Genomic DNA, 288,358 nt, shown 5'->3' on the forward strand with positions numbered 1-288,358 from the left:
TCAAGAGGTAGTCACCTGAAATGGTCTTCCAACAGTCTTGAAGGAGTTCCCAGAGATGCTTAGCACTTGTTGGCCCTTTTGCCTTCACTCTGCTGTCCAGCTCACCCCAAACCATCTCGATTGGGTTCAGGTCCGGTGACTGTGGAGGCCAGGTCATCTGGCGCAGCACCCCATCACTCTCCTTCATGGTCAAATAGCCCTTACTTTCAAAGTTTTCCCAATTTTTCGGCTGACTGACTGACCTTCATTTCTTAAAGTAATGATGGCCACTCGTTTTTCTTTACTTAGCTGCTTTTTTCTTGCCATAATTCAAATTCTAACAGTCTATTCAGTAGGACTATCAGCTGTGTATCCACCTGACTTCTCCTCAACGCCACTGATGGTCTCAACCCCATTTATAAGGCAAGAAATCCCACTTATTAAACCTGACAGGGCACACCTGTGAAGTGAAAACCATTTCAGGGGACTACCTCTTGAAGCTCATCAAGAGAATGCCAAGAGTGTGCAAAGCAGTAATCAAAGCAAAAGGTGGCTACTTTGAAGAACCTAGAATATGACATATTTTCAGTTGTTTCACACTTGTTTGTTATGTATATAATTCCACATGTGTTAATTCATAGTTTTGATGCCTTCAGTGTGAATCTACAATTTTCATTGTCATGAAAATAAAGAAAACTCTTTGAATGAGGTGTGTCCAAACTTTTGGTCTGTACTGTATATGTAAATGAGGCAAGTAAGAAGCCAAAGGAGCAGTTACTAACGTTTCCGGGGCCCAGCCACACCCACTGTGAAGGAGCCCAGCACAGCCCTGCATACTGCGAATCTCCTCCTTGCTCCCTGACGTCACAAAGCTAGAGCGCCGTAATCTGGCGATGCGCGAGCTAGCACATGCACAGTGTCGGCATAGTGTTCCTTCCCTGTGCTGGCATCAGCCTCAAGCAACAAACTGTGCATGCGCTAGCTCGCACATGGCGAGATTATGGCGCTCTAACTTTGTGACGTCGGGGAGCAAGGAGGAGATTCGGAGGATGCGGGGTGGTGCTGGGCTCCTTCACAGTGGGCGGTGCTGGGCTCCTTCAGAGTCAGAGAACGCTGAACTCATTTCTCAAGCATGGAGGAGACAGGACTCATCTAAGGTTCATTTACAGATCTATAAAATCATTTTTTAGACACAATAAAAGCACACAGAGCTATGGGGACTGGGTATTGCGGATGTGCTAGCGGCCATCTAGCAGCCCATGTCCTCAGCTCTATACCCAAAATCCAGGTGACAGGTTCCCTTTAACAATTTATTTTTGAAAGAAGTACTTTCTACTGAAAACAGGCACTTGCTTTTAAGTAACGTTTAATAACTGTTTCAGTAGGGTCTGCGATTTTGAAGTAAAACCTGTATTTCAGTCGTGCCATATATGAACATAGGGGGTCATTTATTAAATAGAAATATGCATATATTAGGCATATTTTTTGTGCAGATTGTGCCGCAATCTTCGACTTTTCCCCGCTCACGCCAGGTCTAAAAAAAATGGGCGTTGCATAGGCGCAATGACCCCTGCACAGGTCACAGAGCATGCCTAGAAAACTCTCCATTAGAAGTCAATAAATCGTCTCCTGTTTGTTGTGTCTATGCCCCATGGTGGCTGCTGTAAAGTATATTTGTTAACAGAAACTCAGGCAAGATGGTTGATTTCATAATCTTGTACAGAAAATAAAATGAAAAAATGTACAATTAGAAAATAAAAAACGTTTTTTTTTACTACCTGGTTTATTGGTAAAAAATATATACCGTAGGTGATGCATTCCCTTTTAAAGAGTATGTTCACTTTTGCAACCATCTTAGTTTAGGACATTTGGAGCAATTTATTAGAAATTCTTTATGGCTCCGAACAATATATTATAGATTATAAAACTCAGTGATAAATTAAGATTTACATATACTGTACATTTAAAAAAACCTTGGTAATAAAATGAGTTATGTTCTGTACTATTTGAGAAGTTAAAGTGGTTGTCCCATTAAGAAAACTTATCCCCAATCCACAGTGTCTGATTGGTGGAGGTCTGACCACTTGAGCCCCTGCTGATTACAATAACTGGGGCCCATGCCGCCCTGTCACGTATCCGCACTGCCACTCCATTCTGCTCTATTGAATTGCTAGCCAAGCACTTGCACTCGACTGTATCTGGCAATCCACAGACTGGAATAGAGCAATCAATCTAGAAAGACACCATTTGAAATGAATGCTGAATTTGTGACCTACTTGTGCCCTATAAATGTGAAAGGAAAGAAATGTGAAAAGAAAACTTTTGACTGTTACTTATGAAGAGAAACATTGTTCAGTTTAGAAAATGAATCTTAGCAAACCTATGGAAGATAAACTACTACAATTCTGTTGTGAGCAAGAAGCTGACAAATGTTATTGGAATTACACTTGACAGATTGTTAAATGACAGATAACACATTATGATCTCTGGGGTCTGACCTGTTGGAACTAAGGTCCCTTCAAGCATTTCTTCTCCACAGCAGCGCTCTTGTTCTAGTGACTGAGGCTGTGTCGCCTGCACAGTGGGTGGCCAGGAGCCTCACTGTCCTGTGCCCTCCTCATTCTGAATATCATAGTGATAAGCTAGGAATTCTTGTGGTGGGTAAACGTTAATTGAAGATCATAAAAATGACAAACTGTGTGTGCAGTTTAGTAAATCTTCAGTCTCCAAATTTTGTAAACAGAGTGCTTTTACAAATTGGCAATACCCCACTGAGTTTACAGCTTTTTTTTTCTAGCCCTCTTCCCCTGACAGCCAGACCCTGATATCTTTATCACAGAATACCCGAGGGTGACTACCAGGGATCTTATTGATTGGTCACCTGGCCACACTATGCCACCTTTATATTTCCTATGCCACCTTTATCACTGGGGCATGACGGGGGTGGCGTGGGTGGGGACATGGTGTGGATGGGTCTATTGACCCGGCACATTCGCTATAATTTATGCCAGTTTCCTGGCGTTATCCTCTGGGGGATCAGGTGTTATCAAAGACCGGGCTAAAATGCCGAACTTTGATAAATGACCCCCAATGTGTCCTATGAGCCATCCCTTTCTCCACACCTCCACAGACAGGGCTGCTGATGCCTACAACCTTGTAAGTATGTAAACCTCCACAGACAGGGCTGCTGATGCCTACAACCTTGTAAGTATGTAAACCTCCACAAACAGGGCTGCTGATGCCTACAACCTTGTAAGTATGTAAACCTCCACAGACAGGGCTGCTGATGCCTACAACCTTGTAAGTATGTAAACCTCCACAGACAGGGCTGCTGATGCCTACAACCTTGTAAGTATGTAAACCTCCACAGACAGGGCTGCTGATGCCTACAACCTTGTAAGTATGTAAACCTCCACAGACAGGGCTGCTGATGCCTACAACCTTATAAGTATGTAAACCTCCACAGACAGGGCTGCTGATGCCTACAACCTTGTAAGTATGTAAACTTCCCCCACCTAGAGGAATTGTCATTGTTTCAGCCATGTACATCAGTTAAAACACGATTTTTTACGGTTAAAAAAGTAAAACTATAATGTACCAGGTGTATATTGTTACTGCCTATGCAATGCTGATACATTTCGTGCAGCAGTCTGGCAATATATGTACAGGAATGTTTTTTTTTTTTTATTATTATTAATGGCACAAAGCATCCGTAATTGTTTTCATATAGTGATAACTAGTTCTAGATAACATCGGACAATTCAAAGCTTTTGTATGGTACTGCAAGAAACAAAACAGGTACAAAGCAATTATAACATTCAGCGTTCCGGTAACTAGACAACTTGGTGTGAATACAGAAGAACTGATGAGTTTATATTCCGATTTGTGTGCCCACACACATTAATTAAATGGCAGCTGAACATGACAATTTCCGCAGGTTTCGCCAACCTTGAATGTGTATGTCACCAGATACCAGGGGGAAGAAGGATCCGGCTGTTGGATTTCATCATGTCCTGCAGAAGGTGCCTGGCAGCAGCATATACCTATATACCAGCATATAAATTGTTTGTCCTGATCCATTCCCGACTCGATTACTGCACCTCATTACTAATTGATCTCGCCCTCACTAAACTCTCCTCTCCCAAGCTCAACTACTACTCCGATGCCTCGCCCACTGGTTGCCCATGCAGCATAGGATTCATATTACATCAGCGGCTGCTCAGCTCTCTTGCCGATTTGGACCCACCCCCTTTTGCCTTCTTCTCCATGGGCCCAGATGCCGGGCTTGCCCTGTCCCCCCACTCCTCTATTTTGTTATGATGACTGGATATTGTCCTCTTGTTTTAATTGTTGACTTGTTCTTCACTATGTAATTTATCATTTTGTTGTACATGAACTCTCTGATTGTAAAGTGCTTTGGAATATTTTGGAGCCATAAATAAAGATTTTTATTATTATTGAAAACAAGTGCATGCTCAGCCGAGCAGAGCTTGCTTGTCTAGTACGGGGAAGTTGGGAGGGACAGCTGTTGGCTTTTGTCTGACAGCTATCTACAGTGTATGGGCTGCTTTAACTGTCCCTATCTCCCTCCCGTTTCCTATAAGCTTTGTTCAGCAATTGTATTTCCTCCTGGTAGCTGTCTCTTTCCACGTTCTGCTGTTTACTGTTCTGACGGTGAGCTTCAAAAGTATCTGGTATAGAAATGTTTATGTCACTGTCTGGATTATTGGTTGGAATGAACAGAGAATAAGAAGCCGTTTCTCCCAGGTCACAAGAGACAAATCGGTTCTCCTTACGAGAATAGCGCAGTGAAGGAGAACGGGCTTGAGTAGAAGATTGACTTATATTGCTGATAATAGATACAGTGTCCATTGCTTCTTCATTGTCACAAATTTCTAGAACCTCAAGATGTATTTTGACATTGGTATCTTGAAACTGGGTTGGGGTGTCTTCCTTACTCGGCTCATGACCAACACTTTTTGACCGGTACACTTCAATCTTCTTGGATGTTGGTGTAATCTTCTGACCTTCACTGCTTACTTCATAAGTAGACAAGGAAAGAGTTTTTCCAGTTGGTGCTTGAAGGGATACTGTCCCTTGGAAAGCGCACAGTGGTATGGCCAGTGCTCCTCCAAAACGCTGGAAAAGAAAATTGTTTTAATTATTATTTATTACATTAATTACTATTTTGGGATACATTGATACTAACATGGTAATAGTCTGGAAGATGAAACCAGTTGTGTCTAGCCCATACATGAGGAGCATATAATGTTCTAGACAAAAGTAGTAATATAACTATTTCCTTCTATCTTTTCCCATTTTTAGGTTCCATTTCATACAGAGAAGTAGTGTGTATATGTGTGAGGAAGGGGGGGGGGGGGGGGGGAGGGGCGGTTGCCCCTGCACCCTGCCGCGCTGCCCAGAGGGGTAATTTTAGTGAGGGGAGTGGAGAGCTGCTGCCAGTGTCCAGGCTCCTGCCATGGGAATTTTACATGAAATGTCAGTGAGGCTGGCATAGGGCCACATGGTGCCTCAGCAGGGATTGGGACTGGTTTAATAATCAAGGTTTTTTACCGTGAGGTGGAGTCTGCACAGAGAGTAGTATTAGTATAATTCCTATAGGCCACTTAGATACCCCATAGTAATAATCCTCCATTATTAAACCAGTCCGAATACCTGTTGAGGCACCATTTGGCCGCCTGCCAACCCCACTGACATTTCATGTAACATTACCATGGCAGCAGCATGAACACTGCTAAGCTATGCCCCGACCAGCACCACTGGGAATTTTACTTATATTACTCTCAGTGGGGCTGGTCAGGAGCATGGAGGTTAAAGGTGGAATTGGGAATGGAACCAGATGTAGTATGTCAGTGGAGCACGAGAGGTGTATGCAGAGGCGCCATTCGTTGATCCCGCTACAGATGCAACTGGGGCATGGTTCTAGAAAAAGGGCATAACCGCAGCTTAGGGGGCACAATATTTGGTTTGCTATGGGCACTGGCAATGCACACTACGCCACTGATTCCATAATCCACTTACTGTATTTGTTTGGGTTGTCGTAGTGTAAAAAAGTTGTAGTCAAGAAACCTGTGCATTACAGTATGGGCCAAAACATCACTCACTATACGTCAACATATGGTTACGGCTGCATTCATGTATGAGACTAAAGTAATTGTCTAGATTCAGCTTTATAAGACTCTTGATCAATTCCCCGATCGATATACAAACAATTATTATTATTTTTTCTAGCAGATGTAGTTTAAAATTTGTGCAAAAATCAGAAGCGCTATATTATTTTATATTGCTGTTTACTGTCAAAGCCTGTAGGGGGTGCTGTATGCATTGCTTTTCTTGCACAGTAAAATGTATGATAGAGCAGTAACATTAATTAGCTGCTGTATGAAGTTAATACTGTATATCCATGTGTTACTTAAACCTACAGTACTATATTTCATTGAAAAAAATGCAGCGAGAAACCTGTTATTACATGTGAACAGACCCTAACAATGGGATTAATCTAAATATCAAGTTATAGTATTGTATTGTGAGGCTATTGATTCAATAAAAGATTTTTGTGACTCGGTTTTACAAGACCACTCGGGGAAGGGGGATAACAGTGCATTTTGGAGAAGTCATACATAAATATATCATATATAAATATATCATCTGTTAGGGACAGTTCACATGTTTCTGCCTCATAAATCAACTCCAAAAAACGTCTCAACAGCCTTGCATTCATTTCAATGGGAAGCACTTTGGAAACTCACTTTTTTCCTGTGAAAAAAGAAGCAGCATGCCCTATCTTGGGGTGGAATCTGCACCGAATCTACCATTAAAATAAATGGAAAGCATAAAAAAAAGCTTTGTGTAAGTTACGTGTATACTGTGCGCCAAAAACTTCAAGCTGAAAATGCAGTTTTGTATTTAAGTGAACATCCATTGGTTAAAAAAGTGCAAAAAAAATGCATCAAAAATATGTCAAAAACAAATGGAAAAAAAACACTGAAAAAACATATTTCATACTGAATTTTGTAGGTGGATTTTAAGGGGAGTCTGTTAGCATCAGCACTGCTAGTAAACTATGCCCATGTTAACACAGGTATGCATACAATGCAGATTTTATTTCAAGAATCCAGTTTTCCGATTTTAAGATTTTTTTACTTTTTTTTATTAATGTAAATGAGTGGTATCTTGCACCGAGGCTGTCCTCGATGCATGAAAGATCCCGTCCTTCTGTCTCTTTGTCTATCCATTTGCAGTTTGATGGACAGGGCCAGGCATTAGGTTTGTCATCCTGCCTGGCCCAGTCGTCTCACGTAAGTGTAGTGTGATGAGGCATTGGCACATGCACAGTAGAACGGTTCTCAGTCTGGACAAGACTCTCGGCTCTACTGTGCATGTGTTCCTCTCCACTTCCTATTCTTGGGTGCTACGCCACAAATGGCTTGAACTTTGCTATGGACAGTGATTGGATATGCAAGTAAACCAAAATGTTTTTAGGGTGTCAAGTCTGAGAACCTGATGTAGAAGGGAGTGGGTACCGGAGCAGCCCTCAATAAATCCATTTTTATTTAAAGTTATACCACCATAATAACCCTTTAAGGGCAGAAGCTCAATTTCGGCAATTCGGAAGATTTTTACCTCTTCCAAACTTTACCCATACATCTCCCTCTTCAGTTCCTCTCCTCAACGATTTACTCCTTCACCTGGGCTGGAAAGTCACCTAAATTTTTCTCTCTTTTCTTGACCCAAAGATAAAAGAGACATGGACCTCCCAGGCATCATCTTGTACTACATTGCCTCTCACCTCACCTGCATTGTGGAATGGGTCTTAATGAACCATTACTTCTGTGACATTTCTCCATCGGGCCTTCCTTGGTGTGACTCTTCTGCCCAGACACTCAAACACCAAGCAATAAGTGCCAGCATATTGCTAGCCCAGCACTTCTTCCCCTAGCACGTAATTTCCCCTCTCCTTTCCACCCATACCATATTGTGATGAACACTGCCTTCCCCCTGGGAGTCACAGATGCGATCTTTAGAAAGTGGTTGGCCCACAACAAATCCTGAGCTCTCACTTCCTACAGGACGATAGTTGGCTATCATTAGAATCTTTATCTATCTTTTCAGATCCCTGCAATCTTAGGTTTTGATGAGCTTGCCAACCTTGTCAAAATCCTGCTGTCTCTTCCCTCTCACTCTGCTTCCACTCAGACCCGCACTGTCTCTGAATTACTCTGCTCTGGTGACAGCCATGTGAGACATAGTCTCTCTCAGTTCTATTCTCTTCTGATTTGTCCTCCTGACTGAGATCTTCACACATACCTCCCTAGCGAGAAACAGACTTGGGGTTTACATTTACTCCAGAGCAGAGCCCTCCTTTTTTGATTAAATAATTAAATTGCTTTAAATAAGTCTGGAGATTTTACAGCAACTTGTTTGCCTGTTTCTTTTACCTCCTGTAACTCTTGGTTGATGACTTGTGTATACTGTATATCGATGCAATGGTATCTTTGTAGGCCTCTGAGTATTGCTAGGCTATATGCCAAAATTGTGTTATACCTTTGGCAATGCAACATATTCATTTGCAAGCAATGGGGGATTAGCATCACTTGTGGGATTAGCAAATTGGTTCTCTAGCTACAGGCACTCTAATATCAAGCTCAAATCATTTCCCCTTACCGGCTCTCCCCCTATTGGATGGAGCGTGGTTTATAGTTAATAAACCTTAAATAAATGTCAACTTTTTATTACCAGCTTATTTTTACCCTCAAAACTATATGGGAATTTCTTACTATACTTTTAACCCTTTTTCTGCAAAGGTTTTTGAACATTTTGCACCTCCGGTAGCCTGGACATTTTTTACATTTTCAACATGTATGTAACCTAATTATAAAATAAAAAAATAAAAAAAACTTACTAACCCCCAATACTTTTACATTTTCCAAAAGCAGACACCTGGCGCATTGTCAAAATGTCGCTTAACATTTTATAAACATAAGAGGCTTAATGCAATTTTTGATGTGAGGTCCGACTAATAATTTAAAGCGTGGCAGAACTTTGCTCTCATCATGTGCATTGATGCTTCATTTAATGCACCTCATAATCTTAATGACCTTGGCAGCAGCTGCCTGACACTGATTGCTACAATTAAGTATACTGTCAGCTAAAATGTATAACTTTGGGTTTCTGGGAAAGATGAGCTTTCCTTGCAAAATGAAAAGAACACTAAGCCTATCTGAGGCCAGCAGATGTAAGATACTGCATTTATTTTTCCCAGAAAGGTAGAGCAGTGTTAGCTGGCCTACAATACTCCTCATGTATACTTGTTGTTCTCCCTAATTTGGGACAAATTTTTAATTGGTAGAATTGATTCACTGATCTCTAATGTTTAAAATAAGACTGTGAATGTGGTGCTAGGACCATTAGGAACCAGGTTAGACTTGGTATCTAGGGCTGTATTATGGGATTGTGCCACAATCCCAAACTGTTTAAAGCTTAGGCTGTCAGCTTTAAAACAAGACTGACTCATATCTCTATCTGTTACACACCTGAGATAAAGGCATTAGTAGCAGAGACATATCTAATGCATTTTTGGCTACTGAAGTGCCACCCTGTGAGGATGTATAAGATAAATCCTTGGCAAGGAAAGGTTTATATATATATTGGAGCTCCCTGGCATATACACATTTAAAATCTAAAATTCTGTCTATAGCCATCTCTAGAAAAGCATACTGCATACTCTTTTATTATTAAGTGTAATATATATGTTACAGGCATTGTGTGAAATCAGGTATTGCACAGAATGCATAAAATTTGAAGATAATGTATAAAATTATCTGTATACATGTTGTATCTCTGATAAATAAATGGAAAAGATTATGGAATGTTAGTTTCCAAAAAAATGTTCCATCATAAAATGCTCTAATCTCTGTTTTCCATTCTGTTTTAATTAGTTTGGGTTTCACGCGTTTCAATTAGTTAATAAAGTGCCTCCCCGCCCCCGTGTCTATTTTCATACTTTGCTAAATAATTCAATATTAGTTTGCAGATAATTCATATAAGTTTCTCATCGCTGTTGTCTATTCTATTTTTTAATTAGTTTAGGTTTCACAGTTTTCAGTTCATTAACAAGTGCCTCGTTAGTTGTCCTGGGTATATAACCGGAGTACTCAAGTGCTTTTTGTAAAGGTCCACATACATGGGTCTGCTTTAATGTCAAGGTCCTAGAGGAAAATTTTTTAAGTAGGGACACCACCAAGGGCCCCTAAGGTGCTTCAGCATTTTTTTTTTTTTAACACAAACCACTCTTCTAATCCTGCCCAATCTCCTTTGTGCTCCCCACAAAATAATTATGTCCCTTTGTGCCTCCCAATATAGTAAGGGTGCTTTCTTATTGTCATCAGTTTGGTCCTTCACAGTAAGATGTTGCATACGTTCCCCATTCACAGCAGAATTAACTTTTGGTGCCTCTACACACAATATAATGCTCCTTTTAGTGTGCCTTGCACAGTGTGATGCCGCCGTAGTGCCTCTTGTCACAGTATAATGTCAGCTAAAGTGCCCTACATATAGTATGAGGCCCCCATTAACTGCCCCCACACAGTATGATGTCCCCTTAAGTGTCCACCTTACAGAATGATGCCCTTTAAGTGCTCCTTCACTGAGTAATTCCCTTTAAAGGGTTTCTTCAGGAATCAAGGAAATGAAAATACTTAAATATTACTTCATTATAAATATATTACTAAATACATTTCATTAGTTATAATGGCTCGTTTTCTCAGGGGGGCAGTTATTAGCAAAAAGAAAATGGCCGCCATCCTACTAGTCCACACAAAACCTGTCCTAATTACACAGGTGGACAAGTTAAAGAGCTGTGCCATCTTAATCTCTTACTTGTCAGAGATTATGATCCTGAATACAGTTTAACCCCACACAGACTGATGCCTCCTTTAGTGCCCCCCACCACAGAATGAATCCTCTTTTGCCTCCAATTTGAATACACACCTACACCCCATTATCGTTGACAAAAAGGTCTGCTCTGATTTGTGCTATGACTTTGGCCCAGCGCAGAGATGTGACAACGTCACTGCAGCACGCCTGCCTGAACCACTGATGGCAGGGAATGGAATGATGAAGCAAGGAGCCATGTCCTGAGTATGCAGATACAGTAGAAATCAGGACATGCAGAGGTCCAGACAGCTGGAAATTTGGATTAGAATTTGGACCTTAGTGTGCCACTTGAGCATTTCTGGTTTATAAGGTCAGAGTTAAAGATGAGAGAATTTTTCAAAAATTCGATTCGGCTGGTTCGCCGAATAAAAAAATAATGATTCAGTTCGATCCAAATTTATTCATGGCAAATTACGTTAAAAAACTGCTATTTCCTGGCTGCAGAGTGCCTTTATAGTGGTATAGAACACTGTGCCTTGCAGTAACACGCATAGGGAGTCTTCTGTGGTAGTGAAATAAAACTGTGAGTCAGTATGACATGCAGATGACTGGCGTCATTCTTAGAATCACTGCACACTTCACTTATTTGGGCAGTCACGGGGCCAAAACTGACCAAATAACTCAAGTATGAACTCAGCCTTACAGGTCGATATTAGCGCCAAGAAGAAGCGCACTCCTTTTACACCGTCATCAGCTGATTCCACATAGAAGTCTACAGAACCTGTTCTATTAAACGCGTATACAAGTAGAGCACCCCTGACAGAGTGGAGAGGGTGTCAGCAGTAAGTTTGTGTTGACGTCACTGATTATTTTGCCCTTCCTCTGAGCCGTCTGAACAATAACCCGCAAAAAACGGATCCTGTCTGCGGAGCATCCGCCTTCACTCAGTCAGCATTTGGTCAGTAATCCATCAGTATTGCTAATGCCAAAAAAAAACAGGAGTTGATCCAAAACAGAGATGACCGAGTCAACCATTCAAGAACTGCTGGGTTGCTGGTGTGGCAATGTGAATAGTGATGGGTGCAGTAAAGTCCCGGGGAAGCATGAAAAAGGGGTGTTGTTTGCACCAGGAGCGTATCACCAAGGGGTCAGGCCTTGGTGGAGTAAAGACCCTCGATATAGGTGGCCACCAAGTTAGTTGGTGGACACCAAGATAGTTAGCTTAGCTGGCTCCAGCTAGTCTGGGGCGGGCTTTTACTGGGAACAGGCAATGTGTTGGGTGGGTGCCTGTTCCCCATGCTCCAGTCCGGGATTTTGGAATATGCCCATGTCCAGGGATGCTATTTAATCCTGTTGCTGGACTTGGGTGTGGCTCCCAATCTGGAGAAGGAGATTCCTTGTGCAACAGGGTCCTGCTGGAGGCTCTTTATTAGTGGTCTCAGTTGTGCTAGCCGGAACGTTGGGGGACGCCGTGACGCCTGGGTGCAAGGGTCACAAGGCCGGAGTCGGGAGGACTACTGGGCCACACTCCCCCATAAAGGTACTGGACTTGAGACCTTGTGTGAACGGTGCTCTGTACAGCCAGGAGGCTAATGGACATTGGGCTGGGAAAGCCGCATGTTATGACCGTGTGTGAACGGTGCTTTAGGTGAGTCAGGGTATGTTATGTTTAGTTAGAGCCCAGCCGGGCAGGTGTTTATTTTGTATGATTTATGTTTGTTTTGCTGAGGTGCCAAATAAAGCGATGTTTGGACCTTAAACTTGGTGTCTGGCGAAGATACTTGTGTGAATGACCCCCGGAGAAGAGCTAACCCCCCACACTGGTCAAGACACGACCGCTTGATGACACTGGGAGCTCAGGTCTCTCGAAGTGACCCTTGCTGCCACGGCCCCTAACTCTGCTGCGACCTGTGCCTTGCCCAGAAACATTTAGGACTCTGCCACTCCCCTGTGCAGGGCCTGGCACTTCTCTGTCTGACATACTGTCAGATCAAATATATAAATAAATAAAAAGTAAATTAAAACACCCCAAAAAAGTCTGTAATTTTCTCACTTTGCTCCCGCTATAGTCGACAAGCGGTAATGTAGCTACATAGTAGCAAATCTCTCATGCTTTGATTCTGAAGTTTAAATGAACGAGGTGCAATTATCAGATAAAAGACTCAGGGCACTTTATTAGTTTATCAGTTTATGGGCACGTTTTATAACTAACTGGAAGGAAGCAGTCAAGGACATCCTTTGAAATATATAAAATTTGTCAATTTATGAAATCATATGAAATAGATACAATTGACTAGAGACATAAATCATGGATTACTAAAGATGAATTGCAATCACCACTTATCAAGTCACTTTTTATAATTTATTTCTGTATCACTAACACTATTTCTTCATTTTTTATCATTATATTTTTTCTGGAATATTTTGAGACTTTTTATTTTGGGTTTTTGACAAATAACAATGGACTAATTATGTGATTTATGAACTTTTACTTTAAATAAAATCATGGGACAATAGAAACAAACATCAATTAGGGAACTGAATCGTCGTTTATAATTTATATTTTATTCTTTACTTTTATTTTATAAGTTTTATATGAAATGATGCATGTATTGGCAGTGATGCTTTTTTGATGAATTATTGAGAGTGATTTATTGATGGTATTCATATTTTCAGTTTTTAGTTTATAGTTCCCTTTGGATCCAAGTTTATATTTATATTTAATTAAAATACATAGTTTTTATGGTGGCTCCGAATGTTAAGAGTGCATGTTAATCAACCATAAATTTTATCACTTCACCACACAACGGCTAATAAGCCCTTTTTTTCCCACACAAATACACACAAAAAAGGGCTTTAGAACATATAACTGCAGCATTGAACGGCAAATATATTTTTCTTTTGCCACTAATACACGACAAAAAGGGCTGTAATTTTCGCACTTCACCACACAACGTCTAATAAGCCCTTTTTTCCCACTAATACAAGCCAAAAAAATGCTTTAGAACATATAACTGCACCGCACAAGGGCAAATAAGACATAGAAATATTTCCTTGTAATAGACCCTGTTAATGGCTGTTTCAAACAGCACTTGCACCCCAATAACAAGAACGGTTTGCTGGAATTACAGAGCTGTATAATGGCAATTTGGATCCCCAGTCAGTGCTGCAAGGTGTAATAAGAATGTTCCTATTACCCAGGCTGTAACCTCCCCTACTGAACCCTGTTCTACATAAATGCTGCGGAATGATTCTTCCCTATCCTTTCCCTACACCTTGAATAATCTTTCCCTGCACTTGTAATTAGTTTTAGCACAATGACATTTTTTTCTAGCACTGTCCCTGGCACCTGTTGACGTCGCTCCCTGCACTAAGTACACTGGAAAATGGCAGAATCCAAGATGGCTGAGGGTATTTCTAGGGCTGTGACATCACAAGGCTGGCTGGCTGCTGATTGGCTGCATGCATGGGATTATGGGTGATCCCACCTTCCCAGAGTTCCTTTCTCCATGTCCTCACACGTGCAGCAGCCATTTTAGGAAAAAATGTGATTCGTTAACAGGAAGCATGAGGAAATACTGATTCGGTGTGAATCTAATTTTTCCTGAAATTCAGATTGAATTCGTGAGCTTGGATTCGCTTATCTCTAGTCAGAATGAAAAAACATGTAGGTTTTCAAAAAATGCTAGGCATTCTATCCCACGAATTTCACTAATTGTCTGTAACATATACATCGTATATGGTAAGATCCTAAGCTTCCGTTGCAGAATGCTATGTTTTAACCCTTTAACTAGAGACCGAGAGATTAATTGCCAAAGAGAGTAAAACTAACCCTAAAATGTTCTTCAATTATATAAATGTTAAAAAGTATAAATCTGAAGGTGTCGGCCCTTTAAAGAGTAATGAGGGGGGAGTCGCAGAGAGCGACGAGGAGAAAGCAAAGCTGTTAAATATTTTTTTCTCCAATGTATTCTGTGAGGAAAATAAACTGTCAGATGAAATGCTGAATGTTGAAATAAATTCGCCATTTAAATTGTCCTGTCTGACCCAGGAAGAAGTACAACAGCGACTTAAAAAGATCAAAATAGACAAATCGCCAGGACCGGATGGCATACACCCCCGTATCCTAAGGGAATTAAGTAATGTCATAGCCAGACCCTTATTTCTGATATTTGCGGACTCTTTACTGACAGGGAATGTCCCACAGGATTGGCGCATGGCAAATGTGGTGCCAATATTCAAAAAGGGTCCAAAAACAGAGCCTGGAAACTATAGGCCGGTAAGTTTAACATCTGTTGTGGGTAAACTGTTTGAAGGTTTTCTGAGAGATGCTATCTTAGAGCATCTTAACGGAAATAAGCAAATAACGCCATATCAGCATGGCTTCGTGAGGGATCGGTCATGTCAAACTAATTTAATCAGTTTCTATGAGGAGGTAAGTTCTAGACTTGACAGCGGCGAATCAATGGATGTCGTGTATCTGGACTTCTCCAAAGCATTTGACACTGTACCGCATAACAGGTTAGTATATAAAATGAGAATGCTCGGACTCGGAGAAAACGTCTGTAAGTGGGTAAGTAACTGGCTCAATGATAGAAAACAGAGGGTGGTTATTAACGGTACATACTCAGATTGGGTCACTGTCACTAGTGGAGTACCTCAGGGGTCAGTATTGGGCCCTATTCTCTTTAATATATTTATTAATGATCTTGTAGAAGGCTTGCATAGTAAAATATCAATTTTCGCAGATGACACTAAACTGTGTAAAGTAATTAACACTGAAGAGGACAGTATACTACTACAGAGGGATCTGGATAGATTGGAGGCTTGGGCAGATAAGTGGCAGATGAGGTTTAACACTGACAAATGTAAAGTTATGCACATGGGAAGGAATAATGCAAGTGTAGTGTACGGGGACTGTAATGCCCGTCACTACAAAAGGGTCACTTGGTGTGCTGTCGTCCCCCCTTATTTATGGGGAAGTTGGTATATGTCATCTTTATAAAATGTCATGTAATGTAATGCTATGTATTTCCCTGTTACTGTGAAACTTGCATGTACAGGCCTGCTAGGGGTGTCATTTCAGCTCTTAGTCACTAGAGGGAGCTAGGGAGCCCTAGTTTATATAAGGCCCAGTCAGGGAAAGGAAAGTCAGTCTAAAGTTGGAGTCTTAAGTGGGAGTCTAAAGCTGCAGCCTGTAGTCTGAAGCTGGAGCTTAGACTATGTCAGAGTCAAGTCCAGGCCTGAAGCCTGCAGTCCAGGAGAGGGTTTTGCAGTCCCTGTAACCGGGTTCCAGATTCAAGGAGAAGGTTCCCCTCCTGAGTTCCCATATGCAGAAACAGGAATACCTCAGTTAAAGAGCCTGAGGCAGCTGAGAGAGAGACAGAGGCAAAGTCCAGGAAAGCAAGAGGTACTCAAGACACCAGAGGAGGTACTTGATAAAGATAAAACCAAGGATATACGCCAGAGCTAGGGTATTGGGCCTTGGAGAAGATTTTCTATGTTCCAGGATCAGTCAGGAATAGAGTGCAAACCGCCTGTACTGCAAGTCCTGTGTTTAACACTCTGAAGTCACCTTGCTATGTCTATATTGCCTGCATCAAATGTACTGCAACAAACTGTCTGCAAAGGAACTGCGTTTCCAGCTATGCCCATGTTTGATGACTACTAAAGTTTGAGTTCTGCTTTAACATCACGTGGTTCCTCAGTTATTCCTGCTATCAGCAAACGGCGTGCCACCGTTTAATTGGCACTGGCGTCACAAACATTTCTTACCATCACCTGCCCTTGCAGAGAGTCAGCCGTCTCAGGTTAGTGTCTATTGCACTACAACACCCAGGAACATTTCTAAACACAACTTGAGTACGCTGCACCTCTCTTTTGGCGTCACGAACAGGATACGCACGCTTTCTAGTGCAAGAAGCGTGAACTTTGTGCCTTATACAGTTGCCCTGTGACCAAAGTGACAAATTGCCTGTTTATTTAAAGTGGACTTTGTGGACTGAAAATCATACCAAAAGTATTCCTAAAACCTCTAAAAAGCGCTGTGCAGTGTTTCGCTACCAAGAGGAAGAAAATCGCCACATTGGAGTGTGGTTTTATGGACTTTTCATCATCCTGCTTGCTGTCAGTGAATAGACAGCGTTTCTACCCAAAGATGGCCGCTGAGGCTACTGAAATAGCTGCTGCGTCATCTTCATCCCGAAAAGGCGGGAAAAATTGGCGCCTTTCTGAGGAAATAGCGGGAAGGAGTTCAAGGTCAGGCGCCACTGCTTATCTGGACATTTGCATGTCGGCTAGCATGGACTCCGCCTTCCATATACTGGAATACCTGGGGGGCGGCCTCCCAGTGCAATGGGAGGAGCTGGCAGATCTAATTGACGCGACCCTATCGCTCTCCAGAGAAGGATCGAGCATGTTGGAGAATGAACAGAGCTTTGCTGCAACGTCCGCGCCTGAGATCCCAAAAATGAATGATATTGGTGTAGAGCCAGAGGAGGCTCCACCGGCCTACTCTCCGGGACCGGAGAAACCCGCCTGCCCGCCACGGGAGAAAGAACCAGAGCCCTGCTATGGCTCCTGGAGAGACTTCTTTCAGCCCTCTTTCAAGTGGTCTTCACTAATGGCAGAGATCCAGGAGGCCGCTATAAAGCGGAATACAAAGACTAAGATCTATTATGAGGAGTTGACCAAGACTATCCATGAACGACACACCAACACCCAACCCCGCCTGGAAAGGAGAAAGGGAGTGGTGGTGTCCTTTGACAAAACCCGTGGCTACGGGTTCATACAAGATTACCTGACTGGCAGAGACTTATATGTTAACAGAAGATCTGTCAAGAGAGACTACCTCCCTTCCTATCAGCACAGCCTCCGCGAGGGAGAGGAAGTGGAGTTCACCCCTGCCGAGAGCCTGAGAGGCCCTTATGCAACTGCTGTGACCCGTCCCAAGCGAGAACCTGAGGACTGGGAGGCAGAAGAAGAAGACTACTCTGGCTGCGAGCGGGAACCGGAACGCTCTCCAGAGCCGGCCCATCACGCCTTCCAGGAGCGGAGCTCCTTCATTGGGCCTAATGTCTTCTGGCAGCCAACCGTGTTGGAAAAATGGGTGAGCCCTTATCCTTCCCCCGAGCTGCCTCGTCGGGAGAAGACCATACAAGATATGGAAAACTTAAAAGGACTTCGCAATACCTTTGAGAACATCCGGAGGGGTCGGAGACCCGATGCATCACCAGAACCTGCAGAGGCCGAGTCCGCGCCATCGTTGACTGTACCTGCGCTGGCGGCGCCAGCAGATGACAGCGACTCTGACACGGAGAGCATCGGTGAACAGATTGTCCGGCTGGAGGAGAAGTTGCGGGAGCTGCGCAAGATCGCGACCGCCAGGATCCAGACGCCGCCAAAGAAGGACGAGGTAAGGGTGCCTGTCACCACCCGTAAACCACCGTCTGCTAATGTTGCTCCGTCAAGGCCCCAAGGAAGACCTGTTATTCCTGTGAGTTGCTGCACCGAGCCCACCGGACCGCTTGCGGCGGCGGTACCAAATGCCTTACATCCCACAATTATCATGCCGGGACCAGTACGGTCCACCCAAGGGTTTACCCCTAGGCCCATGGGGCCAATACCTATTAGGGGCCCCTTTACCTTGCAGCTACCCCCTAACACCGTTATGTGGGCCCATCCTCCTGTAGAGGACTACTACAGGCCGTACTTGCCAGCAGAGCCGGGTAATGATGACATACCCCTGTGAATCAGCCTGCTAGGCCTTTGATTTATTTCACCAAAGAATGATGTTATTAACCCTTCCAGGACAGGAGTCCTATGTTTCCTGGTCGTTTGTTGCTGCTGCCAGTTTATCCACGGCTCAGTGGTAGGTGTTGACCACTGAAGTAATAAGGTCAACAAAGCCAAGTTTGTTTCCAGGACCTCCTGCCTGCTTTTGCTATCCCACGCAAAGTTGTGCCTGTTCCTGAGTTGCACCTTTTACCCTTAACCCCCTTTTCAGGTTGATCAGGGGTATTACAGCACTTGTTTTATATTCTACAATTTTATTGTGCAACTTGATACTAAGGAACCGTGACCGGAGACAGACTCAAAAGAACCTGAGCCTCTGAGATTTTTGCTCTTTTAAAAGGAAATGTGCAGAGAGATGGACTCCACTGCATGAGAGCCTCTGTGATTTAATAGGAAAATAACCTGGGTACGGACTCATGTTTGTTCTTTGAGCCTCCAAGAACTTTTATACTGTTTTATCTATTTTGCTGTTCTATTATGGACTTATTCATTGTCATGGACTATCCTGGTTATAATGTTACGCTGTGCCAGGTCAGCGCCCCAGTTCCATTCACTATCCTGAGGAGAAGAGAACGACGCCCCTTGTCACCACCCTTCATCTTTGCCAATTGGACCTGATATGAATGTAAATGCAGATGAATTACATATATGTATGCCTGCATGTCTCTTTTTCTGTTTCAGGTAGAGATTCCAGTTGGGCGAGCCCTGATGGAGTACGAGGTCGTACTCAGCTTAAAGCAGTGGGGTATGTAGTGTACGGGGACTGTAATGCCCGTCACTACAAAAGGGTCACTTGGTGTGCTGTCGTCCCCCCTTATTTATGGGGAAGTTGGTATATGTCATCTTTATAAAATGTCATGTAATGTAATGCTATGTATTTCCCTGTTACTGTGAAACTTGCATGTACAGGCCTGCTAGGGGTGTCATTTCAGCTCTTAGTCACTAGAGGGAGCTAGGGAGCCCTAGTTTATATAAGGCCCAGTCAGGGAAAGGAAAGTCAGTCTAAAGTTGGAGTCTTAAGTGGGAGTCTAAAGCTGCAGCCTGTAGTCTGAAGCTGGAGCTTAGACTATGTCAGAGTCAAGTCCAGGCCTGAAGCCTGCAGTCCAGGAGAGGGTTTTGCAGTCCCTGTAACCGGGTTCCAGATTCAAGGAGAAGGTTCCCCTCCTGAGTTCCCATATGCAGAAACAGGAATACCTCAGTTAAAGAGCCTGAGGCAGCTGAGAGAGAGACAGAGGCAAAGTCCAGGAAAGCAAGAGGTACTCAAGACACCAGAGGAGGTACTTGATAAAGATAAAACCAAGGATATACGCCAGAGCTAGGGTATTGGGCCTTGGAGAAGATTTTCTATGTTCCAGGATCAGTCAGGAATAGAGTGCAAACCGCCTGTACTGCAAGTCCTGTGTTTAACACTCTGAAGTCACCTTGCTATGTCTATATTGCCTGCATCAAATGTACTGCAACAAACTGTCTGCAAAGGAACTGCGTTTCCAGCTATGCCCATGTTTGATGACTACTAAAGTTTGAGTTCTGCTTTAACATCACGTGGTTCCTCAGTTATTCCTGCTATCAGCAAACGGCGTGCCACCGTTTAATTGGCACTGGCGTCACGAACATTTCTTACCATCACCTGCCCTTGCAGAGAGTCAGCCGTCTCAGGTTAGTGTCTATTGCACTACAACACCCAGGAACATTTCTAAACACAACTTGAGTACGCTGCACAAGTCACCCATACATACTAAATGGTAAAACACTCGGTAACACTGACATGGAAAAGGATCTAGGAATTTTAATAAACAGCAAACTAAGCTGCAAAAAACAGTGTCAGGCAGCTGCTGCCAAGGCCAATAAGATAATGGGTTGCATCAAAAGGGGCATAGATGCCCGTGATGAGAACATATTCCTACTACTTTACAAATCACTGGTCAGACCACACATGGAGTACTGTGTACAGTTCTGGGCTCCTGTGAACAAGGCAGACATAGCAGAGCTGGAGAGGGTCCAGAGGAGGGCAACTAAAGTAATAACTGGAATGGGGCAACTACAGTACCCTGAAAGATTATCAAAATTAGGGTTATTCACGTTAGAAAAAAGACGACTGAGGGGAGATCTAATTACTATGTATAAATATATCAGGGGGCAGTACAGAGATCTATCCCATCATCTATTTATCCCCAGGACTGTGACTGTGACGAGGGGACATCCTCTGCGTTTGGAGGAAAGAAGGTTTGTACACAAACATAGAAAAGGATTCTTTACGGTAAGAGCAGTGAGACTATGGAACTCTCTGCCCGAGGAGGTGGTGATGGTGAGTACAATAAAGGAATTTAAGAGGGGCCTGGATGTATTTCTGGAGCGTAATAATATTACAGGCTATAGCTACTAGAGAGGGGTCGTTGATCCAGGGAGTTATTCTGATTGCCTGATTGGAGTCGGGAAGGAATTTTTTATTCCCCTAAAGTGAGGAAAATTGGCTTCTACCTCACAGGTTTTTTTTGCCTTCCTCTGGATCAACTTGCAGGATGACAGGCCGAACTGGATGGACAAATGTCTTTTTTCGGCCTTATGTACTATGTTACTAACTCCTTCAGGACGCATCCAGTTTTCACCTTAAAGGGGTTCTCCAGAAAATATTTAAAATGGCTTTTAGCAACCTGTCCTAGAACATGAGTAGGACTGTTTGCCTCTGGGTCTCTTCAAATGCAACATGTTGTAGAGCAGTCTAGCAGGGCCTCACTACACACTATACTGCTTTTCAATAGATCATAATGATGTGATCCTGCCTATGATATGCCATCAGGGCTGATCAGCCTGACACCTGGCAGGAAAACTCACCACCATTAACAAGTACCACTGAAGTTCTTCCCCCTCACCCCCTTCAGGCAGCTCTGCAAGTGGAGGCAACCAGGCCTGCTCACATTCTAGGACAGGTTGCTGGTGGCCATTTTAAATCATTCACGGAGAACCCCTTTAACCACCTCAGCCCCCAGTGCTTAAACACCCTGAAAGACCAGGCCACTTTTTACACTTCTGACCTACACTACTTTCACCGTTTATTGCTCGGTCATGCAACTTACCACCCAAATGAATTTTACCTCCTTTTCTTCTCACTAATAGAGCTTTCATTTGGTGGTATTTCTTTGCTGCTGACATTTTTACTTTTTTTGTTATTAATCGAAATTTAACGATTTTTTTGCAAAAAAATGACATTTTTCACTTTCAGTTGTAAAATTTTGCAAAAAAAAACGAGATCTATATAGAAATTTTGCTCTAAATTTATAGTTCTACATGTCTTTGATAAAAAAAAAATGTTTGGGTAAAAAAAAAAAGTTATAGCGTTTACAAACTATGGTACAAAAATGTGAATTTCCGCTTTTTGAAGCAGCTCTGACTTTCTGAGCACCTGTCATGTTTCCTGAGGTTCTACAATGCCCAGACAGTACAAACACCCCACAAATGACCCCATTTCGGAAAGTACACACCCTAAGGTATTCGCTGATGGGCATAGTGAGTTCATAGAACTTTTTATTTTTTGTCACAAGTTAGCGGAAAATGATGATTTTTTTTTTTATTATTTTTTTTTCTTACAAAGTCTCATATTCCACTAACTTGTGACAAAAAATAAAAAGTTCTATGAACTCACTATGCCCATCAGCGAATACCTTGGGATCTCTTCTTTCCAAAATGGGGTCACTTGTGGGGTAGTTATACTGCCCTGGCATTCTAGGGGCCCAAATGTGTGGTAAGGAGTTTGAAATCAAATTCAGTAAAAAATGACCTGTGAAATCCGAAAGGTGCTCTTTGGAATATGGGCCCCTTTGCCCACCTAGGCTGCAAAAAAGTGTCACACATCTGGTATCCCCGTACTCAGGAGAAGTTGAGGAATGTGTTTTGGGGTGTCTTTTTACATATACCCATGCTGGGTGAGATAAATATCTTGGTCAAATGACAACTTTGTATAAAAAAATGGGAAAAGTTGTCTTTTGCCAAGATATTTCTCTCACCCAGCATGGGTATAATATAAAATGACACCCCAAAACACATTCCCCACCTTCTCCTGAGTACGGAGATACCAGATGTGTGACACTTTTTTGCAGCCTAGGTGGGCAAAGGGGCCCATATTCCAAAGAGCACCTTTCGGATTTCACAGGTCATTTTTTACTGAATTTGATTTCAAACTCCTTACCACACATTTGGGCCCCTAGAATGCCAGGGCAGTATAACTACCCCACAAGTGACCCCATTTTGGAAAGAAGAGACCCCAAGGTATTCGCTGATGGGCATAGTGAATTCATGGAAATATTTTTTTTTGTCACAAGTTAGTGGAATAGGAGACTTTGTATGAAAAAAAAAAAAAAAAAAAAAAAAAAATCATCATTTTCCACTAACTTGTGACAAAAAATAAAAAATTCTAGGAACTTGCCATGCCCCTCACGGAATACCTTGGGGTGTCTTCTTTCCAAAATGGGGTCACTTGTGGGGTAGTTATACTGCCCTGGCATTTTCCAGGGGCCCTAATATCTGGTAAGTAGGTAAATGACCTGTGAAATCTGAAAGGTGCTCTTTGGAATGTGGGCCCCTTTGCCCACCTAGGCTGCAAAAAAGTGTCACACATCTGGTATCTCCGTACTCAGGAGAAGGTGGGGAATGTGTTTTGGGGTGTCATTTTACATATACCCATGCTGGGTGAGAGAAATATCTTGGCAAAAGACAACTTTTCCCATTTTTTTTATACAAAGTTGGCATTTGACCAAGATATTTATCTCACCCAGCATGGGTATATGTGAAATGACACCCCAAAACATATTCCCCAACTTCTGCTGAATACGGAGATACCACATGTGTGACACTTTTTTGCAGCCTAGGTGGGCAAAGGGGCCCAAATTCCTTTTAGGAGGGCATTTTTAGACATTTGGATACCAGACTTCTTCTCACGCTTTGGGGCCCCTAAAATGCCAGGGCAGTATAAATACCCCACATGTGACCCCATTTTGGAAAGAAGACACCCCAAGGTATTCAATGAGGGGCATGGCGAGTTCATTGAAAAAAAAAATTTTGGCACAAGTTAGCGGAAATTGATTTTTTGGATTTTGTTCTCACAAAGTCTCCCTTTCCGCTAACTTGGGACAAAAATTTCAATCTTTCATGGACTCAATATGCCCCTCAGCGAATACCTTGGGGTGTCTTCTTTCCAAAATGGTGTTATTTGTGGGGTGTTTGTACTGCCCTGGCATTTGAGGGTCTCCGCAATCATTACATGTATGCCCAGCATTAGGAGTTTCTGCTATTCTCCTTATATTGAGCATACAGGTAATGAGATTTTTTTTTTCCGTTCAGCCTCTGGGCTGAAAGAAAAAAATGAACGGCACAGATTTCTTCATTCGCATCGATCAATGTGGATGAAAAAATCTCTGCCAAAAAAAGAAAAAGGAGGGGAAAGGCGTCTGCCAGGACATAGGAGCTCCGCCCAACATCCATACCCACTTCAGCTCGTATGCCCTGGCAAACCAGATTTCTCCATTCACATCAATCGATGTGGATGAATAAATCATTGCCGGGATTTTTTTTTTTATATATACAAAGTGTTTGCCAAAGTATATGAACACCGCCACCTCCTCAGCTCATATGCCTCGGCAAACATATCTTTTACTGCAGAGGAGAAATCTCGTCTTGCAGCGCCGCATACACCGACTTGCGTGTAATCTGACAGCAGCAATAACTTTATTAACTTTAGAACAGAACATATTAACTTTTTTAAACTTTTTTAACTTTTTTACTTACCGGTAATTTTTTTTTTGTTTAGTTTTTTTTACCTTTATAGAACAAACCTCTCCTTCCCCATGGGACAATGTGCAAAGCGCAAATCGCCCAAAGATGTGGCGAAGTACGTTATGCACTTTATCCCAGGTGAAAGGAGAGGTTTGCAGCAGCTGAGAGTAAAAGGGCCCTAATAGCCCTGTGTGCCTGTCCTGTGAGATGCAATCCCTATGCTAGGTGTACCTGTGTGTGGTACTTCCGGAAACACTCTCCATAGCATAGGGCAGGGTGGTCCGGACAGTCAGGACAGAAATAGCGGGTGTCACGCCTTATTCCACTCCTGCTACAGACACGACATCTTTTTCGGGGTGACGGTTGAGTTGAGGTACCAGGAACGACACTGGGGAAATGTCGCTCGTGTAGACGGCTAACTACACTGGGGGATGGGGCCACGGAACCTCCTGGGTAAAGGAGGTTCTCGATGATCTCTTCCTGGAATTTGAGGAAAGATCGTGTTCTCCCAGCCTTACTGTAGAGAACAAAACTATTGTACAGCGCCAATTGAATTAAATATACAGACACCTTCTTATACCAGCGTCTGGTTCTGCGGGAAACTAAATACGGAGACAACATCTGGTCATTGAAGTCCACCCCTCCCATGAGCGCATTATAGTCGTGGACACAGAGGGGCTTTTCAATGACACGGGTTGCTCGCTCAATTTGGATTGTCGTGTCTGCGTGAATGGAGGAGAGCATGTAAACGTCACGCTTGTCTCTCCATTTCACCGCGAGCAGTTCTTCGTTACACAAGGCAGCCCTCTCCCCCCTTGCAAGACGGGTGGTTACAAGCCGTTGGGGGAAGCCCACGCGACTAGTTCGCGCGGTGCCACAGGCGCAAATCCGTTCTAGAAACAAATGCCTAAAGAGGGCCACACTTGTGTAAAAATTGTCCACATAAAGATGGTACCCCTTGCCGAATAAGGGTGACACCAAGTCCCAGACTGTCTTCCCACTGCTCCCCAGGTAGTCAGGGCAACCGACCGGCTCCAGGGTCTGATCTTTTCCCTCATAGACACGAAATTTGTGGGTATAGCCTGTGGCCCTTTCACAGAGCTTATACAATTTGACCCCATACCGGGCACGCTTGCTTGGGATGTACTGTTTGAAGCCAAGGCGCCCGGTAAAATGTATTAGGGACTCGTCTACGCAGATGTTTTGCTCGGGGGTATACAAATCTGCAAATTTCTGGTTGAAATGGTCTATGAGGGGCCGAATTTTGTGGAGCCGGTCAAAAGCTGGGTGGCCTCTGGGACGGGAGGTGGTGTTGTCGCTAAAATGCAGGAAACGGAGGATGGCCTCAAATCGTGCCCTGGACATAGCAGCAGAGAACATGGGCATGTGATGAATCGGGTGCGTTGACCAATATGACCGCAATTCATGCTTTTTTGTCAGGCCCATGTTGAGGAGAAGGCCCAAAAAAATTTTAATTTCGGAAACTTGGACTGGTTTCCACCGGAAAGGCTGGGCATAAAAGCTTCCCGGGTTGGCGGATATAAATTGTGTGGCATACTGGTTGGTCTCTGCCACGACTAAGTCCAAGAGCTCCGCAGTCAAGAACAGCTCAAAAAATCCCAGGGCCGAACCGATTTGAGCCGTCTCAACCCGAACTCCAGACTGGGCGGTGAAAGGGGGAACTACAGGTGCGGCTGAAGTTGGTGACTGCCAATCAGGGTTTGCCAGCACCTCAGGGATTCTAGAGGCTCTACGGGCCTGTCTGCGCGGTGGCTGCGACGGGGTAACTAGTGCACGTGCCACCGTACCAGCTTCAACTGCCCTTCTGGTGCTCGCCACGTCACCATGTTGTACGGCAGTGCTGGTACTAGGTCCAGGGAGGGCTGCGCTGCTGGTGTATGCCTCACCACGTGATCCGGCAGCGACAGCCCCACTCTGCTGCTCTTGAAGCGGATCCTGCATAACCTGTGGTCTAGCGACACGGGGCCGGGTACGCCTGGTGCTGCCAGGGACCTCCACCTCCTCGTCCGAACTTTGGGTCAGAGAGCCACTGCTTTCCACAGGTTCATATTCTGACCCGCTAGATTCATCAGATGAGGGTTCCCACTCCTCATCCGACTGGGTCAGAATCCTGTAGGCCTCTTCAGAAGAATACCCCCTGTTTGACATTTTGGACTACTAAATTTAGGGGTATTCCCTGAGACTACCCAAGAAAAAAAGCAAGCCTGTCTTACAAAGGGGAGGCTAGCGAAGTACCGGAGGCCGCTGCGGTTGATAAAAAATATCAAAACTGATTTTTTTATCGCCGCAGTGCGTGTAAAATGAATGTGCAGTGATCAAAAAATATATATTTTTTGTCACTGCGGTGGGGCGGGCGTGGGTGAACGCACGTGTGGGCGACCGATCAGGCCTGATCGGGCAAACACTGCGTTTTGGGTGGAGGGCGAACTAAAGTGACACTAATACTATTATAGATCTGACCGTGATCAGTTTTGATCACTTACAGATACTATAAAAGTACAAATGCTGATTAGCGATACGCTATTCAGCGAATAAAAGTGACTGCGGTGCGGTGGGGTGGGCGCTAACTGATGCTAACTACCTAACCAAGGGGCCTGAACTATCCCTAAAACCTAACAGCCAATACTAGTGAAAAAAAAAAAGTGACAGTTTACACTGATCACTTTTTTTCCTTTCACTGGTGATTGACAGGGGCGATCAAAGGGGTGATCAAAGGGTTAATTGGGGTGCAGGGGGGTGATCAGGGGCTACAGTGAAGTGTTTGGTGTACTCACAGTGATGTCTGCTTCTCTGCTGGATCCAACCGACGAAAAGGACCAGCAGAGGAGCAGAGAAGCCATATAACAGATCATATTTACTAATATGATCTGTTATATGGCTTGTGATTGGATTTTTTAAAAATCGCCAGCCTGCCAGCCAATGATCGTTGCTGGCAGGCTGGTGACGAACTTGTTCTTTAACTTTTGGATGCGCATGCGCGGGCCGGCTTGGAGCGAAATCTCGCGTCTCGCGAGATGACGCGTATATGCGTGACTGTGCGCAGCGCTGCCACCTCCGGAACGCGAATCTGCGTACAGCGGTCCGGAGGTGGTTAAGGACTGAGCCTAATTTTGCAAATATGACATGGGCCACTTTATGTGGTTATAACTTTCAAATGCTTTTACTTATCCGAGTGCTTCTCAGAATATTTTTATCGTGACATCATACTTCATGTTAGTGGTTTTACCTATATTTATTAAAAAACCTAAAGCTACATTAAATTTTATTAAATCGAATTTCTCTGCATTTAACACACATAGGAGCACATTTATTAAGACTGGCATTTTAGATGCCGATCTTAACAAACCCCTAAGCTGGCGGTGGTTCCGCCAAAGTTATGAAGAGGCATCGGCCTTTTTATGACTTCAGCGGATCCTCCGCCAGTTCTTAATGTAAGACAGCTTCCTCAAAGAGGCGTAGAAAGTGTTAAATGTGACGGGCCTACTGGCACGTCCCCTCCCTGCCCACACCCCCACAATTTTAGAGCTATTGTGAGTGGGGAGACGTTGCACATTGTGGCGCAACTAACTGTTGTGCCACAACCTGCACCTGAAATATGCCTAATATAGGAGTATTTCAGCTTCATTAATGACCCCCTTTAGAGATACATCATTAAATATTTATTTTCATTTACCATATGTCAAGTTTATGTTGGCATTATTTTGTAAATGTCATTTAAAAAAAACTAAATTAGAAGACTTACAATTTTAGTAGCAATTTTTCAAATTTTCAAGAAAATTTCCGAAACTTTTTTTTTTTTTTAGGATCAATTCAGTTCTGAATTGACTTTGAGGGCTTACATAATAGAAATCCATATAACTGAACCAATTTTAAACTACCGCTTCAAATTATTCAAGCAGGTAATAAGAAATGTTGTTAACCCTTTATGTGTTCCACAGCAATGTAAGCAAAATGGAGGTGAAATTAATAATTTTTTATTTTTTTGCAGAATTTCCATTTTAATCCATTTTTCCTGTAACAGAGCAAGGGTTAACAGCCAAATAAACCTCAATATTTATTACTATGATTCTGCAGTTTACAGAAACATCCTAAATGTGGTAACAAACTGCTGTATGGAGGGCTCAGAGCACTTTGACCCAACAGGTGTTTCACAGAATTTAGAAACATCTGACTATGAAAATGAAAAATTGAATTTTTTCCAATAAACTGTTGATTTAGCCTCAGATTTTTTAACTTCTAGGATGGGGGCATTCTGGGGGTTCAGTGTAGGTGTTCTTCCCTTCATAAAATTGGAACCTGTGGGTGTACCCAGATGTTTTGTCACACAGCTTATACATTTTAATGCCAAGCCTTGCCCTCTTGCTGTGCAGGTATTGATGTCATTTACTCTCCTTTTAAAATGTAAAAGGAACTCATTATACATGGATGATTTTTTTCCGGGGTGTAGACCTCAGAAAAGATGGTGCTTAAGTGGTCGAGGTCTGGCCTAATTTTAAACGGACAGTGAAATCTTTGGTCATTTTGGGGCAGGCATCATGCTTTATCATAATGCAAAAGTTCCGAAATTTCTTTAAATCGTGTCCGAGTCATAGCCATATGGTAAATCGGAGTGTGGTACAAAATATCTCCACTCCAATACTGTCTAACATGTGCCTTTTTTTACAGGGCCCATATGCAGCACAAGCCCCCAAAATCTCTTCATCTCCGCTGCATCTTCCAGAGTCCACATCAGAGGTCGATGATAATATGGGATTTTGGGCAATAAATTGGTCGTCATATTAATGTATCTGTCTAATCTATCTTTGTATCATATAATTTAATATCTCTATGTATCAGTCTATGCAAGTATCTATCCTTAACCACTTTAAACCAACAACGACCCTGTGCTGAGCATTGAGCACAGATACAATCTACCCCAACTGCTAATTCTTATTTATTTTTTTTGCACAAAAAAATAAAAAGACTGTGCAAACCAATCAGCATGAATGAGAAAAAAAATAAAATCCTGCACCAAAAATTGATCATAGTAGCTGATCAGTGATGTACTGTCAAGGACGTTCCCGTGGCAGGTACCAGGAGATCGGAGAGACTGGCAACTCGTGGGTTAAACAAGTTCACTGTGGATCTTATTTAAGTTCCCCATCATGCAAAAGCATGAACAGACTGGGAACTTAAAGTGGCCATGGATTTTTTTTTTTAAGTGGCCCCATTTTGTAGGCAGGTCCAAATTAACAGAAGGCGAGGAAACACAAGTAGGAGAGGGGGGGGGGGGGGGGGGGGGGGGGGGGGGGTCAACAATACCATAGTGCAAAATACCATCCCAGCAGAACCAAATAACACAGTGTAGCACAATATACTGCCCCAAAAGCTATCTCTCTGTGGTGGCCATTAATAGCTACCATCTTCTGTCCTCCTCCTCCAGTTGTCTATGGAGCAGGGGAGTTGAATTCATTAGGACATGTGCGGTCACTGGCTGGGTACACGACTACCTGATTCTCACAGCGTTAATTACTGTTAAAAGCTCATTATGTAAACGGTTAGCAGCAGAAAGAAGGACGGGTGGCCCCCTAGGGCATCGGTCCACCTGGAAATTTCCCTGTAAGGTCTATGGCCAATACGCCCCTGTACAAAAGGACAGACTGGCCACCTGTAGAGACTATATATTGCAGAGATACTAATATAGTGGGAGTAAGAGAGACAAGTTGCACCCATGGGTTGATTTGGGATAATTGTGCATATTATGAGAAAGAGACTCAGCCTTCTTTCTCTTATACACAGCTTTGGAAAACTGCATATGTCATATGTAAAGACTGTGCCTAATACTGTATATTCAGTTCCCGTGTGCGCCAACTGTCCAAGTGCCTCATTAAATTACTGTGAACTGGTTATACGAAAACCTGGCCTCATCATTCTCTGCATCCACTCCTGCATGTCCGCAGTGTCTCTGGCTCCTGCCTTGAACCTAAGAACGTATCTACATGAAAGGCACCCTAATCAATTACAGGCAAGAGCCCCAAAGTCAGGGAGTGTCCCAAAGAGAAGAAGATGTGCGCCTTCCCATAACTGTATGGCTCAGGGAGCAGAGGAGCCAGAGCTGCCACTGTGAATACTACCATTCCCAAACTTTCCACTGCCCCTGTGGCTCTCTGCACATTGATTCTCTATATTGCCCAGCAGTAATCATAAAGGTAACTCAGTCCTCATTCACACAGTGTTTGGTTAGGAATTTCCATCAGTGATTGTGAGCCATGACCAGGTGTGGGTCAAAACCACAGAAGATATTCAAATCTTTGCATTATATCTTATCTCTGTCTAGGCTTCTCTCCTGATTTTGGCTCACAATCACTGATGGAAATCACTGACCAAAACACTGACTGTGTGAATAAGACCTCAGGCTATACATTGTAAATCCAAGTTAAATAGGGTGGCTGAAAATGTATTTAGTATAAATCTAGAAAGCTAGAAGCTTGGCATGCAATCTGGTTCACTTTAAAGGGCTTCTGTCAGCCCACTAAACCGTTTTTTTTTTTTTTTTGTTTATTAATAATCCCTACACTGTGAGCTCTGCATACATAAGTTAAATAATCATTTTTGTTCAGTAGAATTTGATAAAAAGCGATTTTTAAAATATGCAAATTACCTTGCTACCAGCAAGTAGGGCGGCTACTTGCTGGTAGCAGCCGCATCCTCCGATCCTAATGACGCCCCCTCCGCATTGTGATTGACAGGGCCAGGGAACGGAATCGTTCTCTGCTGGCCCTGCCTGTTAGCATTCAAAATCTGGCGCCTGCGTATCTACGTATCTTCAATCTGCGCAGGCGCACTGAGAGGCGGCCGCTCTCTCCTCAATGCGCCTGCGCCGGGTGTAGATGTGACGTCATAGGCGCAGGCACATTGAGGATGGAGCGGCCGAGCGAGTGGCCGTCTCTCAGTGCGCCTGCGCAGATTGAAGATAGGTACGGCCGCGGCGCAGGCGCCAGATTTTGAATGCTAACAGCCAGGGCCAGCAGAGAACGATTCCGTTCCCTGGCCCTGTCAATCACAATGCGGAGGGGGCATCATTAGGGTCGGAGGATGCGGCTGCTACCAGCAAGTAGCCGCCCTACTTGCTAGTAGCAAGGTAATTTGCATATTTTAGAAATCGCTTTTTATCAAATTCTACTGAACAAAAATGATTATTTAACTTATGTATGCAGAGCTCGCAGTGTGGGGATTATTAGTAAACAAACAAAAAACGGTTTAGGGCTCTTTCACACTTGCGTTCTTTTCTTCCGGCATAGAGTTCCGTCGTCGGGGCTCTATGCCGGAAGAATCCTGATCAGTTTTATCCTAATGCACTCTGAATGGAGAGAAATCCATTCAGGATGCATCAGGATGTCTTCAGTTCCGGACCGGAACGTTTTTTGGCCGGAGAAAATACCGCAGCATGCTGCGCTTTTTGCTCTGGCCAAAAATCCTGAACACTTGCCGCAAGGCCGGATCCGGAATTAATGCCCATTGAAAGGCATTAATCCGGATCCGGCCTTAAGCTAAACGTCGTTTCAGCGCATTGCCGGATCCGACGTTTAGCTTTTTCTGAATGGTTACCATGGCTGCCAAGACGCTAAAGTCCTGGCAGCCATGGTAAAGTGTAGTGGGGAGCGGGGGAGCAGTATACTTACCGTCCGTGCGGCTCCCCGGGCGCTCCAGAGTGACGTCAGGGCGCCCCACGCTCATGGATGACGTGTCGCATGGTTCACGTCATCCATGCGCATGGGGCGCTCTGACGTCATTCTGGAGCGGCCCGGGAGCCGCACGGACTGTAAGTATACCACTCCCCCGCTCCCCACTACTACTATGGCAGCCAGGACTTTAATAGCGTCCTGGCTGCCATAGTAACACTGAACGTCTTCAAATGCTTTCAGTTCACTTGCGTTTTTCCGGATCCGGCGTGTAATTCCAGCAAATGGAGTACACGCCGGATCCGGACAACGCAAGTGTGAAAGGGCCCTTAGTGGGCTGACAGAAGCCCTTTAACCTGTTTTTGACCAAGTGCCTTGTTTTGTTTATGACCAGGTGCCGTACAGTTCTGTCAGTGACTGGTGCCAGGACGGAGGACTGTGTTCACCTATAACTGGGGTTCCTATTGATACTCCAGTGGAAAACTGTAAAAACAAAAGAGGTCTTTTTATGACCTCATGGGGAAACACTGAGGGACATTTATCAAGCTACTGTTAAAATGTCCCAAAGTTATGGCACATGCGATATTTGCACCATTATTTGCAACTTTTTGAGCTTCTTGCCACTTTACTAAAGTGCAAAGAAAGGGACAAGGCTTATTAGAGCGACAGAGCCTATCTTGGCCTGCCAGATTTACTATAACTTACTCCAGAAACTGGCGTTAAGCTATAGCTCAAGTCTAGATTTGAGTTTCTGGTGCACGGAGTGCCAAAGATGCACTTCATTTATTAAGAGGCATCTTAATAAATTAGGTGCATCTTACTCCAGGACACAGGAGGTCAAGACTCAGACTCGCAACGGCAGTCTTGATATATGTCCCGCATTATGTTGAAAAAAATACAAAATTAAGTAAAATAAAATACATAAAATGGGGCAAAACCATCACTGGCAAATTGCCGAAATCTGAACTTAATCTGAGACTTTGTATTATCAGAAAGAAAATTAACAACGATGTTCAATACACCAACCTTAATAAATCTTCTTCCTTGTGTGCAAAATTACTAAAAGGGGTCATTTAAGGTCAAAACATTGGTGATTAAGTTGTTAAGAAATAAAAGGGCAGTGCAGTAATGCAATTGTACAGTTTGTAAATTACATTTAATTGAATTGGAAAGTGAAAAAGGGGAATTTAATCATCGCACTGAAATCTGGTCTAGAGATACTTGTATATCTTTCTCATTTGGTCACTTGGGTAACCTGTATCTTCTGATGTAATCATATTGACGGAGCCAGACATGATGAATCATATTTTCAATATGCAATGTACAATGGTATTGACTCTTTTTAAGCAGTACATGATAGGAAGTAAAGGTGCTAAGTCAAGAAATTGGAGGTTTTATACACAAAATTCTGAGAAGAAATAGGGGGTCATTCATTAAGTTGTTTTAGATGCCTGTATTAATAGCCCATTTAGCTGGCAGTGGATCCGGCAAAGTTATGTATAGGCTCTGCCCTCTACATAACTTTGGCATATCTGCAATGAGCAGGACCGTGGTACGGTTACACTGACGCCAAATTATGCTGTGGGTCAGGATACGGGTATAATAGTCTATAGTTTGGTTTGTGACGCCAATTGCAGCGTGCGCAGGGTTCTGTCACAGGGCCCTCCAAGGTGTTATAACTCACGCCCCTGGTTAGGAATGCCAGAGTGGTGTAATGTATCTGTATGGTAGTAGTAATTGTGTCAACGGTGTCTCCTACCTGGGTACGGCTGGACTCCTGGATCCTGGCTCACTTGCAATAAATTGAGTGTAGTGATAGGAGTAATAGAGGAATTTGCAACAGAAATTGAGATCCAGACCTTTGGTAAAGTTCAAACTTGTCTTTACTGATTGTAACTTTCATCCAAGCAAGATACAGCTTTAGGGTCCATTCACACGTCTGTCACGTGTTTTGCATTTTGCGGACCGCACATCGCCGGCACTAATAGAATATGCAATTGCGGACAAGAATAGGACATGTTCTATTTTTTTCGGGAATGGAAATGCGGACCCGGAAGTGCGGGTCCGCATTTTCGGAGCTGGGCCACACATCGTGCGGCCCCATAGTAATACATGGGTCCGCAATTCCATTCCGCAGTCTTTGGTCCCAGCAGGTATTGGCAATGGTTGGCAGGAATTTATCTTCTGCTCTATCAACCTGGAGCTTGCAGGAAAGGATGTCTGCTTTGTAGCTCTATACTGTGGCAGGAATTTGTCTTCTGCACTCTCTATCTTCTGTTGTATGGGGACTGACTAGCTGAGGAGGAATATGGCTTCTCCTGGGTCTCTGGAACTTGACTCACAGTTATCTTTTTAGGGATGCTTTCTTCCTGGATCTGGAGTTTGTCTGCTTGCTTCATCCAGCTGAGGCTGCAGGGCTCAGGCTGGGGATTTGATCAATGTCTCAGCCGAGACAGGATCCTGGCTTCCCTCTCTATCTCAGGGAGCTCCTAACACACACAGCCTTCCCCAACAGGGGTGGCTGGCACACTGCCTCTAACTTCCTTCTCCACCCAAACTGCAGTATGTGGGCACAGCCCACTCTGCTCACAGAGGGGGAGCTAAGCTGGAATAAACTATTCCAGCTTAGATGTACTAAACTGAACCTAGCTCCTTACCAACACATTGCTGCCACCTGCTGGTGAACATGGAAATTGCAACAATAAACATTTAACATGGTTTATAATGCGCAGTTGTGAAGACATCATGTAAAATCACATCAGATGACAAGGTTAAGGCTCTCAACAGATTGTAGCGGGGTATAAGAGTTTTTTAACACAACTCTGGAGCTTCCTTGCTGGGTTACATTTAGACCATTTTCTACACCTAAAACAGAAAATGATGAGTGAGATGGGCCTGACGACCCGTCCCCTTCCCCTCCCACCCCCCCTTTTATTAGACCTGTGAGAGGGGAAAAGTTACAGATTGCGGCACAACTAACTGTTGCACTGCAATCCACACCAGAAATACAGAAATACACCTAAAATAGCCGTATTTCTGGACAACAAATTCCCCCCCATATTGTATAAAGGGGATGGACCATTTGGGACATTGATGGCATATTGCTAGGATATGCCATCCTCATCTGACATGTGTGGGTCCCACCTCTGGGACCCGCTCTTATCTAGAGAACAGATCCCCTGAAGTGAAGGAGAACACAGTGGGGGAGATTTATCAAACTGGTGTGAAGTAGAACTGGCTCAGTTGCCCATAGAAACCATTCAGATTCCACCTTTCATTTTCCAAAAAATGAAAGGTGGAATCTGATTGGTTGATATGGGCAACTAAGCCAATACTATTTTACACCAGTTTGCTAAGTCTCCCCCAGCGTGCTCTCAATTCATCTCTATGGGAGTTCCAAAAATTGCCTTGTGATGAATGCAAGTGAGACCACCTATCGATTCACCTATTTTAGAAACTCCACATGGAGGGTGGCAGCACATGTGCAGCTGCTGTCTGTTCACTTTGGGCATTCCGTTCTGGAGATAGGTGCTGGTACAATGTCTGGGACCCTCTCCTATCTGACATAGATGGGATATTTTACCAATATGCCATCAATGTCCCAAATGGAAATACCCCTTCAATGGCAGAATCTTACCAATCCCAGTCAAAAGGATTAATAGTAGTGTTGAGCGAACCGAACTTTACGATTTTTGGTACCCGGACCCGAACCCGAACTTTGCCGGAATTTAATAAAGCTTGTTGAAAGGCTGCAGGGCAGCCAATCAACAAGCTTTTAAGCTGTGTGCCCTTAGAAGCCATCACAGCCATGCCTACTAATGGCATGGCTGTGATTGGCCACTGCATCTTGTGACCCAGCCTCTATATAAGCTGGATCACGTGTAGCACCGCCCATCAGCTCTCAGTAGTGAAGGGATAGAAAGCAGGCAGCTTAAGTGAGGGACAGTGCTAGTGCGATTTTTTTTTTTGTGGGTGCAATACACCATCTTTGCACCCTTGACTCAGAAATCTAATTATAAATCTGGCTGTTAATTCTGTGGGTGACCTGCAGCGATTTAAAAAAAAATAAAAATTGTGGGTGCAATGCAACATTGTACTTTGTACCCCTGACACACAAATATAATAGTTAATCCTTCTGTTAGTTAGGTGCACGTCATATACCCATTTATTGCATGAAGTACACGTGCACTGCATACATGACAGGGAAAATTATATAGTTAATCCGTCTGTTAGTTAGGTGCACGTCATATACTCATTTATTGGGTGAAGTACACCAGCACTGCATACGTGACAGGGAAAATTATATAGTTAATCTGTCTGTTAGTTCAGTGGGTGACCTCAAAGAATGAGGAGAGCATCAAATAAGGGACGTGGCCCTGGTCGTGGAGCTGCTGGGGTTGGTGGAGCTCCAGTTGCAGGGAGAGGACGTGGTCGATCTGTGCCAGCTACACGCCCAAATGAAACACCTTCCTCAGGTGCACGTAGGTGACAGAATGTTCAGCGTTATTTTGTAGGCCCGAATACCGGTGTACGAATTGTGAGGCCAGAACAAGTAAAGGCGGTAGTAGATTAGATGGCTGACAGTGCCTCCAGTTCCTTCACATTGTCTTCCACCCGATCCCCTGCTGAAAGTGTAGAATTGGCACCTGCAGCCCATGGCCATCTGTCTTTCACCTCACACCCTTGCAAATCAGCCAAGCAGTCTGAGCCCCAAGTCATGCAGCAGTCTCTAATGCTTTTTGATGACTCTGCTGGCAGGGTTTGCGAGGGCTGTCCACATAGCCCTGCTCCAGAAGTGGAAGAGATTGAGTGCACTGATGCCCAACCACTTATGTTTCAGGATGTGGACATGGGAGGACCACCGCAGCACATCTCAGATGATGACGAAACACAGGTGCCAACTGCTGCAGCTTTCTGGAGTGTGCAGATCGGCAAGGAGGGCAGGGGTGAAGAGTGAGTGGAAGATGATGTGGAGGATGATGAGGTCCTAGATCCCACATGGAATCAAGGTCATGCGAGTGACGTGTGCATTTCGGAGGAATAGGTGGTGGTCACACAGCACCAGCCGCACAACAAAAGAGGGAGCAGTGTGAAAAAGCAGAGTGGCCGTCCCCTAGCCAGTACGCCTGCTACTGCCCCCCGCACCCAGGGACTGAGCACACCAAAGCCAGCTCCAAGGAGTTCCCTGGCGTGGCAGTTCTTCAGACAATGTACTGATGACAAAACGCAAGTGGTTTGCAAGCTGTGCAATCAGAGCCTGAAGTGAGGCATAAATGTTCTAAACCTGAGCACTACCTGCATGACCAGGCCTCTAAATGCAAAGCACGAGCTCCAGTGGAGTAAACACCTCAAAAACCACGAAAGATACTCCTGGTCCCTCTTATACTGCAGTCTCGGCCTCTTCCTCCCCCTCTGGAGTGACAGGAGCACCTGCCACCCCGCAAACAGAGGATGTGGCAGCAACGCCACCTCGTCCGTCACCATCACCAAGCATCTCCACAATGTCCCATGGAAGCTTTCAGCTGTCCATCTCCCAAACACTGGAGAGAAAGAGGAAGTACCCCCCTACCCACCCGCGATCCCTGGCCCTGAATGCTTGCATTTCAAAATTCCTGGCCTTTGAAATGCTGTCATTCTGTCTGGTGGAGACGGAGACTTTAAAAAAACTTATGGCGGTGGCTGTTCCACAGTACGTGGTTCCCAGCCACCACTACTTTTCCAGGTGAGCCATCCCCGCCCTGCACAACCAAGTGGCGGACAAAATTAGGTGTGCACTGCGCAACGCCATCTGTGGCAAGGTCCACATAACCACCGACACGTGGACCAGTAAGCACGGGCAGGGATGTTATATCTCCCTAACTGCACACTGGGTAAACGCAGTGGCGGCTGGGCCTGAGGCGGATAGCAGTTTGGCGCATGTCCTTCCACCACCGAGGATTGCAGGATGTTTCTCTTTGCCTCCTGTTGACTCCTCCTCCTACTCCGCTTCCTCCTTTACCGCCTCCTCATCTGGTTAGCGTAACACCTTCACCACCAATTTCAGCACAGCCAGGGGGAAACGACAGCGGGCTGTTTTGCAACTCATCTGTTTGTGGGGAAAAACCCACACCGCGCAGGAGCCGTGGACGGGCAGGAAACAACAGACCGATGAGTGGTTGGTGGCACTGAGCCTCAAACCCGGCCTGGTGGTGTGCGATAATGGGCGAAATCTCGTAGCAGCTCTGGGCCTAGCCGGTTTGACGCACATCCCTTGCCTGGCGCATGTGCTGAATTTGGTGGTGCAGAGGTTCCTGAAAAATGACCCCGATATGTCAGAGCTGCTGCAGAAAGTGCGGTCTGTCTGTGCGCGCTTTCGGCGTTCTCACCCTGCTGCTGGCCTGTCTGTAACTTCGGCCTTCCCGCTCACCACCTCATATGCGGCGTGCCCACAAGGTGGAACTCCACCTTGCACATGCTGGAGAGACTGTGCGAGCAGCAGCAGGCGATAGTGTTTCACTGCTGTTTCAGCTGCAGCACGCACAGGTGAGTCGCTCTGCAGAACAGCACCACTTCACCACCAACGAGTGGGCCTCCTTGCGGGACGTGTGTGCCGTGTTGCGCTGTTTCGAGTACTCCACCAACATGGCCAGTGCCGATGACGCCATCCTCAGCGTTACTATCCCACTTCTATGTCTCCTTGAAAAAACAATTCGGGCGATGATAGAAAAGGATGTGGTACAGGAGGAAGAGGAGGAGGAAGAGGGATCATTTCCACGGTTATCAGGCCAGTCATTCACAAGTGGCTTGGAGGGAGGTTCCTGCACCAACAGAGGCCAGGTACTCAATTGTCCAGCCACGGCACAGTTCTGGAGGATGTGAAGGAGCAGGATGATGATGAGGAGGAACCGTGCTCACAGCAGGGTGGCACCCAAAGCAGCTCATGGGCATCACTGGAGCGTGGCTGGGGGGATACAGAGGACACAGATGATACACCTACCACAGAGGACAGCTTGTCGTTGCCTCTGGGCAGCCTGGCACACATGAGCGACTACATGCTGCAGTGCCTGCGCAACGACCGCCGAGTTGCCCACATTCTAACCAGTGCTCATTACTGGGTGGCCACCCTGCTGGATCCCTGCTACAAGGACAACGTGCCATCCTTACTTCCGTCACTGGAGTGTGATCGGAAGATTACAAGCGCACGCTGGTAGACACGCTGTTGATGGCATTCCCACCTGACACCGGGGGCTCAGTGGAACCACAATGCGAAGGCAGAGGAGGAGGAAGAAGTCGCCAATGCTGGGGCACTGCCAGCACCTCAGAAGGGATGGTTAGCATGGCCGAAATGTGGAAAAGGTTTGTCAGCATGCCACAACAACCAGCGCCACCAGCTGATATGGAACGTCTTAGCAGGAGGCAGCATTTCAGCAACATGGTGGAACAGTACGTGTGCACACACCTACACGTACTGACTGATGGGTCTGCCCCATTCAACTTCTGGGTCTCCAAATTGGGCACATGGCCTGAACTTTGCAGTTACGCCTTGGAGGTGCTGGCCTGCCCTGCGGCCAGTGTATTGTCTGAATGTGTGCTCGAACCCGAACCTGAACTTTGCTGCGAAGTTGGGCCGAGCTCAGCAAACCTGAACTTCCAGATGTTTGCTCAACCCTAATTAATAGAATAAACAGCATAAAATATATTACACCAAAAGAAGGCAAATCTGAATAGAAAACAATAAAATCAGTCTTTATTAATGCATGACAGTATCAAATACTTTAATACTGTGATTTCTTGTTTTATCATGCATTAATAAAGACTGATTTTATTGTTTTCTATTCGGATTTGCCTTCTTTTGGTGTGATAATTGAGGGGCACGGTTTCGGATTGAACTATTTTGCCCCAAATACTTTTTTGGTGTTTAGCATAAAATTATTGTATCATTTGACCTTTAACAATTTGTAAAAAAAATACACAGCACTCACACTCACACTGAGTCTTTTTATTTTATTTTAGGAATGTTATTATTATAACCCCTCCATACTCACATTTGAATGAAGACAGGTGCTGTGTACAGGCTTGTACAGCGGATGTTGCAATTTATAAGTCAATGGGGTAAGAAAGGCATGGTCTCCTCATGAATATGCCAAACTCATAAGCATGAGTTTGTTGAATTATTTCCAAACAGTTGGCATCATTGCCCATAAAAAACTATCAAAACTGTACTCCATTAATGAGATAGACTTTCTAATAGTTTGCTGGGCATCGGATGCAATTTTATAATATAGCAAACTGGTTGTGCCATTATTAATAAATCTCCCCTACGATAAGTTTTTCATAAGCAGACTATACTAGGGTAGGGTTAGGCTGGGTAACTTTTTGTGAGTAGTGTATCTGTATTGGGCGTTATATGTGTTTGTAAAAAACTAAGTAATAAATACATAAATAACAAAATAAATTTCACCCATGGTACAGATATACCATTACTATTTTTCTATTCAATTCCCAATACAGACTGTCCACTTCAGACATCCATTTCTTAGTTTGTATATGCCCTGTAGTACTTACTGTATCTTATTGTCAGAATCCAGTGTTTTCAGTTGCGTTTTTCTGCTACAAAAGCAAAGATTATACTGCATTTATGTTTTGTACCCTTCCCTTTAGGCTTCATTCGCATCACCATTCAGACTTTCCGTTCTTCTGCTCCGTTTAGGAGCAGGAGAATGGCAAAAAACGGGGAAGGCACATAACTGAGCCAAACCGAGCCCTTAGGACCCTATAGACTATAATGGGGTCCGTTATGTTTCTGCTCAGAAGATGATTTTGAAGCGGAGAAAAAAGTCCTGCATGCACAACTTTTGTCTTGGCTCCAAAGTCATCTGAGCGGAAACATAACGGACTCCATTATAGTCTATGGGGTCCTTAGGCTTTGTGAACAAAGCCTTACTCCATCTTCTGCTGTCTGAAGAGTAGCAAGAAGGCAGAAGAAATGGAATAACACGACTGCACGATGAAACCATACAAGTTTCTTTGCAGTCCGTAATAATGGAAATGCATAGGCATGCATAGGAGCTGTAGATACAAAAGGGTAGAATCTTTTTTGAAATCGACTAGTTGCAAAGTTGTTTCTATTTATTTAGAAGAAATTAATGAAGAAAAAATTGTTACAAAGATAAATATTAGATAAGATAAACCATTAGGCACAGATTGTATAATCTGTATGTGGGCTAGGCGGCTGCTAGGTCAATGAACAGTATTATGTCATTGCAGTGTTTCTCACTTCTCAATCAATATGGCAGTCTGTCTGGAATAGCTTTCAGCTATTATGTCCTTTAGAAAGTAGGTCACATTTATCAACACATTAACTTTTAAAAAGCTGAAATATTGCTAAAAGTAACAAAACTGTGAAGAATGTCTTTACTTTTTGTTTTTTTTTACATTTGGAATACTGTTGCATACTCGGTGGTCGTCTAGTGCATTTGCTTTACCAGTTAAAGAGGACCTTTCACCGATCCTGACATTGTGAACTAAGTATCATGACATATACAGCGGCGCCCAGGGATCTCACTGCACTTACTATTATCCCTGGGCACTGCTCCGTTCTCCCGTTATGTCCTCCGGTATGTTTGGGGACTTGGTTATAGTAGGCGGAGTCTGCCCTTGTTCTGCTGGGCGTCTCCTTCTCCTAGGCTGTAGCGCTGGCCAATCGCATCGCAGAGCTCACAGCCTGGGAGATAAAACCTCTGCGCTGCGATTGGCCAGCGCTACAGCCTAGGAGAACGAGACGCCCAGCAGAACAAGGGCAGACTCCGCCTACTATAACCAAGTCCCCTAAGTCTCCGCCTACTATAACCAAGTCCCCGAACATACCGGAGAACATAATGGGAGAACGGAGCGGCGCCCAGGGATAATAGTAAGTGCAGTGAGATCCCTGGGCGCCGCTGTATATGTCATGATACTTAGTTCACAATGTCAGGATCTGTGAAAGGTCCTCTTTATGCTCTTAAAGTCTACTTGTCTTTTCAGTTTATTTTTAATGTAGTGTAGGTGCAGGGATGTTAAACATTTTTTTATATACTTTATTAGGGAAAGATGTTTCTTTGTGCTAGAAAATATTGTGTATAGTGTTCTTAGTAACAGTCATTAAGGAGAGTCTGTCTTCAGTCTTCAGTTCTGCTGAGCGCTGAAGATGCCTGTGTGTAATATACAGAGGCTTCCAGCCTGCCTCTTGTCACAACCCCACTCCTTGACTACCGTATGTAGAGGTGCCCTATCACTGCCCATTATTTTTCTGTCTATGTAGTTGTATGAGGGCTTGTTTTTTGCAGGGCAAGTTGTAGTTTTTAATGGTGCCATTTTGGGGTACACATAACTTTCTGGTTAACTTTTATTAAGTCTTTCTGGGAGGAAGAAGGGAAAAGTACAGAAATAGTGCCTCTGAATTTTGTCAGACTCCACATAGCATTTAAATACCTCCAAACTCTAACAAGACGTGGGGCGGACCATTGATTGAGATTTGTTCCATATTAGAAGTAAGATTTGTTCCAACCTTAGAAGTAAGGTTTATGCTGCTCCTCACATTTGATGCATCCGCGGCATCTCTCCTCGCCCCACTCCCAGTGCACAAGAGGCATGCCTGTGTCCTCCACATGAATTTCTGAGTGAGGATTTCCCTTTCGTCCTTGGCTTCAAACACTGACTCAAGACCGGCTCAAGTTGGTTTGAAGCGCCGAAGCAGGAACTCTTTCTTTCTCCTTAAGACCTCTTAGGGACCGTGATAAAAAGGTGTATGGGTGGTCACTAAGGGGTTAATTGATGTGGAAAACTCTTCAATGTTATCATTTGCTATGGGCTACAAGTAATGTTTCCTCTAAAGGCATGTTCACATGGCTAAAAAGTGTAAAAGAAAAAAAACATACAATATTCACTTGACCCAGACTACATCCTGCAGTCTGCAATGCAGGCTATAGGCTTCACAGTGACCTGTGGCCTATGAGAGTGAACAGCGATTATGGGAACAATGCCTGCTGCAGTATTCAACTGTATTGCCATACTGAGGACAGCAATACAGTTGCATGTGTGGCAGCCACTACATTCAGGGCCCAAGCTCCATATATTTTGGCCTAGTGATGCCCTTGCTATCAGTTTTATCTGAGACATCCTGTGCTCTCCTACATTTTTCTATGTTTATCCACTGAAGTACCATCTAAATAAATACACTTAGTTGCATGTTAAATATTGGGTCTAGTTCACACGCCATGTTTCTGAAGACTTTCTATCTTTTTGACTTGCCTCTAGCCAGACATGAATTTTGCAAAGCACTGGGCGTGTTATTTTTTTAACAGTGCCAATGCTTTCAGCAATCCTTGAAACATCCATGACCCCTATTTTCCATTCCCTTTTATTATTAATAACCTGCTTCCACATTTTCATTAATAATTTTTAGGTTTTCCTAGTTTTCACAGACAACAGATTTCTCCTGTCTATTGCATTGAAGCTTTTAAGCAAGCTTTTACAGTGAACATCTTTTTTGTAGCTTTAAAATATGACCACTTTTAATAATACTAGAAAAACATTAAAAATCTCTTTTAGCAAAGACTTTACACAAATGGTCTAAAGAAATTATTAAAGGGAATCTGTCACCAGTGTTTTGCTGGTGACAGAGAGCCTGATTGAAACCCTAGCTCGCTTAACTTTTTTTGACCTCATTATTTTTTCTTAAAATCCCGATTGATAGCTGGCATCAGCTCAATAAGTTGGCTCTAGAGTCCTGAGTCCTGATATTCATGAGGAAAAAATAAATAAATTATGTTAAAATGTAGAAAATGACAAGAAAGCCAGAGAGAGACTCATTGCCAAGAAGAGTAAAACTAAATCTAAAATGTTCTTCAATTATATAAATGATAAAAAAAGTTTTAAACTGAGAGTGTTGTTCCATTAAAAAGTGAAGAGGGAGCAGTTCTAGAGGGCGATGAGGAGAAAGTGAATTTATTCAGCATTTTACTCTCCTCTGTATTCACAGAGGAAAATTAAATGCCAGGTGACAAAGTAAACTTCCCATTATTTGTGGCCTATCTGACCCAGGAAGAAGTGCAGCGCTATCTTAAAAAGATTAAAATAGACAAATCACCTGGGCTAGACTACATACACCCCTGTATCCTAAGGTTATTAAAGGGAGTGTGTCATCAGCTGTAATATAGCAAGCTCATAGACAGTCTTTGCTCACCTGAAGTAAACCATGTATTTGCTTTAAAGTTGCATTTCTTCATTGTGCCGAAATATGAGTTTTTAAAAATATGCAAAATCGCTGTTCCATGCACCAAGGGTGTTCCCACTATCCTTGGTGCCCACTATCCTTGGTGCATGAAAGATCCCTTCCTTCAGCCACTCAGCCAGTCCCTCTGAAAGTTAACTGACAGGGCCAGGTATTACCTATGTCATCTTGCCTGGCCCTGTCTTGCACAAGCCCCGAGCGATTATATATCAGTGCATGCTCTCTAGAGCCTGGAGTCTCTGTCGAGATGAAAATGAGTGCGCATGATCTGATGTATAATCCCGCGGCTCTTGTGCAAGAAGACAGGGCTAGGCAAGATGATGTAGCTAATATCTGGCTCTGTCAATCAACAGTGATGGCCAGTTCGCAGTGTTCGCCTGCGAACACATGCGGGCTGCCATCTTGACTCAAGTCCGGCGATTCACAGGTAAGCCCTTACCTGTGCCTGTGCCGCGAGCCGGTCTGAAATCAAATGCGGTCACCGGGAGCAGGCAATTCCGAGAACAGCCACCGGGGGCCTTCATCGGAACTGCCTGCTCCCGGTGACTGCATTTGATTTCAGACCGGCTCGCGGCACAGGTAAGGGCTTACCTGTGCATCGCCGGACTTGTGAGTCAAGATGGCAGCCCGCATGTGTTCGTGGGCGAACACTGCAAACTCGCCATCACTGTCAATCAACCTTTAGAGAGCATGACTGGGCAGTTTTAGTGCACTGAGGGAAGCAGAAACACCCTTGGTGAAGGGAACAGCTTACTTGCATGTTTTAAAAAAATCTTTTTTTGGCACAACAGAAAATTTTTATTTGAACCCATTTTTCGGTTTGTTAAAGATGGCACCCACTCCAAAGTAAAGTTTTACACAACAGATGCCCGGGGCTAATGGCTATGATTGGCAATAACACTGATCGTTGACATCCAACCTCTCAGATGCTGTGGTCATTTGTATCCACGGCATCTGAGGCAGTTTTCCTGTACTAAATATAAATAAACAATAAAAAATAAAGATAACTGGCACTGCCATGTCCCAAAATGCCTGCATTATTAAAATATAATCATATTTATACCATATGGTGAACACCGTAAAGGAAAAAAAAATCTAAATGGCTGATTTACTGTTTTTTTGTCACTTAAAAAACTTAATAAAAAGTTATCAAAATCTGAGATCTGATATGGTGGTCTGATCTGAGGATCTGATATGAGGGTCTGATCTAAGGTTTGATATGGGGGTCTGATCTGAGGATTTGATATGGGGGTCTGATTGGAAGTCAGATACAGAGGTTTGATACGGGGGTCTGATCTGATGTCTGATATGGGGCTATGATCTGAGGTCTGGTATGGCAGTCTGATCTGAGGTCTGATGAAAAATATTTTTTTTCTTATTTTTCTCCTCAAAAACCTGGGGGCATCTTATCACCAGGAATGTCTTACAAGACATAACATATGGTAAATCGCTGAGAATCTGATATGGGGATCTGATCTGAGGATCTGATATGAAGGTCTGATCTGAGGTCTGATACGGATGTCTGATCTGAGGTCTGATATGGGGGTTTGATCTGAGGTCTGATCTGGGGGTCTGATCTGAGGTCTGACCCAGAAAATGAGGGGAGCTGGTCAGTTTTACTTCATAGGGAACACTGCAAATGTAGTGGTAGACTCCAGCTCACCCGCTCCCAGGACAACGGTCATGCATGGATCAGGCGATTCCCAACCTCTTGAAACAGTCAAAAAGTTGATCCTACACTGATATAAAATCCAAGTGAATCCTTATTGAATACCTATGTGTGTATTTCTGTAAGTGTTTAATAAAGATTCACTTGGATTTCATATCAGTACTCGATCAACTTTTTGACTGGAACACTACAAAAACAAAACCCATAAAACTGTGGTGGAATTGCACTTTTTTCCCAAATACACCTAAACCGGAATTTTTTCATGTCATATGCCATATAAAATGGTACCATTAGATAGCACAACTTGTCCTGCAAAAAAAAAATACATAAAATAAAAATGAAAAAAAAAAAAGTCTTAATACAGCTATGTGAACAGAAAAATAAAAAAGTTATGGCTTTGGGAAGGCAGGGAGTGAAAAGCAAAAATGGACAATCGCTGCATCAGGAAGGGGTTAAAGTAAAGACATTGTTTACTTCAGATGAGCAAGCCTATTTGTCTATGTGCTTAGTTTATTACTGCCGATGACAGACTCCCTTTAAGTAATGTGATAGACCTTTATTTCTAATATTTAAAGGGTTTCTCCAGGATTTAACAATTCATGACCTATCCCTAGAATAGTTCATCAACATGAGATTAGCTAGAGTTTGAAACCCACTGTTTCAAAACCAACCAGCTGTTTAGAAGTATCTCAGGTGCCAGAACTACACAACTCTTTTGTAGTGGACAGAGCTGATTACTGCAGCACTGCTCCCACTGAAGTAGATGGATTTGGACACTTCTGGAGCTGGAGCTACTCCTGAATAGCTGATTAAAGGGGTGTGTGCTGTTAAAACCCCACCAATCTGATTTTGTTAACCTATCCTATGGATAAGACATTAGTTCTTAAATCTTTGAGAACCCCTTTAAGGACTTTATAATGGCAAGATCTGTCCCACAGGACTGAAGCATAGCAAATATGGTACATATTATTACAAAGTGGATGTGGATACTCTGCATTACTTGATCAGATTTGGATGGCTACTTCTTCTACAGTAGAGTTTTTTAAGTGGACCCCCTGATATTTACCTTTTAATTCCTGCACAGGGGTCTGAACTTTGCTGCAGGAGAACCACCAGACCGCTACCTCTTGGAGTAGTCTCTGTTCAAGGGACTGCTAAACTATGGGGGGCAAGAGACACCAATTCAGAGCATAGAGGGGTCAGGCAAAAATCATAGTCAGGGACAGGCTGGGGTCAGGGTAGGCAGAGTTTGTGATCCGATAAACAGTCCGACATCAGGGCAGGCAGCTCAGGGTCAATATGGAGATCAAGCCATTACACCATGCATGGAGATCTGCTCCATATACAGTATAGTCTCCAGTCGCGGATGCCCAAAACAGCTGATTAGTGGGGTTGCTAGGTGTCGGAGCCCCATCGATCCATATTGATGACCTAGCCTCAGGATACAAATAGTAGTGTAGAGGCAGCACTATACGGTATCCGGATAATGCGTCTATATCAATGCAGCAGCCTAGCCGTAGGCCCTTGATCCATCAGGCCATGAAATACACATGTAGAAAAGAAGATGGCTTCGGCAGCATTCCGCAATATCAAAACGATCCTTTATTCGTACCTCCAGACACAATTGGCAAAATTGTGTCTGGAGGTACGAATAAAGGATCGTTTTGATATTGCGGAATGCTGCCGAAGCCATCTTCTTTTCTACTAGCCTCAGGATAGGTCAACAATATCTTTAGCCTGGACAGCCCCTTTAACACAAAACAATACAATATACTGTTATCAATGGTCCTGTATAAGTTGGTGGCTTGGCCATAGAAGTGGCATAATGGCATATGAAAAGTAAAAAATGAATGCAATATTGCACAATATCTCATAATATCACTTGTGACTTTAATACAGCCCCATGAGGAAAAATGCACATGATTTGTGAATCCTGCAAAAAATATGAGGCAGAATTTTTTGGATTGTGATATGGTGTGGGTAAATTGAATGTGTACATGATTTCATGCAATCACTTAGGGATAATGTGATAACTTTGGGACATCACTGTGGACACTTGGTCTAAAATTCCAGTTTCCACTACCACAAGGAGCATCTGGCCACTACACTGTAAAGTCACCACAAATATACTCTGATTTATTATACACTGTGTCAACGCAAGTACAACATATATTTTTCAGGAAACTGTATGTTTCCCAAATGAATAGGCAGGACCTATGATGACAACAAGACTAACACAAACATACTGTAAGTAATATTACAAAGTCATAAGCCCCTGTGAATGGATTGAAAACAGCTTTATCCCTGCCCATATATGCATTTTGCAGGGTACAGGTGTACATTGCATATCAACATTATGTGTTTTGTATTTATATAATTAATATATATGTAAGAACAAATTAAATCGCAAAGATCAAGCCTGTATAGATCCCTGTAGTAAAAGCCTCCAGGGCAGATTTTAAAACAATGCATATGCTAAGGCCACTTGAAGCCAGATGGCTATTATTTACTTTGAAATAATCCACTATGCACTGAAGAGTTCAATGTAACACGATAAAAAATTATCATAGCAACGGAGGTTCATAAGAGAAATATGTCAGACATGATTCACTGAAAGCACCACACATTCACTATAAAAACTAAAAAGATATACAACATATATTTTAGGAGATTGTAATGTAGAATGTGAGTGTGTCAGCACATTTTGTAAAAGTAGTTATAGGTTAAAAAAAAAAAAAATTCAGACATATGGGAACTTACCAAAATGCAAAAAAAATTTTTTAGTACAGATAAATAACAGCTAACATTTTGGGTAAAAAGTTGAAAAGTAAATATTTTTCATTTTACCATTTTAAACTTGGAAAAACATTTTTTAATATCTGTAAATCCTGCCACCATTCTTGATATGTATGTTTTAATAACTAATTGCATTCTCCATGTAATAATGATTCTGGAGTGTCTATTATTATGACTCTATGTTGTGCCATTCCTTTATTATTACTGCTAAAGTTATGAGTTATGAATGAATTGCTAGCAGTCTGCAGTAAAGGTCCATCTGAGTGTTATCAGTTGGGGATGTACCTTTAAAATCAAAGAAATAGACACTAGAGGCAAGCAATTAGCTCCAAAGGCAGCTGCAATTTTTTTTTCTGGTCCTTTAGGGCAAACTATGGCTTCGGGGACTGGGCCCACCAGAGGATCAGCAGCAGGGGGCTCGTTGGCAAATAAAATATAGTGTGATATAGGTATGTGACTGGCTTGGTCCTGTCTGGGTCCAGCGCTGCACTAGTAACAGTGTCTGGACTCAGGAGGACAGTCCCCTGGGGTTGACACTGGTGCAATGACATAGTATGAAGCACCCCCTTCCCCATAACAGTTTAGTACCAGTCACTGGAAGAGGAGACAGGAGAGCAGCGGCAGAACATAAGTTGTCCTGAGCAAGCACAGTGTAGTTAGAACAGCTGCAGAATCTGTCAGGACGCCTGGTCTTAGCTGAGCCAGTGCTTCACTGTTAATTGTAGTCAGTGGCGTACATAGAGACATAAGGGCCCCATAGCAAGGATCAAACCAGGACCCCACACAGGACAGAAGGGAGTCTGCCTAGACCTTTTTCAATGACCCTTGAGCCATTTTTCCACTGCCTCATTTGCTAAAAGTTGTTCCTTTAGAGTGTAGAGTCCTGACCAAGTTTTCACCTCCAGTAGAAGAGGAGATAATCCCAACTCAGACTGGGCCCCTTCTTGCCCTGGGCCCCATAGAAGTCGTATGGTCTGCTGCTATGGTAGTTACGCCCCTGTCTGTGGTGTTACATAGGACTGCAGGTAACATCTACTACATTATCTGTACTCATAGTGTAGCTGGCCAGCTAAGACCTGTCCTAAGTTGCTAATATAGCTTATATGTGTATATAGCCAGACCTGCCAATAACCTAAATACAGTTTTTGTGTTAAAGACAAAAGCAGAGTTATTTACTGTGACATCATGTTTTGGATGTCATATAACTGTTATATTTTGTGTTCACAGAAGCAGGAAAAGATAATATGCCTTTAAGATTCATTTTGTAGTGTAAGGTAAGCTCAGTGACACAACAGAAACAACAGAAAGCATAGAGTTAAACTGTTGTTGCTGGGCAGGAGTCTAGACCAATCACAGCCAGCTTCTCATACAGCATGAGTTTTCACCAATCACAGACAGCCTCACAGACAGCCTGTCTAGGAATTCCCCCCGCTCCTGCTGCTAGAATCATTATTCACCAGAGACAGGAGCTGAAGAGACATTCACTCCACTGAAAGCTGAGTTTTATGGGAACAAGAGGCCAAAACAAGTTATATAATGTTCATATTGTTAGTATTGTGTTTAGAACTGTATATTGAACTAGATATATATATGTTTACTTACAGTTCCACCAACTGCAAACCACAAAGTTCACCAATTGCAAATACAAATTGCAAGCATTCAGATTCCATATTGCAATCCAAATTGCATACAACCATACCAGATCATACTCAACCAATCTGAAAATAGTCACTGCTAACTGCATACTGCAAGTGAACTATTAGTTAGACCTCAGATATACCTCTCAGAGAGATCATAAAGTGCTTAAATAACTTAAAGTGAGAGTACAGATACTCAAGAGAGAAATATAGCCACCATTTTATGTTGAATGACAAGATTGAACAGTTGAACCACCATCTTATGCATACCGCCATTTTGTGTTTTGTACATGGACTATCTGCTGCGGAGGTAGCAGTGTTATATATGAAGAAAAGTTGAAGTTAATAAAGAAGTTATTTGAAGCATTTGGTGTGCTCTTTAAACCTACTGTTTCCATAGAACGGCGCTAGAGGAATTACAGAGTAATAGACAGTCTAGTTAGACTAAAAGTCAGAGATAACAAAATTCTTCTAATGCCACAGCGCAAAAGGCACTTCATAGTGCTGCGCCTGCCACACATAAAGTTATCACTGTGTTATCTTTGGTATTACATAGGACTGCAGGTAACATCTACTACATTATCTGTACTCAGAGTTATCACTGTGTTATCTGTGGTGTTACATAGGACTACAGGTAACATCTACTACATTATCTGTACTCAGAGTTATCACTGTGTTATCTGTGGGGTTACATAGGAATACAGGTAACATCTACTACATTATCTGTACTCAGAGAGTTATCAGTGTTATGTGGGGTGTTACATCGGGCTGCAGGTAACATCTACTACATGACCTGTATTTAGAGAGCTATCACTGTGTTATCTGTGGTGTTACATAGGACTGCAGAAGACATCTACAACATGATCTATAAAATGTATAGATACATTATCTGTACTCATAGAGTTATCACTGTGTTATCTGTGGTGTTACATAGGACTGCAGGTAGCATCTCCCCCTTTCAGCATTTCCTCTACATTGCCGTTTCCCTCAATTTATCATCTTGCTCCCTCTGTAGCATATCAATTCCTGTTGGAATTTAGGCCATAAATGTCTGATTAATGGGGGTCCAGTGCCCCCACTGATCATCACACTGAAGGGGCCATGGCGTTCCTGAGTTCTGCATCCTCTTCATCCATGTATATATGGCTGTATCTGTGCCTTTTCACTTACACAGGATGCAGTGTTCGGCACAGCTGTCATATGGAGGAGAAAGAAAACAGGGTGTAGGACCTGCAGGAACGTGAAGCTCCTCTCACTGTGATCATTGGTAGGGGACCTAGAATTAAGACCCCCATGATCACTATTGATGGCCTACAAGAGATCAGCCACCTCCAGCGCTCCAGCTATTCTGAAACTAAAACTCCCAGAATCCTTTGTTAACTTTTATGGGAGCTGCAGTGCTGAAGGTTTCTGATCCCTACCTTAAAATATTAATGTTAGGTTAGGGCTACACAGCGGGTGTGAACAAAGATCACAATGTAGCAATGCAGCCATAGAAATGATTGGGGTCGTAGCATGACTCCCAGATTGCCGTGACCGTGACTGTAGGACCACAAAAAATCCAACCATGCTGGTTATTTTCATTTTTGTTATATGACCAAGTGGGTGGGGGGTTGTATGGCGAGCGTAGGTGATCTTGACTAGCCACAGGAGCAGGGCCGGCAAACTGGGCAATTGCCCAGGGCCTGATCCTCTACAGGGCCCCATGCTTCAGTCCCAGCAGATGGTTGAACAGTCAGGACTCCAGTGTTATTGAAGAGTGAGAAATTTCCCAGCTTAGGAGTCCCTGCTCTGACTCCATATATGGCTGTGTCCATGAACATGAAAGGGGTATCCCCAAGCATGGTCACACCCTATGTATATAAGTCTAATTTATACTCTATTTTAGAAATGTTTCTGTGAACTCACAACCATCTACATTAAAGGCAAGAACCTTAACCACTGAGCTATAGAGCTCAATGCTAAGTCATTGCTGAAAAACCTCATAGAAGTTTCTCTTGTATTATGTATTCATTTTATGTATTTTTTTAGTAATTGTAAAAAAAAAATTATGGCACAAAATAAATATTTAATTACTAAAAAAAATATAAAATGATACCTCTGATTTATATAAATGCATAATTCAGGGGAAACTACTACTCAGGTTTTTAGCCATAATATATTTTCAATAGTTTAACATGGAGCTCTATAGCTCAGTGGTTAAAGGGTAACTGTCATATTTGTTTTATTTGCTAGTTTATTAGAGCTAGTCTGTCAATGATTGTCAAAAGATGTATAATTACCTTATAATAACAGCTTGCATTAATGTCCTCTGTCCCTTTCCACTGATCCCTTAAAGGGCTTCTGTCACTCCACTAAACTAATTATTTTTTCTGTCTCCTTAAAATCCTTATGCTGCGATTTCTCAATATATAGGGCTATTACTCAGTTTGGTTCAGTAGTTATATAAAAAAACTTACTTTTATAATATGCAAATTACCTCTCTAGCAGCAGGTAGGGCGTACATGTGACGTCATCGGCGCAGGCGCACTGAGGATGGAGCGGCCGAGCGAGCGTCCTCCACTGAGTGCGCCTGCGCCAACTGAAGACCGGCGCGAGATTTAAAACGCAGACAGGGCCAGCAGAGAACGAGCGCGTCCGCTGGCCCTGTCAATCAACATGAGGAGGGGGCGTCATTATAAATGGAGGATGCGGCTGCTAGCAGCAGGTAGCCGCCCTACCTTCTGCTAGAGAGGTAATTTGCATATTATAAAAGTCAGTTTTTTTATATAACTACTGAACCAAACTGAGTAATAGCCCTATATATTGAGAAATCGCAGCATAAGGATTTTAAGGAGACAAAAAAAATATATATGAGTTTAGTGGAGTGACAGAAGCCCTTTAAAAGACAGTTGCTGTGGCTTGTCTGTCTCTGGCTAAGAAGACAGGAAGACGGATTAACCCACACCAACCTTTTTAACTTGTGTAACCAGTATTTTTGTTGGGAAAGGAGGCAACCCTAACAGCACCCCTGCTCAGGACGTCTATAGGCCCGCTCACTGCAGCAAGCCCAGCCTCAGTAAGCCTCATCAGGACTCACTTGGTAAAACATTTTTTTTTTTTTTTTCATTGTGATATTCTGACCCTCATAACTTTTTTATAGTTATGTCTACGGAGATGTGTGAGGGCTCATTATTTGTAGGACAATCTGTCATTTTTGACAATACCATTTTGGGGGGTGTATGACATGATCACTTTTTATTCAATTTTCTTGGGAGATAAAGTGATGAAAAAATTATGAATTGCCCTTTTTTATTTTTTTCTGTTACACCATTCACCATATGGGCTAACTTTTTTAAATATTTTAATAGTATGGGGAATAGGGGGTGATTTAAATATTTTTTTTATATATTTTAAAAACTTTTTTTTTTCCTTTTTTTTTTGTTAAGTCCCCCAAGTGGACCACAACTTACAATCATCAGATGTAAATTGCTCCATTATTCTGTATAGAAATCACTATATCACAGTTCAGTGCGGCCACCTAGTGGCCTGAACTGGGATATACTAACAATGAGCCTGGAAGCCTAGTACAGGCTGCGGCTAATTTTTAGAATAGGGTGCCTTCCCCCATCTCCGCTGGGGGAAAGCACGCCTGAAGAGGAAGCCTACGCGTCCAGTTTTTAACATTCTCAGATGCCATGATTGAGGGGAACTCATTGCTGTGAGGGGGCATGTTGGGTATTCTGGGGCCATGAAGGTGCAGATCTGTGTGAAGAGCTTAATGGGGTGTAAATCTGTGAGGGCAGGCTGGAATCGACATAATGTAACTGTGTTAGTAAATTATTACAAGATTTGGGGCCCCACTTTTGATTTTGCCCAAGGCCACATTTTGTCTAAAACCGGCCCTGCACAGGAGTGGAGGCTGCAGGGAAGTTGTTGGAGGGGCCATTAAATTTTTTTATGTGGGGCCCTGTCACCCCTGGAACAGGCAACGCAGCCCTAAACAGGTGAATTGAACGTTTTCGTTCTGCTCCTTCTGAAGTTGAAATGTTCAATGACAATCTGAACAACAGCTGAACCGGATCTTGCCTAGAAAATCAGACTGCAGGTGTTGGCAGCCATTTCTACACTCGATGCATTCAGATTTTGCAAATGTACGATAAATGTTTGTTATTTTTGTGTATATCCCTCTTCTATACTGTAGTGTTACATGGTATGTAGGGCAATTGTACCGTTACCTAGATACACAATATCCAGTCTCCATTCCAGATAGTATTTAATTAACCAGTGTGCAGTAAAAGACTCTTCCCTTATAAATAAATCAGTTATGACTGTGAATTTTTTTCTGGATTTAGATCCCAGATGTATTTAATAGTTATTTAATGCATGCTTTAATGTCAGACAAATATATATGAGCCTCTTATTTCTGATAACCATTAACCTCTTGGCACACATTGGCATGAACTGTTCAGACAACTAAAGTTTCATAAAGGAGCAATCAGGTTTTGAAAAAAAAATTAAATACAATAAAAAAGATCTGCAAATGCTTTAAAAACCCCCTCAAAAATAAACTATTCAATATGCCGTTAACCCCTTCCTGAAATGGCTATTTTCCGTTTTTCCGTTTTCATTTTTTTTACTCCCCGTCTTCCCTGAATCATAATGTTTTTATTCTACTGTTCACATAGCTGTATGAGGGCTTGTTTTTTTGTGGTACAAGTTGTTCTTTGTAATATACCAATGCTGTGGAATTTGAAAGAAAATGCAATTCTGACACAATTTTATGGGTTTAGTTTTTACAGCATTCACTATGCAGTAAAACTGACCCATGCCCTTCATTCGCTGGGTCAGTGCAATTAAAACGATACCACATTTCTATAGTTTCTATAGTTTTTCCTATGTTTTAAAAAACTTGGGAAAAATATTTTTTTTTATTTTCATTGCCATATTCTGACCCCCCTAACTTTTTATAGTTATGTCTACAGGGCTGCATCAGGGCTCATTTGTGTATGATTTGATAAGTTTTAAAAAGTAGTGAATCGGCTGTATATTTTTTTCCATTACGCCATTCGCCATATGGGATACATTTCTTTTTTATATATTAATACTACAAACATTTTTGGATGTGGCAAAGCCTATTATATTTATTTTTTTATTTTTATTTTTTAACTGTGGGGAAAGGGGGGAAGTGATTTGAATTTTTATATTTTTTATTTTTCTTTATTTTGAATTATTTTTTAGTAACCCAAGTGTACCCCAACATACAATCATTAGATTGCTTTTTGTATGAAGTAATAGAATTTTATTACGTTATAGAATTGAATTACAGTATACAAAGATCGGTATCCTCTAATGCAGTGCTCCCACTTGCAGACCTGCATTGGGATATACCAGTGATAGACCTAAATGCCTTGTACAAGCTCTGGCCTATTATTATGAAAAACCTTCCTCAATCTCATCAAGTGGAAGCTGTTCCTACCTGGTAGACCCATACTTCAGAGTTTTTTGCCTTTCAAATGCTGTGGTCACATGTCCACAATTGGCATTATCGTAAATCGGAGACATTAGCCCCACACAGCAGACACCCAGTAGCTATATTGCTCGTTCCATTCATCTTTAGAGATGAGCGAATAGAAGCTGACAAAGTGGAATTCGATCCGAATTTCAGGAAAAATTCGATTCTCAACGAATGCGAATTACCTCACGCTTCTTGGTAACGAATTGCAATTTTCCTAAAATGGCGGCTACACGTATTAGGGCTGAGGACATGGGGCAAGGAACTCTGGGAAGGCGGGATCGCCCAGATTGACATGCCTGCATGCAGCCAATAAGCAGCCAGCCCTGTGATGTCACAGCCCTATAAATTCGGCAGCCAATTTAGATTCTGCCATTTTCTAGTGTTCAGAGTGCAGGGACAGACGTGTGAAGGCTTTAGGGACAGCAACTGGAAAAACCTCTATGTTTAAAAAAAATGAAAAAAGGATTTATAAGTGCAGGGGAAAGATAGGGAGGAATCATTTCACAGCATCTTAGTGCAGGGAGAGACGTCAGAAGGCGCTAGGGACATTGATAGGAAAGTGATTTACAAGTGCAGGGAACGATTATTTGGGGATCCAAATAGTCATTAGACAGCTCTGTCATTCCAGCTTTTTGTTATTGGGCTGCAAGTGTTATGTTGGAAAGCCTTTAGTGGCTTATATCTTAGTATCTTATTCAGTACAACAAGAAAAATATATACGCATTTCACTTCTGCAGTTATTTCTGTTGAAAGCGTATAGGGGCATATTTCAGTACAACAGAAAAATATATATGCACTGCACTGTTGCAGTTATTTCTGATGAAAGCGTATGGGGCGTATTTCAGTCCAGCAAGAAAAATATATACGCACTGCACTGTTGCAGTTATTTCTGGTGAGCGTGGGTGTTTAGTGCAACTGGGGCCATAGTTACCCCAAGGAGAACTTGCCTGTCTGCCCAAAATGTGGAGAGACTGGCCTTTGTCAAGATGAATCAGGCGTGGATCAGCCAGGATTTCCAACCACCAATTCCTGATGCATCAGACTAGATCATCCATGGTGACACGAAAGGGGGGGGGGGGGTAGTTTCCAACACCTCCCGGAAGAAGGTAGAGAGACCCTGGGGGGTGGGCAGGGTGTTTTGATCCCACCATCAGTTCCATGACATCCGAGGTGTCGGCTGGGAGGGAAGACTTCCACAGAGGGGGTGATTTTTGGAAATGTCTACCCAGGAAAGGAGCACCGTAGGCGGGTAAGAATTTCTGACTTTCGCCCCCTGCCATTCCCGGAGGGAAGGTGGTACAGACAAGCTTGAGGTCTCCTCTTGGAGCCCAAGTCCCCCTCTACCAGCCCTGCAAGTCTCGGCCTCCTAGCTCCGAGGGAAGCCGCTGGGGGCAACTTCCATGAAGGAGGGGGACTTTGTGAAAAATGTCCCCAGGCTTATGGAAGTGTAATCGGGTAACATAATCCGACTTTGTCCCTCTGCCATTCGCGGATGGAAGGTGGTACAAAGAAGCTTGAGGTCTCCTCTTGGAGCCCTAGTCCCCCTCTACCAGCCCTGCAAGTCTCGGCTTCCTAGCTCCGAGGGAAGCCGCTGGGGGCAACTTCCACAAAGGAGGGGGACTTTGTGAAAAATGTGTCCAGGCTTATGGAAGTGTAATCGGGTAACAAGGTCCGACTTTGACCCTCTGCCATTTCCGGAGGGAAGGTGGTACAGACAAGCTTGAGGTCTCCTCTTGGAGCCCTAGTCCCCCTCTACCATCACTGCAAGTCTGGGATCCCTAGCTTGAGAGGGGGCCGCCGGGCTGAACTTCCATAGGGGTGTCCGTTTTGAGAAAGAGAACCAGCTATGAGAGCGAACCTGGCCGTCTCTCCCCAGCAGCAGCTCCAAGGGCTGAGCAGGATGGCACGACACACCTCGGTCTCAGAGGCATGTGACACGAAAGGGGGAGGGGGGGTACTTTCAGACACCTCCCGGAAGAAGGTAGAGAGACCCTGGGGGGTGGGCAGGGTGTTTTGATCCCACCATCAGTTCCATGACATCCGAGGTGTCGGCTGGAGGGATGACTTCCACAGAAGGGGGTGATTTTTGGAAATGTCTACCCAGGAAAGGAGCACCGTAGGCAGGTAAGAATTTCTGACTTTCACCCCCTGCCATTCCCGAAGGCAAGGTGGTACAGACAAGCTTGAGGTCTCCTCTTGGAGCCCAAGTCCCCCTCTACCAGCCCTGCAAGTCTCGGCCTCCTAGCTCTGAGGGAAGCCGCTGGGGGCGACTTTCATGAAGGAGGGGGACTTTGTGAAAAATGTCCCCAGGCTTATGGAAGTGTAATCGGGTAACATAATCTGACTTTGTCCCTCTGCCATTCGCGGAGAGAAGGTGGTACAAACAAGCTTGAGGTCTCCTCTTGGAGCCCAAGTCCCCCTCTACCTTCCTTGCAAGTCTCGGCTTCCTAGCTCCGAGGGAAGCCACTGGGGGCAACTTCCATAAAGGAGGGGGGCTTTGTGAAAAATGTGTCCAGGCTTATGGAAGTGTAATCGGGTAACAAGGTCCGACTTTGACCCTCTGCCATTTCCGGAGGGAAGGTGGTACAGACAAGCTTGAGGTCTCCTCTTGGAGCCCTAGTCCCCCTCTACCATCACTGCAAGTCTGGGATCCCTAGCTTGAGAGGGGGCCGCCGGGCTGAACTTCCATAGGGGTGTCCGTTTTGAGAAAGAGAACCAGCTATGAGAGCGAACCTGGCCGTCTCTCCCCAGCAGCAGTTCCAAGGGCTGGGCAGGGTGGCACGACACACCTCGGTCTCAGAGGCATGTGACACGAAAGGGGGAGGGGGGGTACTTTCAGACACCTCCCGGAAGAAGTTAGAGAGACCCTGGGGGGTGGGCAGGGTGTTTTGATCCCACCATCAGTTCCATGACATCCGAGGTGTCGGCTGGAGGGATGACTTCCACAGAAGGGGGTGATTTTTGGAAATGTCTACCCAGAAAAGGAGCACCGTAGGCGGGTAAGAATTTCTGACTTTCACCCCCTGCCATTCCCGAAGGCAAGGTGGTACAGACAAGCTTGAGGTCTCCTCTTGGAGCCCAAGTCCCCCTCTACCAGCCCTGCAAGTCTCGGCCTCCTAGCTCTGAGGGAAGCCGCTGGGGGCGACTTTCATGAAGGAGGGGGACTTTGTGAAAAATGTCCCCAGGCTTATGGAAGTGTAATCGGGTAACATAATCTGACTTTGTCCCTCTGCCATTCGCGGAGAGAAGGTGGTACAAACAAGCTTGAGGTCTCCTCTTGGAGCCCAAGTCCCCCTCTACCTTCCTTGCAAGTCTCGGCTTCCTAGCTCCGAGGGAAGCCACTGGGGGCAACTTCCATGAAGGAGGGGGGCTTTGTGAAAAATGTTTCCAGGCTTATGGAAGTGTAATCGGGTAACAAGGTCCGACTTTGACCCTCTGCCATTTCCAGAGGGAAGGTGGTACAGACAAGCTTGAGGTCTCCTCTTGGAGCCCTAGTCCCCCTCTACCATCCCGCCAAGTTTGGGATCCCTAGCTTGAAAGGGGGCCGCCGGGCTGAACTTCCATAAGGGTGTCCGTTTTGAGAAAGAGAACCAGCTATGAGAGCGAACCTGGCCGTCTCTCCCCAGCAGCAGTTCCAGGGGCTGGGCAGGACGGCTCAACACACCTCGGTCTCAGAGGCATGTGACACGAAAGGGGGGGGGGGTACTTTCAGACACCTCCCGGAAGAAGGTAGAGGGACCCTGGGGCAGGGTGTTTTGATCCCACCATCAGTTCCATGACATCCGAGGTGTCGGCTGGAGGGATGACTTCCACAGAAGGGGGGGGGATTTTTGGAAAGGACCAGCTATGAGATCGAACCTGACTGTCTCACACCAGCAGCAGTTCCAGAGCCTGGGCATGACGAGTCGCCGCACCTCGGTCTCAGCGGCATGTGACACGAAAGGGGGGCCCCCTTTCAGACACCTCCGGAAGAAGGTAGAGAGGCCCTGGGGAGCGAACTGGGTGGGCGCATCCCACCAGCAGTTCGAGGGGCCTGGGCAGGAGTGCCTCGCTCCTCCCGCCGGCAAGAGAAGGTAGACTTTGATAAAAAGAGACTGGTTTCTTCTGACTACCTGCCTCAGCTACTACTCTGATGCTGCAACCCGCCTGATGCCACACATCTGATGCCAAGTGCTCCTTCTTGCACCCACCTTTGTCAGTGGGTACTGGTATTGCCACCCACCACCCCACTCGGTTACCAGGTCACTTTGTGGTCTCCTGATGCAGCGGCTGCTGCCTTCTCCAAACTATGTCACCTTGCCACTCTGTGGCCTCCTCATGTTGCTGAGAAAAAAATGAAAAATAGGATAGCACCACTTACTGACTATTGATAGTCCATTCTTAGCGGCGGTGCTCGCGGTATCAGGCCCCGGCCTTAGGGGCCCCACAATTGCAAAAGTAGGTATAGGAAAAACCGCGGCACTCCAATCTGCAATCCATTTATTAACTCCGAACCAAAGCAATGTTTCGACTTTACAAGTATTTTTCAAGCTTGAAGTCAAAATGTTGCTTTGGTTCGGAGTTAATAAATACATGACTGGATTGCAGATTGGAGTGCCGCGGTTTTTCCTATACCTACTTCTCCTCATGCTGCTGCCATATCCACAGTATGTCACCTTGCCACTGTGGTATCCTGCTGTATGCCATATCCACACTCTGGTGGGAGATTGGGAGTGTCCACACACCCAGTTTCCCCCCCTTTCTGTCACGTATCTTCATTTACCTGCAGACTCTCCTGCAGGGCTGACCCTGCGCAGCAGCCTTTCCTCTGCCCCCGCATCTCTATCCTCCCCTCCATCCCCTGGCGCCTCCAGTTACTTTGGGTCCTCTGGACACCCAACTCCATTTGATCCCTGTAACCCCTTCAAAAATCTCTCTCTGCATATCCACACTATGTCACCTTGCCACTCTGTGGTCTCCTCATGCTTCCATCTCCACATTATGTCACCTTGCCACTCTGTGGTCTACTCATGCTGCTGCCATCTCCACACTATGTCACGTTGCCGCTCTGTGGTATCCTGCTGCTGCTGCCATCTCCACATTATGTCACCTTCTTACTCTGTGGTCTCCTCATGCTGCTGCCATCTCCACACTATGTCACCTTTCCACTCTGTGGTATCCTGATGCTGCTGCCATCTCCACATTATGTCACCTTGCCACTCTGTGGCCTCTTCAATCTGCTGCCATATCCACACTATGACACCTTGTCACTCTGTGGTCTCCTCATGCTGCCATCCCCACACTATGTCACCTTGCTACTCTGTGGTCTCCTCATGCTGCTGCCATCTCCACACTATGTCACCTTGCCACTATGTGGTATCCTGCTGCTGCTGCCATATCCACACTATGTCACCTTGTCACTCTGTGGCCTCCTGATGCTGCCGCCATCTCCAACCTACTGTATGTCACCTTGCCACTCTGTGGCCTCCTCATGCTGCTGACATATCCAAACTATGTCACCTTGCCACTCTTTGGTCTCCTGCTGCTGCTGCCATATCCACACTATGTCACCTTGTCACTCTGTGGCCTCCTGATGCTGCCGCCACCTCCAACCTATGTCACCTTACCACTCTGTGGCCTCCTCATGCTGCTGCCATATCCACACTATGTCACCTTGCCACTCTGTGGTCTCCTCATGCTGCTGCCATCTCCACACTATTTCACCTTGCCACTCTGTGGTATCCTGCCTTTGCCATATCCACACTATGTCACCTTGCCACTCTGCTGTTCCCACCCTCATGCTGTTCCCACCCTCCCCACTTCATGACTGGTCCACTATTTTGCCTTTCGGCCTGGCTGACATCATAATTTATTTGACCTTTCTTCTGATCTGTCAGAAGGAAGGAAAAAGGAGACACACAACAGATTCAGTCTGTGTAGCAGCTGTAAGGCCTATATGGTCCCATCAGAATTGGCTTATGATTTGGTAGCCAAAAGCAGGAGTTGGTAGAAAACACAGAAGACATGCAATTATTCCATTCACGTGTCATCTCGGTTTTACATCCACTCCTGTTTATTTTTGGCATTAGCAATACTGATGGATTATTGAGCAAATGCTGACCGAGTGAAGGCGTATGCTTCATAGACAGGATCCGTTTTTTGTGGGTTATTGTTCTGACGGATCAAAGGAAGGGCAAATTAATCCGTGACTCTGTCCGAGGGGCTCTACTTTTATAAGCGTTTAATAGAACAGGTTCTGTAAACATTTATGTGGAATCAGCTGACTACGATGTATAAGGAGTGTGCTTCTTCTTGATGCTAACATCGACCTGTAAGGCTGAGTTCATACTTGAGTTATTTGGTCAGTTTTGGCCCCGTGACTGCCCTAATAAGTGAAGTGTGCAGTGATTCTAAGAGCGACGCATGTCATAAGGACTCACGGTATTATTTAACTACCAAATCAGACTCCCTATGCGTGTTACTACAAGGCAGAGTGTTCTACACCACTATAAATGCTCTCAGCAGCCAGGAAATAGATGTTTTTTAACGCAATTCGCCGCAAATAAATTCGGATTGAAGACAATTTTTCCATAAAATTCAGCGAATCGTCCGAATCGAATTTTTGAAAAATTTGCTCATCTCTAGTAATCTTTAAAGACCCGGCATCTGCCGTAACGGAGGATGTTGGGAAGAGGTTAATCTAGTACAGGCGCTCCAGCTGTCTTTCTGGTATTTTTTTTGCAAGTGCCCAACATGTATAATAGTTGAGGCCACTAATTGGCTGTAGTGGTTACATGCCAGTTCCTTGTAAAAAAAAAAAAAGCCTGGAGGACTGAGGAAGCATGTACACAGGACAGAAGTGATTTATTATAATTTTTTTTGTACATGCACCTTTGAAAGCCATAATTTTTTGGCCTTTTTTCATTGATAAATGCGGTTTTATTTTTCCGTCATTTTTACTGTACTACTTTTTTTATTTTATTTTTTATATCTGGGAACATTGGAAAATGTTTAAAAAAAGGGTGAAAATATAGTCACGTTTTTTTTCCTAGCACACAGTCCAACTAAATTACTGTTTTTTACTTATATCCCCTTTCCATAACAATTTTTTATTTTTTCTTTTATATAATTTTTTTTAAATTTATTTTTCATTTACACTTTGTGGTTAGTATTTTTTATTTATTGCTGATTTCTTTTTCAGCAAGCTCTCTGTGGGCTGTATTCTCCCTGTATATAGACCGAATATGTCAGGCTTGGTTACAGGGGGAATACAGCCCACGGAGAGCTTGTACAAGGATGTACATCATCACTGCAGAGATGGTCTGAGTGTCACTACCACAGCTTTGAGACGTTCTCACAGCTCTGTTTCTCCACCCCTGTGATGATGTCACTACTAGAGCATGGAGGAGTTCTCTCTGCTCTGTTTCTCCGCCCCTGTGTTGAGGTCTTTACTTGCTGTTTTCTTCCTCCCAGCTGTCCCTCCTGTGTTTGATTTCTCTGCCTTTAAATCACCCCTCCTCCTTTGTAGGGTGCGGATTATACTCTTCATTTGAGCTGTATCTCTCGCTTGAGTATCTTCACTTGTGTGATATCTTTCTATGGACCTGAGTTCTGCTGAAGCAAGTACTTCGGATATTGTCTGCTGACTTTGGATCTGTTTTCACTGCTGCTGCAGCTCCTTCAGTTAAGTGTGCAGACATTGTGTGTTTCTGTTTGTTTGCTGACTGGATCCGAGGCGACCCCGGTTCCGTCCATATTCTGAGCAGGGCACCGGTGGCCGTGCCCCTTCCACTATTGTAGGGGTTACAGTGGTCATCAGCCTTAGGTACGCGGGCATGTCTCGATCCACCATCTGGATCTGGACATGTGCTTAGCAGCATAGGGAGAGCTTTTAGGGTCTGACAGGGGTCACCTTTTATCCTCCCTAGTTTGGGTCCGGTCAGTAGCTAATTCACTGTGTATGCTCTTGTTGCTCACATACAGCCGTGACACTGAGTGTGCAAAGACCCAGCACTCATGCAGATAACTAGACCCTGGTGATCACATGATTGTTGGGATCAGAGCAGGAAGCGGAATTGCTGCTCCTGATCTGTATACACAGCGCTTATTTAGTGCTGCTTTTACAGTGATGAAGAAGGCAAGTCACTGCTGCCACTTATAGCCGGCTCCCTGCTCCGATTAGCATGCAGCTGCTAACTCTGCAAGAACATTCAGGAATGTCTTTGCAGAGTTCAGTACAGATTGCCTGGATGATTAAAGTCTATGGGCAGTCCACAAGTGGTTAAGGCCGAACCAGCACCTGATGATTATTCAGGCACTAACACTGTGCCCAAGTGATCAATGACAGGAGTGAGGCTGTGATATATCGCCTTAGACTATGCTAACTCAGCTCTCGGAACACATCCATAGGACGCCATTTACTTGACAAATGTCAAAATAATGTACTTCTGGTATCTGCAGGTATACTGCATGGAAAATGTAGTCTTCTGCATTTTACTATATTGCGGCATCCTACAAAAAAAGTATGAATACAAACTGATTGCATGGTAATGTTTCACTGTATACTGCAAATATCAAGCTCCGTTGCTGATAACATTATTGGTGATCTGATCCTAGAGAATGCAAAATAATAGAAAGAGGTTATTACTATTAGTTTAATTGTAGGAAGAGAATATTCATTTAAAATATGATTTTAGGGTATGCCCACAGTATGTAAATATGTTGCCATGGATTCTGATGCGATTCTGGGTAAATCCATGTGTCCTTGGCAGAATCGGAGTTACCTACAGATTTTGTACCAGATGTTGCCACAGATTTTAGTATACGGTATGTATTGGAAATGGTAAAATCCATGGTAAAAAATTTGTAACATAAATCTACACCGCATATCAGTTTCCTTGCAGATTCCTCACAGGCTCTTTATGCAACGCATGGATAAAAGGTAGTAAAATCATATCCTTGTTGCTGGTACTGTAAAGCACTGAGGATTGAAATCCTGCAGTGCATGCTTTTAAATTATGTCCTAGCGCCGGAGTGCTGCCCCTAAGTGTGTGGGGTAGTTCTTCATTTTTGTGCCTTTTCGCATCTCATTGCCGCTCCTATTCACGGTCACATTAGCCGCTCCTGATGAGGCATCTTCATGATGCAGAAACGCGTTGAGCTGAGGGGTTAAGTCTTTATATGTGCAGCATGTGCAGGGCGAGCTAGGCATCAATGCTATCTTTATAGACATGCTGTGTGTGTGTGGGGGTGGGGGGTACTGTAGGGATTTGCAACCAGCATCACTATTTGCAGTTTATTGTGGTTGCGTTCCCCTGCACTGCCTGTAAGTTGGAGGCTAGCTGTGCACTATTTAGTGGCAGTGTCTCCCACACATATTGGTTTGATAGTTCAACAGGCTTTGGGTGTTTGATCAGCTGCTTTGACAGTTGCACGCCCAAACCCTGAGGTTGATGTACGGCCCATTACTATTGCCTATTCCAACTGTGTGATACTGTTTGAGGGGGTTCATTTACCACGTGATTCCCTGACTGGTTTATTGTGATCCCAGTTGGTATTCTTTCAATAGGCGTGTGGATTTTATTCACCTACTTTCTATTTACATCAATAAAGTTTTTTTTTTGTTTTTTGTTTTTTATTTTACCACCCCAAAACTTATTTCAATTATTTACCTAAGGGGATGTACCTCTAAAAACACTAGGGAGACTGTCACATCTAAATGGCTTTCCCCACACTAAGGTACCCATACATAAATGAAGAAAGTGATGCAAAGGAGCTCTTAACAAGCTCTGCTTCTGATGCCACCAGATGTAAGGCAGCTATTTTATAAGTCAATGTTCGACCCTTTAAATAGGCCTTGAGACATGACTGATATTAAATAAGCCAGTACCTCATCTGCAGCCAGCTGTTTCAGGGTAATTGCCCCTTATCAGTGCAGAGCAGAGAATACTCGCTTAACTGGGTGAGAGGCCGGGGGGTACTATCTCTCCTTGGGGATAAAGCTCCTTAGTTGGCGTGAGGGTACTTATTAACCATATATACCTCTCTATAGCATACCTACTCTCTGCACTGATGAGGGGCTATCACCCCGAAACAGCTATCTGCAGATAAGTTGCTGGCTTATTTATTATCCAAGTAATGTCTTAAGGCCGATTTAAAGGGTTGACTAACATTGACTTATAGGATAGTTGCCTTATATCTGGTGGCATTAGAAGCAAAGCTTGTTAAGAGCTCATTTGCATCCCTTTCTTCCCAGAATTCCAATAAGTCTCCTAACTCTTTTCCTAAGGAGAGATAGTACCCCCTAAATACATAAAGGAAGTTACAGCATTTGATAAATAGTTGGATGACGATTGTAGACCAATGCCTTTTTCCTTTCCCCATTGATAACATGTGAAGTCCGGGTTACATGGGTCATGATGTGATGATGCCGGATGTCTCTGTGTCACTCCTGATTGGCTGGTACTCCAGCACATGGAGGGCCGGCTAGGTAACCTTCCAACGAGATGCCAACAGCACTGCTCGCTGGTGAGCGTACCTGCCAGCAACAGTAGAGATAGAACACAGGGTAGGCAGGGTAGGGACATAATCATGTGTGCAAGTAAAGTGCAGTATAACTCCATGACCCATCACCTACATTATTATTTAGTTGGATCTAAACAACACATTTATGAGATATATTGGTAAAATTCTGGTTTTCAGTGTCACTCTGACCTTCTACTGCAGCTGTGTGAAAATGTACCACAGACAACTAATGCTCCGCTCACATTATTAGGGCAGTGTCCTGCGTTCACATTGTACAGGTTGCCTGACATACTGTGGCCTGATAACCCCTGTATATTATTCAGCAAATAATGTACTCTAGTAGAGACAAAAAGCTCACGTAATCTCTGCTGCCGTTTTAAAAGCTGAGGCTAACATAGCCAACATATCTTTGGAACCTGTGCTACAGATACTGTGTACTTAAAGGAGTGGTTCACACCTGGGGATCTTTTCTGCAGACTTTTCCGCAAGCGCGGCCTGACCAGTGGTGGAAATAATATTTACATGATCCCGCCGCTGTGTTCTGGCTTTAATGCTCAGGCAGAATAAGTCTTGGGTCATCCCATGGTCAACATCTGGTTTGACGTGGGTCACATGGTCGCCTCAGCCCATGACTGGCTGCAGTGGTTATGTGTCTGGGTCTATGGACACCTTTGGGGGTATTGGGGGTCTTTTTTTTTCATTATTGCATTTTATTTATTTTGGGCTCAAAATCTTTTCTTTAATTAATCTTTATTAAAAATGTTCAACAGTTTTTTTTTTTTATAGCCTTCATTTTCACTGCATCTGCATACTGTTTCTTTTGCTTGTCAGTGATTCTGCCAGAGAGCTGCTCTAATGGCTCAAGCAGTAGCCCTTATCTCTAGCTCCCTGACAGCTCCTAAACACTGAATTAAGGCATATTCTTATGAATTAAAATTCACCTTAAATGTTGAATGTTGAAATCTGTTGAAAATCTTTAATAAAGACCAACTGAAAATGATGTTTAACCCAAAATAAGTATAATGTAGTAATAATAATAATAATAATAAAAAATAAATAAAATACCCCAAAGGTGTCTATAGCCTTTAACCCACCGGCCCATAGGTAAGGTATGTAGGACTAAATGTATGATTACCTTTGCTTTTAATCACAAACGCATCACATAGATACAGTTCAATTCATATCCAGTTAAGTACATTTCTTTTTATATAGCCACTTTTAATCCCCGTCATATACGACCTTTTTACCAATGGAATCTGGGGCTGGAATGAGAGAGGCGTTCTGGATCCAATGTAATTATCTGGATATGAATTGCACTGTATCTATATGACACGTTTGGAGTGCCACAGATTCTTTAAACGTGACGTTTGACTTCCAACGGCTGATTGGATTGCAGCTCACACTCATCTACTACTAGGAGATATAACCTTGTCCTGGTCATCTGATGATCACAGGTGTAGTTACAAGACACAGCTCAGATACCTGCGCCGCAACTGTAAGGCCTTGTGTGCACAATATGTATTACGTGCTGCTTTCCACCTGGAATATCAGTACCAGCTAAGTAGATAAGACTTTCAAAATGTCATCAACAAGGTGCAGACATTTTCCGCATGGACATTGACCTGCAGTGGAGATTTCGAAATCTGCAGCATGCCAATTATTTGTATAGATTTTCATTTGGGGCAATTCCGCACCAAAATCTGCAAGGAACACTTTTGGATTTGGTGCACAAACGCAGAGAAATCCGCACAAAAAAAATCTGCCTGGAAAATCTGCATAAACTGGAAAGTGCATTACCCATGACCAGGAGGTGTTTTTATTGCAGTACACAATGTTCTTACTGATAAAAGCTAGCAGAGATCTCGAACACCCTTTTAATGTAAGTTTTGTACAGATGAAGCTGTTTTTCCATTTATGTCAGAAGCTTTAAGACACTTTGCTTTATAGTAAGTCCATTCTTTTACTGCTATTGGATTTTAAAATCATAAGAAAAATATGTTAAAAGGGATATTTGTTATAGTGTATATTGGCTCCCTGGCACTTAATGAAAAGATGCCCTTGTAAGCGAAAGAATTGACCGATTCCGGTACAAATATACAAAACCATTTATAGCTCAGAAGGCACTTGGTATAAATAAAGAATTACTATATGTACCTGCCTGGCATCAGTTCACACTATGAATTGGATGTGTCATTGTGGTCTAGAACTGTACTTTCCCTTTGTGTCATGTATTATATATCATCTGACAGCTGAAGATTGTCAGTCAGCCCACCCACCTCCTAGCTATATGTTCTCAATGCCAGAAATGCATGTTGACCCATCTGGTACATTGATGGCATATTGCTAGGATATACCATCAATGTCAGATAGGTGCAAGTCCCAACTTTGGAACCTGGTCCTACTGCTATACTTCCAGAACGTGGCCCTTGAAGTTAGCAGGTACACCTCCGTTCACCACTATTGATGTTCTGAAGTCCTGGGAGTCCCATAGCGGTGAATAGAGAGATAACCGTGCGTGCTTGAGGAGTTTGCTCTCTTTCATTTTGGGGGCCTGCTTTGGGAAATAGGATTGTGTCCTAGAGGTGGGATCCATACCTATCTGACATTGATAGCATATCATACCGATATGCCATCAATGTCCCAGATAAGCCAAAGTGTAGCTTTAAGCCTCCTGGTCATAGGTGAGAGGACAGGAGATTAGTCTTCCACAAGCCCTGTAGTGAGTGGCAATTTTTAAATAAGGATGTGGCTTGAGAAGGCAGAATCTTATTGGTTGCTATGAGCAACCAAGCCAGTTTTCCTTTAATACTAGTTTTAATAAATCCCCCCCATTGTTCTCTAGACCCTGGACCTGACTCTGGAACTGCTGTGTTTCATTGTGCTCCAAAGATGTCTGCCACTGGTTTCAGACTGGATCCCAGCCTGAGAAGCAGGTGAACAACAGCCTTGAAGAGAAAGTGGTGAGTGGTTTCCGACCACTGCCAGCATGTCCTGAATTGGATGATCAGGAAAGATGCCCTGGAGAAGTGGTGTGATTTGCCTGGAGAGGGAAAATCTGAACCAACACAGTGTGTGGAAAAGTAGGCCCCTTGCAGACGAGCGTGTCCGGATTAGGTCCGGATGCGTCCCGATGCATTGCGGCAAACCCGCGCGAGTAGGAACGCAATTGCAGTCAGTTTTGACTGCGATTGCTTTCCGATGTTCAGTTTTTATCGCGCGGGTGCAATGCGTTTTACACGCGCGTGATAAAAAACCGACTGTGGTACCCAGACCCGAACTTCTTCACAGAAGTTCAGGTTTGAGTTAGTTGTAGTGTAGATTGTATTATTTCCCCTTATAACATGGTTATAAGGGAAAATAATAGCATTCTGAATACAGAATGCATAGTACAATAAGGCTGGAGGGGTTAAAAAAAGAAATAAAATAATTTAACTCACCTTAATCCACTTGTTCGCGCAGCCGGCATCTCTTCTGTCTTCATCTGTGAGCAATAGGACCTTTGATGACGTCACTGCGTTCATCACATGGTCCATCACATGATCCATCACCATGGTGATGGATCATGTGATGAGCGTAGTGACATCATCAAAGGTCCTATTGCTCACAGATGAAGACAGAAGAGATGCCGGCTGCGCGAACAAGTGGATTAAAGTGAGTTAAATTATTTTTTATTTTTTTTAAACCCCTTCAGCGCTATTTTACTATGCATTCTGTATTCAGAATGCTATTGTTTTCCCTTATAACCATGTTATAAGGGGAAGTAATAATGATCGGGTCTCCATCCCGATCGTCACCTAGCAACCGTGCGTGAAAATCGCACCGCATCCGCACTTGCTTGCAGCCCCATAGAAATGAATGGGTCAGGATTCAGTGCGGGTGCAATGTGTTCAACTCACGCATTGCACCCGCCCGGAATACTCGCCCGTGTGAAAGGGGCCTAAGGGTCCATTCACACGTCCGCACATCGCCGACACTGTCATAAAAAATGCCTTTTCTTGTCCGCGGATGCGGATGCGGACAGCACATTCCGGCCCCATTAAAAAAGAATGGGTCCGCACCTGTTCCGCAAAATTGTGGAACGGATGCGGACCCATTTTTCGGACGTGTGAATGGACCATTACTGTACCAAGACTGTGAAAGAGACAGTGTACCAAGCCAGACACCTGTGAGTAAACCAAGAGGTATCTTCTGTTAGAAGCTGTGACTGTGCTGACAAACAGCAGTAGTACTTTATGCAGATTTTCATGTGGTTTTCACTGCATTTTAGCACCAAATGCATATGTTACTTGCGGATTTGCTCACAGATTTGCACCAGATTAGAGATGAGCGAACCTTTTGAGAGTCGGTTCAGTTCCAGTTTGTCGTATTTTTGAAAATGTTAGTTTTGACTTCAATCTATTCTACTTGAATCAAAGTGGCTCAAATTGCCCTGGAAATTGGTACAAATATAACACTCTCTAGTCTCCTGGGATAATTTATAGGAATTTTTTTTTTCTCATTTTGCTAATTTTTTTAAATGAATTTTTGCTTTTTTTCTCCTCCCTCTCTAAGATTTTGAATGCAGCATTAGTAAATCATGTCAGAGTGATGCTGATGTACATAGCTATGGGTAAACACATGCTTGACAGCGTTAACAAACAGTGTGGTTAAAAACATACCATGCAATCACATGTGTTTTGCTTTTTCATAGTCCAAAGCTTTCAAAAATTGTCCCTTATCAAGGGCAGATGGTGTTTAAACACATGGGAATATAGCAATAAAACAGTGGCTTGTTGGGGGACCAGGTGTCCAAAAATTATGTCTTGATGGGACCCAAATGCCTGCCATATGACACACACAAGTGTTAATTGTCCAAAGAAAAAGTGGCTCGTTTTGAACAAGCTTAGAAAACTTCTCCCTTTTAATTGGAAGCAGCAGCAGTACAGTGTGGATAGGGAAAGAGGCACATGGTCACAATAATAACGACAGCTAAAGCAGAATAGCCTGGAACATACAAGGCAGTATATTGGCTGTCTATGGGTAGTAGTATTAGTAGTAGTGGCGGATACGTGGCAGCGGATTTGTGGCGGATTAGCAGCGAGGAGAAGCAACTGCAGCAGTGGTGGCAGCAGCAGCCGCAATATGGTACATTTTGGCAGGCAGACATCAGTAATGGGATGATGGTGGAGCAACAACCATACAAACCATGATTGTAGGCAGTAAGGCCGGAAGAAAGCAACAGTGACAAGATGGGGCACTTGTCAGCAAGGCCAGATCTATTCATCGCCTTCAGCCGGAGGAGTGTGAAAATCCTCCCGAATCCAGGCTTGGTTCATTTTGACAAAAGTGATGTTTTAGACACTGGCGGAGGACAATTTAGTCTGTTTGAGTGTCACCCTCTCCCTCCCCTGTTGTTCTGAAAACCCTATCTAAGATGACACTGGAGGCTGGGCAAGAAAAAAGACAGAGAGTATACTGGGTCAGTTTAGGCACTGTTCTTGTCTGCCTGCCCAGAAGTCCATGATGTCAGGAAATAGGGTACGTGCTGGAAACAGGCAGAGTGTAGATAGGCCTGAACCTAGGCATTGAGGCGGGAGGTCTCCACGAGCTGATTTGCCTCAGCCTTGCGTGGCATGTCAAAAAACGCCCATCATGTTGAGGAGACTGAACTGGCTGCTACGGCTGTGGCTTCTACTGTTTGCCTCTGCGGGAAGTGGGTTACTCTGTAGGGGGTGGAGAGGGGCCTTCTTTTTAGACACACTGTTGGCAGGTGTCTGCTCACTGAAAGCTACTGTAAGCTGTGTACACAGTGTTTCCTGGTAATAACATAAGTTGACATTCCCTCGCTTTGCTTTCATAGCGAGGGTCTAAGAGCATGGCTATCCAGTAATCATCAGACTGCTTGATGTGAATCATACTGTAGTGTCCCACTAGGTAAATGTGGGCACTACACAAGGGTCAATTGGGTCACGTTTGTTCTCCACCTCCTGTGGAACATGGTCATTGTATTGTATATGTCATTTTAATGTAAATTGTCATGTTATTTATGTAATCTCCTGTGTACCAGGCCTATTAAGGGTGTAGGTGTAGTTGAGAAGTCAAGTGTCACCTTAGCCAAACAGTAGCTGAGGTGCAGCTTCTGACATGCAGCTAGATAGCCCAGGCTTCTAGTTTGCCACCAGGAGAAGAGCCTGCCCCCTGAGAAACCCAGTTCCCACAAGAGTACAGAGCAGAGCCATTATTCCAGCCAAGCAGAGAGCTGAAGGGCAGAAGGATTTATTCAAAGCAAGGAGTCATATACGAGAGGAAGTTTTCCCTAACCAAGGATAAAGCCAGCAATAGGGCATACGGGCCTTGGGATAAAGACAGACAGGATTCTGAGGAAAAGTGCAGCCTGATCTGTAAGTGTTTAACCCTCTGAGTATCTTGCAAGAACATTGTGCCTGCCATTGGATGTAAAGCCTGCCTGTTACCTTCTTGTGGAACTGAACAAAAACTGTAAATAGTTAACTGTTTCAGTAAACAAAAGTTTTGGTTCACTGCACTTATTACTGCAAGAAAATCGGTGTGCCACTGTTACCATCACTGGTGTCACGAACTTTAAGGGATCTTGCCACAGGCACACTAAACCTACAACACCCAGGGCACCTCACCTACCACCTGGCCTGGTCCCTATACACAGAGAGTGCCCCAGAGGATCCATGTGCCAGCCTCTCCATCACTGCTGTACGCCTGCCCAGGGTCATCTATAAACTGTGAGTAACCAAGAGCAACCCTCGTTTTGCCTATTAACCGTGACCTCACATTCGCAACACCCTGCAGGGCTGCGTACTGCAATACGCCTGTCAGTGTGTAAGCAAGCAAGCATACAGGTCATCATTCTGGCTAGTGTGCGCGAGAAGCCAGTTCTTTCTGACTCCGCCCACTCCACCTCTTACTCTTTCTCCTCCAGAGGCAGCTCCTCATCCTCCTCCTCCTCCATGGGAGTTTCTCCTTGTGGGTCCCCAACAGCTATAGGGCAGAGAGTAAGATGTGTTAGCTGTTCTTCTTTCGCTGTCTAACCCCTACTGCATGAGTGTCAGTGTCTATTCTGAGATAAATATGAGGGAGATCAGCGTGTTCATACTGCAGTTGTCCCTACTGAGATATTTCGTGGCTTCTTCAAAGGGCTTCAGCACCCGACAGGCGTATCGGATGAGCTGCCACTCCCTGATCTCAAAACAACACATGGTCGCTGCTGAGGTGTTCTGGTGCATGACAAAATCATTCACAGCTTTCCGCTACTCGTACAGACGATCTAGTATGTGCAATGTTGAATTTCAGTGAGTTGAAATGTCGCGGATTAAGCGGTTTAACGGCAGACAGTCTCCTAGACATGCCAGCACCTTGCGCAAGCCAGTGTATTTAAAAAAAAAAAGCATGACTAGGTTAATCACGTGTGCCATGCAGGGAGCATGTGTTATTCCCCCCAGGTTCAGCGCGACCACTAGGTTGCAACCATTGTCACTTACCACCTTGCCCAGTTGGAGTTGGGGAGGTTACAGTTAGCGAGATGTTTCCTGCTTGATGTACCGTAGCAACAGCTCGCCTGTGTGGCTACTCTCGTCCAAGCCAATCAGCTCCAACACTGCATGTCAACGCTTGACACATGTGATAGAAAGAAGTGGGAGTGGGACGACATGTGCCTGCTGCTATTGGGGAGGGTGTCCATGGTGGAAACGGCAGATAAATGTCACAAATGTGCCTTTACTCCAAGACTTTTATGATGGCCTTTCCTCTATCATATGATATGATTGTTGAATTGCTCTAAATCCCTGAAGAAATACAATTAAAAAGAGACATGTATGGAGGCATATTCCATTGACAGCAGAAATCAAGCTGGCAGGAACAAGTAGTGAGAGGCAGAAAACAGAAGTTTTAGTATGGCTAGAAATTGTATTTTACTTTCTGAGGCATATGGTGTTTACAGAAACTGAAATGTCACTGTATTTAAACACATGACAATCATTTAGTTTGAATATGGCTACTTACCTCACCACACTTCTATCCACAAAATAAATATCTGTGTATGCATAAAAATAGTACATGAGGTGGAGCACAGTTGACAGCAACAAACTAATGCATGTGCTATGTGGAATAAACAGATGCACTCGTTGAATCTGGGCATCAAAATACAAGCTGGAATGACTATATGACAATAATGATTTACATCTAGAAAGGAAATGAATAGATTCACAGTTATTACTATTTCAGATCTGCAAACTGATCTTCAGTCTGTGTGTGGATGGTAAAAGACTGCACACAGATATCATACAGCATTGAACGGCTGTCATGAGATTTCTGTATCAGCTATGTGTCTACAGTTGGCAATACAATGCTATCTCTGATAGAGATCTTTGTGGATTTATCATTCTTCTGATTTAAATTTTTCAGCTGATCATTATTTTCTTCCCTCAGATTTTTTGGCACCGGAGCTGTGTAGCAGTGGTCTTCTGCACCTGTCACGAGGGTGTCAAGAACCACGCCTGACTCCGTTATACCCGGGGTCAGGAAGTCGCAGCGGTTGGCTGCGCGCTCTATGTAAGATAGGGCTGTTTCCTTATGGTAGCTTTCTGGGTTTGCTTTGCAAACCCTTTTGGCTCACTCAGGGATCCGTAGCTCCTTCTCCTCAGCTGTTCCTTGTTCAGCACTCCCAAACCTCCTTATATTCCCCTCTCACACTTCTCTGGTTGCCAGATATAGAGCTTCCTGCCTGGACATCTATTCTGACCCTCTGGAGCTGTGTTGCTGCGTTCTCTGGTTGTTGGTCCAGAACGCTAGCCTCCGGATCCCCGTTGGACCTTTGTGGTCTGCTGTGGTCGCCCACCTGGGTGTATTTGTTTGTCTGTATTGTCTGTCCTCTCCCTGGTGTTTCCCTCTTAGTGTCAGTGGTGCGGACTAGCGATCCCACCAGGCCGTTCACTATCTAGGGCTCATTTTAGGGAAAGCCAGGGTTTAGGCACGTGATCGCCGCACGGGTGAGGAACCCGTCTAGGGACGTCAGGGCAGTCAGGTGCCAGCCGCAAGGTGAGTCAGGGGTCACCACCTTACCCTCTCCCTTGGGCAGGGCTTTCCCTTTTCCCTCCCTGTGTGTGACGCCGGTCATTACAGCACCCCTGTCGGCAGTACATTTTAGAATGTCTTAGACTTTGTTCAAATAGTAGGAGTGGATCCTAAAGAAAATAAACCTATGAAGGCATTCATATTCTTTCCACTTCTGGTTCTGGTGAAAGTTAAAGCCATCTGTTGGCCCGTGAAACAATCCAGGGGGATAGAAATATGATTCTGAATTTATATATGGATACATTTTATCTACAATTCTTCTCTTTTTGAACGTATCCTCGTGTTAGCTGGCAGTTAGTTGAAAGTTACTTATCATTTTTTTTTTTAAAACAGCTGCTTTGCTAAAATTTTTCATCTCAAAAACAGCTTTAGGCCTCATGCACACGACCGTGACGTTTTTTGCGGTCTGCAAACCGCGGATCCGCAAAAAATGGAAGCCGCCCATGTGCCTTCCGCAATTTGCGGAACGGGCGGCCCAATGTAGAAATGCCTATTCTTGTCTGCAAAACGTACAAGAATAGAACATGCTATATTTTTTTTGCGGGGCCACGGAACGGTGCAACGTATGCAGACAGCACACGGAGTGCTGTCCGCATCTTTTGCTGCCCCATTGAAGTGAATGGGTCCGCATCCGAGCCGCAAAAAATGCGGCTCGGATGCGGACCACAACAACGATCAGGTGCATGAGGCCTTATTAGACCTTTAAATTAACCAGAATCTCTACTAGATGGACTAGTTCCATATGTTCAATAGATTTCTTTCCTTAGAATTTGGGTCTTGACAATTGTCGGCATGAAACTACAGTATAATTTACAGAATTTTTTTTTAACTCTCCTTCATTAAGGCATACACAGAAGAAAAACAGAATGTCTTGGCTTATGCTTTTCAGAATAGCTTTCCATATATATTGGTCTGGTGCTAATTAGAAAACGCTATGTAGATTGAAACATACTGTTCATCTCATGTGTAAATTTACACAAAAGCATAAATATTTTGTAAAAACTAAATAGTTTGGTCGATAAATGTAAAGCAAGGTTTTCAATTGGTTCTTTCCCTTTATTCTTTGTAATGAAAATAGTTAGAAATGTACTATACTTGATTGCATTTCTGCAGTATTAGGTAATTGTACATGCATGCTAACCTTTAGGAGGGGCTAGGAGAATAGAAAACACTAAGAGGGTCATTTACTAACTGATGTACACCAGTTTTGTGGCGTATACCTGTCGTAGATTGTGGCGCAAAGGTTATTTGCGCCGCAATCTGTGACTTTTTCCTGCTCATGCCAGGTCTAAAAAATGGGGGCGTGATATGGGTAGGGAAGGAGGCGGGCCGCCAGGCCTATCTCATTTATCATTTTCTATACCTGTTTTAGGTTGTAGAAAATGTCCTAAATATACACCAGCAAGGGAGCTGGCGTAAATTTAGACAGGCGGTGGATACACCAAAGTTATGTAGAGGCTGGTGCCTTTAGTTTTGGAACACTATTGAAGACATGATCATCAGAGTAAAACCATAACCTCTTTTTATATCGTATGGGCATCAGTCAAGTGCCATGTTGGGCACTGGTTGATGGAGCTGGCCCATTTGTTGACGACTTCTGGTGACTATTACTTTACTTAATCTTTGTATATATATATATATATATATACACAGTACAGACCAAAAGTTTGGACACACCTTCTCATTCAAAGAGTTTTCTTTATTTTCATGACTATGAAGGCATCAAAACTATGAATTAACACATGTGGAATGATATACATAACAAACAAATGTGAAACAACTGAAAATATGTCATATTCTAGGTTCTTCAAAGTAGCCACCTTTTGCTTTGATTACTGCTTTGCACACTCTTGGCATTCTCTTGATGAGCTTCAAGAGGTAGTCCCCTGAAATAGTCTTCCAACAGTCTTGAAGAAGTTCCCAGAGATGCTTAGCACTTGTTGGCCCTTTTGCCTTCACTCTGCGGTCCAGCTCACCCCAAACCATCTCGATTGGGTTCAGGTCCGGTGACTGTGGAGGCCAGGTCATCTGGCGCAGCACCCCATCACTCTCCTTCATGGTCAAATAGCCCTTACTTTCAAAGTTTTTCCAATTTTTCGGCTGACTGACTGACCTTCATTTCTTAAAGTAATGATGGCCACTCGTTTTTCTTTACTTAGCTGTTTTTTTCTTGCCATAATTCAAATTCTAACAGTCTATTCAGTAGGACTATCAGCTGTGTATCCACCTGACTTCTCCTCAACGCCACTGATGGTCCCAACCCCATTTATAAGGCAAGAAATCCCACTTATTAAACCTGACAGGGCACACCTGTGAAGTGAAAACCATTTCAGGGGACTACCTCTTGAAGCTCATCAAGAGAATGCCAAGAGTGTGCAAAGCAGTAATCAATGCAAAAGGTGGCTACTTTGAAGAACCTAGAATATGACATATTTTCAGTTGTTTCACACTTGTTTGTTATGTATATAATTCCACATGTGTTAATTCATAGTTTTGATGCCTTCCGTGTGAATCTACAATTTTCATAGTCATGAAATTAAAGAAAACTCTTTGAATGAGAAGGTGTGTCCAAACTTTTGGTCTGTACTGTATATATATATATATATATATATATATACACACAGTATAACTTTTATCGTAAGTAGTTTAGTAAACCCTTTAAAGGGCTTCTGTCACCCCACTAAACTTTTTTTTATTTTTTTAGCTTACTTATAATCCCCACACTGCGATTTATGCCTACATAATCAAATTAATCATTTTGGTCCTGTAGATTTTGTTTAAAACATGCTTTTAAAATATGCAAATTACCTTGCTACCAGCAAGTAGGGCGGCTACTTGCTGGTAGCAGCCGCATCCTCCGATCCTAAAGACGCCCCCTCCGCATTGTGATTGACAGGGCCAGGGAACGTAATCGTTCTCTGCTGGCCCTGCCTGTTAGCATTCAAAATCTGAGAGGCGGCCGCTCCATCCTCAATGCGCCTGCGCCGGGTGTAGATGTGACATCATCGGCGCAGGCGCATTGAGGATGGAGCGGCTGAGCGAGCGGCCGCCTCTCAGTGTGCCTGCGCCGATTGAAGACAGGTACAGCCGCGGCGCAGGCGCCAGATTTTGAATGCTAACAGGCAGGGCCAGCAGAGAACGATTACGTTCCCAGGCCCTGTCAATCACAATGCGGAGGGGGCGTCTTTAGGATCGGAGGATGCGGCTGCTACCAGCAAGTAGCCGCCCTACTTGCTGGTAGCAAGGTAATTTGCATATTTTAAAAGCATGTTTTAAACAAAATCTACAGGACCAAAATGATTAATTTGATTATGTAGGCATAAATCGCAGTGTGGGGATTATAAGTAAGCAAAAAAAAAAAAAAAAGGTTTAGTGGGGTGACAGAAGCCCTTTAAGTTGCTTTAAGTCTATTTTTCCTGAACTTCAATTATATTAAGCTGTTCAATACTATGTATGTTCATGATGAATTTCCCCCCAGAGAGTCCCACTTCAGATTGAAGATTGTGGTTACCCTTTATATTTAAACTAATTTTTAGATTTCTCTTTTCTTATATAAGCTTACGTTTTTGACAATTTCTTTTATAATAAAGAAAGTGAATGAGAATGGGTGATTAGATGAATATGTAATAAAGGTGTTTACTTAAAAAGTAGTTAAAGGGAACCTGCCACCTCAAAATCGCATATAAAACCGCCAGCATTACCTTATAGTAGCCCCCAGTCTGTTAGAAATGATGTGTTTGATCCAGTAAACTGATGCTCCAACGATGTTTTAATCACCATCAGCGGATTCAGCGCTATCTCGCCGGATAGTCTAAAGTCAAGGGGGCAGCGGCCTTCTTGCTTCAAGTCAAGATAAGCACGCCCCCTTACCGTCCCCTCTTCTGTGTGATTGAAATCCTGCAGTGCGGCCTGGGATCGCGTTAGTCTCGCACATACGCGGTATGTTGATGAAACACGGCTAACTCCGGGAGACGGGATCGCGCAGTAACAAGGAGTGCACTGCGCATGCGTGAGACTAACGCGATCCCAGGCCGCACTGCAGGATGCCAATCACACATAAGAGGCGATGGTTAGGGGGCATGCTTATCTTGACTTAAAGCAAGGAGGCCTGTGCTGATGGCGATTAAAAGATTGTTGTTGTCATGTATGGAGCATCAGATTACCGGATCAAACACATCATTAATAACAGATTGGGGGCTACTATAAGGTAATGCTAGCGGTATTATATGCGATTTTGAGGTGACAGGTTCCCTTTAAGAATGAAGTTTTGCAATGTCTCAACCATAACAAAGCCAAACTCCTGGTTGCATTTCTTAACTATTCCTCATGTATTATCCCACACCTGGATTTTTATCTGTGATAATTCTCTTCCACCGGTGTCTCTTAGCTGATGTTCTTATACAGCCTGACAAGGTTAAAATTTCTTATTCATTCCCTGACCTCTTGTATGCAACATATTTCTTAAAATTATCAAAATGAGAAAAAAGGAAAAGCTGGTGACCACAGCTTTCATGAATATGCTGCCTATTAAAATCTCATCTCAAATCCTGATTTATATAATGAAACCACAACCAAGTTTTTTTTTGTTTTGTTTTTTTGCATGAGGCTCAATATGTTTGAATTTGTCCTGCTGCTCTTAAAGGGTCACTAAGCTTTCAAAAAATATTTGATATGCTATAGTGACATATCAGAGGTTTTGATCAGTGGTGGTCTGAGAGCTGAGACTCCCACTGATTGCTAGAACTGAGAAGTTCTCACAAAGTGCAGTCTCTTGTTGCTGCAGGAAATGGGCTCAATGGAAAGTCTATGGGCCCGACTCAATTCCATCTTTTGCAGCAAGAAGAGAGAATGCACTATGTTAGCGCTTATCTCTCCTCATTTTGATGATTGGTGGGGGTCTCAGCACTCAGACACCCACCAATCAAAACCTTTGATATGTCGCCATGACATATGTAAAGCTTTTTGAAAGCTCGGTGACGCTTTAATTTTACACTGCATTGTTTTAATACATTACTTCCACACTGTACAGTATATAAATAAAACAACATTCTAGAAAATTGCAACCTTTTTAAAACATTGAAACTACATAATTGAGTAGGAAAAGGAGAGCAAACTATTGGTGTGAACAAATTACTGTATTTTAAAATGCAATTTACTATAGTTTAAAGGATAACTGTCATATTTTTTTTTTTCTAGTTTATTAGAGGTAGGCATGTATACCTGAGTTAGTCTGTCAATGATTGCCAAAAGATCTGTAATTACCTTATAATAATAGCCTTCATTAATGTCTCCTGTCCCTTTCCACTGCTCCCTTAAAAGACTGTTGCTATGGCTCATCTGTCTCCGGCTAGGAAGACAGAGGGGTGGTCCTTCACACTGCATGCCTGCATTAGACTTCAGAGTGAAATCATTGGGTAAAGAAAAAAACACCAGGCTGATCCCCAAGAAAATCTATCTTTTTTTTAATTCTAAAATAATTTTTTATTCATGGATGAAACCTTCAGGGCTCGATTACATTATGTGCAAAAGGGGCAATTTTGGGGTCTCTATTCTCACCAGATCCAATCTATTATAAATGTTTTCTGTCAGTTATTTTTATGTCAAGTTGACAGCTTGGACCTAACTATGTCATGCCCCCCTCTGACGATGTGCGGAGGTCGGCCAGGATAGCACCACGACTCTCATTAAGTGCACTGGGTGGGGTCATTAGTTTAAATAGTACACCAGCCCAGTGCCCTGGGCGGATTATACTAATCATTGTGGTCTTGGAAGCTAGGAAGGAAGATTGGCTGTCTGCTCCAGCTCAGGAAGATAAGTGTTATTTCAAGTTGGTTGTTTTGTGTCATCTTCCCATCCAGGTTCTGTGCGAGCAGGCTGCTCCTATTTCCCCACTTCACCATCTCAGGGAATTCAGGGTTTTGTCAGCCCAGGCACGGGGACACCTCATACCTACCTTAAAGGTCTGTAGGTGGGCTGAGCAGTGCAGGGAAAGAGGTCAGGGATTAGCTAGGAGGTCACCCTTCCCCTGTCTCTCGCCCAGAGCCTGGTTGGCTGGTTGGTGCGTTATCTGTTATACTGAGTGCACGCCCGCCGTGACAAACTATTTATAATTTCCCACTTTCCCTATGAATATTTTGCCAAGAGATCTCCCATACAATTAATATTATCCTGAAAACATTATTACCTTATAAGGCACATTCAGATTCAATATATTCTTTATAAATAGTGTTAAATTAGTTTATCAAAAGGAGCACAGATTTCAAAAGGAATATAGTCTAGCACATCCATATTGAAGGTGTGGTGAGCAGTTACAAGATAAGGTTCTTAAATAAATGACTATTAAAGAGTTTCTGTCTCCAGGATCAGCCCTATTAAAGCAGACATATTGCCTGGTAGGGCTCATCATGCTGATTAGAACAATACACTTCTTTTGTCTGTATGCTAAGCAGCTGCATATATATCAGAATTTTTCTTCATATGAAAAGGAGCAGGTTTGAGCGCCAGAATTCTTGGAGCACTGCTTTGTAACACCCCTTGTGCTCTGCACACTCCCCCTCAACTTGATTGGTTTTGCATGTAGTGATCACAGGTTTGAATCTTGGAAGAGACTTCAAGGTTTTTTTCTTCAGATATCTTTTTTCTTCCACATTTAACACATAATAAGTCAATATCCTTATCATTTTGAGACTAATGTTTCAGGCTTAAAAAGCTCATTAATATTGATGATTTCTTTATAATCATAAATTATGCCTATGAATAAATCAGTAACAGGTTTTAGGTTTCTAAGTAAAAAAAAAAAAACTATTCTCAATAGAGTAAGGTCTTATATTTTATGTATTATACAGTAGTATAGCCTTTTATTATAAACAGATATATAAAATAACAGAAAAAAACTTTATGTAAGTCTCTCCTGGGACTTGAACTTAGGATTTCTACATATATGGCAGACCACTTATCACTAACCTATAGGATTACCACATAGAGAATAGTGTTTTTTCCATGCTTATAAGCTAATACATATTACTAATGTCTTTATAATCATATATTGCGCCTGTGAATAAAGCAGTAATATGTATAATAGCTTTCTGAGCCTATCTCAATGTGGTAAAGCTATAGTACATAGTGTATATGATATGTAGATGCTACGACACAGCGCTCGCCATGCTGATATTTATCCCTGCCAAACCAGGTGGAGGGAGGGGGGGTTGCGGAGCACAGGGGGCATTACAAAAGCAGTGCTCCAAGGAATCAGCCCTCCATGGTGGTCAAACTTGCTCATTTGCATATGAATAAAACACAGATAACTCTGCAACTGTTTAGCATAGAGACAAAAGAAGGGTATTGTTTTAATCAGCATGATGAGCCCTACCAGGCATTATGTCTGGTTTAATAGGGTTGATCCTGGTAAACAAGCCTCTTTAATATATTTCCTATTGTCATTACGCAGTAAGTGCAGTGTTACCTGTCGTGGTGTCCGCTCAGACTTGCTTCTGCACCATTCCCAGTCTGTGAGTTCTGGCTTCCGACTTTCCTCATGTGACAGTCTCCTGTCCTGACCTTCATAGAATGCAGACTTTTCAAAATTTCTCATGTCCTCTCTTTTAAAGACTCCAATTTTTTCCGAAAGGAGGCGACCGATGGCCTTGTCTTTCGTTGGATCTGGTTTTAACTCTGTGTTAAGACTTCTGAGTTTGCTGACATCCTTTAGCCTTGAGCTGTCCTGCAGACTGATACTGCTGAAATCCAGTACAGCCGAATTGAGAATCCTCTCACAACGTGGGTCATTTGTGTTTTCACATTCATAATTAATTAAATTATGGTAGGAAATAGAGTTCTCTGCAGCGTTATGATTTTCTTGGGATATCTTGTAAATGCCATAGCCTTTATTGAAGGAAAGGTTGAAATCAAATCCTCTTTTCTTAGCTAGAAAGTTAGAAAATATATAAATTACTAGGTTAATTAATACAAGCAAGTGCAATATTTAGGGTACAGCCACACAGGACAGATATGCTGCACCTTTTCAGCTAATGAATTGAACCAAAAGAATCTGCAATGTCAGAATTTATGTTGTGGGTTTTCATTTTCAGATTTCACACCTTTCTCACCCTCATAGATTCTTACATGTTCGTACAGTAAAAGTGCCTATATACCATAGTTCTACTCATACACGTGTGCCGGCTTAGTTATATTTTAGTTCTACTGAATAGTGATGAGTGGCAGGGGCTATATTCGAATTCACAATATTTCACGAATATTTTGTAGAATATTCGTCATATAGTCGCGAATTCGAGATTATTTTATTGAATGCGATAAATCGGCAATGTAAAAATCACGTAAATGCGAATTCGTAACATGAAATACAGGCATGGGTCACTTTGGCTACATTTTTCAGGCTGGTATAAGTTTCCTGAGACTGGAGAAAATGGTTGGCACGGCAGAACATTAGAATAGCTTTATATGCTGATAGAGTAAAGTGCTCCAATATATTCCATATTGTGCTAATCGGCAGTGATTAGAATATTTTTTTGCACTTATGTGCAACTTCACATTTTAGCAGGTCTGACTACAGATTACTGATTGGTGCACTAAGTATTGTTGTGAACTTGTGACATTGCTTCCTTCTCATTGGCCCACAAGCAAGAAGCAAAGAGGAATCATGTGTTCAGATGGAAAAAAATTCTGAATATTCGATATAATGAATATATAGAACTATATTCTAAATATTCACAAATTCTCAAAGTGGCGATATTCGCGGTAAAAATTCGCTATTCAAATATTCGTGTTCAAAACTACTGCTGAAGTGTAAGAGGCAGCAGGAAATGTCATAAAACTACAAAAAAATACAGTGAGACAGATTTACTAACCCTACAGATGATGTAAATGTAGACAGGCTGTCCTGACATGTACCAGATTTATTACAGTGCCTCGTGCCAGAAGATGAATTTGGTGCATAGATACTTTCTGGCTAAGCTCTATACTAACTATTGGTTGGCTTACTTTGAGACAGAATTCCACACCAGAATTTGTGTAAAATTTTTTGCTAAATGTTCAAGCCACACCCGTTTTTCCATGAAACTACACTCCATTTTGTACTAGGATCAGAAACTTTTTGTTAACCTATATTTGCCAAATTCTACCACTTTTTGTCACAATTTATGCCAAAATCTAGGTTCATGAACCTTAGTTATTGTGTGCAAATATTCGTTAAGTCTTTTGCCATCCCAGTACTAATGTTCTGGGGTTCCTCTGCCAGTTTCTGTTTACTTACCAGGAGCAATGATGTGCCATACATAACTGATCCAGACAACTACTAGCCTCAGCAGCTATGAGCTGTAGTAAATAGCATTACTGCTGAAGCCACTGCTTGGCTGCAGTGGTCATGTGTCTGAATGGTATGTCATCACTCCTGAAAAATACTGGCTAAATGTTGTTTTTACTGTGTCTCACTATGAATGGGTTACCCAGTTTGACCCTCATAACCACCATGACATAGCCGTATATCATGAAGGAATGTATGGAGCGAGCTCACACGCTGAGCTCACTCTATACATGGTGGCTATCGACTGTATAATACAGCAGGCATCCACCAGTAGTGGCCAGGTTCACAGATATCTCCGATCATGGTCATTTAACCCCCTAAATGCCACAGTAAATTTTTTCGACATTCTAATTACCTCCCTTTCCCAATTTTAAAACAATTGAATAAAAAGGTGATCAAAAATCGTATGTACCATATAAAAGCGATCCAGCACTCCACGGGATGAATCCAAACTTGAATTTATTTAAATATATTAAAAACAGCAACTGAAAAGTCCAATGTCCACAAAAAAGGAACACACACCTGATGTGGTTCAGACCCACTCGGGTCCTAATTCATAGATAAAGTGAAACTCGTTTGCTCAAGGATATGTAATTTTTGAAGGAAGAACACACCCTCTAGGTAACTGTGATGAACTAAGATATATGTACGTGTCTTTTTGTATTTCCTATATTCATGCCTAAAAGGGTTGTCCGGGTTCATAGCTGAACCCGGACATATACCCTTCTTCACCCGGCAGCTCCTCTGAGATAAGCATCGGAGCATTTCATGCTCCAATGCTCTCCTTTGCCCTGCTCTGAATTTCGCAGGGCAAGGGCTTTTTCTGCAGATCCGGTGATGTATCAGGTCTGTGCTAGGCAGAGGCTTCCGCCTAGCAGTGTTCCCGGTGACGTCACCGGCACTAATGCATGGACTTTAGTGCTGCCCTAGCCTGTTTTACAGGTTTAAGGTTTCAAAGGGTTAATGGCTGAGTTGTAGTGTGTTGGCTGTGAGGTGTGGTTTGCAACTTCACATTCCTTCTGAGACTAGGCAAGGCAGTGGAGGATTATGGGATGGCTGACTGCCATATTGGCTTTGTTTGAAAAGAATGAAGATAAGCCTCAAACCCATGTAGCTCCGGTCACCAAACGGATTGGCTGGAGGACAGGACACATCAGATAACATTCTATGTAAACCATATGATTAGGCAAAGGGAACATAGGGGGTCTTTGCTCTGGCCAAAGTTTAAAAAAACTCCCCTAATCATGTGGGTACAGATATTGATTGTGGAACCATGAGATAACATGAGGACATAGCTCCGTGGGTGAAAGGACTATAAGAAAATGCCAAGCTCCGCTGCCAGGAATTCATGAAGCAGATCTTTAGGGACATGATTTTAGTTTTCCATGTAATCCCTTTTTCTTTGTTGTGATATGTGATGTGAAATGTGATATGAATGTATAAGAGTGAGTGGGATAATGGTGATTGACACTCAAATAGACATGAAACCCTAGCTAGTATAGCCATGTGTAACATCCTGAAGTATGTCACTAAACTTCTGTATCCCTGCTACAATAATGTCAGGGTCATATGTATTGTCATCTTGTGTAGTCTAACATTGCATTTTCCATTATATGTATTTTCTATGCCTGTTTCATATTATTGCTGTAATTTTCCATGTACACCAGCAGGTGGCAGCAGTATGTAACAGGATCTTAGCCAGTTTAGTATTGCTAGACTGGAATAGTCCATTCCAATCTAGCTCCCCCCTCTTTGAGGAGGTGTGGAATGTTCCCACATCCTGCCTCATAGCGAGGGAAGAAACCAGTTAGATCCAGTGTGTACCAGCCCCCTCCTAGGGGAAGGCTGTGCTAGTAGGAGCTCCCAGAAACAGGGATCCCAACCTAGGATCCAAGCCTCGGCTGAGGCCCAGGATCACTCTTCCCAGTCTGAGTCATCTTCCTCAGCTGGTTGACAAGCAAGCAGCCATCTCCAGAACTAAAGATCTCAAGGAAGAAACCATCATACCCTGCGAGCAGTCCTGTGAGTACTTATCCAAAGACCAGGAGAAGCCAAATTCCTCCTTCAGCTAGTCAGGCCCATATCAAGCAGACCACAGACAGAGCAGAAGACAGATACCTGCCAGTTCTACTAGGCATATGATAAGAAGCAGAATACATATAGATTCCTGCCACATATTGCCAACACCTGCTGGGACCCAAGACTATTGCTGTCTCTTGTATGGATCAAAGCTGCTAATCACTAAGTAAAGACGAGTTGGATCATGCTTCCTGTTTGGATCTCAATCATTCCTCAATTACTCCTACTGACCACACTCAATTTTATTGCAAGTGAGCCAGGATACAGGAGTCCAGCCGTACCAAGGTAGGAGACACCGTTGACACTACCATATTTGCTATACAGAGACATTATCCCCCTCTGGCATTCCTCACCTGGTGCGTGAGCTATAACATCTTAAAGGGCCCTGCTACAGTACCTGCGCAAGCTGCAATTGGCGTCACAAACTAAAAACTATTAATATTGCGCCAGTGTGCATCTGTCCCAATCCGGCTTACTGCACATGTATTAATGGAAAAGTACAGAGGGTACTAGAGTTCAGAAAAACTAAGTAGATCTGGACGGAACAAGACTTATGATACATTGTTACAAGATGTTCTGAGCAAGAAAGAAAGTAATGGCATATAGCCATATGAAGTATCTATGCACTATTAGACAAGTATTTATTTTCTGCGCGTGATCAAGCAAATATGATCACGCGCTGACACGCCTAGATCACGGGCTCATCTAACTATACATGGTATAAAATTAGGGGGGTTTCCGAGGGGAATTTGGGATTCGCTGAAGATGCGGCAGATGTGCCTTGCGCTGTTCCCAGATTCTTCCCCTTGCTGATTGTTGGAATCTCCCAATCTGTGGGCAGCGGGTGATGCTACAATATCTTGTGATGTATTGATGCTTGAAGACGCGGCAGATGTGTCTTGCTGATTGTTGGAATCTCCCAATCTGTGGGCAATGGGTGATGCTACAATATCTGGTTATGTATTGATGCTTTACTTACTCATGATAGTCAAGATAACTGTAGTTTTATATTACGATAACTCTTATTGTCAACCGTAATTTTATTAAGTGTTCTTGCATGGCAAGACCACTTACTGTTATCTCACATATATATTCTTATTATTATAGCCAAATTTACCACCCTAACTTCTCCCACAGTTTTTACACTACATAGACATTAATATACCAAAATTTGCGAATTGTTCCTGATTTGTGTGCTATTACTTTGTGGAACGTTTTGCCGAATGGTTTGCGAAATATCAGCGTTTTTGTGGAGAAATTGGTCCTGTAGGAATGAATGGCGGAATGTTCAAAACTAGAGTGGGAGCTGACAAAAGCTAGAGTGTGAGCTGAAAAATCAGGACATGATTTCTAAACTGCCACCACTCCCTCATTTCCAAGCACACCTACACAAAGCCATAGTCCTTATAGTTTTCACAATATGACCATTTGTTTGCAACTCACGCTGCCTATTGACATTCATTGAAACTCCACTCTAGCCACCTCAAATTAGAAGGGCAATTTCTAAACTGCGACTGTGCCTTCATTTTTAATATTTCAGAGACATACTATGCATCAAATATAGGTCTGGGTCTTGTGATTCTCACAATATAAAGCTCTTCGCTGTAGGACTTATAATTCTTAAACTACAACCGTTTGAACATGGCAACCGCCAGTGAAGTGACCTCTCTTTACTGCTGGGACTGGGGTGTGCTGGGTCTCTTGTCTCTATAGGAACAGAGGTGGGCGGGGATGTCATGTGACTACTCCTCTGAAGATGCTTGCTGCAATGCATGCTGGGATATTTACTTTCACTTTAGCTGCTCCGCCCACACAGCCTGTCTGAGGAAGCTCCTCAGGGGAACATGTCATGGTGAACAGATTAGAAAAATTACATATAGCCAGCACATTTAGCATGATATAAATACTTCATAGTTTGGGATATTGTCTGGGGCACTTTGGATTTTTGATACTTAGGGTAGCCAACCCCTTTAAAAGCCAACCCCTTTAAAAGTTTTGAAATTGTATAGTTCGGGTTCGTACCGAACTTTAGGTTTTTTAGACCCCGGACCCGAACATTTCCGTAAAATTTTGGGTTCGGGTTCGGTGTTCGGCGCTTTCTTGGCGCTTTTTAAAAGGCTGCACAGCAGCCAATCAACAAGCGTCATACTACTTACCCCAAGAGGCCATCACAGCCATACTTACTAATGGCATGGCTGTGATTGGCCAGTGCAGCATGTGACCCAGGCTCTATATAAGCTTGAGTCATGTAGCGCTGCACGTCACTCTGCTGTTACAAGTGTAGGGAGAGGATGCTGCTGGACTTGTGATTTCAGGGAGAGAATAGGAGAGAATCTAACTCAGCGATCTACCTAGAAATAGTTGTGTGGGTGCAGGACACAATCGTTTTACCCTGCCCTGAGGCCATTGACCAAAAAAAAAAAAACTTATATAATTCTGTTAGTTAGGTGGGTGGCGGCAGCCATTTTATGCAAGCTCAGTGCACCAGCACTGCATCTGAGCTTTTGGGACATTGCAAATCACCATTTTTTTTGGGCAAACTACAACATCTGGATTAGTCAGTGTGCAATTTAAGCTAGAAATACACCCATCATTTTCTGTGGTTTGAAAAACACACTTTTTTTTTCAAAAAACAGTATTTTTCAGATCTGCAAGTGTTAAATTCAAGTTTAATATATACAGCTTTCATATTTCTGTTACCAAAAAAAGACTTTTTTTGCAATCTACAACATCTGGATTAGTCAGTGTGCAATTTAAGCAAGGAATACACCCATCATTTTCTGTGGTTTGAAAAACACCCTTTTTTTCTCTCCAAAAAATAGTATTTTCCAGATCTGCAAGTGCTAAATTCAAGTTTAATATATACAGCTTTCATATTTCCGTTACCAAAAAAACACAATTTTGGCAATCTACAACATCTTGATTAGTCAGTGTGCAATTTAAGCTAGAAATACAGCCATCATTTTTTGGGGTTTGAAAAACACACTTTTTTGACAAAAAACATTATTTTCAGGCCTTGCAGCATCAGCGCGTGTGAAATTGCAGGCTTATATACTGCTGTCAAATTCAGTTGTTAAACAAACACTCGTTTGGGCACAAAAAATTTAGTTGGCAGCCCATTGATGCAGATGTCATTGTGAGATACACCCTTAATACATTTGGGTTACATTCAGAGATTTTAAATACCGCCATTTGGTGTACCAATATTGAATTCAGGCCTACACTGGTTCAGGCTGTGTGAGATACCCCCTCTACATACAAGCGTTTGAATCAAGCATTTGAAATACAGCCATTTGAAATACAGCCATTTTGGGCAAAGAAATATTTACTTCAGGCAATTGCTCCTGATGAAGGGACGTGCCTGTCCCGAAACGCGTTGAGTCGGATTTTTATATGTAATGCAATAAAGACCTTTGAAGAGAAGCACCCGTGTGATTGGCTGCCTTCATCCATTAAAACTCTAGAAGCGATCCAGGCTGGGGGGGTGTTTGGTTTACAGGTGTTTTATGCTTATCCTGGTAAACCGCCCCTCTCGTGAAGTGAGTAAATGAACCTACGATACCACATTATTTCATTGTATGTACTGGTATCTTTTTAAACAGATTTTACCTATTAATTTGCCCCACTTTACCACACTATATCGTGTACGACACTGCAGAATACAGTCTCTGAGGCACTCGAGACGTTATGTAGTGATCCTATCTGTGTGTATAATCTTTTAATCTTTTATGTAGATCTCATATATATATATATATATATATATATATATGTTTTTTATCCTATATATTATAATTATTTGTATCTCTATACACTGCGTGCAGAATTATTAGGCAAATGAGTATTTTGACCACATCATCCTCTTTATGCATGTTGTCTTACTCCAAGCTGTATAGGCTCGAAAGCCTACTACCAATTAAGCATATTAGGTGATGTGCATCTCTGTAATGAGAAGGGGTGTGGTCTAATGACATCAACACCCTATATTAGGTGTGCATAATTATTAGGCAACTTCCTTTCCTTTGGCAAAATGGGTCAAAAGAAGGACTTGACAGGCTCAGAAAAGTCAAAAATAGTGAGATATCTTGCAGAGGGATGCAGCACTCTTAAAATTGCAAAGCTTCTGAAGCGTGATCATCGCACAATCAAGCGTTTCATTCAAAATAGTCAACAGGGTCGCAAGAAGCGTGTGGAAAAACCAAGGCGCAAAATAACTGCCCATGAACTGAGAAAAGTCAAGCGTGCAGCTGCCAAGATGCCACTTGCCACCAGTTTGGCCATATTTCAGAGCTGCAACATCACTGGAGTGCCCAAAAGCACAAGGTGTGCAATACTCAGAGACATGGCCAAGGTAAGAAAGGCTGAAAGACGACCACCACTGAACAAGACACACAAGCTGAAACATCAAGACTGGGCCAAGAAATATCTCAAGATTGATTTTTCTAAGGTTTTATGGACTGATGAAATGAGAGTGAGTCTTGATGGGCCAGATGGATGGGCCCGTGGCTGGATTGGTAAAGGGCAGAGAGCTCCAGTCCGACTCAGACGCCAGCAAGGTGGAGGTGGAGTACTGGTTTGGGCTGGTATCATCAAAGATGAGCTTGTGGGGCCTTTTCGGGTTGAGGATGGAGTCAAGCTCAACTCCCAGTCCTACTGCCAGTTTCTGGAAGACACCTTCTTCAAGCAGTGGTACAGGAAGAAGTCTGCATCCTTCAAGAAAAACATGATTTTCATGCAGGACAATGCTCCATCACACGCGTCCAAGTACTCCACAGCGTGGCTGGCAAGAAAGGGTATAAAAGAAGAAAATCTAATGACATGGCCTCCTTGTTCACCTGATCTGAACCCCATTGAGAACCTGTGGTCCATCATCAAATGTGAGATTTACAAGGAGGGAAAACAGTACACCTCTCTGAACAGTGTCTGGGAGGCTGTGGTTGCTGCTGCACGCAATGTTGATGGTGAACAGATCAAAACACTGACAGAATCCATGGATGGCAGGCTTTTGAGTGTCCTTGCAAAGAAAGGTGGCTATATTGGTCACTGATTTGTTTTGTTTTGTTTTTGAATATCAGAAATTTATATTTGTGAATGTTGAGATGTTATATTGGTTTCACTGGTAAAAATAAATAATTGAAATGGGTATATATTAGTTTTTTGTTAAGTTGCCTAATAATTATGCACAGTAATAGTCACCTGCACACACAGATATCCCCCTAAAATAGCTAAAACTAAAAACAAACTAAAAACTACTTCCAAAAATATTCAGCTTTGATATTAATGAGTTTTTTGGGTTCATTGAGAACATGGTTGTTGTTCAATAATAAAATTAATCCTCAAAAATACAACTTGCCTAATAATTCTGCACACCCTGTATACATCCATCTTTTTTTACATGTTATGTTGATATAAGACCTACTATATACCTGAGTAGCCCGACACTGACCTACCACTATCGACCTACCACTATTGGGCGCTTAAAAGGGTTTATCCAAGAACAGGCGAGACTGGGATGGTACCACTACCCACCAGTCCCCCTAGTTTGGCACACTTCCATATCCTTTACAGCCAGACACTCTTGTCGACCTGACCAAACCCTGAGCAGCCTCTAGTAGCTAGCACCTAACTTCCTTTCCACCCCACTCCTACAAACCCGAGGCGCCTCAAGTTTTTCAGATCTAGTGGAATCCCTTCCAATAGATCCGTCTGACCCTCAAACTTTCTCTCTCTCTTATAGGCGCATAAAAGAACATTGAAAGTTGATAGAGCAGATATCAAATTGGATCGTGAACATCACGGGGACGTGCGACATGGTGGGCAGTAAGTGTGCACACGCCTACACGAACTGACTGACAGGGGTCAGCCCCTGCAACTTCTGGGTCTCCAAATTGGGCACATGGCCTGAGCTTGCCCTTTACCCCTTGGAGGTGCTGGCCTGCCCTGCAGTCAGTGTATTGTCTGAATGTGTGTTTAGCATGACTGGAGGGGGTCATCACAGGTTATATTTCCCGATGTTTTGGGGTCTACCCAAATTTAAACAAAAAAAAATAAAAAACAAAAACAAAAACCAGTGTTGGCTACCTCCTCCTACTCCACCACCGCTTCCACCTACAATGCCACATCCACCACCTCCTCAACCTCCTACTCCAACCTCCTCAACCTCCTACTCCATATGGACCTGGTCCTCCTAGATCAAGATTATTATTTTTTATTTTTACGTATTTTATGTTATTTTACCCCTTAAGGACTCAGCCCTATTTCACCTTAAGGACTTGGCCATTTTTTGCAAATCTTACCAGTGTCACTTTAAGTGCTGATAACTTTAAAACGCTTTGACTTATCCAGGCCATTCTGAGACAGTTTTTTCGTCACATATTGTACTTCATGACACTGGTAAAATGAAGTAAAAAAAAAATCATTTTTATTTATAAAAAAATACCAAATTTACCAAAAATTTGTTAAAAATTGCAAATTTCCAAGTTTCAATTTCTCTACTTCTATAATACATAGTAATTAGAGTTGAGCGAACCCGAACTGTAAAGTTTGGGTTCGTACCGAACTTTAGGTTTTTTGGCACCCGGACCCGAACATTTACGTAAAAGTTCAGGTTCGGTGTTTGGTGATTTTTATGGCGCTTTTTGAAAGGCTACTAAGCAGCCAATCAACAAGCGTCATACTACTTGCCCCAATAGGCCATCACAGCCATGCCTACTATTGGCATGGCTGTGATTGGTCAACTGCAGCATGTGACCCAGCCTCTATTTAAGCTGGAGTCACTTAGCGCCGCCCGTCACACTGCCCGGATTAGTGTAGGGAGAGGCTGCAGCTTCTGTGAGGGAGAGATCAGGGAGCGATCTTATCAAGAACTGGTTCATGTACTCAGCGATCTACAGAAAAAGTGTTTTGTGGGTACAGTGCACAATTTTTTTAAGCCTGCCCTGAGCCAACTACTGCTGAAAACAAACTTTTTTTTCTTCATTTCATCGATATCAATACCTGATCGGCAGCCATTTTATGCAACGATAGTGCACCAGCATAGGCTATCTGCAAGTCCAGAAATACAGCTTTGGCATACTGGGGTGAAAAAACCCTCTAATATACTGCACATCTGGGATTAGACAAGCATAAGTGACTGTCACATTTAGGACAGAAATACAGCTTTTTTCTTACTGGGGTTAAAAAAAAAACACTCTGATATACTGCACATCTGTGATTACACGTGCATAAGTGACTGTCACATTTTGGCACAGAAATACAGCTTTTTGGTTAGGGTGAAAAAACCCTCTAATATACTGCACATCTGGGATTACACGTGCATAATTGACTGTCACATTTAGGCCATAAATACGGCTTTGTCATACTGGGGTGAAAAAAGCCTCTCATATACTGCACATCTGGGATTATACGTGCATAAGTGACTGTCACATTTAGGACAGAAATACGGCTTTTTGGTTAGGGTGAAAAAACCCTCTAATATACTGCACATCTGGGATTAGACAAGCATAAGTGACTGTCACATTTAGGACAGAAATACAGCTTTTTGGTTAGGGTGAAAAAACCCTCTAATATACTGCACATCTGGGATTAGACAAGCATAAGTGACTGTCACATTTAGGACAGAAATACAGCTTTTTGGTTAGGGTGAAAAAAGCCTCTAATATACTGCACATCTGGGATTACACGTGCATAAGTGACTGTCACATTTAGGCCATAAATACGGTTTTGGCATACTGGGGTGAAAAAAGCCTCTTATATACTGCACATCTGGGATAACACGTGCATAAGTGACTGTCACATTTAGGCCATAAATACGGCTTTGGCATACTGGGGTGAAAAAAGCCTCTCATATACTGCACATCTGGGATTACACGTGCATAAGTGACTGTCATATTTCGGACAGATATACAGCTTTTTGGTTAGGGTGAACAAACACTCTAATATACTGCACATCTGGGATTAGACAAGCATAAGTGACTGTTACATTTAGGCCATAAATACGGCTTTTTGGTTACTGGGGTGAAAAAAGCCTCTAATATATTGCACATCTGGGATTACACGTGCAAAAGTGACTGTCACATTTAGGCCATAAATACGTCTTTTTGGTTACTGGGGTGAAAAAAGCCTCTGATAAACTGCACATCTAGTATTAGACGTGCATAAGTAACTGTCACATTTAGGCCAGAAATACGTCTTTTTGGTTACTGGGGTAAAAACACTCTGATATACTGCACATCTGGGATAAGACGTGCATAAGTGAGTGTTACATTTAGGCCACAAATACCGCTGTCATATAGAGTTTAAAAAAAAAAAAATAGAGTGCAATACCCTACATCGGGGTTTATATTGGCGGTTAATTATTTTTAACATACTTAACCACTTTTTACTTTGCTTTGTGAACGCTAACTATGAGGCAAACATCTAATAAGGGACGCGGTCATGGTCGTGGTGGTGGTGGAGCCTCTGGTGCAGGGAGAGGACGTGTCCGTTTTGCCACTACCTACTACCTCAGGTCCCAGTAGCCGCCAGAATCGACAGCGATATTTGGTCGGGCCTAATGCCGTTCTAAGGATGGTAAGGCCTGAGCAAGTACAGGCGCTAGTCAATTGGGTGGCCGACAGTGGATCCAGCACGTTCACATTATCTCCCACCCAGTCTTCTGCAGAAAGCGCACAGGTGGCGCCTGAATCCCATACCCATCAGTCTGTCACATCACCCCCGTGCATATCGGGGAACCTGTCTGAACCTCAAGTCATGCAGCAGTCTCTTATGCTGTTTGAAGACTCGGCTGGCAGGGTTTCCCAAGGGCATCCACCTAGCCCTTCCCCAGGGGTGGAAGACATAGAATGCACTGACGCACAACCACTTATGTTTCCTGATGAGGACATGGGAATATCACCTCAGCACGTCTTTGATGATGACGAAACACAGGTGCCAACTGCTGCGTCTTTCTGCAGTGTGCATTCCGAAAAGGAGGAAGACTGGGTGGAAGACGATGCAGGGGACGATGAGGTCCTAGACATGGAATGAAGGTCGTGCCACTGACTTTCAGAGTTCGGAGGAAGAGGCAGTGGTGAGAATGAGCCAACAGAGTAGCAAAAGCGGGAGCAGGGTGCAAAAGCAGAGCAGCCGTCGCCAAAACAGTTCGCCTGCTACTGGCCACCGTCAACAGGCACTGAGCACACCAAAGGCAGCTTCAAGGAGTTTCCTGGCATGGCACTTCTTCACACAATGTGCTGACGACAAGACCCGAGTGGTTTGCACGCTGTGCCATCAGAGCCTGAAGCGAGGCATTAACATTCTGAACCTTAGCACAACCTGCATGACCAGGCATCTACATGCGAGACACGGGTTGCAGTGGAGTAAGCACCTTCAAAACTGCTCCCTCTTCTGCTGCCGCCTCGGCCTCTTCCTCCGCCTCTGGAGGAACGTTGGCACCTGCCGCCCAGCAAACAGAGGATGTGCCACCAACAACACCACCTCCGTCACCAAGCATCTACACCATGTCACACAGAAGCGTTCAGCTCTCCATCTCACAAACCTTTGAGAGAAAGCGTAAATTCCCACCTAGCCACCCTCGATCCCTGGCCCTGAATACCAGGATTTCTAAACTGCTGGCCTTTGAAATGCTGTCATTCAGGCTGGTGGAGACGGACAGCTTCAAACAGCTCATGTCGCTTGCTGTCCCACAGTACGCCATTCCCAGCCGCCACTACTTCTCCAGGAGTGCCGTGCCCTCCCTGCACAACCAAGTATCAGATAAAATCAAGTGTGCACTGCGCAACGCCATCTGTGGCAAGGTCCACCTAACCACAGATACGTGGACCAGTAAGCACGGTCAGGGACGCTATATCTCCCTAACTGCACACTGGGTAAATGTAGTGGTGGCTGGGAGAGCTGTTTGGCGCACGTCCTTCCGCCGCCAAGGATCGCAGAGCATCATTCTTTGCCTCCTGTTGCCTCCTCTTCCTACTCGGCTTCCTCCTCCTCTTCTTCCATCTCCTTATCCGGTCAGCGACAGACCTTCACCACCAACTTCAGCACAGCCAGGGGTAAACGTCAGCAGGCAGTTCTGAAACTGATGTGTTTGGGGGACAGGCAGGAGTTGTGGCGGGGTATAGAACAACAGACCGACGAGTGGTTGCTGCCAGTGGGCCTCAAGCCCGGCCTGGTGGTGTGCGATAATGGGCGAAATCTCGTTGCAGCTCTGGGACTAGCCGGTTTAACGCACATCCCTTGCCTGGCACATGTGCTGAATTTGGTGGTGCAGAAATTCATTCACAACTACCCCAACATGTCTGAGCTGCTGCATAAAGTGCGGGCCGTCTGTGCGTGCTTTCGACGTTCTCACCCTGCTGCTGCTTGCCTGTCAGCGCTGCAGCGTAACTTCGGCCTTCCCGCCCACCGCCTCATATGCGACGTGCCCACCAGGTGGAACTCCACCTTGCACATGCTGGAGAGAGTGTGTGAGCAGCAGCAGGCGATAGTGGAGTTTCAGCTGCAGCACGCACGGTTGAGTCGCACTGCGGAACAGCACCACTTCACCACCAATGACTTGGCCTCCATGCGAGACCTGTGTGCCCTGTTGCGCTGTTTCGAGTACTCCACCAACATGGCCAGTGGCGATGACGCCGTTATCAGCGTTACAATACCACTTCTATGTCTCCTTGAGAAAACACTTAGGGCGATGATGGAAGAGGATGTGGCCCAGGACGAGGAGGAGGAAGAGGGGTCATCTCTAACACTTTCAGGCCAGTCTTTTAGAAGTGGCTCAGAAAGAGGATTTTTGCAACAGCAGAGGCCAGGCACAAATTTGGCCAGCCAGGGCCCACTACTGGAGGAGGAGGAGGAGGATGGGGATGAAGCATGTTCACAGCGGGGTGGCATCCAACGCAGCTCGGGCCCATCACTGGTGCGTGGCTGGGGGGATACGGAGGACGCAGACGATACGCCTCCCAAAGAGGACAGCTTGTCCTTACCTCTGGGCAGCCTTGCACACATGAGCGACTACATGCTGCAGTGCCTGCGCAACAACTGCAGAGTTGCCCACATTTTAACGTGTGCTGACTACTGGGTGGCCACCCTGCTGGATCCCCGTTACAAAGACAATGTGCCGTCCTTAATTCCCTCACTGGAGCGTGATCGGAAGATGCGCGACTACAGGCGCGCGCTGGTAGACGCGCTCCTGAGAGCATTCCCGACTGACGCCGGGGGACAAGTGGAAGCACAAGGTGAAGGCAGGGGAGGAGGAAGAGGTCGCCAATGCAGCTGTGTCAGCGCCAGCACCTTAGAAGGCAGGGTTAGCATGGCCGACATGTGGAAAAGCTTTGTCACCTCGCCGCAACAACCAGCCCCAACTGCTGATATGGAACGTGTTAGCAGGAGGCAGCATTTGAACAACATGGTGGAACAGTACCTGTGCACATGACTACTCGTACTGACTGATGGTTCTGCCCCATTCAACTTCTGGGTCTCCAAATTGTCCACATGACCAGAGCTTGCCCTGTATGCATTGGAGGTGCTGGTCTGCCCTGCAGCCAGTGTACTCTCTGAACGTGTATTTAGCACGGCAGGAGGCGTCATTACAGACAGACGCAGCCGCCTGTCCACAGCCAACGTGTACAAGCTCACGTTCATTAAAATGAACCAGGCTTGGATCCCACAAGACTTGTCTGTACCTTGTGCAGAATAGACATTTATACCACCATCAAACATACATTCTTGTACTCAAGGCAAGTGCAATGATTCTTTGTTTTCTTTTTTTTTATTTGGCCCAATATTTTGGTAGCTACCGACCCAATAAAAAATAAAATAAAAACATTATTGGCTACCTGTTCCTCCTCCATTGCTGCCTCCACCTACAACACCACATTCACCGCCTCCTCAACCTCCAACTCCATATCCACCTCCTTCTCTGAGTTGCAGGTTATTAATTTGTAAATTTTTAGTTATTTTATTTCATTTTAAGTGGGGCACCACTAGCACCTGAGAAGGCAGGGTTAGCATGGCCCAAATGTGGAAAAGCTTTGTCAGCCTTGGAGGTGCTGACCTGCCCTGAAGCCAGTGTATAGTGTGAACGTGTGTTTAGTACGGCAGAGAGCATTATCACAGGCCACAGCCAATGTGGACAAGCTTACGTTTATTAAAATGAACAAGGCATGGATCCCACAGGACTTGTCCGTACCTTGTGCAGAATAGACATTTATACCAGCCTCAACCATCCATTCTTGTACTCAAGTGCACTTATTCTTAGTTTTATTTTGTTATATGTCCCAATATTTTGGGGGATACCCCAATTTTAAAATAAAAAATAACACAAATCAGTGTTGGCTACCTCTTTCACCGCCGCTTCCACCTACACCGCCACGTCAACCTACACCACCACATACTCCCATCCACTGCCTCCCCAACCTCCTACTCCTAGATCCAAATTGTTGTTTTAAAATTTTCTGTATTTTATGTTATTTTAAGTCATTTCCTTATCCACATTTGTTTGCAGAACAGTTGCCATGCTCTTAAGCACATTTTGATGCCTTTTGCAGCCCTCTAGCCCTTTCCAGGACTATTTTAGAGCCATTTTAGTGCCCAAAAGTTCGGGTCCCCATTGACTTCAATGGGGTTTGGGTTCGGGGTCAAGTTCGGGTCAAGTTCGGGTCCCGAACCCAAACTTTTTTTTCAAGTTCGGCCGAACCTGCCGAACCCGAATATCCAGGTGTCCGCTTAATTCTAATAGTAATACCTCCAAAAATAGTTATTACTTTACATTCCCCATATGTCTACTTCATGTTTGGATCATTTTGGGAATGATATTTTATTTTTTTGGGGATGTTACAAGGCTTAGAGCTTTAGAAGCAAATCTTGAAATTTTTCCGAAATTTTCAAAATCCCAATTTTTAGGGACCAGTTCAGGTCTGAAGTCACTTTGCGAGGCTTACATAATAGAAACCACCCCAAAATGACCCCATTCTATAAACTACACCCCTCAAGGTATTTAAAACTGATTTTAATAACTTTGTTAACCCTTTAGGTGTTCCACAAGAATTAATGGCAAATAGAGATACAATTTCACATTTTTGGCAGATTTTCCATTTTAATAATTTTTTTCCAGTTACAAAGCAGGGGTTAACAGCCAAACCAAACTCAATATTTATGGCCCTGATTCTGTAGTTTACAGAAACACGGCAGGGCGCAGAAGGAAAGGAATGCCATGCGGTTTTTGGAAGGCAGGTTTTGCTGGACTGTTTTTTTTTTACACCATGTCCCATTTGAAGCCCCTCTGATGCACCCCTAGAGTAGAAATTCCATAAAAGTGACCCCATCTAAGAAACTACACCCCTCAAGGTATTCAAAACTGATTTTTACAAACGTCGTTAACCCTTTAGGTGTTCCACAAGAATTAATGGAAAATAGAGATACAATTTCAGGGCGCAGAAGGAAAGGAATGCCATACGGTTTTTGGAGGCAGGTTTTGCTGGACTGGTTTTTTTGACACCATGTCCCATTTGAAGCCCCCCTGATGCACCCCTAGAGTAGAAACTCCCAAAAAGTGACCCCATTTTAGAAACTACGGGATAGGGTGCCAGTATTGCTGGTACTAGTTTAGGGTTCATATGATTTTTGGTTGCTCTATATTACATTTTTTGTGAGGCAAGGTAACAAGAAATAGCTGTTTTGGCACAGTTTTTATTTTTTGTTATTTACAACATTCGTCAAACAGGTTAGATCATGTGATATTTTTATAGACCAGGTTGTCACAGACGCGGCGATAATATGTATACATTTTTTTTATTTATGTAAGCTTTACACAATGATTTCATTTTTGAAGCAAAAAAAATCATGTTTTAGTGTTTCCATAGTCTGAGAGCCATAATTTTTCAAGTTTTTGGGCGATTACCTTGGGTAGGGTATGATTTTTTCGGGATGAGATGACGATTTTATTGGCACTATTTTGGGGTGCGTGTGACTTTTTGATCGCTTGCTATTACACTTTTTGTGATTTAAGGTGACAAAAAATGGTTTATTTAGCACAGTTTTTTTTTTTACGGTGTTTATCTGAGGGGTTAGGTCATGTGATATTTTTATAGAGCCGGTCGATACGGACGCGGCGATACCTAATATGTATACTTTTATTTATGTAAGTTTTACACAATAACAGTTTTTTTAAAACAAAAAAATTTTGCAGGATGAGGTGACGGTTAGATTGGTACTATTTTGGTGGGCAAACGCCTTTTTGATCGCTTGCTGTTGTACTTTTTGTGATGTAAGGTGACAAATAAATGGTTTATTTAGCACAGTTTTTATTTTTTACGGTGTTCATCTGAGGGGTTAGGTCATGTGATATGTTTATAGAGCCAGTCGATACGGACACGGCGATACCTAATATGTATACTTCCCCCCCCCCCTATTTTTTACCAATTTATTTTTACTTTATTTGGGGAAAATGATGTTTTTGTTTATTTTTACTTGAAACTTTTAATTTTTTGGGGGGGAAAACTTTATTTTTTCAACTTTTTTTCACTTTATTTTTTTGTCCCACTTTGGGACTTGAACTTTTGGGGGTCAAATCCCCGTTACAATGCATTCCAATACTTCTGTATTGGAATGCATTGGCTGTATGAGTAATACTGTGTGTATTACTTATACAGCTTCCAGCCTGTGAGATCCGGGGGGCTGGATCTCACAGGCACGTCACAGGAAGGCAGCGGCGATGCCGCTGCCTTCCATGCCATCGGGTCCCCCCTACAGCCGCATGGGGACCCGATAGCACCGCCGCCCGCCGGATAAAGTAAAACCGCAAACCGCAGGTCACATGACCCCCCCCGGCGTTGTGACAGGATGCCTGCTGAATGATTTCAGCGGACATCCTGTTGCGATTAACCCCTGCTGTGCTGCAATGCCATTTTAAAGTTAGGACGTACCGGTACGTCCTGGGTCCTTAAGGACTCGGCAAACATGGCATACCGGTATGTCCTAAGTCCCTAAGGGGTTAAAGTCATTTCCCTATCCACATTTGTTTGCAGAGCACTTGCCATGCGCTTAACCACATTTTGACGCCATATGCAGCCCTCTAGCCCATTCCATGACATTTTTACAGCCATTTTAGTGCTCAAAAGTTCGGGTCCCCATTGACTTCAATGGGGTTCGGGGTTAAGTTTGGGTCATGTTCGGGTCCCGAACTCGAACTTTTTTCTGAAGTTCGGCCGAACCTGTCGAACCCGAACATCCAGGTGTCCGCTCAACTCTAGTAGAGAGTATTTGAAGTGTTTAAACCAGCTACATTTACGAAAAGAAATTAGAGCTGTGTGAATATCGTGCCATCTAAAGGAAAGAGATCTAAAGCTGCAAAGATACGCTGGACTAAACTGGACCTTTCAAACCCACGCTTTCGGGATCCGGAGTCCCACAGGAGCATAGTGGAAATGGAGGTTTGTGACAGTGAATGTGCCCAGGAGGTACATAGTGATGTGGTGTCACACGCTTAGAGCCTGCATAAACAGGGCATGAGCGTTGCCAGGAAGCAGTGGTTGTGAATAGAGTTGAGCGGACACCTGGATGTTCGGGTTCGAGGGGATCGGCCGATCTTCGGAAAAAAGTTTGAGTTCGGGACCCGAACTTGACCCCAAACCCCATTGAAGTCAATGGGGACCCGAACTTTTGAGCACTAAAATGGCTGTAAAAATGTCATGGAAAGGGCTAGAGGGCTGCAAATGGCGTCAAAGTGTGGTTAAGAGCATGGCAAGTGCTCTGCAAACAAATCTGGATAGGAAAATGACTTTAAATAACATAAAATAGATTAAAAAAAAAAATGATCATCTTGATCTAGGAGGACGAGGTCCATATGGAGTAGGAGGTTGAGGAGGCGGTGGATGTGGCAGTGTAGGTGGAAGCGGCGGTGGAGGAGGAGGTAGCCTACACTGGTTTTTTGTTTTAAATTTTATTTAGAAAATTAGGGTACACCCCAAAACATTGGGAAATATAACCTGTGATAACCCCCTCCAGTCATGCTAAACACACGTTCAGACAATACACTGGCTGCAGGGTAGGCCAGCACCTCCAAGGGGTAAAGGGCAAGCTCAGGGCATGTGCCCAATTTGGAGACCCAAAAGTTGCAGGGGCTGAACCCTGTCAGTCAGTTTGTGTAGGCGTGTGCACACTTACTGCCCCACCATGTCGCACGTCCCCCTGATTTTCACGATCCAATTTGATATCTGCTCTATCAACTTTCGATGTTCTTTTATGCGCCTACCATGGTGATCACGGGTGTCGGGGAATCAGGGTTCCAGGCCAGAGAGGGAGCGTGAGAAAGAGAGACCACATCCAAGGGAGGATTCATTTTTTAAAATTTAAAATTAGAGTTGAAATATGGAAGAAATTATTAAAGCATAAAAGTGTGACAACTTTTCAAAGTTTAAGCATTGAATGTAAGAATTTGGTGCGCATTAATTACTGAATAATTTATAAAATGTTATTCCCTGTCACCTATGCATAGTAGGTGTTTATTCACATCTAAAATTGTATAATGTCAACCCAAGAATGTAACAGAAGAATTATTGAAATTTATTAAGCTGTCAACTTAGGTAGAGGAGGGGTGTATTACACCCAAAAAATGGTGAATTTCACCAAAAAATGTAACTGACAATTGATTTTATTTTTTTCGGTCTACTAGGTATAGGAGTGGTACATCACACCCAAAAATTGGTGAATTTCACCAGAATATATAACTGACAATTTTCTTTCTTTTTTTTTTTACCATTCCACTAGGTATAGCAGTGGTACTATACACACCAAAATTGGTGAATTTCACCCTAAAATGTAAATGACAATTTTTTTTTTGGTTTAACCACTTCCCATCTGGGCCCTTTGCCCCCTTCCTGACCAGGCCAAATTTTGCAAAACTGACATATCTCACTTTATGTGGTAATAACTTTGGAACGCCTTTATTTATCCAAGTCATTCAGAGATTGTTTTCTCGTGACACATTGTACTTCATGATAGTCATAAATTTGAGTCAAAATATTTCACCTTTATTTATGAAAAAATCCCAAATTTACCCAAAAATTTGAAAAATTCGCAATTTTCTAAATTTCAATTTCTCTGCTTTTAAAACAGAAAGTGATACCTCATAAAATATTTATTATTTAACATTCCCCATATGTCTACTTTATGTTGGCATCATTTTGGAAATGTCATTTTATTTTTTTAGGACGTTAGAAGGCTTAGAAGTTTAGAAGCAATTCTTCAAATTTTTAAGAAAATTGCCAAAACCCACTTTATAAGGACCAGTTCAGGTCTGAAGTCACTTTGTGGGGCCTACATAGTGGATACCCCCATAAATGACCCCATTGTAGAAACTACACCCCTCAAGGTATTCAAACCCGATTTTACAAACTTTGTTAACCCTTTAGGCGTTCCACAAGAATTAAAGGAAAATGGAGATCAAATTTTTAAATTTCACTTTTTTGGCAGATTTTCCATTTTAATCAATTTTTTTCTTTAACACATCGATGGTTAACAGCCAAACAAAACTCAATATTTATTACCCAGATTCTGCGGTTTACAGAAACACCCCACATGTGGTCGTAAACTGCTGTATGGGCACACGGCAGGGCGCAGAAGATAAGGAACTCCACATGGTTTTTAGATGCCATGTCCCATTTGAAGCCCCCTGATGCACCCTTACAGTAGAAACTCCCAAGAAGTGACCCCATTTTGGAAACTAGGGGATAAGGTGCCAGTTTTATTAGTACTATTTTTGGGTACATATGATTTTTTGATCATTATTTATAACACTTTATGGGGCAAGGTGACCAAAAAATTGGTTGTTTTAGCACAGTTTCTATTTATTTATTTTTACAGCGTTCACCTGAGGGGTTCAGTCAAGTGACATTTTTATAGAGCAGATTGTTACGGACGCGGAAATACCTAATATGTATACTTTTTTTTATTTGTTTCACTTTAACACAATAATAGCATTTTTGAAACCAAAAAAATGATGTTTTAGTGTCTCCATGTTCTAAGAGCTATAGTTTTTTTATTTTTTGAGAGATTTTCTTATGTAGGGGCTCATTTTTTGCGGGATGAGGTGACGGTTTTATTGGTACCATTTTGTGGGACATACGCGTTTTTGATCACTTGGTGTTGCACCTTTTGTGATGCAAGGTGACAAAAATTGCTTGTTTTGACACAGTTTTTTTTTTTTTTTTTTTACGGTGTTCACCCGAGGGGTTAGGTCATGTGATATTTTTATAGAGCTGGTTTTTACGGACGCGGCAATACTAAATATGTCTATTTTATTTTATTTTTTCTATTTTTTTTTTTTTATTTTTATTCCTTACTTGGGATTTTTGTTTTTTTTACATGTGAAACTTTTTTTTATTTTATTTTTTCAACCCTTTATTTTTTATTTTTTTTATTTTACACTTTTCGTCCCCCATAAGGTCATACAAGACCTCTGGGGGACATTTACTTCACTTTTTTTTTTTTTTTTTCACTGTTGATTTCTCCTGTAACTGGGGCTGACATAGTAGCCCCAGTTACAGGACAAATGCACCCCTATAGAGGCTGTACAGCAGCAATCCTGCGCTGTACAGCCTCACAGCAGGGCTGATCGAGGTCTCTGAGAGACCTCACACAGCCCCTGCACACTCCGGTCACGGCGGTCACACGACCGCCGGGCCGGAACAGGAAGCGCACAGCGCTTCCTGCTCTGCAGACACAGCGCTCGGTGAGCGCTGTGTCTGCAGCGATCGTGAAGGCAGGGACACCTGGGCACTGTCCCTGCCTTGTCTTAGGGTTGGCCTGCTGTCACTGACAGCGGGCAACCCGATCAGCAGCTGCACGATTAGCGTGCAGCTGCTATTTCTGACAGGACGTTTTAAAACGTGCTGTCAGAAATAGACGTCCACCCATAGGACGTTTATATCCTATGGGCGGACGTGAGGCGGTTAACCTGTCTTCTAGGTATAGCAGTGGTACTATACACCCAAAAATTTGTTAATTTCACCATAAAATGTAGCTGACAATTTTATTTTTATTCTTTACCGGTCCACTAGGTATAGCAGTGGTACTATACACACCAAAATTTGTTAATTTCACCCAAAAATGTAAATGACAAAGTAGTGAAATGATATAAAATAAAACACGTACAAAAAAAAAAAATGGATTTATGAGGTGGAGTTCCATATGGAGTAGGAGTTTGAGGAGGCGGTGGACGTAGCGGAGTAGGTGGAAGCGGCGGTGGAGGAGGACGAGATAGCCAACACAGGTTTTTGTGTGTTGGCGACCTCTTCCTCGTCCTCTGCCTTCGTCTTGTGCTTCCACTGTGCCCCCGCTGTCAGGTGGGAATGCCACCAGCAGCGCGTCTACCAGCGTGCGCTTGTACTAGCGCATCTTACTATCACGCTCCAGTGACGGAATTAAGGACGGTACGTTGTCCTTGTAACGGGGATCCAGTAGCGTGGCCACCCAGTAATCAGCACAAGTTAGAATGTGGGCAACTCGGCAGTCGTTGCGGAGACACTGCAGCATGTAATTGCTCATGTGTGCCAGGCTGCCCAAAGACAACGAAAAGCTGTCCTCTGTGGGAGGTGTGTCGTCTGTGTCCTCTGTATCCCCCCATCCACGCACCAGTGAAGGCCATGAGCTGGTCTTGGTGCAACCCTGCTGTGAACATGGTTCCTCCTCCTCCATCTCCTCCTCCTCCTCATCCTCCACCTCCCCATCCTCCAGAACTGTGCCCTGGCTGGACAACTGTGTACCTTGGGTTTGTGGGTGCAGGAACCCACCCTCGGAGCCACTTGGGAATGACTGGCCGGAAACCCTACGAAATGATCCCTCTTCCTCCTCCTGTGCCACATCCTCTTCCATCATCGCCAGGAACGTTTTTTCAAGGAGGCATAGAAGTGGGATAGTAACACTGAGAACGGCGTTATCGGCACTGGCCATGTTGGTGGAGTACTAGAAACAGCGCAACAAGGAACACAGGTCTCGCATGGAGGCCCACTCATTGGTGGTGAAGTGATGCTGTTCCGCCGAGCGACTCACCCGTGCGTGCTGCATCTGATACTCCACTATCGCCTGCTGCTGCTCGCACAGTTTGGCCAGCATGTGCAAGGTGGAGTTCCACCTTGTGGGCACATCGCATATGAGGCGGTAAGCGCGAAGGCCGAAGTTACGCTGCAGCGCTGACAGGCGAGGTAATTTTTAAGGAATCTCTGCACCACCAAATTCAGCACATGCACCAGGCAAGGGATGTGCGTCAAACCGGCTAGTCCCAGAGCTGCTACGAGATTTCGCCCATTATCGCACACCACCAGGCCGGGCTTGAGGTTGACTGGCACAAACCACTCATTGGTCTGTTGTTCAAGGCCTGTCCACAGCTCCTGCGCGGTGTGGGGTTTGTCCCCCCAAACAGATACGTTTTAAAACTGCCTGCTGTCGTTTACCCCTGGCTGTGCTGAAGTTGGTGGTGAAGGTGTTACGCTAACCGGATGAGGAGCTGGTAGAGGATGAGGAAGCAGAGTAGGAGGAGGAACCAACAGGAGGCAAACTGAAGCGCCCTGCAATCCTCAGTGGTGGAAGGACATGTGCCAAACTGCTATCCGCCTCAGGCCCAGCCGCCATTGCATTTACCCAGTGTGCTGTTATGGAGATATAACGGCCCTGACCGTGCTTACTGGTCCACGTATACGCAGTCAGATGCACCTTGCCACAGATGGCGTTGTGCAGTGCACACCTGATTTTGTCCCCTACTTGGTTGTGCAGGGAAGGGATGGCTCGCCTTGAAAAGTAGTGACGGCTGGGCATGACATACTGTGGGTCAGCCACCGCCATAAGGCCTTTAAAACTATCCGTCTCCACCAGACGGAATGACAGCATTTCAAAGGCAAGTAATTCAGAAATGCTGGCATTTAGGGCTAGGGATCGCGGGTGGGTAGGGGGGTACTTCCTCTTCAGCGTTTGGGATATGGAGAGCTGAACGCTTCCGTGGGACATTGTGGAGATGCTTGGTGACCCAGGTGTTGGTGTTGCTGACAGATCCTCTGTTTGCGGGGTGCCAGGTGGCACTGTCACTCCGGAGATGGATGAAGAGGCCGGGACTGCAGCAGAAGAGGAAGCAGAAGGAGCCAGAGACCTTTCTTGGTTTTTGAGGTGTCTACTCCACTACAGCTCATGCTTTGCACTTAGATTCCTGGTCATGCAGGTTGTGCTCAGGTTTAGAACGTTTATGCCTCGCTTCAGGCTCTGATTGCACAGCATGCAAACCACTCGTGTCTTGTCGTTAGCACATTGTCTGAAGAACTGCCACACACGGGAACTCTTTGGAGCTGGCTTTGGTGTGCTCGGTCCCTTGCTGCGGTGGGCAGTAGCAGGCATATGGTCTAGGGGACGGCAGCTCCGCTTTTGCACCCTGCTCCCTCTTCTGCTGTGCTGGTGGCTTGGTGCGACCACCGCCTCTTCCTCCGAACTACCCAGGTCACTCGCATGACCTTGATTCCATGTGGGGTCGAGGACCTCATCGTTCTCCACATCATCTTCCACCCAGTCTTCACCCCTGACTTCCTTGTCGGTCTGCACACTTTCGAAAGCCCCAGCAGTTGGCACCTGTGTGTCGTCATCATCCGAGACGTGCTGCGATGGTCCTCCCATGTACTCATCTTGAAAAATTAGTTGTTGGGCATCGGTGCACTCAATTTCTCCCACTTCTGGGGCAGGGTTAGGTGGATGGCTCTGGGAAACGCTGCTAACAGAGTCATCAAAAAGCAGAAGAGACTGCTGCATGACTTGGGGCTCAGACTGCTTGGCTGATTTGCAAGGGGGTGAGGTGAAAGACTGATGGACATCGGCTGCAGGTGCCAACTGTGGTCTTTCAGCAGGAGACTGGGTGGGAGACAATGTGAAGGAACTGGATCCACTGTCAGCAACCCAATCTACTATCGCCTGTACTTGTTCAGGCCTCACCATTCGTAGAGCAGCATTAGGCCCGACCAAATACCACTGCAGGTTTTGTCGCCTACTCGCACCTAAGGAAGGGGTTTCACTTGTGCGTGTAGCTGGCACAGATCGACCACGTCCTCTCCCTGCTACAGGAGCTCCACCAGCAGAACCACGACCTGGGCCACATCCCTTATTTGACACTCTACTCATATTTTTCAAATTTAGGATCTTGCCCTAAATGGGTGTTAAATTAATAGTAGAATAGAACGACAGTATGTAAAGGGTGTATCTCACAGGGCCTGAACCAGTGTAGGCCTGAAGTAAATATTTCTTTGCACAAAATGGCTGTATTTCAAATCCCTGATTCAAACCCCTGTATGTAGAGGGGTTATCTCACACGGTCTGAACCAGTGTAGGCCTGAAGTAAATATATATTTGCACAAAATGGCTGTAGTTCAAATGGCTGTATTTCAAATCCCTGATTCAAACCCCTGTATGTAGATGGAGTATCTCACAGGGCCTGAACCAGTGTAGGCCTGAAGTAAATATTTCTTTGCCCAAAATGGCTGTATTTCAAATGGCTGTATTTCTAATGCTTGATTCCAACCCCTGTATGTAGGGGGGTATCTCACACGGTCTGAACCAGTGTAGGCCTGAAGTAAATATATCTTTGCACAAAATGGCTGTATTTCAAATGGCTGTATTTCAAATCCCTGAATCAAACCCCTGTATGTAGAGGGAGTATCTCACAGGGCCTGAACCAGTGTAGGCCTGAAGTAAATATATCTTTGCACAAAATGGCTGTATTTCAAATGGCTGTATTTCAAATCCATTATTCAAACCCCTGTATGTCGAGGGGGTATCTCACACGGTCTGAACCAGTGTAGGCCTGAAGTAAATATATCTTTGCACAAAATGTCTGTATTTCAAATGGCTGTATTTCAAATTCCTGATTTAAACCCCCTGTATGTAGAGGGAGTATCTCGCAGGGCCTGAACCAGTATAGGCCTGAAGTTAATATATCTTTGCACAAAATGGCTGTATTTCAAATGGCTGTATTTCAAATCCCTGAATCAAACCCCTGTATGTAGAGGGAGTATCTTACAGGGCCTGAACCAGTGTAGGCCTGAAGTAAATATATCTTTGCACAAAATGGCCGTATTTCAAATCCCTGATTCAAACCCCTGTATGTAGAGGGGTTATCTCACACGGTCTGAACCAGTGTAGGACTGAAGTAAATATATCTTTGCACAAAATGGCTGTATTTCTAATGACTGTATTTCAAATCCCTGAATCAAACCCCTGTATGTAGAGGGAGTATCTTACAGGGCCTGAACCAGTGTAGGCCTGAATTCAATATTTCTTTGCCCAAAATGGCTGTATTTAAAATGGCAGTATTTCAAATCCCTGAATCAAGCCCCTGTATGTAGAGGGAGTATCTCACAGGGCCTGAACCAGTGTAGGCCTGAAGTAAATATATCTTTTCACAAAATGGCTGTATTTCAAATGGCTGTATTTCAAATCCCTGATTTAAACCCCTGTATGTAGAGGGGGTATCTCACACGGTCTGAACCAGTGTAGGCCTGAAGTAAATATATCTTTGCACAAAATGGCTGTATTTCAAATCCCTAATTCAAACCCCTGTATGTAGAGGGGTTATCTCACACGGTCTGAACCAGTGTAGGCCTGAAGTAAATATATATTTGCACAAAATGGCTGTAGTTCAAATGGCTGTATTTCAAATCCTTGATTCAAACCCCTGTATGTAGATGGAGTATCTCACAGGGCCTGAACCAGTGTAGGCCTGAAGTAAATATTTCTTTGCCCAAAATGGCAGTATTTCAAATGGCTGTATTTCTAATGCTTGATTCCAACCCCTGTATGTAGGGGGTATCTCACACGGTCTGAACCAGTGTAGGCCTGAAGTAAATATATCTTTGCACAAAATGGCTGTATTTCAAACGGCTGTATTTCAAATCCCTGAATCAAACCCCTGTATGCAGAGGGAGTATCTTACAGGGCCTGAACCAGTGTAGGCCTGAAGTAAATATATCTTTGCACAAAATAACTGTATTTCAAATGGCTGTATTTCAAATCCCTGAATCAAACCCCTGTATGCAGAGGGAGTATCTTACAGGGTCTGAACCAGTGTAGGCCTGAATTCAATATTTCTTTGCCCAAAATGGCTGTATTTTAATTGGCTGTATTTCAAATCCCTGAATCAAACCCCTGTATGTAGAGGGAGTATCTTACATGGCCTGAACCAGTGTAGGCCTGAAGTAAATATATCTTTGCACAAAATGGCTGTATTTCAAATGGCTGTATTTCAAATCCCTGATTCAAACCCCTGTATGTAGAGGGGGTATCTCACACGGTCTGAACCAGTGTAGGCCTGAAGTAAATATATCTTTGCACAAAATGGCTATATTTCAAATCCCTGATTCAAACCCCTGTATGTAGAGGGGGTATCTCACACGGTCTGAACCAGTGTAGGCCTGAAGTAAATATATATTTGCACAAAATGGCTGTATTTCAAATGGCTGTATTTCAAATCCCTGATTCAAACCCCTGTATGTAGATGGAGTATCTCACAGGGCCTGAACCAGTGTAGGCCTGAAGTGAATATTTCTTTGCCCAAAATGGCTGTTTTTCAAATGGCTGTATTTCTAATGCCTGATTCCAACCCCTGTATGTAGGGCGGTATCTCACACGGTCTGAACCAGTGTAGGCCTGGAGTAAATATATCTTTGCACAAAATTACTGTATTTCAAATGGCTGTATTTCAAATGCCTGATTTAAACCCCTGTATGTAGAGGGGGTGTAACGGACCGTTTCAGCAGACAAGGGGTTAAAATCCGTTTAGGCGATATGCCCCTTTCTGAGAGACAGGCACAGCTACTGCAGAACACCAACTCCCGAACTGGATACAAAATAGCACTCCAAACTGGAACCTCACGAATAGCTGCTAGCAGACGAACAGGAATCAGCTTACACTCCTGGCAATCAGTCTCTAACAGCATACAGCGGATCCCCCCAATAACGAGACAAGGGTCAAGCAGTGGTCTGAGGTGCTGGTACACCCAGCCTGGTTTTTATTACAGTCTTTTCAAATACAGGACCGCCCACAGGGAGGTATAAAACAACCAATCACATATCAGTTACATCCCACATATTCCCTCCCCTTATCCTGAGAGGAAACTCAATTACACATACAGTTAAAACATACTTTCTACCTAACTTTCATAACTCTAAAACCATACATCACATTCACATAAAAATTACATATTCACAATCAATCCATTCAGGGGAACAACATATTACAAAATGGCATGAATCAGACCAGGGGTTGAAAAGTTAGTAAAAGTATCTTTTGGGCCCTGGCTGGCAGCATGGGAATCTGGCTCAAGCAGGTTTTACAGAGACAATACATCCCCACAATGCATCATGGTTTCCTCCTCTCTGCCCTGGAGACACCCGAGGCGTAATCCAATTATCTCTCAAGACAAAGAGGAATCTCCAATACACATGTGGATATAACAGGACAGACATCACCATTTAAACACACAATGGGACAATGGCACAATAGAAACACACCCAGCATATTCCTCTCAAGCTGACAAGTTACACTTATTATAAATTGTTACAACTTTGTGAGTTTACATTGGCCATACATATAACTTATATCAATTTAAACAGTATAACTTGGGGACAAACCTATCCAAAATTCACTTGAATAGGTTCAGGGGTTTAAAAGTTAGTATGGGCCATAATCCTGAGGCAAGAGGCTGATAAACAGGCCTCTCCAAAACCCAGTGGCGAGGTTGGTTTCGCCACACATCTCCCCCCCCCAGGGAAGACTAACCAGATACCTGACCTCACGCCGGTCGGTACCTGAGTTAGTCTGGCAGCCCACCCACAACCCAATACTGGACCTGTTGCATTTGGTAGCCTGTCTCTGTCCAGTGAGTCCACCAAGGTTATGTTGGAAGCTGGTACTCCCGGTCTCTGTATTGCTCCCTGGCTTAGAGTCTGGTTGTTGGAGGGGGAGACCGACTGTCTCTACCCCCTGTGCTGTAGGTGCAGAGACCACGGTCCCATCTGCACTGTTGTGGGGGTTACTGTCTCCCCCTGGTGCGTTAAGCTGCCGCTGGGGAGACAGGGTAACGAGCTCCTCTCCCATACATACTTCCAGCCGCTGGGGAGGGCGACCGACCGTCTCCGCTCCCAATACAGTGTCCTGCTGCTGGGGAAAGGAGACTGGGCTCTCTATTCCCTGCTGGACACTCTGCCGTTGGGGAATGGAGACTGGGCTCCCAATTCCCCAAAAATCACTCTGCTGCTGGGGGACAGGACCGACTGTCTCTGCCCCCTGTAACTCCGCCTGCCGCTGGGGAATGGAGACTGGGCTCCCAATTCCCTGTACATCACTCTGCCGCTGGCGAATAGAGACTGGGCTCCCAATTCCCAAAAAATCATGCTGCTGCTGGGGGGCAGGAACAACTACCTGTGCCCCCTGTAACTCAGCCTGCCGCTGGGTAGGGAGGACGCTGCTCTCCTCTCCCTGCATTTCACACTGCCTTCCCGGCATATCACTCTGCTGCTGGGGGGCAGAAACAACTACCTCTGCCCCCTGTAACTCAGCCTGCCGCTGGGCAGGGAGGACGCTGCTCTCCTCTCCCTGCATTTCACACTGCCTTCCCGGCATATCACTCTGCTGCTGGGGGGCAGGAACAACTACCTCTGCCCCTTGTAACTCAGCCTGCCGCTGGGGAGGGAGGACGCTTCTCTCCTCTCCCTGCACTTCACACTGCCGCTGGGGAATGGAGACTGGGCTCCCAATTCCCTGCAATTCACACTGCCGCTGGGGAATGGAGACTGGGCTCCCAATTCCCTGCTGGACACTCTGCCGCTGGGGAGGGGAGACTGAGCTCTCTCTGTCCCGCAACTGTAATTTCCGATGGAGGTCCACCCAACGTGGCAGCTGACCGTCACCTTCTGCCCGGTATAGTAGGGTCTTGAACACTAGACTCCTCACGAACTTCACGTATTTCTCAGCTGGATTGGGTCCGAAGAAATTCAGCCGCAACCACATCATACGGTCAAATTCCTCCACAGAGTATCTGTACTCCACTGCTGGTTCCATCCTGGTGCTTTTAGGGTCGCTGTACTGAGACATGCGTTGCCCTTAAGTTGTAAAATCCAAAGAAATGGTGTCTCCTGTAGCTGTCCTTCTGGCTGTAGGAACGATGCCGCTGCTTGCCACCAATGTAACGGACCGTTTCAGCAGAAAAGGGGTTAAAATCCGTTTAGGCGATGTGCCCCTTTCTGAGAGACAGGCCCAGCTACTGCAGAACACCAACTCCCGAACTGGATACAGAATAGCACTCCAAACTGGAACCTCACGAATAGCTGCTAGCAGACGAACAGGAATCAGCTTACACTCCTGGCAATCAGTCTCTAACAGCATACAGCGGATCCGCCCAATAACGAGACAACGCTCCGTGTTGAGGGTCAAGCAGTGGTCTGAGGTGCTGGTACACCCAGCCTGGTTTTTATTACAGTCTTTTCAAATACAGGACCGCCCACAGGGAGGTAAAAACAACCAATCACATATCAGTTGCATCCCACATATTCCCTCCCCTTATCCTGAGAGGAAACTCAATTACACATACAGTTAAAACATACTTTCTACCTAACTTTCATAACTCTAAAACCATACATCACATTCACATAAAAATTACATATTCACAATCAATTCATTCAGGGGAACAACATATTACAAAATGGCATGAATCAGACCAGGGGTTGAAAAGTTAGTAAAAGTATCTTTTGGGCCCTGGCTGGCAGCATGGGAATCTGGCTCAAGCAGGTTTTACAGAGACAATACATCCCCACAATGCATCATGGTTTCCTCCTCTCTGCCCTGGAGACACCCGAGGCGTAATCCAATTATCTCTCAAGACAAAGAGGAATCTCCAATACACATGTGGATATAACAGGACAGACATCACCATTTAAACACACAATGGGACAATGGCACAATAGAAACACACCCAGCATATTCCTCCCAAGCTGACAAGTTACACTTATTATAAATTGTTACAACTTTGTGAGTTTACATTGGCCATACATATAACTTACATCAATTTAAACAGTATAACTTGGGGACAAACCTATCCAAAATTCACTTGAATAGGTTCAGGGGTTTAAAAGTTAGTATGGGCCATAATCCTGAGGCAAGAGGCTGATAAACAGGCCTCTCCAAAACCCAGTGGCGAGGTTGGTTTCGCCACAGGGGGTATCTCACACGGTCTGAACCAGTGTAGGCCTGAAGTAAATATATCTTTGCACAAAATGGCTGTATTTCAAATGGCTGTATTTCTAATGCCTGATTCAAACCCCTGTATGTAGGGGGGTATCTCACACGGTCTGAACCAGTGTAGGCCTGAAGTAAATATATCTTTGCACAAAATGGCTGTATTTCAAATAGCTGTATTTCAAATCCCTGAATCAAACCCTTGTATGTAGAGGGAGTATCTCACAAGGCCTGAACCAGTGTAGGCCTGAAGTAAATATATCTTTGCCCAAAATGGCTGTATTTCATTCAAATGGCTGTATTTCATATCCCTGTATGTAGAGGGGGTATCTCACACAGTCTGAACCAGTGTAGGCCTGAAGTAAATATATCTTTGCACAAAATGGCTGTATTTCAAATGGCTGTATTTCAAATCCCTGATTCAAACCCCTGTATGTATAGGGAGTATCTCACAGGGCCTGAACCAGTGTAGGCCTGAAGTAAATATTTCTTTGCACAAATTGGCTGTATTTAAAATGGCTGTATTTAAAATCCCTGAATCAAACCCCTGTATGTAGAGGGAGTATCTCACACGGTCTGAACCAGTGTAGGCCTGAATTCAATATTTCTTTGCCCAAAATGGCTGTATTTAAAATGGCTGTATTTCTAATGCCTGATTCAAACCCCTGTATGTAGAGGGGGTATCTCACACGGTCTGAACCAGTGTAGGCCTGAAGTAAATATTTCTTTGCCCTAAGGCCCCCTTCACACGGGCGAGTATTCCACGCGGATGCAATGCGTGAGTTGAACGCATTGCACCCGCACTGAATCCCGAACAATTAATTTCTATGGGGCTGTTCACATGAGCGGTGATTTTCACGCATCACTTGTGCGTTGCGTGAAAATCGCAGCATGCTCTATTTTGTGCGTTTTTCACGTAACGCAGGCCCCATAGAAATGAATGGGGTTGCGTGAAAATCGCAAGCATCCGCAAGCAAGTGCGGATGCGGTGCGATTTTCACGCACAGTTGCTAGGAGACGATCGGGATGGAGACCCGATCATTATTATTTTCCCTTATAACATGGTTATAAGGGAAAATAATAGCATTCTGAATACAGAATGCATAGTAAAACAGCGCTGGAGGGGTTAAAAAAAAAAATTAAAAAATTTAACTCACCTTAATCCACTTGATCGCGAAGCCGGCATCTCTTCTGACTTCTTTCTTTGCTGTGTGCAGCAACAGGACCTGTGGTGACGTCACTCCGGTCATCACATGATCCATCACATGATCTTTTACCATGGTGATGGATCATGTGATGGACCATGTGATGACCGGAGTGACGTCACCACAGGTCCTGTTGCTGCACACAGCAAAGAAAGAAGTCAGAAGAGATGCCGGCTTCGCGATCAAGTGGATTAAGGTGAGTTAAAAAAAATTTCACATTTTTTTTAACCCCTTCAGCGCTATTTTACTATGCATTCTGTATTCAGAATGCTATTATTTTCCCTTATAACCATGTTATAAGGGGAAATAATACAATCTACAGAACACCGATCCCAAGCCCAAACTTCTGTGAAGAAGTTCAGGTTTGGGTACCAAGCATGCGCGATTTTTTTCACGCGAGTGCAAAACGCATTACAATGTTTTGCACTCGCGCTGAAAATCACGCATGTTCCCGCAACGCACCCGCACATTTTCCCGCAACGCCCGTCTGAAAGAGGCCTAAATGGCTGTATTTCAAATGGCTGTATTTCAAATGCCTGTTTCAAACCCCTGTATGTAGAGTGGGTATCTCACAGGGCCTGAACCAGTGTAGGCCTGAATTCAATATTGGTGCACCAAATGGCGATATTTAAAATCTCTGAATGTAACCCAAATGTATTAAGGGTGTATCTTACAATGACATCTGCATCAAAGGCTGGCAACTAAATTTTTTGTGCCCAAATGAGTGTTTGTTTAACAACTGAATTTGACAGCAGTATATAAGCCTGTAATTTCACAAGTGCTGATGCTGCAAGGCCTGAAAATAGTGTTTTTTTTCAAAAAAGTGTGTTTTTCAAACCCCAGAAAATGATGGCTGTATTTCTAGCTTAAATTGCACACTGACTAATCAAGATGTTGTAGATTGCCAAAATTGTGTTTTTTTGGTAACAGAAATATTAAAGCTGTATATATTAAACTTGAATTTAACACTTGCAGATCTGGAAAATACTGTTTTTGAAAAATAAAAGTGTGTTTTTCAAACCACAGAAAATTATGGGTGTATTTCTAGCTTAAATTGCACACTGACTAATACAGATGTTGTAGATTGCCAAAAAAGTCTTTTTTTGCTAACAGAATATGAAAGCTGTATATATTAAACTTGGATTTAACACTTGCAGATCTGTAATATACAGTTTCTTTTAAAAAATTGTGTGTTTTTAATACCCCAGAAAATGATGGGTGTATTTCTACATTAAATTTCACACTAACTAAGGCCTCATGCACACGACAGTGTTTTTTCACTGTCAGTGACAGTCATTTGGCTTCAGTGGTCCTTGTCCGATTTTGCTTCAGTTGTGTTTCCTTGTGTCTTCCTTTTTTTTTGTCTGACAGGGGGAAAAAAGGAAGGTTAATGAAAAGTGTAATTTTATTGCACCAAGGTCTTGTAGAAAAAAAACGGACACGGATGACATACCAGTTGTGCATCCGTTTTTTTTGACGGACCCATTGACTTGAATGGGTCCGTCCTCCGTTTTCCACTGATAAGAATAGGACAGGTTATATATTTTTGACGGACTGGAATCACGGACGCAGAGAAAAAACGGAGGACTATCAGTTATTTTTCACAGCCCCATAGAAATTAATGGGACCTCCGCTAAACTGTGAAAAATTACGGAACGGACGTGGATGCACACAACGGTCGTGTGCATGAGGCCTATTCCAGATGTTGTAGTTTACCCAAAAAAAATGTTGATTTGCAATGTCCCAAAAGCTCAGATGCAGTGCTGGTGCACTGAGCATGCATAAAATGGCCGCCGCCACCCACCTAACTAACAGAATTATAAAAGTATTTTTTTTTTTTGGTCAATGGCCTCAGGGCAGGGTAAAACGATTGTGTCCTGCACCCACTCAACTATTTGTCTATAGATCGCTGAGTTAGATTCTCTCCTATTCTCTCCCTGAAATCACAAGTCCAGCAGCATCCTCTCCCTACACTTGTAACAGCAGAGTGACGTGCGGCGCTACGTGACTCAAGCTTATATAGAGCCTGGGTCACATGCTGCTCTGGCCAATCACAGCCATGCCATTAGTAGGCTTGGCTGTGATGGCCTCTTGGGGCAAGTAGTATGACGCTTGTTAATTGGCTGCAAGAAAGCGCCGAACACCGAACCCGAACTTTTACGGAAATGTTCGGGTCCGGGGTCCAAAAATCCTAAAGTTCGGTACGAACCCGAACTTTACAGTTCGGGTTCGCTCAACCCTAGTTGTGAACACTGATTATCATCAAACAGATAGCACACCTTCACCTCCATTCTACGTCAAGATGCTGAGACCCCGCAAATGCATGTGGTTATACCTTCATCTGCAAGGCTTGATAATGCTGCTAATGTTTTTATAAATGTATGTTTTCATGTACAAACCGGATTCCAAAAAAGTTGGGACACTATACATATATACTATATAAATCGTGAATAAAAACTCAATGCAATGATGTGGAGGTGCCAACTTCTAATATTTTATTCAGAATAGAACATAAATCACGGAACAAAAGTTTAAACTGAGAAAATGTACCATTTTAAGGGAAAAATATGTTGAATCAGAATTTCATGGTGTCAACAAATCCCCAAAAAGTTGGGACAAGGCCATTTTCACCACTGTGTGGCATCTCCCCTTCTTCTTACAACACTCAACAGACGTCTGGGGACCGAGGAGACCAGTTTCTCAAGTTTAGAAATAGGAATGCTCTCCCATTCTTGTCTAATACAGGCCTCTAACTGTTCAATCATCTTGGGCCTTCTTTGTTGCACCTTCCTCTTTATGATGCGTCAAATGTTCTCTATAGGTGAAAGATCTGGACTGCAGACTGGCCATTTCAGTACCCGGATCCTTCTCCTATGCAGCCATGATGTTGTGATTGATGCAGAATGTGGTCTGGCATTATCTTGTTGAAAAATGCAGGGTCTTCCCTGAAAGAGATGACGTCTGGATGGGAGCATATGTTGTTCTAGAACCTGAATATATTTTTCTGCATTGATGGTGCCTTTCCAGACTTGCAAGCTGCCCATGCCACACGCACTCATGCAACCCCATACCATCAGAGATGCAGGCTTCTGAACTGAGCGTTGATAACAACTTGGGTTGTCCTTGTCCTCTTTGGTCCGGATGACATTGCGTCCCAGATTTCCAAAAAGAACTTCGAATCGTGACTCGTCTGACACAGAACAGTCTTCCATTTTGCCACACTCCATTTTAAATGATCCCTGGCCCAGTGAAAATGCCTGAACTTGTGGATCTTGCTTAGAAATGGCTTCTTCTTTGCACTGTAGAGTTTCATTTGGCAACGGCGGATGGCACGGTGGATTGTGTTCACTGACAATGGTTTCTGGAAGTATTCCTGAGCCCATTCTGTGATTTCCTTTACAGTAGCATTCCTGTTTGTGGTGCAGTGTCGTTTAAGGGCCCGGAGATCACGGGCATCCAGTATGGTTTTACGGCCTTGACCCTTACGCACAGAGATTGTTCCAGATTCTCTGAATCTTCGGATGATGTTATGCACAGTTGATGATGATAGATGCAAAGTCTTTGCAATTTTTCGACTGGGTAACACCTTTCTGATATTGCTCCACTATCTTTCTGCGCAACATTGTGGGAATTGGTGATCCTCTACCCATCTTGGCTTCTGAGATACACTGCCACTCTGAGAAGCTCTTTTTATACCCAATCATGTTGCCAATTGACCTAATTAGTGTTAATTGGTCTTCCAGCTCTTCGTTAGGCTCAAATTTACTTTTTCCAGCCTCTTATTGCTACTTGTCCCAACTTTTTTGGGATTTGTTGACACCGTGAAAATTGGAATCAACGTATTTTTCCTTTAAAATGATACATTTACTCGGATTAAACGTTTGATCTGTCATCTACGTTCTATTACAAATAAAATATTGACATTTGCCATCTGCACATCATTGCATTCAGTTTTTATTCACAATTTGTTTAGTGTCCCAACTTTTTTGGAATCCGGTTTGTAACTGTGAAGCACTTTGGGCAACAACATTGCAATTAAATGTTCTATATAAATAAATAAAAGTTGAAATGCATTTCTCACTCTATCAAGCTTGCCATGTGCACTTTTTAAATTTGATCAATTGGTTAGTGTAATGTTTGCTATCTTTACTCACTCCAAACACTCTACACAGTTACTCTGCCCACTCCATAAAGTTACTCTGCCCAGTCCAACCTTTCCACAGTTACTCCAGCCACTCCAACCACACAACAGTTACTCCGCCCACTCCAGTTGTAGACTACTGGTGGAGGCAAGAACACTTCACACAATTTCCCCAGAAATTGTAGCTTTTCAAGTTATCATTTATCATAAAAAAAGTTAATGTTTTGCTTTAACTCACTTAAGGTCCTAGTCTGTGTGCTAGTGAGTGCTCCGTAGTAGTGTTAGCAACACTTTTATCAGGCAAAACATTTGTTATTGTCTGTTTGTAACTGTTAGGCCCCTTTCACACGGGCGAGTATTCCGCGCGGATGCGATGCGTGAGTTGAACGCATTGCACCCGCACTGAATACCGACCCATTCATTTCTATGGGGCTGTTCACATGAACAGTGATTTTCACGCATCACTTTTGCGTGAAAATCACAGCATGCTCTATATTCTGCGTTTTTCACGCAACGCAGGCCCTATAGAAGTGAATGGGGTTGCGTGAAAATCGCAAGCATCCGCAAGCAAGTGCGATCGGGATGGAGACCCGATCATTATTATTTTCCCTTATAACATGGTTATAAGGGAAAATAATAGCATTCTGAATACAGAATGCATAGTAAAATAGCGCTGGAGGGGTTAAAAAATAATAATAATTTAACTCACCTTAATCCACTTGATCGCGGAGCCGGCATCTCCTTCTGTCTTCATCTTAGCTGTGTGGAGCAACAGGACCTGTGGTGACGTTACTCCGGTCATCACATGATCCATCACATGATCCATCACCATGGTAAAAGACTAAATATTTTAACCCCTCCAGCGCTATTTTACTATGCATTCTGTATTCAGAATGCTATTATTTTCCCTTATAACCATGTTATAAGGGAAAATAATGCAATCTACAGAACACCGATCCCAAGCCCGAACTTCTGTGAAGAAGTTCGGCTTTGGGTACCAAACATGCGCGATTTTTCTCACGCAAGTGCAAAACGCATTACAATGTTTTGCACTTGCGCGGAAAAATCGTGCGTGTTCCCGCAACGCACATTTTCCCGCAATGCCTGTGTGAAAGAGGCCTTAGGGTCCATTTACACGTCCGCAATTTCATTCCGCATTTTGCGGAATGGAATTGCGGACCAATTTTTTCTATGGGTCAGCACGATGTGCTGCCCGGATACGGAATTGCGGACCCACACTTCCGGGTCCGCAATTCCGTTCCTGAAAAAAAATAGAACATGTCCTATAGGCATATTCTATTAGTGCCGGCAATGTGCGGGCCGCAAAATGCGGAACGCACATTGCCGCTGTCCGTGTTTTGCAGATCCGCAAAACATTTTACGGACGTCTGAATGGAGCCTAAGTTGTATGCACTGCTGTTACATCATATTAAACCTTTAAGTTTAAAAGCTGCTGTGTTGCCCTGTTGATGGAACCCGGTTATATTTAATATTGTAATCTATTGTGTGTACAGCAGTGTATTGGCTTGGCTGTAGTTGCTGCGCAGTGGGTGGGACAGTCCTAGCATAGGTAGGAGTCCCAGCAGATAAGGGTGGGGTCCCATAGGATAGAGTACTATATCTAGTTCTGTATAGCCTTGGGTATTCTGGGGACAACCTTCTATGTCAATAGACATAGCCAAGGTGTGAGTGGTGAAAGGTGGTGTGTCACAAAGTGTGCTGTGACAGTTACCCATTGAGCACCCAGAGGTGTGCAAGGAATATACATAAAATTTTAAACCTTTTTTTATGCCTGAAAAAGCAAAAACTGATAAATCACCGGCATGCACTTGCTTAACCACTTAAGGACCACAGGTTTATACCCCCCTAAAGACCAGGCCCTTTTTTACAAATCGGCACTCCACAACTTTAGCGGTTTATTGCTCGGTCATGCAACTTACCACCTAAATGAATTTTACCTCCTTTTCTTCTCACTAATAGAGCTTTCATTTGGTGGTATTTCATTGCTGCTGACATTTTAACTTTTTTTGTTATTAATCGAAATTTAACGATTTTTTTTGCAAAAAAATGACATTTTTCACTTTCAGTTGCAAAATTTTGCAAAAAAAAACGACATCCATATATAAATTTTTCTCTAAATTTATTGTTCTACATGTCATTGATAAAAAAAAAATGTTTGGGTAAAAAAAAAATGGTTTGGGTAAAAGTTATAGCGTTTACAAACTATGGTACAAAAATGTGAATTTCCGCTTTTTGAAGCAGCTCTGACTTTCTGAGCACCTGTCATGTTTCCTGAGGTCCTACAATGCCCAGACAGTACAAACACCCCACAAATGACCCCATTTCGGAAAGTAGACACCCTAAGGTATTCGCTGATGGGCATAGTGAGTTCATAGAACTTTTTATTTTTTGTCACAAGTTAGTGGAAAATGATGAGTTTTTTCTTTATTAAATTTTTTTCTTACAAAGTCTCATATTCCACTAACTTGTGACAAAAAATAAAAACTTCTATGAACTCACTATGCCCATCAGCGAATACCTTGGGGTGTCTCTTTCCAAAATGGGGTCACTTGTGGGGTAGTTATACTGCCCTGGCATTCTTGGGGCCCAAATGTGTGGTAAGTAGTTTGAAATCAAAATGTGTAAAAAATGACCGGTGAAATCCGAAAGGTGCTCTTTGGAATGTGGGCCCCTTTGCCCACCTAGGATGCAAAAAAGTGCCACACATGTGGTATCGCCGTACTCAGGAGAAGTTGGGGAATGTGTTTTGGGGTGTCATTTTACATATACCCATGCTGGGTGAGAGAAATATCTTGGTCAAATGCCAACTTTGTATAAAAAAATGGGAAAAGTTGTCTTTTGCCAAGATATTTCTCTCACCCAGCATGGGTATATGTAAAATGACACCCCAAAACACATTCCCCAACTTCTCCTGAGTACGGAGATACCACATGTGTGACACTTTTTTGCAGCCTAGGTGGGCAAAGGGGCCCATATTCCAAAGAGCACCTTTCGGATTTCACTGGTCATTTTTTACACATTTTGATTTCAAACTTCTTACCACACATTTGGGCCCCTAGAATGCCAGGGCAGTATAACTACCCCACAAGTGACCCCATTTTGGAAAGAAGACACCCCCAGGTATTTCGTGATGGGCATAGTGAGTTCATGGAAGTTTTTATTTTTTGTCACAAGTTAGTGGAATATGAGACTTTGTAAGGGGAAAAAAATAAAATAAAAAAAATCATCATTTTCCGCTAACTTGTGACAAAAAATATAAAATTCTAGGAACTCGCCTTGCCCCTCACGGAATACCTTGGGGTGTCTTCTTTCCAAAATGGGGTCACTTGTGGGGTAGTTATACTGCCCTGGCATTTTCCAGGGGCCCTAATGTGTGGTAAGTAGGTAAATGACCTGTGAAATCCTAAAGGTGCTCTTTGGAATGTGGGCCCCTTTGCCCACCTAGGCTGCAAAAAAGTGTCACATATGTGGTATCGCCGTATTCAGGAGAAGTTGGGCAATGTGTTTTGGGGTGTCTTTTTACATATACTCATGCTGGGTGAGAGAAATATCTCGGCAAAAGACAACTTTTCCCATTTTTTTATACAAAGTTGGCATTTGACCAAGATATTTATCTCACCCAGCATGGGTATATGTAAAATGACACCCCAAAACACATTGCCCAACTTCTCCTGAGTATGGCGATACCAGATGTGTGACACTTTTTTGCAGCCTAGATGCGCAAAGGGGCCCACATTCCTTTTATGAGGGCATTTTTAGACATTTGGATCCCAGACTTCTTCTCACGCTTTAGGGCCCCTAAAATGCCAGGGCAGTATAAATACCCCACATGTGACCCCATTTTGGAAAGAAGACACCCCAAGGTATTCAATGAGGAGCATGGCGAGTTAATAGAAAAAAAAATTTTTTGGCACAAGTTAGCGTAAATTTTCTCACAAAGTCTCCCTTTCCGCTAACTTGGAACAAAAATTTAAATCTTTCATGGACTCAATATGCCCCTCATGGAATACCTGGGGGTGTCTTCTTTCCGAAATGGGGTCACATGTGGGGTATTTATACTGCCCTGGCATTCTAGGGGCCCTAAAGCGTGAGAAGAAGTCTGGAATATAAATGTCTAAAAATTTTTACGCATTTGGATTCTGTGAGGGGTATGGTGAGTTCATGTGAGATTTAATTTTTTGACACAAGTTAGTGGAATATGAGACTTTGTAAGAAAAAAATAATAATTTCCGCTAACTTGGTCCAAAAAAATGTCTGAATGGACAGAGGGGTGAAAATGTAAGGACAGAGGGGTGATCAATGACAGGGGGGTGATCAATGACAGGGGGGTGATCAATGACAGGGGGGTGATCAGGGAGTCTATATGGGGTGATCACCCCCCTGTCATTGATCACCCCCCCTATAAGGCTCCATTCAGATGTCCGTATGTGTTTTGCGGATCCGATCCATGTATCCGTGGATCCGTAAAAATCATACGGACATCTGAATGCAGCCTGACAGGGGGGGGTGATCAATGACAGGGGGGGTGATCAATGACAGGGGGGGTGATCAGGGAGTCTATATGGGGTGATCACCCCCCTGGAAGGCTCCAGGGAGACGCCTGTATGTGTTTTGCGGATCCGATCCATCTATCAGTGGATCCGTAAAAATCATGCGGACGTCTGAATGGAGCTTTACAGGGGGGTGATCAATGACAGGGGGGTAATCAATGACAGGGGGGTGATCAGGGATTCTATATGGGGTGATCACCACAGTCATTGATCACGCCCCTGTAAGGCTCCATTCAGACGTCCGTATGCGTTTTGCGGATCCGATCCATCTATCAGTGGATCCGTAAAAATCATGCGGACGTCTGAATGGAGCTTTACAGGGGGGTGATCAATGACAGGGGGGTAATCAATGACAGGGGGGTGATCAGGGAGTCTATATGGGGTGATCACCACAGTCATTGATCACGCCCCTGTAAGGCTCCATTCAGACGTCCGTATGCGTTTTGCGGTTCCGATCCATCTATCAGTGGATCCATAAAAATCATGCGGATGTCTGAACGGAGCTTTACAGGGGGGTGATCAATGACAGGGGGGTAATCAATGACAGGGGGGTGATCAGGGAGTCTATATGGGGTGATCACCACAGTCATTGATCACGCCCCTGTAAGGCTCCATTCAGACGTCCGTATGCGTTTTGCGGATCCGATCCATCTATCAGTGGATCCGTAAAAATCATGCAGACATCTGAATGGAGCTTTACAGGGGGGTAATCAATGACAGGGGGGTGATCAGGGAGTCTATATGGGGTTATCACCACAGTCATTGATCATGCCCCTGTAAGGCTCCATTCAGACGTCCGTATGCGTTTTGCGGATCCGATCCATCTATCAGTGGATCCGTAAAAATCATGCGGACATCTGAATGGAGCTTTACAGGGGGGTGATCAATGACAGGGGGGTAATCAATGACAGGGGGGTGATCAGGGAGTCTATATGGGGTGATCAGGGGTGATCAAGGGTGAATAAGGGGTTAATAAGTGACAGGGGGGGGGTGTAGTGTAGTGGTGCTTGGTGCAACATATTACTGAGCTACCTGTGTCCTCTGGTGGTCGATCCAAACAAAGGGGACCACCAGAGGACCAGGTAGCAGGTATATTAGACGCTGTTATCAAAACAGCGTCTAATATACCTGTTAGGGGTTAAAAAAAACACATCTCCAGCCTGCCAGCGAACGATCGCCGCTGGCAGGCTGGAGATCCACTCTCTTGCCTTCCGTTCCTGTGAGCGCGCGTGCCTGTGTGCGCGCGTTCACAGGAAATCTCGGCTCACGCGAGATGACGCCACTCGGCGTTAGCGTAGCCTGGGGGAGCCGCCGCGATGACGCCTTTCGGCGTTACAGTTGCGGCAGGTGGTTAAAGTGTTTAGAAACATTAGATGGATATTGTATTTGCACATTAACAGCACCATTAACCCCTTAGTGACCACCCATACATCTTTTTACGGTGGTCACTAAGGGGCCTTAGGCTGGGCTTCTGCCTTTTCACGTGAGAGCCGTGCTCCTGCTCTAACAGCCTGGACAGGGCTGTTTAACCCCTTACATGCTGTGGGCAATGGCGCTCGCCACACGTAAGCAGTGATAGAGGGAGCGGACACTGCAAATGCGATCGCGGGGTATTGATGTGTGGCTAGGACCTGGGGTAGCCCTCAAGCCTGCCTTGAGTGTTCCACAGCAGGCTAAACCTCTCTGGCGCAGTCTGCTGTTCAATGCCAGTATCGCACTGACATTAAAATGCAATGCACTGTAGGGATAGTCCATTGCATTTTAGAAGCAATCAAAATATTGCCTGTTATAGCCCTTTAAGTGGTTAAAAAAAGTAAAAAAAAAATTATTAAATTTCAATGAAAAAAACGCTATAAAAACGCTCTTCAATGAACAAATTGCAAAAATAAAATCTCCCCCACATGTTTTGTATTGGCACGCCCATAACGACCCACACTACAGAAATATCATGTAATTATCCTTTATGGTGAACGCTGTAATAAAAAAACAATGCAAAAAGATTTTGTTCTCTAAAAAAAAAAATATAGGTATTTGGTATCCTACAGAGCAAAATTATATTGAATGGGTAGATAAAGTTACGTTAATGGAAGATGAGCTGTTTTTGATGGCGGAACAACAAAAAGAGAACTTTGTGAGAGATAACTATATCCATGCACATATACCTGGTAAAAAGTTAGCCGCCCTGGTGGCAGCTCAGACAAACAAAAATAGATATATACACTGCCTGGTAGATAAAGCCGGACATAACTTGGTTGAACAAGCTACTAAAAAAGATTTACTTAAAGAATATTTTAAGAATATGTATAGCAGCAAAATAAAGAAGAATGCACAGCAAATACAACAGTTTTTGGAGAAAATCACCATCAAGAATTTAGCTACAGATCAAAGGGATAAGCTGGAAACCCCCTTAGATCCAACAGAAGTGGATAGTGTATTATCAAAAATAACTAAAAATAAGATCCCAGGTACGGATGGTATCCAGTTTGAAGTTTATGCCCAGTATAGGGAAATATTGACCCCGAATCTGCTTAAAATGTGGGCTTCGTCGAGAGAGTCGGGGAGATTACCCGACTCCTTGAGGGAAGGCCTTATCACACTTATTTTAAAACCCGGGAAAAATCCAACTTCGCCAGACTCATATCGCACCATCTTATTGATTAATACTGATAATAAGATACTAGCAAAAATATTGGCGGCCAGGCTCAGGGAGGTGTTGCCGATGCTTATACATGAGGATCAGACGGGATTTATGTCGGGCAAGACTACAACTGAAAATCTTATTAGATATTATGTAAATACCCAAGTGGAACCCACAAATAATGGTGAGAGGATGATTTTGATTAGACGTCTCAAAAGCTTTTGATACCGTAGCCTTTTTTGTTGGCAACATAAAAAAAAATGGGAGTCAGTGATATTTTTGTCTCATGGGTAAAACTACTGTATACGGAAATATTGGCAAGAGTGATACTGAACGGTGAATACTCTGATAACATACCTATCAGCAGAGGTGTTAGGCAGGGGTGCCCCCTCTCTCCTCTATTATTTGCTATAGCTTTGGAACCTTTAGCGGAGATGATTAGGCAAGATAGAGAGATTGTGGGGTTCAGGTACGGTCCCCACAAAGAAAAAATTGCCCTGCATGCGGATGACATTATGCTATTTGTGGGCTCACATGATTCACTCCCTAAGATCTTCCAGATATTTGAGGATTATAGTAAATATGCTGGACTTAAAATAAATTGTGCTAAATCAGCCTGTATCCCGATTGACCCTCTAAAAAACGCAACACTGGGCCAATTGGAGATTAAGAAAATAAACGAGCCGGTAAAATATCTAGGTATTCAGATTACCCCTAACCCCAAGGATTATATACATCTAAATGTGCTTCCTAAAATACATGAAATAAAGAAAAAAAAGTGGAAGTGTGGAAAAAATTACAAGTATCAATGGCAGGCCGAATCTCACTGGTGAAAATGGCTATTTTACCCTCCCTGAACTATATAATGTGGAACGCGCCGGTAATAATCCCTAAGAGAATTATCAAAAGGATAGTTTCCCTTCTGACTGATTTGATATGGCGCGGTAAAAAAACTAGAATCAGAGCGCAAATGCAGTACGCAGCCCTGCAGGGTGAGTGAATGTGAGGTCACAGGGGTAGTTAACAAACTGAGGGTTGTTCTTGGTACTCACAGTTTTTATATAGCCTGGGCAGGCGTACAGCAGTGATGGAGAGGCTGGCACATGGATCCTCTGGGGCACTCTCTGTGTATAGGGACCAGGCCAGGTGGTAGGTGAGGTGCCCTGGGTGTTGTGGGTTTAGTGTGACGGTGGAAAGATCCCTTATAGTTCGTGACGCCAGTGCCGGTAACGGTGGCACACCGATTTGTTGTAGGAATAATTGAGGTACACAAAGTTGCAGTGAACCAAAACTTATTTTTACTGAACAGTCCAACTATATACAGTCTGCAGTTAGTTCAATATGTATAATGTTGAATACAGGCAGGCTTCATGCAAATGGCAGGCAAAGTCTTTGCAGGATACTCAGAGGGTATAACACTTACAGATCAGGCTGTACTTTCCTCAGATCCTATCATACCCAGAAGCGCCGAAGTAAAACAAAGACAAGTAAGACGCCAGAGAAGTGACGTCATACCCACGCGGCACGCCGAGAAGACCGGGAAACAGATACAGCAGAGCGCATCGAGATCACTCCAACAACCAGGACATCTAAACCTCACAAAGAAGGTAAACAGTTAGGGTGCAGTTTTTTCCAATATGTGTGGGACGCCACACTAAGCTCAGCACCCGACTGATACAATTTTTATATTTATATTTTTTTTACTTTTTATCTTTTTCCGGTCAATATATATATTTACTTCTACATTTTTTTATGTGACTAATACCGGTTATGAACTGTACACAAATGGACACAACTATATACTGTACCTGCTGAGGGTGAAAATCCCCACCAGACAATCACAGCATTGTCATACCCTCCCCTGCACATTGTTTACTGTGCACCTCCACCGCTGCATACTGCAAACCATCATTTTTCATTTTTTATCTTATTTTTTAAGAACCTCATCCTTCAGAATATCTATATATATATTTTTTAGAATTCCATTTCCTAGAACTTCTACATTTTTAGAACTTCTATTTTTTATGCTCCATTCTTAAACGTATTTTCATAAGAATAAATACATATTTTGAATATCATCTGTGTATATTGCTTACTTAACATTACTGATAGATGTAGAGTGCCGGTCCTTCACTATATACCTTATTGTTATAAACCGCCTTTCTGATCGGGTGAATCAGTTCAGAACCAGAGCACCTACCCATTGTATCGATCAGGTGAGCCACCAATAACCCACCCTTCTTTTCCACAGATCCTGTCTGGCTTTCACCAAGGCCCGTATGCCCTATTGCTGGCTTTATCCTTGGGTAGGGGAACCTTCCTCTGGTATATATCTTCTTGCTGTAAATATCCTTCTGCCCTTCAGCTTTCTATTTGGCTGGATAAAAGTGGCTCTGCACTGTAGTTTTAAAGGTGCTAGATATTTTCAGGAGGGAACCTCTTCTCCTGAAAGCAAACTAGGAGCCTGGGCTATCTAGCTGCATGTCAGAATCTGCTTCCCAGCTATCTTCTGGTTAAAGTGCACACTGGCTTCTGACCACATACTCCTCTCTCTGGTCTGGACCTGACTATATATACTAGGGTGTTCCCTAGCTCCCTCTACTGCCTAGGAGGAGGAACTACACCCCTAACAGGCCTGGTACACAGGAGATAACATTAAATTATACATTACAATGCAATATAAAATACCATAACCATGTTCCACAGGAGGTGGAGAAAAACGTGACCCAATTGACCCTTGAGTAGTGCCCACCCTTATGTAGTGGGACACTACATTGTACATTAAAGAGAAAGCAGGTGGACTATCAGTCCCAGATCTGGAACTTTATTTTTTTTCTGGCCATATTAGAAATATGATAAACTGGAGCAACTCGTAAAGATATAAAGCTATGCTAGAAGGGATAAATAAAAACTTAGATAAATGCTGTTACAGCAGCAAATTAATAAAGTGCCACTCTTTGAATTGTGGACAAAAATCTGGAAGGAGGTAAGGGTAATGTGGTCCCACACTGGAGTGCATGTGGGCACCCTACTGTATGATAACATCTATCTTAGAGAATTAAAATCAATTGAACAAAAAGTGTGGTGGAATAACGGTATTTATAGATTGGGACAAGTATGGAAGGAGGGAGATGTAAATGAATATTCAGAGCTTATAAACATCTGCGGCACTGGAAATAGAGATTTGACCTTCTACTACTTCCAATTGAAACAAGCTTTGCGGACGGCATTAGGAAAGGGAACACAGATATCTACCCTCCCATATCCTATAGAAAATATATCTAAGTTAATAGCGGGCAAGAAGCTGATATCAAGGATATATCAAGTTCTATTATACCAGAAGACAAAAAAAAGAGCAGCCAACTGTTTATTGCACAAATGGAAGGAGCCTTTCCCCCAACAGATAGAGTTTTGGGAAAAGGTGATACATGCAAAAAATGGCGTCTCACATAACTTCTCTCATAGGGTTACACAATTTAATATAATATATATCGACTGTACTATTCCCCTAAATATTTGATGAAGTTCTATAGACCTAACGATTTTAGTTGCAAAAAATGTGGATTGATAGGTGTGGATGACGTCCATATACTTTGGACATGTAGAGAGATGCAAGATTTTTGGCGGAAGGTAAATGAAAGAATAGAGAAATATCACAGGGATAAGAGTCCCAGTGGAGTTGGAAACCTGTATTTTTGGAGTCATGAAAGGGATAGAGAATTTAAATCAACGGGAAATAGCAGTCAAACTCCTGTTCTTTGCTAGAAAATGCATCATCGGACATTGGGGTAGTAGTGTGTTACCTACGGTTAAGGAGTGGGAGAGTCTTGCGAGAACCTCTATAATTAGAGAAGAGTTCCACTTAGTATCGATAAAGAAAAAACTTAGAATTTTTATACTGTGCAGAAATGGCTGAAAGGTTGAGGGGATTGAGAATGGTGAGAGGCCTGTGGGGGTCGGGGGTAGGGTTGGGGGGGGGGGGACCGTGGGTTCCGGAGGAGGAAAAACCCTTTTTCTTTCTTTTTTCTTTTCCCTCTCTGGGGGAGCAACAGGCATTGGGGGTAAATAGGGTGGGTAATTGATATATATTGATTTTATAACGTCATAATGTAAGTTATTAATTATTAATGTTGTTTAGATTAACTGTATTGACTGGATTATTAATATTGCTTATGACTGTAAGGATTTTTGGAATAGCAATAAAGGTATTTAAAAAAAAAAAAGGATGGCTGAGCCATGCGCGCTGCATGACACACGTGTTCAATCTAGTTGTCAAGCTGTTCCTGAAGTCTTCCACCCATCTGCAAGACATCCTAAAAATGGCCAGGAAACTTTGCATGCACTTCTACCACTCGTACACACCGCAAAGCACACCCTCCTTGAGCAAATATTCCATTCACGTGTCATCTCTGTTTTGGATCCACTCCTGTTTTTTTTGGGCATTTGCAATACTGATGGATTACTGACCAAATGCTGACTGAGTGAAGGCGGATGCTCCACAGACAGGATCCGGTTTTTGTGGGTTATTGTTCTGACAGATCAGAGGAATAGCAAAATAATCAGTGACGTCAACACAAACTTACTGCTGACACCCTCTCCACTCTGTCGGGGGGCTCTACTTGTATAAGCGTTTAATAGAACAGGTTCTGTAGACATCTATGTGGAATCAGCTGACAACGGTGTAAAAGGAGTGCGCTTCTTCTTGGCGCTAACATCGACCTGTAAGGCTGAGTTCATACTTGAGTTATTTGGTCAGTTTTGGCCACTTGACTGCCCAAATAAGTGAAGTATGCAGTGATTCTAAGAGCGACGCCTGTCATCTGCATGTCATACTGACTCACAGTATTGTTTCACTACCAAAGCAGACTCCCTATGCGTGTTACTGTAAGGCACAGTGTTCTACACCACTATAAAGGCTCTCTGCAGCCAGGAAATAGCTGGTTTTTAATGGAATTTGTCGTGAATATATTCGGATCAAACCAAATTTTTAAAAAAATATTTGGCGAACCGGCGAATCAAATTTTTGAAAAAGTCGCTCATCTCTAACTCTGATGCTGACCCCTGACTTTGACATGTGAATAGTCAATTCCCAAACATCTGTATATTTATTACTTGCTATAATTTTTTTCAATACTACTTTAAGCATATACAATTTTTCATTGGCTAACAACCGAGGTCCATAAAACCTGGTATAGTATTTACTTAAATGTAATAACTTGCAGACTCTTTACACTATAGGGAAAACCATTTAATTCTTAAAGGGCATCTGAAACTGGCTGACCTGTTGCATGTTCGCTTGGCAGCTGAAAGCATCTGTGTTGGTCCCATGTTCATAAGTGCCCGCATTGCTGAGAAAGTATTCATATATGCAAATGAGCCTTTAGGAGCAATTGCCATTACACCTAGAGGCTCAGCTCTCTCTGCACTTTATTGACAGGGCCTGGCAGGCATGATCACTTTACACTGGCTGGTCCTGTCAATCAAAGTTCAAAGGGCTCGGCAGTTGCAGAGAGAGCTGAGCTTCAGCTGCCAAGCGCACATGCAACAGGTCAGCCAGTTTCGTAGGTACAAGTCTGCTGACAGATGCCTTTTAATTCTTTAGTTCTTCTGAAAAAAATTATATTAGTGTCTGAATATCTAATTAAACAAGCAGTAGTGGTATTTAGTTATAGGGGAGATGTTTCAAGACTGGCGCTGGTGAAGGATGTGCTTAATTCATGATGAGGCACAGGCCTTGTCATAATTTAGGCGCATCCTCTCACAGTCCATGCGCTTAAACTGAAATCTAAGCCAGCTCAGTTTTCATTTTCGCAAGAAAACTGGCATTCCCCTTCACCAAAACCCTTTTTGGCAGTGGCATTTGAAAAGTTGTAAACACTGGAGTTTAAACTTTTTTTTTTTACCAGAAAACTTGCGTAGTTGGAAGAAAAATCATGAATAATGTACAACTAGCATCACTTTACTGTCCATGTTACTTGTTACCTGTTGGTGCTCAAAAGGAGTCACGTCAGGGATGTTATTTCTGCCCTGTGAATGGTTGTAAAGTTGTGCGGTACTTTGCTATTGAGACTTTTAAATTAACATCTACACTGCGTAATTTGTAATGTAATATATGGCTTCCTTTCTGTGTACTTCCGCACAGGATATTGCTTTTATTATCCACACTCCATGCTACTTTGATAACAGACTATAAAGACAAACAATGTCTGCTTTTTAACTTTTTAACTGAAGTACAGTAGCTAGCCGGGTTTCACAAATGATGTTTGACTTTGACATCTGACTTTCCTCACTGGTCAGAGTCATTGTAAGTTTCAGATACAGTACACAGTACTTATATGTTATTCAGAAGAAATAGAGAATAAAGAATTTCCGTATTTTTAACTTTATAAGACACATTAGACTGAAAAAATCTTGCTAAAAAGTGCCTGCGTCTTATAAACGGTAGTCAGGGAGATTCAGCATGGCCAGACCCCCTGGCTGCGGTATTAAAGGGGTTGTGTCATTTCAGCAAGTGGCATTTATCATGTACAGAAAGTTAACACAAGGCACTTACTAATGTATTGTAATTGTCCATATTGCCTCCTTTGCTGGCTAGATTCATTTTTCCTCCACAATATATATTTCTCATTTCCATGGTTACAACCACCCTGCTATCCATCAGTGGTGGCTGTGCTTACACACTACAGGAAAAAGTCCAAGCTTTTCTGGTGGCTGGAACCACGGGAGCTCACGTAGCCTGGTGGTTTTCCCTATAGTATGCAAGCACGACCACTGTTGATGAATTGCTGGGTGGTATTAACCATAAAAACGAGTAGTGTATAATGTGATGGAAAAATGAGTCTAGCCAGCAGGATCAGTGGCAGCAGGAGAGAACACATGGAGAGGAAAATCCCACAGCTGTACTAAAAGAAAATGAAAACTCCAAGTACAATACAGCTTAAGGACCTTTGACGATGTCATTAATGGGAGGAGCCAGAATGGAAGAACTATACAACCGGCACTTGGGCAGGAAAAGGGCTCATTCAGACCACCGTATGTGTTTTGCAGTCCACAAATTGTGGATACCGGCCATGTGTATCCCGCATTTTGTGTATGTGTGTAACAGAACTGTATGGGTGTAGCAGAGCTGTATGTGTGTATCAGAGCTGTATGTGTGTGAAGCAGAGCTGTGTGCATGTAGCAGGGCTGTATATGTACAGCAGAGCTGTATATCTGTATAGCAGTGCTGTGTGTATAGCAGAGCTGTGTGTGTAGCACAAGTGTGTGTGAACAAGAAGCATGGCAGAACACAACACAGCAATGACAGGAGACATTCATTTGGATAGGTACATTTAATCAGGTGACCACATTTATGATTGCTGGTTGTTACAATGGTCAGCGGAAATGGTCAGCAGATGACACACTAACAGGAGCTGACCAATTCCCCCCCCCTTCACGCTACACCCTAAAGTGCCTTGACCCCTCCACTTCAGTAAACCACATCCCCTTGAAAGAGAATACTTTTTTTTTTCTAATTTTCTGTTGTCTTATCCTCAGTTGCGTCTTATAGTCCGATGCATCTTTATAAGCGAAAAATAGGTAAATGATTTTTCCTTTTGTGTGAAAAGTCTGCAAGAGATTACATGTAATTGAATACAGCTATACAAAGGGGTGGACCTAAGCTGTTAGCCAATGAAAAATGGTGAAAATAAAAACTGAGCTGCCTTCGATTTCTGTTTAGGCGCATGGACCGTCAGAGGATTCGCCTAAATTATGATGAGGCGTCATCATAAATCCAGTGCATCCTCCACTAGTGCCAGTCTTAATAAATCTCCACTACTAACAAATCATTGAGAAAAACGAAATAATTAAGAATTAAATAATTTTCCTATAGTGTGAAGAGTCTGCAAGAGATTACATTTAAGTAAATACAGCTAAACAGGGGGCTGGACCTCAGCTGTTAGCTAAAGAGAAATTGTATATGCTTAACCCCTTCCTGATATAGCGATTTTTCCATTTTTGCCTTTTCAGTTTTTGCTCCTTGCCTTCCCAGAGCTATAACTTTTATTTTTTCATTCACATAGCCTTATGAAGGCTTGCTTTTTGCAGGAGAAGTACTTTCTAATGCCACCATTTAATATGGCATACAATGTAGAGGGAGGCTGGAAAAAAAATTGTGAGATGTGTGAGGGGTTATTTTTTGCGGGACGATCTGTAGTTTTTGTTAATACCATTTTGGGCTGTGTATGACTTTTTATCACTTTTTATTTAATTATTTGGAAAGTTTTTTTTATATTTTAATATTATAGGCGTTTTTGCACGCAGCAATGCCCATGATGTTATTTATTTAATTGTTTATTTATTTAGATTTTTGGGAAAAGTGGGTGATTAGAATTTTTATATCTTTTTATATTTTTTGAAACTTTTTTTTTTTTTTTTTTAGGGCCTCAATTAGACCCCAACTTGCAATCATCAAATTTGAATTTGTATAGAATAATGGAATTTGCTCCATTATCCTATACAGAAATAGGTATATTACAGTTAAGTGCTACCACCTGCTGGTCTGAACTGTATTATACAAGAAATGAGTCTGGAAGCCTAGTAAAGGCTCAGGCTCATTATGTGCATAGAATGCTTTACCCAATCTCCGCCGGAGGAAAGTGTTCCTGCCCCGGAAGCACGTGCTTCTGGGTTTAAGCCCTCTCAGATTCCGTGGACACATTTGACCATGGTATCTGAGGGGTTAAATGCTGGCATTGACGCCTATCGCGGACATTAGCTCTTAATGTCTGCTGTGTGAAACAGCAGGTACCCGGTGGCTATGACACTTGCTCCGCTCCAGGGTGACCACCATCTTTAAAGACTGTACATGTCCACATGTCCACTGTACATGTACGGCGAATGTCGTGAAGGGGTTAATGTGACAAATAAAAAATTAAAATAGTAAATAATAAACATACAGATGTTTGGGAATTGGCAAGTCAGGGAGAGTATTTTGTCTAATTTGACTATGACATCTGAGAATGTCCTAATATGGATACTGTACACATGCCATTCCTGTAGCTAGGAAGATGCCTGACAGAAAATTTACTTCGAAACTGAACTAAAAACTTAAAGGCTATGTACACTTTTGAAGGCGATTCTTGTTTATGGCTACTTTCACACTAGTGTTTTAGTTTTCCGGTATTCAGCTCCGTCATAGGGGCTCAATAGTGGAAAAAAACGCCTCAGTTTTGTCCCTATTCATTGTCAATGGGGACAAAACTGAACTGAACAGAACGGGATGCTCCAAAATGCATTCCGTTCCATTTAGTTGCGTTCCCATACCGGAAAGCAAACCGCAGCATGTTGTAGTTTGCTTTCCGTCCTGGGATGCGGAACAAGACACAATCTGACACAATCTGCTACAATAAAAAATGAATCCGTCCTCCATTGACTTTCAACGGAGTTCATGACAGATCCGTCTTGGCAATGTTAAAGATAATACAACCGGTTCATGATTGTTCATAACGGATGCAGATGGTTGTATTATCAGTAACAGAAGCGTTTTTGCTGAACCCTGCCGGATCCAGTAAAAACGCTAGTGCGAAAATAGCCTTTGATTGTATTTTACAAATTTTTGGCTAAAATCATATTTTCAATTGGCCTGCTCAAACTTACTCACTTCACTGGTGGTTGCCATCTTCAAATGTAGTTTAAAAATTATAAATCCTACAGCGAAGAGCTTTATATTATGAGAATCACAAGACCCAGACCTATATTTGATGCATAGTATGTCTCTGAAATATTAAAAATGAAGGCACAGTCGCAGTTTAGAAATTGCCCTTCTAATTTGAGGTGGCTAGAGTGGAGTTTCAATAAAAGTCAATGGGCGGCGTGAGTTGCAAACAAATGATCATATTGTGAAAACTATCAGGACTATGGCTTAGCCAAGGACATTTTTAGTGGCAGCAGGGATAGCTGAACGTTTTGATATAAGATTTGTGTAGGTGGGCTTGAAAATGAGGGAGTGGTGGCAGTTTAGAAATCATGTCCTGATTTTTCAGCTCCCACTTTTAAACATTCCGCCATTCATTACTATGGGACCAATTTCACCACAAAAACGCTGATATTTTGTGAACCATTTGGCGAAACTTTCCACAAAGTAATAGCACACCAATCGGGAACAATCCGCACGTTTCGGTATATTACAGTCTATGCAGTGTAAAAACTGTGGGAGGAGTTAGGGTGGTAAATTTGGCTATAATAATAAGAATATATATGTGAGATAACAGTAAGTGGTCTTGCCATACAAGAACACTTAATGAAAACCAATTGAAAAAAAAGATTTTTAGCTAAAATAAGTACAATGCAATAATAAAAAAAAATTGCCCCCAAAGGTTTACATTTAATACTGCACCTTCTGAACTACCTAGTGGATTGGATTATGCAGTATAAATGTATTTGTTGGGTGGAATGACAAATACAAACTAAAAATCTGAGAAAACTATTAGCATTTAACCGTCCTACATATTACACAGTAGCCCTGAGCATGTGATTTTATTTGTGTATTCAACCTTATCCTGTTTAATATGTGAAACTAGAAAAAAATAAATATTCAGTGAAAGACTTTGAAAAAGGAAATTGGATTTTGTTTCAGTGAAATTATCATCTTGTCATGTTTGGATGTCCTTTGCATTAAATTGCATTAAAAAGTTACAGCACTGTGCAAAAGTCAAGAACTACCCTTGTCTGTTTATTTTCCAGTCAAAAAGACTATTACATACAAGGGATTGCATCATGACAAATGGTCAAGTGACACAAGGAAAGCCGGTCACCGCTGTGCCCAGTGATTGGGTGCAACAGCATCAAAAAGGAAGTTTACATCCAGAAAGCCAGGTGGAGGAGCCGAGGCCTTGAGGCAAAGGAGCTGGTAACCAGCGCCAGGAACCAGGTAAGTATGCTTCTCTTTGCAGTTCTGCTCAGGAGGAAGATACCCAAAGATTATCTAGTACTGATAGGGTATTCCCACCAAAAAACTGTTATGACATAGACGCAGGCTCCACATTCAATCTTTACATGTATCAGACATTTGTGACATATCCTAGATAGATGTCTATGTTTGGAATATTCCTTTAACTTTAGTTGTATAGTGGCGCCATAGTCTCGCATCAGTGTGTACAGGAAATGTTTTCACTTACAAATTGCCTGCTTTCAGAACTTACAGACTGTATATAGGACATCTGTCAGAACCACATACTATATGTCTGAATACCAGATATTGGTTGGGAGGATGGTTATGGTGTGATATATACCATGTTTGGTATCCAGATGTAACAGCTGGAAATATGCCATATTTTTCATACTATAAGATGCACCCCAGGTTTATACAACAGAAAATTAGAAAAAAAATGTAAGTCATGCTTGTAAAAGTATAAAAAGAAGAAGAAAGAGGAAAAACTCTTAGGGGAGGATCAAATTAACCCTTTTACAGCTGGCTTAGGTCACAAACAGCTGAAGAGGAAGGGCTTCTTTAACCATTCATATCTCCAGATTGGGAGCAGATATAGACATGCCTGGTCTTGTTTGAAAGGTAACAGTCTAAGCTTTAAAACAAGATCAGTATCAATGCATTATCTCCAGTACGCCGATAGATATAGCTGTTAGTAACTGGGTTGGGATTGAAAGCAGTGGAAACCAGCTTTCAAATTCACCTTCTATCATTCCTGTCCTGATTTCTAACAACTTTATCTCCTGATGTAGTTGAGATAATGTGATTCTGATCTGTTTTTAAAGCTTAGATTGTCAGCTTTCAAACAAGACCAGAAACATGTCTATAGCTGCTGCCAAACCGGAGATATGAGTGGTTAAAGCAGCCCACCCTCTCATCTGGCTGTCCAAGCTCAGCAGACTAAAGTGCAGGACGCAGCAGTGGCATGATGGTGGAGGTGGCATGATGGAGGCAGCAGCAGCCTTATATGTGTGTGTGTGTGTGTGTGTGTGTGTGTGTAGATAATAAATGGATTTAGCTCTAATATTTCGTTCTCAATCACTGATGTATACGGTTTTTCAAACTAAAACAAAACAAGACAAAAAAATTAAATATGTGAGATGGTCTGACACAGAGTTGTCACTTGTATTCTATATGCTATGCTATACTGATAGTACTAGTTGTACAGCTTATTATACCGCCTCCCCTCCCCCCAAAAAATAAAAAATAAAATTATTACTGTAAAAATTGTAAAAAATGAAAGGATTTCCTTGCAGGTAGCTGCTTTTGAGATTTGAATCAGCTGTAGTTGTGCTAGCAGTCTCAGGCAGCCTCAGTTCCTGTTTTATCAGTCCCTGGCTGTCAGCTGCCCTGCTTTTCCCTATTCTACACACACAATTTTTCTTCTTCTTTGTAATGCTAGCCTTTCCCTTCAACCAGAAATAACATCTTCACATTGTTGTGATATGTGGACTAATAAATCCGTCAAAACTTTCTCCCATTTAATTTTCATACTAAGGCATGATGATGATGCAATATACACTATATCCAGTCTGTCAATTGTGATGGTTTATCGCTGCATGTCTCAGACGTGTTGTAGGTTCAATTCACACAAAGTAAAATGCAGTATATATATACAGTACAGAACAAAAGTTTGGACACACCTCCTCATTCAAAGAGTTTTCTTTATTTTCATTACTATGAAAATTGTAGATTCACACTGAAGGCATCAAAACTATGAATTAACACATGTGGAATTATATACATAACAAACAAGTGTGAAACAACTGAAAATATGTCATATTCTAGGTTCTTCAAAGTAGCCACCTTTTGCTTTGATTACTGCTTTGCACACTCTTGCCATTCTCTTGATGAGCTTCAAGAGGTAGTCCCCTGAAATGGTTTTCACTTCACAGGAGTGCCCTGTCAGGTTTAATAAGTGGGATTTCTTGCCTTATAAATGGGGTTGGGACCATCAGTGGCGTTGAGGAGAAGTCAGGTGGATACACAGCTGATAGTCCTACTGAATAGACTGTTAGAATTTGTATTATGGCAAGAAAAAAGCAGCTAAGTAAAGAAAAAAATGAGTGGCCATCATTACTTTAAGAAATGAAGGTCAGTCAGTCAGCCGAAATATTGGGAAAACTTTGAAAGTAAGGGCTATTTGACCATGAAGGAGAGTGATGGGGTGCTGCGCCAGATGACCTGGCCTCCACAGTCACCGGACCTGAACCCAATTGAGATGGTTTGGGGTGAGCTGGACCGCAGAGTGAAGGCAAAAGGGCCAACAAATGCTAAGCATCTCTGGGAACTCCTTCAAGACTGTTGGAAGACCATTTCAGGGGACTACCTCTTGAAGCTCATCAAGAGAATGCCAAGAGTGTGCAAAGCAGTAATCAAAGCAAAAGGTGGCTACTTTGAAGAACCTAGAATATGACATATTTTCAGTTGTTTCACACTTGTTTGTTATGTATATAATTCCACATGTGTTAATTCATAGTTTTGATGCCTTCATAGTCATGAAAATAAAGAAAACTCTTTGAATGAGAAGGTGTGTCCAAACTTTTGGTCTGTACTGTATATATATATGAGGACGTGCGTTTTCTTCAGCACAAATTATCACAGGTATTATAACTCTCACTTTTCCATAGTGAAATCGAGTCTCATAGACGTCTTCTATCATAAAACATCCTGTGAAACATCAGAAAAGGTGCGCTGATAGTCAAGCACCGTTTATACAATCACCGCTATATCTTTGCCAGTAGACTCACAAATACAAGCGGAATGTAGGCACATCAGGTGAATGTAGATCTGCTTCATTTTTCTGTCTCTATCTTCGCTTTTGTCGTGAGCCTACAGATATTAGAGATTCCTCCCCATAGTGAAGCACCGTCAGTTACAGTAAATATAAATGGATTTATTATACTTACAAGACTTCCATAAAACAAGAATAAAATGTATAAAAGACTCCCGCATCCTTTCACAGCCAGAGCTCTCACTCAGATGCACAACCTTACTATTCTCCCAAAGCACTTACTACTATCATTTATAATGCACTAGATACAATGACTCCACTTTTCTTGTCATTTTCTTTTTATATCCCTCCATTTTGAGACATGCTTTCAGATCAAACTCCACATTAAGTCCTCCTGGTTGTAACGTATTTATTTCATATATCCACCTTGCTTCACATTTATCTATTTTTGCTGTAAAATCTCCTCCTCTCCAGTTCCCCTTCACTAATTCAATACCCACAAAAAATTAACCCTTTCGGGTTTTTCTGATGGGTATTTTTAAAATGCATCGAGACACAATGAATCTCCAACCCCTTTCTCATATTTCTAATGTGCTACTGCATGCAGATTTTTAATTTTCTCGTGGTACACCCTTTATACTGGAGGCCACACGGGCACTCCAGCATATACACCACACCAGTAGGGTTGAGCAAACCCGAACTGTAAAGTTCGGGTTCGTAACGAACTTTAGGATTTTTGGACCCCAGACCCGAACCCGAACTTTTCAGTAAAAGTTCGGGTTCGAGTTTGGTGTTCGGCGATTTAATGGCACTTTTTGAAAGGCTGCAGAGCAGCCAATCAACAAGCGTTTAACTCTTGTGCCCTTAAAAGCCATCACAGCCATGCCAACTAATGGCATGGCTGTGATTGGCCAGTGCAGCATGTGACCCAGCCTCTATATAAGCTGGAGTCACGTAGCGCTGCACGTCACTCTGCTCTTACTAGTGTAGGGATAGGATGCTGCTGCTGTGAGGGAGAGAATAGGAAATAATCTGTTATCAGAAGTGCTTGTTAACTCTGCGATCTACAGCGATTTTGTTTTGTGGGTGCAGTGCACCATTTTTTAAGTGAAAAGGAAACGTTACAGCACACAGGTAAATCCACAAGGTTGTTCGCCTTTATTGGTCTTCAAAATAAAATCACGTACAGCATGTATCTACACCCACCACCGTGGACGATTAACATGTTTCGGTCCTTACATGGTCCTTAATCATGATTAAGGACCATGTAAGGTCCGAAACATGTTAACCGTCCACGGTGGTGGGCGTAGATACATTCTGTACGTGACTTTATTTTGAAGACCAATAAAGACAAACAACCGTGTGGATTTACCTGTGTGCTGGAATGTTTCCTTTTCACTGCATCTACGAAGACTGGTCCGGTCAAGTTCCGTGCACCTTAGCTGGTATGGTGAGCTGGAAAAGCTATTTCTCTACACCATTTTTTTACCCTGCCCTGAGCCAAGTGACACAGAAAAATTACTTTTATCCGTCTGTTAGTTAGGTGGGCGTCGGCGGCCATTTTGTGCAAGTGACAGTCAAATACAAGCTTTAAATACTGCAGTTATATTCAGGGTTTAAAAAAACACCCATTTTTTGCAAGATAATACATTTTGGGTCCTTTGCTGATTTTGTGACAGTCAAATACAAGCTGTAAATACTGCATTTATATTCTGTGTTTAAAAAAAACACCCATTTTTGCAAGACCCTACATTTGGGGAATTTGCTACATTTGTGACAGTCAAATACAAGCATTAAATACTGCTGTTATATTCTGGTATTAAAAAAAACACCCATTTTTTGCAATATAATACATTTTGGGCCTTTGCTGCATTTGTGGCAGTCAAATACAAGGTTAGATACTGCTGTTATATTCTGGTATTAAAAACACACCCATTTTGGGCAAGATAATACATTTGCGGCCTTTGTTGCATTTGTGACAGTCAAATACAAGCTTTAAATACTGCAGTTATATTCTGGGTTTAAAAAAGCACCCATTTTGTGCAAGACCCTACATCTGGGGCCTTTGCTGCATTTGTCACAGTCAAATACAAGTGTTAGATACTGCTGTTATATTCTGGTTTTAAAAAAACACCCATTTTGGGCAAGACACTACATTTGGGGCCTTTGCTGCATTTGTCACAGTCAAAAATAAGTGTTAGATACTGCTGTTATATTCTGGTTTTAAAAAAACACCCATCTTGGGCAAGACACTACATTTGGGGCCTTTGCGGCATTTCTGACAGTCAAATACAAGCCTTAAATACTACAGTTATATTCTGGGTTTTAAAAAAAACACCCATTTTGTGCAAGACCCTACATCTGGGGCCTTTGCTGCATTTGTCACAGTCAAATACAAGCGTTAGATACTGCTGTTATATTCTGGTTTTACAAAAACACCCATTTTGGGCAAGATTATACATTTGCTGCCTTTTTTGCATTTGTGACAGTCAAATACAAGTTTTAAATACTGCAGTTATATTCTGGGTTTAAAAAAAACACCCATTTTGTGCAAGATAATTCATTTTGGGCCTTTGCTGCATTTGTGACAGTCCAATACAAGCGTTAGATACTGCTGTTATATTCTGGTATTAAAAAACACCCATTTTGTGGCAAGATAATACATTTGGGGCCTGTGCTGCATTTCTGACAGTCTAATACAAGCGTTAGATACTTTAGTTATATTCAGAGTTTAAAAAAAACACCAATATTTTGCCAGATAATACATTTTGGGTCCTTTGCTGCATTTCTGACAGTCCAATACAAGCCATAAATACTGCAATCATATTCTGGGTTTAATAAAACACCCATTTTGTGCAAGACCCTACAGCTGGGGCCTTTGCTGCATTTGTCACAGTCCAATACAAGCTTCAAATACTGCAATTATATTCAGGGTTTAAAAAAACACCCATTTTGTGCAAGACACTACTTTTGGGGCCTTTGCTGCATTTCTGACAGTCCAATACAAGCCTTAAATGCTGCAGTCATATTCTGGGTTTAATAAAACACCCATTTTGTGCAAGACCCTACAGCTGGGGCCTTTGCTGCATTTGTCACAGTCCGACACAAGCTTTAAATACTGCAATTATATTCTGGGTTTAATAAAACACCCATTTTGTGCAAGACCCTACATCTGGGGCCTTTTCTGCATTTGTCACAGTCAAATACAACCAGTCAATACTGCAGTTACATTGTTGGTTGACAAATTAAAAATTTTTGTGACAGTGAAGTAATTGTATAAAATTCGCCTGTCACACTGTTGTGTGACCTCAAGAAATGTTTCCTCTTTATGACACCGCCCCTGCCTTACTCTCAGTGAACTTAATTGTTGACTATTGGCGGTTACATTGTCGCCTGACATAAACCATCTGTTAGTTTGGTGGGTGAACGAAAGAATGAGAAGAGTATCAAATAAAGGACGTGGCCCCGGTCGTGGTGCTGCTGTTGGAGCTCCTGTTGAAGGGAGAGGACGTGGTTGATCTGTGCCAGCTACACGCACAAGTGAACCACCTTCCTCAGGTGCGAGTAGGCGACAGAACCTTCAGTATTTTTTGGTAGGGCCGAATGCGTCTCTACGAAAGGTGAGGCCAGAGCAAGTACAGGCGATAGTAGATTGGGTGGCTGACAGTGCCTCCAGTTCCTTCACATTGTCTCCCACCCAGTCTCCTGCTGAAAGATCAGAGTTGGCACCTGTAGCCCATGGCCATCAGTCTTTCACCTCACCCCCTTAAAAATCAGCCAAGCAGTCTGAGCCCCAAGTCATGGAGCAGTCTCTTCTGCTTTTTGATGACTCTGCTAGCAAGGTTTCCCAGGGTCATCCACAGTGGAAGAGATTGAGTGCACCGATGCCCAACCACTTATGTTTTAGGATGAGTACATGGGAGGACCACCGCAGCACGTCTCGGATGATGACGAAACACAGGTGCCAACTGCTGTGGCTTTCTGCAGTGTGCAGACCAACAAGGAGGGCAGGGGTGAAGACTGGTTGGAAGATGATGTGGAGAACGATGAGGTCCTCGAACCCACATGGAATCAAGGTCATGCGAGTGACCTGGGTAGTTCGGAGGAAGAGGCGGTGGTCACACCAAGCCACCAGCACAGCAGAAGAGGGAGCAGGGTGCAAAAGCGGAGCGGCCGTCTCCTGGACCATATGCCTGCTACTGCCCACCGCAGCAAGGGACCGAGCACACCAAAGCCAGCTCCAAGGAGTTCCCTGGTGTGGCAGTTCTTCAGACAATGTGCTGATGACAAGACACGAGTGGTTTGCACGCTGTGCAATCAGAGCCTGAAGCGAGGCATAAACGTTCTAAACCTGAGCACAACCTGCATGACCAGGAATCAGGGGCGTAACTAGAAGTGACTGGGCCCCACAGCAAATATTTGTAAGGGCCCCCCCCCCCCCAGCGCGCTTCGCACCTCCCTCCTCCTGTGTAAACCCCACTCCTTTGGCACAGTGTAGCTGTATACTGTATATTGTGTGGCACAGTGTATCGGTATACTGTACATTGTGTGGCACAGTGTAGCGGTATACTGTATATTGTGGGGCACAGTGTAGAGGTATACTGTATATTGTGTGGCACAGTGTAGAGGTATACTGTATATTGTGTGGCACAGTGTAGAGGTATACTGTATATTGTGGGGCACAGTGTAGAGGTATACTGTATATTGTGGGGCACAGTGGATGCTATATGTGTATAACATAAACATATTTCACATGAAAACTTACAGTTACTTGGCCCTTGGGGATCTCGGACTCCACTTCAACACTTTGGTCGGGGGCTCGGCGGAGCTGATGTGCTTTATCCTAATGAGAAAGATTTCATAATAAGGATTTGGAGAAGGGGCAGAGGGATAGCAGAGCAAGGAGAGGCTGGTGCTGCTACTAGGGGGTCATACCATGGGGGAGTAATAAAGCCCACCATTATGCCCCCCCCCCCCCAGTAGTAATAATTCTCCTTATAATGTGACAATGCAAAAATACCCCCTTGTAATGCCCCCAGTTAAGCTAATGTCCCCATAGTGCCCCCATAATGTCCCAGTATAAAATACCCCTATATAGTGCCCCCAGTAAATGCCTCCATAGTGCTCCTCTCCCCCCTTCCTGCTAGTGCACCCCATAATGTACCAGTATAAAATGCCCCATATATAGAGCCCCAGTAGATGCCCCTCAGTGTCCGGCCTCTGATAGGCTGCCGGCCTAGTGTCCCCCATAATGCCCCCCCATCATGTGCCAGTATCAAGTGCCTCTCTTCTCCCCCCCCCCACATGTCCCAGTATCATAGTGCCATCTCCCCCCCCCACAAAAAAAGTGCCAGTATCAAGTGCCTCTCCCCCCCCCCCCTCATGTGCCAGTATCAGGTGCCAACCCCCCCCTCCCCCCCAGGTGCCAGTATCAGGTGCCAACCCCTCTCCCCCCCCATGTGCCAGTATTAGGTGCCTCTCCCCCCCCCATGTGCCAGTATCAGGTGCCAACCCCCCCTCCCCCCACAGGTGCCAGTATCAGGTGCCTCCCCCCATGTGCCAGTATCAGGTGCCAACCCCCCCTCCCCCCCAGGTGCCAGTATCAGGTGCCAACCCCTCTCCCCCCCCAGGTGCCAGTATCAGGTGCAAACCCCCCCCCCCCCCAAGGTACCAGTATCAGGTGCCAACCCCTCTCCCCCCCCATGTGCCAGTATCAGGTGCCTCCCCCATGTGCCAGTATCAGGTGCCTCTCCCCCCCCATGTGCCAGTATCAGGTGCCAACCCCCCCTCCCCCCCAGGTGCCAGTATCAGGTGCCAACCCCTCTCCCCCCCCATGTGCCAGTATCAAGTGCCCCCCGCAGTAACAGTCGGGTATTAAAAAAAAAAAAATAAACACTTCTACTTACCTCCATGTCAGCGATGCGATGCAGCCTCTTCCTGTGGTCCGCCCTGTATGTCCATATATGGAGTCAGTGCTTGTATTTCAGAAAAGGTTTCTGCTGGAATTCGAACCCACGACCTTCTGTATCAGAGGCAAAGCACTTAACCTCTAGACCAGGCATGCTCAACCTGCGGCCCTCCAGCTGTTGTAAAACTACAACTCCCACAATGCCGTACTGTAGGCTGATACCTGTAGGCTGTTCAGGCATGCTGGGAGTTGTAGTTTTGCCACAGCTGGAGGGCCGCAGGTTGAGCATGCCTGCTCTAGACCATAAGAGATGCCTTGCTGCTGATTGAAAAAAAATGAGACTTCAACTGTTATAGCTGGCTAAGTGTACATCTATACACATGACAGCTGCTCATATATAGAGATATAGCAGAGCTGAGTGTGCTGGGAAAGCTGTCATATAGAGATATAGCAGTGCTGGGTGTGTTGGGGCAGCTGTCATGTGTATAGATGTACACTTAGCCAGCTATAACAGTAGAAGTCTCGTTTTTTTTTTTCAATCAGTTGCAATGCAGCCTTTATGGTTGTGAGGGTAAATGCTTTGCCTCTGATACACTCAGACTTTGGAGGTTGTGGGTTCAAATCCCAGACACATCAGAAGACTTTAGGAGACAGTAAGATTAGATCACATTAGCGAGGGGGCCTGGTCAGCTGCTGTGAAGGGGCCCTGAACAGTAAGACATCGATATTTAACGAACTTGAAAATAAACTGTCACACACGCTGCCGAGACGCCGGGCCCCGAAGCAGCTGCTTCCCCGGTAGTTACGCCACTGCCAGGAATCTAAATGCAAAGCACGAGCTGCAGTGGAATAGACACCTCAAAAACAAAGAAAGGTCTCTGGCTCCTCCTGCTTCCTCTTCTGTTGCAGTCTCAGCCTCTTCATCCCCCTCTGGAGTGACAGTGGCACCTGTCACACCGCAAACAGAGGATCTGCCAGCAACGCCACCACCACCTGGGTCACCAAGCATCTCCACAATGTCCCATGGAAGCGTTCAGCTGTCTATCTCCCAAACACTGCAGCGAAAGAGGAAGTACCCCCCTACCCACCCACGATCCCTGGCCCTGAATGCCAGCATTTAAAAATTTCCGGCCTTTGAAATACTGTCATTCCATCTGGTGGAGACGGAGAGTTTTAAAAGCCTTATGGCGGTGGCTGTCCCATAGTACGTCGTGCCCAGGTGAGCCATCCCTTCCCTGCACAACCAAGTGGGGGACAAAATCAGGTGTGCACTGCGCAACGCCATCTGTGGCAAGGTCCACCTAACTACGGATATGTGGACCTGTAAGCATGGTCAGGGACGTTATATGTCCCTAACAGCACACTGGGTTAATGCAGTGGCGGCTGGGCCTGAGGCGGATAGCAGTTTGGCGCATGTCCTTCCACCACAGAGGATTGCAGGGCGCTTCTCTTTGCCTCCTGTTGCTTCCTCCTCCTACTCTGCTTCCTCATCCTCTACCGCCTCCTCATCCGGTCAGCGTAACACCTTCACTACCAACTTCAGCACAGCCAGGGGTAAATGACAGCAGATAGTTTTAAAACGTATCTGTTTGGGGGACAAACCCCACACCGCGCAGGAGCTGTGGACAGGTATGGAACAACAGACCGATGAGTGGTTGGTGCCAGTGATCCTCAAACCCAGCTTGTTCGTGTGCGATAATGGGCGAAATCTCGTAGCAGCTCTGGGCCTAGCCAGTTTGACGCATATCCCTTGCCTGGTGCATGTGCTAAATTTGGTGGTGCAGAAATTCCTTAAAAACTACCCCGATATATCAGAGCTGCTGCAGAAAGTGCGGGCCGTCTCACCCTGCTGCTGCTCGACTGTCTGCATTGCAGCGTAACTTCGGCCTTCCCGCTCACCGCCTCATATGGGACGTGCCCACAAGGTGGAACTCCACCTTGCATATGCTGGCCAGACTGTACGAGCAGCAGCAGGTGATAGTGGAGTTTCAGCTGCAGCACGCATGGGTGAGTCACTCTGCGGAACAGCAGCACTTCACCACCAATGAATGGGCCTCCATGCGAGACCTGTGTGCCTTGTTGCGCTGTTTCGAGTACTTCACAAACATAGCCAGTGCCGATGACGCCGTTCTCAGCGTTACTATACCACTTCTATGCCGCCTTGAAAAAAATGCTTCGGGCGATGATGGAAGAGGATGTGGCACAAGAGAAGGAGGAGGAAGAGGGATCATTTCCAAGGGTTTTAGGCCAGTCATTCCCAAGTGGCTCCGAGGGTGGGTTCCTGCACCCACAAACGCCAGGTACACAATTGTCCAGCAAGGGCACAGTTCTGGAGGATGAGGAGGAGGAGATGGAGGAGGAGGAACCGTGTTCACAGCAGGGTGGCACCCAAACCAGCTCATGGCCATCACTGGTGCATGGCTGGGGGGATACAGAGGACACAGACAATACACCTCCCACAGAAGACAGCTTGTCGTTGCCTCTGGGCAACCTGGCACACATGAGCAATTACATGCTGTAGTGTCTCCGCAACGACCGCCAAGTTGGCCACATTCTAACTTGTGCTGATTACTGGGTTGCCACGCTGCTGGATCCCCGTTACAAGGACAACGTACCGTCCTTAATTCCATCACTGGAGCGTGATCGTAATATATGCGAGTACAAATGCATTCTGGTAGACTCGCTGCTGGTGGCATTCCCACCTGACAGCGGGGGCACAGTGGAAACACAAGGCGAAGGCAGAGGAGGAGGAAGAGGTCGCCAACGCAGCTGGGGCACCGCCGGCACCTCAGAAGGCAGGATTAGCATGGCCGAAATGTGGAAAAGCTTTGTCAGCAATCCACGACAGCCAGCACCACCAGCTGATATGGAACTTCTTAGCAGGAGGCAGCATTTCAGCAACATGGTGGAGCAGTATGTGTGCGCACGCCTACACGTACTGAATGATGTGTCTGCCTCCTTCAACTTCCGGGTCTCCAAATTGGGGCACATGGCCTTAACTTGCCCTTTACGCATTAAAGGTGCTGGCCTGCCCTGCAGCCAGTGTATTGTCTGAACGTGTGTTTAGCACGGCAGGGGGTGTTATCACAGACAAGCGCAGCCGCCTGTCCACAGCCAATATGGACAAACTCACGTTCATTAAAATAAACCAGGCATGGATCCCACAGGACTTGTCCGTACCTTGTGCAGAATAGATGTATACCGGCCTTACCAAGCCATTGTTATACTCTAGCGCAATTGTTCATTGTTGTATTTTTGATATTTCCTACTCTTTTGGGGTGTACCAAAAACAAAACAATTTGAGATAGAAGCTTTGACTATGAAGAATAATTTCATGGCAAAGCAGTACCCAAGCACGGTGTTAGAAGAAGCACTAGAAAACGTGAGGACAATATCTAGGAGCTTTCTATTAACAGACAAACCAGCTCAGAAGACACAACAAAAACGTCAATTTAGAATGGTGCTCCCATACACTACACAACATAGGGGAATTAAAGAGATAGTGAAAAGACACTGGCACCATCTATTGCAAGATAAGACGGTAGGTACACTCATACCGGTGAGACCCCAGATCACCTTCACAAGGGCACCCAATTTGGGGATAAAAGTGGCTCCATCAGTTAAGAATAGATTGAAAAAGTCTCCAGAAACTAGTAATTGGATGAGTCTGAAGGGCTTCTATAGATGTGGCCAATGTGCCGGTTGTAAGGTCACAAAAGCCCCTAAAAGCACTAAAAAGGTAAACTCGGCCCAAAATGCTTTTTCATGGGAGATTAAACATTTTTTGACTTGTAACTCAACCAGTGTGGTATATCTTGTCCAATGCCCCTGCTCTAGGCAGTATATTGGGTGAACCAAAAGGACTTTGAAGGTGAGGATATCTGAACATGTGTCCAATATAAAGAAAGAATACATGAAACACTCACTTTCAAAGCACTTTAAAGAAGTTCACAACCAAGATCCTAGGGGACTGATATTTACTGCCTTGGAGAGAATAAACATACACTGGAGAGGGGGCAAACATGTTGAGAGAATGTCCAGAGCGGAATCCCGGCGTATATATGACTTTGGAAGTTTGATCCCAGCAGGCTTGAACGCCAAACTTGAAATTTTCGGCTTCCTCTAGATTTTAGGTTGTGTGCCTCTCATCCAATGGGGGATCACATGTCTGGCCGTTTTACTGGCACTGCGACCCCTCCTTGGAGATAGGCACACATACCCATTACTACAATTAAAATTGAGAAGACAGCACTCAAATATAATATAGACTGAATAATGACGTATTTTTGTCCCTTCTCGTTTGATATATGGGGCCTCATCTCCACACGAAACCAAACGTATGACTTAATCTCTATTTTAAATCTTTTATCTTTGATTTTAGTCCCTCTTATCTTTTAAGATATTATCCTCTATTTTTTAGATTTTCATCATGTTAGTGAATTTCCACCGAAGGATTTTTTATTGGAAAGTGGATTTAGGAGATGTGCCAAACCTATACAGCTTGGCACATATGTATATAATTTTTTTTTAAACCTATATTGTTTATTGTCTATTTGTATATTCTTATATATGCACATATATTTATGTTTTTCTTGAGTAAGCAATGTCGCAGGAATGTCTCCTTCACTACATAGCTTAACCGCAATAGGATGGAGATAATATGCAAAAAACGCACATGTACAAGAAAAACCGCACAGAAAACGCAAGGATGCCGCAAGAAGCCAAAAATCGATTCTGGTCCAGTTTTTTTATAATACCGAGTGGACTATAAAAGGATATGATGTTGCAATAGGGGCAGAGCCACTGAGGAAGGGGAGAGAAGTCCCCGAAACGCGTTTGGCGTGGTTCACCCCCATAAAGACAGATCCGGACTGACTACGAAAGATTGAAGATACTTTGATCATTGGAGCGCTCCATAACTTTCTATTCAGTAACATTCCGAAGATAACAGGACTAAACAGGCTATTCCCGCGAGACAATCACCACGTGACACGGAAGTCTCGGACGAGGACGCCAAACGGCAAAAGAAGGAGGCGGTACGGTGTGGTGAGTAGTGGCTTGAGAGATATAATCTTCAACTATCGTTCCCGATTCCAGACGGGTAAGATATACATTTACGCCTTACTCACCACCTGTATACATTCAACAACACCAGCCGGAATAACAGGTCCCCTTCTATCGGACTTATCCACTGTATGTGTAAAGTGTCTATAGCCGGATGAACGACTGTCCCTACTAAGAGGAATATTTCCGGGAAAATATTGTCATATCCTAGGAAGTGACTTTTTCAAAATATTGCTAAACCTTGAAGGATTCACCCCCTGTGGACTACATATGGAAATGTAATATACACATATCCCTATATGATCGAGGGATACTACCAGTGCACTTTCGATCATTTGATACGGCACCACCAGTGTGCGTTTACCCTGCGGCCTTGACTTTTTACAATTTTTTATTGTTACATTTATTGTGTGAGATTGTATTACATTGTATAATTTTTATTCGTGATTATGTGCTGATTTTACTATAACTGTTACAATAAATTGCCACTTTTCATATGACCCACATACTTGAGTGGCAGTCTTATACTATTTGCTTCTAAGTACAGACTATAGTAGATTGGAGAGCTGACAGTGCCTACAGTTCCTTTGCATTTTCTCCCACCTAGTCCCCTGCTGAAAGATCAGAGTTGGCACCTACAGCCCATGGACATCTGTCTTATAACTCACCCCTTTGCAAATCAGGCAAGCAGTCTGAGCCCCAAGTCATGCAGCAGTCTGTTATGCTTTTTGATGACTCTGCTGTCAGGGTTTCCATGGGCCATCCACATAGCCCTGCACCAGAAGTGGAAGAGATTGAGTGCACTGATGCCCAACCACTTATGTTTCAGGATGAGGACATGGAAAGACCACCGCAGCATGTCTCTGATGATGACAAAACACAGGTGCCAACTGCTACGGCTTTCTGCAGTCTGCAGACCGCCAAGGAGGGCAAGGGTCAATAGTGGGTGGAAGATAATGTGGAGGATGATGAGGTACTAGACCCCACATGGAATCAAGGTCATGCGAGTGACCTGTCTAGTACGGCGGAAGAGGCCGTGTTCGCACAGAGGCACCAGCACAGCAAAAGAGGGAGCAGGGTGCAAAAGCGTCTGTTACATTGGGTGACATTTTACCATTTTTGCTGTGAATAAACCCCTGCTCTGCATAGGTGACAGGGACCTAAATTTAAAAAAATCATCTGTTACATTGTCAGGTGACATTTTACCAATTTTGCCGTATACAAACCCCTGCTCTGCATAGATGACAGGAACTTAAATTTTGTAAAAACGTCTGTTCAGTTGGTGGGTGACATGAACACAGTTTTGCCGTGAATAAACCCCTGCTCTGCATAGTTGACAGGGACCGAATTTTTTAAAAATCGCCTGTTCCATTGGTGGGTGACATTAACCCATTTTTGCTGATGAAAAACCCCTGCTCTGCATAGGTGACAGGGACTTAAATTTCTAAAATACTTTTTTAATTGACGCGCGCCCCCTCCTTTCATTCGATCCTTCCGCTTTAACAACGTGTCACAAATTTCCGCTCGATCACATTTCAGCCATTGACCTCCCTTGGATGTGTTATCCCTTTCTCACGCTACCTCTCCGGCATGGAACCCTGATTCCCCGCTACCCGTGATCACTATGGTAGGCGCAGAAAACAACATTGAAAGTTGATAGAGAAAAAATCCAATTGGATCATGGACGGGTCAGGCAGAAGTTATCTAGAGTCAACAAAGCGGTAGCAGGGCCTCTCCTTTCTAACGTTTCCAAATCCAAAATACCCCAGTGACATTCCCTGTAATTTTTTATTAATCATTCCAATAACAGGGCATCTTAAGAGTCCTGTATTGGTATTTAGTATAAATATTTTTTATTTATTTTAAAGAAGTAAAGGAGTAAGATAACATAATAGTTTGGTTCACAATGAGGCTTACTTGTGCAGTTAGACTTAGTTATACAATAGCAGTATATGTAGGTCCTTTTATAACAGAAATAGGGTGACACAGGACCCTTAAAGGATAAGCAATAACAATAATTGGGAAAAGAAGGGAGGGAAAAGGGGAGGGGGGAAGGGAGAGGGGGGTAAGGGAGTAGTGATGGTAATAGTAAAGTGGGACTGGAGAATAGGTATCAACCAGGTCCCACCGCTCCCACTTTTCATTGAGTGTTTGAGTATCTGGGAGAGTCAGGGGGAGTAGTAAGGACCAAGGAACCATGGACTCCAGGTAAGCTGCCTAAATTTGAGAGAGATAACCGTAGACGGTAGTGAGTGTTCATAGCTACATGATGTATTGAGTTCCTGTATATCTTCTGAAATGGTCGGTGGAGCAGGTTGTTTCCAATGACGAGTGATTACTAGCTTAGCGCTAAGGAGGATGTGCCCTACTATGTTCCTGTATGGGGGGGGGGGCTATGTTATGTATGCCTAAGAAGAGTAGAGCTAGTTCCAGGAGTGGTTTCATAGGTTGAGCTATTAAACCCGATAGTACATCAAAGACACTTTGCCAGTAGGGAGTGATTATAGGGCATGACCATAAAGTATGTAGCAAGGATCCTATATTACCACAACCTCGCCAGCAGTAAGGGGAGGTTGACGGGTAGATTGTATGTAGTCTTTGTGGAGTGAAATACCAGTGTAAGAAGATTTTCAGACCTGCTTCATAGTGGGTGACGCAGTTAAAGTTAGAGACTAAGAATCTAATAGCTAGAGCCCAAGTTTCATCCAGGATGGACTTTCCCAACTCCGTCTCCCATTTTTTGATGGGTAAGGATTTGGCAAAAGTAGCTTTGTCTCCCAGTAAGTCATATACATATCTCGTGGTGTGTCTTTTAAAAAGGGATGGAAACTGGAATAGTCTCATGATGTCTGAATTAATTGGAGGTGGGGATTGCATGATTTTCGCGAGAAAATGGCGAATTCTCAAGTAGTTGTAGAATTCCGTGTGTGGGAGCATGAATGAGCGTTAAAGTGAATCAAAGGGAAGAAGGGAGCCATCCGCCATAATTTGGGAAATCGCAATAATTCCTTTGCTTCGCCACATTGTCAAATTAATATCTGGGATATTTAGTTCTATATATAGTGCGTATAGTGGCATGTTGAAGGAGGGGTGAGTTTGAGTCACTCTGTTCTATGGATTGTAGACCAGAGGTTGCTAACATGTTTTATCGTTAGTAGGTTAGGGTTGGGTTCCATAATAAGTGTATTAAGTAGTCTTTTAGTGTAGCATGTTTTATCGCGTGTGATTCAATCTGGATGAAAGCCTTCGTGCCATCTGAGGACCACCACTCCCGAGCAAAGGAATGAGCTATCGCTGTGCAATAGTCTTTGATATCAGGGAGACCTAGTCCACCAGCATGTTTTTTTCTTGGACATTAAGGCTCTAGCTACTCTGGGTTTGGATGACCCCCAGATGTACCCACTCAGAATAACTTGCGCTTTCTTGAAAAATATTGTAGGGACCGGGATTGGGAGGGCCCAAAATATGTAGATGAGTTTGGGAAAAGTCATCATTTGAAAGGATGCCACTCTGCCCACCCATGACACTGTTTTCATTGAGAAGCTTTTAAAGTCATTTAACATGATGGTTAGAAGGGGATCATAATTCCTAGCGTATAGTAGGGAGCAAGGTAATCTTGACTCCCAGGTACGTAAGTTCGGATAGTTGCCAATCTAGGTTATGAAGAGATTTTAGTGAGGTCAAATCTACTGGAGGGATATTAATGGAAAGATCTTGAGACTTAGTGTTGTTGATCTTGTAGTAAGAAAGGGATCCATAATGGAAAAATTACTTTGAGGGCGTTGTCAAGTGAGTTCATAGGGTCAGTTAATGTGAGGATGATATCGTCTGCGTAAAGTGTGATTTTATGGGAGTTTTCTCCCACTTTTATCTCGGAGATAGAGGTTGAGTTCCTAATAATTTGTGCTAGGGGTTCTAGTGCAAGGATGAATAATAGGGGTGAGAGGGGACACCCCTGTCTAGATCCATTGGTTATGTTAAATGAGTCTGACACTACCCCGTTAACCCAGACTTTTGCGGAGGGGAAGGAATAGAGGCTATTGATAGCCCGTAGTATTTGTCCCGAGAAGCCCATGTGGCGAAGTGTGGTGAATGCGTAGTCCCAGTGCAAGCGGTCAAACGCTTTTTCTGCGTCCAATGTGATCGCAAGCATTGGGAGGTTCTGCAATTCAATGTAGTTGAGCAGGTCCACAATCCATCTAGTGTTGTCGGATGCCTGTTGTCCAGCTACAAAACCAGTTTGGTCAGGGTGGATTAGAGAAGGAAGTAATGGGGATAACCTATTAGTGATAAGTTTGGCGAAAATTTTTATGTCAGAGTTGAGCAGCGAAATAGGCCAAAAATTCTGGGGTATGTCTGGTGTTTTACTGGGTTTTAGAATAGTGACTATTAGTGCTTCAAGCATGTCTGGGAGAAAGGGATGTCCTTCTTGTACTCCATTGAACATGTCTAGCATGAAAGGTGTAAGAATGGGTTGGAATTGACGGAAGTATTCATTTGAGAGCCCATCAGGTCCTGGGGATTTGCCCAAAGGGAGCAATGCAATTATCTTGTTGATTTCTAGGGTTGAGAATGGGGCATTGCGTGAATGTAGTTGTGCTTGGGTAAGCTTAGGGAGAGATGCGTGTGAGAGAAATTCTTCAACCAAGGTGGGGTAATTTTCTGGCAATGGGGTGCTATCTTTTAAGTTATAGAGTGCTTGATAGTATAATTTAAATCGGTTAGTGATGTCTCGGGGATCTATTAATTTTGTCTTAGTTGTGGAGTGCAGTAGGTGTGGTATTTCGGACTTGGATTGTTGAGTCTTTAGTTGTTGTGCCAGGAGTCAACCCGCCTTGTTTCCTTGGGAGTAATATTTAGATTTAAGTCTGAGGAGAGATTTATGGTAGTTTTGGAGCAGTAAGCTACTCAGTTTGTTTTGTGCTAACCTAAGTTCGTTGGAGCATTGGGTTGTGGGGGTGGTTTTGTTTATTTTCTCTAAGCTAGCTATTTGCTCTAAAGTTTGCGTAATGTCTCTCTCTCTAAGTTTCTTTACTGTAACACTCAGCTTAATTAAAGAACCTCTTATGTATGCCTTGTGGGCTTGCCATAGAACAAACTTGTTTGACACTGATCCGGCATTAAAGTGAAAGTATTCTTTTTAAGTGTGTTGAAAGTTCAGTTATATGTTTTGGATTGTTAAAAATAAATGTATCATTCCTCCAAATAGGAGCTCTGTGCGATTGAAACTGTTCTTCAAGGGTGATGGTAATCGGGGCGTGGTCTAACCATTTAATGAGGCCAATGTCAGTGGAGAGGGTATGGAGTAAGTAGGTGTGGTCAACTATAAACATGTCTATGCGCGAGTATGATAAATGTGCCGGGGAGAAAACGGTAAAGTCTTTTTCTAAGCTATGTTGAGCTCTCCATACATCTCTAAGACCTGCCGAGTGAAAAAAAGGTGGCTATCCCTGTGTCATTTCTTCGTGTAAAGGATGTAGAATCTAGAGAGGGTTGTAGGACGGAGTTAAAGTCGCCACAGAGGATCACTTTCCTTTGTCTGAGTTTGTTCACATTGCGCATGAGTTTATGTAGGAAAGCCAGCTGGTGTGAGTTGGGTGCATAAAGGTTTACTAGCGTGTATGTAATGTTGTTGATGGAGCACCCTAGGATAATGTAGTGACCATTCGGGTCAATTTTGGTCTTAATGGGGGTGTAGGCAACAGTGTTCTTGACAGCAATTAGGGTACCTCTCTTTTTCTTGATGAAGTGTGAATGCAAGATGTTGGGGAACAGGCGGTGATGTACTCTATTAGCATCTTCTTGTAGTAAGTGGGTTTTCTGTATATACAAGACATCAACATTAGTGGTTAATGCTTCTTTCCACGTATAAGACCTTTTCTGAGGACAGTTGAGACTTTTAACATTGAGAGACATAATCTTAAGACCCATGACGTTGAATGGAATGTAGCTATCTAGACTTTAGAGAGACAGTGAAAACACTCTACTGACGTAGTATATCAAGGCAGTGGCTCTACATACAGTTAAAGATGCGGGGCAGGTGGGGAAGGGAGGAGTGGAGGGGGGGAGGGGAGTAATGAGGGAAAAGGAAAGTGACGGTAACAAGTAAAACTGTAACAATCGTCGAAAACCTGATAGATAATAAACAGGACGGTGATAACCGTCTAAACTCTGGTAGGGTGGAATTCCAGTGCTAGGGCTAGAAGAACCGGGGAAGGTAGGTAGTTGGTGCCAGAGGGCCTGCACCATATTCTGAGCAAGGTGATATCATGATGCCCAAATGAAGCACGATAAAGAGTCCTAATACAGGTATAGCTGAGCAGTATGATGCAGTTGCGGAGGTTATTGTTCATGGAATATCATCCACAGGAGACAGTTCCAGGGCGTCAGTCCCTTGATGTGAACGAGGTTGCAGGAGCCATTGGGGTGGTATCAGCCTCCACATGTCCTGGCGACAGTGGAATCTGCCATAGTTGAAGGAGTTGTTTCCCCTCCTCAAGCGTTTTAATCGCATGGGTTTGTCCGTTCCTACGGATAAGGTTTTTCAATGGGTACCCCCACTTGTAGGGGACATCTTGATCACGAAGAGTTGTCGTGGTAGTAGTGCTCTGCGTCTGCGGAGGGTGAGCATAGAAATGTTAGTAAAAAGCCTAACTTGTTGTTAGGGAGCTGGAAGTGGGGTCTTCCCCCTTGCCGCAGCCATAAATGCCTCCTTGGTGTGGAAGAAATGGATGCGCGCGAGGGTGTCACGCGGAATATTAGGGCCTAGGTGTGTAGGTTTAGGGATCCTATGGGCCCTATCAATAAACATGTCAGGGGCTGGGATCTGCGGTAGAAGTGCTCTTATTAGTCCTTTTAGGTATGCTTGCAGCTCCTGAGGAGCAACGTCCTCAGGAATACCCCTGAATTTCACGTTGTTTCGCCTGGAACGATCCACCAGGTCTGCCATCTTTAGTTTAATGGCTTCAAGCTCATCCGCCATATCATTGTGGGCATCAATAATCACATTTTGGGATGATGCAAAGTCGCCCATTTTCGCTTCCACATGGTAAAGTTTATCCTCAGTTGTCTGCAATCTGGCTGAGAGAGGGTTAATCAGTCCCGCAATGTCCGCCTGCAGGGAGGATTTTAAGGCTAATAACATGGCTTTGAGAGAGTCCTCTGTAACAGGTTTGGCAGTGGTGGGTAGCATTTGGAAGGGGTCCAGGGGTGCTGTGCTGTGTGATATACTGTTTGTGTGTACTTATGAGTTGCGGGTGGCCTTTGGCTTCCGATGTAGTCATCTGAGGGTGAGGGCTTCCAAGTAGGTGATCCTGCTGCGCAGGAGGTGGGGTGCCATTTTGGATCTCAAGAGGAGCATGAATCGGAGCTCTTGCCTCTTCTGGCATCGAAGGGAGCGACGGAGGCGACATGTTCAGCAGGTTAGTGCTGGTAGATATGTCTGGTGGAGACGGTGAGCGCACTGTATGAGCAGGCGACATGGCGCTGATAGGGGAAATTAGCAGGGCCTTATCTGTGGTGTCGGCGCCATCTTTGGATCTTCCCCTGTCGAAGTAACTTTCCAGATTTCCGTCCTGTAATTTCGGTATCTGCTTTCTGGTCTTCCCCATTGTGTTGGAGGGGGGATTAGGCATCTGTGGGAGCTAAATAGTGCTGCTTGGATATCAATTGAGACTGGCAGACGAGATTGCAGTCGCTTAGGTGCAGGAGCTCTTTCCTCAAGCGGCCATCACGCTCAGCAGCCTAGCCACGCCCCTCCTCCTGTATTGTTATTTATCGTCACTACCTCCCCGAGTCAGGAGTGGGAAATTGCCGTGTGCCCCCTCTTTTACTTGGAAGCTTCTGCTTCAATAATTTGTCCCACATTTCCGCTCGATCACATTTAATTTCATCCATTGACCTCCCTTTGATGTGGTATCCCTTTCTCAGGCTCTCTCTCTCGGCCTGGAACCCTGATTCCCCGCTACCCGTGATCATCATGGTAGGTGCAGAAAAGAACATCGAAAGTTGATAAAGAAGATATCTAATTTGATTGTGGACATCACGTGCGACATGGTTGAGCAGTATGTGTGCACATGCCGACACGTACTGACTGATGCGTCTGCCCCCTTCAACTTCTGGGTTTCCAAATTGGGCACATGGCCTAAGCTTGCTCTTTACGCCTTGGAGGTGCTGGCCTACCCGGCAGCCAGTGTATTGTCTGAACGTTTGTTTAGCACTGCTGGAGGGGATATCACAGGTTATATTTCTCCTACTCTATATGGACCTCCTTCTCCTAGATCAAGATTATTTATTTATATTTTTATGTATTTTATGTTATTTTAAGTCATTTCCCTATCCACATTTGTTTGTGGAGCACTTGCCATGCTCTCAACCACATTTTGCTGCCATTTGCAGCCCTCTAGCCCTTTCCATGACTTTTTTGGAGCCATTTTAGTGCTCAAAAGTTCGGGTCCCTATTGACTTCAATGGGGTTCGGGGTCAATTTCAGGTCCCGAACTCGAACTTTTTTGTGAAGTTCGGCCGAACTTGTCGAACCCGAACATCCAGGTCTCCGCTCAACTCTACACACTAATTTTTAGATCTTTTTTCCTACTATTCGAATGGATCTCTGTGATTCATAATTTTTATACTTTTCTCCCTATTCTTGCAAGCCGCACAAAAACTGCACCATATGAATTGGTCTTTCTTTTTCTTTCCTTCTTTTTTTCTCTGGAATGATATTAGGAGCTTTTTTTAAAATCATCTTAGGACAATCGGGAATCTCTTTCCCTATCACTGGATCATTTTTAAGCGTGGCCCAGTTCTTTCTTTTGCTTTTTTCACTAACCCCGAATGCACTGTACTGTATACTAGGTCATAAAGGCAAATCAAAATATTCTTACTCACTTCTCCCCTATTCGCTGTTTCTTCCACTTCCTTGCTGCATCTTATTCATTTTTCTTTGTAATACCCTTTTTTTTACAAACCTTCTCTGAATTACTGTGCTTTGATCTCTAAAAACCGCAAGGTCTGAACAGTTGAGATGAATTCTCCAGATCTGTCTCTTTGGAATGTTAAATAGCCAAGGGCTATAATGGCAACTGCTGTTATCAATGTACCCATTTACATCTGTAGGTTTAAAAAAGGTTTTATGCTTTAAAATGCCATCTTCTATGTAGATAGTGAGATTGAGAAAATTCACTGCATCATTACTGACACTGCTGGTGAACTTCAAATTTCAGTTACAATTTAATTCCTCTATGAACCCTTCGAGGCCTTCTTTTTCTCCTTCCCAGATTAGGAGACAATTAATGATATATCTCTTCCAGATAATTCGTTTACCCTGTTCTGACATATTTCCTATCTTCGGGGTAATAAATTGTTGTTCCCTGGATGACATAAGAATATTGGCTCAACTGAATTTCGCCCCCATCGCCGTTCTGATCCTCTGTAAATAAAAACCCCCATCAAACCAAAAATAATTGTGCTCCAAACAAAACTCGACGCAATCCACAATGAATTCACCTTGTCTCTGGGTCATCTGTACATCATTATTGAGGACTTCTCTGATGGCATTTAGTAACATAGTAACATAGCATATAAGGCCGAAAAAAGACATTTGTGCATCCAGTTCGGCCTGTCATCCTGCAAGTTGATCAAGAGGAAGGCAAAAAAAACCTGTGAGGTAGAAGCCATTTTTTCCCACTTAAGGGGGAAAAAAATCCTTCCCGACTCCACTAAGGCAATCAGAATAACTCCCTGGATCAACGACCCCTAGTTATAGCCTGTAATATTATTACACTCCAGAAATACATCCAGGCCCCTCTTGAATTCCTTTAATGTACTCACCATCACCACCTCCTCAGGCAGAGAGTTCCATAGTCTCACTGCTCTTACAGTAAAGAATCCTCTTCTATGTTTGGGTACAAACCTTCTTTCCTCCAGACGCAGGGGGTGTCCCCTCGTCACAGTCACAGTCCTGGGGATAAATAGATGATGGGAGAGATCTCTGTACTGCCCCCTGATATATTTATACATAGTAATTAGATCTCCCCTCAGTCGTCTTTTTTCTAAAGTGAATAACCCGAATGTTCATAATCTTTCATGGTACTGTAGTTTCCCCATTCCAGTTATTACTTTAGTTGCCCTCCTCTGAACCCTCTCCAGCTCTGCTATGTCTGCCTTGTTCACAGGAGCCCAGAACTGTACACAGTACTCCATGTGTGGTCTGACTAGTGATTTGTAAAGTGGTAGGACTATGTTCTCATCACGGGCATCTATGACCATTTAGTCCTAGATCTTTCGGTATGATAGTATATAATGACATCACTTTGACCATTCCTAGTCAGGTATTCTTACTGCACACTCCGAAATTTTTTGCTAATATAACAAAAACAAAGACAGAGCTCTCTGCCTCCTCCCATTGTATGCATGGTCACATGCTGGAGGTTACTTGGAGATTGCTGTGAGTCGGACCTTGCGCTCCTGTAATTCGCCCACTGGCCCCTGGTATTGCCCATAAGGCCCAGGTAGGTTTAGCTTTAGGTCCCGAGCTACTTAAGAAACCTTGGCGCGGTGCTCGGGCTCAGACATGTCCTCCAAGCAGGATATGTTGGCTAATCTCAAAATTTTACACCAGTATGAGGGTTAGAAGACCGCAGAGTACACCTGTCTTTGTTTTTGTTATATTATTTTTAGTGTTGATCACATCCACACATTTGCTATCCTGTGTAGGATGTCAATTGTGGTACTTGTGGTCCGCTGCAGGCATCCTCCATTGTATGCATTTTTGCTGGGGATTGCCATTAGCAGCGGGCCACAAGTGCAGGATCTGCCCCCCTGTATAGATGCACTACTGCATATGGGGTTGAGCACATCCTGCTTTTTAATACCACGCCAATCTGTAGTTTGTATATCAAATTTTTTACTAGTTCGAGAACACTTCTAGTGTCATTAAGGTAGGATGGGGCTTCTACCACATAGTGATCGATATATTCAGTCACCCTACTGGTGAGGGAATTTATGCCAGAGACAATAGGTCTCCCTGGGAAGTCTGCTGGATTTTTGTGAATTTTCGGGAGTTGATAAATAACTGGGGTAACTGGTGCTTTAATTAACAAATATTCATACTCTTTTTTATTTATAATTCCTTCCTTATAACCCCTTTGTAGAAAATTCTGCAATTCCTTTTTATACTCCTCTAATGGTTTTTTCTTTAACGTCAAATATGTTCCCTTGTCCACTAATAATCTTTGTAATTCCACCTCATATTTTTTAGCATCTATAACAACTACCCCCCCCCCCCCCCTCCCTTTATCCTCTGGCTTTATCACTATATTTCGATTGTTCTACAGACTTCTTAGGGCTTCTTTTTCTTTTTCTCCTTTGGTCAGATTATACATTTTCGGTTTTGTATTCATTTTTTCTATCTCATTTAGTAGGCCTCTGTTAAAAGCGTCCAAACACTCATTATCTTTGTTTTTGGGGCAAAAATTGTATTTTTCTTTTCAATGCGTATGGATTATATCACATTCCTGTTGTGCATTCTTCATTATACCAGATTGGTTGTTGATACAATATTTGGCCACATTTAACTTTCTGATGTATTTATGGACATCTACAAATGCTTCAAATTTATTTAACCCTTTTGTTGGTGCAAACTTCAATCCTTTTCTAGGATCTTCAATCCTATGCTTTTTACCCCCTCTTTTTCCTCTAGGAGTCCTCTTTTTGGGGGAGTTCCCCCTTGTTAGGTTATATTCTCTCTTTTCTCGTTTTCTTTCTGCACTTGGTCTTCTATCTTCTCCCTTTGGATTCCCTTTGTCATTTGGTGAGGAAAATTTTGTTCATTGATTGTTACTTCTATCTGCGTCTGCGTCTCTATATTGGTATCCTTTTTGCTATTGCTTTCACTTTGGTATCTTTGTTGATAGTTTCTCCTACCATCGCAATGTTCTCCATTGCAATACTGTCGTTGATAATTATTCTCATATTGATTGTAAAACTGTCGATATGGTGGTCTGTTCATACCTTGTTGAAAACAGTAGTTACTCTGCCTATAAAACCTCCTCCCCCACTATATGATCTATATCCTGTATGGTTATAGTTCTGATAGGGTTCCCTCCATGTACAGTATATACACTTGACCCTCCCTGTTTCCATTTTGACGGATCCATTTATTCCGTCCTTCACTACCATTGTAGGGATTTGCAGTCCTATAATTTTTTCCTTCACCAAAAAAAATGAAAGGATTTCCTTGCAGGTAGCTGCTTTTGAGGTTTGAAGCAGCTGTAGTTGTGCTAGCAGTCTCAGGCAGCCTCAGTTCCTGTTTTATCAGTCCCTGGCTGTCAGCTGCCCTGCTTGTCCCTATTCTGCACACACCATTTTTCTTCTTCTTTGTAATTCTAGCCTTTCCCCTCAACCAGAAATAACATCTTCACATTGTTGTGATATGTGGACTAATAAATCCGTCAAAACTTCCTCCCATTCAATTTTCATACTCAGGCATGATGATGATGTGATGTCTAAGATACACCACGCATGCTGACTGTGAAAAAATATGTTTTCCAGTGATAAACTGAATCTTATATCACTGGAAGTGTTGATGGAGCACCGTAGTGCTCGGGTGCTCAGGCAGAACACATTGGGATGTTCGGGTGAGCACCCGAGTATAATGGAAGTCAATGGGAGAACCCAAGCATTAAACCAGGTACCCCCTGCTCTGAAGAGGGGAGGGTGCCTGGTTCATAGGAAAATGTCAGAAATTGATGGAAACACCACAGAAATGGTTAGGGAACAGCATGGCGAGGATGTCTGGATGCATCTTGGACGCCTAGGTTGCTGCTGGGAACGATGTTGTCCGATTAGAACGCCACTTTTACTTTGACAATAATACGCACAAAACCGAAGATGAAATCGATTTTAGAGGAAAAATTGTTAGGAAACATTCTTTCCTGTATATTTACTTGTATATAAAGTGCAAGTTCAGCCAAAAATGTTGTTGATTTTCGGAACTGGGGCCATGATTAAGAGGGACGGCTGGTGGCATCCGTATTGCGCCACTAGAGGTGAAATTCGGGGACCGGCGCAAGACGAACCACAGTGAAAGCATTTGCCAAGAATGTTTTCATTAATCAACAATGAAAGTTAGAGGTTCGAAGACGATCTGACAGCCAATCCGGCGGCGTTATTCCCATTACCCGCCGAGCAGCTTTCGGGAAACCAAAGTCTTTCGGTTCCGGGGGGAGTATGGTTGCAAAGCTGAAACTTAAACTAATTGACAGAAGGGTACCACCAGGAGTGGAGCCTGTGGCTTAATTTGACTCAACAAGGCAAGCCTCACCCGGCCCGGACACGGAAAGGATTGACAGATTGATAGCTCTTTCTCGATTCTGTGGGTGGTGGTGCAGGGCGGTTCTGAGTTGGTGGAGTGATTTGTTTGGTTAATTCCGATAGCCAACAAGGCTCTTCCGTGTTAAATAGTTAAGTGACCCCTGGGGGTGAGGATTGTGTTGACCAGACTCTTATGGGAGAGTGCCTGCTGCTTAGCTGACCATCGAGAAAATTATGGTTGAGGGCCTGCAGGTGAGCTGACCATCGCAAACATTATGGGCGTGTGCCCTATCTACTTTCAATGTTCTTTTATGTGCCTAACATTGGGACCACGGGTAACGAAGAATCAGTGTTCAATTCCGGAGAGGGAGCCTGAGAAATGGCTACCACATCCAAGGAAAGCAAGCGGGGGCACGCAAATTACCCACTCCCGACTGTCAGAAAAGGACAATTTTTTTTGACGCGCACATGTTACACAGCAGATGTGGGCCTGGTAAGGTCACTGTCAGAAGCCGACACCGTCTATTGAAAAATAAAATGTTATGTCGCAGAAACATTTTAGAAGTGCACACGTTACACAGCAGATGTGGGCCTGGTCAGGTCACTGTCAGAAGAGGACACCGTCTATTGAAAGATTTAATTTTATGTCACAGAAATTTTTTAGAAGCGCACACGTTACACAGCAGATGTGGACCTGGTCAGGTCACTGTCAGAAGCGAACACCATCTATTGAAAAATAAAATTTTATGTCACAGGAAAATTTTAGAAGCGCACAAGTTACACAGCAGATATTTTAGGGATGCACACACTTTAAACAGGAGATGTGGCGCTGATAATTTAACTGTCTGCAGCAGTCTATAACACGGTATTTTGCGCAGGATGCGCTAAAAATATATATTGCTGCTGTCACACACAATAGTCCTTAAAAGGACTTTTGGGTCTCTGAAAAGTTTTTGGACACTGTCTGTCCTTCCTATGCACAGGTCTCCATAACACTAAGCAATTTAGCCAGGTTGCGCTACAAACATATATTGCTGCTGTCACACACAATAGTCCTTACAAGGACTTTTGGGTTTCTGAAATGTTTTTGTGCAGAAATAATATTCAATTACACTCCCTACACGGTCTGTCCCTTCCTATGGTCAGCTCTCCCTGACTTTGAATGAGCCAAACACGCATCATCGGGTGTTATATAGCACCCGATGATGCGTTCCGGCCAGCATGGCTACTGGCATTACAGTGAGGGCAGTACTTACCTGCACGTTTGATGGCTGAGAGCAGTGCTTACCTGCACGTTTGATGGCCATGAAATGTGAGGGAAGGAGACTCGAGCATTGCGCTCGAGCACATGCAGTACTCGGCCGAGTACCGCCATGTGCCACGCATATCAATGCTTGAGTCGAACTGGTATTTGGCCACGCATGCTCGCTCAACACTAATCACTGGTTATTTCCCTGTTCATAGATAAATCTACTGGATTTACTGCTTAACTACAGTACAATAACTACATAGCCATAATTTTCCTAACATAACTGGATTTAAACCCAGGGTGCACGTACTGTAAATTTCAGTTTCCTCACTGCTTCTCAAAACCTTGGCTCCAAAAAACGGTTATACTCCCATATTCCATTTTTGTCATGCTATTGTTCTTAATTATCTACACTTCACTGAAGTTTTGCAGGGCATTTTATACATGACTACTCAGATGTCCTCAAAATGGCAGTAAATTTCTTACATGTTGGACTTTCTAAGAGGTCTGGGCTACTGCCGATATTTGTAGTATTAGTCATATTTTGTATAATCAATAAAGATGATTCAGACCAGCATATTAAAGAAATATGGAGCACCACCCCAGAGTATGGTCATAATGAATTATGGAGTGCTAAAACAGATGAATGTGAATTATGTTTGCATACGCTGAAATATTTGTTATCTATAAATATTTCCATGTATGCTCAGACCAGGGGCGTTCCTAAGGTCTCAAAAGATCCGGGGCCCAAGCCCCAATGAATATGGCCCAGTTCTCTAAGACCCCCCTCCCCCCACACTACATTTTGCTGTACTTGCTATACAGCAGCACATACCTCATCTTCTCCATTTGGTCCATACAACTTATTTCAGCCGCGCCTTGTCTCTGCAGAGTGTGACACACAGACATCTTAGGTTCCTCAGATTTCTATCATCATCCCCCAACCTGGAGTCCCCACAGTGTTATCCTGCTGCTTTCTGTGCTCCCAAATACCCCTAAATACTATCCTGAAGAAAAATGTGTGCCCCCATATTAATAGTGCTCCTCATAGTCCCACTAATAGTAATTCCCTTCTAGAATGCCCTCATTAGTAATACTGCCCCCCTACAGTGCCCCAACAGTGATAATGCTCCCCAAGAATGCCCCCATTAGTAATAATGCCCCCTACAGTGCCCCCAACCATGATAACACTCCCCAAGAGTGCTCCCATTAGTAGAAGTGCCCCCAGTAGAAATAAGGCCCCCCTATTGTTCCCCCAGTGGTAATAAAGCTCTCTACAGACCCCTCGGTAGTAATGAGGCCCCCATAGGGCTCTTAGTAGAAATAAGGCAGATCTATAAGTCCCTCCTATAGAGCCCCCAGTAGTAATGAGATGCCTATAATGTCCCATGGTTTGCAGTGCCCCCTGTAGTTATATTCGTCCCTCCTCCATACAGTCCCATGTAAATAACATCACGCCCCTCCAACATACAGTCCCATGTAAATAACACTATGTACCTCCCTCCGCCATAGAGTCCCATGTAAATATCATCACACCATCTCTCCAGCCCCCTCAAAAAATACAGTCCTATGTAAATAACATCTCTATCTACAGCCCCCTCCAAAATACAGTCCCATGTAAATAACATCACCTCCTTCCCAGCCACCTCCATCATGCAATGCCATGTAAACATCACCGCCTCAACATTCAGTCCCATGTAAATAACATCATTCCCCCCAACAGCCACCTTCAACATACAGTCCGATGTAAATAACATCACCCTGCCCCAGACCCCTCCAACATTCAGACCCATGTAAGTAACATCACTCCCTCCAACAGCCGCCATCAACATACAGTCCCATGTAAATAACATCAGTCCCTCCCCCAGCCCCCTCCAACATACAGTCCCATGTAAATAACATCACTCCCTCCTATGGCCACCATCCGCATACAGTCCCATGTAAATAACATGACCTCCTCTCCAGCCACCTCCAACACACAGTTCCATGTAAATAACATCCCCCCTTCAACCCTAACATACAGTCCCAGTTAAATAACCACAACTCCCAGCATTGCTCTGCCTCTCCCTTCACTTACCTCTACTTAAGTAGCAGACATCACCACAGCTTTTCTCCTCTTCACTGCCGTCATCGCCTGCACTGGTGACATGATGGTGACATCATCACAGGTCCTACTCAACCACTGCCTGTTTTGCTGGTCACATGACCTGTGATGTCATCACAGGTCCTTCAGCTCTTCCAGTGAATTAGTTTCAATCGTATTGCCGTCCTGAGGAGGGCAATACAGTTGTATCTAGCAGGCAGGCAGGACATTCGGGGCCTGGAACAAAACATCAGGGGCCCAGGCCCCGAATGTTTTAACCTAGCAATGCCCCTGGCTCAGACCAACATTTTAGATGTCTGTCATTATTCTACATGTTATCATTCTATGACCAGTGTGTGCTACTGCAGTGCTAGAGGATGTGGTTAATTTATGGGGAGGCGCATGCCTCATTATAAATTAATTCCTTCCTCTGGCAGTCCATGCGCCTAAACTGAAATCTACATCAGTTCCAAGCCGTCTTCTTTGATGCCAGAAAGTGTTGTAAGGGAAGATAGATCTCACAGGCTCCTCACCCTCACCATGCCCCCTCCCTGGAAAGTTTCAAGGACGCATATAAATTGCAACTATAGTCACAGTGGCATTTAAAAAGTTGTAAACTGAGGGTGTGCTACTTTTTTCCACCAGAAAACTGGTGTAGAGAGATGATAAATCTCCACCTATATACAGACTATCTGTCATCATTCGTTATGATATCATTTTACATGTTTGTATGTCATAATTCTATATCTCTGCTATCCTTCTATGCATCAGTCTACATCAATCTACATCATACTTGCTGTCATGGATTTCATGTAGCGTTACCCTGTTATTCACCCTTTAACCCTGGTGGGGAAGCAACCAGACCACTACCTCCTGGGATAGTCCCAGTATAGTTGTCAGCTGACCTACTGGGGTCGGAAACTCTGGTGCAAGCACTAGAGGCTTTAGACACAGAATACACCAAAACCACGGGTACAGTCTGAACTGTCACATATTGATTGTATGGTTTTTGGCAATACTTGACTGTAGAAAATTTGGCTGGATGGCTGATATGCAGGGAAACGACACCATAATCTCTGTTGCAGTCACAACAGTCTCTAATACTGCAGCTGCAGATAAATGCAGCATGGAAGCGGAGACACTAAGAGAACTTGCGGGAGAGGTAGCGATAGATGCCGGAACAAGGCAGACAGGAACCAAGACTGAAGCACAGACAGGCAGACAGATTTGTAGAACTTAAACAGGAACATGAACTGAAAGCTGAACTGTGAGGTCAGGAGTGCACATGCACAATAGATCAGGGGGATAATGCAATAGAATAACCTTTGTTGGTTACATGAAACCTTAAGCTTAGACACCCTCTGCATGGAGAAGGTGCCTAATATACCCAGGTTCCATCACCCATTGGCCAGAGAAGAATTTGCAGATGCTGGTACTAGCCCTTTAAGAGGCAATAGGTGAGCACGCGTCTGCCCTAAGGGAACAGAGACTGAAGTGATGTAGACAGCAGCTTGCATAGGATGCCGGGCAGCATGGTGAGTAGCAGGGCAGTGGCGGGTTCGGATCACTGACCTAACACTTATCTACTGTCCCAGAGGCTCTAAATTAAAGTGGAGACCACCTTCATTGTGGGACTATGATAATGCATTATGAAACTTAACTCCAGTGCCTAAAACATGCATTTTTGGAGGGCAAAGCACTTCATGGAAGGGGGTGTGGTACCACTTGAAAGGGGAATGATTTATTGCACTGTGGGGCATGGTCTATGTTCTGCCCCAGCACAGGGATATTCATTTCAGATCACATCTATTTCATTTCTAATTCAGGCCTCATGCACACGACCGTATTTTTTTGCGGACCGCAAAAATGGGTTCCGTTTTTCCGTTATCCGTGACCGTTTTTTCATCCGTGGGTCTTCCTTGATTTTTGGAGGATCCACGGACATGAAAAAAAAGTCGTTTTGGTGTCCGCCTGGCCGTGCGGAGCCAAACGGATCCGTCCTGAGTTACAATGCAAGTCAATGGGGACGGATCCGTTTGACGTTGACACAATATGGTGCAATTTCAAACGTATCCGGCCCCCATTGACTTTCAATGTAAAGTCAGGAGTTAATATACCATAGGATCTGAGTTTTCTCCAATCCGATGGTATATTTTAACTTGAAGCGTCCCCATCACCATGGGAACACCTCTATGTTAGAATATACTGTCGGATATGAGTTAGATCGTGAAACTCCAATCCGACAGTATATTCTAACACAGAGGCGTTCCCATGGTGATGGGGACGCTTCAGGTTAGAATATACTAAAAGAACTGTGTACATGACTGCCCCCTGCTGCCTGGCAGGTGCTGCCAGGCAGCAGGGGGCAGCCCCCCCCTGTAGTTAACACATTGGTGGCCAGTGCGGCCGGCCTCCCCCCTCCCTCCCCTGTAGTTAACTCATTGGTGGCCAGAGGGCCCCCCTCCCTCCCCTATAGTTAACTCGTTGGTGGCCAGTGGGCCCCCCCTCCCTCCCCTGTAGTTAACTAGTTGGTGGCCAGTGCGGCCGGCCCCCCTCCCTCCCCTGTAGTTAACTCGTTGGTGGCCAGTGGGCCCCCCCTCCCTCCCCTGTAGTTAACTCGTTGGTGGCCAGTGGGCCCTCTCCCCTCCCTCCCCCTCCTAATTAAAATCTCCCCCCTATCATTGGTGGCAGCGGAGAGTACCGATCGGAGTCCCAGTTTAATCACTGGGGCTCCGAACGGTAACAATGGCAACCAGGACGCTACTGCAGTCCCGGTTGCCATGGTTACTTAGCAATTTGTAGAAGCATTATACTTACCTACGAGCTGCGATGTCTGCGTCCGGCCGGGAGCTCCTCCTACTGGTAAGTGACAGGTCATTAAGCAATGCGCCGCACAGACCTGTCACTTACCAGTAGGAGGAGCTCCCGGCCGGACGCAGACATCGCAGCTCGCAGGTAAGTATAATGCTTCTACAAATTGCTAAGTAACCATGGCAGTAGCAGTAGCATCCTGGTTGCCATGGTTACCGATCGGAGCCCCAGCGATTAAACTGGGACTCCGATCGGTACTCTCCGCTGCCACCAATGATAGGGGAGGGGATTTTAATTAGGAGGGGGAGGAAGGGGAGAGGGCCCACTGGCCACCAACGAGTTAACTACAGGGGGGGGGGGCCCACTGGCCACTAACGAGTTAACTACAGAGGAGGGAGGGGGGGCCCACTGGCCACCAACGAGTTAACTACAGGGGAGGGAGCGGGGGCCCACTGGCCGGAGGGAGGGGGGGCCCACTGGCCACCAACGAGTTAACTACAGGGGAGGGAGGGGGGCCGGCCGCACTGGCCACCAACGAGTTAACTACAGGGAGGGAGGGGGGCCGGCCGCACTGGCCACCAATGTGTTAACTACAGGGGGGGGCTGCCCCCTGCTGCCTGGCAGCACCTGCCAGGCAGCAGGGGGCAGTCATGTACACAGTTCTTTTAGTATATTCTAACCTGAAGCGTCCCCATCACCATGGGAACGCCTCTGTGTTAGAATATACTGTCGGTTCTGAGTTTTCACGAAGTGAAAACTCAGCTCTGAAAAAGCTTTTATGCAGACGGATCTTCGGATCCATCTGTATTAAAGTAACCTACGGCCACGGATCACGGACACGGATGCCAATCTTGTGTGCATCCGTGTTCTTTCACGGACCCATTGACTTGAATGGGTCCGTGAACCGTTGTCCGTCAAAAAAATAGGACATGTCCTATTTTTTTGATGGACAGGATACACGGATCACGGTCTCGGCTGCAAAACGGTGCATTTTCCGATTTTTCCACGGACCCATTGGAAGTCAATGGGTCCGCGAAAAAAACGGAAAACGGCACAACTGCCACGGATGCACACAACGGTCGTGTGCATGAGGCCTCATTCTGCTGCAATTCTTGTATTTTTGTAGTGATTAGTTTGGTAATAGCACCATCTAGCGGTCTTAAAAATGTACTACACCTTATTTTTCTGTTAATAAAGATTATTGTATTTGTGGGATGTGCAAAGCATTGTAGGACTGTAATGTATCCTGGGAAAGAGAAGCCCAGTCTGCAGGTTACACGACATCACAGTGCTGTCTCCTGCATGTCTCCTTTTCAATCCCCACCATCTTTGTGCCAGCATATCTGGTAAGACATCTACTTCTGTCTCAGGGATATTGTGTTATGCAGTGCTGTTTAGCTAGGTATAAGTGTTACTTAGGGAAAGAGGTTGTAACTGTTAGATGCTAGACATGCATTCCTATGTATAGGCAGCCATTTTGGACATATGCCCAGTGGTAATGTAATGTTATAATACATGCTGTTCTATGCTTTCTGCTGATTCATGTTATATTTTATACTTAGGGTACTTTCACACTAGCGGCAGGACGGATCCGACAGGCTGTTCACCCTGTCGGATCCGTCCTGCCGCTAGTGTGAAAGTAGCCTTATACATGTTATTTGTATCCTTATAGTTTTACCACAATTGATTGATTACATCAAATACTCCTGTTTTGCCAATAAACAAGCTAGACTACAGAAAATAGTCTTCTTATTTGGAAGACAGGAATGGTTTATACTGAATGTCAGACTGCACACTGTGTTGAACGTGTATGAAGACAGAACAGTAAAACAGATGCTAGTCACCAATGATAGTGGATCTGACTACACGGAGCCGCCATTACACATGCAGTCCTGCATATAAGATTGCAGCGGTTGCCATACAGTCACAAGAAGTTTGAGTGCAGCCCCCAGCAAGTGCAGCACGATTCAGACCACGCTGAAGTCCGTTTCTACATAGACTGAGTCCGCACAGAGACATTAAGCAGCTAGCAAAAGGCACACATTGTCTGCTAGCCAGGCATCATCATACAGGACCAGTTCACGAGCAAGCTGTTCTAGCAAGTCCTCAATAAAAGAAAAGGCTGCTCTCACCCGTGCAGAAGCTGAGGCTGCAAAAGTAATGTCTTCCTTTGCTGCACAAGAGATGCAACTAAAGAAAGAGAGAGCACGTCTACAAGCATCAAAGTAAAAAGAGAGAGCACTCTTACAAGCGTCACTGGAAGAAGAGACAGCATACCTGCAAGCGTCACTGGAAAAACTCCTCACAGAGAAAGAAGCTGCAGCCACAATGGCCAAAGCAGAGTTCCTAGAAGCCCTGGAGTTCCCCGAATCCGAGAAACACAGCCAAATACTTGGGCCAGACCTGGATCAACAAGATCCAGCACAGCGCATCTCAGAACATGTCCATCAACATCTCAAGACAGATGACAACTGTGATCCAGTATATCAGCCAGCCTATACAGAGTGCCAAAGATCCTACCTTGAACCACAGTACCTCAAGCAGGATGGTATGCGACAAAGCGATGCTGACTGACCACAACTACCGCCCTACAGAACAAAACCTTCGCTTCGACTTAAAGGGACACCCTTTACGTCAGAACGGTATTATACAGACTTTCCTAAGCCAGAAACCCCTAAAAGGTATGGTGATACACCACACATGCAACATATGAACAACACACAGGGTAGTATTGGTGCCAACCAGGCCACCATGGACTTCGCTAAGTTCTTTGCTAAACAGGAGCTGGTTACAAAAGGACTTATAAAGTTCACCTATCGCCCCGAGAACTACAGGGCATGGCGAGCCTCCGTCCAGAACGCCATAAGAGACTTAGATCTTTCCTATAGTGATGAGTTAGATCTCTTGGTAAAGTGGCTTGGAAGCGAGTCTGCTGAACACACCAAAAGAATCCGAGACATTATCATAAACTATCTGGGCAAAGGCCTAAAGATGGTGTGGGAAAGACTTGATGAGTGTTATGGGTCAATAGAAGCTATAGAAAATGCTTTATTTAAGAGAATTGATAATTTTCCCAGAATACTGGGTAGGGGTTACCAGAAGCTCAGGGAACTCAGTGACTTGTTAATAGAGGTACAGGTTGCTCAGGCAGAAGGAGATCTGCCAGGGCTAGCATTCCTGGACACCGCCAGAGGTGTCAACCCGATTGTCCAAAAACTCCCTTATAACCTACAGGAGAAGTGGATTGCACATGGTTTTCATTATAAACAGGTTCACAATGTACCATTTCCCCCCCTCTATGGTGTTTGTAGACTTTGTTACTCAACAGCCAATAAATTTGAGTGTAGTGATAGTAGGAGTAATAGAGGACCTTTAGATGAAGTTCAAATGTTTCTTTACTTGAAATAACTTTCCTCCAAGCAGTATACAGCTGAAGGTGCTCAGAATGGAAATATGGCCAAGTCTCAGCTGAGACTAGGTCCTTGCTGTCTTCCCTATGCAGGGGAAATCCACACACACCCTACCCCTAGCAGGGGGTGGGCTACACTCCTTCTAACTTCCTTCTCCACCCATGCTGCAGGATGTGGGACCAGCCCACCTCTCCAAAGAGGGGGAGCTAAGCTGGAATAATCCATTCCAGCTTAGATGCACTGAACTGTAGCTTGTTCCTGCCAGTGTGTTGCTGCAACCCACTGGTAACCAGGCAAATTACATGAACAATTGTATTTAACAAAGATTTATATGCACATTTGTGGAAGACATAATGAAAAATTATATATGATGACAGTATAAAGGCTCAGTATAAAGATAGTAGCTGGGTAGAGGCGTGTAGTAACACAACTCTGGGGTGTTACACCTGCACAAAAAACCACATCCTCTACTAAAATGCAGAGCCTTCAGGGAGAAGTCTTTAGAGGACTGCAAAGAATTCCTTAAAGAAAACATCTGCTTCAGGTACTGCGCAACAACATCGCACTTCGCCAGGAACTGTAAGGTCAGTGTGACATGCACAGAACACAACATGGCTTTACACCCTGGACCACCCTCTCAGGTATCATGCCAAGCAGAGGAGCATGACGGAAAGTAGATAGACACTGACAGAGACACCGCAGTAGTCACTTCTCACTGTACAAAGATCTGTAAAGGACTCCCGGAGGGAAGTCCTGCTGAAAAATTTGCCTTGTCAGAGTTTACCGACCGGGCACCGGGGTAAGGCGATTAAGGTATATGCAATCTTGGATGATCAAAGCAATCTGTCTTTAGCTAAATCCACCTTCTTCGACACCTTCAACATCGTAGGGCCCGGTTCTCCCTACTCCTTAAGGACATGTGCAGGTACCGTTGAGACGGCAGGGAGGAAAGCAACTGGGTACAAGGTGGAGTCTATAGATAGTCAGACCTGCTTGTCCCTGCCAACCATACTGGAGTGCAATCACATTCCTGACAAACCGTTCTGAGATACCACCCCCATCTGAAGCGTATAGCTCATCTGATACCGGAACTGGACCCAGAAGCCCCGATAGTCTTACTCCTTGGAAGAGACATACTACGAGTTCATAAGGTTAGAGGACTGATTAACGGTCCCCAAAACGCTCCATAAACCCAGAGATTTGACCTAGGATGGGTCATCATAGGAGACGTCTGTCTAGGAGGAGCACACAAGCCAACCTCAGTCAACAGTATGATCACCAACACATTTGAAAATGGACGTCCTTCCTTATTTCAGCCATGTCGGAGAAGTTTCCTGATAAAAGAATTGCCACACAGAGCTCCTGTGTCTTGTCCTTTCTTGGATCCCTCCTGTGAAGACCACGCCTGCGATAGTGAGCAAGATTACTTAGGGTGCACAGTTTTCCACAGGACAAGAGAAGAACAGGGTCGCAATGTCCATAGAAGACAGGCTGTTCTTGGAGATCATGCATCAAGGAATAGTAAAAGACAAGTCAGAAAGCTGGGTCGCACCTTTACCGTTTAAACCCCCGAGACAACACTTACCTAACAACAAAGAACTTGTCCACAGTCGATTTATCTCCCTCAAACACAAACTTCAGAGGATCCCAGAGACTAAAGAACATTTCTTTACTTTCATGGAAAGAATACTCAATAACAACCATGCAGAAATGGCACCCACGCTCCAAGACTTCGAGGAGTGTTGATACTTACCCATATTTGGCCTGTATCATCCTAAAAAACCAGGGCAAATGCGAGTAGTATTCGACTCGAGTGCCAGGTATGAAGGCGTCTCACTTAATGATGTCTTACTGTCTGGTCCAGACCTTAACAACAGACTTCTAGAGGTACTTCTCAGATTCCGTAGCATTTATGGCCGACATACAATGGATGTTCCACTGCTTCCTCGTCAAGGAAGAACACAGAAACTAGTTGAGGTTCTTCTGGTACCGCAACAACGACTCCAATGAAGACATAGAGTACCGAATGAGAGTGCACATCTTTAGAAACAGTCCTTCCCCTGCAGTCGCTATCTATGGTCTCAGACATTAAGCCCGAGAGGGTGAAGCAAAGTATGGGTCAGATGTTAGATCCTTTGTGGAAAAAGATTTCTACGTGGACGACTGCTTGAAATCCACACCCACGAACGAGACCGCAATCAGTCTCCTGAAAAGGACTCAAGAAATGCTTGCTCTATCTAATTTGAGGTTGCACAAAATCGCCTCCAACAGCTGTGAGTTAATGGAAGCCTTCTCACCCCAAGACCATTCAAGTGATCTAAAGGACTTGGATCTTAGCACCGACTCCCTTCCTATGCAGCAGAGCCTCGGTTTGCTCTGGGATTTAAAGGCAGACACATTCACCTTCCAAATTAGCAAGGAAGAAAAGCCCTTCACACGCAGAGGAGTTCTGTCCACCATAAACAGCTTATATGATCCTCTAGGATTCGTAGCGCCTGTTACCATCCAAGGTAAAATGATGCTAAGGGACTTAACCTCAGAGACGTCGGATTGGGATGATCCGCTTCCCATAGAGAAAAAGGACCTGTGGACAGGTTGGAAGAAGTCTCTCGAAGCTTTGTCCAGTCTACATGTGGCATGACCATATGCTTCCATGCCATCTACAGAAGTAAAGATGCAAAGACTACATATCTTCTGCGATACTTCAGTCAAGGCAATTGCTGCCGTAGCGTACCTACAGACCATTGATGTAAAAAAACAATGCCATATAGGATTTGTCATGAGCCGGATCAAACTGGCGCCACTCCACGAACACATGATTCCCAGACTGGAGCTCTGCACTGCTGTGCTTGCAGTAAAGTTGGCTGAACTTATAACTTCTGGAATGAACCTGGAAATCGAGGAAGTCGAGTTTTACATGGACAGCAATGTAGTCCTAGGATATATTGGCAACGGAACCAGACGCTTTTACGTCTACTTCTGCAAATGAGTGCTAAGGATCAGGAGATCCACTCGTCCTAAACTGTGGCACTACGTGCCCACACAGCATAATCCTGTGGACCATGCAACTAGATCCGTCGCACCAAGCCACCTTAAGGACACAACATGGTTTATGGATCCTGCATTCCTGTCACAGTCGTTACCTTTGACTGTGACCTTCCGTTCTTGCTCATTCGGCGCTCCTCGCTGAAGTTCCGTTCCTGTGTGTCATTTGTGGTTCTTTATGGGTTAACTCCCCTGTGTGCCTATTAGGAGTTAATCCTCTGTCTGCTCCATGGGTGTGGTCTCTCTGCTGCACCCATGGAACCTGTATATAAGGCTGAGGTTTCCTCAGTTCTGTGTCAGCTCTCCTGGTGTGTGTTGTCTTGTCCTGCTCTGCTCCTGGTTTGTACTCTTTCTCCCATGCTGCTGACCCATGGGATCCGTGTCTGTTTGTCTGTGCTCTGTGGGTTTCCCTACTTCTTCATTTGCGTCCTCTTTCCCGTCCATTTTGATGTCTTCCTTCCTGTCTTTCTGTTATCTGTTCTGTCAGTTATGTTTTAGTTACTTTGTGTTTATTCTGATGTCTGTGTTCAGCAAGCCTTTGCAGCAGAGTGGCATGACAAGGCCATGCAGTTTACTACTGGTGGAGCAAGTCCTTCTCTGCTCATTGCCACTCCTGCTCCCTTGCGTGAACTCCTGCTTGTATTATTAGTTGCCCTGTTTTGTATTCATATGTCTGTGTTCAGCAAGCCTTTGCAGCAGAGTGGCATGACAAGGCCATGCAGTTTACTACTGGTGGAGCAAGTCCTTCTCTGCTTATTGCCACTCCTGCTCCCTTGCGTGAACTCCTGCTTGTATCATTAGTTGCTCTGTTTTGTATTTGCCTGTATGTTATGTATGCCTATGTGCCGTCGGTACCTTCTGGTACCTGTTGTCCATTCGCTCCTGCTGTCACTGTCTAGGTCACGCTCCAGAGTGGACCCTGGCAACTTCCTGCAGCTAAGTCTAACCCTACCATCTAGGCTCTAGTGAAAACCAGGAGTTGCTTAGTTACGCCCCTCTGGAGTATTACTAGACAGTGGCGCAGTGGGGGTTTTCTCCCACTGTGCTGACGGTACATAGAGCTCATGTTTTATCTGTTCTGCTTTCCATGTTTCTGTTTGTGCAATAAACTCTTATGTGTCTGTACCTGATTTCCGTTTATTGCATGACGACGCGGTGGTCTCTCCTGGGACCTCCAACTCGTGACAGAATAAACAAGTGAACTTTCACAGAGTTTTTTTTGTTCTGTTTTCTGCTTATCTGTGGTGTGTGTGCATTCTGTATTTCCCTCTGTATGCTGCCTTTAGGTATCGGATTTGGTTGCCTTGGTGTACTGGCTGCGGTGTTTTCCGTGTATGCTGGTTGCCAGGGGCGACGTCCGGTGTAGCCTTTTAGCTTGCAGTTCTGCCTACGGCCGTGTTTTCCGTTATCGGTGCAGGCATCTGCTTCTGGTCCTGGGCCTCCGGAAGGGGGTGTCAGCATGTCTGACCAATCAGTTCTTGGCAGACATGCCATTCTCCGGAGGGAGAGTGGAGGGGGAGGTGTTAGCACACTGCAGTTCACCATGACTTTTGTGGCCGTGTAGGCTGGCTGCATTCCTCTTGGCGTACTGGCTGCGTTTACCGTGTAGGCTGGTTGCTAGGGGCTGCGTGCTGGCTGCGGTCGTCTTATGTGTTCTGCTTGTGTACCTCTGTACCCCTTTGATTCTGAATTTTCTTTGTATTCCTGTCTGGTTCCTGTTCCTGGTCCCAAGCCTCCGGAAGGGGGTGTCAGCATGTCTGACCAATCCGTTCTTGGCAGACATGCCATTCTCCGGAGGGAGAGTGGAGGGGGAGGTGTTAGCACACCGCAGTTCACCATGACTTTTGTGGCCGTGTAGGCTGGCTGCATTCCTCTTGGCGTACTGGCTGCATTTACCGTGTAGGCTGGTTGCTAGGGGCTGCGTGCTGGCTGCGGTCGTCTTATGTGTTCTGCTTGTGTACCTCAGTACCCCTTTGATTCAGATTTTCTTTGTATTTCCTGTCTGGTTCCTGTTCCTGGTCCCAATCCTCCGGAAGGGGGTGTCTGCATGTCTGGCCAATTAGTTCTTGGCAGACATGTCATTCTCCAGAGGGAGAGTGGAGGGGGAGGTAACTTCTTGGTGCGGTTCACTTGACGTGTATGCCGTGTTTGCTGGCTATCTTCCCCTGGCGTACTGGCTGCGGACTCTCCGTGTAGGCTGGTTTTCAGGGGTTGGGCTGGTTGCGGTCGTCGTGTGTGTTCCTGCCCTTGTACCTCGTCACCCCTTTGATTTCTGTCCCCTTGCCTGGTTATGTTTGGTTTGTTGCCCCCACTTCTTCTTCCCCTTTCTGTTTGGGAGGAGAGGGGGGGGGGCTTTGAGGGGTGGGAGTGTCACAGTCGTTACCTTTGACTGTGACCTTCCTTTCTTGCTCATTCGGCGCTCCTCGCTGAAGTTCCGTTCCTGTGTGTCATTTGTGGTTCTTTATGGGTTAACTCCCCTGTGTGCCTATTAGGAGATAATCCTCTGTCTGCTCCATGGGTGTGGTCTCTCTGCTGCACCCATGGAACCTGTATATAAGGCTGAGGTTTCCTCAGTTCTGTGTCAGCTCTCCTGGTGTGTGTTGTCTTGTCCTGCTCTGCTCCTGGTTTGTACTCTTTCTCCCATGCTGCTGACCCATGGGATCCGTGTCTGTTTGTCTGTGCTCTGTAGGTTTCCCTACTTGTTCATTTGCGTCCTCTTTCCCGTCCATTTTGATGTCTTCCTTCCTGTCTTTCTGTTATCTGTTCTGTCAGTTATGTTTTAGTTACTTTGTGTTTATTCTGATGTCTGTGTTCAGCAAGCCTTTGCAGCAGAGTGGCATGACAAGGCCATACAGTTTACTACTGGTGGAGCAAGTCCTTCTCTGTTCATTGCCACTCCTGCTCCCTTGCGTGAACTCCTGCTTGTATCATTAGTTGCCCTGTTTTGTATTCATATGTCTGTGTTCAGCAAGCCTTTGCAGCAGAGTGGCATGACAAGGCCATGCAGTTTACTACTGGTGGAGCAAGTCCTTCTCTGCTTATTGCCACTCCTGCTTCCTTGCGTGAACTCCTGCTTGTATCATTAGTTGCTCTGTTTTGTATTTGCCTGTATGTTATGTATGCCTATGTGCCGTCGGTACCTTCTGGTACCTGTTGTCCATTCGCTCCTGCTGTCACTGTCTAGGTCACGCTCCAGAGTGGACCCTGGCAACTTCCTGCGGCTAAGTCTAACCCTACCATCTAGGGCTCTAGTGAAAACCAGGAGTTGCTTAGTTACGCCCCTCTGGAGTATTACTAGACAGTGGCGCAGTGGGGGTTTTCTCCCACTGTGCTGACGGTACATAGAGCTCATGTTTTATCTGTGCTGCTTTCCATGTTTCTGTTTGTGCAATAAACTCTTATGTGTCTGTACCTGATTTCCGTTTATTGCTTGACGACGCGGTGGTCTCTCCTGGGACCTCCAACTCGTGACAATTCCTCTACCGTCCAACGTCTTGCAACATCGGATTCGACACATTCGAATTGGTAAACCCAGATGAGGATGAAGAAATCCGACCTGAAGTATCTGTTCTACATACAGTGACTTCTGACCACCAACTCAAATCTCAACGTTTCAACAGGTTCTCCACCTGGATGTTGCTCTTTTGTGCTATAGCCTGTGTAGTCCATACAGATCAGACATTACCTGTGAGCCATAAGCCCTGCAAAGGTTGGCATCACTGCAAACATACCTTTACCAGGGGGCGTGGCCAGCAGCCAAGATGGCTGGACACATGTGAGCAGAGCTCCACGGCTGTGGACATCGCAGGATAAATCCTGAAAATATCCGACCACTAGTGACCCACCAAATGAACCCTGAAAGCGCAGTGGGACTGCTGGCAGGCATCCGGTGAGGAGAAGGAGAGGCTGTGGGAGCCAGAGCGCAGTGCAGGGGAGAGCTGTGGGCGAGTGGAGGAAGAGAGATCCGGGAGCTAAAGCAGCGTGCGGTGCAACATCTCCCTGAACAGCATAGAGTAGTATCGCTAAGGTGGGGCGCAAATTGGGGGCCACAGAGAGGAGATTAGGAGAGGAGGCCCTAGATTAAAATCTCTCCCCTTTTTTCCCGCCACACGGCCATTTTCCCTGCTCCCTGGGGATACAAGAAGAGGGGAGGAGCTAAGAGCAGCGCTTCTGCAGCTATACTTGCCTGGCACTGCAGAGCTTCCCTGAAACCAAACTCCTGTGGTCACAAAAAGTCTATTGGCCCATCTCACAGTTATCTAGACTGTATGCACAACATTCATCCTCTCAAGGAAAATAAAGAAAGGCATAAATCCAGAGAGTGTGTCCCAGCTGCCCAGAGAAAATCTGTACCTTTATATTATAACAGTACAAAAAATTAAATACTGCCAGCCTACCACAAGGGACATTAATATATAATTACACCCCTGAAAGTTGTACATCTATCCTGACATAACAATGGGGCCAACTCTGAGAGTTTGCCAGACAACCAGATGAAAGTACATGCTCGCCATTGCCGCAGCGCACTGTGCACACTAGAGCAAGCACTACCGCTGATTTGGCTATGCCAGATGTACTTGCCAAAGATGGATCAGAGGAAATCACACTTAAACAAGTATCTGCCCAAGTTCTGGAAGAGATCACAGCATGTAAAACATCCCTTACTGGGAAACTTGATGAAGTCAAAATTGACCTGGGACTGTTACGTCAAGATCTACTAAATTTTGCGGGACAGAGTACAGCTCAGAGGAACGCATATCCTGCATAGAAGATACCACTGCCACTATCCCCAGAGCTATATCTGACCTCACCGCCAAAGCAGATCTATGGAAAAATAAAGCAGATGACCTTGAAAATCGACTTCGCAGAAACAACATTAGAATATTAGGTCTTCCAGAGAGAGCGGAGGGTCGCACGCCAGATACGTTTATAGAAAACTGGATAAAAGAACTTTTTTGAGAGGCAGAGTTCTCCCAAGCATATGCTGTGGAACATGTGCACAGGGTGCAAGCGAAGCCTCCACCGCCTGGGGCTCCTCCTCGACCATTGCTGGCGAGATTCCTAAACTGCAAGGATAGAGACAAAATTCTAGCGCTAGCCAGACAACGGCAAGAAATCAAATACGATAATGCCAGAGTGTCCATTTTCCCAGACTTCTCCATGGAACTCCAAAAACAGCGTGGCACATTCATGGATGCCAAGAGATGCCTGAGAGAGGCCAACATTCCATATTCTATGGATTACCCTGCCAAGCTTCGCGTGGTTAATGGAGATAGAGCGATATTCTTCACATCACAGGGAGAAGTTACTGAATGGCTGGCCATGAGACGGCGGTCTCCGAGACGTTGAAGACTCCGACAGTATCAGTGGGCTCAACACAAGTCGGCATTGTGAATCAGGTTTGGTACCAACTACTGCATACTGATATGATCTATGATCAGTGCTGCATTATGTTTATCTTTAAGTAATTAAATATTGAAGTCAATACTCTCAAGTTCTAATTTACTTTTATGGGTTTAATTGGTCGATATTTGCCACAGGCACAACCCGCACGCCTCTGCCACTTAACATCCATGAAAGGGGCATACCGGTTTTTCTAGCCTATGGTCTGGATTGTTGTCCAACTACCCAGACCTGCAAGCAGATTTCTAAGTTATTTTATTGTTCTGAATTTTTGGTTATATTTTTTAGCTGTTCTGGTTATTAATAATTGTTTGCCTATGAATAGAGATGTCGCGAACATAAAATTTTCCGTTCGCGAACGGCAAACGCGAAATTCCACAAATGTTCGCGAACGGGCGAACCGCCATAGACTTTAATAGACAGGCGAATTTTAAAACCCACAGGGACTCTTTCTGGCCACAATAGTGATGTAAAAGTTGTTTCAAGGGGACTAACACCTGGACTGTGGCATGCCGAAGGGGGATCCATGGCAAAACTCCCATGGAAAATTACGTAGTTGACGCAGAGTGTGGTAAGTTGAATTCGCAATGCGATTAATATAACCTTCATTAATCGCATTGCGAATTCAACTTAGAGCTAAGTTCCTAATGGTTGTATTGCTAGAATTGACGAATATAACGAATATAGCACTATATTCTCAATCTTCGTTATATTCTAGCAATACAACCATTAGGAACCCAGCTCTAAGTTGAATTCGCAATGCGATTAATATAACCTGTATTAATCGCATTGCGATTACAACTTAGATCTGAGTTCCTAATGGTTGTATTGCTAGAATTGACGAATATAACGAATATAGCACTATATTCTCAATCTTCGTTATATTCTAGCAATACAACCATTAGGAACCCAGCTCTAAGTTGAATTCGCAATGCGATTAATATAACCTGTATTAATCGCATTGTGATTACAACTTAGTCAAATTTGTGACACTGCAGCTCCAGAATGAATCTAAGATGGATGATGTCCTTGCTTTTTGATAGGAGGTGGGAGGGTATGCTGATTGGCTGGAATGTGTCTGCTGACTGTGAGGTACAGGGTCAAAGTTTGCTCAATCATGATGTATAGGGAGCGGACCGAACATTGCATATGTTCGCCCGCCGCGGCGAACGCGAACAAGCTATGTTCGCCGGGAACTGTTCGCCGGCGAATAGTTCAGGGCATCTCTACCTATGAACATCACTGATCCAGACATGCTGTTGCACACTTGCAATTTAATTGCCACATCTAGGTACTTGAATTTCATGCATTTATTCCAGACATTATGGCAGACTTATGTCATGAATGTCAGGGGCATAGGTACTCCCCATAAAAGGTTTGTTATATTCTCCCTTGTTAGAAACTCTGGTCCACATATTCTGCGCCTCCAGGAGACGCATCTTACTAATACCACTTCGCGAGCTCTGCGGAAACCATGGGTTCAGTGGGCGTCACACTCTTATCACTCCACTTTTTCCAGGGGTGTGTCCATATTAATACACAAACTCACTGAAAAAAGTGGCCTAAACGGGTGAAAATGCTCCAAACCCAGACAATGTAGCGTGTCTATAACCGGGGGAGAAAATCCTTTGCATGCGGTCCGCAGACAACGGCAATCCCCAGCAAAAAATGCGTACAATGGAGGATGCCGGGGCGGACCGCATGCACCACAAGAACATCTTACACAAAATGATACATTGTGCAGATGAAAAAATATACATACCCAATTCACTGGAAAAAATGCACCAAAATGATACACAACTTACAATACTAGCTAATTCCTCAGGCCGATGTTAAAAGCTGAGAACTTTGCCAATATCTTCCAGTCAGGAACATATCGGAGCCCCTCATGCACCATGTCACGGTGTCTCAGCACGCATGGGGTCCTACCACTCAACTGCCCGTGGTGTGTGAACAGGGTCTGAACAGTGCAATTAACTCACAGCCAGGCTCTCACATGCCTCCATAGTGATATCACCAATGCACTGTGAGGTAGGATAAAGCTGTGAGCCGCACCCACAACAGACCATGTAACACAGATGCTTCTGTGTCACATGGTCTGTTGTGGGTGTGGCTCACAGCTTTATCCTACCTCACAGTGCATTGGTGATACCACTATGGAGGCATGTGAGAGCCTGGCTGTGAGTTGCTTCAGACTCTGTTCACACACCACGGGCAGTTGAGTGGTAGGACCCCATGCGTGCTGAGACACTGTGACGTGGTGCATGAGGGGCTCCCATATTAATACACAAACAATTGCAATGAGAGGTAAAAGACCTAGCAGTTGATTCAGAAGGCAGATATGTCTTTGTTCATCCTCTTATTGACAACATACAATGCACTATATTGGGAATATACAACCCTCCCCCTGGGTCGATGCATGTGCTACATCAGGCAGCAGCTTTTGCAGCTGCCTACTCACACGCTAGAACCATATGTCTGGGAGACTTAAATATGTTGCTGGACCTATCCATGGATCAGTTTGTGAGTGGGGGAGGTCCACAAGTGTGAGGGGTCCCCTCGCAATTAAGCAGATTTATGACAGAGTTCCGCTGGTCTGATCTATGGAGGTTTGCTCACCCTATAACCCGTGAATACTCGTGTCACGGTGTAGGACACCACTCACTGACACGAATTGATTATATGCTAGGGAGCGAAAACGTGCTATTAAACCTTCACTCCATAGTATTCTTACCCAGAGGAGTGTCGGACCACTCGCCAATGTTAGAAATCTTAACTTGTAACGCTCCCTCAGCGATGTACAAAATTAACATGCACCCATTTTGGCTGGGTCTCTTGGGAGCGGCTGATGGGATCCCCTACCAGCTAGATGAGTTTTTATCTGTACACACAGAGGAACTCAATCAGATCTTCCTATGGAATGCCCTGAAGGCTTTCTTGAGGGGATGCTTACATTCTAGCATTTCTTATATCAAGAGGGACACCAGCCGCTCTGAATTGAAGTTGGCATCCCAATGCACTAACCTAGAACAACAGCACATCCAACACCCCACTGAGTCTAACAGGACCGCCTGACTCCAGGCAGGGAGGCAATATTTGGAAACCCTAAGAGAAAGGGCAGATAGAAAACTGTTTTTTTCTGAAACAAACTGCGTTTGAGCTAGGTAACCAATCCGCTAAATTACTAGCACAACTAATCAAACATTCTTTGCCCTCATCTACAATTCTAGCAATACGATCCCTAACTGGTCAGGAGCCTTACACACAGGCGGACATCCTTCAGACTTTTACCCAGTTCTACGACAATCTATACAAATCTAGTATAACCGTCTCTGAAGCAGAAATAATTACCTACTTAAATAGTATCCCCTTCCCTACCCTGACCACGTCACAGAGTGCTCAGTTAGAGCAGCCCATTACTCTGGAGAAAATACTGCAGGCAATTTTGGATCTTAACAATGGGAAGTCCCCGGGACCCCATAGGCTCCCTAAAGAGGTGTATGCCAGATACTCAGATAAACTGGCCCCACAGCTGCTATCCACTCTTCATTCGGCCTTAGAGATAGGAAACCTGCCCGCCTCCTTTATTGAAGCCACTGTGATTCGGATACTTAAGCCCGATAAAGATCCACTTGACTGTAGCTCTTATAGACGATCGCACTTTTAAATATAGAAAAATCCTCACAAGAATACTAGCTACCTAACAAAATCGGGCAATCCTGTCATTGATTCTTCCAGATCAGACGGGATTCATGCCGGGAAGGTCAACCTCGGAGAATATTAGAAGGGTACAGGTAATTACTCAGATTGGCCACGCCACGGATCAAGATTGGGCCTTGGCTTCCCTACATGCGTCCAAGGCCTTTGATTCTATTGAATAGGCGCATCTGCATGGGTGTCTCTGAAATTTTGGGTTTGACCCTCAGTTCTGCAGATGGATCTCATTATTATACTCTAAACCAGTGAGCAGACTATTAGTAAATAGTGAACTATCTGATAGCTTTACCCTACAGAGATAACAAGACAAGGATGTCCCCTGTCACCATTACTATTCGCACTGGCGGTTGAGCCTTTGGCCATCCAGGTGAGGGAGAGCGATAACATTATTGGGATAAGATTGGGAGAGAAAGAGTCGCACATTGGGTTGTACGCTGATGATATTATTATTCTAGATCTGTCCTCCCCAGATTCTTCTCTATATAATGCAGTGGCTCTGATAGATGAATTTGGAAAATTCTCTGGCCTTAAGATTAACTGGGAAAAATCTGAGTCACATTTACAAGTATCACCAGCAATAAATAACAAGCTAATTCTACTATACATTATTCATCAAACATATCTCACACCAATCAGATTGTATAGAATGGGAAGGTCGCCCAATATGGCCTGTCCAAGGTTAGGAGAATTGGAGGCAGACTTCTGGCACATGATGTGGGTATGTGATCCAATTGTTGCATTTTGGAATGGGGTGACAGACTTTCTTTCAACCCTGCTACCAGTTCAAATTACACGCACCCCTGACCTGTGTCTCTTGGAAATAATGGAGGAAGATCAGTGGGACCATTATATGTCTATCTTTTTGCGAGAGTCGCTTTTCCTAGCACGCAAATATATAGCCTTGAGATGGTACAGCCCAAATGTCCCAAATTTAGGCATGTGGAAAACACAAATAAACCAGATCTTACCATATGTTTCTGTGATTTACAGGGATCGTAATAGACCTCAAACGTTTGACAGGGTTTGGGGCAGATCCCCACTCACTACGTATACAGTTCAGAGAATGCGCCAGGCCCTGTCAACTATACAGGATTCCTCTGTTCATTCCATTTAGTTAATAAATGTACTTTCAACTTTTATATATGATGTTGTTTACTGATATTACAAGGTGTGTGCAACTGTATAATATGTACTGGACTGATACGCGTTCTGTTATATTGAACATTATTGTAATGTATGACTGTTATATAATTCTATTTCTGAATTAATAAAGGGTTAAAATAAAAACATACCTTTACCGCTCCTAATCTAGAAAGGTCCAAGAACATAATAATTTGCACTGTACAACGTGAATGTCATGCAAAGGAAATAGTCTTCAGTAATTTCAAATCTATTAGACAGCACTCTTTCTAAATCTGGCAAAATTGGGTGCACGTCCGGGTTGTGTTCTTTAGCTCCACCTCAAGAACTGTAAGTATTACAAAGATTTAGACAGCACTCCGTGGTGATGATGCCGCGCCGGCATCATCTGACATGTGGTCTTGTTAGTGCCTGATGAAGGGCTAATGCTAGCCCGAAACGTTGCAACTTGAGTACCACTGTGCCCGGCTGTAATGATATCAAATAAACACTTACTAATTATCATCATCACCTCGGAGTGCTGTCTAAATCTTTCTGATGCAAAGGAAATAGACTACCTCAGCAAAGGCCAAACAGTCTCCAAAGATAGCTCTTTGAAGAAGATTGATCCCACCATTGACCAAAATGGGTGGCTAAGAAAGAAGGACCTAGTGGTGGTATCCGTTGATGCCAGATGGGGAGTGTTCTGCCCCAGCACAGGGAGATTTATTTCAGATCACGTCTATTTCATTTCTAATTCATTCTGCTGCAATTCTGGTATTTCTGTAGTGATTAGTTTGACAATAGCACCATCTAGCAGTCTTAAAAATGTACTACACCTTGTTTTTTGGTTAATAAAGATTATTGTATTGTGGGAGATGCAAAGCATTGTGGGACTGTAATACATCCTGGGAAAGAGAAGTCCAGTCTCCAGTCTTCATGTTACAGGACATCGCAGTGCTGCCTCCTACATACAGTACAGACCAAAAGTTTGGACACACCTTCTCATTCAAAGAGTTTTCTTTATTTTCATGACTATGAAGGCATCAAAACTATTAATTAACACATGTGGAATGATATACATAACAAACAAGTGTGAAACAACTGAAAATATGTCATATTCTAGGTTCTTCAAAGTAGCCACCTTTTGCTTTGATTACTGCTTTGCACACTCTTGAAGAGCTTCAAGAGGTAGTCCCCTGAAATGGTCTTCCAACAGTCTTGAAGGAGTTCCCAGAGATGCTTAGCACTTGTTGGCCCTTTTGCTTTCACTCTGCGGTCCAGCTCACCCCAAACCATCTCGATTGGGTTCAGGTCCGGTGACTGTGGAGGCCAAGTCCTCTGGCGCAGCACCCCATCACTCTCCTTCATGGTCAAATAGCCCTTACTTTCAAAGTTTTCCCAATTTTTCGGATGACTGACTGACCTTCAATTCTTAAAGTAATGATGGCCACTCGTTTTTCTTTACTTAGAATTTGTATTATGGCAAGAAAAAAGCAGCTAACAGTCTATTCAGTAGGACTATCAGCTGTGTATCCACCTGACTTCTCCTCAATGCAACTGATGGTCGCAACCCCATTTATAAGGCAAGAAATCCCACTTATTAAACCTGACAGGGCACACCAGTGAAGTGAAAAACATTTCAGGGGACTACCTCTTGAAGCTCATCAAGAGAATGCCAAGAGTGTGCAAAGCAGTAATCAAAGCAAAAGGTGGCTACTTTGAAGAACCTAGAATATGACATATTTTCAGTTGTTTCACACTTGTTTGTTATGTATATCATTCCACATGTGTTAATTCATAGTTTTGATGCCTTCAGTGTGAATCTACAATTTTCATAGTAATGAAAATAAAGAAAACTCTTTGAATGAGAAGGTGTGTCCAAACTTTTGGTTTGTACTGTATCTCCTTTTCAAACCCCACCATCCTTGTGTCAGAGATATTGTGTTATGCAGTGCTGTTTAGCTAGGTATTAGTGTTACTTAGGGAAAGAGGTTGTAACTGTTAGATGCTAGACATGCATTCCTATAAATAGGCAGCCATTTTGGACATATGCATGTTAATGTAATGTTATAATACATGCTGTTCTATGCTTTCTGCTGATACATGTTATGCTTTATACTTATACATGTTATTTGTATTCTTATAGTTTTACCACAATTGATTGATCACATCAAATACTCCTGTTTGCCAATAAACAAGTTAGACTACAGAGACAGTCCTCTTATTTGGAAGACAGGAATGGTTTATACTTAATGTCAGACTGCACACTGTGTGAACGTGTATGAAGACAGAATAGTCTATGTCCGAAACATTTTTGACAATGTTCTTTGGATGCCACACTCCCGTTTCCCACAGCACACCGGTCAAAATTTGACAAGTATGATCTACATGTCTGTCATCATTCTACATTACTATCTGTCTTCATTCAACATTTTTGTTTTCCATCTTCATTTATCTTGTCTTTCTACAAGTCTGTCACACAATAGACATATCAAGACAGATTTACTATTGAAAACTAGCCAGAAATCTGGTGCATACGCCTTACACTCCATTTAAGAGTTCTAGCAAAATCTTCTACCAAACATGGTAATGGGGCACCGCTTAGTCTGAAAGGGAGCATGACTTAAGATGCTACAATGTGTGCTACAGTTGCACCAGAATTTTGGCACAACTAGTAGGTGGTATAAGCTTAGTCGAAAGGTACACCAAAATTTATCATCCAAAATCATTTACTATGATAAATCTGCATGCAGTGTTTTTTGTCCAGACTAATCCTGGCATATTTGCCAGTAAGCGGTCTGATCTCTCTTTAGGACCCCATTATAGTCAGTGGACTATATCCAGAAAGCTCCGGCAGGCAGGTCTGACTCCTGAAACTAGCCTAAGCCCTTATGGACATATTATTGATCTATGTTGTATGGATCTACAATATAGTCCCTATAGTCAGCTACAGTATGTGCTCATACTATAATTCCATATGATGAAAATTTTCTATAGAAGCACACAGTTTTTTTCTTCTAAGATCATCTAAGAGTCTGAAGCATGCTGACTTCCTGATGTCTTCCTACCTTCTTCATTCTATCATGCATGTTGCTTTGTAACTTCACTACTGGAGATATTTTCAGTTTATAAAATAATACGTGTATACAGTATTGCATACTTTTCTGGCAAATCACATTCTCTGAAAAATACCTATTGTAAATTAGAATACTTTTGATAGAGCAAATATCAGTTTTACATATTTCCATTTTTGATGATTCCTGTGGGTGTTGTGCTCTCGCTTGTAGTATTTTGTAATGCCTGCAGGGAATACTTTCGCTGATGTTAGAATGTTGAGTGTATGGTATTGTGAGGCTTGCTCAAGCATACTCTTTTGTAGCTAAGGGTTTCTTTTCTAAGACTTATGAGTCATGCTATACATCATATGCTTGTGAAAACTGCTCTTGTATACCTAGAATCAGCCAAGTAGAAGGAGCAAGCATTGTCATATAATAGCCTTAGGCAGGGGAATTGAGAACAATATCTGAGTGGAAACATAAAGTAGAGAAATTAAGTGATAGAAATGATTAAGATCATTTTCTAGTATGATCAAAAGGAATTTGTTGCCATAGCTTCTTTTCATTTACTTTACCTTAGTGACTTTTTCCCCCATAATTATTCACGCTGCCTTGATTAATATATACATACACACAGCATGATTAGTTGTTAAAGCACTTATTTATTTCTGAACTATGTATATCTAATGGCAATGTATGGACACAAATGGTTAACTAAGTAGCCAACTTGGTTAGGTTGTCAGGGTGATGGACTGCGCTCGCAATCTATTAGACTTAGTTAGCCGATCAGAGCAAGACACAAGATCTACATGTGTGTGCGCCTGCAAAGCACGACCCAAAGAGAAGTCTTCTCCAGGAGACTCTACTCTTAAAACTTAAAAGCTACCATAGAGTTATTGCTGCTATCTGTACTGCAACTGTCATCATCTACTCAGTAAAGAGAGGATTTTATTTATTTAAAAAAAACTTGCCTTCATCATCCACCAGCCCTTGCTCCTGTACTTCTGCTTTGCCCCCTGCCAACCATTCATAATCAAGGGCACCCCAACTACCACCAAGCAAGAGCACCAGATAGGTCTAGAGTATGCCCAAAGGGAAGAAAGGGTATGTCCTCCAATCACTGTGCATGACTTGGGAGTGCCAGAGAGGGAGATTGCCACAGTGAACTGTGAGTACTACTAACACCATTATAGCCACCACTACACATCCCATCCTCCCCTCCCCTCTGGGTCTCTGAATATCAAATTCTGGAGTAACAAACAGGGTTGTCTGAAGGATTGTCTGGAGACTTTATTGTGCTAAAAGTGGATATTGTATGAAATTGCTGGCCATATTGTGCTACTAAAGTGTTTGAGAGTGCTGTCACTTCCCCCATTTGCTGTAACTAAATTGAGGCCCATGTCGCTAGTGTGCCAGTCAAAAAGGGCTTATACTCCAAAATTGTGAAGGACAACCCCACCAAGTGCAGGAGAACTGCAGAGCACCCCCCTCCCCCTGAGCAGGAACAGAGATGGCCCTCCCACCAAGCAAGGTGGAGGTCGTGATTGTGCTTTGCTCCTGGAGGTAAACGGCACTACTAGCCAAACCTAATTCTGCTGGAAAGCAGGACCAGAACAGAAGGAACATGGCCCCCTTCCTGTTCCCAGAAAGTGTCACCAGAAAGAGATTCCAGCCCTGTCCATCCTAAGAGATCAGACACCCTTGGCAGAGATGGAGCAGAGCGCCAAGAGCCACAGATTTTTGGGAACCTCAACATTAAGAGCGGGATCCAGCCAGAAATAAATCCTCCAGACTCATGATAAGGACATTTTTCTTCTAAGGATCCTGAGCCAGAGACTCCTGTGACTATCAGAGGGCACAAGTGTTCTGCTATTTATCTGCCATCTGAAACCTCAGCTCTTGCTGCTGACTTCAGCATAGCGAACCTTGCTGCAGAAGTATCTGCTACAGAGGATACTAAATAGTCTATTATTTCCAGGCCTAAACCAAGTAAAGCTCCTAAGAAATAAAAAGAGAGCTCAGAGACACGAGTAAGAGACTAGCCCTGTTGTGGGTGAAGTTGACCCACATAGCATATCCATAGGACTATGTTTAAAGGGGATCTGACCCATTTATATTCCCTATGCAAGTTGTTCCTTCTCAGGTTGAAGCACAAACCTTATGTTACGCAAGGTTCAAGTGCCAGTGCTCAGAGAAAAGTCTCTAATGAACCAGAGCTCTCTGAGAGAAACCTAAAAATGAAATGCCAAGTTTATGCACTGTGTCTAAAGAAGAGACTTTAACGTACCTGAGCCACTCTGAGAAGTTTTATTACCATATTTAAGTGATATACCCAGGGAATGGAGTTTAACACACTGAAGACCCCTGTGCCTTATTACTAATTTTTGTACTAGTCATGGACTATTTATTTTGAACCCAAAATCGACTTTGTCAGCATAATAAACAACACCGCCACTATGTCACCTTACCACTTATGCCATCAGCCCAAATCCCACCTGCTGTGATTGAATGCCTAGGCTTAATATATTTGTGGTCATGGCTACTGCCAAGAGATATCCGAAGAACCCTAGGGAGAGAAACAACGGGAACAACCTAACCGAGCTAGGCGTGTCTTAGCTAACCTGACTAAATGGCTTGTTGTGTGCCCTAAGCCATGATCGTGGGTAGGCCTATAAGTGGGCATACCCTGTGTAAATGAGAAGATAAGGGAGGGAGGGTGGGGCACCTGAGAACACACGCCTGTGAGTGAGGCTGTGGCTCGCATATGAAGAGCCTCCGCCCCTCCCACAAATGCAGGCTGACTAATCAGCCTTACCAACTTGTGGTCATGGCTACGGCCAAGAGATATCCGAAGAACCCTAGGGAGAGAAACAATGGGAGCAACCTAACCGAGCTAGGCGTGTCTTAGCTAACCTGACTAAATGGCTTGTTGTGTGCCCTAAGCCATGATCGTGGGTAGGCCTATAAGTGGGCAAAAACCAAGCAAAGTAGGGTAGAAAATGAACTCTAATGGCATGTGCAAACTAATCCCCAAGCCAACTGCAAGGCGTCAGGGATCTAGAGCGAAAAATTCGGGGTGTATGAGGCAAGGCCAGAAGGAGACCTACAACCCATCTTGTGGATCACAAGGCCAGAGACATGATGCTCAATATTTCGGATACTGCCCCAAAGCGGAATGGGGGACCGGGAATACGTTGTGAAATGGATCATGAAAACCAACTGAACGTTGTAAAGTTTTGGTTCTAGGGAGTACTGGCAATGCCCTAGCCTCAGGAGATCGTGGGACTGAAACCTAACTGCCTAGAGTAGACTATGCAGGAATGAGGGCCAAAAAGAACTATGTACAGTCGTGGCCAAAAGTTTTGAGAATTACATAAATATTGGAAATTGGAAAAGTTGCTGCTTAAGTTTTTATAATAGCAATTTGCATATACTCCAGAATGTTATGAAGAGTGATCAGATGAATTGCATAGTCATTCTTTGCCATGAAAATTAACTTAATCCCAAAAAAAAACTTTCCACTGCATTTCATTGCTGTCATTAAAGGACCTGCTGAGATCATTTCAGTAATCGTCTTGTTAACTCAGGTGAGAATGTTGACGAGCACAAGGCTGGAGATCATTATGTCAGGCTGATTGGGTTAAAATGGCAGACTTGACATGTTAAAAGGAGGGTGATGCTTGAAATCATTGTTCTTCCATTGTTAACCATGGTGACCTGCAAAGAAACGCGTGCAGCCATCATTGCGTTGCATAAAAATGGCTTCACAGGCAAGGATATTGTGGCTACTAAGATTGCACCTCAATCAACAATTTATAGGATCATCAAGAACTTCAAGGAAAGAGGTTCAATTTTTGTTAAGAAGGCTTCAGGGCGTCCAAGAAAGTCCAGCAAGCTCCAGGATAGTCTCCTAAAGAGGATTCAGCTGCAGGATCGGAGTGCCACCAGTGCAGAGCTTGCTCAGGAATGGCAGCAGGCAGGTGTGAGCGCATCTGCACGCACAGTGAGGCGAAGACTTTTGGAAGATGGCCTGGTGTCAAGAAGGCCAGCAAAGAAGCCACTTCTCTCCAAAAAAAACATCAGGGACAGATTGATCTTCTGCAGAAAGTATGGTGAATGGACTGCTGAGGACTGGGGCAAAGTCATATTCTCCGATGAAGCCTCTTTCCGATTGTTTGGGGCATCTGGAAAAAGGCTTGTCTGGAGAAGAAAAGGTGAGCGCTACCATCAGTCCTGTGTCATGCCAACAGTAAAGCATCCTGAGACCATTCATGTGTGGGGTTGCTTCTCATCCAAGGGAGTGGGCTCACTCACAATTTTGCCCCAAAACACAGCCATGAATAAAGAATGGTACCAAAACACCCTCCAACAGCAACTTCTTCCAACAATCCAAAAACAGTTTGGTGAAGAACAATGCATTTTCCAGCACGATGGAGCACCGTGCCATAAGGCAGAAGTGATAACTAAGTGGCTCGGGGACCAAAACGTTGACATTTTGGGTCCATGACCTGGAAACTCCCCAGATCTTAATCCCATTGAGAACTTGTAGTCAATCCTCAAGAGGCGGGTGGACAAACAAAAACCCACTAATTCTGACAAACTCCAAGAAGTGATTATGAAAGAATGGGTTGCTATCAGTCAGGAATTGGCCCAGAAGTTGATTGAGAGCATGCCCAGTCGAATTGCAGAGGTCCTGAAAAAGAAGGGCCAACACTGCAAATACTGACTCTTTGCATAAATGTCATGTAATTGTCGATAAAAGCCTTTGAAACGTATGAAGTGCGTGTAATTATATTTCACTACATCACAGAAACAACTGAAGCCAACTTTGTGAAAACTAATATTTGTGTCATTCTCAAAACTTTTGGCCACGACTGTAGATAGGAAGAGAATCCTTGAATAGTTCCCCAGACAACAGCTATCTGCTAGCCGTGGTCCGCGCGTTGTTCTACTGTGTGCCCCTGAAAATTGTTTTAACGCTTGAGACGTGAAGACCGACCTACTATCTGAATCTTCTACTGTGAGGAAATGCTGAACCTTGTCCAAAACACGATTTAACGTGGTTGTAGAGAGTCTGAGGTTAGTGCGGCAAGAAGCTACGAAGCCATAATATACAAGATTCTGTCTATGACCTCCCATGAGTGAGGGAATGCAATTGCAATGAAGCTACCGGCGAAAATGAATTCCTAGTCGTGGTAAAAAGGCAAAGACTTTGCGCGGGGACCTGGTTGACAAGATATGGTCGACTACGATCGGAGACTGAAATGCTAGAGGGAATTACCCTACTTGTTCCTCCTCTGGCAGGACCTGAATGAAAGCATGAACAATTAAAGCAAGACGAAATATCTGCGTAAGACATGACAATGATGCTGTAGGGCGAACCGGACCAGTTTGCGGTCAAAACATAAAGTGAGCGATCAACATGGATTATTAGGAAATTAGGGAAGCAGGTATGTATGTGATACATACGGGCCAAATCAGCCCAGATGGACAACCAACCAGGCAATCAGCCCAGCAGGACTGAAAACAGTCATCGGGCCCCCGAAGCCATGGGGCCAAAGCCGTCATCGGGCCCCTGAAGCCATGGGGCCGAAGCAGTCATCGGGCCCCCGAAGCCATGGGGCAGATTTTTTTTTTTTTAAATCAAGAAATTATGACTATAATAAGTGACCTGAATAAGGTGCAGGTGAAATTAAACCATGAGCCTGACCGATGTGGCAGGCGATACCTAAGATAAACTACGTGGCCTGAATAACATGCAAGGCGAAATATCGTTAGGAACGAGACCTGACCGACGTGGAAGGTGACCCCCAACATGAATTCAACTGCATGACCTGAAAAGACGAAGGGAAACGTGACAGAAAATGGAGATAATAACGGACATTAACTAAAATGAAACCTAAATAACATAAGTTGGCAAGCAGATAAAGATGTGAGTCATTCAAATCCAAAAGCATAGCTGCACAGGTGGACAGACAACCATTGGTCGGACCCCTGAAGCCATGGGGCCGAAGCAACCACCAGGGGCCCATGGGGCCAGGCAGCCCCCGGGTTGCGAACCTTAGAATTGAGGACGGCTGGGGAAAAGATTGGGGTTTAACCCGACGGGTTTAGTAATCAACCGGGACTCGATAACCTAGAAAGACAAAGACATGGGGTAAAGCTTCTTAATGAAATGAGGCTGAAATGAACCGCAAGTACTAATCTGTAAAATATAAATGAACAAAAGAAAACTTCTGAACGGTGTGCCATGGAAAATAGTATCAGATGGCCGTATGACCTACCAATTTCGATGACAATTGTGAAATCCTCTAAGCCAAGAGCCACTCCAGCGAGTCCCTTATGGCGGGAGAATGCGTGCGAGTCCCTTATGGCGGGAGCCATGCGTGCGAGTCCCTTATGGCGGGAGCCATGCGTGCGAGTCCCTTATGGCGGGAGCCATGCGTGCGAGTCCCTTATGGCGGGAGCCATGCGTGCGAGTCCATTATGGCGGGAGCCATGCGTGCGAGTCCCTTATGGCGGGAGCCATGCGTGCGAGTCTCTTATGGCGGGAGCCATGCGTGCGAGTCTCTTATGGCAGGAGCCATGCGTGTGAGACTCTTATGGCGGGAGCCATGCGTGCGAGACTCATATGGCAGAAGCCTTGCGTGCGAGACTCTTATGGCGGAAAAAAGTATCAGATGGCCATGCGAACTACAAGTGTCAGTGCCAATCGTGAGGTCCTATAAGCGAACAGCCACTCGGGCGACCCTCTTATGTTTTTTTTTAAACTACTTATGCAGCACCAGAATGCCTTGGGGACTCGCATAGCCATGACCCCCTCCAACAGCAAACCTGGGACACTAACCAGCCTACAACCATGTCGTACCCCTAACAAACAAAACAAAACATGAAAAACGGTCAAGGGGCCCCCGGAGCCATGAGGCCGGATCAATCATAGGGCCCCCGAAGCCAGAGGCCCCCGAAGCCAGAGGGATGACGTTGCGGTGACGATAAGTAATTAAAACGTAAGCCGGACTTGATAGGATATGCAGAGGCTTGAATGATTGGATTGGCTAGAAGGTGGCCTAAGCAACATAACTGCCAACAGGCGTTGAAACTATATACATTAGAAATCTGAAGCACGTGCATCCGCGAACCATAAACGTAAACATGAAATTGAAACAGAGATGGGAGAAAAACAAGAGCCTGAGTCATTGCAAGTTCGCTAAGAGGAGTCTCTTATGCTGACAAACAAATGAACAGCTTGTGAAAACATAGCAGGAAACTTACTCCTATTGGCCGACTGACCTCCGCTGAGGAGCTGTTTGGTGAACTGGGGCAGGAGACCAATCTAAGTAAATACAAACCAGAAGTAAAAGGAGACCAGTCTGAGTGAATATGAACCAGGATTAAAGAACCAGAGCGGTGGGTGCAGACTGCCCCGGTGAGACTATTGAGTAAAACCATGACGTAGCAATGAACAGGAGAATGCAGCTTTGAGTGGAAGCAGAGTACAACACATGATGTAACAACAAATGGGTGAATGGAGCTTTGGATGTGAGTGGTACCTAAAAAACATGGTATGGGCACAGCTCCGAGTATGGGTAGCGCATGAAAAGCATGGTATAATCAGACGTATGAATGCAATTTGAAAGTGAGCAGAGTATTGACGTGATGCGAAAGCAGACACGTGAACGCAGCTCTAGTAGTGAATGGAGTATAGGACAAGATGTAAAAGCAGACATGCGGACGCAGCTTTGGTTGTGCACGGAATATTAACTTGAAGTGACAGCAGACATGGAAAGCGGCTTTGGTGAGTGGGGTATACGACCTGGTGTAGCAGTATAAGTGTGAACACAACTCTGGGTATAAGCAGAGCATAAAATTTGGTATAACAGCAGCTCTGGTTGTGAACGGAGCATAACATAGATGTAACAGCGACATGAATGCAGTTCTTGAAATGGCCCTGGAAAGAACCTGTAGTAGTATAGGACTTGTGAACGCAGCTCTGGGTGCGAGTAGAGTAAACCCGATATACCGATAGAGTGGGGTATGGCAGAGACTTATTCTAACAACAACATGACATATAGCGTAGTATCAGCAGCGGCTGAACCTGACGGTCCAGTTGTCACCCAACATTTAGCTTGTCCTGGGCGATCCAGGTAACAAGACAAATGACATAGCATGGTATCTGCAGTAGCTGAACCTGGGCGATCCAGGTGACATACAACATTTAACTTGGCCTGGGCGATCCAGGTGACATACAACATTTAACTCGGCCTGGGCGATCCAGGTGACATACAACATTTAACGTGGCCTGGACGATCCAGGTGACATACAACATTTAACGTGGCCTGGACGATCCAGGTGACATACAACATTTAACTCGGCCTGGGCGATCCAGGTGACATACAACATTTAACGTGGCCTGGGCGATCCAGGTGACATACAACATTTAACGTGGCCTGGGCGATCCAGGTGACATACAACATTTAACGTGGCCTGGGCGATCCAGGTGACATACAACATGTAACTCGGCCTGGGCGATCCAGGTAACAAGACAAATGACATAGCCGTGATCTGCCGTGGCTGAACCTGGACGATCCAGGTGACATACAACATTTAACTTGGCCTGGGCGATCCAGGTGACATACAACATTTAACTCGGCCTGGGCGATCCAGGTGACATACAACATTTAACTCGGCCTGGGCGATCCAGGTAACACATAACATGTAACTCTGCCTGGGCGATCCAGGTAACAAGACAAATGACATAGCCGGTATCTGCAGTGGCTGAACCTGGGCGATCCAGGTGACATACAACATTTAACTCGGCCTGGGCGATCCAGGTAACAAGACAAAAACATATAGTATCAGCCGTGGCTGAACCTGGACGGACAAGGTAACATGCGGCCTGTGCACCTGAGAACACACACCTGTGAGTGAGGCTGTGGCTCGTATATGAAGAGCATCCGCCCCTCCCACAAATGCAGGCTGACTAATCAGCCTTACCAACTTGTTCTGTGTATTTTTCATATGGCTTCACCTAATTCTTTCAGTCCAGAGACAAGAAGAAGGGACCAGAACCTTACTTCGTCTTGTGTATATGCATGCTTGGAAAGTAGTTTGGATCTGACAGTCCCCGTACACTACAGAGAGAGAGACAGAGAGAGAGTCTCTGACTCAGCCATCTTACTGCCGGTTATCCTAGTTCAGCTTTGGAAGTATTAGGCATGTACTCTGGAGAAACTAAACTGAATGCTACCAGTATCTTTGTTTATGAACTGCCTAAACTACCTCAATAACAAAAAAAAAAACACCGGATTTGTTACCCCCTACAGTGGCCTGATTATTTCCTTGCACCACCATTGCACATCATTTTCTGGCCATGCCCTCTTCCTCCTGCCTTGCACCCTGTCAACCATTGCCCATCAAGGTCAACCTACCTAATACCAGGCAGGAGCCCTGGAGACTCAGGGAGTGCCCCGAGGGAAGATAGGGTACGCCCTCTATTCAGTCCTGCACGGCCCCATGAAGGGCCAGAGTGAGGACAGACACCTTGAATCACTACTACTCCTATCAGTGCCACTACTACACCCATCCTTATAGCACACTCCCCTGCAGGCAGCCTTCGGCAGTACAAAAGATAAAGGGCCATAAATAAACCACATAGCAGTGATAAGTCAACTCTTTAGCTCTCACATATACAAAGATACAGAAGCAGATCATATATATCCCCTGACCACTGTACTAACAGTTAAAGGGAACCTGTCCCCTGGATTTTGGGAATAGAGCTGAGGACATGGGCTGCTAGATCGCTGCTAGCACATCCGCAATATCTAGTCCCCATAACTCTCTGTGCTTTTATTGTGTAAAAAAAAATGATTTCCTAGATATGCAAATTAACCTTAGATGAGTCCTGTCCCTGAGATGAGTCCAGCGTGAAGGAGCCCAGCACCGCCTCGCATCCTCCGAATCTCCTCCTTGCTCTCTGACGTCACAAAGTTAGAGCGCCATAATCTCGCAATGCGCAAGATAGCGCATGCGCAGTGTCGGCATAGTGTTCCTTCCCTGTGCTGGCATCAGCCTCGGGGAACGAACTGCGTATGCGCTAGCTCGCGCATCACGAGATTACGGTGCTCTAGCTTTGTGACATCGGGGAGCAAGGAGGAGATTCGGAGGATGCAGAGCGGTGCTGGGCTCCTTCACGCTGGACTTATCTCAGGGACAGGACTCATCTAAGGTCAATTTGCAGATCTATCAAATCGTTTTTTTGACACAATAAAAGCACAGAAAGCTATGGGGACTGGATATTGCGGATGTGCTAGCAGCGATCTAGCAGCCCATGTCCTCAGCTTTATTCCCAAAGTCGAGGTGACAGGCTCCCTTTAAGTTTAAAGTCTGAAATTATCACAATGTTCAAAATACTGTATATATTTTAACCCCTTCCCGACCTTTGACGTACTGTTACGTCATGGGAACCACTGAGTACCCACAATTTGACGTAATAGTACATCATAGTGATCGCGTGGGCACCGGAGCGGTGCACACGCGATCACTGCAAGGGCCCGGCAGCCCATGGTAGCAGTGCCCCTGCTGTATCCGTCGGCATTGCTGTAAAAGCCGATGCCGGTGGATTAACCCCTTCTATGCCGTGGTCCGCGCTGACTGCGACATAGAAGAGGTTTGTGTCGGGTGAGGGAGAGCTTTGAGTACCCGCGCTGCTGTGGCGAGGACCCGATGCGACACAAGGCACCCCGATGCCATGCAGAGGCTGCCCAATGCCTTGCACGGCATCGGGAACTGCCTTCTACGGGAGCCGAGGAGATCCAGCCTCAGGCTGGGTCTCCTAGGCAACCTGTTAGGCCCCTTTCACACGGGTGTTGCAGGAAAATGTGCGGGTGCGTTGCAGGAACACGCACAATTTTTCAGCGCGAGTGCAAAACATTGTAAAGCGTTTTGCACTCGCGTGAGAAAAATCACGTGTGTTTGGTACCCAAACCCGAACTTCTTCACAGAAGTTCGGGCTTGGGATCGGTGTTCTGTAGATTGTATTATTTTCCCTTATAACATGGTTATAAGGGAAAATAATAGCATTCTGAATACAGAATGCATAGTAAAATAGCGCTGGAGGGGTTAAAAAATAATAATAATTATTTAACTCACCTTAGTCCACTTGATCGTGGTGCCCGGCTTCTCGTCTGTCTCCTTTGTTGAACAGGACCTGTGGTGAGCATTCATTACAGGAACAGGACCTGTGGTGACGTCACTCCGGTCATCACATGATCCATCACATGATCCATCACCATGGTAAAAATTGGAAAAGTGACTTCAGCCCTGAACTTCAGCCCCCAAAAAAGTGGGTTTTGGAAATTTTGCTTCCATACTTCTAAGCCTTCTAACGTCCCCAAAAAATAAAATGTAATTTTCAAAATGATCCAAATATGAAGTAGACATATGGGGAATGTAAAGTAATTACTATTTTTGAAGGTATTACTAACTATTATAAAAGTAGAGAAATTTAAATTTGGAAATTTGCTAATTTTTCTAAATTTTGGGTAAATTCGTTATTTTTTTATGAATAAAAATGTTTTTTTTTAACTTATTTTTACCACTGTCATGAAGTGACGAGAAAACAATCTCAGAATGGCCTTTATAAGTAAAAGCGTTTTAAAGTTATCACCACATAAAGTGACACATGTCAGATTTGCAAAAAATGGCCTTTCCAGGAAGGTGAAAACAGGCCTGGGGTTGAAGGGGTTAAAAACCTGATGGAACTGGCACAAACTGAGCACAACTGATGCTCAAAACAGCCCATTCAAAGAAATGAGGGTTAAAATGGATCAGGCTTTTTTTTCCAATTTTCTTTCTTTTCAATATTCTTAACCAGCGAATGCAGTGTGTCCCTGTCTTTACATGGTGCAGCAGAAAGCTATTGGTTCCCGTCTCTGTCATGTACACTTCTCATAGGACTCAGGCTCATTTAGATCTGCAGCCTACAAGACACCAGATGTATGCTGATGACCACAGCAGCCCAGTGCAAGTGGCAAGATGCAGTGAGATACTTGCACAGGATACTGACACTGATGAAGAAGTCCCATCTCATAGTTGGAATAGTGTTAGGTGAGTAAATTTTTTCAAATAGCGGCATAAAAGATGTCAATATTGCTGAGTAGGGATAATAAAGGAGGCATTATTACTCAGAGTTGTATAAAGAGGGGCATAAAGGGGACCCTTTTACTGAGTGGAGACAATAAAGAGGACGTGTAATAAAAAAGAGGGTGGAATAATAGAGGCCACTGTTTCTGATGGGAACATAAAAGGGGGTATTATGACTTAGTGGGGACATAAAAGGGGGCTTCAATACTAATTAAGGCATTAAAGGGAAAAGTATTACTGGACTATTTTTTAGTGAGGCACAAAGGAGTCATTATTACTGAGTGGGGTCTCAAAGGGGACACTATTAAAGCTTTGGGCACGAAGTAGAAGATAGGAGCACAATTTATGTGTGGGGCCTTAATAGGGTGGGGAATTGGTGGGGATTGGGCTTAAAAAGCGAGGCATCAAGTTGAGACAAGTTGGGGTTGAAAGAAGTCATTATGGTGGCACTGGCTGGATGGAGAAGAGAAGGGAAAACTAACATCATCACGTTTCACATCATCTGTGTGTCACTGAATGTAACTGTATGGTAATCTCTTACACAGTCTGCAAAGCACTGTTTAGCAGTGATATCTACTGCTATATGGTTATTGTAGGCTGGTAATATTGCTCTTTGTATAGTGTGTTTTATTCAGATATTAGAGGAAAACATTCCATATCGTTCAATCATTAACTTCAATGTTAAATGGAAAGCTCCTTTCCATCATGTTTGTATTATTTTTGATAGAAGAAAAATCACTGCAGCCACTACTTTTTCTCTGTCAAAAATAATGGAAACATGAAGAAACGGTGTCAAACTGAGCTTAACAGATGGCAAAGGAACATAACTGGACTCTACTGTAATTTAAACGGAACTGTTACTTTATATTTTCTATTTGTTTTTTTCCCCTGTGGAACGGATGAACAGAAAGGAATAGCAGTGATGTGAACATAGCTTTAAAGGTATATTATAAAACATAGAGTAGTGCTTTTAAAGAGGTAAATTATTTGTACAGTAGGTTCCAATGTACTGATTTTGTTTACCAAGTATATCTGTGTACATTGTACTGCATATCTATATGAGGGATGGGGGAAACATGTCTCTTATAAGAACAACATGATCAGACAATTTGAAATGCAACCTGCTTTACCCTTCTTTACCCAAGCACCTGCCGTTAGGAAGAGTTGGGACACCACAGTACACTTTTGATGGTCAGCGGTAGAGTTGCAACGGGTATCAAAGTATCAATACCCAATCAATACTTTTAGACCCGGATCGATACGATGCCGGGTCTTACTATTTAACGATACTAGGCTGCGCTGATGCCTATACCGCTGCTGACATCCTACACTTGAATTAATATGTTAACTACATTCATTGGCGGCGCGGTATTATAAATTATAACCATTTGTGGTTCAGTGCACCCTTCCACCCCAACCCTCCCAGTATTAGAATAATTTGAGGCGCAGTGGCCACAGGCACACCCCCCTCATTATTGGCAGTGGCCACAGGGTCCCCTTCTCATTGGTGGTGCAGTTATAGCTTCTGATCGGAGCCCCAGCAGTGTAATCGTGGGGCTCTGATCGGTTACCATGGCAGCCAGGATGCTACTGAAGCCCTGGCTGCCATGGTAAGCTCCCTGCATCTAAGGGGGCTAATATGTAGTAAATACGAAGTAACAAAAAAACAAGAAAAAAAAATAAAAAATACAAAAAGTTTAAATCGCCCCCTTTTCTAATTTTACATATAAAATTTATAAACAATAAAAAAATAAACATATTATGTATCGCCATGCCTGAAAAAGTGCGAACTATTATTAAAAAATATTTCCTTTGCGGTGAATCAAAAATCAAAACCGTGTCACCTTGTTTCCCAAAAAAAGGACTGTTCTATTATGGGCTGGACGTTCCATAAAATGCGTAATGCACGCGGCTATTTTGGTGTTTTTTTTTTTTTTTGCGTGGTATCGAATGGTATTGAGTATCGCAATACTTTTTTATGGTATCGAAATCTAATCAAAATTTTGGTATCGTAACAACCCTAGTCAGCGGTCTTTTTAAAATTGGTGAGTTCTGCAAACATTCATCTAATGTGTACAACTACTTTTAATCAGTTGATTTGATTTAATTACTTTTTATTAAGGCACGGAAAGTGTAATAAACAATTCACAAGTGTACAGAATACCATACCATTTTCATTTACATATACATATATGAACACATTAGTTGTTGGTAAAACAATTATGGTGCTTACTTGCAGTGAGAGTCAACAGAAAAAAATAAACACATGTAAGAGAATAAGGGTGGAGAGAGGGATTCTGGTAAGAGGGAGGGGGGAGGAGAAGAGGGAAGTGGAGGGAGGGACATAGGATTAATAGCATCATTCTGAACTTGAGTCGTAGAAGAGGTCTACTGTTGTACACATATTTATTTTGTTAAGAGAAGAAGTATTGCTGTCTTATCTAGGTATAGTGGAGAGGTCTGATAGTTGCACTTCGCGCATGTCTTAGCTTCTTATAAATCATTAAAACCCCTATAGATTTGCCACAGACTCCAAAGGAGTAGAAATTTGGAATGGGAGCCGTTCTCCCAGCTAGCAATTTTTTCCATTCGGTAGATGTGATTGCATCTTATAAGCCATTGGGATATAGGGGAAGAAGACTCGGACTTCCAATACACAGCTCCTAGAAGTCTAGCAGTTGCTAATAAATAGGTATATAGTTTTGTCTTAGAATTCGGTCTGAAATGATTTCCAAATATATTGAGAAGAAAGGTCTTGGGTGATATAGGTATTACCATCTGGCATATTCGTGAAGCAATGTCTCCAATCTCCTGCCAGAAAAAGATGATTTCTTGGCATTCCCACCAGATATGAATAAACGAACCCACAGATTGATGGCATCTCTAGCAAAGTGGACTAGACATAGGGAATATAACATGTAGTCTCTCCGGGGTATAATACCACCGGGTAAGAACTTTATAAAAGTTCTCTTTCAGTTTTACACATTTTGAGATCTTTGGGGTCAGTGCCATCAGATATATTTTCTCATTGTCTGAGAGCGTAACTTTGAGATCCTTTTCCCAACTTTTAATATATGACAATACCTTTGGGCTGTTTTTAGATATTAGAGTGGCATATATAGTTGAGATTTTCTGAGATGGTGTTCTAATAGTAAGGGCTAGATTCTCAAATGGTGACTGTTCTAGTTTTTCATCCTGGGGTAATGCGGAGGTTTGTTTGATATAATGTTAAATATGAAATAATTGTAAGGGAGAAAGTAATTTACGTTGTGGATGTATTCGCCAGTTTTCAGGCAGATTAAAGTTCGTGTCTAACAGATCTAATATTGGTAATGAAATGTTTTCCCCCGCTGTTGTGAGTGATCTTCTAAAGAAGGGAGAAGAGTCACTCAGAACATCTCTCACTTGTAATAATGGTGAGATATGAGGGGTTAAGATAGGACAACAGGGTGAAGATATTGTCTCCAGACTTTAATAGTGTTATAAGTATATGAGTTCAGGACAGACTTGACATCTCCTGGGATTCCTTCTAGAGTAAAGAGAAGTGATCTCAATGGTATTGTCGTCTGAGCTGATTCCGTTTGGATATCTAGTCGACCTTCATGAGGTCTTAACCATTCCAGACATCTAAGTCCTTGGATAGCTTTATAATATAGCAAAAAGTCTGGGAGGCCAATACCACCTCTATTATTAGGTTGTATAAGGTGTGACTGTAAGAGTCTAGGCCAATTCTTTTGGCAGAGATATGTTGAGAGGATGTTGAGTAATTGTGAGAAAAAACTACTAGGTAGGTACAGTACAGACCAAAAGTTTGGACACACCTTCTCATTCAAAGAGTTTTCTTTATTTTCATGACTATGAAGGCATCAAAACTATGAATTAGCACATGTGGAATTATATACATAACAAACAAGTGTGAAACAACTGAAAATATGTCATATTCTAGGTTCTTCAAAGTAGCCACCTTTTGCTTTGATTACTGCTTTGCACACTCTTGGCATTCTCTTGATGAGCTTCAAGAGGTAGTCCCCTGAAATGGTCTTCCAACAGTCTTGAAGGAGTTCCCAGAGATGCTTAGCACTTGTTGGCCCTTTTGCCTTCACTCTGCGGTCCAGCTCACCCCAAACCATCTTGATTGGGTTCAGGTCCGGTGACTGTGGAGGCCAGGCCATCTGGCGCAGCACCCCATCACTCTCCTTCATGGTCAAATAGCCATTACTTTCAAAGTCTTCCCAATTTTTCGGCTGACTGACTGACCTTCATTTCTTAAAGTAATGATGGCCACTCGTTTTTCTTGCCATAATACAAATTCTAACAGTCTATTCAGTAGGACTATCAGCTGTGTATCCACCTGACTTCTCCTCAACGCAACTGATGGTCCCAACCCCATTTATAAGGAAAGAAATCCCACTTATTAAACCTGACAGGGCACACCTGTGAAGTGAAAACCATTTCAGGGGACTACCTCTTGAAGCTCATCAAGGGAATGCCAAGAGTGTGCAAAGCAGTAATCAAAGCAAAAGGTGGCTACTTTGAAGAACCTAGAATATGACATATTTTCAGTTGTTTCACACTTGTTTGTTATGTATATAATTCCACATGTGTTAATTCATAGTTTTGATGCCTTCAGTGTGAATCTACAATTTTCATAGTCATGAAAATAAAGAAAACTCTTTGAATGAGAAGTTGTGTCCAAACTTTTGGTCTGTACTGTATATAGGGAGAGTCTGCAAATAGTATAACATTCTAGGGGATATTATGGTTTTGATCAAGGCTCTCCTGCCAAACCATGAAGCAAATGGTGTTTCCCAGGAGTCCAATAATGCTTTAATTTGCAATGGCATGTTTAAGAAGTTAGCCTTGTAAAGGTCTGAATAGTCTGAGGTTAAGTATATCCCCAAGAATTTAATACCCTCACTGGACCACTGAAAAGGAGAGTCTAGTTGTAAGTGTTGCTGACACTGGGCATTCAAGGATATGTTTAATACTTGTGATTTTGAGAAGTTTATGAGGAAATTAGACAATTCTCCAAATTTGTGTAAAATAGACTGGATCGTCGGCATTGCCTGATGAGGGTTTGTGATAATGATTAGTGATGAGCGAGCACCAAAGTATTCGGGTGTTCGGCCCAAACACATTGCTATATTCGTGTGCTCGGCCGAGCACCCGAGTATAATGGAAGTCAATGGGAGACAACCAGGCACCCCCTGCTCGGGAGAGAAGAGGGTGTCTGGTTCATAAAAAAAGGTTAGAAATTGATGGAAACCCCATCAAAATTCTTTGGAAACAGCATTAAGAGGATCGCTGGATGCGTCTTAGACTCCTACTATGTACGACAAACAATAGACAACCACACAAAGGCTGTATGCCAAAAGCCAGGTATGTGCAAGCCATCAATCTATCCATGAGACAGATGACAGGCTTAGTCAGCATACCTTACAATGGCAGCCTTGTGCACTATGAGATATTCCAAACCAACTCTCATCTGACTGAGAACCAGTAAACCTCAAAGTTATTTTGCATCTGTTGGATGGCTTGGATGGACCTGCACACCTAGATCAATATCATTAGGGCGACAAAAAGTTTTCCGATTATCCAAACATAATATTCAATAACCTTTCTATACAGTTTTGTCATGTAAAAACTCATTTGCATAAATATGGACATATGGGAAAGACATGAAATTAGCAAAATCTGCCATGTTTTTCAGCTGTCATAAGACTATGAAAACGAATAGATGCCGCTATTGAGTTATGAACAGCGCCCTCTATTGGTTTCACAGTCTTATGACAAGACACATATTCTTGCCAGAAGACTTTCAAACCAATAGAGGGCGCTGTTCATAACTCAATAGCGCCATCTATTGATTTCATCGTCTTCTGACAAGAATATTAGACTTATTAGTTTAGCCTTTTGCATGGAAAATTTGCGATAAAAATGCCTTGATTAGAATATTCGCGATCTACACTAGGATGATATCTGACACTGGGAAAGCTGGGTAATAACTCAGTGATAAAATCTGACACTGGGAAAGCTGAGTAATAACTCGCGATCTACACTGAGTTATTACCCAGCTTTCCTCAGTTTAAGTGTTTTTTATGTGTTTGTTCCATTTTCTGAATCTGGGTTGAAATATTTAAAAAAGTTGTGTGACGGATGGAATCGTCAATGGGGCTGCTGGAGAGGCCTAAGGGCTAGCCTCCTTCCTATGGACTATGGATCCAGAACTGTGGAGACGTCCTCAGACCTTTTGGGGTTACAAGGAACTATGAACCTTGATTTATGTGTGGAATTTATATGCCACATATTTCCTATTGCCCACTAAATGTGCAGGGTGTGAATCCAGCAAAACAAAAAGTGTTAACTCTGCACTGAGACTCCTACTGATTGTGTTAGTGATTGGATTAAGATAGCTGACTCTAGGAGTAGCTGACTCTGGTGTAGATGAGTAGATCACCCTATGATACACTCAGGAGGTAGTCCCATCACATGTGTCTCCTCTATCCCTATTCGTTCATTAAGATACTGGGGGGTATGTCTGTTTGCATGTTGTTCATGGTTGATTGATTTATGTTGTTAGACTTCTTGAACTGTATATATACTGAGTTGGTCTTCAATAAAGTCAGTTCCTGTTTTACCCTCAACATAGAGCCTCGTCTCATGTGTGGGGGGGAACAGCTTTATTTAATCTGGAGATTGCTATCAGTATTATACTCCCCTGGGATTGCAACACGGTTATACCCACTGGAAGCTGGATCCTGGTCTTGGGCCCAGGGTGGGTGGAGGACAGCGAGACCCCAGCCAAGCTGTAACGCTGGAAATGGGGACTACAGTGCTGATGGTGTCCGGTGGAGTGCTTGGAAGTACTTGGTGAGCACTAGGAATCATCGATTGGTGGAAGCACCCAGTCGGGGTGCCAAGCAGTCTGTCACAAGTTGCGTCTCTCTCTTTTTTTTTTTTTTAAGTATGATCCCAATGAAATGAAGTGGCCTCTTACAACAGCCTTGTGGGCATCCCAAATGTCACGAGGGTGTCAAGAGCCACGCCTGACTCCGTTATACCCGGGGTCAGGAAGTCGCAGAGGGTGGCTGCGCGCTCGATGTACAAAGACAGTGCTGTTTCATAATGGTAGCTTTTTGGGTTTGCCTTGCAACCCTTTTGGCTCACTCAGGGATCTGTAGCTTCTCCTCCTCAGCTGTTTCTTGTCCAGCAATCCCAACCTCCTTATATTCCCATCTCCCACTTCTCTGGTTGCCAGATATAGAGCTTCCTGCCTGGACTTCTATACTGACCCACTGGAGCTGTGTAGTTGTGTTCCCTGGTTGTTGTTCCAGAACATTACCCTCCGGATCCCTGTTGGGCCTTGGTGGTCTGTTGTTGTCGCCCTTCTGGGATTATATGTTTGTCTGTATTGTCTGTCCTCTCCTTGGTGTTTTCCTCTTAGTGTCAGTGGTGCGGACTAGTGATCCCACCGCCCCGTTCACTACTCAGGGTTCATCCGAGGGAAAGCCAGGGTTTAGGCACGTGACCGGCGTACGGGTGAGGAACCCGTCTAGGGACGTCAGGGCAGTCAGGTGCCAGTCGCAAGGTGAGTCAGGGGTCACCACCTTTCCCTCTCCCTTGGACAGGGCCTTCCCATTTCCCTCCCTTTGCGTGACGCCGGTCATTACACCAAACAATACCCTCTGATACATCTGGAGTTTCATTGAGTCTAAAATATCCCCTCTGTCTCGTCTTTCTTCTAAGCTATACATGTTAAGGTCCTTTAATCTTTCCTGGTTAGTTTTATCCTGCAATCCATGTACTAGTTTAGTAGCTCTTCTATGAACTCTCTCCAAAGTATCAATATCCTTCTTTAAGATATGGTCTCCAGTACTGCGCACAATACTCCAAATGAGGTCTCACTAGTGCTCTGTAGAGCGGCATGAGCACCTCCCTTTTTCTACTGTTAATGCCTCTCCCTATACACCCAAGAATTCTGCTAGCATTTGCTGCTGCTCTATGACATTGTCTGCCTACCTTTAAGTCTTCTGAAATAATGACCCCTAAATCCCTTTCCTCAGATACTGAGGTTAGGACTGTATCACTGATTTTATATTCTGCTCTTGGGTTTTTACGCCCCAGGTGCATTATCTTGCACTTATCAACATTAAGTTTTAGTTGCCAGATTTTTGTCCATTCCTCTAGTTTTCCTATATCCTTTCCATTTGGTGTATCCCTCCAGGAACATCAACCCTATTGCAAATCTTTTGTAAGAGGTCAAGAGGTGAATGGCTTGGGAAGGTCCACAAGAGCTACCTCTAAAAACAGTGGTGCATGGTCAGAAAGCAGTATATTGCTTATGGTGGCTTTTTTGTATTTTGAAAGCAGGTGAGGGGGGGGACAAATATGTAATCAAGTCATTGGTATGACTTGTGAGCTAATGAATAGAAAGTGAAATCCTTTTCAAAGGGGTGGAGTGTCCTCCATGAGTCAACTAGGCCCACGTCTGTAATAGATCTCAGTATTTTACGAACTGCCAACTGAGACAAAGCGGACCGTCTAGAGGATGCGTCAAATCGTGGGTCAAGAACCACACTCAGTCAGCAATGTCCACTTGTAACCTCCAAAGGGGTCAGCTTGTCCAGTTTCCTCTTCATACTCTGTTGTCTCGAAGGGTGAGATGGTGTGCAGGGAGCGATGAATGGAAGTCGCGGAAGATCCGTCAGGTTCTGGGCAGCATTCCAATCTGGAATCTCTAGTGGTTCCATCTCTAAACTCTGATATACTGTTTGTAGGTCTGCCAGAAAATGGATCGTTATCTTACATCCAGGGGCGTTGATAAGAACTCCGACCAGATGTAACCAGCGGTATGTTATATTTCTGTCTTTGAGAGCATTCAGCAGAGGTTTCAAAGCTCTCCTTTTTTGTAGTGTCAATGGAGAGAGGTCTTGGAATAGGGAGATATTAGCCCCTGAAAATGTGAGCGAGGCTGATGTGCGGGCTGCTTGTAGAACTTTTTCTTTTGATTGAAAGCTCACCAGTTGGCATATCACATCTCTAGGCAGTTCATTTTTTTGTGGTAGGGGGCGCAGCGCCCTATGAGCCCTGTCCATTGCAAGGTCAGGCATGGAGTCTGGGCCTAACATTAATGTAAAAAGTTCAGTCACTAACTCCATGAGGTTTTCTGCTGTGACTGTTTCAGGAGGGCCCTTAATGCGGATATTGTTGCATCTACCGCGGTTATCTTGGTCTTCGACCATATTGTATTAGAGGTTAATGTGGGCTTGGGCATTGTCAAGACTGGACAATACAGCAAATCCAAAGTCCACTATGGCCCCCTGGTTAGCTTTCACATTATCTACCCATTCAGTCACTTGCCTCAAATCCCGCTTGATGTCTTGCAGAGGTCTCTTTTTATTGGGCTCAGGGCTTCAACCAAGAGATCTTTCATAAACGCCCTCAAGACTGGGAGTTGTTCTAGACTCAGTTGGCTGTTAGCCTCACTGTCTCTCTCTGCTTCTGAGTCTGCTGAGAAGTCCACGGAGGGAGGGGCTTCTTCTCTCAGCGCTATCTTGCCACTCTGTCTCGCTGAGAGCGGATCAGTTTTCCTCATGAATTAATCAATGTCTCCTATTACTTACCCGGGTTTAAGTGGTCCTGGTGTGTTTCTGGAGAGGTCTTTGATCGTTTTGCCCATGCTGTTTGCTCGTTAAAGGCTAATGAAGCCCGTTTCCCTCTGGTCTCGAGCAGAGCTCATGCTGGCATGTACGGGCTGCTCTGTTGCCAGGCTCCACCCCTAATCAGTTGATTTTGTGGTACTGATTACAGTGTTGCATAAGTGAAATCTTTGGCAATATCTACAAACATAAATTTTTAATGCCACTTGTGACACACCGCAAAAGGGACTGTTATGCAGCGTTGTGGAACCACAGTGTCAACCAAGCAGATTTTACTTGGGACTACTTCTAAGGGCATTATCCTGGCAGTCCCCTGATTTTAACCTTTAAATCCCTGTATGGGGATCTGGACTTTGCTGTAGGGAAACCACAAGGCCACTAACTCCTGGAGTAGTCTTTGCTTAGTTGACTGCTGATCCATGGGGGTCAAGAACCCTTAGGAATCAGGCGAAACCATAGACAGGCTAAGGTCAGAGCATACAGAGCATGTGCAATCTGATTAACAGTCCGAGTTCAGGGAGGGCAGTTTAGGGTCAGCGCAGAGATCAGGCAAAGTTCAGGCAGAGAATAGTAATGGGCAGGTGCTTTAAACATATATTTGTAAAATATATTTTAATATAAAGTAAATCTTAATATAAAGTAAAACACTAATATTTGTGCAAATACATCAATTCAAGTAACATTGAAGCACCCAGCAGCTCTCACCTTCCCCTCCACCAACCGAGCGTGGATGACTCACCTGCATGCGTTGCGATAAATCAGGAAAAGTAGAAATATCCAGCTCGAAGATGATGGAAAATCGTAGCTTTATTGCGGTATAAAAACGTCGACATACAGGACAAGTTCAGTAACGCGTTTCAGACCATAAACAAATAGCGGTCCTGGTCCTTCCTCATGACACATCCTGTGTCATGAGGAAGGACCGCTATTTCTTTATGGTCTGAAACGCGTTACTGAACTTGTCCTGTATGTCGATGTTTTTATACCGCAATAAAGCTCTAATTTTCCATCATGTTCGAGCTGGATATTTCTACTTTTCCTGATCAATACAAGTAAGCATTAAAAATAAAATGGACTAAACTGTTCCAGTTCATATACTAACTGCGGGCCTTGCAGTTATTTAATAATGTGTATCCACAATTTATATCTTAATATAGCAGTGGAAAACAAATATTTTAAAAAAATAAATACAAAGTTACATATTTGTAACAATCTTACATTTACAATATATAGTATTTGTATATATAATAGTTAATAGCTATATAATGCTGCAGGGAAACGACAAGGCCACTAACTCCTGGAGTAGTCTTTGCTTAGTTGACTGCTGGTCCATTAAGGTCAAGAACCCTTTGGAATCAGGCAATACCATAGTCGGAACAGGCTGAGGTCAGGGCATACAGAGCACTGCTCTCATTCACTTCAGTTGGTATTTCCTGCAGCAGATCTACTCTGAAACATTTGGATCCCCAACATTTAGATATAAATGGCCTAATCTGAGGATAGGCAATCATTAGTAAAGGAGTGGACAACCACTTTAAGGACATGGTTAATTTTGCCCTTTATGATGCAAGGAATTATTTAGCTTTATTCTATTCGTAAGAATGCATTCCAAAGGCCATCATTGCTTTTACATTGATTTTGCTGTGTGGAATTATTGCAAAGTGGAAGAGTTTAAGAACCACAGCAACTCAGCCATAAAGTAGAGACCCCGTAAAGTTACAGAGTGGGGCTACCGAGTGCTGAGGTGCATAGAGCCTGACAGTCATCAAAGCTTTGGTGACTCAGTAGTCCAAAACTCCTCTGGTACCAATATCGGCACAAAAACTGTGCTTCGGGAGCTTAACGGCATGGGTTTCCATGACTGAGCAGTTGCATACAAGCCTTTTATCACCAAGCACAAAGCCAAGCGTCAGATGGAGTGGTGTAAAGCCCGCCCCCACTGAGTTTGTTGAACAGCAGGAGAACATTACCTGCCTGACTGCATTGTACCATTTGCAAGTTTTTGGTGGAGGAGGGATAACACTATGGGGTTTTTCTTTAGAAGATTCTCCCAACATTGTGGTTACAGTTTAGGGAAGGTCCTTTTCTGTTCCAGCATGACTGTGCCCCAGTACTCAAAGCAAAGTCCATAAAGGCATGGTTGGGTGAACCCTGACCCCAACCCTATTGAACACCTTTGGGAAGAACTAGAATAGCGTTTGCGAGCCAAGCCCTCTCATACAACATCAGTGACTGATATCACAAATGCTGTTCTGGATGAATGGGCAAAAATTCCAACACACTCCAAAATCTTGTAGAAGCCTTTCCAGAACAGTGGGAGCTGCAAAGGCAGGACCAACTCCATATTAGTACAAGCTTCTGTAGACGTAATGTGTAGGTGTCCCTAAAATTTGGTCATATAGTGCAACTTCAACTGTAAGTGATCTTAAATCTTCCCTGCTGAGCTTTCATGCTTTGCTGCCACTACTATACAGTTACAGCACTTTGCCAGACAGCTTTAATCCATCTAGTGTAATCAATTGTAGTTATAACTAATTTGTATAAGTAAGATACGATTCACATCTGCAGTGCTTATGCATTATTATGTTCCAGTATAGAGAAAACTGAAATGTCAAACACTAACTGTGAAATATAGATCCCATTTGGCAATGGTGCAATAAATGGGATTTCCATGTCTGCCAGACAAAATATCATTATATGCAGTGATATTTTGTCCTGTTTTCTTGGAATCAACAAGGGAGGCTCCTAACCGAACCTTCACTTCAGATATGAACGAAGCCCCCCCCCCCATGTGTAAGGCTTATTTTTACAGATATCCAATAATATGTATTTTTGATACATTGAAAAGTTTCTTAAATTTATGTAAAAGTTATGTAAAAAAAAAAAAAAGAAAGAACTTTAAATCTGATGGTCTGCAATATATACATAACGGTACTTTCACACTTGCGTTGTTGGATTCCGGCATGCATTGTCATCCGGAAAAACGTATCCGGTATTTATCTTTTTCACATTTTTAAAGGTGTGCGCATGCGCAGACCACAAAACCGGTTCCGTTTTTCCAGAACACTTGGCATTAATGCATTTCAATGGAAAATAATGCCGGATCCGTCATTCCGGCAAGTGTTCTGGAATTTTGGGCGGAAAAAATACAGCAGCATGCTACAGTATTTTCTCTGTCCAAAAACCGTACAGTGACTGAACTGAAGACATCCTGATGCATACTGAACAGATTGCTCTCCATTCAGAATGCATTAGGATAAAACTGATCAGTTATTTCCCGGTATTGAGCCCCTAGGATGGAACTCAATACCGGAAAAGGTAACGCAAGTGTGAAAGTACCCTAAGCTAAACAGGTTTTTGGCAAAAAAAGTCTATATATTTACTCATTTCCCTACTTCTGTTCTGGCCCTTTGCTTCCATGCTGCTGCAGAGCTGTGGGGGTGTGTAAAAACAATCTCTGAGGTTTTCCTAATGAATATTTGTGGGTGTCAACAAATACTGCCTTTCCCCTCTGCTTGCTTTGCAAAGGGAGTGAATAAAATTGCTGCCCTGTCTGCAGTGTGACTGCTGGGATACTCATGTTGTATGAGTAGGACTACAAGTCCCAGCTGTACAGTACGATGACATTGCTGATGCACACAGGATCTTACCCCTACCTGTTCTTGTGCAATGCTCTGCAGACAATTCCTCAAAACCAACAGAAGAGTACAGAGCAGAGAACTCCTCCAGTCTTTGTCAGCTCTGTATTTGGAGGGGTGAGGAGAGAGGGATGATCCTGTGCACAGCATTCATTTCCTCAGTGCCTGGAGAAGAGGAAACCTTCAGCTGCTCAGTACCTGATGCAGAGCCTCCAACCCTGAGTCTGTGCTGCTGGTGGTAAAAGGGGTTAAACTCTGCTGAAGAATCCAGTGGGAGGGGAGACATGGCAGACAGCTCAGCTAGCATATCAGCATTGCAGGGGGTGTGGTTTGTCACTCCAACCAGCACAACCTTCACAAGTTCTGTGCACAGAGGCAGACCTGCTCCCTCAGGCTTGGGCACAAGTTATCATCCGAGCAGGGAAAGAAGCTGACATCACAGGTCATGTGACTTTCAGCTAACTAGGAGAACAAGGCCACTGAAGAAGAAGTAAAAGAATTGAAAACTCCTTACATTTGATTAGTTAGAAACATACACAGAACAAAAAAAAATAAAAAATAACCTAGACAACCCATTTAAATATTACATTATTATAAATATATTCACAAATATATTCCTCCTCTCTGCTCTGCCTGTCAGGGATTATGATCCTGAATACATCTGACAACTTTAACTGAATCTCTGTTAAAGAGGAGGATGAGGGTGTGGGTAATGATCAGCAGCACTTCTATGCAGTCACCATTACCACATTCTGTCCTGTTCGTCCTCTCTGTACTTCAGGTCTCCTAGTGAACTCCATTCCTACAGAGATTTAGCTGAAGATCTTAATTAACTGTATTCAGTATCATAATCAATGACAATTAGAGCAGAGAGGAGGATGAGGCAGCTCTTTACCTCAGTGTTGTGTTGTGTTGTGAAGTAACTTTTCCTTCTGTGTGATTAGGACAGGTTTTTTGTGTACTAATAGGACGGTGGCCATTTCATTTCCCCTAATGATTGCTCCCTAGACGAAACGAGTAGAGTTGAGCGAACACCTGGATGTTCGGGTTCGAGAAGTTCGGCCGAACTTCCCGGAAATGTTCGGGTTCGGGATCCGAACCCGACCCGTACTTCGTCCCGAACCCGAACCCCATTGAAGTCAATGGGGACCCGAACTTTTCGGCACTAAAAAGGCTGTAAAACAGCCCAGGAAAAGGCTAGAGGGCTGCAAAAGGCAGCAAAATGTAGTTAAATCCCCTGCAAACAAATGTGGATAGGGAAATTAATAAAAATAAAAATAAAATAAATAAAAATTAACCAATATCAATTGGAGAGAGGTCCCATAGCAGAGAATCAGGCTTCATGTCAGCAGAGAATCAGTCTTCATGTCATAGCAGAGAATCAGGCTTCACGTCACCCAAAACTGGAACAGTCCATTGTCATATATTTAGGCCCCGACACCCAGACAGAGGAGAGAGGTCCCATAGCAGAGAATCTGGCTTCATGTCAGCAGAGAATCAGGCTTCATGTTATAGCAGAGAATCAGGCTTCACGTCACCCACCACTGGAACAGTCCATTGTCACATATTTAGGCCCAGGCACCCAGGCAGAGGAGAGAGGTCCCATAGCAGAGAATCTGGCTTCATGTCAGCAGAGAATCAGTCTTCATGTCATAGCAGAGAATCAGGCTTCATGTCACCCATCACTGGAACAGGCCACTGTCAGATATTTTTAGGCCCCGGCACCCAGACAGAGGAGAGAGGTCCCATAATAGAGATTCAGGCTTCATGTCAGCAGAGAATCAGTCTTCATGTCATAGCAGAGAATCAGGCTTCACGTCACCCACCACTGGAACAGGCCATTGTCACATATTTAGGCCCAGGCACCCAGGCAGAGGAGAGAGGTCCCATAACAGAGATTTAGGCTTCATGTCAGCAGAGAATCAGTCTTCATGTCATAGCAGAGAATCAGGCTTCATGTCACCCACCACTGGAACAGGCCACTGTCAGATATTTTTAGGCCCCGGCACCCAGACAGAGGAGAGGTTCATTCAACTTTGGGTTGCCCCGCAATATAATGGTAAAATGAAAATAAAAATAGGATTGAATGAGGAAGTGCCCTGGAGTACAATAATATATTGTTAAGGGGAGGTAGTTCATGTTTAATCTGCACAAGGGATGGACAGGTCCTGTGGGATCCATGCCTGGTTCATTTTTATGAACGTCAGCTTGTCCACATTGGCTGTAGACAGGCGGCTGCGTTTGTCTGTAATGACGCCCTCTGCCGTGCTGAATACACGTTCAGACAAAACGCTGGCCGCCGGGCAGGCCAGCACCTCCAAGGCATAAAAGGCTAGCTCTGGCCACGTGGACAATTTGGGGACCCAGAAGTTGAATGGGGCCGAACCATCAGTCAGTACGTGGAGGGGTGTGCACAGGTACTGTTCCACCATGTTATTGAAATGTTGCCTCCTGCTAACATGTTCCGTATCAGGTGGTGGTGCAGTTAGCTGTGGCGTGGTGACAAAACTTTTCCACATCTCTGCCATGCTAACCCTGCCCTCAGAGGAGCTGGCCGTGACACAGCTGCGTTGGCGACCTCTTGCTCCTCCTCTGCCTTCGCCTTGGGCTTCCACTTGTTCCCCTGTGACATTTGGGAATGCTCTCAGTAGCGCGTCTACCAACGTGCGTTTGTACTCGCGCATTTTACTATCACGCTCCAGTGCATGAAGTAAGGTGGGCACATTGTCTTTGTACCGTGGATCCAGCAGGGTGGCAACCCAGTAGTCCGCACACGTTAAAATGTGCGCAACTCTGCTGTCATTGCGCAGGCACTGCAGCATGTAGTCGCTCATGTGTGCCAGGCTGCCCAGAGGTAAGGACAAGCTGTCCTCTGTGGGAGGCGTATCGTCATCGTCCTGCGTTTCCCCCCAGCCACGCACCAGTGATGGGCCCGAGCTGCGTTGGGTGCCACCCCGCTGTGAACATGCTTCATCCTCATCCTCCTCCACCTCCTCCTCATCCTCGTCCTCCTCGTCCTCCAGTAGTGGGCCCTGTCTGGCCACATCATTTGTACCTGGCCTCTGCTGTTGCAAAAAACCTCCCTCTGAGTCACTTCGAAGAGACTGGCCTGAAAGTGCTAAAAATGACCCCTCTTCCTCCTCCTCCTCCTGGGCCACCTCCTCTTCCATCATCGCCCTAAGTGTTTTCTCATGGAGACATAGAAGTGGTATTGTAACGCTGATAACGGCGTCATCGCCACTGGCCATGTTGGTGGAGTACTCGAAACAGCGCAACAGGGCACACAGGTCTCGCATGGAGGCCCAGTCATTGGTGGTGAAGTGGTGCTGTTCTGCAGTGCGACTGACCCGTGCGTGGTGCAGCTGAAACTCCACTATGGCCTGCTGCTGCTCGCACAGTCTGTCCAGCATGTGCAAGGTGGAGTTCCACCTGGTGGGCACGTCGCATATGAGGCGGTGAGCGGGAAGGCCGAAGTTACGCTGTAGCGCAGACAGGCGAGCAGCGGCAGGATGTGAACGCCGGAAGCGCGAACAGACGGCCCGCACTTTATGCAGCAGCTCTGACATGTTGGGGTAGTTGTGAATGAACTTCTGCACCACCAAATTCAGCACATGCGCTAGGCAAGGGATGTGCGTCAAACCGGCTAGTCCCAGAGCTGCAACGAGATTTCGCCCATTATCGCACACCACCAGGCCGGGCTTGAGGCTCACCGGCAGCAACCACTCGTCGGTCTGTTGTTCTATACCCCCCCACAACTTCTGTGCGGTGTGGGGCCTGTCCCCCAAACATATGAGTTTCAGAACGGCCTGCTGACTTTTACCCCGGGCTGTGCTGAAGTTGGTGGTGAAGGTGTGTGGCTGACTGGATGAGCAGGTGGAAGAAGAGGAGGAGGAAGCTGAGTAGGAGGAGGAGGAGATGGGGGCAAAGAATGTTGCCCTGCGATCCTTGGCGGCGGAAGGTCGTGCGCCAAACAGCTCTCCGCCTGGGGCCCAGCCGCCACTACATTTACCCAGTGTGCAGTTAGGGAGATATAGCGTCCCTGGCCGTGCTTACTGGTCCACGTATCTGTGGTTAGGTGGACCTTGCCACAGATGGCGTTGCGCAGTGCACACTTGATTTTATCGGATACTTGGTTGTGCAGGGAAGGCACGGCTCTCTTGGAGAAGTAGTGCCGGCTGGGAACAACATACTGTGGGACAGCAAGCGACATGAGCTGTTTGAAGCTGTCTGTGTCCACCAGCCTAAATGACAGCATTTCATAGGCCAGTAGTTTAGAAATGCTGGCATTCAGGGCCAGGGATCGAGGGTGGCTAGGTGGGAATTTACGCTTTCTCTCAAATGTTTGTGAGATGGACAGCTGAACGCTGCCGTGTGACATGGTTGAGATGCTTGGTGACGCAGGTGGTGGTGTTGGTGGTACATCCCATGTTTGCTGGGCGGCAGGTGCCAACGTTCCTCCAGAGGCGGAGGAAGAGGCCGAGGCGGCGGCAGCAGCAGAAGAGGCCGAGGCGACAGCAGCAGAAGAGGTAGCAGGGGGAGCCTGAGTGACTTCCTTGTTTTTAAGGTGTTTACTCCACTGCAGTTCATGCTTTGCATGCAGGTGCCTGGTCATGCAGGTTGTGCTAAGGTTCAGAACGTTAATGCCTCGCTTCAGGCTCTGATGGCACAGCATGCAAACCACTCGGGTCTTTCCGTCAGCACATTGTTTGAAGAAGTGCCATGCCAGGGAACTCCTTGAAGCTGCCTTTGGGGTGCTCGGTCCCAGATGGCGGCGGTCAGTAGCAGGCGGAGTCTCTTGGCGGCAGGTGTTCTGCTTTTGCCCACTGCTCCCTCTTTGTCTTTTGCTACGCTGTTGGCTCGGTCTCACCACTGCCTCTTCCTCCGAACTGTGAAAGTCAGTGGCACGACCTTCATTCCGTGTGGGGTCTAGGACCTCATCGTCCCCTGAATCGTCTTCCACCCAGTCTTGATCCCTGAACTCCTGTTCAGTCTGCACACTGCAGAAAGACGCAGCAGTTGGCACCTGTGTTTCGTCATCATCAGAGACATGCTGAGGTGGTATTCCCATGTCCTCATCATCAGGAAACATAAGTGGTTGTGCGTTAGTGCATTCTATGTCTTCCACCACTGGGGAAGGGCTAGGTGGATGCCCTTGGGAAACCCTGCCAGCAGAGTCTTCAAACAGCATAAGAGACTGCTGCATAACTTGAGGCTCAGACAGTTTCCCTGATATGCATGGGGGTGATGTGACAGACTGATGGGCTTGGTTTTCATGCGCCATCTGTGCGCTTTATCCAGAAGACTGGGTGGGAGATAATGTGAACGTGCTGGATGCACTGTCGGCCACCCAATTGACTAATGCCTGTACCTGCTCAGGCCTTACCATCCTTAGAACGGCATTGGGCCCCACCAAATATGGCTGTAAATTCTGGCGGCTACTGGGACCTGAGGTAGTTGGTACACTAGGACGTGTGGCTGTGGCAGAACGGCCACGTCCTCTCCCAGCACCAGAGGGTCCACTAACACCACCACGACCATGTCCGCGTCTGCGTCCCTTACTAGATGTTTTCCTCATTGTTACCGTTCACCACAATAAGAAAAGTATTATTCGGGCCAATGTATTGAATTCAAATTCAGGCCTTTTTTTACAGACACCTAACACTATCTGGCTATCTTTTTAGGTACCGTATTACACTAATACAGGCACACCACTAATGACAGATTTAGCTGAATATAAATTTGAGGCCTATTATTTAGGCGCTGGGTGACAGGTATACGTTTACGGACAGAATTAGACTTGGATCTGCACTGTAGCGTGTGTGTGAAGTTCTTGAGAATTACCCTATCTGCACCTTGAATCTTATATACCCTTTTAGGGATAGATTTAAAGTAGGCCTGATACAGCAGAAACCACTAATTTTGAGAATTGCAAAATTGGGAATTGTATTTCAACCCAGAACAAAAACTGTGCTTTGACGGACACTAAATAACTTGACCAGCTAAAGCAGTAATGACAGATTTGGATGAATATAAATGTGAGGCCTATTTTTTAGGCGCTGGGTGACAGGTATACGTTTAATCACAGAATTAGACTTGGATCTGCACTGTAGCGTGTGTGTGAAGTTCTTGAGAATTACCCTATCAGCACCTTGAATCTAATATACCCTTTTAGGGATAGATTTAAAGTAGGCCTGATACAGCAGAAACCACTAATTTTGAGAATTGCAAAATTGGGAATTGTATTTCAACCCAGAACAAAAACTGTGCTTTGACGGACACTAAATAACTTGACCAGCTAAAGCAGTAATGACAGATTTGGATGAATATAAATGTGAGGCCTATTTTTTAGGTGCTGGGTGACAGGCTCAACTTGCACCTGATGTAGTATATGGCCAAAAAATAACCACACTATTGATGGTTAAATGCACTTGATGACAGCTTGACCCTGATGTAGGATATAGCCAAAAAATAACCACGCTATTGATGGTTAAATGCACTTGGGTGACAGGCTCAGCTTGCCCCTGATGTAGTATATGGCCAAAAAATAACCACACTATTGATGGTTAAATGCACTTGATGACAGCTTGACCCTGATGTAGGATATAGCCAAAAAATAACCACACTATTGATGGTTAAATGCACTTGGGTGACAGGCTCAGCTTGCCCCTGATGTAGTATATGGCCAAAAAATAACCACACTATTGATGGTTAAATGCACTTGATGACAGCTTGACCCTGATATAGGATATAGCCAAAAAATAACCACACTATTGATGGTTAAATGCACTTGGGTGACAGGCTCAGCTTGCCCCTGATGTAGTATATGGCCAAAAAATAACCACACTATTGATGGTTAAATGCACTTGGTGACAGGCTCAACTTGCCCCTGATGTAGTATATGGCCAAAAAATAACCACACTATTGATGGTTAAATGCACTAGATGACAGCTTGACCCTGATGTAGGATATAGCAAAAAAATAACCACACTATTGATGGTTAAATGCACTTGGGTGACAGGCTCAGCTTGCCCCTGATGTAGTATATGGCCAAAAAATAACCACACTATTGATGGTTAAATGCACTTGATGACAGCTTGACCCTGATGTAGGATATAGCAAAAAATAACCACACTATTGATGGTTAAATGTACTTGGTGGCAGCTTGTGCTGGCGCACCACAAGACACAAAATGGCCGCCGATCAAAAAAGTGACTGAAAAACGCTCTGGGCAGCCTAAAAACAGTGAGCAATTGAATAGCAGCAGTTCAATGATCCACAGCTGTAGATCGATCACTGAATAAAGTCTTTTGGAGGAGTTAATCACTGCCTAATCTCGCCCTAACATCGCAGCTGCAACCTCTCCCTACACTTGTATCAGCAGAGTGACGTGCAGCGCTACGTGACCCAAGCTTATATAGAGGCTGGGTCACATGCTGCACTGGCCAATCACAGCCATGCCAATAGTAGGCATGGCTGTGATGGCCTCTTGGGGCAAGTAGTATGATGCTTGTTTATTGGCTGCTTTGCAGCCTTTCAAAAAGCGCCAAGAAAGCGCCGAACACCGAACTCGAACGCAGACTTTTACGAAAATGTTCGGGTTCGGGTCCATGTCACGGACACCCCAAAATTCAGTTATACAGTTCGGGTTCGCTCATCCCTAAAAACGAGCCATTATAACTAATGAAAGATATCTGGGATTATATTTATAATAAAGTTATATATATATATATATATATATATATATATATATATATATATATATACAGTACAGACCAAAAGTTTGGACACACCTTCTCATTCAAAGAGTTTACTTTATTTTCATGACTAAGAAAATTGTAGATTCACACTGACGGCATCAAAACTATGAATTAACACATGTGGAATTATATACATAACAAACAAGTGTGAAACAACTGAAAATATGTCATATTCTAGGTTCTTCAAAGTAGCCACCTTTTGCTTTGATTACTGCTTTGCACACTCTTGGCATTCTCTTGATGAGCTTCAAGAGGTAGTCCCCTGAAATGGTTTTCACTACACAGGTGTGAGCTGTCAGGTTTAATAAGTGGGAGTTCTTGCCTTATAGATGGGGTTGGGACCATCAGTTGCGTTGAGGAGAAGTCAGGTGGATACACAGCTGATAGTCCTACTGAAAAGACTGTTAGAATTTTTATTATGGCAAGAAAAAAGCAGCTAAGTAAAGAAAAACGAGTGGCCATCATTATTTTAAGGAATGAAGGTCAGTCAGTCAGCCGAAAAATTGGGAAAACTTTGAAAGTAAGGGCTATTTGACCATGAAGGAGAGTGATGGGGTGCTGCGCCAGATGACCTGGCCTCCACAGTCACTGGACCTGAACCCAATCGAGATGGTTTGGGGTGAGCTGGACCGCAGAGTGAAGGCAAAAGGGCCAACAAGTGCTAAGCATCTCTGGGAACTCCTTAAGACTGTTGGAAGACCATTTCAGGGGACTACCTCTTGAAGCACATCAATAGAATGCCAAGAGTGTGCAAAGCAGTAATCAAAGCAAAAGGTGGCTACTTTGAAGAACCTAGAATATGACATATTTTCAGTTGTTTCACAATTGTTTGTTATGTATATAATTCCACATGTATTAATTCATAGTTTTGATGCCTTCATAGTCATGAAAATAAAGAAAACTCTTTGAATGAGAAGGTGTGTCCAAACTTTTGGTCTGTACTATATATATATATACAGTGGGATGCGAAAGTTTGGGCAACCTCGTTAATTGTCATGATTTTCCTGTATAAATCGTTGGTTGTTACGATAGAAAATGTCAGTTAAATATATCATATAGGACAGTGATATTTGAGAAGTGAAATAAAGTTTATCGGATTTACAGAAAGTGTGCTATAATTGTTTAAACAAAATTAGGCAGGTGCATAAATTTGGGCACTGTTGTCATTTTATTGATTTCAAAACCTTTAGAGCTAATTATTGGAACTCAAATTGGCTTGGTATGCTCAGTGACCCCTGACCTACATACACAGGTGAATCCAATTATGAGAAAGAGTATTTAAGGGGGTCAATTGTAAGTTTCCCTACTCTTTTAATTTTCTCTGAAGATTAGCAACATGGGGGTCTCAAAACAACTCTCAAATGACCTGAAGACAAAGATTGTTCACCATCATGGTTTAGGGGAAGGATACAGAAAGCTGTCTCAGAGATTTCAGCCGTCTGTTTCCACAGTTAGGAACATATTGAGGAAATGGAAGACGACAGGCTCAGTTCAAGTTAAGGCTCGATGTGGCAGACCAAGAAAAATCTCGGATAGACAGAAGCGACGAATGGTGAGAACAGTCAGAGTCAACCCACAGACCAGCACCAAAGACCTACAACATCATCTTGCTGCAGATGGAGTCACTGTGCATTGTTCAACCATTCGGCGCACTTTACACAAGGAGATGCTGTATGCGAGAGTGATGCAGAGGAAGCCTTTTCTCCGCCCACAGCACAAAAAGTGCCGCTTGAGGTGGGCTAAAGCACATTTGGACAAGCCAGCTTCATTTTGGAATAAGGTGCTGTGGACTGATGAAACAAAAAATGAGTTATTTGGCCATAACAAGGGGCGTTATGCATGGAGGAAAAAGAACACAGCATTCCAAGAAAAACATCTGCTACCTACAGTAAAATATGGTGGTGGTTCCATCATGCTATGGGGCTGTGTGGCCCGTGCAGGGACTGGGAATCTTGTCAAAGTTGAGGGACGCATGGATTCCAGTCAGTATCAGCAGATTCTGGTGACCAATGTCCAGGAATCAGTGACAAAGCTGAAGCTGCGCCGGGGCTGGATCTTTCAACAAGACAACGACCCTAAACACTGCTCAAAATCCACTAAGGCATTTATGCAGAGGAACAAGTACAACAGACCTGAATATAATTGAAAATCTGTGGTGTGACTTAAAGAGAGCTGTCCATGCTCGGAAGCCATCAAACCTGAATGAACTAAAGATGTTTTGTAAAGAGGAATGGTCCAAAATACCTTCAACCAGAATCCAGACTCTCATTGGAACCTACAGGAAGCGTTTAGAGGCTGTAATTTCTACAAAAGGAGGATCTACTAAATATTGATTTCATTTCAATTTTGTGGTGCCCAAATTTATGCACCTGCCTAATTTTGTTTAAACAATTATAGGCCACTTTCTGTAAATCCAATAAACTTCATTTCACTTCTCAAATATCACTGTGTGTGTCTCCTATATGATATATTTAACTGACATTTTTTATCGTAACAACCAACGAAACGATTTATACAGGAAAATCATGACGATTAGCAAGGTTGCCCAAACTTTCGCATCCCACTGTATATATATATATATATATATATATATATATATATATTGGTAAACACAGCTTTACATTATTATTAGTGCATTACTAGGCCATTTAGTTGTCACAGTTGGCTGGTAAATTAATGACCATTTTTCAATATAGAAACATTAATTTGACATTGAAATCATCAAGTGGTCAACTAGGTACCTGAGGAATTCCATATTTTGTTTATATGTTAAATTTTTCTGGGTAGAAAAACACATCGACCACCTACCTTGGCAATCTTCTGATGACATAAAATATGCATTCCTTTTGCAGTTGATGATGCAGCCACATGGGAGATGACTCCAATGCTCAGACAAAACAAATAGAGAAGTGGTGGTTGCAGCTAACAATGTCAGAAGGAAACTTAATGTCTCAAATGAGATGTTCTGAAAGCCAACAATGTGCTGAACAGCCATCTGTATCTGAAAGGCAGAAATATGATATAGTAACTATTAACTTCCTAGTTCTATGAATAATGAAACCTAAGTGCATTAGATAATTAACATTATCAATATCTCCAATATTAAAGGTTTTTTTTTCTGAAATTTTGATATTAATGGCCTATCCTCTGAATAGCAGACTGCAAAGAAAAAAAGGGGGGTCAGTCAGCACATCCCAATGTGCAGGTGCATGTCACCATGGCTGAAAGCACTAAGGCCCCTTTCACAGGAGCGTGTTTTCCGCACGGGTGCAATGTGTGACGTGAATGCACAGCACCCGCACTGAATCCTGACCCATTTATTTCAATGGGTCTGTGTACATGAGCGTTTATTTTCACGCATCAGTTCTGCATTGCGTGAAAAACGCAGCATGCTCTATATTCTGCATTTTTCACGCAGCCCTGGCCCCATAGAAGTGAATGGGGCTTCAGTGAAAAACGCATTGCACCAGCGCGGAAAAAACTGAACAACTGAATGCAATCGCAGACAAAACTGACTGAACTTGCTTGCAAAGTGGTGCGAGTTTCACTGAACGCACCCGGAGCCAGTCCGTATCATTCGTGTAAAAGAGGCCTTTTCCCCATTTACTCACCCCCTTCATTCTTCATAACTGAATGCCATTTTCCGACAGTAATCCCTACACTCATGCACTAGCTCCTTTTGCACTGTTCTATTTAGTACAAAGATGGCTGGACCACTTTCTAAAATAATTAAATTTACCTTTAGTTTCAACCCCTTTTCCTCATAGATTGTAAGCTCTTGCGAGCAGGGCCCTCACTCCTAGTATTTTATTTGTATATTAGCCTGTAATCCTGTGATGTCTATTTTGATTTGTACATGTACCCTCTGAATTGTAAAGCACTGCGGAATTTGGTGGCACTATAAAAATAAAGATTATTATTATTAAATCAGATACATCCGTTTTTTTGGCTTAAAAAGTCGCCATTGTGATATTTGGTGAGCCTCGACACTTTTCAAAGTTACCCATGCTTAAGGGACAAAAGTAAAATTAGAACTGGATTATGGCTCATTTACTATGCGTGACTTTTGCAAAAGTGTATAAAAGTCACATATCCATGCCAGGCAACCCTGGTGTACTTTTACACATTTAGGTGTAAACCACACTGCAGTCAACCCAAATATATTATTAAGGTGCACCATTTCATAAATTTGGCACCAGCACACAAAGCAAAGGCAGACTTAAAAATGACACACAAAACTATCTCGAATGATAAGTACCCCCCATAGTATTTACACAGTGAAATGAAATCAGAAGGGTTCATTAACTACAATGGGTCTAATGACTAATGGGCAAGCATGTGTAGTTATCCAACTCCTCCATAAAATAAGATCTTGGCTTGAGTAACTTAGAGGGGGTATTGGGAGTAAAATATTGGTGACCTATCCAGTGATTATTATCTAACTGGTTGGGGTCTGATTCCAGGCGCCCCCACGGTCAGCTGTTTGAAGACGAGGCCATGGCATTCCATTGAGTGCTGTGGACTCCTCCAAGGCCAGTGATGTCGCATTTGTTGGTCACATGTTCTTTGTGCAGCCTAATACCATTCAAGCGAGTGGGCCTAGGTTTCAATACCAAACACAGCCACTATACAATGTACAGCAGTATGCTTGGTAAGTTGTGAGGTGGCCTCTGTGCTCTGATCTCTTCAACTAGTCTGATATTGATGGCCTATACTGTGGCTCGGTCATTAATATTGTACTCCTGAGAATCCCCTTGATCTTCACAGAACACATCAAAGATTTACCCTTGATGTTCATATTTCCACAGACTCATTCCCCAAGCACCACACAAAGTGACTCTTTTATATACAGATGTAGCCAAGCTAAACCTGACTCTGATAACAGATAGCACAGTGTCATCGTGTGACAAAAGCCATTGAAATCCATTGAAAGTTAGTTATCTTTTTCTTTCCATTCTTTACTTAAGGGGTTAGCTATCAAGTTTAGCTCGGCTGCATCTGTATACAGAGAAACTATTGGTATTTTTGTGAAAAGAAATAAATCTTGACTGTCTTCACCTATCTTGGATGGCCTCACCTAAATTGCCCAAATCACATTAATTTGTAAAGGAAGTAGGTTAGAAGATTTTAGTGGATAATGATTGAGCTTCAAGGGGTTGTCACAGCACAGTTCTTGCTCTGGAGGACTTGATAATACTATGTATTTAACAAGGTGTGGCCATGCAGGCCTTCACCCATAGCAACCAGGACTTAACCAGATGTTACAATAACTCATAGACATTACATAGTTCTTGGAGACAGATACATCACTTTGCCTTCACACCCTACAAGGTTCTGTTTGATGATATTTTAAACCACAAAAATATAAACTATAATTCTGCTTCTATTGAACAGCTAGAAGGCAATCTACATTCACTCGGGGTACAAAAACACTTGTATGTTTCTTTGATCCAACATCTAGTTTGAGCCCACCAACATCTATAATGACGGGCAGCTCCAACGAGCACATTGGCAGCATTGCTCCATTAAGGATATATGAAACCTCAAAAAATATTGACTAGTATGGTTACAATGAATTACAAATGGCAGGCAGAGAACCTGTTTGCTGGCACTTTGGAAACTGAATAAGCACATTGGCAACTTTGTCATACCTGTTGAACATTTTGGAGGTTCCTCTCCCCTAGTGAGTACTTAATAAGAAAACTTATGGCCAGTTTTTAGACAGCTATAATACAGCTGCATTTTAACATTCATGTAATGGCCTCATACCTAGTTAAGAACACCATGGGCCTACGTTATAGAGATATCTCAGGCAGCAAATTTCGTGCCAGCATTATAAAAGAAGAAGGACACGTTTCTAAGGATTTAAACGTTCCGTTTTGTAGGACATTTTTTAAGCCAAAGACAGGAACAAATCATAAACAGGGGATATGTATAAGGGAAACCCTGATTCTACTTTTTGCTTTAGCTTCAAAAACTGCATAAAAAAACTTAACGTGTAAACCCAGTCTACAAAACATAGGCTTTCAGATTATTTCATTATGCAAAAATATGTGGTTTATGTCTAAAATGCATAATTGTGCACAGATGTAGCTGAAATTAAAGGAAGTCCTGCTCTTCAGAACATCCTTCTAAAATGCGCAATGACCTGACCTGGGGTGGGGTGAACAATGTTTTTTTTTTTTATGTAGAGAATGTTACATATGGTACATATGGTTACCTGGCGTCCATACCATTTGCCACCATTTTTACATATGGTATGTGCATGTCCTTGTAGAAGCAGAAGTGTCACATTACGCATTTTATTATTCACAAAATGTTCAACATCATCCAAGGTCTTTTATGCTGAAGCCAGGCTAACTCTGCCTTGTCTAATTAACCCTTGCCTACAACCCCCGCCCTTCCATCTGCTCACATTAGTTTGTATCTCTGCAGCCATCTCTGACAGGCAAGTACTTAATAAAACATATTTTCCTCAGTTAACTGCTAGAAGAAATCCTTTGCGACATGTCAAGGTTGCAGAAACACAAAAAGTGCTATAAAGGGCTTTTTACTTTCAAGGAGTGTGTTAGAATAGCATATCATGAGCATTTAACCCAGTCATGGCCATATCTGTCCACCGAACCAGTAGGTTTATCACTTCTACTCTATTTTCCATATTCTTATAGCAAATATAAAATTACTTGTGCAAGAGCAAGTCTAAGGCATACATAAAGAATAATTAAACCATCTGTTACATAATATATTGCCGTTTTATTGACTGAAAGAGCATGCTTTTACCATGATGGGAAGCCAGAGAATGACTTTAGTCAAAGCAAGTATCAAGGAAAAGCGCTTCTGAGCATAGAGCACGGTCAGGCTCCTGCTTCCTCTCATGCTGCTTGTGCAATGCTGATCACCCAGGCTCCTCTTGTACACAGTCTCTGAGCTCACACAATTCTCATTGAAATTCTTCAAGGTTTTTCCAGCAGGATTATCAGGAGACAGAGACGATGTGTTGCTGCCCAGAGGTGTATTGGGGGTTAGATAACCTTTAGCAATATCTTTATAATTGAAATATAGTAGCCGTTCCTGGTTATCCGAGCAAAGCAACTGGTGAGTTAGAGGGACCGAGAAGACTGTCAGAACACAAAAACACAAAGAATAAAAAGCGAATAAAAACAACACATAAGAACTGGTGCAGTCTATTAGGCATCCCCAAGACGTGGCACTGTAAGCACCCCAACCACAAAACGGAAGTGCACTTATTATCAAACTAACAAGCCATGTGCTGACAATTGCCCATGATATCTTAGGAGGCATTTTGGTAGTTTCATAGTTTGCTGGTTTGGTAGCCATGCAGAAGTTATAGGAAATTATTATGCATGCCTTTAAATTGCTTGATATTCCCTGAAACAGGTATAGGAAAGCTGTGGCAGTGCACAGTGGCTGGAAAAGCAAATTATTAGTCCATTGTTTTACCATGAAGATACACGCAGGGACCACACAAAGTAAATCATCCACACACAAGGAAGCCACTAACATAGACAGCGCAGATCTGTTCTTTATCCTCACCAAGGACACCAGAGAATAAAGGCTGCTCACCAACACAATCAACGTCAGCGTTAGTGTAAGACAAAAAAGAAATCTATTACTAGCCGATGGGGACTTTGGTGTCTCTGTACTTAACCTGGTGCTATTTGCAAACAGAAGAGTGGTTGGAACCGACATTGCTTTAGATTGTATATTCTCTTAATATATGGAAAGGTTTACTAAAATTGAAGCATCCATACTACTCCGAGGTTCCTTCAATTTCCTTCCGAAGGCAAAAAATTAGCATTTTTCCAAACTTCGCTTTTGTTCCTGAAGCTTCAATGTAGAAAAAGTTCCATTTAAGCTGCAGATTATGTCGTCCAGAAGAGCATTCAGGAACTAAACTCTTGCAAAATGTATTGTCCTTTATAGAAGCTTCTGCAGCTGCAAAGTTCTGAATCCCTGGAGTCACAACAGGCCAAGGAGGCAGCCTGTCCATCCATTATTGAGACATCCAGCACTACATGAGTAGATTGTTGGGTGAGATGTGGAGAGCCGAGGACCGGATGCAATCAGAGCATGTTTGCTCTGTGAGGATGCTAGTGGAGTGAGATGTTCTTTGAATCAGTCTGCTCGAAGCTGCAGGAGGGTGGAGTCTGCTTCCAGCTCTCAATAGGAAGAGAAATAAAAGCACGAGTATGATGTCTGTCATCTTCTCTCAGCAAATTAGTGGAGCTTTTTTGTACACATGTTGTGTCACTGAATCTTTTATATTCATAGTCACTATGCCTGCAACATAACGCGACTTATGATCATTAAATTTGTTTTACAGTATTTCAATGTCAATTTTTTTTTTTGAGATAAATGTTTTTATTTCAGATGTTCCAATACAATTATTAGATAAAACCCATTATCACTACTCTAGAAATACATCTTACAGACTCCTCTGTGAATCACGTATCACTTGCCTGGTGCTGTGTATGGGGGAAGGGCAGCTTATGGCATATCTTCCAGTGATTACTGTAATGATCAACAGGTCTCATTCTGTGATTTATAATAGCAGTACTTCCTCTAATATGCAGCTCTGTTTCATAAGCTTGTTTGTTTAGGGTAGAAAGGGAAAGTAACTTCCTAGGGTATCGCCATCTCCAAATAGCTCTGTTATAATATTGTAGGACGAAGGGAGTGGTGTGGTCCTGAAATGCGTAACATATACAACAATAAAGTGGATATTTTCATCCCGGGTTGTCCCTAGAGGTAGTGCTGAGGTCAAGTCCTGTTCTTTTTTTTACTTCTCTCCAAATAGATGATCAGGAAGAGGCAATTTAAGGGGTTGTCCAACATGTAAAATTTTCAGAAGAGCACCCAGCCTTATAAAATAAAGAAAGAAGCCCTCCACTCCAGCGCTACAGGTCTGGTCCCAGGGTTTCCAGTCCCCATCGGACCAGCAGTGATTATGTCAGGTCTGTTATTCACATCGCTGCTTAGACAATCATTGGCCTCAGCAGTCATGTGCTATTCATGCCACATTTTCTTTTTTTTGTCTGGGGTACAAGTTATAAGATGCAGCCATGTCAAAATAAGTGCTCAGAAAGAGGCAAATGAAATGGTTGGTCAACACTTTGTAAAATTTGCAGGGGAGCAGCCAAACTTATAAAACAAAGTAAGAAGCTAAACTCAGTGGCTAAAGGTGCCTCCAGTCAAGTGCTGCTTGTCTAGTCCCTGGGGCTTTCAGTCCCTGTCAGACCAGAAATGATGATACTCAGTCCATTGGTTGAGTGGTTGCGTAAACAGTGGACATAATGTCATCACTTCCAACTTCCAGCCTGATAGGGACTGGACCTGCAGTGCTAGACTAGAGGGACCTTTATCAAGTGAGTTCACCTTTTTTTTTCTATAAGCATGGCTGCTCCCCTACAAATTTTACAAAGGGGGAGATAACCCATTCAAGTTCTCTAAGAATATCTGCCCTATCAGAGAACACTACAACTGTTATATGGGGGGGGGGGGGGGGGGCAGTCTAGTGTTCTTCTGTTGCACTGATGCCTATATTGACAGGAGATCTGACTATAACAACCTCTGAGCATATGGAAGAGCATATCTATGTCACTGATTGGGATCCTGAGGAACTTTCTGGCCTGGGAGGTGGTAGACATTGGTGGGCTGGTCTCATGGTAGATCTTTAGGACTACCCAGCTCAGAAAGTTTCCCCCCTTGATGATGAGTCAGAGTGCTGATGAATCTCTGTCTGATGAAAGAGAGAACTGTTCAGCCATACAGTACCTACACAGTCCTTTGTTGTCCCTCCACTCATTAATATGATCAGTGCAGCTGCAGACCATGAAATGTAGGCGTAATAGGGAATAGTCTGTGTGGATGGGGGAGCAGTCTATGAGAGATGTGGCCTAGACAACAGTCTGTGAAAGAGGAGGGTATGGGAGCAGTCTGTTTTCGGTAATGAAATAATCCCTTTAAAAGGGAACCTGTCACCGGTATTTAACCATAAGAATCATCAGCATCCTGAGATAGTTTTCCCGCACCCTAATTATCCTATATATATTTTTTTTTAATAATGATAACTGTCATATTCTCATAAAAGAAAATCAATTTTAGCATATGTTACTGCTGCAGCAGCATTATGCATAAAGCAATCTTTAGTTTCTTTACTTACCAATGTTTTTCTTGAGTTTTCCCCTTAGTTACGGCTGTTTTGAATCCTACATTATGAGGATCTTCTTAAGATGGCTCCTCTGCCAGTTCTCTGAGGCCAAAACTGCATTCCCTAATAAGGTCACATACAAACTTGCTGTAGCCAGCAGCTTCCTGCCAGCCAATCAGATTGGATTACTGAGAGACACGCCTCCTCACTCTGAAGCCTAATGCAGGCATGCAGTGTGAAGGACCGCACCTCTGTCTTCTTAGCCCGAGACAGATGAGCCATAGCAACTGTCTTTTAAGGGAGCAGTGGAAAGGGACAGAAGACATTAATGAAAGCTGTTATTATAAGGTAATTACAGATCTTTTGGCAATCATTAACAGACTAACTCAGGTATACATGCCTAGCGCTAATAAACTAGCAAATAAAGTAAAAATATGACAGTTATCCTTTAAACACCTCCAAGTACTTTTTTACAGTCCATATTTGCTTTTTTCAAGTTATGTAAATTAAATGCTTACCTCATCACTTCCCATTCCTAACCTCACCTGCCGTTATAAGAGTGACAGAATATAAAGATCCTACCCTCCTCCCGAACTCACGTCCCAAATCCCGCACATCTGCAGAACCAGTCACCTCACTCACTAATGAAAAAAAATCTAGAATATTCGCAATTACGAAGATATAGCACTATATTCTAGATTTTTGCGAATTCTCGAAGTGCCGATATTCTGGATAAAAATTAGCGATTAGAATATTCGCGATCAACACTACTCCTAATATCACACTGATCATATAATGTATATTGGGCAGCTGCGAGACTTGGAAGAGAAGGGGTGGAGATGAGCAATCGTAGAGGGTGTGTCTTATTCGTTTGTGGGCATGGCTGCACTCCAATAGACAGAGAACGGTGGACTCATCTCTGAAGCATGGAGGAGACAGGACTCATCTAAGGTGCATTTACATATATGGCATGAACATTTATTTTAGGTTTTTCCCTGAACTGATAGTTCGTTCAGAATTGATTTTAATATCATTATTAAAGTATTAAAAAGTATTTATAGAAAAGTGAGTGGATAAATAGGCTTAGAAAGTGATGACAGGTTTCCTTTAAAGACAAACTCCAACAGATGCATGCATTTATTTTCAACACCATATACCTTAGCCCACATTAAGGCCCCTTTCACACGGGCGAGTATTCCGCGCGGATGCGATGCGTGAGTTGAACGCATTGCACCCGCACTGAATACCGACCCATTCATTTCTGCGGGGCTGTTCAGATGAGCGGTGATTTTCACGCATCACTTATGCGTTGCGTGAAAATTGCAGCATGCTCTATATTCTGCGTTTTTCACGCAACGCAGGCCCCATAGAAGTGAATGGGGTTGTATGAAAATCTCAAGCATCCGCAAGCAAGTGCGGATGCGGTGCGATTTTCACGCACGGTTGCTAGGAGACGATCGGGATGGAGACCCGATCATTATTATTTTCCCTTATAACATGGTTATAAGGGAAAATAATAGCATTCTGAATACAGAATGCTAAGTAAAATAGAGCTGGAGGGGTTAAAAAAAAAAAAAAAATTATTTAACTCACCTTAGTCCACTTGCTCGCGTAGCCCGGCATCTCCTTGTGTCTCCTTTGTTGAATAGGACCTGTGGTGAGCATTAAATACAGTTACAGGACCTTTGATGACGTCACTCCGGTCATCACATGGTACGTCACATGATCTTTTACCATGGTGATGGATCATGTGATGACCGGAGTGACGTCATCAAAGGTCCTTTACCCAGGTCCTAAAGAAAGAATACAGAAGGAGATGCCGGCTGCGCTATCAAGTGGACTAAGGTGAGTTAAATTTTTTTTTTAACCCCTCCAGCGCTATTTGACTATGCATTCTGTATTCAGAATGCTATTATTTTCCCTTATAACCATGTTATAAGGGGAAATAATACAATCTACAGAACACCGATCCCAAGCCCGAACTTCTGTGAAGAAGTTCGGGTTTGGGTACCAAACATGCACGATTTTTCTCACGCGAGTGCAAAACGCATTACAGTGTTTTGCACTCGCGCTGAAAAATCGCGGGTGTTCCCGCAATGCACCCGCACATTTTCCTGCAACGCCCGTGTGAAAGAGGCCTAACAGTTTTTGCCTTTTTCTTTACCCACATTGTAACAGTGTTCTTTTTAAAAACAGAATACAATGATTTTCAAATCTTATAGACCCATATTTAATTCACAAAAGATCATAGAACACATATCAGATCATGAAAATGAGACATTTTACCATTTCAGGAAAAAATGAACTCATTTATAACGTGGCTGAAAAAAGTTGAGAAACGGGCAACAAAAACCTGGAAAAGTAAGCTGTACTAATAAAAACAGGTGGAGGAGTCATATGACTGGGTATAAAAAAAAAAAGCATGTTAGAGAGGCAGACTTTTAGAAGCAAAGATAGGCAGAAGTTCACCAATCTGCAAAAAACTGCTTGTAAAAATTGTGGAACAATTTAAAAAAATGCTCCCCAATGTAAAGTTGCGAAGACTATGAATATTCCACCATCTACAGTACATAATATCATCAAAAGATTCACAGAATCTGGAAAAATACATTTGCACAATATTGGATGCTCGTGATGTGCAGGCCTCAGGCAGCACTGCATTAAAAACAGGCACTATTCTGTACTGGAAATTACTGTATGGGCTCAGGAAAACTTCCAGAGATTATTGTTTACGAACACAGTTCACCCTGCAATCCACAAATGCAAATTAAAGCAGTGTCATTCAAAGAAGTCATATGTTAACATGATCCAGAAACGCCACCGTCTTCTCTGGTCCAATGCTTATTTAAAATGAACTGAGGCAAAATGGAAAACTGTTCCGCTGTCAGTTGAATCAAAATTTTATATTCTTTTTGGAAACCACGAATTCAGTAACTTGTGGACTCAAGAGGAGAGGAACCATCCAGCTTGTTATCAACACACAGTACAAAAGCCTGCATTTCTGATGGTAAAGCTAGGTATTATCAATGCTTAACAGTATATAGAGGTTTTAGAGCCACTCGGCCGAGTACCGCATGTGCTCGAGTGCCATGCTCGAGGCTCCTCCCCGCACAGCCAATAACCATGCAGGTAGGTGCTGCCCTCATTTTAATGCCAGTAGCCATGTTGGCTATTGGCATTACAGTGATTGGCTGGCCGGAACGCGCCATCGTGTGCTATATAGCAACCGATGACGCATGTTCGGCTCATTCATTCATAGTCAGCGAGAGCTGAGCATAGGAAGGGACAGAAAGTGTAGGGAGTGTAATTGAATATTTTTTTGTACAAAAACGTTTTCAGAGACCCAAAAGTCCTTTTAAGGACTATTGTGTGTGACAGCAGCAATATATATTTTTAGCGCATAATGCGCTAAATACCGTGTAATAGGCCGCTGCGGACAGTTAAATTATTCGCGCCACATCTCCTGTGTAAAGTGTGCGCATCCCTAAAATATCAGTGACATACAGTGTACTTTTTCAGTAGACGGTGTCCACTGGGGTCAGTTAAATTATCCGCGCCACATGTCCTGTTTAAAGTGTGCGCATCCCTAAAATATCAATGACATCCAGTGTACTTTTTTCCGTAGACACTGCGAACAGTGACATTACCTGTGGTACCTGTCCTGTATAACGTTTCCTAATCACAAATACCTTTGTAAATTTTTTTGTGCATACACTTCTAAATCCTACGCTACTGTACGTGTGACATACTTTCAAGCATATATCACATTTAAAATGAAGAAGGCGAGCAGTAAAGGACGGGGAAGTGGCCGAGATGCTGATGGTGCACACAGAGGCCATGGCCCTGGGCGTGGAAAAACTGTGCCTGCTGCCAGAGCACAAGAAAAACAATCATCTACGATACCTACCTTCATGTCCCAATTTGCAGGGTGTCGCACAACACCACTCTTGAAGTCAGACCAGTGCGACCAGGTGGTTGGTTGGATTGCAGCAGATAATGCTTTCAGTCGGTTAAGCACCACCCTGTCTTCAACCAAGTCCAGTCTCAGTAGCTCAGTAGCCAGGATCCTCCTTCCTCCCACCATGTACAGTCTGGCCAAACAAGTGATCCCACACTCGGATATTCCGAGGACCTCTTTTCATCGCCATTACTTGATTTGGCCCTCTCACCAAGCACGCTTGAAGAGGGACATGAGATCTTATGCCCTGATAGCCAACCTCTTAAGCATCCACAGTCACAAGAACATGACGGTGGGGAACGGCAATTAGTGTTTCACGAGGTGGATGATGATAATGAGACACAGTTGCCAATAAGTCAACGGCAATTAGTGTCTCAAGAGGTTGATGAAGAGGATGAGACACAGTTGTCAATCCCTGAAGTTGTAGTTAGGTCAACAAATCAGGAGGATGATCAGAGTGAGGAAGTGGAAGAGGAGGTGGTGGACGATGAGGTCACTGACCCAACCTGGGAAGGTGGAAATCCGAGCGAGGATAGCAGTACAGAGGGGGAGGGATCTGCAGCACCACAACAGGCTGGAAGAGGCAGTGGGGTGGCAATAGGGAGAAAGCTAGCCACACCAAACAGGCCCGCAACTGTTCCACAAGGCACCCCCTTGTGGAAATCTCCCTTGCCAAGGGGTAGATGTTCCGCAGTATGGCACTTTTTTGAGGAAAGTGCGGACGACAAAAGAATAGTAGTTTGCAACCTGTGCCATACGAAAATGAGCCACAAGCGTGAACACTAGCAACCTCATCACCACCAGCATTATCCACCACATGGCATCCAAGCACCATAATAAGTGGGACGAACACCTAGGTCCACAATCTGTGTCTGCGGGTCACACCACTGCTTCCTCTTCCCCTATGTTACGTGTTGGTCAAAACCCTGTCGAAGGCACAGGCCTGGATACCTCCCGCCCTGCACCTGGCCCTTCGCAAGCACCATCAGCGACCACATCCACTTCTGTGTCCCAGCGCAGCGTCACAATGTCCTTACCCCAGGCCTTTGAACGCAAACAAAAATACCCAGCCACCCACCCACAGGCCATAGCACTAAATGCTCAGCTTTCCAAATTTCTGGCCCTGGAAATGTTGCCATTTAGGCTTGTGGACACTGAGTCCTTCTGCAGCCTGATGTCGGCGGCCGTCACACGTTACGCAGTGCCCAGCCACCACTATTTTTTAAGGTGTACCGTGCCCGCCTTACACCAACATGTGTACTGTAACATCACACGTGCCCTGACCAACACAGTAACTGGGAAGGTCCGCTTAACCACGGACAAAAAAAACAAGTACGTTCGGCCAGGGACGCTACATTTCCCTGACGGCACACTGGGTAAATGTTGTGGAGGCCGGGAGCGAGTCGTAACCTGGGATAACACAGGTGCTACCGACGCTAAGGATTGCGGGCCCTACGTCGATCAGGGTTTCCGCCAGCACCTACGTCAGTGGCTCCAAACCCCACTTCTCCTCCTCCTCCACTTCCACCTCTGATTTATCCGCGTGCAGCACCAGTCAGTCATCAGTCGGTAGCTGGAAGCAGTGTAGCACTGCAGTGGGGAAGCGGCAACAGGCCGTGCTGAAGCTGATATGCTTAGGGGACAAACAGCACACCGCTGCAGAGCTGTGGCAGGGGATATGAGACCAGACTGAGCTGTGGCTATTGCTACTCAACCTAGAACAAGGCATGGATGTGTCTGATAATGGCCGTAACTTGGTGGCGGCTTTGGAGCTCGGCAAGCTCAGACACATCCCATGCCTAGCCCACGTGTTCAACCTTGTGGTTCAGCGGTTTCTCAAAACCTATTCCAATTTGCCTGAGCTACTGGTGAAGGTACGCCACGTGTGTGCACATTTCCGCAAGTCATCGACAGCTTCAGCTGGTCTGTCAACGCTGCAGCAGCGCTTGAAATTGCCAGCTCACCGACTGTTGTGCGACGTGAGCATGCACTGGAACTCCACGTTACACATGTTGGCCAGGCTTTGTGAGCAGCAGAGGGCAGTAGTGGAATACCAGCTGCAACATGGTCATCGCCTTTCGAGTCAGCTTCCGCTATTCACAAGCGAGGAGTGGGCATGGATGTCTGACCTCTGTGAGGTTTAAAGAAACTTTGAGGAATCAACACAGATGGTGAGCGGCAATAACGCTATTATCAGCGTAACCATCCCACTTCTGTGTCTACTCAAACACTCGCTGCTCACAATTAAGGACAACGCTTTGAATGTGGAAGAGGTGGAAATGGGGGAAGAAGACATTACACAGGGTAATAGTCAGACCACCCTCAGTTCGTCTTCTCAGCGCAAATTGGACGATAAGGGGGAGGAGAAGGAGCAGGAGACGTTGCCTCCACTACAGAGGGTAGTACCCATAGTTTAATTCCATCTGTTCAGTGTGGGTGGGCAGAGGTGGAGGATGAGGAGATTGAGAGTGATCCTCCTGATGACAACAGCGAAGTCTTGCCTGTTGGTACTCTGGCACACATGGCTGACTTCATGTTAGGCTGCCTTTCCCGCGACCCGTGCATTATACGCATTTTAGACAAGACGTATTACTGGCAATGATGGCCAATTCACATTGTTCGCCCGCGAACATATGTGGGCTGCCATCTTTTTTCACAAGTCCGGCGAGGCACAGGTAAGCCCTTACCTGTGCCTGTGCCGGGAGCCGGTTTGAAAACAAATGCGGTCACCGGGAGCAGGCAGTTCAGAGAACAGCCCAATGAATGCCCCCAGTGGCTGTTCTCGTGACTGCCTGCTCCCGCTGACCGCACTTGTTTTCAGACCAGCTTGCGCACAGGCATAGTTAAGGGCTTACCTGTGCCTCGCCGGACTTGTGAAAAAAGATGGCAGCCCGCATATGTTCGTGGGCGAACAATGCGAACTGGCCATCACTGATTACTGGTTGTTCACCTTTCTCGACCCCCGCTACAAAGAGAACTTCTCATCTCTCATTCCTCTGGTGGAGAGGACAAGCAAAATGGTGTAATACCAGAAGATCCTTGTTGAAAAATTGCTCCAAAAATTTCCATTTGACAACGCTGGCAGAGTCCGTAGTTTCTTGGCCAACCGAGGAGGGGAGACAAGGTGAACACACAGCAGTTCCAACAGAGGCAGGGCAACACTCACAGTTTTATGACACCCCGCCAGCACCCTCACCCTGATGCGCAGTCTAGTGTCACAAGGAGGGAAAATTTTTGGAAGAAGGTGAAGGAGTACATAGCAGACCGTGTCAGCGTCCTCAACTGGGTGTCCAAGCTGGACACGTGGCAAAACTGGCGTTCTACGCCTTGGAGGTGCTGGCCTGCCTTGCCACCAGCGTTTTGTCTGAGCGGGTATTTAGTGCTGCTGGTGGCATTATAACAGATAATCATATGGGCCTGTCAACTGAAAATGCTGACAGGTTGACTCTTACAAAAATGAACAAGGCCTGGGTTGACCAAGACTTCTCGACTCCAACAGAGGAAAGCTGATGAACATAAAGGCACTTTAAATGTGTTGTTTATAATTAGTGTTGATCACGAATATTCAAATTGCGAATTTTTATTACGAATATCGGCACTTCGAGAATTTGCGAATATTTTGAATATAGTGTGATATATATTCATAATTTCGAATATTCTAAATATTTTTTTAAACAGTACACATGATCCCTCCCTGCTTCTAGCTTGTGGGTCAATGAGAAGGCTGCAATATCTTTGACTTTAGAAGTAGTGTTGATTGCAATTTTCGAACTGCGAATTTTCGTACTGCGAATTCTTATCGTAAATTTTTTGATTGCTGATTTACGCAATCAAGAAAATAATGACTGAGATAACGAATTCTCGATTTTGCAAATGTATGACGAATATTCGCCCAAATATTTGCGGAATATCACTATTTATAATGTACTGAATACACTGTATTCCCATGCACCCCTTCCACCACAAACAAGGGTATATGGTTCAATCTTCCTTTTCTCATCCTCCTTCTCCTCTTCCATCATATCAACACATGCTTATTCGTCGCAAATAATGCCCTCGCATATATGCCCTTCGCATATAATGTTTTACAGGGTCAGCTCACCAGCAGGCCCTCGCATATAATTTTTTAGAGGGTCAGCTCACCAGCAGGCCCTCGCATATAATTTTTTAGAGGGTCAGCTCAGCAGCAGGCCCTTGCATATAATGTTTTACAGGGTCAGCTCACCAGAGGGCTCTCGCATATAATATTTTAGAGGGTCAGTTCAACTGCAGGCCCTCACCTACAACCTTTCAGAGGGTCAGCTCACCAGCAGGCCCGCACCCAAAATCTTTTACAGAGTCAGCTCACCAACAGGCCCGCACCTAAAATCTTTTACAGGGTCAGATCACCTGCAGGCCCTCACCTAATTATATAAATCACTGAAGAAAATGCACCAAAAGGATATGTCACTGACTAAACTAGCTGGTCATACAAGCAGATATTAAAAGCTGAGACTTCCGCCAATATGTTCCTGTCAGGAAGATATCGGAGCCCATCATTGCACCACGTCACGGTCACTCAGCATGGCAAAGGGTCCTACCACTACGCTAACTATGGTGTGAACACGGTCTGAAGGTGATGTGATCCAGCTCACAGCCCAGCCTGCACACAAATGCCTAGCAGGACAGCCAGTGCAATGTGAACAAAGCAGGACTGTGAGCCCCACCCATATCAGACCATGTGATGAAGGATTCCAGGTGCAAAGGAATGTTCAATTGCCAAATGAAGGCACATTCAAGACATATAAAACAAAATCACTGTAGAATTGCAGTGGCCAATATGGCGGAACTGCTCAGACCCCAAACACTGTAGCGTGTTTCTCATTGGGCGAGCAGTCCCATCGCATGTGAACCACAGAAATATCGTGGCAGATATGGAGGAGCTGCTCAAACCCCAAACACTGTAGCGTGTTTCTCATTGGGGGAGCAGTCCCACCGCATGTGGACCGCAGCAAACGACCATCCCGAGCAATTAATGCGTACAAAGGAGGACGCCAGCGCGGTCCACATGCACCACAAAAGCATCCTGCACAGGCAGAGCATTGTGCGGATGAAAATACAATTATATAAATCACTGAAGAAAATGCACCAAAAGGATATGTCACTGACTAAACTAGCTGGTCATACAAGCAGATATTAAAAGCTGAGACTTCCGCCAATATGTTCCTGTCAGGAAGATATCGGAGCCCATCATTGCACCACGTCACGGTCACTCAGCATGGCAAAGGGTCCTACCACTACGCTAACTATGGTGTGAACACGGTCTGAAGGTGATGTGATCCAGCTCACAGCCCAGCCTGCACACAAATGCCTAGCAGGACAGCCAGTGCAATGTGAACAAAGCAGGACTGTGAGCCCCACCCATATCAGACCATGTGATGAAGGATTCCAGGTGCAAAGGAATGTTCAATTGCCAAATGAAGGCACATTCAAGACATATAAAACAAAATCACTGTAGAATTGCAGTGGCCAATATGGCGGAACTGCTCAGACCCCAAACACTGTAGCGTGTTTCTCATTGGGCGAGCAGTCCCATCGCATGTGAACCACAGAAATATCGTGGCAGATATGGAGGAGCTGCTCAAACCCCAAACACTGTAGCGTGTTTCTCATTGGGGGAGCAGTCCCACCGCATGTGGACCGCAGCAAACGACCATCCCGAGCAATTAATGCGTACAAAAGGAGGACGCCAGCGCGGTCCACATGCACCACAAAAGCATCCTGCACAGGCAGAGCATTGTGCGGATGAAAATACAATTATATAAATCACTGAAGAAAATGCACCAAAAGGATATGTCACTGACTAAACTAGCTGGTCATACAAGCAGATATTAAAAGCTGAGACTTCCGCCAATATGTTCCTGTCAGGAAGATATCGGAGCCCATCATTGCACCACGTCACGGTCACTCAGCATGGCAAAGGGTCCTACCACTACGCTAACTATGGTGTGAACACGGTCTGAAGGTGATGTGATCCAGCTCACAGCCCAGCCTGCACACAAATGCCTAGCAGGACAGCCAGTTCACATCACCTTCAGACCGTGTTCACACCATAGTTAGCGTAGTGGTAGGACCCTTTGCCATGCTGAGTGACCGTGACGTGGTGCAATGACAGGAACAATGACAGGAACATATTGGCGGAAGTCTCAGCTTTTAATATCTGCTTGTATGACCAGCTAGTTTAGTCAGTGACATATCCTTTTGGTGCATTTTCTTCAGTGATTTATATAATTGTATTTTCATCCGCACAATGCTCTGCCTGTGCAGGATGCTTTTGTGGTGCATGTGGACCGCGCTGGCGTCCTCCTTTGTACGCATTAATTGCTCGGGATGGTCGTTTGCTGCGGTCCACATGCGGTGGGACTGCTCCCCCAATGAGAAACACGCTACAGTGTTTGGGGTTTGAGCAGCTCCTCCATATCTGCCACGATATTTCTGTGGTTCACATGCGATGGGACTGCTCGCCCAATGAGAAACACGCTACAGTGTTTGGGGTCTGAGCAGTTCCGCCATATTGGCCACTGCAATTCTACAGTGATTTTGTTTTATATGTCTTGAATGTGCCTTCATTTGGCAATTGAACATTCCTTTGCACCTGGAATCCTTCATCACATGGTCTGATATGGGTGGGGCTCACAGTCCTGCTTTGTTCACATTGCACTGGCTGTCCTGCTAGGCATTTGTGTGCAGGCTGGGCTGTGAGCTGGATCACATCACCTTCAGACCGTGTTCACACCATAGTTAGCGTAGTGGTAGGACCCTTTGCCATGCTGAGTGACCGTGACGTGGTGCAATGATGGGCTCCGATATCTTCCTGACAGGAACATATTGGCGGAAGTCTCAGCTTTTAATATCTGCTTGTATGACCAGCTAGTTTAGTCAGTGACATATCCTTTTGGTGCATTTTCTTCAGTGATTTATATAATTGTATTTTCATCCGCACAATGCTCTGCCTGTGCAGGATGCTTTTGTGGTGCATGTGGACCGCGCTGGCGTCCTCCTTTGTACGCATTAATTGCTCGGGATGGTCGTTTGCTGCGGTCCACATGCGGTGGGACTGCTCCCCCAATGAGAAACACGCTACAGTGTTTGGGGTTTGAGCAGCTCCTCCATATCTGCCACGATATTTCTGTGGTTCACATGCGATGGGACTGCTCGCCCAATGAGAAACACGCTACAGTGTTTGGGGTCTGAGCAGTTCCGCCATATTGGCCACTGCAATTCTACAGTGATTTTGTTTTATATGTCTTGAATGTGCCTTCATTTGGCAATTGAACATTCCTTTGCACCTGGAATCCTTCATCACATGGTCTGATATGGGTGGGGCTCACAGTCCTGCTTTGTTCACATTGCACTGGCTGTCCTGCTAGGCATTTGTGTGCAGGCTGGGCTGTGAGCTGGATCACATCACCTTCAGACCGTGTTCACACCATAGTTAGCGTAGTGGTAGGACCCTTTGCCATGCTGAGTGACCGTGACGTGGTGCAATGATGGGCTCCGATATCTTCCTGACAGGAACATATTGGCGGAAGTCTCAGCTTTTAATATCTGCTTGTATGACCAGCTAGTTTAGTCAGTGACATATCCTTTTGGTGCATTTTCTTCAGTGATTTATATAATTGTATTTTCATCCGCACAATGCTCTGCCTGTGCAGGATGCTTTTGTGGTGCATGTGGACCGCGCTGGCGTCCTCCTTTGTACGCATTAATTGCTCGGGATGGTCGTTTGCTGCGGTCCACATGCGGTGGGACTGCTCCCCCAATGAGAAACACGCTACAGTGTTTGGGGTTTGAGCAGCTCCTCCATATCTGCCACGATATTTCTGTGGTTCACATGCGATGGGACTGCTCGCCCAATGAGAAACACGCTACAGTGTTTGGGGTCTGAGCAGTTCCGCCATATTGGCCACTGCAATTCTACAGTGATTTTGTTTTATATGTCTTGAATGTGCCTTCATTTGGCAATTGAACATTCCTTTGCACCTGGAATCCTTCATCACATGGTCTGATATGGGTGGGGCTCACAGTCCTGCTTTGTTCACATTGCACTGGCTGTCCTGCTAGGCATTTGTGTGCAGGCTGGGCTGTGAGCTGGATCACATCACCTTCAGACCGTGTTCACACCATAGTTAGCGTAGTGGTAGGACCCTTTGCCATGCTGAGTGACCGTGACGTGGTGCAATGATGGGCTCCGATATCTTCCTGACAGGAACATATTGGCGGAAGTCTCAGCTTTTAATATCTGCTTGTATGACCAGCTAGTTTAGTCAGTGACATATCCTTTTGGTGCATTTTCTTCAGTGATTTATATAATTGTATTTTCATCCGCACAATGCTCTGCCTGTGCAGGATGCTTTTGTGGTGCATGTGGACCGCGCTGGCGTCCTCCTTTGTACGCATTAATTGCTCGGGATGGTCGTTTGCTGCGGTCCACATGCGGTGGGACTGCTCCCCCAATGAGAAACACGCTACAGTGTTTGGGGTTTGAGCAGCTCCTCCATATCTGCCACGATATTTCTGTGGTTCACATGCGATGGGACTGCTCGCCCAATGAGAAACACGCTACAGTGTTTGGGGTCTGAGCAGTTCCGCCATATTGGCCACTGCAATTCTACAGTGATTTTGTTTTATATGTCTTGAATGTGCCTTCATTTGGCAATTGAACATTCCTTTGCACCTGGAATCCTTCATCACATGGTCTGATATGGGTGGGGCTCACAGTCCTGCTTTGTTCACATTGCACTGGCTGTCCTGCTAGGCATTTGTGTGCAGGCTGGGCTGTGAGCTGGATCACATCACCTTCAGACCGTGTTCACACCATAGTTAGCGTAGTGGTAGGACCCTTTGCCATGCTGAGTGACCGTGACGTGGTGCAATGATGGGCTCCGATATCTTCCTGACAGGAACATATTGGCGGAAGTCTCAGCTTTTAATATCTGCTTGTATGACCAGCTAGTTTAGTCAGTGACATATCCTTTTGGTGCATTTTCTTCAGTGATTTATATAATTGTATTTTCATCCGCACAATGCTCTGCCTGTGCAGGATGCTTTTGTGGTGCATGTGGACCGCGCTGGCGTCCTCCTTTGTACGCATTAATTGCTCGGGATGGTCGTTTGCTGCGGTCCACATGCGGTGGGACTGCTCCCCCAATGAGAAACACGCTACAGTGTTTGGGGTTTGAGCAGCTCCTCCATATCTGCCACGATATTTCTGTGGTTCACATGCGATGGGACTGCTCGCCCAATGAGAAACACGCTACAGTGTTTGGGGTCTGAGCAGTTCCGCCATATTGGCCACTGCAATTCTACAGTGATTTTGTTTTATATGTCTTGAATGTGCCTTCATTTGGCAATTGAACATTCCTTTGCACCTGGAATCCTTCATCACATGGTCTGATATGGGTGGGGCTCACAGTCCTGCTTTGTTCACATTGCACTGGCTGTCCTGCTAGGCATTTGTGTGCAGGCTGGGCTGTGAGCTGGATCACATCACCTTCAGACCGTGTTCACACCATAGTTAGCGTAGTGGTAGGACCCTTTGCCATGCTGAGTGACCGTGACGTGGTGCAATGATGGGCTCCGATATCTTCCTGACAGGAACATATTGGCGGAAGTCTCAGCTTTTAATATCTGCTTGTATGACCAGCTAGTTTAGTCAGTGACATATCCTTTTGGTGCATTTTCTTCAGTGATTTATATAATTGTATTTTCATCCGCACAATGCTCTGCCTGTGCAGGATGCTTTTGTGGTGCATGTGGACCGCGCTGGCGTCCTCCTTTGTACGCATTAATTGCTCGGGATGGTCGTTTGCTGCGGTCCACATGCGGTGGGACTGCTCCCCCAATGAGAAACACGCTACAGTGTTTGGGGTTTGAGCAGCTCCTCCATATCTGCCACGATATTTCTGTGGTTCACATGCGATGGGACTGCTCGCCCAATGAGAAACACGCTACAGTGTTTGGGGTCTGAGCAGTTCCGCCATATTGGCCACTGCAATTCTACAGTGATTTTGTTTTATATGTCTTGAATGTGCCTTCATTTGGCAATTGAACATTCCTTTGCACCTGGAATCCTTCATCACATGGTCTGATATGGGTGGGGCTCACAGTCCTGCTTTGTTCACATTGCACTGGCTGTCCTGCTAGGCATTTGTGTGCAGGCTGGGCTGTGAGCTGGATCACATCACCTTCAGACCGTGTTCACACCATAGTTAGCGTAGTGGTAGGACCCTTTGCCATGCTGAGTGACCGTGACGTGGTGCAATGATGGGCTCCGATATCTTCCTGACAGGAACATATTGGCGGAAGTCTCAGCTTTTAATATCTGCTTGTATGACCAGCTAGTTTAGTCAGTGACATATCCTTTTGGTGCATTTTCTTCAGTGATTTATATAATTGTATTTTCATCCGCACAATGCTCTGCCTGTGCAGGATGCTTTTGTGGTGCATGTGGACCGCGCTGGCGTCCTCCTTTGTACGCATTAATTGCTCGGGATGGTCGTTTGCTGCGGTCCACATGCGGTGGGACTGCTCCCCCAATGAGAAACACGCTACAGTGTTTGGGGTTTGAGCAGCTCCTCCATATCTGCCACGATATTTCTGTGGTTCACATGCGATGGGACTGCTCGCCCAATGAGAAACACGCTACAGTGTTTGGGGTCTGAGCAGTTCCGCCATATTGGCCACTGCAATTCTACAGTGATTTTGTTTTATATGTCTTGAATGTGCCTTCATTTGGCAATTGAACATTCCTTTGCACCTGGAATCCTTCATCACATGGTCTGATATGGGTGGGGCTCACAGTCCTGCTTTGTTCACATTGCACTGGCTGTCCTGCTAGGCATTTGTGTGCAGGCTGGGCTGTGAGCTGGATCACATCACCTTCAGACCGTGTTCACACCATAGTTAGCGTAGTGGTAGGACCCTTTGCCATGCTGAGTGACCGTGACGTGGTGCAATGATGGGCTCCGATATCTTCCTGACAGGAACATATTGGCGGAAGTCTCAGCTTTTAATATCTGCTTGTATGACCAGCTAGTTTAGTCAGTGACATATCCTTTTGGTGCATTTTCTTCAGTGATTTATATAATTGTATTTTCATCCGCACAATGCTCTGCCTGTGCAGGATGCTTTTGTGGTGCATGTGGACCGCGCTGGCGTCCTCCTTTGTACGCATTAATTGCTCGGGATGGTCGTTTGCTGCGGTCCACATGCGGTGGGACTGCTCCCCCAATGAGAAACACGCTACAGTGTTTGGGGTTTGAGCAGCTCCTCCATATCTGCCACGATATTTCTGTGGTTCACATGCGATGGGACTGCTCGCCCAATGAGAAACACGCTACAGTGTTTGGGGTCTGAGCAGTTCCGCCATATTGGCCACTGCAATTCTACAGTGATTTTGTTTTATATGTCTTGAATGTGCCTTCATTTGGCAATTGAACATTCCTTTGCACCTGGAATCCTTCATCACATGGTCTGATATGGGTGGGGCTCACAGTCCTGCTTTGTTCACATTGCACTGGCTGTCCTGCTAGGCATTTGTGTGCAGGCTGGGCTGTGAGCTGGATCACATCACCTTCAGACCGTGTTCACACCATAGTTAGCGTAGTGGTAGGACCCTTTGCCATGCTGAGTGACCGTGACGTGGTGCAATGATGGGCTCCGATATCTTCCTGACAGGAACATATTGGCGGAAGTCTCAGCTTTTAATATCTGCTTGTATGACCAGCTAGTTTAGTCAGTGACATATCCTTTTGGTGCATTTTCTTCAGTGATTTATATAATTGTATTTTCATCCGCACAATGCTCTGCCTGTGCAGGATGCTTTTGTGGTGCATGTGGACCGCGCTGGCGTCCTCCTTTGTACGCATTAATTGCTCGGGATGGTCGTTTGCTGCGGTCCACATGCGGTGGGACTGCTCCCCCAATGAGAAACACGCTACAGTGTTTGGGGTTTGAGCAGCTCCTCCATATCTGCCACGATATTTCTGTGGTTCACATGCGATGGGACTGCTCGCCCAATGAGAAACACGCTACAGTGTTTGGGGTCTGAGCAGTTCCGCCATATTGGCCACTGCAATTCTACAGTGATTTTGTTTTATATGTCTTGAATGTGCCTTCATTTGGCAATTGAACATTCCTTTGCACCTGGAATCCTTCATCACATGGTCTGATATGGGTGGGGCTCACAGTCCTGCTTTGTTCACATTGCACTGGCTGTCCTGCTAGGCATTTGTGTGCAGGCTGGGCTGTGAGCTGGATCACATCACCTTCAGACCGTGTTCACACCATAGTTAGCGTAGTGGTAGGACCCTTTGCCATGCTGAGTGACCGTGACGTGGTGCAATGATGGGCTCCGATATCTTCCTGACAGGAACATATTGGCGGAAGTCTCAGCTTTTAATATCTGCTTGTATGACCAGCTAGTTTAGTCAGTGACATATCCTTTTGGTGCATTTTCTTCAGTGATTTATATAATTGTATTTTCATCCGCACAATGCTCTGCCTGTGCAGGATGCTTTTGTGGTGCATGTGGACCGCGCTGGCGTCCTCCTTTGTACGCATTAATTGCTCGGGATGGTCGTTTGCTGCGGTCCACATGCGGTGGGACTGCTCCCCCAATGAGAAACACGCTACAGTGTTTGGGGTTTGAGCAGCTCCTCCATATCTGCCACGATATTTCTGTGGTTCACATGCGATGGGACTGCTCGCCCAATGAGAAACACGCTACAGTGTTTGGGGTCTGAGCAGTTCCGCCATATTGGCCACTGCAATTCTACAGTGATTTTGTTTTATATGTCTTGAATGTGCCTTCATTTGGCAATTGAACATTCCTTTGCACCTGGAATCCTTCATCACATGGTCTGATATGGGTGGGGCTCACAGTCCTGCTTTGTTCACATTGCACTGGCTGTCCTGCTAGGCATTTGTGTGCAGGCTGGGCTGTGAGCTGGATCACATCACCTTCAGACCGTGTTCACACCATAGTTAGCGTAGTGGTAGGACCCTTTGCCATGCTGAGTGACCGTGACGTGGTGCAATGATGGGCTCCGATATCTTCCTGACAGGAACATATTGGCGGAAGTCTCAGCTTTTAATATCTGCTTGTATGACCAGCTAGTTTAGTCAGTGACATATCCTTTTGGTGCATTTTCTTCAGTGATTTATATAATTGTATTTTCATCCGCACAATGCTCTGCCTGTGCAGGATGCTTTTGTGGTGCATGTGGACCGCGCTGGCGTCCTCCTTTGTACGCATTAATTGCTCGGGATGGTCGTTTGCTGCGGTCCACATGCGGTGGGACTGCTCCCCCAATGAGAAACACGCTACAGTGTTTGGGGTTTGAGCAGCTCCTCCATATCTGCCACGATATTTCTGTGGTTCACATGCGATGGGACTGCTCGCCCAATGAGAAACACGCTACAGTGTTTGGGGTCTGAGCAGTTCCGCCATATTGGCCACTGCAATTCTACAGTGATTTTGTTTTATATGTCTTGAATGTGCCTTCATTTGGCAATTGAACATTCCTTTGCACCTGGAATCCTTCATCACATGGTCTGATATGGGTGGGGCTCACAGTCCTGCTTTGTTCACATTGCACTGGCTGTCCTGCTAGGCATTTGTGTGCAGGCTGGGCTGTGAGCTGGATCACATCACCTTCAGACCGTGTTCACACCATAGTTAGCGTAGTGGTAGGACCCTTTGCCATGCTGAGTGACCGTGACGTGGTGCAATGATGGGCTCCGATATCTTCCTGACAGGAACATATTGGCGGAAGTCTCAGCTTTTAATATCTGCTTGTATGACCAGCTAGTTTAGTCAGTGACATATCCTTTTGGTGCATTTTCTTCAGTGATTTATATAATTGTATTTTCATCCGCACAATGCTCTGCCTGTGCAGGATGCTTTTGTGGTGCATGTGGACCGCGCTGGCGTCCTCCTTTGTACGCATTAATTGCTCGGGATGGTCGTTTGCTGCGGTCCACATGCGGTGGGACTGCTCCCCCAATGAGAAACACGCTACAGTGTTTGGGGTTTGAGCAGCTCCTCCATATCTGCCACGATATTTCTGTGGTTCACATGCGATGGGACTGCTCGCCCAATGAGAAACACGCTACAGTGTTTGGGGTCTGAGCAGTTCCGCCATATTGGCCACTGCAATTCTACAGTGATTTTGTTTTATATGTCTTGAATGTGCCTTCATTTGGCAATTGAACATTCCTTTGCACCTGGAATCCTTCATCACATGGTCTGATATGGGTGGGGCTCACAGTCCTGCTTTGTTCACATTGCACTGGCTGTCCTGCTAGGCATTTGTGTGCAGGCTGGGCTGTGAGCTGGATCACATCACCTTCAGACCGTGTTCACACCATAGTTAGCGTAGTGGTAGGACCCTTTGCCATGCTGAGTGACCGTGACGTGGTGCAATGATGGGCTCCGATATCTTCCTGACAGGAACATATTGGCGGAAGTCTCAGCTTTTAATATCTGCTTGTATGACCAGCTAGTTTAGTCAGTGACATATCCTTTTGGTGCATTTTCTTCAGTGATTTATATAATTGTATTTTCATCCGCACAATGCTCTGCCTGTGCAGGATGCTTTTGTGGTGCATGTGGACCGCGCTGGCGTCCTCCTTTGTACGCATTAATTGCTCGGGATGGTCGTTTGCTGCGGTCCACATGCGGTGGGACTGCTCCCCCAATGAGAAACACGCTACAGTGTTTGGGGTTTGAGCAGCTCCTCCATATCTGCCACGATATTTCTGTGGTTCACATGCGATGGGACTGCTCGCCCAATGAGAAACACGCTACAGTGTTTGGGGTCTGAGCAGTTCCGCCATATTGGCCACTGCAATTCTACAGTGATTTTGTTTTATATGTCTTGAATGTGCCTTCATTTGGCAATTGAACATTCCTTTGCACCTGGAATCCTTCATCACATGGTCTGATATGGGTGGGGCTCACAGTCCTGCTTTGTTCACATTGCACTGGCTGTCCTGCTAGGCATTTGTGTGCAGGCTGGGCTGTGAGCTGGATCACATCACCTTCAGACCGTGTTCACACCATAGTTAGCGTAGTGGTAGGACCCTTTGCCATGCTGAGTGACCGTGACGTGGTGCAATGATGGGCTCCGATATCTTCCTGACAGGAACATATTGGCGGAAGTCTCAGCTTTTAATATCTGCTTGTATGACCAGCTAGTTTAGTCAGTGACATATCCTTTTGGTGCATTTTCTTCAGTGATTTATATAATTGTATTTTCATCCGCACAATGCTCTGCCTGTGCAGGATGCTTTTGTGGTGCATGTGGACCGCGCTGGCGTCCTCCTTTGTACGCATTAATTGCTCGGGATGGTCGTTTGCTGCGGTCCACATGCGGTGGGACTGCTCCCCCAATGAGAAACACGCTACAGTGTTTGGGGTTTGAGCAGCTCCTCCATATCTGCCACGATATTTCTGTGGTTCACATGCGATGGGACTGCTCGCCCAATGAGAAACACGCTACAGTGTTTGGGGTCTGAGCAGTTCCGCCATATTGGCCACTGCAATTCTACAGTGATTTTGTTTTATATGTCTTGAATGTGCCTTCATTTGGCAATTGAACATTCCTTTGCACCTGGAATCCTTCATCACATGGTCTGATATGGGTGGGGCTCACAGTCCTGCTTTGTTCACATTGCACTGGCTGTCCTGCTAGGCATTTGTGTGCAGGCTGGGCTGTGAGCTGGATCACATCACCTTCAGACCGTGTTCACACCATAGTTAGCGTAGTGGTAGGACCCTTTGCCATGCTGAGTGACCGTGACGTGGTGCAATGATGGGCTCCGATATCTTCCTGACAGGAACATATTGGCGGAAGTCTCAGCTTTTAATATCTGCTTGTATGACCAGCTAGTTTAGTCAGTGACATATCCTTTTGGTGCATTTTCTTCAGTGATTTATATAATTGTATTTTCATCCGCACAATGCTCTGCCTGTGCAGGATGCTTTTGTGGTGCATGTGGACCGCGCTGGCGTCCTCCTTTGTACGCATTAATTGCTCGGGATGGTCGTTTGCTGCGGTCCACATGCGGTGGGACTGCTCCCCCAATGAGAAACACGCTACAGTGTTTGGGGTTTGAGCAGCTCCTCCATATCTGCCACGATATTTCTGTGGTTCACATGCGATGGGACTGCTCGCCCAATGAGAAACACGCTACAGTGTTTGGGGTCTGAGCAGTTCCGCCATATTGGCCACTGCAATTCTACAGTGATTTTGTTTTATATGTCTTGAATGTGCCTTCATTTGGCAATTGAACATTCCTTTGCACCTGGAATCCTTCATCACATGGTCTGATATGGGTGGGGCTCACAGTCCTGCTTTGTTCACATTGCACTGGCTGTCCTGCTAGGCATTTGTGTGCAGGCTGGGCTGTGAGCTGGATCACATCACCTTCAGACCGTGTTCACACCATAGTTAGCGTAGTGGTAGGACCCTTTGCCATGCTGAGTGACCGTGACGTGGTGCAATGATGGGCTCCGATATCTTCCTGACAGGAACATATTGGCGGAAGTCTCAGCTTTTAATATCTGCTTGTATGACCAGCTAGTTTAGTCAGTGACATATCCTTTTGGTGCATTTTCTTCAGTGATTTATATAATTGTATTTTCATCCGCACAATGCTCTGCCTGTGCAGGATGCTTTTGTGGTGCATGTGGACCGCGCTGGCGTCCTCCTTTGTACGCATTAATTGCTCGGGATGGTCGTTTGCTGCGGTCCACATGCGGTGGGACTGCTCCCCCAATGAGAAACACGCTACAGTGTTTGGGGTTTGAGCAGCTCCTCCATATCTGCCACGATATTTCTGTGGTTCACATGCGATGGGACTGCTCGCCCAATGAGAAACACGCTACAGTGTTTGGGGTCTGAGCAGTTCCGCCATATTGGCCACTGCAATTCTACAGTGATTTTGTTTTATATGTCTTGAATGTGCCTTCATTTGGCAATTGAACATTCCTTTGCACCTGGAATCCTTCATCACATGGTCTGATATGGGTGGGGCTCACAGTCCTGCTTTGTTCACATTGCACTGGCTGTCCTGCTAGGCATTTGTGTGCAGGCTGGGCTGTGAGCTGGATCACATCACCTTCAGACCGTGTTCACACCATAGTTAGCGTAGTGGTAGGACCCTTTGCCATGCTGAGTGACCGTGACGTGGTGCAATGATGGGCTCCGATATCTTCCTGACAGGAACATATTGGCGGAAGTCTCAGCTTTTAATATCTGCTTGTATGACCAGCTAGTTTAGTCAGTGACATATCCTTTTGGTGCATTTTCTTCAGTGATTTATATAATTGTATTTTCATCCGCACAATGCTCTGCCTGTGCAGGATGCTTTTGTGGTGCATGTGGACCGCGCTGGCGTCCTCCTTTGTACGCATTAATTGCTCGGGATGGTCGTTTGCTGCGGTCCACATGCGGTGGGACTGCTCCCCCAATGAGAAACACGCTACAGTGTTTGGGGTTTGAGCAGCTCCTCCATATCTGCCACGATATTTCTGTGGTTCACATGCGATGGGACTGCTCGCCCAATGAGAAACACGCTACAGTGTTTGGGGTCTGAGCAGTTCCGCCATATTGGCCACTGCAATTCTACAGTGATTTTGTTTTATATGTCTTGAATGTGCCTTCATTTGGCAATTGAACATTCCTTTGCACCTGGAATCCTTCATCACATGGTCTGATATGGGTGGGGCTCACAGTCCTGCTTTGTTCACATTGCACTGGCTGTCCTGCTAGGCATTTGTGTGCAGGCTGGGCTGTGAGCTGGATCACATCACCTTCAGACCGTGTTCACACCATAGTTAGCGTAGTGGTAGGACCCTTTGCCATGCTGAGTGACCGTGACGTGGTGCAATGATGGGCTCCGATATCTTCCTGACAGGAACATATTGGCGGAAGTCTCAGCTTTTAATATCTGCTTGTATGACCAGCTAGTTTAGTCAGTGACATATCCTTTTGGTGCATTTTCTTCAGTGATTTATATAATTGTATTTTCATCCGCACAATGCTCTGCCTGTGCAGGATGCTTTTGTGGTGCATGTGGACCGCGCTGGCGTCCTCCTTTGTACGCATTAATTGCTCGGGATGGTCGTTTGCTGCGGTCCACATGCGGTGGGACTGCTCCCCCAATGAGAAACACGCTACAGTGTTTGGGGTTTGAGCAGCTCCTCCATATCTGCCACGATATTTCTGTGGTTCACATGCGATGGGACTGCTCGCCCAATGAGAAACACGCTACAGTGTTTGGGGTCTGAGCAGTTCCGCCATATTGGCCACTGCAATTCTACAGTGATTTTGTTTCCCTCACCTAATTATACCTAATAGGTAATTTGCGCGCATGCTGCCTTGCTTGGATGTGGTAGCCGTAGCTGTTTCTCAGGCTCCCTCTCCGGAATCGAACCCTGATTCTCCGTTATCCGTAGTCACCATGGTTTGCGCTCACAATATCATCTAAAGTTGATAGGCCAGACGTCCGAATGGATCGTCGCCATCACGGGGACGTGCGATCGGCCCCAGGTTATCTACAGTCACCATAGCGGCAGCAGGTCCTCACATATAATGTTTTAGATGGTCAGATCAGCAGGCCCTTGCTCCAAATGCTTTTGATGCCCTTCTTTATGTGTAACAAAGGATGTATTGGAGTGCCGGTTCCTTGTAATTTTTGGCAGCCCTTTCACTTAGTGCATAGGCTTTATGAGTGGAGTCCCACTACATGAACAATTGTACCACAATGTGAATGAGGCCCACCTTTATGTGATATACAGGTTGTATCGGAGGGCCTCTTCCTTGTAAGAAAGATTCCTAACAATTTTTACTCTAGAATTGATTTTATCTTCGGTTTGTGCGTATTATTGTCAGTCTGTGAAAGTGGCGTACTACTCGGACAACATCGTTCCCAGCAGTGACCTGGGAGTCCAAGATGCATCCAAACATTCTCCACATGCTGTTCCTGAACAATTTTGGTGGTGTTTCCATCAATTTCTGACCTTTTCCTATGAACCAGGCACCCTCCCTTCTTCAGAGCAGGGGTGCCTGGTTTAATGCTCGGGTTCTCCCATTGACTTCCATTATACTCGAGCATCCCGATGTGTTCGGCCCGAGCCCCCGAGCACCCGGGCACTATGGTGCTCGATCAACACTAATCAACATGCCTCATGATACATGTCTAGATGACATCGAGCAGAGGCTATAGTTACATAGATAATTTCGAGTTATGAAGAGGATGCTAGAAAGCCACAAGTGCAGGTATAAGACTCAGGGAAGCCTGCAGGTTTTCTTTCATGCAGCCAACTGCATGCCACAAGCAATATGCACACTCCAGCCCACTGTAGGGAGCAACACAGATGACTAGTTACCAATAGCCTCAGACTGTCCACAGAAAACCACCTGAAGATTAGTGACAACAGAATACACATTCAATTCACTAGCTCATGCAGCTCTATCAGAAATGTTCTATTTGGTACCAAAATTGCCTGGACCACTTTAGAAAACAATCATTTTACCTTTTGTGTCACCCCCATTTCCTCATAGATTGTAAGCTGTTAAAAGCAGGGACTTCTCTCCTATTGCTTCAATTGTATATAACTGTATTTTAGCCTGTAATTCTGTCATGTCTATTTTGATTTGTACATAAACCCCCTGAATTGTAAAGAGCTTCAGAATATGGTGGTGCTGTATAATGTTTATTGTTATTATTATTATTGTAGATTTCATTTGTACAGTTATTAGCCTGGCTGGATCACTGTAAATTACTTAAAGGGATATTCTCATTTTAGACATTTAAAGCATATCCACAAGTTATGTCAAAAATGGCTGATACTCTAGATGCTGTTCATACCTTTAGGATCCTATTCTATCTCTCATCCCTGTCCTGCCTCACCCTATCCTGATGGCCGCTGGATCCAGACTGGTAAAGGTTGCTGGCTTTATGGAAACAGATACTTTGCTGCATTCTGCTGTTTGCATAGCTCCCATTCACTTCTATAGGAGTTTTAGAAACAGTGGGCTTGGCTGTTTCCATAAACCTGCCACCTCTCCTAGTCTGGGTGGAGCGGCCAGCAGGAAGGGGTGAGATGGGACAGGGTTGGGAGTAAGTAGGTGTGGATCTCAGAAGTGAAAACAGCATCTATCAGACTGCTAAAAATGTGCTGAACATGTATTCAGCAACCTTCATATCCTGATCAATTAGAAAGAATGAATTGAAGGGCTTAAGGTTACGCAGTCAGGTTTCTGCATGAGGTTTTTGGAAGCCAAAATCACTAGTAGATCATAAAAGGAGAGAAAGTATAAAGAACAGATGCAACTTCTCTTTTTTGAATTCACTAGTTTTGGCTTCCAGGAAACATGACCATTTGGCCATACCCTAATTCTAAAAAAGGGGGTCAGTCAGCACATACCAAACCGCAGGAGTACATTGCTATGGCAGGGAACAATATTAAAAGACAAAACATGCAATGTGACAACTCACTGCAATATAGAGTACAAAATTGCATAATAATTGCAAGTGCTACACTATAAGTGAGAGATACTTGGCAAATCGTTTTGTACAAAATTATTTGAGCCCGTCTGCCGCACGTCAAGGCGATCTCTGTTAGACGGGTTCCTAACACTAAATTCTACCTGTTAAGTGCCATGACTGCTACCATACACTTCAGGGAGTATAGGTTCCACATGCATGCTGAGTCTGCTTCAATAACTGTCATTTTGGGTGCCAAAATGGCCTCCACTGTATCCAATGAGTGCAGGCACCAACATGCATGCAGGCCCACTCCACAACACCCCCGGCGCCAAATGGCCACCAAAGACTGCAGTGAGAGTCCACTAACTATCTCACTCCTGGTCATGGGCGTAGGAAGCGGGGGGGACGGGGGGACGGGGGGACGGATCCCCCCCAGGAAATAATGCGGAGGGGACAGGTATGGTCAAATCCCCCCCAGCGGCAGCGGGGCAATGTGTGCGGCGGCGGCGGGGCAGGCACTGAGATGAGCGCTTCCATTGTGGAAGCAAAGCGCTCATCTCCATAGTGATCTGTTTGTATCGCCATCCTCAGGACAGTGATACAAACAGAAGGCTGCGGAGGAGCAGGGCAGGGAGGTGTGTCCCTTTCCTGTTCCTCTGATAGGCTGCCGGCACTACTAGGCCGGCAGCCTATCAGAGGCCGGCGTAGAAGGCGCGATGATGTCATCGCGCCGCCTCAGCCGTACAGCGCTGGAGTCGGGACACAGTGACAGGCCGGAGGAGGCCTGCATCGCATCGCTCCAAAGAGGTAAGTATAAGTGTAAATTTTTTTTTTTATATATACAATACTTTGTTTTACTGGCACATGATTGGGGGGGCTATTACTGGCACTTGATTGGGGGGGCTATTACTGGCACTTGATGGGGGGTTATTACTGGCACTTGATGGGGGGGGCTATTACTGGCACTTGATGGGGGGGCTATTACTGGCACTTGATTGGGGGGCTATTATTGGCACTTGATTGGGGGGGCTATTACTGGCACATGATTGGGGGGCTATTACTGGCGCATGATTGGGGGGGCTATTACTTGCACATGATTGGAAGGCTATTACTGGCACATGATTGGGGGGGCTATTATTGGCACATGATTGGGGGGGCTGTTATTACTGGCACATGATTTGGGGGGGGCTGTTATTATTGGCACATGATGGGGGGCTGTTATTACTGGCACATGATTGGGAGGGGCTGTTATTACTGGCACATGATTGGGGGGGCTGTTATTACTGGCACATGATTGGGGGGGCTGTTATTACTGGCACATGATTGGGGGGGCTGTTATTACTGGCACATGATTGGGGGGCTGTTATTACTGGCACATGATTGGGGGGGCTGTTATTACTGGCACATGATTAGGGGGGCTGTTATTACTGGCACATGATTGGGGGGGCAGTTATTACTGGCACATGATTGGGGGGGCTGTTATTACTGGCACATGATTGGGGGGGCTGTTATTACTGGCACATGATTGGGGGGGCTGTTATTACTGGCTGATGAGAGGCACTGGGGGGCTAATGAGAGGCACTGGGGGGCTGATGAGAGGCACTGGGGCTCTTATCTGAGGTCTGATTGGGGGTCATTCATATTGGGGTCTGAGCTGAGGTGTGATCTGAGGTCTTATTAACATTAGGGATTTTATTGGGGCTGTTAGCTGAGGTCTGATTAACATTGGGGGTCTGATTGGTGGTCTGACCTGAGGTGTAAAGAAAAATATTTTTTTCTTTTTGTGCCCACTTCCAGCCCGGAGCCCAGCTGCCCAGAGCACTGATCCGGAGCAGCTTGGAGAAAAAGGCCTCACAGTCTCCCACACTCCTTCTGCCCGGCCAAGCCAGCCAGCACCCATGAGGCCAAGCCAGCCAGCACCCATGAGGCCAAGCCAGCCAGCACCCCTGAGTCTTCAGAACTGTAAGTGTTGGGGGGGGGGGGGTTCACACACACACACACACACTTAAAATTTAACGATATAAACAACTCGCAGTTTACTGAATAAGAATATACCCGGCGAGCAAAAATGCTGTCCTTCCCAGATTTTTTGTGGTTCCTACACCTATGCTCCTGGTGCCAAATGGCTTCAGTGAGTGAGTGAGGGGGAGCAGCCCTCATTCACTGAAGCCATTTGGCACCAGGAGTGAGATAGTTTGTGGACTCTCACTGCAGTCTTTGGTGGCCATTTGGCGCCGGTGGTGTTGTGGAGTGGGCCTGCTGTGGAACCTACACTCCCTGAAGTGTATGGTAGCCGTCATGGCACTTAACAGGTAGAATTTAGTGTTAGGAATCCGTCTAACAGAGATCGCCTTGACGTGCGGCAGACGGGCTCAAATAATTTTGTACAAAACGATTTGCCAAGTATCTCTCACTTATAGTGTAGCACTTGTAATTATTATGCAATTTTGTACTCTATATTGCAGTGAGTTGTCGCATTGCATGTTTTGTCTTTTAATGTCATACCCTAATTCTACCAAAATTTAACTTCCTCTTCCATATACTACCTAAATCTTCTACACAGCAATATTATTGCAATAAATGTCTTCATTGTGTATATATAATATCAATGAGAGGGCTCCTGTAGAGTCAGCATGCTACAACATAGCATAGCCAGTGTCTTCTCTACTGAGGTCCCTATCAATGCACACTGGAAAATAAAGTACAATAGCCCAAATCCTAATATACAGCCTTGTTGGAATGCTTATGGACAAGAAAAGGCTGCAGATAAGGTAATGTCTTCAATTGAAAAATGGTACCCTTGAAATTTTTAAAAGGGTTGTCTCTTTAATTAAATTTCAAGTATGAAATTCTTTTGTTGCTACTAATAGTTACTAGATTGTTTTTCTTTGGTATTATCCTCTTAATTTGGGACAGACTTTTAAGGTTCTTTATGCCAGAGATGGCTATAAAAACGAGTTCATGCAATCTCCACATCAGTGGCTGCCTGAGGCAGTCATTGACACGAGTCTGACAAGAAAATGATTCAACTACCTGCTACCAGTCATTTTCTGCTTCATTCATTATGCCATTAAGGCCTCAAGCACACGGACGTTTTTTTTTTTGCAGTCCGCAAAACGGATTTCCGTTGGTCCGTCATCCGTGACCGTTTTTTCGTCCGTGGGTCTTCCTTGATTTTTGGAGGATCCACGGACATGAAAAAAAAGTCGTTTTGGTGTCCGCCTGGCCGTGTGGAGCCAAACGGATCCGTCCTGACTTACAATGCAAGTCAATGGGGACGGATCCGTTTGACGTTGACACAATATGGTGCAATTGCAAACGGATCCGTCCCCCATTGACTTTCAATGTAAAGTCAGGAGTCCCTATTATACCATCGGATCTGAGTTTTCTCCAATCCGATGGTATATTTTAACTTGAAGCGTCCCCATCACCATGGGAACGCCTCTATGTTAGAATATACCATCGGATTTGAGTTAGATCGTGAAACTCAGATCCGACAGTATATTCTAACACAGAGGCGTTCCCATAGTGATGGGGACGCTTCAAGTTAGAATATACTGAGAACTGTGTAATAACTGCCCCCTGCTGCCTGGCAGCACCCGATCTCTTACAGGGGGCTTTTGTCACTTTGGGGCCGCTATACTACTTGGGCACTATACGGGGGCATTATAACTTTATACATTTTTTTTCTTTTATTAGTCTTGGACAACACCTTTAACTGCTTATATAGCTACTGTACAAGATACTATGTTTCCTCTTGTTTTACTATGGTGAAAAAAATCCTTAAAAAAATCTGCATATTTAATGGGACAAAAAATCACAGTATGTATACTATGTTCCTGTCAGCTAGTAAAGTACTTAGTAAAATATGTTATATAGTTATTACAGTTGAAAAAAGACATCAAGTTTTGTAGTGAGGGGCCCACTCTGGCAGGGAGAGGAGAGACAGGCTGAGAAAGCCTGCCTCTTCACCTTAGGGCTCATGCACACAAACATATTTTTTGTCTGCAACCCATCCGCATTTTTTGCATGTCGGATGCAGGCCCATTCACTTCAATGAGGTTGCAAAATATGCGGACAGCACACCGTGAACTGCCCGCATCTGTATGTCGATTCTGTGGCATCCACAAAACTATAGAACATGTCTTATTTTTGTCTGCATTACGGACAAGGATAGGCCAGATCTATTATGGGCAGGATGATCAATTCTACAAAATGCGGAAGACACATGGCTCGTATCCGTGTTTCTTGGTTCCACAATTTGAGGACCGCAAAACAGGCAACTGTTGCGTGCATGACCCCTTAAAGGCAGACATCTTCAGTGTTCTGTAGATGCTGAAGATGGAATTTCCTTAGCAGCGCTTAGAGGGTTGCTAAGGGGACAAAAAAAAAATTAAATGATAGGTACACTTTATTAATGACCCTCTGGTTTTATAACTTAGAATCCATAAGTGCATAAATTAATAAAGGAGTAGAATGACTTATGAGGAAACAGAAATATTGGAGTGCTGGTTGAGATGTTTTGGATACCAAAGGATAGCAGAAAAAATAAATTTCTCGAGAAGATTTATCAACTATATATATAAATATATATACACTTACCTAAAGAATTATTAGGAACACCTGTTCTATTTCTCATTAATGCAATAATCTAGTCAACCAATCACATGGCAGTTGCTTCAATGCATTTAGGGGTGTGGTCCTGGTCAAGACAATCTCCTGAACTCCAAACTGAATGTCAGAATGGGAAAGAAAGGTGATTTAAGCAATTTTGAGCGTTGCATGGTTGTTGGTGCCAGATGGGCCGGTCTGAGTATTTCACAATCTGCTCAGTTACTGGGATTTTCACGCACAACCATTTCTAGGGTTTACAAAGAATGGTGTGAAAAGGGAAAAACATCCAGTATGCGGCAGTCCTGTGGGCAAAAATGCCTTGTGGATGCTAGGGGTCAGAGGAGAATGGGCCGACTGATTCAAGCTGATAGAAGAGCAACGTTGACTGAAATAACCACTCGTTACAACCGAGGTATGCAGCAAAGCATTTGTGAAGCCACAACACGCACAACCTTGAGGCGGATGGGCTACAACAGCAGAAGACCCCACCAAGTACCACTCATCTCCACTACAAATAGGAAAAAGAGGCTACAATTTGCACGAGCTCACCAAAATTGGACTGTTGAAGACTGGAAAAATGTTGCCTGGTCTGATGAGTCTCGATTTCTGTTGAGACATTCAAATGGTAGAGTCCGAATTTGGCGTAAACAGAATGAGAACATATATCCATCCTCTGATGGCTACTTCCAGCAGGATAATGCACCATGTCACAAAGCTCGAATCATTTCAAATTGGTTTCTTGAACATGACAATGAGTTCACTGTACTAAAATGGCCCCCACAGTCACCAGATCTCAACCCAATAGAGCATCTTTTGGATGTGGTGGAATGGGAGCTTCGTGCCCTGGATGTGCATCCCTCAAATCTCCATCAACTGCAAGATGCTATCCTATCAATATGGGCCAACATTTCTAAAGAATGCTATCAGCACCTTGTTGAATCAATGCCACGTAGAATTAAGGCAGTTCTGAAGGCAAAAGGGGGTCTAACACTGTATTAGTATGGTGTTCCTAATAATTCTTTAGGTGAGTGTATATATTTGTGGTCATGGCTACGGCCAAGTGATGTCCAAAGAACCCTGGGGCGAGAAGCAACGGTAACAACCTGACCCAGCTAGGCGTGTCTTAACTAACCTGACTAAATGGCCGTTGTGTGCCCTAAGCCATGATCGAGGGTAGGCCTATAAGTGGGCAAAAATCAAGCCAAGTAGGGTAGAAAAAGAACTCGAATGGCATGTGCAAACTGATCCCCAAGCCAACTGCAAGGCGTCAGGGATCCAGAGCGAAAATTCGGGGGGTGTGAGGCAAGGCCAGAAGGAGACCTACAACCCGTCTTGTGTATGACAAGGCCAGAGACATGATGCTCAATATTGCGGATACTGCCCCCGAAATGGAGTACCGGGAATACGTTGAGAAACGGATCATGAAAACCAACTGAACCTGTAAAGTTTTGGCTCTAGTGCGAGTACTGGCAATGCCCTAGCCTCAGGAAATCGTGGGACCGAAACCTAACTGCCTAGACTATGCAGGAATGAGAGCCAAAGAACCATGTAGATAGGAAGAGAATACTTGATAGTTCCCCAGACAACAGCTATCTACTAGCCGTGGTCCGCACGTTGTTCTACTGTGTGCCCCTGAGAATTGTTTTAACGCTTGAGACGTGAAGACCGACCTACTATCTGAATCTTCTACTGTTAAAGATGTGTGAATTTTATTCTATATTTTGTATATCTAGGACTGTAATGAGTTAAACTTTTTCTTCTCCAAGTGCCTCCCCCCCACCCCTCTCTTTGTTTCAAGACTGTAGAAGAGAGGGGGGCAAAGTGCTGCGGGCAGTGTCTGATTTCTCATCTTACTACAGGTGTCCCATAGAGTGTGGTGGAGATGCGTAAGCCAATCATATGGCTTGATGATATATATTATTCACTGCCTATAGAGAAGCACCTCTTTGAAGTGTCACATATGACGTATGCAGCATTATTGTTAGATTGTCAGCCATTACAAAATGGCGATGGTAACGAGATGTTTACATTAGTTCACATTCCAAAGTGGTACTCACTGCGCAGATGTTGAGTATTATCTCTGTTTCTCTTATCACTTTTTCCTTTTTGACCAATGAAACAATGTTTAAGCCTCAGAGAGGACTGCCCTCTTCTGAAGATGTATAATACGCTTACCCCATGTATTAAAAATTAGAGATTGCTTTGACCAACTTCTGTGTCAGTGTTCAGTCTCTCAGCCACGCATGGATATTAACCCCTGGGGGGAGGTACATATATCCGGAACACCAGAGTGTATCTAAAATGCCCTAATTTAGGACTTCTTTAACAAATGGCCCCCAACGTGGGGCCCCAAGGGCGAACGTAGCATCAAACAGCTGACAAGACGGGCCCCTGAGTTTGACGAACGGCAGAGGGGAGAGGATTGCAACCTCAAAGAAAGGTGAGAAAACTTTTTATCTCATCTGCCTTTCTGCTATTTACTTCGTCATGCTCAGATAGCTCAGTCCGCTGTGGGGTGGTACCCATGTAAGTATAGTAGTCGGCTGTAATGCTGAAAGCCTGGGGTCCATAGAACCATAGTCTGAAATCATAGATCACTCTGGTGTGTATATGTTTTTTGTGTGTCTGTGATATATGCGAGGAGTGAGTTGAGCACAGATGGTAAAACCACAGACAAAGGGAGGGGACAGTAACCTCCTGGTTTGGAAGGGGGCGCTGTAGCGCTGAGGTGTGAGACAAAGGAACTCCGGCTGACCTGACCAGGGAGACTGTAGTTCCACATGACCGTTCTGATCTAAATGGAAGACTGCGGAGACTACCTGACCTGACCCTAGGAAGATGGTAGAACCTCTCATGACCTTTTTGATCTAATGGAAGACTGTGGAGACTACCTGACCTGACCCCCAGGAAGATGCGATGGAGCCCGGCCTGACCCCTGGTTTTGGGGAAGACGTGCGGGGAGTCCCGGCTGACTAGTCAGACGTGATAGTCAGATTTGAGCAAACCAGTGGGAGGGTGAATCCTTTGTCTGCGGAGGAAAGGGTTAAAGGTGCTGATCACTCCTATGTTTTGTGTGTGTGTCAGTTTGTAATACTGTTGTTAAGATGGGTCAGTCCCAGTATTAGAAAATACAGCCCCTAGCTAGTAGCGAGGAAAGAGGGAGATTATAGGATGTGATATGGAGAATTGAAAGTTAAAATGTGACAAAGAATGTTAGAGAAAGTGTGGCCCCGGACAGAAGGTCGCCCGGCTGGCAACAGGGATGAAAATCTGTAAGAAACTGAAGTGAGAGCTTACAGACTGAGGGCATCAGAACTCCGGTGATGTTGAAGGGGGAGTTTTAACGAGTGAGAAAACAGAGCAGTGTCGGGAAAAGCGGAATGATTATTAGGTGCTGCAACTGGAGGGACAAAAAGACAGTCAGGAACTGTGAAATAGAGAGATTCACTCCCCCCCCCCTTCACACAGAAACATTCCTGAGATAAGAGGAGCAGGAAAATGGGGGGAGGGAAAAATGGGGGCATTGAGTAAGTGATGTTATATGTGTAATATTATTATTATAGAAGACAAAGAATTGTTCAATAATCTTCTTTCTTCTTTCCCAAGCAGTGCACTGTGGGAATCCAGCTTTTAACAAAATGACTGTATGATTATATAACATGTATATTGTCTTACAGCGACAGACCATCAGCAATTCTGGGTGTGGTGTGGATATCTGTTTCCAGGAAAGCTGTGTTTGTCTGTGCTGCAAGTTTTGGGATGAAACAATGTGGGTTGGAAGCCATGAATGATTCAGTGGAATGTGAATGGGTGTGGCTTTGAGTTGTAATTGAGGCGAATATGTGTGAAGACTGATTATGAGCTGTTAATGAAAATGTATATGAATGCGTATGGAGTACGGTATTTGTTTTTTTAAATAATATGCGCATTGAGGATTTTATTTTATTTTTTCTTGGAAGTTTTGGGGTTTTTTGATCAAGCTGTACATTTTTTTTTATATCGAAGTCAATGAAAAGTTTTTATGGGCCCTTTGTGTGTTCATGTCTGTATTGTCAGATCTGTTTGTTTCAATGTTTGAAGTTACGTGTTACATGTTAAGTGTTGTGCTAAACATCAGAGCTCTGTTCTTATAGATAGCTAGCACATTACTAACAGACAAAAGGAAGACCACAGCGTCCGACTGAAAGGGGTGGACTTAGATGACTCAGAGGGGACGGAGGAGGATAGGGGTGGACGTTACAGACAACGACAGCCCTTGTGCCCATCCCCTAGTTATAAGACACTCTGATGGAAGATGAGAAGTCCTGTTTTGTTTTCCAGTCTATTAATTCCGCGATAGGGAAAGTTGGATACTTCTGTAAGCCAAAATGCAGGGTAACATCAAGCGGCATTGGGTGGTTCAGTGGTGCCAACCATAGGTAGTGTTCCTTTGGCATTGCTACAGCCCTGATGTCAAACGCCTCATTGAAGTGAGGAAAAAGTAAGTCTGCCACCCTGTGATGGGCCTGCAGAGTCTGTGGGACCCAGATCCCAGAAGAGAGTGTTGTGCTGTGTGTGGTACTCCTCCTCCACACCACATGAGAGGATTGTATTCTATGTTGACCATGCCCGGATCACTGTCCGTCTCCACAGACACCCATGTTTTGTTGTCATAAGGAGAACACAAAGACAGGGAGGGGGGGGAGAGTTAGATCAAGATTAGGAAACAGGAAATCCAGTATTGGCTCTACTTTTAAACATTTTAAGCAGATTCAGTCTGGCCCAATGATATCCCTTACTCTGGGTGATAAAGAAGTAGTCCCTTTTTGATTGATACTGGAGCAGCCAAGACAGTTGTGCACAGCAAACATGGCCTCCACTGATTTACTCTCCAAGCACACCAGTCTTTGGGTAGAAGTGGATGGGAAAGTAGTACGCTCTTTTTTCAACAGAAACCATCCATATTAGATTTGCCCCTAACCAAGATGCGCTTGCCTGTTTGCTGGTCAGTGGTAACGCCCTTTGTTGCCTCCTAGGTGCAGATTTGCATGCAAAAGTACATGCTAGTATCTCGCATCAGGAGGACGGCACTGTGAAGCTTACAGGTGCCCTCAACGACCAGGAACTTTGGTTGTTGGCCATTGGTGATAAAATTCTCTGGTCCATGTTTGTATCAGTACTCCCAGAAGCTGAAAAAAGCAAAACCACTCACCATTGGATGGTACATGACCTACATGCCGTTAATGAAGTCACAGTTTCTAACACCCACATCGTGCCCAATACACACACACACCTTGTTGGCTCAGGTTCCCATTACCCCTACTCACTCCACTGTGATTGATTTGTCTTTTAGTCCCCACCGCCTCACAGATGAGGTGGTAGATGCTTTTTATGCCTAGAACTGGCAATTTTGTGTTCCCCAACAATGTACTATCAGATTATTACATTTAGATTGTATTGTTATGAAGTGAGTGGCCATGACTCAGCTGTCCTCACCCAACTGCATGGCCAGCAGTAACACCCCGTAGCATATTATTCAGCCAGACTTGATCCCATGGCCAGAGGTGCCCCTTTCTGCATCAGAGCTGTAGTAGTTGTACTAGCTGTGCTTGATGAAAGCTCGGAGATAGTTCTGAACCACAAAGTGATGGTGATATTACATCTATCCTCATGAACGTACAATCCAAATGATTGTTTTGTTGCCGGTTATTTGAGAATGCAGTGTTCCATTTTGTTGCCTGACAATGTTGCTCTCCAAAGGTGTAATACTTTGGACCCAGCCACCCTGTTGCCTCTGGACCAAGGGGGGAGGGAAGAGTTAGGGCACCGCACTTTAAACTTTTCTTCCAGATTCAAAGGAAGAGGCTCCTGACTGTTTGCAGATGATGTCGCAAGAGGTAGTGGGATTTGGTAAATCAGCCATTAGGTAATCTAGATCATGTGCTCTTTGTGGATGGATCGAGGTATGGCCAGGATGGCAGGTACTACACAGGTTGGGCAGTGGTGATTAAACGTTAACTACCACACGTCTGCTCAAGAAGTGGAGCTAAAAGACTCTGAAGATGGCTTGCAGATATGTAGATGGGAAAACAGCCAACATTTACACTGATTCCAGGTGTGCTTTGGTATAGCCCATGACTATGGGCCCACATGGAAAGACAGAGACTCCTTGATCGCTTCAGGTAAACCCATCGAAAATGGGGAAGCAGTGAGGTCTCTGATGGAAGCCCTCTTGTCACTAACATGAGAGGTGATGATAGCAACGAAAGGCCACTGTAAACAGATGCAGAGGAGGCAAAGGGGAAAGCCACGGCAGATCAGGCGGCAAAAATGGCTGCCAAATTACCTAAGCAGACCCCTGTCTTAACCACCTCAGCCCCCAGTGCTTAAACACCCTGAAAGACCAGGCCACTTTTTACACTTCTGACCTACACTACTTTCACCGTTTATTGCTCGGTCATGCAACTTACCACCCAAATGAATTTTACCTCCTTTTCTTCTCACTAATAGAGCTTTCATTTGGTGGTATTTCATTGCTGCTGACATTTTTACTTTTTTTGTTATTAATTGAAATTTAACGATTTTTTTGGAAAAAAATGAAATTTTTCACTTTCAGTTGTAAAATTTTGCAAAAAAAACGAGATCCATATATAAATTTTGCTCTAAATTTATTGTTCTACATGTCTTTGATAAAAAAAAAATGTTTGGGTAAAAAAAAAATGCTTTGGGTAAAAGTTATAGCGTTTACAAACTATGGTACAAAAATGTGAATTTCCGCTTTTTGAAGCAGCTCTGACTTTCTGAGCACCTGTCATGTTTCCTGAGGTTCTACAATGGCCAGACAGTACAAACACCCCACAAATGACCCCATTTCGGAAAGTACACACCCTAAGGTATTCGCTGATGGGCATAGTGAGTTCATAGAACTTTTTATTTTTTGTCACAAGTTAGCGGAAAATGATGATTTTTTTTTTCTTACAAAGTCTCATATTCCACTAACTTGTGACAAAAAATAAAAACTTCTATGAACTCACTATGCCCATCACGAAATACCTTGGGGTCTCTTCTTTCCAAAATGGGGTCACTTGTGGGGTGGTTATACTGCCCTGGCATTCTAGGGGCCCAAATGTGTGGTAAGGAGTTTGAAATCAAATTCTGTAAAAAATGACGAGTGAAATCCAAAAGGTGCTCTTTGGAATATGGGCCCCTTTGCCCACCTAGGCTGCAAAAAAGTGTCACACATCTGGTATCTCTGTATTCAGGAGAAGTTGAGGAATGTGTTTTGGGGTGTCATTTTACATATACCGATGCTGGGTGAGATAAATATCTTGGTCAAATGCCAACTTTGTATAAAAAAATGGGAAAAGTTGTCTTTTGCCAAGATATTTCTTTCACCCAGCATGGGTATATGTAAAATGACACCCCAAAACACATTCCCCAACTTCTCCTGAGTACGGAGATACCAGATGTGTGACACTTTTTTGCAGCCTAGGTGGGCAAAGGGGCCCATATTCCAAAGAGCACCTTTCGGATTTCACAGGTCATTTTTTACAGAATTTGATTTCAAACTCCTTACCACACATTTGGGCCCCTAGAATGCCAGGGCAGTATAACTACCCCACAAGTGACCCCATTTTGGAAAGAAGACACCCCAAGGTATTCCGTGAGGGGCATGGCAAGTTCCTAGAATTTTTTATTTTTTGTCACAAGTTAGTGGAAAATGATGATTTTTGCCAAGATATTTCTCTCACCCAGCATGGGTATATGTAAAATGACACCCCAAAACACATTCCCCAACTTCTCCTGAGTACGGAGATACCAGATGTGTGACACTTTTTTGCAGCCTAGGTGGGCAAAGGTGCCCAAAGTCCTTTTAGGAGGGCATTTTTAGACATTTGGATACCAGACTTCTTCTCACGCTTTGGGGCCCCTAGAATGCCAGGGCAGTATAAATACCCCACATGTGACCCCATTTTGGAAAGAAGACACCCCAAGGTATTCAATGAGGGGCATGGCGAGTTCATAGAAATTTTTTTTTTTTGGCACAAGTTAGCGGAAATTGATATTTTTAATTTTTTTCTCACAAAGTCTACCGTTCCGCTAACTTGGGACAAAAATTTCAATCTTTCATGGACTCAATATGCCCCTCACGGAATACCTGGGGGTGTCTTCTTTCCGAAATGGGGTAACATGTGGGGTATTTATACTGCCCTGGCATTCTAGGGGCCCTAAAGCGTGAGAAGAAGTCTGGAATATAAATGTCTAAAAAAATTTACGCATTTGGATTCCGTGAGGGGTATGGTGAGTTCATGTGAGATTTTATTTTTTGACACAAGTTAGTGGAATATGAGACTTTGTAAGAAAAAAAAAATAATTCCGCTAACTTGGGCCAAAAAAATGTCTGAATGGAGCCTTACAGGGGGGTGATCAATGACAGGGGGGGTGATCAATGACAGGGGGGGTGATCAATGACAGGGGGGTGATCAATGACAGGGGGGGTGATCAATGACAGGGGTGGTGATCAATGACAGGGGGGTGATCAGGGAGTCTATATGGGGTGATCACCACAGTCATTGATCACCCCCCCTGGAAGGCTCCAGGGAGACGCCTGTATGTGTTTTGCAGATCCGATCCATCTATCAGTGGATCCGTAAAAATCATGCGGACATCTGAATGGAGCTTTACAGGGGGTTGATCAATGACAGGGGTGTAATCAATGACAGGGGGGTGATCAGGGAGTCTATATGGGGTGATAACCACAGTCATTGATCACGCCCCTGTAAGGCTTCATTCAGACGTCCGTATGCGTTTTGCGGATCCGATCCATCTATCAGTGGATCCGTAAAAATCATGCGGACATCTGAATGGAGATTTACAGGGGGGTAATCAATGACAGGGGGATGATCAGGGAGTCTATATGGGGTGATAACCACAGTCATTGATCATGCCCCTGTAAGGCTTCATTCAGACGTCCGGATGCGTTTTGCGGATCCGATCCATCTATCAGTGGATCCGTAAAAATCATGCAGACGTCTGAATGGAGCTTTACAGGGGGGTAATCAATGACAGGGGTGTAATCAATGACAGGGGGGTGATCAGGGAGTCTATATGGGGTGATAACCACAGTCATTGATCATGCCCCTGTAAGGTTTCATTCAGACGTCCGGATGCGTTTTGCGGATCCGATCCATCTATCAGTGCATCCGTAAAAATCATGCGGACATCTGAATGGAGCTTTACAGGGGGGTAATCAATGACAGGGGGGTGATCAGGGAGTCTATATGGGGTGATAACCACAGTCATTGATCATGCCCCTGTAAGGTTTCATTCAGACGTCCGGATGCGTTTTGCGGATCCGATCCATCTATCAGTGCATCCGTAAAAATCATGCGGACATCTGAATGGAGCTTTACAGGGGGGTAATCAATGACAGGGGGGTGATCAGGGAGTCTATATGGGGTGATAACCACAGTCATTGATCATGCCCCTGTAAGGCTTCATTCAGACGTCCGGATGCGTTTTGCGGATCCGATCCATCTATCAGTGGATCCGTAAAAATCATGCGGACATCTGAATGGAGCTTTACAGGGGGTTGATCAATGACAGGGGTGTAATCAATGACAGGGGGGTGATCAGGGAGTCTATATGGGGTGATAACCACAGTCATTGATCATGCCCCTGTAAGGTTTCATTCAGACGTCCGGATGCGTTTTGCGGATCCGATCCATCTATCAGTGCATCCGTAAAAATTATGCGGACATCTGAATGGAGCTTTACAGGGGGGTAATCAATGACAGGGGGGTGATCAGGGAGTCTATATGGGGTGATAACCACAGTCATTGATCATGCCCCTGTAAGGCTCCATTCAGACGTCCGGATGCGTTTTGCGGATCCGATCCATCTATCAGTGGATCCGTAAAAATCATGCGGACGTCTGAATGGAGCTTTACAGGGGGTTGATCAATGACAGGGGGGTAATCAATGACAGGGGGGGGATCAGGGAGTCTATATGGGGTGATCAGGGGCTAATAAGGGGTTAATAAGTGACGGGGGGGGTGTAGTGTAGTGTAGTGGTGCTTGGTGGGACTTTACTAAGCTACCTGTGTACTCTGGTGGTCGATCCAAACAAAGGGGACCACCAGAGGACCAGGTAGCAGGTATATTAGACGCTGTTATCAAAACAGCGTCTAATATACCTGTTAGGGGTTAAAAAAAACACATCTCCAGCCTGCCAGTGAACGATTGCCGCTGGCAGGCTGGAGATCCACTCTCTTACCTTCCGTTCCTGTGAGCGCGCGCGCCTGTGTGCGCGCGTTCACAGGAAATCTCGCGTCTCGCGAGATGACGCATATATGCGTGACTGTGCGCAGGGCTGCCACCTCCGGAACGCGATCCTGCGTTAGGCGGTCCGGAGGTGGTTAAGTGGCCACAGTTCAGGTCCCTGAAAGAACTCCTCCTGTCTCCCGAAAGTTCTTAAGACCTTACAGAACCAGATGGGGAAGGAGGAAAGGGACTGGTGGATGGAAAAGGGGGGACTACAAATAAGAAGGGAAACTTTGCCTTCCCAGGTCCCTCTAATCCACGATGGCACAGGCAACCCATGGAGTGACGCACCAGACAAAACTGCTCTGTGTAATTTAGTACGTAGCATATGGTACGCCCCAGGGTTCAGCACTGTAACAGTCAGACATACTCAAGGATAAACGGTTGTGCCCACAACAACGTGGGCAAGGTGGTTAAGGTACCCAAGAAACATGTCTTACTTTTTGTATCTGTTTCAACGTTTACAGACTACCTTCAACTACACAAGGTGGGCATGTATGAGTATGCATTGATATGTAACTTGTTTTCAGGATGGCCAAAACCGTACCCAAAGAAGTAAAAAAGATGATGGCCGAAGTTGTGTGCAGGTATGGGGTACCTTAGATCATTGAAAGTGACACAGGTGTTCACTTCACAGGTGAAGTGATGCAGGAGATGATGAAGGTTTTAGATGTAGGACAGGCCTTACATGCTTCGTACCATCCACAAAGCAGCAGTAGAGTAGGGAAAAGGAACTGAACGGGACACTAAGTTAAAGATTCAAAAGCCTTAGAGTGCCTGCTGGTAGCCCTCTTTTAGTAAGGTATACGCCTAACCGTGAGACAGGCCTTTGTCCCTATAAGGTCCTTTTTGGGTCAGGCCCTAGGATAGGATTTTATTTCCCACAGCAGCTCCAGATGCAACATGGTTGTCTGACAGATTATGCGATCAGTTTGTACAAGCATTTGACTAAAGTACATTTTCGAGTTTTTGCTTCACTTCCAGGTTTTGATAAAGTACCAGGAACCCACCCACTTGTGTCTGGAGATTGGGTGGTAGAAAAAGACACGTTAGAAAAGTCCTAAAACCCTGGTTTGATGGTCCATTCCGAGTGTTGTTGACCACAAGCACAGTGAAGCTCAAAGAAAAGGAAAATTGGATTGATTTCAAGGAAGTGTTGAGACTGGTTTTCCCTTGTGTGACTGTTGATCATGACTCAAAAGAATATGTAAAAAATTGTATGAAAACATCGATCCAGAAAATCAGAAGCATTGATAACCTCCAGTCCCCCCCATATAATGTCAACGCCGGTTAGGGAAAGATCATCTGACTTCCCCGTGCTCAAATCCAGTGTCACGGGAGGTTGTTCGCTAGGGATGACTTGTCGTGGAAGCTGGTGAAAAGGAGGCGGAGCATTGGGACAGATGGTTAGGTTTAGGGAGAGAATGAAATTCAAGGGGGGACTGTTAAAGATGTGTGAATTTTATTCTATATTTTGTATATCTAGGACTGTAATGAGTTAAACTTTTTCTTCTCCAAGTGCCTCCCCCCCCACCCCTCTCTTTGTTTCAAGACTGTAGAAGAGAGGGGGGCAAAGTGCTGCGGGCAGTGTCTGATTTCTCATCTTACTACAGGTGTCCCATAGAGTGTGGTGGAGATGCGTAAGCCAATCATATGGCTTAATGATATATATTATTCACTGCCTATAGAGAAGCACCTCTTTGAAGTGTCACATATGACGTATGCAGCATTATTGTTAGATTGTCAGCCATTACAAAGTGGCGATGGTAACGAGATGTTTACATTAGTTCACATTCCAAAGTGGTACTCACTGCGCAGATGTTGAGTATTATCTCTGTTTCTCTTATCACTTTTTCCTTTTTGACCAATGAAACAATGTTTACGCCTCAGAGAGGACTGCCCTCTTCTGAAGATGTATAATACGCTTACCCCATGTATTAAAAATTAGAGATTGCTTTGACCAACTTCTGTGTCAGTGTTCAGTCTCTCAGCCACGCGTGGATATTAACCCCTGGGGGGGTACATTGATCCGGAACACCAGAGTGTATCTAAAATGCCCTAATTTAGGACTGCTTTAACACTACTGTGAGGAAATGCTGGACCTTGTCCAAAACCAGATTCAATGTGGTTGTAGGGAGTCTGAGGTTAGGCCAAATACAATTTAACTGTGTTGTGAGAGAGTCTAAGGTCAATATGGCAATAAGCTAAGAAGGTCATAATGTACGAGGTCCTGTCGATGTCCTCCCGTGGGTGAAGGAGTGCAAATTTGCTATTAATGCTCCAGGCGGTTTTGTAACTTGTAACCGTATTAACAGACCACAACTTTTGCACAAGAGACTTGGCTGAAGAGATGTATGCCTTTTGATCATGATCAGAGACTGAAATGCTGGAGAGGATAGCCCTACTTGTTCCTCACCCCGCATGACCTGAAAGAAAGCATGGAGAATTAAAACAAGACAAAGCAGCTGCTTGGACCCTGGATGGAAGGGGCGATCGAGACATTGAGTTCGGAAACACTTGTAGCGGGGGAGCGACAGACATTAGCGATAAAAAGTGAACCTGAAGAACGTGACAGGCAACAGACATTTGATAAACGAAAGCTTGAATAAACGTAACAGTCAATAGACATTCGGGATTAATAAAAGTAAGCTTGAATAATGTAAACAGGCCACAGACATTAGAAATTTAAAAAACTCAAGCCTAAGTAACGTAAACAGGCAACAGACCTTAGTAGTTAGTAAAAGTAAACCTGAATAACGTAAACAGGCAACAGACATTATTGGTTAGTAAACGTAAGTGTAATGACCGGCATCACACAAAGGGAGGGAAATGGGAAGGCCCTGTCCAAGGGAGAGGGAAAGGTGGTGACCCCTGACTCACCTTGCGGCTGGCACCTGACTGCCCTGACGTCCCTAGACGGGTTCCTCACCCGTACGCCGATCACGTGTCTAAACCCTGGCTTTCCCTAAGATGAGCCCTGTGTAGTGAACACTGACACTAAGAGGAAAACACCAAGGAGAGGACAGACAATACAGACAAACATATAATCCCAGGTGGGCGACAACAGCAGATCACCAAGGCCCAACAGGGATCCGGAGGGTAACACTCTGGAACAACAACCAGGGAATACAGCTACACAGCTCCAGTGGGTCAGTATAGAAGTCCAGGCAGGAAGCTCTATATCTGGCAACCAGAGAAGTGGGAGATGGGAATATAAGGAGGTTGGGATTGCTGGACAAGAAACAGCTGAGGAGGAGAAGCTACGGATCCCTGAGTGAGCCAAAAAGGGTTGCAAGTAGAGTTGAGCGAACACCTGGATGTTCGGGTTCGAGAAGTTCGGCCGAACTTCCCGGAAATGTTCGGGTTCGGGATCCGAACCCGAACCGAACTTCGTCCCGAACCCGAACCCCATTGAAGTCAATGGGGACCCGAACTTTTGGGCACTAAAAAGGCTGTAAAACAGCCCAGGAAAGAGCTAGAGGGCTGCAAAAGGCAGCAACATGTAGGTAAATCCCCTGCAAACAAATGTGGATAGGGAAATTAATTAAAATAAAAATAAAAAAAATAAAAATGACCCAATATCAATTGGACAGAGGTCCCATAGCAGAGAATCTGGCTTCACGTCAGCAGAGAATCAGTCTCTTCATGCCATAGCAAAGAATCTGGCTTCATGTCAGCAGAGAATCAGTCTCTTCATGCCATAGCAGAGAATCTGGCTTCATGTCACCCACCACTGGAAGAGGCCACTGTCACATATTTAGGCCCCGGCACCCAGACAGAGGAGAGCGGTCCCGTAACAGAGAATCTGGCCTTATGTCAGCGCAGAATCTGTCTTCATGTCATAGCAGAGAATCAGGCTTCACGTCACCCACCACTGGAACAGGCCACTGTCACACATATAGGCCCAGGCACCCAGGCAGAGGAGAGAGGTCCCGTAACAGAGAATCTGGCCTTATGTCAGCGCAGAATCTGTCTTCATGTCATAGCAGAGAATCAGGCTTCACGTCACCCACCACTGGAACAGGCCACTGTCACACATTTAGGCCCAGGCACCCAGGCAGAGGAGAGAGGTCCCGTAACAGAGAATCTGGCCTTATGTCAGCACAGAATCTGTCTTCATGTCATAGCAGAGAATCAGGCTTAACATAGAAACATAGAAACATAGAATGTGTCGGCAGATAAGAACCATTTGGCCCATCTAGTCTGCCCAATATATCTGAATCCTATGAATAGTCCCTGGCCCTATCTTATATGAAGGATAGCCTTATGCCTATCCCATGCATGCTTAAACCCCTTCACTGTATTTGCAGCTACTACTTCTGCAGGAAGGCTATTCCATGCATCCACTACTCTCTCAGTAAAGTAATAATTCCTTATATTACTTTTAAACCTTTGCCCCTCTAATTTAAAACTGTGTCCTCTTGTGGTAGTTTTTCTTATTTTAAATATGCTCTCCTCCTTTACCGAGTTGATTCCCTTTATGTATTTAAAAGTTTCTATCATATCCCCTCTGTCTCTTCTTTCTTCCAAGCTATACATGTTAAGGTCCTTTAACCTTTCCTGGTAAATTTTATCCTGCAATCCATGTACTAGTTTAGTAGCTCTTCTCTGAACTCTCTCTAGAGTATCTATATCCTTCTGGAGATATCGCCTCCAGTACTGCGCACAATACTCCAAGTGAGGTCTCACCAGTGTTCTGTACAGCGGCATAAGCACTTCACTCTTTCTACTGCTTATACCTCTCCCTATACATCCAAGCATTCTGCTGGCATTTCGTGCTGCTCTATTACATTGTCTTCCCACCTTTAAGTCTTCTGAAATAATTACTCCTAAATCCCTTTCCTCAGATACTGAGGTCAGGACTGTGTCAAATATTCTATATTCTGCCCTTGGGTTTCTACGCCCCAGGTGCATTATCTTGCACTTATCCACATTAAATTTCAGTTGCCAGAGTTCTGACCATTCTTCTAGTTTTCCTAAATCCTTTTCCATTTGGCGTTTCCCTCCAGCAACATCAACCCTGTTACATATCTTTGTGTCATCAGCAAAAAGACAAACCTTACCAGCGAGGCCTTTTGCAATATCACTTATGAAGATATTAAACAAAATCGGTCCCAGTACAGATCCCTGTGGAACCCCACTGGTAACATGACCTTGTTTTGAATGTTCTCCATTGACTACAACCCTCTGCTGTCTGTCACTCAGCCACTGCCTAATCCACTCAACAATATGGGAGTCCATGCTCAATGACTGCAGTTTATTGATAAGTCTTCTATGTGGGACAGTGTCAAAAGCCTTACTAAAATCTAGATATGCGATGTCTACTGCACCTCCACCGTCTATTATTTTAGTCACCCAGTCAAAAAAATCTATAAGATTTGTTTGACATGATCTCCCTGAAGTAAACCCATGTTGTTTTTCATCTTGCAATCCATGGGATTTTAGATGTTCCACAATCCTATCCTTTAATAGGGTTTCCATTAATTTGCCTACTATTGATGTCAGACTCACTGGTCTATAGTTGCTCGATTCCTCCCTACTACCTTTCTTGTGAATGGGCACGACATTTGCCAATTTCCAATCTTCCGGGACGACTCCTGTTACTAATGATTGGTTAAATAAATCTGTTAGCGGTTTTGCCAGCTCACCACTAAGCTCTTTTAATAATTTTGGGTGTATCTCATCAGGCCCCTGTGACTTATTTGTCTTCACCTTAGACAGAAAACTTAGAACATCTTCCTCTGTAAAGATACATGCATCAAATGATTTATTAGTCATCCTTTCTAGTGGAGGTCCTTCTCCTTTTTCTTTTGTAAAAACTGAACAGAAGTATTCATTAAGGCAGTCGGCTAGCCCTTTATTCTCTTCTACATACCTTCCGTCCTTTGTTTTTAATTTAGTTATTCCTTGTTTTAATTTCCTTTTTTCATTTATATATCTGAAGAATGTCTTATCCCCTTTTTTTATAGACTGAGCTAGTTTTTCTTCTGCCTGCGCTTTAGAAGTTCTTATAACTTGCTTGGCCTCTCTTTGCCTAATCTTGTAGATTTCCTTATCTTCATTGCTCTGGCTTTTTTTATAATTCCAAAATGCTAGCTTTTTATTTTTAATGATTTGGGCCACTTCTGCTGAGTACCACAGTGGTCTCTTCCTTTTTTTGCTTTTACTGACAAGTCTAATGCAATTTTCTGTTGCCTTCAATAATGCACCTTTTAAGTAGTCCCATTTCTCCTGGACTCCATGTAATCCGTTCCAGTCTGATAAGGACTCATTTATGACTAATTTCATTTTTGAAAAGTCTGTTTTTCTAAAATCTAAAACTTTTGTTTTTGTGTGGTGGGACTCTTTCACAGTTCTTATATTAAACCACACTGACTGGTGATCACTAGATCCCAAGGTTTCGCCTACAATGACATCATATACCGAATCCCCATTTGTGAATACCAAATCCAAAATGGCCTCCCTCCGGGTTGGCTCCTCAACCACTTGTTGTAGAGATAACCCCAGTAGGGAATTTAGAATATCTGTACTCCTGGTAGAACTTGCTATTTTGGTTTTCCAGTTTATATCTGGAAGATTGAAATCTCCCATAATGATAACTTCTCCTTTCATTGTCATTTTCGCTATTTCTTCAACTAGTAGATGATCTAGTTCTTTAACTTGACCAGGTGGTCTATATATCACACCTACACGAGTTACTGCATGGTTAGCAAACTGCAACGTAACCCAAACTGACTCTATGTTGGCCTCACCAACTTGTATTAGGTTAGATTTAATGCTATCTTTCACATACAGGGCCACTCCTCCTCCTTTCTTGCCTTCTCTGTCTCTTCTGTATAAGGAGTACCCTGGTATGGTTATGTCCCAGTCATTTCTTTCATTAAACCATGTCTCCGTAACAGCCACTCTATCTACATTCTCAGATGCCATTATTGACCCAAGTTCATTGATTTTTTTACCTAAACTGCTTCACGTCACCCACCACTGGAACAGGCCACTGTCACACATTTAGGCCGAGGCACCCAGGCAGAGGAGAGAGGTCCCGTAACAGAGAATCTGGCCTTATGTCAGCACAGAATCTGTCTTCATGTCATAGCAGAGAATCAGGCTTCACGTCACCCACCACTGGAACAGGCCACTGTCACACATTTAGGCCCAGGCACCCAGGCAGAGGAGAGAGGTCCCGTAACAGAGAATCTGGCCTTATGTCAGCACAGAATCTGTCTTCATGTCATAGCAGAGAATCAGGCTTCACGTCACCCACCACTGGAACAGGCCACTGTCACACATTTAGGCCCCCGGCACCCAGACAGAGGAGAGGTTCATTCAACTTTGGGTTGCCCCGCAATATAATGGTAAAATGAAATTAAAAATAGTATTGAATGAGGAAGTGCCCTGGAGTAGAATAATATATTGTTAAGGGGAGGTAGTTAATATCTAATCTGCACAAGGGATGGACAGGTCCTGTGGGATCCATGCCTGGTTCATTTTTATGAACGTCAGCTTGTCCACATTGGCTGTAGACAGGCGGCTGCGTTTGTCTGTAATGACGCCCCCTGCCGTGCTGAATACACGTTCAGACAAAACGCTGGCCGCCGGGCAGGCCAGCACCTCCAAGGCATAAAAGGCTAGCTCTGGCCACGTGGACAATTTGGAGACCCAGAAGTTGAATGGGGCCGAACCATCAGTCAGTACGTGGAGGGGTGTGCACAGGTACTGTTCCACCATGTTAGTGAAATGTTGCCTCCTGCTAACACGTTCCGTATCAGGTGGTGGTGCAGTTAGCTGTGGCGTGCTGACAAAACCTTTCCACATCTCTGCCATGCTAACCCTGCCCTCAGAGGAGCTGGCCGTGACACAGCTGCGTTGGCGACCTCTTGCTCCTCCTCTGCCTTCGCCTTGGGCTTCCACTGGTTCCCCTGTGACATTTGGGAATGCTCTCAGTAGCGCGTCTACCAACGTGCGCTTGTACTCGCGCATCTTCCTATCACGCTCCAGTGTAGGAAGTAAGGTGGGCACATTGTCTTTGTACCGGGGATCCAGCAGGGTGGCAACCCAGTAGTCCTCACACGTTAAAATGTGGGCAACTCTGCTGTCGTTGCGCAGGCACTGCAGCATGTAGTCGCTCATGTGTGCCAGGCTGCCCAGAGGTAAGGACAAGCTGTCCTCTGTGGGAGGCGTATCGTCATCGTCCTGTGTTTCCCCCCAGCCACGCACCAGTGATGGGCCCGAGCTGCTTTGGGTGCCACCCCGCTGTGAACATGCTTCATCCTCATCCTCCTCCACCTCCTCCTCATCCTCATCCTCCTCGTCCTCCAGTAGTGGGCCCTGTCTGGCCACATTTGTACCTGGCCTCTGGTGTTGCAAAAAACCTCCCTCTGAGTCACTTCGAAGAGACTGGCCTGAAAGTGCTAAAAATGACCCCTCTTCCTCCTCTTCCTCCTGGGCCACCTCCTCTTCCATCATCGCCCTAAGTGTTTTCTCAAGGAGACATAGAAGTGGTATTGTAACGCTGATAACGGCGTCATCGCCACTGGTCATGCTGGTGGAGTACTCGAAACAACGCAACAGGGCACACAGGTCTCGCATGGAGGCCCAGTCATTGGTGGTGAAGTGGGTCTGATCCGCAGTGCGACTGACCCGTGCGTGCTGCAGCTGAAACTCCACTATGGCCTGCTGCTGCTCGCACAGTCTGTCCAGCATATGCAAGGTGGAATTCCACCTGGTGGGTACGTCGCATATGAGGCAGTGAGCGGGAAGGCCGAAGTTACGCTGTAGCGCAGACAGGCGAGCAGCGGCAGGGTGTGAACGCCGGAAGCGCGAACAGACGGCCCGCACTTTATGCAGCAGCTCTGACATGTCGGGGTAGTTGCGAATGAACTTCTGCACCACCAAATTCAGCACATGCGCCAGGCAAGGGATGTGCGTCAAACCGGCTAGTCCCAGAGCTGCAACGAGATTTCGCCCATTATCGCACACCACCAGGCCGGGCTTGAGGCTCACCGGCAGCAACCACTCGTCGGTCTGTTGTTCTATGCCCCGCCACAACTCCTGTGCGGTGTGGGGCCTGTCCCCCAAACATATGAGTTTCAGAATGGCCTGCTGACGTTTACCCCGGGCAGTGCTGAAGTTGGTGGTGAAGGTGTGTGGCTGACTGGATGAGCAGGTGGAAGAAGAGGAGGAGGAAGCTGAGTAGGAGGAGGAGGAGACAGGAGGCAAAGAATGTTGCCCTGCGATCCTTGGCGGCTGAAGGACGTGCGCCAAACAGCTCTCCGCCTGGGGCCCATCCGCCACTACATTTACCCAGTGTGCAGTTAGGGAGATATAGCGTCCCTGGCCGTGCTTACTGGTCCACGTATCTGTGGTTAGGTGGACCTTGCCACAGATGGCGTTGCGCAGTGCACACTTGATTTTATCGGACACTTGTTTGTGCAGGGAAGGCACGGCTCTCTTGGAGAAGTAGTGGCGGCTGGGAACAACATACTGTGGGACAGCAAGTGACATGAGCTGTTTGAAGCTGTGTGTGTCCACCAGCCTAAATGACAGCATTTCATAGGCCAGTAGTTTAGAAATGCTGGCATTCAGGGCCAGGGATCGAGGGTGGCTAGGTGGGAATTGACGCTTTCTCTCAAATGTTTGTGAGATGGAGAGCTGAACGCTGCCGTGTGACATGGTTGAGATGCTTGGTGACGCAGGTGGTGGTGTTGGTGGTACATCCCATGTTTGCTGGGCGGCAGGTGCCAACGTTCCCCCAGAGGCAGAGGAAGAGGCCGAGGCGGCGGCAGCAGCAGCAGAAGAGGCCGAGGCGGCGGCAGCAGCAGAAGAGGCCGAGGTGGCAGCAGCAGAAGAGGTAGCAGGGGGAGCCTGAGTGACTTCCTTGTTTTTAAGGTGTTTACTCCACTGCAGTTCATGCTTTGCATGCAGGTGCCTGGTCATGCAGGTTGTGCTAAGGTTCAGAACGTTAATGCCTCGCTTCAGGCTCTAATGGCACAGCGTGCAAACCACTCGGGTCTTGTCGTCAGCACATTGTTTGAAGAAGTGCCATGCCAGGGAACTCCTTGAAGCTGCCTTTGGGGTGCTCGGTCCCAGATGGCGGCAGTCAGTAGCAGGCGGAGTCTCTTGGCGGCGGGTGTTCTGATTTTGCCCACTGCTCCCTCTTTTGCTACGCTGTTGGCTCGGTCTCACCACTGCCTCTTCCTCCAAACTCTGAAAGTCAGTGGCACGACCTTCATTCCATGTGGGGTCTAGGACCTCATCGTCCCCTGCATCGTCTTCCACCCAGTCTTGATCCCTGACCTCCTGTTCAGTCTGCACACTGCAGAAAGACGTAGCAGTTGGCACCTGTGTTTCGTCATCATCAGAGACGTGCTGAGGTGGTATTCCCATGTCCTCATCATCAGGAAACATAAGTGGTTGTGCGTTAGTGCATTCTATCTCTTCCACCCCTGGGGAAGGGCTAGGTTGATGCCCTTGGGAAACCCTGGCAGCAGAGTCTTCAAACAGCATAAGAGACTGCTGCATAACTTGAGGCTCAGACAGTTTCCCTGATATGCATGGGGGTGATGTGACAGACTGATGGGCTTGGTTTTCATGTGCCATCTGTGCGCTTTCTGCAGAAGACTGGGTGGGAGATAATGTGAACGTGCTGGATCCACTGTCGGCCACCCAATTGACTAATGCCTGTACCTGCTCAGGCCTTACCATCCTTAGAACGGCATTGGGCCCCACAAAATATCGCTGTAAATTCTGCTGACTACTGGGACCTGAGGTAGTTGGTTCACTAGGACGTGTGGCTGTGGCAGAACGGCCACGTCCTCTCCCAGCACCAGAGGGTCCACTAACACCACCAAGACCATGTCCACGTCCGCGTCCGCGTCCCTTTCTAGATGTTTTCCTCATTGTTCCCGTTCACCACAATTTTGAGAATGGCAAATTTGGGAATAGTTTTTCAACCCAGAACAAAAAGTGTGCTTTTACGGTCACTACAAATAACTTGACCAGCTAAAACAGTACAGATTTGGTTGAATAGAAATGTGAGGCCTGTTTTTTTTTGCGCTAAGTGACAGGTATAGGTTTAATCACAGAATCAGACTTCTATCTGCACGGTAGCGTGTGTCTTAGGTTTTTCTGAATGACACTATCAGCACCTTCAATGTAAGATATCCTTTTTGGGATAGATTTTAAGAAGGCCTCATATAGCCTAAACTAGTTATTTTAAGAAAGGCAAATTTGGGAATAGTTTTTCAACCCAGAACAAAAAATGTGCTTTTACGGTCACTACAAATAACTTGACCAGCTAAAACAGTACAGATTTGGTTGAATAGAAATGTGAGGCCTTTTTTTTTTGCGCTGTGTGACAGGTATAGGTTTAATCACAGAATCAGACTTCTATCTGCACGGTAGCGTGTGTCTTAGGTTTTTCTGAATGACACTATCAGCACCTTCAATGTAAGATATCCTTTTTGGGATAGATTTCAAGTAGGCCTCATATAGCAGAAACTAGTTGTTTTGAGAATGGCAAATTTGGGAATAGTTTTTCAACCCAGAACAAAAAGTGTGCTTTTACGGTCACTACAAATAACTTGACCAGCTAAAACAGTACAGATTTGGTTGAATAGAAATGTGAGGCCTGTTTTTTTTTGCGCTGTGTGACAGGTATAGGTTTAATCACAGAATCAGACTTCTATCTGCACGGTAGCGTGTGTCTTAGGTTTTTCTGAATGACACTATCAGCACCTTCAATGTAAGATATCCTTTTTGGGATAGATTTTAAGTAGGCCTCATATAGCCTAAACTAGTTATTTTGAGAAAGGCAAATTTGGGAATAGTTTTTCAACCCAGAACAAAAAATGTGCTTGACCAGCTAAAACAGTACAGATTTGGTTGAATAGAAATGTCAGGTCTATTTTTTAGGCGCTGGGTGACAGGTTCAACTTGCCCCTGATGTAGTATATGGCCAAAAAATAACCAGACTGTTGATGGTTAAATGCACTTCGGTGACACAGGCTCAGCCTGCAGCTGATGTAGGATATAGCACAAAATAACCACACTATTGATGGTTAAATACACTTGGTGATAGCTTGTGCTGGTGCACCACAAGTCACAAAATGGCCGCCGATCACCCCAGAAAAAAAGTGATCTAAAAACGCTCTGGGCAGCCTCACAAAAGTGAGCAAGTCGATATTAGCACTTCAATGATCCACAGCTGCAGATCGATCACAGAATGAAGTCTTTTGGAGGAGTTAATCTGCCTAATCTCGCCCTAATGTCGCAGCTGCAACCTCTCCCTATGCTTGAATCAGCAGAGTGACGTGCAGCGCAACGTGACCCAAGCTTATATAGAGGCTGGGTCACATGCTGCACTGGCCAATCACAGCCATGCCAATAGTAGGCAAGGCTGTGATGGCCTCTTGGGGCAAGTAGTATGACGCTTGTTGATTGGCTGCTTTGCAGCCTTTCAAAAAGCGCCAAGAAAGCGCCGAACACCGAACCCGAACCCGGACTTTTACGAAAATGTTCGGGTTCGGGTCCGTGTCACGGACACCCCAAAATTCGGTACGAACCCGAACTATACAGTTCGGGTTCGCTCATCCCTAGTTATTTCAAGCAATATCAATGGCAGTTTGCGGTCCCCAATGCACGGGCACCATTTGTGCGGCTGCTGCGATGAATGTAGGCCCATTCAACTTGAATGGGTTCGTGATCCGTCCACACCGCAAAAAAATAGAACAAGTTCTATCTTTTTGGTTGCGGAGGCACGGTCAGAAACCCCTCGGAAGCACTCCGTAGTGCTTCTGTGGGGTTCCCTGCCTCCATTCCACACCGCAGCTCCGGATTGCGGGGTCCACATCGGTGATGCGGGGAGAACACAGCAGGTGCCCGCATACTGCGGGCCTTCTGTTTGTGGCCCACAATATGGGCCAAGGCCGGCAACAGCCGTGTGCATGAGGCCTTAGCCATAGTCAGAATGTCCAAACTATATATGGATATTTCTCCCTCTCTAGATATGTGAAGTAACATATATACCATATTTTTCAGACTATAAGACGCATTTTTTCCTCAAAAGTGAGGGAAAAGTGGCAGTGCGCGTTATTGTCCAACAGCTGACTGCTTCCATTTCGGAAGTGGTTATCAGCATGCCGGAGGCACGGGGAGCAGAGAGAGAAGCATTGTTAAGGCTCTACTCACCCTCCACTGTCTTCTTCCAAGTTCTACTCTGCACTGTCTCCTGACTGCGTACAGTGTCAAGACATAGTACACGAACTGTATGCTAATGAAGGTTGGGGAGTCTGATCTGAGGCCGATGGAGCTTGGGGGTCTGAGGCTCTAATCTGAGGCTGATGGAGCATGGGGGTCTGGTGAGGGTCTGATCTGAGGTCTGATGGAGCTTGAGGGTTTGATTGTGGGCTCTGATCTGAGGTTGTCACGGACATTCCCGCGACAGGTGGCAGGAGATCAGTGAGACTGGCAACATGTGGTTTGATCTGACATGTTTTCCGTTTAGCTCAAATGACGTCTGTGTTGTTTCTGGTGCTTGCCACACCTTCTTTCCCCCGGTGTGGCTATTATGGTCATTGAACATTCTCTATTTATTGTTGTTTCTCCCAATATGCTATGCGGTTTATAGCTTCTGTTTGAGTTGTGGATAGCTAGTGTGTGGATCTTGGCTGAGTTCCTGGTGCTGCCATAGCCACTTGAAGCTCAGTGTTTTCTTTCCCTTTTGTATTTTGTTGGGGGTATTTTGTGTGTTGCATTTCCCTGTCATTTGTATTAAGGCCTGAGGGAGACTCCTGTTCGTCCTTCCTTCCTGTGTATGAACTCACCTACCTCTGGGGTCTGTTCATACTAGTAGTTAGTCAGGACTTTGATTAGGGTTTTACTAGGAGGTGTCCATCGCCTTTCCCTAGTTTCCAGGCCTTATTCCCTCACCCCTTTCCCTCCTA

General features: G+C 44.3%; 1 protein-coding gene across 1 annotated transcript; it reads right to left on the minus strand.

The window, feature by feature from the left end:
- Positions 1–4,318: 4,318 nt before the first annotated feature.
- Positions 4,319–232,539, minus strand: GPR149 (G protein-coupled receptor 149). The gene is made up of 4 exons (XM_040429954.1): positions 231,610–232,539; positions 227,638–227,830; positions 83,013–83,473; positions 4,319–5,118 (listed from the first exon to the last, which is right to left on the minus strand). Exons 1-4 carry the CDS (start codon positions 232,537–232,539, stop codon positions 4,549–4,551), a joined length of 2,154 nt encoding a protein of 717 aa, XP_040285888.1. The 3' UTR covers positions 4,319–4,548.
- Positions 232,540–288,358: the final 55,819 nt, after the last annotated feature.

This window comes from Bufo bufo, chromosome 4 (assembly GCF_905171765.1).
Source record: "Bufo bufo chromosome 4, aBufBuf1.1, whole genome shotgun sequence".
Classification (NCBI taxonomy): Eukaryota; Metazoa; Chordata; class Amphibia; order Anura; family Bufonidae; genus Bufo; species Bufo bufo.

Coding starts and splice junctions, on each gene's coding strand:
- GPR149 (XM_040429954.1), bottom strand. CDS start 232,539: ATGTCGGTTCCAACCACTCTTCTGTTTGCAAATAGCACCAGGTTAAGT. Junction 83,474..227,637: donor GTCATCAGAAGATTGCCAAG/GTAGGTGGTCGA, acceptor CTAACTTTCTAG/CTAAGAAAAGAGGATTTGAT. Junction 5,119..83,012: donor CTGAGCGGACACCACGACAG/GTAACACTGCAC, acceptor TTTCTTTTCCAG/CGTTTTGGAGGAGCACTGGC.